General features: G+C 43.0%; 3 protein-coding genes, 4 long non-coding RNA genes and 1 pseudogene across 10 annotated transcripts in view; 3 read left to right on the top strand and 5 right to left on the bottom strand.

Annotated features, from left to right (window-relative positions):
* Positions 1–33,720: 33,720 nt before the first annotated feature.
* Positions 33,721–37,230, bottom strand: LOC143718384 (uncharacterized). 2 transcript variants are annotated; one of them, XR_013196344.1, is made up of 5 exons: positions 37,112–37,230; positions 36,539–36,595; positions 34,313–34,371; positions 33,910–34,099; positions 33,721–33,833 (listed from the first exon to the last, which is right to left on the bottom strand). It is a non-coding gene; the product is annotated as an uncharacterized LOC143718384 (long non-coding RNA). The 2 variants fall into 2 exon arrangements; XR_013196343.1 differs by lacking the exon at positions 37,112–37,230 and having other exon boundaries at positions 36,539–36,649.
* A 21,009-nt stretch (positions 37,231–58,239) lies between these two features.
* LOC143718317 (tripartite motif-containing protein 16-like) lies at positions 58,240–117,226 on the bottom strand. The gene is made up of 6 exons (XM_077209374.1): positions 116,498–117,226; positions 115,482–115,568; positions 94,739–94,972; positions 92,729–92,888; positions 92,536–92,583; positions 58,240–61,751 (listed from the first exon to the last, which is right to left on the bottom strand). Exons 1-6 carry the CDS (start codon positions 117,068–117,070, stop codon positions 61,225–61,227), a joined length of 1,629 nt encoding a protein of 542 aa, XP_077065489.1. The 5' UTR covers positions 117,071–117,226; the 3' UTR covers positions 58,240–61,224.
* Positions 60,421–206,086, bottom strand: LOC143718316 (tripartite motif-containing protein 16-like). Of its 2 annotated transcripts, XR_013196316.1 has the most exons (7): positions 205,163–206,086; positions 204,031–204,126; positions 203,715–203,948; positions 180,896–181,055; positions 180,698–180,745; positions 179,526–180,253; positions 60,421–60,525 (listed from the first exon to the last, which is right to left on the bottom strand). XR_013196316.1 is itself a non-coding variant. In XM_077209373.1 (6 exons), the coding sequence occupies exons 1-6, from the start codon at positions 205,733–205,735 to the stop codon at positions 179,733–179,735; spliced, it is 1,632 nt and encodes a 543-aa protein (XP_077065488.1). In that variant the 5' UTR covers positions 205,736–206,086; the 3' UTR covers positions 177,024–179,732. The 2 variants fall into 2 exon arrangements, 1 of the variants encoding a protein (XP_077065488.1); XM_077209373.1 differs by lacking the exon at positions 60,421–60,525 and having other exon boundaries at positions 177,024–180,253.
* Positions 206,087–219,645: 13,559 nt separating this feature from the next.
* LOC143718454 (uncharacterized) lies at positions 219,646–237,135 on the top strand. The gene is made up of 5 exons (XM_077209514.1): positions 219,646–219,937; positions 220,486–220,601; positions 235,055–235,090; positions 235,777–235,929; positions 236,966–237,135. Exons 2-5 carry the CDS (start codon positions 220,493–220,495, stop codon positions 237,133–237,135), a joined length of 468 nt encoding a protein of 155 aa, XP_077065629.1. The 5' UTR covers positions 219,646–219,937; positions 220,486–220,492.
* On the top strand, positions 225,749–228,668 carry LOC143718401 (uncharacterized). The gene is made up of 4 exons (XR_013196367.1): positions 225,749–225,820; positions 225,954–226,073; positions 226,188–226,310; positions 228,545–228,668. It is a non-coding gene; the product is annotated as an uncharacterized LOC143718401 (long non-coding RNA).
* Positions 237,136–248,823: 11,688 nt separating the features above from the next.
* Positions 248,824–249,720, bottom strand: LOC143718405 (uncharacterized). Its single transcript, XR_013196371.1, has 3 exons — positions 249,284–249,720; positions 249,104–249,153; positions 248,824–249,003 (listed from the first exon to the last, which is right to left on the bottom strand). It is a non-coding gene; the product is annotated as an uncharacterized LOC143718405 (long non-coding RNA).
* A 5,199-nt stretch (positions 249,721–254,919) lies between these two features.
* LOC143718415 (uncharacterized) lies at positions 254,920–255,678 on the bottom strand. The gene is made up of 3 exons (XR_013196381.1): positions 255,574–255,678; positions 255,251–255,499; positions 254,920–255,043 (listed from the first exon to the last, which is right to left on the bottom strand). It is a non-coding gene; the product is annotated as an uncharacterized LOC143718415 (long non-coding RNA).
* Positions 255,679–274,273: 18,595 nt separating this feature from the next.
* LOC143718287 (NLR family CARD domain-containing protein 3-like) overlaps positions 274,274–288,358 on the top strand; it is a 43,320-nt pseudogene continuing 29,235 nt past the window's right edge. The window contains exons 1-4 of the transcript XR_013196303.1: positions 274,274–274,816; positions 275,613–277,432; positions 277,685–277,858; positions 286,310–286,483. The product of XR_013196303.1 is annotated as an NLR family CARD domain-containing protein 3-like (transcript). The remainder of the gene's footprint in view (positions 274,817–275,612; positions 277,433–277,684; positions 277,859–286,309; positions 286,484–288,358) is intronic.

Genomic DNA, 288,358 nt, shown 5'->3' with positions numbered 1-288,358 from the left:
TCTCGGTGACTGGCTGTCTTAAGCTCACTCCTGAGACCAGGTTTGCGAATACAGGGACCCAGTGCTCCGGCACCTAGCTCGTCTGGGCCTTCGGGTCAACCGGGGAAGGAGTAGACTTTGCCCCGTGCAGAGGAGCTCTTTTCTCGGTATGGACTTGGTCGCCTTCTCCACTCAGCCATTGCTGACTTGCCTGAGACTATCAAGCGCAAGAGTGCGGTTCCACTGAAGTTTCTTCAGAGGCTCCTGGGGCATATGGCATCTGCAGCCGCGGTTCGCCGCTCAGATTGCTTCATATGAGACCGCTTCAGCTTTGGCTCCGCGACCGAGTCCCGAGGTGGGCATGGCAACACGGCACCCTCCGAGTACCAGTTACTCCGACCTGCCGTCAGACCTTCACCCCGTGGTCGAACCTCAGTTTTCTACGGGCCGGAGTGCCCCTGGAACGAGCTTCGCGGCATGTTGTTGTAACGACAGATGCCTCCTCCACGGGCCGGGGTGCCATGTGCAATGGACGTGCTGCCGCGGGCTCCTGGACAGGACCCCGACGCCTCTGGCACGTCAATTGCCTCGAGTTGCTGGCCGTACGTCTTGCTTTGCGCCGCTTCCGGGCCGTGCTCAAGAACCAACACGTACTAGTCCGTTCAGACTATACCGCCACTGTAGCGTACATCAACCATCAAGGTGGTCTACGCTCCCGCCGTATGTCGCAACTCGCCCGCCACCTCCTCATATGGAGTCAGAAGCATCTGAGGTCGCTTCATGCCATTATATCCCCGGAGCCCTGAACTGTGCAGCCGACGAGCTCTCACGGCTTCAGCCCCTCCCGGGAGATTGGCGACTCCATCCCCAGTCGGTTCAGCTGATTTGGGACCAGTTCGGGGACGCACAGTTAGATCTGTTTGCCTCTCACGACTCGACCCATTGCGACCTGTATTATTCCCTGACCGAGGGCACGCTCGGCACGGATGCACTGGCGCACAGCTGGCCGCGGGGCCGCAAATATGCGTTTCCCCCAGTGAGCCTTCTTGCGTAGACCCTGCGCAAGGTCAGGGAGGACGAGGAGCAGGTCATTCTGGTCGCGCCATACTGGCCCGCCCGGACCTGGTTCTCCGAACTAGTACTCCTCGCGACAGCACCTCCTTGGCCGATTCCCCTGAGGAAGGACCTCCTTTCTCAGGGACGGGGCACCCTATGGCACCCTCGCCCCGATCTCTGGAACCTCCACGTGAGGCTCCTGGACGGGACGAGGCAGGTTTGAGTACCCTAACACCAGCGGTGGCGGCTACCATCCCTTCCACGAGACACGTCTATGCGTTGAAGTGGAACCTCTTCGTCAACTGGTGCTCTTCTCACCGAGAAGACCCCCGGAGATGTTCGATTAGTGTCGTGCTTTCCTTCTTTCAAGATAGGCTGGAGCGAGGGCTGTCTCCCTCCACCCTGAAAGTCTATGTTGCCGCTATTGCCGCACACCATGACCCGGTCGATGGTAAGTCTGTTGGAAGGCACGACCTGATCATCAGGTTCCTGAGAGGAGCGAGGAGACTGATTCCTCCTCGCCCTCCTCTCGTTCCCTCTTGGGACCTCTCAGTGGTTCTAACTGCCCTGCGGAGTGCTCCCTTTGAGCCTTTGCAATCAGTGGAGCTTAAGTTCCTGTCTATGAAGACAGCGCTCCTGGTTGCATTGGCCTCCATCAAGAGGGTGGGGGACTTGCATGCATTCTCCGTTGACGGAGCGTGCCTGGAATTTGGGCCGGCTTACTCTCACGTGATCCTGAGACCCCGGCCTGGATATGTGCCCAAGGTTCCTACCACTCCCTTCCGGGACCAGGTGGTGAACCTGCAAGCGCTGCCCCCGGAGGAGGCAGACCCAGCCTTGGCACTGCTCTGTCCAGTACGCGCCCTCCGCGCCTATGTAGACAGGACGCAGTGTTTCAGGACCTCAGACCAGCTCTTTGTCTGTTATGGTGGGAAGCTGAAGGGAAAGGCTCTCTCCAAGCAAAGGTTGTCTCACTGGATAGTGGACGCCATTGCCTTGGCATACCAGCAGCAAGGTCGACCGTGCCCCCTTGGTGTGTCTGCCCACTCCACCCGGAGTGTGGCATCCTCTTGGGCTCTAGCGCATGGCGCCTCGCTAACAGACATCTGCAGAGCTGCAGGCTGGGCGACACCTAACACATTCGCCAGATTCTACAATCTCCGAGTGGAGCCAGTGTCCTCTCATGTACTCGCTTCAACCAGCTAGTACTGGACCCGCTCAGGTGTCTTCGCTTGCTCGCCATTCCACTCCACGGACTGGATACGTGCGATATTCTCCTCAGGTGAGCTTCCCCGAAAAGCCCTGAGTTCCTCCAGCACTCCTGACGTTGGCGCCAGTGTCTATTGCCTGTGCGTCGGCTAGGTGCCTCCCGTGTGCATGGTCCCTCCCCTGAGCGACCCCCACATGTGTATTTCCACTGTAAGCCTCTTGAGCATGTGTCTTTCCCTTGGCAAGCCACCTTGCCACCCCTGGGGTTGAAATATTCCACCTGCGGCTGGACACCCCAGTGTTCTCCATGTCTCCTTCGGTTCACATGTGTATTCTTTAAGTCCCCCCCCTCTGGGTTGGCAGTAATTGCATATTTCCCCTGAATTTGGGATATGCTCCCCAGTGTACCTTGGTATTCCTGTGCTAAATAGGAGTCCTTCGTCCGTGCCAGTCTCACGACAGGGATCTCAGATTTACGCAGGGCACTGGAAGACAGCTGAGAAGGTGGCGTGATTAGACTGGTAACTCCATTCGCCGTCATCCGACGTAACTCGGAGTGACAACGAAAGGGAACGTCTCGGTTACGTATGTAACCCTCGTTCCCTGAGTAGGGAACGGAGACGTTACGTCTGCCTGCCACTTTCCGCTGTACCGCGGGGATCGCCTGAGCTCAGTCTTGGCTCCTCAGCGAAGAAACATATCTGCCTGTTGCCGGCGTCCTCCTTTTATACCCACGAGGTGGGGCGGAGTTACGTCATGCAAATTCCGCAGACCCATGGCATTTCTTTGCCATTGGCTCGTTTTGTAATACTCGAAGTCGATAGGTGTTCTAAGCGAAACCCCATTCGTCGTCATCCGACGTAACGTCTCCGTTCCCTACTCAGGGAACGAGGGTTACATACGTAACCGAGACGTTTCTATGTCACAAGCTATAAATCGAAATAGATTTTTTGACATGCGCACACTGCACGAATATATAGAGTTTCCGGCTGTTTGCGCATTATAACCAACATTGGTTCTTTCTTTGTTTTAAACAGCAGACTTAATATTAATAAATAAAATATTTATTTCTGGTCATAATTTGGAGACAATGAGCATATACATTATGAACCGTTGTGCCGTGCTGCTTATATTTATCACCCAGTAAAAATGCCCCTCCCCGCAGCCAAATCCAGTCGTCTGTGGATGAGAATCTGAATCAAGGACTGGTGGGACGTTGTCCTGCTTCACTTCACAGACGTGGAATGAACGGAGAATATTAGGATGACGGGCCTACACATACATGAATTCTTACACATATACACAGACATGCAATCACTCGTCCCATACCCCATCCCTCCCCTTCGTCGCTTTGTAACCCCAGTCTGACAGGCGGGTCTGTGACCAGCACCTGAAATGGCTGCAGGACCGGATGGCTGCTTGCCTGTGCTGGGCTACCTCCATCCCCTACCTCCCACCCCTCACCCGTCACCCCTGTTGCAAGTCTTGTTCATGTAAAGTGTACTGATTGTGTGCTAATGTTGCTGAGGTGTTTTTTTCCTGTCCCCACACTGTACTCCTAGAAGGAGCATAGTCTGGGGGCTGCCTTTTTTTCTCCTCACCTCTCCTCATGTTATGCTGTATGCGTGTATTTTTCCTTGAAATTTCTCACTTGTGAGACGAATAAAGGCATATCAAATCATATCAAAAATTGCACATGCGCAGTCTTTTTATTTTCGGTTTTCAATCCGATCAAGTGTTTACATGTTCTCTCGATCGGATTAGAAAAGGAATAAACCACCCCTTTCAATGCGATCAAAATTTCTTTCGGATTGAGCTCTTGGCCTTACTAACGGATTGTTTAGTTGCATGTAAACGTAGCCAGTGATGTGTTCTGCCCCATGAAATCTTCCCAACTTCCACCGCACATGTGAATGGGACTGTGGTATCCATCTCATTCCAGGTGAGCCATGCCCAGAGGAAAAAGTCCTGAACAGAAGGTTATAGAGGAGTACATCCAGGAACCATCTCCAACAGGGCCAATCTCCCGCTTCATCCCTTTTTTTCTTTGTGGCTACAAAGGCTTGCGGCCCTGCATAGATTATTGTTACCTCAACACAATCACCATACATATAAAATATCTCCTTCCTCTCATTCCTGCAGCCCTGGAACACCTCAGTGGAGCTACCATCTTCACAAAGCTGGACCTCCGTAGCGCTTATAATCTAATCAGAATTTGCGTTATTCACATTGTTACTATGTTACGGAGGTCCTCAAAAAATTATGTCAGTTCAACCAGTTCCTCGGTTACAACATCAGTCAAGATGGTACCACCATGAACAAGAGGAAGGTGGACACCATCCGTAACACGGCGATTCCCTCTACAGCCAAAGAACTCCAAAGTTTCCCAGGGTTTGCGAACTTCTATCAACGATTAGTTCTCAATTTCAGCCGCATTACCTGTTTATTTACCTCCCATCTCAAGGAAAGCCCAAGTCTCTGTCCTGGTCCACTGATGCCACAAAGTCCTTAAGGCGAGACACGGCAGGTAAAAACATTGCTTTTTCATGCAGTGGTCAATTTTGAGATTTTGGGCCAGTTTGCTCCCTTAACATGTAAGCTTTCATGTCAAAATAAAAAATATTAATATCAACATTATACATTAACCCTTTAAGACCGATGCTCCTGTTTGAGTGTCTCTGTTTAAGAACCGATAGAAACTGAAACCAAATGGCTAGCTCGATACTTATTTTTGCATACAAAACCAGAGATGTTACACGTTCAGATCAAGCCTCTAACATGCTCCTGTTGCGTTGTTTTCACCCTCTAATGAATCTGTAAAAAATGGCGTAATATGCGTTTACAACAAAAAATGCACGTCTTTGCACACGTTCTATAGATCTGCGATTGAGTTACTTCTTCCGATGGCTCATAAAACGTTCTGTGCACAATGACCCCAGGGTTTGTCGCATGTTGTGACGTCACAAGCTGCGACATTTGACTCCCATTTGCTGTATATGCTACTCTACTGCATTCTACTTTCATTATTTTCTCTTTTTGTCATTGCTTCATCATTTTGACTTCACAACGCACTGTTTATAAAAATGAGTGTATCTTACAAATTAGTTTATGTAAACAGTTCAAATCAATTGTGTGTAGTTTTAAAGTGTTTAATGCAAGTTTTTTACATTGACAAGTTTGAGGTTGACATTTGTGATATTTCTGTATTTAATAAAATATGTAGGAATAAAAACAATTGAATTTTTTTAGTTTTTCGTTAATTGCACTTTTGAGCTATTTATCTAGTTACTATTGATTTATTACATACATAGCCTTCAAATTGGGGGTGTAAGGATTGTTTTGATGTATGGCATATGAAAATGATCAAAAGAATGACAGCACAGCATGTAAAAATACTAATATATACTTTGGCGGAATTGTTCTATGGGTTACAGATATTGTTACACTCTGCCCAGTGATGCATACACCACCCAGCCTCTCACCGGAGCCACCGGAGCCACCGGAACTGGCCGGTCCCTGTGTATATCCTCCGCATCACCACCGCTCAGAGTGCGTCTGTTGCGTCATCCTGCGACTTCAGTACATCATTATCAATGACGTATACACCACCCAGCCTCTTACCAGAGTTGCCGGAATGGCTGGCCTGGTGTATGTCCACTCACTCGGGAGCCGTCTGATCGGTGAGTGAAACTATCACTCCCCCTTCCATCTTGACAGTCCTATTAAAATAATAAAATCTTACTACATTGTTTGTTGATTAGCCTGGGATGTCACCGAAGGACATATGCCCACATCCTCCACCATTAACTGTAAGGGGATTTACAGTCAAAAGCCCAGAACCAGAAATGATGAATGAATAATAAATAATAATAATAATAATTCATTACATTTATATAGCGCTCTTCTCTGCACTCAAAGCGCTTTACTTTTTATGAAGACCCGGAGTCAGAATTATAATAAATTGAAGAGAAGTTTTACTACTAAAAGTTTGCAGTTTCATCAGCAGAAGTCAGCTTTAAGACTCACAAGGAGTTTGTAGGCCACCCTGCTTACAGTTACAAAGATCACAGCCATTATACCCTTCACCAAGGTCTAAGCTACATCCTTTCTTCAGGTTAAATGATTCTGATTGGCTAAGAAATAGATAAACACATTTTCCACACATAAACAAATAGACTGAAGCATATCTCCATCGATAATGCGGCTGACACTCAGACCATGAAGTTAGGCACGTTGTGACCTTCCAGGTCGCAGATTTGGGTTGCTGGGCGCCAACATGTCCAGAACAAGAAGTCAGTCAATCTACAATTGCCACTTGTTCCTTTCCCCTGTAACCAGGAAGACTAACACACAAACAACGACACACAGCTTTTTCAAGGTTGGATTTGGCCAGGCTATAACAAAACATTTTCTCAAAACATCAAGATAATATGTTCTTTCTCACAAGGAGAGGACCTACCGTAAATATATAAAACATTTATTTTTGTGAGTGAATGTGTCACAGTAACGAGTCCCAAGATACAAGTGCAAGTAAAAGACAGTTTATTTGTCAGAGAAATGTACTCAGATGGTCTGAAAAGATACAGGAGACTGAAGAAACTCTAGACAGATGATACCACAAAGTGGATACTCAGGTGCAATGCAGGACACTCTTAGTCGCTGACAAGGATGCTGGTTGATGAAAACCCAGAACCGGTAATCCAACACAGTGAAGAACTCAGATGAGAACGCGGGGATCAAACTCAGCAAGAAACTCTGACGAGGTAACTGGCAATGAGAACAAGACATGAATAACGAACCGACAACACACAGTTCCCACGCCAACAAGATAAAGGCAGCTGACTAGCAACAGCTGAAACTCTGAGTGATCAGCTGTTGTTACTAGGCAAGGCACACCTACCGACACACACACCCACATACCATAAACACACCAGACATAGACGCAAAATGAACACAGATTCATGAACCGTGACAGTGAACCAACTCCTCTCCTCAGGATAGGGTTACCAACTTCCGAAAAGAAAAATGCGGGACAATTAGGGTCATTATTACTATATTTTGGCGATCGGTGGGGGGGGGGGGGGGGTTGTTATCTCGCAGGCAAGGTCTCTCGCTCTCTCCCTCTCTGCCGTGGGTGCGATACACGGTTTGGTGCTGGCGCACATGTTCCGTCTCGCATGCGCAGCTCTAGATTCCAGAAGATTTGAACTCATTTAATTACAGGCATCAGTATGCGGGATATTTATAAATAATTTATATCTAGATAGATTAGATAATTCATTCTCAATTTATAGTTTATTTGTATGGTCGAATGCGCGTGACTGGATGATGACTGATGTCGTGGTCATTCTCAAGTGTCTTGTTGCTGTTGTATCAGTCAGATCAGCGTAGCACTCAATAATCGGGACAAGAGAGGTCCCGTACGGGACAAATAAATTAGGCCCAATACTCGGGACGTCCCGGCTAATTCGGGACAGTTGGCAACCCTAGCTCAGGACCGTACCCTTCCCAGTCCACCAAGTACTGGAATCCTCATCCCCTCCGCCTCGAGTCCAGAATACGATTTACTGAATAAGCTGGTTCCCCATCTACGAGACACGGTGGGGGAGGAACCGGGACAGGCGGATTAATAGCTGAACGAAAAATGGACTAAGAATCTTGGTGACCGTAAATGGGCCAATAAATTTGGGCGCAAGCTTATTACTGACGAACCGGAATATTTTTGGATGAAAGCCACCGGTCGACTGATGAAAGCCACCCTTCGACCGGTGGCGATCGGCCTGGGCCTTAGTGCGCGCCCCCACCTGGAGGAGGATCTGTCTAGCCCTGCTCCAGGTGCGACGACACCTCTGGACAAAAGCGTGAGCAGAGGGAACCGCGACTTCGGATTCCATACTGGGAAACACAGGTGGCTGGTAACCTAAACTACACTCAAACGGAAATAAGCCCGTAGCTGAAACTGGTAACGAGTTATGTGCGTACTCAACCCATGAGAATTGGTGGCTCCAAGAGGAAAGATTCTGATGAACCAAACATCGCAACATTCATTCTAAATCTTGGTTGGCCCTCTCTGTCTGCCTATTACTCTGGGGATGGAACCCAGATGAGAGACTAACAGTCGCCCCCAACTAATGACAAAATGCTCTCCAAAATATAGAAACAAACTGAGGCCCCCTATCAGAGACCACATCTATCGGGAGGCCATGTATGCGAAAAACGTGGTCAATGACAGCAACCGCTGTCTCTCTGGCAGAAGGTAATTTGGGCAGAGGGATGAAATGAGTTGCCTTTGAGAACCGGTCCACCACAGTCAAAATCACTGTGTTACCCTGTTAGGAAGGGAGACCCGAAACAAAATCTAGCAAAATGTGGGACCAGGATCTTGAAGGAACTGACAGCGGTTGAAGGAGTCCAGCTGGGGGTCGATTGGAAGAATTAGAAACAGCACAGAATGAGCAAGCCAAAACAAAAAGACGAACGTCGTGAGCCATTGATGGCCACCAGAACCATTGTTTAACGAGAAACGTGGTGAGCTTAACCCCAGGATGACAAACTACCTTGGAACAATGACCCCATTGGATAACTTAGACCTTAAACCGTCTTGCACAAATAAACGACCCGGTGGGCATCCGGGGCGGGGGCGTTACCCCTCGAGAGGCCGTGCGGACCTTCGACTCGATTTCCCACGTGACCGCAGAAACAAAAAGCTTTGGCGGCACAATGGGTTCGGAAAAAGACGGGCGCTCTGAATGATCAAAAATTGCGGGATAACGCGTCTGGCTTGATGTTCTTAGAGCCCGGACGGTAAGAGATAGAAAAATCAAAACGACCGAAAAAAAGAGCCCACCGAGCCTGCCTAGAGTTGAACCTTTTGGTGGACTTGATGTATTCAAGATTCTTATGGTCAGTCCAAACAATAAAGGGAACACCCGAACCTACTCTTCCAAGGCAAGCTTCACTGCCAGCAACTCTCTGTTAACAATATGATAATTACGTTCCGCAGGTGACAAACGGTGAGAAAAAAACATGCAAGGATGCATCTTGCCGTCCGTGGAGGAGCGCTGGGATAAAACCGCACCAGCCCCTACCTCTGATGCGTCAACCTCCACCACAAACTTCCTGGACGGATCAGGGGCGACAAGGATTGGAGCTGAAACAAAGCAGCTTTTCAGTTTGGTAAATGCAGCATGCGCTGCGTTGGACCACCTGAAGGGAGTCTTGTGGAGGTTAAGGCAGTCAAAGGCGAGGCTAGCTTGCTGAAATTGCGAATAAAGAACCAGTAAAAATTGGCAAAGCCCAGAAACCTCTGCAGGGCCTTGCAGGAATCTGGAGATGGCCAATCTACCACAGCCTGAACCTTGTCGGAATCCATGTGCACTCCCTCGGACGAGACGATGTAACCCAAAAAGGGAACAGCCTTAACATAAAGCCCATTCTCTAGCCACCTCTGAAACATTTTGAACATGTTCCTGGAGAGAATGAGAAAAAATCAGTATGTCATCCAGGTAAACATAAATGAACTGATCTACCATATCTCTCAACACGTCATTGATGCGGGAGCATTGGAGAGCCCGAAAGGAAGAACCCGATATTCAAAGTGCCCCCTGGGGATATTGAAAGCCGGTTTTTCATTCATCCCCCTCTCTTATGCGAACCAAATGAGAAGCGTTACGGAGATCCAATTTTGTGAAAAATGATGCCTCCTGCAGACGTTCAAAAGCTGATGACATCAGCGGTAAAGGATAAGTATTCTTCTCCGTGATGTCATTAATCCCCCGATAGTCCATTGAGGGGTAAAGAGAGCCGTCTTTCTTTTTCACAAAAAAGAACCCTGCACCAGCCGGAGAAGAAAAGGGGCGAATGATCTTGGCTACTAGAGAATCAGAAATATATTTCCGGAGAGGAAAGCGAATATAACTTGCCTTTAGGTGGACACGTACCTGGCAATAGTCATCTTCATTTATATAGCGCTTTTAACAATGTAGATTGTTCCAAAGCTGCTTTACAGTGATAATAGGAAATTAAAGTAACAGAGATTGTTTTGGCTTTACGACAACTATAGAATAAAGTTATTATCCAGCTAAAGTTAGTTTTAATTGATTCACTTCAGTCACAACGATCATTAGTTTAAACAGAAAACTCTTAAAGGGATACTTCAGGATTGAGCATTAAGCTTTGTATTAGTAGAAAACCAGTAGTATTTTCGAATTACCGTGCTAGATAGTGTCAGTCATCTTTCTGTAGAAGCTAAGCTAACAGGCTCTTGCTCTGTGTAGAAAATTTGTATAGTAGGCTAATCACGATGGCGGAAGGTAGTTTTGAAGTTGAAATGGCAGAAGAGGATTTCAGAATCAGAATCAGAATCAGAAAGAGCTTTATTGCCAAGTGTGCTTGCACACACAAGGAATTTGTTTTGGTACTGAGGCTTCCAGTGGACTATACAAATACAAATACAACATGAAACATAATACTACAAATTATAAGAATAAAAAAAATAAAAATATAAATATAAATATATGAGAATAAAACTATCACAGTTTGGTTTAGTCAGAATAGACATTTTCAGATTTACAGATTATGAACCTATTTACAGTGTTTTGAATATTATAAATAAATAAATCTACATATAAGTATCACCTGAGTTGTAGGATATTGCACTAAACAGTGGGAGTATTGCACTTACAGGCATATGCCTTGGGAGGAGTGTTAACTGTTCAGGAGAGAAATGGCCTGTGGGAAGAAACTGTTCCTGTGCCGAGATGTTCTTGTGGCCAGTGATCTGAGTCTCCGTCTTGACGGTAACAGTTCAAACAGGTGGTGTCCAGGGTGAGTGGAGTCTGTGATGATTTTACCTGCTCTCTTCCTCACTCTGGAAGAGTACAGGTCCTGGAGGTTTGGCAGGGGGGCACCAATGATCCTCTCCGCAGTCCAGACTGTCCGTTGTAGTCTCCTGATGTCTGATTTGGTAGCTGAACCAAACCAGACAGTGATGGAAGCGCACAAGACAGACTCAATGACTGAGTAGAACTGAATCAGCAGATCCTGTGGCAGGTTGAACTTCCTCAGCTGGCGAAGGAAGTACAGTCTCTGCTGGGCCTTTTTCACAGTGGAGTCAATGTGATTGTCCCACTTCAGGTCCTGAGAGATGATAGTGCCCAGGAACTGAATGACTCCACTGCTTCCACAGTGCTGTTCATGATGGTGAGTGGGGGGAGTGCTGGGCTGTTCCTCCTGAAGTCCACGATCATCTCCACTGTTTTGAGCGTGTTCAGCTCAAGGTTGTTATAACTGCACCAGGCAGCCAGCTGTTCAACCTCCAGTCTGTAAGCAGACTCGTCACCGTTTTGGATGAGACCGATGACAGTGGTGTCGTCTGCAAATTTCAGGAGCTTGACAGTGGGGTCTTTAGAAGTGCAGTCATTAGTGTACAGGGAGAAGAGCAGTGGGGAGAGAACGCACCCTTGGGGGGCTCCGGTGCTGATTGTGAGTGTCTTGGATGTGTGTTTCCCCAGTCTCACTCGCTGCTGCCGGTCCGTCAGGAAGCTGGTGATCCACTGACAGATCGAGGATGGTATGGAGAGCTGGGTCAGTTTGGCTGTGAGAAGACCAGGCATGATGGTATTGAAGGCCGAACTGAAGTCCACAAAGAGGATCCTTGCATAAGTCCCTGGTCTGTCGAGATGTTGCAGGATATAATGCAGTCCCATGTTGACTGCATCATCCACAGACCTATTTGCTCTGTAAGCAAACTGAAAGGGATCCAGCAAGGGTCCAGTGAGGTCCTTCAGGTGGGCCAGCACCAGTCTTTCAAACGACTTCATGACCACAGACGTGAGAGCGACAGGTCTGTAGTCATTAAGTCCAGTGATTTTGGGTTTTTTGGGGACAGGAATGATAGTGGAGCGTTTGAAGCAGCAGGGAACTTCACACTGCTCCAATGATCTGTTGAAGATCTGCGTGAAGACCGGGGCCAGTTGGTCAGCGCAGGCTTTTAAACAAGCAGATGAGATGCCGTCTGGGCCTGAGGCTTTCCTAGTCTTCTGTTTTTTGAAGACTCGGCTCACGTCCTCCACACAGACCTTAAGCTCAGGTTGGATGGCAGGAGGGGGGAGTGATAATTGGAGTGCAGGAGGTGATGGTGAAAGTGTGAAGTGCAGATCAGACCGGGTGTGTGGTGTTAATGAGGGCTTTTCAAACCGGCAGTAAAATGAATTTAAATCGTCAGCCAGGTGTTGATTGTCCACAGATCGAGGGGATGGTGACTTGTAGTTGGTGATGTTCCTCAGGCCATTCCAGACTGATGATGGGTCGTTGGATGAAAACTGGTTTTTCAGTTTATCAGAGTAGTTCCTTTTAGCAACTCTGATCTCCTTTGTCAATCTGTTTCTGGCCTGGTTATACAAGATTTTATCCCCACTTCTGTAAGCATCCTCTTTGGCATGACGAAGGTGTTTGAGTTTCCCAGTAAACCATGGTTTATCATTAGTGAATGATAAGAATGTCCTGGTAGGAATGCATGTATCCTCACAGAAACTTATATATGATGTTACAGTATCTGTGAGCTCATCCAGATCATTGGTAGCAGCTTCAAAAACAGTCCAATCAGTGCAATCAAAGCAGGCCTGTAGATTCTGCTCTGCTTCATTAGTCCATCTTTTTACAGTCTGTATTCCAGGTTTAGCTGATTTCAGTTTCTGCCTGTAGGTCGGTATGAGATGAACCAAACAGTGATCAGAGAGCCCCAAAGCTGCCCGTGGGACGGAGTGATACGCATTTCTTATTGTGGTGTAACAGTGGTCCAGTATATTACTGTCTCTGGTGGGACATGTAACGTGCTGTCTGTATTTTGGTAGTTCACGGGAAAGATTTGCTTTGTTAAAATCCCCAAGAATGATTAAAAGAGAGTCTGGGTACCTTTGTTCCGTTTCAGATATTTGTTCAGCCAGCTGTTGTAGCGCCGCGCTCACGCACGCGTCTGGAGGGATGTAAACATTCACGAGAATGAAAGAGGAAAATTCCCGAGGCGAGTAGAAGGGTTTACAGTTTATGAAATGTGCCTCTAAATTAGGAGAGCACATCTTCTTCAGTGTTGTTACATCTGAACACCAACTTTCGTTAATGTAGAAACACAATCCACCACCTCTCGTTTTCCCCGTTAGCTCCGCGATGCGATCCGCTCGGAACAGCTGGAAGCCCGGCAGATGTATTGCGTTGTCCGGTATGGCTTCACTCAGCCAGGTTTCAGTGAAGCACAAAGCAGCAGAGTTTAAAAAATCCTTGTTAGTGTGGGTGAGGAGAAGAAGTTCATCCGTTTTGTTAGGAAGGGATCGGAGATTCGCGAGATGAATACTGGGGAGTGCAGTGCGCAGGCCGCGCTCGCGGAGTTTAACCAGCGCGCCGGCTCGCTTCCCGCGTTTGCGTCTGAACGCGCGTTTGAACAACAACGCTGCACCTCCGACGAGAATGTCCAGCAAAACGTCCGAATAATCAAAAACTGTAGAAAAGGTCTCTGGTGTGTGTTTCCTAATGTCCAGTAGTTCGTCTTTGGTGAAACTGATAGGAAAAGAATGACTAAACGCAGAACAAACGAACAAAAACAACACAATAGCTGGAGAGCTCCACACCGAGGCAGCCATCCGCGGCGCCCTCTTGGATCTTGAAGATCCAAGCGAGAATCAGAGGCTCGCGGCTACCTGTATGAGCCACAATACAGCGATAAACAGCTGCGGGAGATGGAGGAATAAGAGGCGGCCGGAGCAGCTGCTGCAGCAAGGGAGCAAGACCTGCTTGGCGGTCAGGAGGAAGAGCCCGGCCAGACTCGAGCTGGGGCGGACTGGTGGTGTCAGTGCTCTCGCTGTGCACCTATGGGAACCGATAGAGAGTCATTTTGCTGTTGCGAATTTCAGCGATGCCATTTTCTTCTGGACGAGATCGCTGAATCCGCTGATGAAACTGCACCGCTAGCATGTGTAACTGAGCACCCAAGTTTTGTACCACACATGGACAGGGGGGTCCTGGAAACTTATTTCAGGATCCCGAAGATAAATTGGAAACGCCAGCCAAAGCCCGCAGGGACAAACGGATGGCTTAGTGTGAAGTGAGTATTTGGTTTGTTATTCTTTCTGTTACTAAGACGTAATGTACAGAGTTTGGACACCCGGCATTATCACAATGTTTTTCCCACGTAGTCAGCTGAGCTATTGTTGTTATGTTTACATCTATGCTATCATACTGTATGTGCAAATAGTTTGCATTGCTAACATTGTGCTTACTGTTTTGTAGACAATTTCGCCAAACAGACTACAGTCACTTTATGGAATGGGTCCTGCAAGGCGAGAAACTTGGTAAAGGCTATCGTCTTGTTTTGCACACCTGTGTTGTCCAGGATATCAGATCGAGATATCCAGCTCCTGACGGGCAATACTGTGGATATAAGGAAACAGCTGAAGCTCTGGAAGAGCTTTGAGTGTAAAAATGTTAATATTATTTTTTTAATTAAGTTAACTCACATTTGTTGTGGTTCTTTTTATAAACCTTTAGTGTTAGAGAATGTATTATGGTGCGTTCTATTATAGCCCACGAACCGACTCGGACCTCGGATATGACGTCACGTCCACACTTCAAGCGTTCTATTATGTTTTGCACGTACGAGTCGGAGAAAAAAATGGACCCCACCCGGAATACCGAAAATGTGATAGCACTTACATTAAAAAAATATAATATGACTACACCTTATCAAAACGCAGCCATTTGAACTTGAAAATGTTAACTTTATTTCATGTTTTTCATGTTAATCTTCTGTTAGCAACGCTAGCAACGCTTGTAATTGCACTCACAACAACCGATTCCCATACCTACAGGGGACGCAGTAATACGAGTGATTATAACCGCATTTAAAATACCAAAGCGGTTCAAAAACTATTAAAACAATTCATATTTACAAGTCACACAGGGCGCAGCCATCTTGAATTCCGAAACGGAATTCTTGCTCGGTGTCCTCACGGTTGTCCGAAGTCCGAGAGGAGAAATCCGAGGAAAGGGGGCGTGTTGCTAGGCAACGTCTGTCTTCCGATTCGGATCTCCGAGACGGATAAATAATAGAACGCACCATGAGTGTTGAATAATAAGTTACCCAGGTCCCAGCCGCAGAAACCCAAAGATACACTTTTCTAAGGGTCAACAAACACTAAAATGGAAATACTGATACGTAGGGGAGATAAAAACAGTTCACTAAAATCAAGTCACTGATATCCTTTAGCCAGAGGTTGAGGTTCAGTGGTTGCGTGGCTTCTCGTGGTCAAGCGGACACGTCCAAAGGGTCACGGCAATAGTCAGACCCACAGAAGATAGATAGGCCAGAGGAGCCCTTCAGGCAACGATAGCGAGCGTTGAGGGAGGTTCAAGGATAGCCACACGATCTTCAGGAAAACGCCAGAAAAGACTGGAACCACAAACTGCGTATAGCGGAGGCTGGAAGAAAGCAACCACAATGATCACAATTAGCAAACGGCGACACCCACTCACATTATGTGGTTGAAAAATATAATTACGGCCCTTCAGGCAATAATAGTGAGTGTTGAGGGAGGTTCAATGATAGCCACACGATCTTCAGGACAGCACCAAACACTGGAACCACAGGATGGATATAGCAGAGGCTAGAAGAAAACCACCACAATGACCACCGACACCACAAGTAGCAAACGGTCACACACACTCATACTGTGTGGTAGTAAAATATAGTTACGGCCCTTCAGGCAACAATAGAGAGCGTTGAGGGAATTCAGTTGCAGTACACCAGCGTTCAGACAAAGAGGCCTTGGAACCTGGACTTCCTTTGCAGAGCAGTCGAGTGCAATAAACACAATGGCAGCACAACACCAACAGCAGCCAGGCAAGTCGTGTTCTCCTTTTCTCTTCTTTTACTTCTCTAGGATTTATGGCGGGTCGCAACCAGCTTTGTTCAGGTGCATACCACCACCTACTGTACCGGAGTGTGTAATTTCAAGGTTTTTGTACTTAGTACTTAATAAATAAAAATAAAATAAATAAATTAAATTAAATTAAAAAAACAAAAATAAAAATAATTGATATGATCTAATCGTGTATATTTAAGACATTTACATACAGCTTTGCAGCACTCCCTTGTTTCTTCACTCATCCTTAAAATCCCTTTTAAATTCCATCCCCGTCCTAATTCATATATCTTGTCACATAAGATGTTCCTCTCAGCATCATATTTGCTACACTTCATGATGACATGCTCGACATTTTCAGGCACATTACAAACCTCACATTTATCAGACAGACATTGTGCCATTAAAAACAGCGGTGATTTTAACCCAGTATGCCCAAACCCTTAATTGATTTTTGTGTGCTGTAATAATGTCTCCCTTTAGTGTCTGTGTCCCACTTCTTCTGCCATACATCACTCACTGCTTTCCTAATTAATGATTTGGCCTCTCCTTTTCCAAATGGAACTTTCATCATCTTTTAATTTCAATGCTGACCTTGCAATCTCATCTGCTTTCTCATTTCCCTCAACACCAACATGTGCAGGCATCCAAACAAATTGCACATCAATTCCAACTCTTTATATTCTCAGCATTATTGTACATATTTCAATCAATAAATCATCTCTTACTGTATTTTTGGAATTCAAACTATGTAGGACGGCAGTGGAGTCTGAACAAATGACAACTCTCTCCGGTCTCACCTCTTCTATCCATTGTAACCCTAAAATAATAGCAACCATTTCTGCTGTATATACAGATAATTTATCATTAATTCTTCTACATATAACTACATCAAACTCAGGTATATATACTCCTGACCCTACATGTTCAGTCTCTGGATCTTTTGATCCGTCGGTAAATATTAACATATAATTATAATAATTAATCTTCACATAATCTCGAACCAAATATACAATATTATCTACATTACTTTCACTCCATTCTTTCTTCTTCTCAAGAAGCTTCAAGTCCACATTGAGCACAGGATAAATCCACGGAGGAACATTACCCCATACAGTATTTGGGCCATATTCTATGCTATTTAATCCATATTCTTCTGCTACTACATTAACATTCCAGCCAAATCCTTTACCTTTCATTTGTCACGTATATTCCCAACAGTCACAAGGAATCTTTGTTGCAGGTTGTTCCTCTCCAGATCCTTTTATCCAATATGTTAAAGACAACTTAGAACGTCTTAAATATAATGGCAATTCACCCGCTTCTACCAGCAGTGCATTAGTAGGGGTTGTTTTCACTGCAACCCCAGATAGCAAAATTGCTGTGGCCCAGATGCGGCCCACTCTTGACACTTTCATCTGGCCCACATACCGCGTGGAATGATGGCACTTGGGCGGTCCGCTCCTGTTTGCCAGATTTGAGCCACAATTAAGCCATAGCAATGCACTTACACTGCACTTGCACTTACACTGCTCGATTCCTCGATTGCTTTTGTCTGCCTCGCTGCCTGCTGTGAGCTGTGAGTTTGTTTGCGTCGTGGCTGTCTAAGCCTCGTATTAGCTTCGTATTTCCTTCTGTTTTTCCGTATTTCTCTCTTTATTCTGTTCTGAACCATCATTTAACTCATAATTACAACTCGGACTGTTGGCCATTATACGGCTGGAACCGCAAATACGGTTTGAACATTGATTGTTGGTCGTAGAGCGAGACACTGCTTCACTGCTGCTCGCCCTGCGATCGACTGCTTTTGTCAGCCTCGTTGCCTGCTGTGAGTTTGTTTGTTTTCCCGTCTATCGTGCGTCACTCTTACAACTCGAACTGTTGGCCATTATACGGCTGGAACCGCAAATACGGTTTGAACATTGATTGTTGGTCGTAGAGCGAGACACTGCTTCAATGCTGCTCGCCCTGCGATCGACTGCTTTTGTCAGCCTCGTTGCCTGCTGTGAGTTTGTTTGTTGCTGACCTTGTCTACTCCGTGCGTTTCTCAGCATTGGTCCCGAGCGTCCAGGTCAAGATCAGCCATGGTTTCATTCACTCCGGCTCCAACACACCACCACGAAGCCTGGGTGGTTCCGCGGAAGCCGCGAGCCAGGACAAGAATCTTTTCGCCCCTCCCGGTTTTCGAGATCTCCACTCAGAACCGATTCTCCCCTCTTCGTGAAACGGAACGCGATGCTGTGATCATCGGCGATTCCACCGTCCGACACGTCCACGCTACGTTAGGTAAAAGTAAGGTGCACAGTCACTGCTTTCCTGGTGCTCGTGTTCTCGATATCGCTGCGCGGGTAACTGAGATCTTGAACGGTGACGAGCGCGTCGGAGCTGTTGTGCTGCACGTGGGAGCTAACGACATTAGGCTGCGACAGACGGAGGTTCTGAAGAAAGACTTCAGGAGCCTTATCGATACGGTACGCAGCACATCGCCTGAAACATCGATTATTGTGTCTGGACCGCTTCCTACGTACCGACGAGGGCATGAAAAGTTCTGTAGATTATTCGCGCTAAATGAATGGTTATTGTCATGGTGCAATGAGCAGAAACTGATTTTTATAAATAATTGGAATCTGTTTTGGGAGCGACCAAGGCTCTTCCGCGCTGATGGCTTACACCCAAGTAGAATCGGGGCAGATCTTCTGTCGGATAACATCTCCAAGATGTTAAATACGGTTTGACTAGTAACCAAAAATCCAAATCACAGTCTCTACTGCACCAATTTAATTGATATTAATACTAGTGTAGAACATTGAATAGAAACTGTGTCTATTCCTCGTTTACTAAGATCAAATAATAAATCTACTGCGGGATCTAGAAAAAATCTAATTGTTATTAAAACAAAAAATCTCGCTAGTAGTGAACAAAAACAATTTCTAAAGCTAGGTCTCCTAAACATTAGATCGCTCACACCTAAGGCGGTTATTGTAAATGAAATGGTCACAGATAATAATTTCGATGTTCTGTGCCTTACTGAAACCTGGCTTAAACCAAATGATTATTTCGGTCTAAATGAGTCTACTCCGCCAGGATACTGTTATAAGCATGAGCCCCGTCTGATCGGTCGTGGCGGCGATGTTGCAACAATTTACAGAGATACCCTTAATGTTACTCAGAAAACTCGTCATAGGTTTAATTCGTTTGAAGTGCTTGTGCTAAATGTTACGCTCTTAGATGTAAGAAAAAAAACCACATTATCTCTAGCATTGGCTACCGTATATAGACCTCCAGGGCCTTACGCCAATTTCCTAAAAGAGTTTGCTGACTTTCTATCAGATCTTTTGGTCAACGTCGATAAAGCAATAATTGTTGGAGATTTTAACATACACGTAGATAATTTAAATGATGCGTTAGGGGTTGCGTTTACAGATTTATTAAACTCCTTCGGGGTCAAGCAAAACGTCACCGGACCAACTCATCGTCTTAATCATACACTCGATTTAATTATATCATATGGAACCGATCCAACCGATATAGATATTGTACCGCAAAGTGATGTCACTGACCACTACTTGGTAACTTGCATATTACGCACTGCTATAATATGTCATGCTGCGCCACGTTATCGACAAGGTAGAACAATTCGTCCATCCACCATAGATCATTTCTCAAATAGCTTATCTGATCTGTCCCAGCTGCTGCCTGAACCCAAACAAACAGATGAACTAGACGAACTAACTAGCACTATGAGCTCCATTCTCTCTAGAACATTGGATATTGTTGCTCCCATTAGATTAAAAAAGGTCAGAGAAAAAAGTATAGCACCATGGTACAATAATACTACGTATGTTTTAAAGAGAGAAACCCGTAATTTAGAGCGTAAATGGAAAAAAACTAATTTAGAGGTCTTTAGAATCGCGTGGAAAGACAGCATGTCACGTTATAAAAAGGCCCTTAAAACGGCCAGGGCGGAGCACCTCAGCAAATTAATAGAAAACAACCTAAATAATCCAAGGTTTTTATTTAATACCGTGGCTAGACTAACAAATAAACAGACGTCGTCTGAACAAAATACCTTGTTACAGTTTAGTAGTAATGATTTCATGAACTTCTTCACCGATAAAATTGAAAGCATCAGAATCAAAATCGTAAACGTTCGATCTCTGCACGCGCCTTATAATTCAACCGCAATTATCACCCCGCAAGTACAATTACAATGCTTTACAACCATAGAACAAAAAGAGTTAAATAAACTTACCACTTCATCTAAAACAACAACATGTTTATTAGATCCTATACCAACTGAACTACTGAAAGAATTGTTACCTATAGTGGAAGAGCCTCTTCTCAATATTATTAACTCATCTTTATCTTTAGGTCATGTTCCAAGAACGTTCAAGCTGGCAGTTATAAAACCTCTTATAAAGAAACCACAATTAGATCCAAATAACCTAGCAAATTATAGACCCATTTCAAATCTTCCATTTATGTCAAAAATATTAGAAAAAGTTGTGTCCGCTCAACTCGGCTCTTTCTTGCAAGAAAACGACATCTATGAAAAGTTTCAGTCTGGATTCAGGCCACATCATAGCACTGAAACTGCGCTTGTTAGAATCACAAATGATTTACTTTTAGCTTCGGACCAAGGCTGTATCTCAGTACTAGTTTTACTTGATCTTAGTGCTGCGTTCGATACTATAGATCACACAATACTCTTAGATCGACTACAAAATTACACTGGTGTTCAAGGACAAGCATTAAGCTGGTTCAGGTCATACTTTTCTGACCGCTACCATTTCGTCTACTTAAATGGAGAAAAATCGATTATAACTTCGGCAAACTATGGAGTGCCGCAGGGATCTGTGTTAGGCCCTATATTATTCTCAATATATATGCTGCCACTTGGTAATATTCTAAGGAAACATGGAATTAGTTTCCATTGTTATGCTGATGACACTCAAATATATATTTCATCACGGCCAGATGAATACGCTAAATTATCCAAATTGACAGATTGTGTTAATGATATAAAAGATTGGATGACGCGTAATTTTCTTTTATTAAATCCAGACAAGACAGAGGTAATACTTATCGGTCCACAAAACCCTTCACAGCACGACTTTAACATAGTAGGATGCCCTGTTACTTTATCCGCTACAGTAAAAGACCTGGGTGTTATACTAGACCCCAACCTGTCTTTTGAAAAGCATATTTCATATGTTACAAAAACAGCCTTTTTCCACCTTAGAAACATTGCTAAGCTACGTAATATGCTATCGGTCTCTGATGCAGAAAAGTTAGTTCATGCATTCATGACCTCGAGACTAGATTACTGTAATGCTTTATTAGCTGGTTGTCCTGCATCTTCAATAAACAAGCTACAGTTAGTCCAAAATGCAGCCGCTAGAGTTCTTACTAGATCAAGAAAATATGATCATATAACACCGATTTTATCATCACTTCATTGGTTACCTATAAAGTTCCGTATTAAATACAAGGTATTTCTTTTGACTTATAAAGCTCTAAATGGTTTAGCTCCAGTCTATTTAACGGATCTTCTATCGCCTTACAATCCATCGCGCTCTTTAAGATCACTAGATTCGAGGCTTCTGGTCATTCCTAGGATATCCAGATCCACCAAAGGAGGCAGAGCATTTTCACATTTAGCTCCGAAGCTCTGGAATAGCCTTCCTGATATTGTTCGTAGCTCAGACTCTCTCTCCCAGTTTAAAACTAGACTGAAGACGCATCTATTTAGCCAGGCATTCATATACATTTTTTATCTTACAGTTACTGTAAATTCGGCCTCTAGTTCATAAAGGCCAGAGGAGAACTGGCCCCCGACTGAGCCTGGGTTCTCCCAAGGTTTTTTTTTCTCCATTGGGTCATCTGATGGGGTGTTAGGACACCATTAGGTCACTGGATGGAGTTTTTTCGGTTCCTTGCCACTGTTGCCTTTGGCTTGCTCAGTTGGGGATATTCAAATTAATTAACCAATCATACCATTGATCAGCTCTACCAAACTAGGATGTCTTTTTTTCCAGTAATAAACAAACATTGTTAAGTTGTTTTGATTGATACTGTGAAGCAGCTTTGATACAATCTGTATTGTGAAAAGTGCTATATAAATATATTTGACTTGACTTGACTTGACAATGCCGCATGTCAGCCGTAAACAAAACAAATGAAGCAGAACTGGCCCACATCTGGCCCAGACACCAAAATTGCTGTGGCCCAGATCCGGCCCACACTTGACACTTTCATCTGGCCCACATACCGCGTGGAATGATGGCACATGGGCGGTCCGCTCCTGTTTGCCAGATTTGGGCCACAATTAAGCCATAGCAATGCCGCATGTCAGCCGTAAACAAAACAAATGAAGCAGAACTGGCCCAAATCTGGCCCACAGTTTACAGTTCAAAGGGTATGTGGGCCAGAAGAAAGTGTCAAGTGTGGGCCAGATCTGTGCCACAGAAATGTTGGTGTCTGGGCCAGATGTGGGCCAGTTCTGCTTCATTTTTTTATTTTTTTATGGCAATAAAAAATCTGCTTCTTTTATTTTTTAAGGAGTTTAAGGCCCTGTTACACGAGAGCGATTCCGGGTGAAAACGTAAAAATATTTTATCGGATGTGCCTTTCGTTTACACGGCGACGGCGTTTTGGGGGCTTAAAAACGCAAAAAAGTGAAACCACCCTCCAGAGTGGAAATCTTAAAAACGATCCACCCGTCTAAAGGGTAAAAACGCAAATCTGCTCACTGTGGCCCTCGTCGCGTACGCGTTTACGTCACAGGCATGCGCCAGTACAGGATAATAACAACCAATATGTCGGATTATTTCCATACGTCGGACCTTCGAGTTGCCCTAGCAGCTCTGATAAATGTACAAGAGTCTTTTCAGCAGTTGTACAAAATATTCTCAGATATTGGTGGTGTTGTGTGGCAGTGCTTCACATTGCCACCTAGCTGCCTGGAGTGGATACTACACACTTTTGCGTCACCATATGCACGCGGATTTCCCCCCCATAACGCTCGTCTAAACGCAGAATAAAAAGTGATAACGCAACGCCACTTTTGCGCTTTCTCTTCAGATCGTTTCCGTGTAAACATAGCCTAAATATGAAGAAACACAAAGGCCAAATTCCCTTAATCATCCATCACTGGGGATGTCAACGATTAATCGACGATCAATTAATTGTTAATAATACATTTAATCGATAGAACTTTGGTCTTCATGGTCTTCATGCGCGTGCGTGCCGGAAAGCATCTTCATGCGCGTGCGTGTTGGAAAGCATCTTTTGCAGCGATTTTTGTGAGAGCATATCAGTGAACACCCCTTACCCACTCGGTGAGTTTCATGTTTTTTTAAACGAAAGTTTAATGCGTTTTAGGAAGGATTGTTCCAGTGCATATATGCTGCCATTCTGGAAGTGGGGGGGGAAAGCGAAAGAAACATAAAATTCTCGGGACAGCAGCATGTGTCCAAATTTTAATCTTAACCGTTCTACGTACTTCTTTTTAGTAAGGGATGCGTCAGGTAATATGGATTGCCTGTTGCATTAATTTCTTATTGAATGAGAGCTCCATGTGTGGAGATGGACAGCTATGTTTGGGAGTGTTGCCACAATAAAGCTTTTAGTGATAAACTGTTGGCTGTCATACCCATGCAAGTATGCTTTTAAGTGTTTACTTTTTTTAATCAACCTTTTTTAATAATTACGTAATTTGAGCAAATATGCACCAAGCATGCAAGAAATACAGAATGGACTTATTAGACTGAAGATGCAATTTACTGTAACACTTACCAGTAATGACATCTTTCAGCTGCAGTTTGTGGAAAGCTGTTTTGCCATTGATGCCACGCCAGTTAAGTTGTTTGCCAAGGGAGTTGGTAATTCAGTGCCCCATAACCCGCCAAACGCTATCCTTAACATCAACTCCTCTAATGAAGCTCAATGCAGTAATCTAAAAAAGATCATTTAAAAAACTTGGATAAATGTTTTATATAAACACTACTCACAGTTACCCAATTCAGAATAAAATAAAAAAATCATTATATCACTTCACGCTTGTTTGGCTCTTTGTTGGATAATTGCTTTACTGTATCTACTGTAGGACTGTCAATCTATCACTGATGCAGTTCCATATTCAACTGACAACATGAAGTTGCAGTGTCCTTGAGGTTTAAACACAATATTTTACACTACAGTAAAACAAAACAAAAATGCTGGAAGTCTAATACCGCAATTATCCCCAGTTTAAAATATCAATTTTAGTTTTCCATGGTCCAATAAAGTGGAATATTAATATATTGTCTAATTAAAGTTTAGTAAAATTAAATGTATGGCGGAGTAGTTTATGCAATATTCTGGTAAGGCAAAGTGTTAGTTACCATTTTTTTTTTTTTGAGGTCAGCCTCTTCTCTCAGACGTTTTTCCAGAGCCAGCAGGGAGGTAAGATCTTTCAGCGGCAGTAAGTCTCTGTCGATGGGATCCTGCCCATGAGCAGGTTCGCCCATTTTCTGCATGTTCCTCAGAATGACTTTGAGTTGATCCATCATAATTTCCTGATTTGTAAGAATTCTATGCAGAAGAGCTAAAAATAAAGACAAATATATGATTTGCGTAATTTTGACAGATGATACATTGTATTTACCTGTGAAAACAAATCTAGAAAGAGACATGAGGATTTATTTAATAAATCACTTACGAGCAAGAGTAAATAAAGTAACTGTTCCTGACTGTTGTGCTTCAGAACTTCCCACAGACCAACTTGGTTTGGGGCTTTTTTCAGCACGCAGGGGCTCAGGACTTGTCACAGAGTGTCTGGGCTCAGGACTTGTCATCTGCTTTGGGGTTTCAAGCTTTTGAACCCTTCTCTTTATTGCAGACTCAATTGCAAAGTTTGGTCCTGTTATCTTTGGGGCTGGAGGCAACGATCCTGTTTGTTTGACCAAATCTTCGTCGTCACTCTCAAAGCGAATGTTTGGTCTTGTCATGGGGCACAGAAAATAAAATCAAAATTTATTTTAATCAATTTCACAGATCTGTCTCAGTCTAGTCTGGTAGTGTCTCAAATTTCTGCTGTTCCTGTTCCTCCCTGCCTGCCATGTTTTTCGCTTCTGTCACCACTATCTCCTAGTTGCCCAACTGTTTCCCTTAAGAATCGTCAATGATGTGTGTTCCTCCCCTTATCTGCCCAGCTGTACCCTTTTTTTTTATTTAAGCTTGTATTTAAGGCCAATGTCCAGGGTTTCCCTAAGTATATATTACAAGCATACTACACCCCCAACCAGTCTAAACATTTGCAGAAATGTTAATGCACTAACAAATCTAAGATCAGATTCAATCTCTTTTAGTAGTGACACAATGTCATCATGGTCAGAGTTTGAGGCCGAACATGTAATAATGTTAGTCGAACGATTTTAGAAAATAATCTAAATGTGTTTTTTAGTTGTTGTTTTTTACTAATAATGCGATTTAATATACTAGCTTTTTAAGCTCTTTATCTTCTGTATTATTCAACAAAGACAAGCAATAAATCATTGTATAATATGGCTGGGAACTGGGAATCTTTAGTCACCCGAAAGTGAGGAGCTTATGGAGGTGCTCACTCGTGCTGTTTCTAAATTAAGCATCGAGTGGCCAGCTGTTAGGCAGGAGTCTAGAGAAAAATCTAAATTAGATGAAAGATTTTTGCCTTCCCGTTCTCAACCTCCACGCCGGTGCTTGCCCTTCTTCCCTGATCTCCACACAGAGGTTTCGAGATCGTGGAAAAAGCCGGTCTCTTATCGTGTTTTTAGCCCTCAAACTTCCACTTATTCAAACATTGTGGGGGCTAAATCTCATGGTTATGGGGCGATGCCCAAAGCAGAAGAGGCGCTTGCTAGACATTTTTACTGCTGAAGCTGCATCTTCTTTTAAAGCACCACTTTTACCCTCTAAGCCTCTTAGAAGTACATCAGCTGTAGTGGGTAAGGCGTATTCGGCGGCCGGTCAAGCCTCGGCGTGCCTGCACACGATGTCCATCTTGCAGGCATACCAGGCTGACTTATTAAAGGATGTGAGAGACACTCAAGAGGTCAGCACTGACGTAGTTCGCGAAATGCGTCAGGCTGCAGATTTATCTCTGCGCGCCACCAAGGATTCGGCCAAGCTAATGGGCCATACTATGGCAGCCCTGTTGGCCGCAGAGAGGCATCTATGGTTAAATCTCTCTGGTATGAAAGAAAAAGACAAAGCTTTTCTTTTGGACGCTCCGCTCTCTCCTCATGGTCTTTTTGGTGATTCTGTAAATACTGTCATAGATAGATTTCAGGAAGAGAAGAAACAGACGGCAGCGTTTCAGAAATTTATTCCTCTTAAAATTCATGTCCCCGGTACTGCTGGGCGGGAGCAGTCCAGGCCATCAGTCAGCTCCTCACATAGGGCGCAACAGAAGCAGAGTGTCACGTCTCGCGCTCCCCCTTCCAAACAGTGGGACCAGACGCGGCACTCTCAGCCGAAGTCTTCTGGCAAAACTGATCTGAGGACAGTTATTATGGCTAAGAAGGCTTCGGCAAAGAGGAAGTCCTGACGCCACTGGCGTCAGGATGCTGAGGGTGGTCCCTGCCGTGGGAGAGAGGTGTTCACCGCATTACACGGTGCCCGCTCTTCTTCGGTGCCCTCAGGGGCCCGTTCTGCCAACCCCGCCTTCATGCCGGGGCACAGACGGTCCCAGCGAGCGCTTTCCCGAGGGAAGCTCGCCCCCTCTGAGGAGGGTCTCAGAGCAGTTAAGCCAGTCGTTCCCTGCCGGTGTGCCGTTACAGGGCGGTGTGTTTGCTGCTCAAGTTACATCAGAGGCCAGTATCGAGAGACTGGTACCCTTAGTAGTATTTCTGGCAGAGTGGAAAAGCCTTCCAAAAATATCTCAGTGGGTTCTGCACACAGTAAAAAAGGGTTATACTATCCAATTCAGGTGTCGTCCACCAAAATTCAGAGGGGTTCTGCCCACAGTGGTGGGCCCCGAGCAGGCTCTGGTAATGGAACAAGAGGTGAAAGCGCTCCTTCAAAAGGGGGCTATAGAACGGGTTCCGCCTCCCAGGTTGGAGTCAGGTTTTTACAGCCGATATTTCATCGTTCTAAAGAAGGATGGGGGGTTTAGTCCAATTTTAGATCTGCGCCTGTTGAATCGCTCGGTAGGGAAGCTAAAATTCAAGATGCTCACTATCAAGCAGATCGTGTCACAAATCAGATCCGAGGACTGGTTTCTCACGATAGATCTGAAGGACGCGTACTTCCATATTTCCATCCTTCCACAACACAGGAAGTTCCTGAGGTTCGCCTTCGGGGGCGAGGCGTACCAGTACAAGGTTCTTCCATTTGGCCTAGCTTTATCTCCCCGCACTTTCACGAAATGCATGGATGCAGCTTTAGCGCCCCTGAGGTTTCAGGGCATTCATATCCTCAATTACGTCGACGATTGGTTGATTTTAGCTCAGACAGAGCAGATGGCGGTTCAGCATCGAGATGTTGTTCTCGCTCATATTAGAAAGTTGGGGTTGAGGCTGAATGCAAAGAAAGGTGTATTATCTCCTTCTCAGAAGACCACTTTTCTGGGTGTCGTTTGGGATTCAATCTCGATGCGGGCGCGACTTTCTCCGACCCGCATCGCTTCGATTCTTTCAGCTATGAAACAAGTAAAGCTAGGCCAGCTACTCACTGTAAAACAGTTTCAGAGACTGTTGGGTCTGATGGCAGCAGCGTCCAACGTTATACCTTGCGGCCTGTTGTACATGAGACCACTGCAGTGGTGGCTCCGGACCAAGGGATTCTCCCCGAGGGGAAATCCCCTCCGCACGATCAAAGTCACGCGGCGCTGCCTTTGTGCTCTGGTCATGTGGAAAGAAACCTGGTTCCTATCCAAAGGGACTGTGTTGGGGGCTCTTTGTCGTCACGTAACGCTAACGACGAATGCCTCCCTCACAGGGTGGGGGGCGGTCATGAGTGGTCGTCCAGCCCAAGGTCTGTGGCAGGACCATCATCTATCAAGGCATATAAATTGTCTAGAGATGTTGGCGGTGTTCCAAGCTTTGAAACACTTCCTAGCAGACCTCAGAGGTCATCATGTGTTAGTTCAGTCAGACAACATGTCGGTGGTCTCGTATATAAATCATCAGGGGGGCCTGCGGTCGCGTCCACTTTACAAGTTGACCCGTCAGATCCTCCTGTGGTCCCAGGGGAAGTTACGGTCTCTGAGAGCTATGTATCTTCCTGGTTATTTGAATGTGGTAGTAGACTCCCTGTCGAGGCAGGGGCCGAGGCCGGGGGAATGGAGGCTCCACCCCGAGGTGGTGGAGCTCCTTTGGTTGAGTTTCGGTCAGACAGCCCCTTTGGGGTTGGACGCTCTGGTACAGCCGTGGTCGAGGTCACGTCTATATGTTTTTCCCCAGGTTGCTCTGCTGTCATCTGCTTTGGGGTTTCAAGCTTTTGAACCCTTCTCTTTATTGCAGACTCAATTGCAAAGTTTGGTCCTGTTATCTTTGGGGCTGGAGGCAACGATCCTGTTTGTTTGACCAAATCTTCGTTGTCACTCTCAAAGCGAATGTTTGGTCTTGTCATGGGGCACAGAAAATAAAATCAAAATTTATTTTAATCAATTTCACAGATCTGTCTCAGTCTAGTCTGGTAGTGTCTCAAATTTCTGCTGTTCCTGTTCCTCCCTGCCTGCCATGTTGTTCGCTTCTGTCACCACTATCTCCTAGTTGCCCAACTGTTTCCCTTAAGAATCGTCAATGATTTGTGTTCCTCCCCTTATCTGCCCAGCTGTACCCTTTTTTTTTATTTAAGCTTGTATTTAAGGCCAATGTCCAGGGTTTCCCTAAGTATATATTACAAGCATACTACACCCCCAACCAGTCTAAACATTTGCAGAAATGTTAATGCACTAACAAATCTAAGATCAGATTCAATCTCTTTTAGTAGTGACACAATGTCATCATGGTCAGAGTTTGAGGCCGAACATGTAATAATGTTAGTCGAACGATTTTAGAAAATAATCTAAATGTGTTTTTTAGTTGTTGTTTTTTACTAATAATGCGATTTAATATACTAGCTTTTTAAGCTCTTTATCTTCTGTATTATTCAACAAAGACAAGCAATAAATCATTGTATAATATGGCTGGGAATTGGGAATCTTTAGTCACCTGAAAGTGAGGAGCTTATGGAGGTGCTCACTCGTGCTGTTTCTAAATTAAGCATCGAGTGGCCAGCTGTTAGGCAGGAGTCTAGAGAAAAATCTAAATTAGATGAAAGATTTTTGCCTTCCCGTTCTCAACCTCCACGCCGGTGCTTGCCCTTCTTCCCTGATCTCCACACAGAGGTTTCGAGATCGTGGAAAAAGCCAGTCTCTTATCGTGTTTTTAGCCCTCAAACTTCCACTTATTCAAACATTGTGGGGGCTAAATCTCATGGTTATGGGGCGATGCCCAAAGCAGAAGAGGCGCTTGCTAGTCATTTTTACTGCTGAAGCTGCATCTTCTTTTAAAGCACCACTTTTACCCTCTAAGCCTCTTAGAAGTACATCAGCTGTAGTGGGTAAGGCGTATTCGGCGGCCGGTCAAGCCTCGGCGTGCCTGCACACGATGTCCATCTTGCAGGCATACCAGGCTAACTTATTAAAGGATGTGAGAGACACTCAAGAGGTCAGCACTGACGTAGTTCGCGAACTGCGTCAGGCTGCAGATTTATCTCTGCGCGCCACCAAGGATTCGGCCAAGCTAATGGGCCGTACTATGGCAGCCCTGTTGGCCGCAGAGAGGCATCTATGGTTAAATCTCTCTGGTATGAAAGAAAAAGACAAAGCTTTTCTTTTGGACACTCCGCTCTCTCCTCATGGTCTTTTTGGTGATTCTGTAAATACTGTCATTGATAGATTTCAGGAAGAGAAGAAACAGACGGCAGCGTTTCAGAAATTTATTCCTCTTAAAATTCATGTCCCCGGTACTGCTGGGCGGGAGCAGTCCAGGCCATCAGTCAGCTCCTCACATAGGGCGCAACAGAAGCAGAGTGTCGCGTCTCGCGCTCCCCCTTCCAAACAGTGGGACCAGACGCGGCACTCTCAGCCGAAGTCTTCTGGCAAAACTGATCTGAGGACAGTTATTATGGCTAAGAAGGCTTCGGCAAAGAGGAAGTCCTGACGCCACTGGCGTCAGGATGCTGAGGGTGGTCCCTGCCGTGGGAGAGAGGTGTTCACCGCATTACACGGTGCCCGCTCTTCTTCGGTGCCCTCAGGGGCCCGTTCTGCCAACCCCGCCTTCATGCCGGGGCACAGACGGTCCCAGCGAGCGCTTTCCCGAGGGAAGCTCGCCCCCTCTGAGGAGGGTCTCAGAGCAGTTAAGCCAGTCGTTCCCTGCCGGTGTGCCGTTACAGGGCGGTGTGTTTGCTGCTCAAGTTACATCAGAGGCCAGTATCGAGAGACTGGTACCCTTAGTAGTATTTCTGGCAGAGTGGAAAAGCCTTCCAAAAATATCTCAGTGGGTTCTGCACACAGTAAAAAAGGGTTATACTATCCAATTCAGGTGTCGTCCACCAAAATTCAGAGGGGTTCTGCCCACAGTGGTGGGCCCCGAGCAGGCTCTGGTAATGGAACAAGAGGTGAAAGCGCTCCTTCAAAAGGGGGCTATAGAACGGGTTCCGCCTCCCAGGTTGGAGTCAGGTTTTTACAGCCGATATTTCATCGTTCTAAAGAAGGATGGGGGGTTTAGTCCAATTTTAGATCTGCGCCTGTTGAATCGCTCGGTAGGGAAGCTAAAATTCAAGATGCTCACTATCAAGCAGATCGTGTCACAAATCAGATCCGAGGACTGGTTTCTCACGATAGATCTGAAGGACGCGTACTTCCATATTTCCATCCTTCCACAACACAGGAAGTTCCTGAGGTTCGCCTTCGGGGGCGAGGCGTACCAGTACAAGGTTCTTCCATTTGGCCTAGCTTTATCTCCCCGCACTTTCACGAAATGCATGGATGCAGCTTTAGCGCCCCTGAGGTTTCAGGGCATTTGTATCCTCAATTACATCGACGATTGGTTGATTTTAGCTCAGACAGAGCAGATGGCGGTTCAGCATCGAGATGTTGTTCTCGCTCATATTAGAAAGTTGGGGTTGAGGCTGAACGCAAAGAAAGGTGTATTATCTCCTTCTCAGAAGACCACTTTTCTGGGTGTCGTTTGGGATTCAATCTCGATGCGGGCGCGACTTTCTCCGACCCGCATCGCTTCGATTCTTTCAGCTATGAAACAAGTAAAGCTAGGCCAGCTACTCACTGTAAAACAGTTTCAGAGACTGTTGGGTCTGATGGCAGCAGCGTCCAACGTTATACCTTGCGGCCTGTTGTACATGAGACCACTGCAGTGGTGGCTCCGGACCAAGGGATTCTCCCCGAGGGGAAATCCCCTCCGCACGATCAAAGTCACGCGGCGCTGCCTTCGTGCTCTGGTCATTTGGAAAGAAACCTGGTTCCTATCCAAAGGGACTATGTTGGGGGCTCTTTGTCGTCACGTAACGCTAACGACGGATGCTTCCCTCACAGGGTGGGGGCGGTCATGAGTGGTCGTCCAGCCCAAGGTCTGTGGCAGGACCATCATCTATCAAGGCATATAAATTGTCTAGAGATGATGGCGGTGTTCCAAGCTTTGAAACACTTCCTAGCAGACCTCAGAGGTCATCATGTGTTAGTTCAGTCAGACAACATGTCGGTGGTCTCGTATATAAATCATCAGGGGGGCCTGCGGTCGCGTCCACTTTACAAGTTGACCCGTCAGATCCTCCTGTGGTCCCAGGGGAAGTTACGGTCTCTGAGGGCTATGTATCTTCCTGGTTATTTGAATGTGGTAGTAGACTCCCTGTCGAGGCAGGGGCCGAGGCCGGGGGAATGGAGGCTCCACCCCGAGGTGGTGGAGCTCCTTTGGTTGAGTTTCGGTCAGACAGCCCCTCTGGGGTTGGACGCTCTGGTACAGCCGTGGTCGAGGTCACGTCTATATGTTTTTCCCCAGGTTGCTCTGCTACCAGTTCTGAAGAGGGTTCACCGGGACGGGGTCAGCCTACTTCTAGTAGCCCCATTCTGGCCGGCCCGAGTATGGTTCGCGGACCTAATATCTCTTCTGGACGGCTCTCCCTTGGAGATTCCGATCAGGAGGGATCTACTCTCTCAGGAGGGCGGTACGATATTTCAGCCCCGCCCAGAGTTGTGGAAACTGTGGCCTCTGAGGGGGCCCAGCTCATAGAATCTGGTCTCTCAACTGAGGTTGTTGAGACCATCCTTCACTCCAGAGCTCCGTCCACGAGGAAGTTATATGCCCTGAAGTGGAAACTTTTCACTTTTTGGTGTGCAGAACACCGGCAGGACCCAGTTAACGGCCCAGTGGGTGCAGTGCTGGAGTTTCTGCAGGAGCGTTTCTCTGCAGGGTTATCCCCCTCCACACTAAAGGTGTATGTGGCGGCACTAGCTGCTTACCATGTCCCTTTCAGTGGAATTTCTCTTGGGAGACACCCACTTATAACTCGCTTCCTTCGTGGCACTTTGAGGCTGAGGCCTGCAGTTCGTACGAGGGTGCCGACTTGGGATTTGGCCACTAGAGGGCCTTTCTTTGACCCCCTTTGAACCTATTGAGGAAGTTTCTGAGAAATTTCTCACGTATAAAACTGTTTTTCTGCTTGCAATCTCCTCACTTAAGAGAATCGGAGATTGGCAGGCCCTGTCGGTTGCACCCTCGTGCCTGGAGTTTTCGCCTGGTATGGTTAAGGCTTTTCTATACCCTAGACCAGGTTATGTCCCTAAGGTCCCTACTAATGCTGTCAGACCTACAGTGCTGCAGGCTTTCTATCCTCCTCCGTTTGTGTCATCAGATCAGGAGAAACTTAACCTTCTCTGCCCGGTTAGGGCGTTAGACGCTTACGTCCACAGAGCTGCCCTGTGGAGGAAATCAGAACAGTTATTTGTGTGCTTTGGACCACCCAGGAAAGGGTGTCCCGCGTCTAAACAGAGAATGAGCAAGTGGGTGGTTGAGGCCATCTCACTTGCTTATGAGTCGGCTGGTCAGCCTTCACCTTTGGCTGTACGAGCCCACTCTACTAGGAGTATGGCTGCTTCTAAAGCATTGTTTTCAGGAGTATCGCTAAGTGATGTTTGTGATGCGGCTGGGTGGTCCTCACCGCATACATTTGTTAAGTTCTATACTCCCAGCATGCCCGTTAGCGCTTCCTTCAGGCCTATCAGAAGCTGTCGCGCTTGTGTTTTGGGGGTGCTTTATAGTTTCCTGGTCGATGATGTTACCCGCCTATGACGTTCCGTCTCTCCATTGGACTGATTCCATACGTGCTTCTTGACGCACACACGCAGGGGCGTTCCCACAGCTTGACGCAGCGTCTCGTTCCCTATCAGGGAACTAGGGTTACATACGTAACCGAGACGTTTAAATTTTAAACATAAACATAAAAGCAAGTAAATATTAAAGAGGAACAAAACATATTACAAGCAATAAACATATTTTTTTATCCCTACAGCAATAGTAGTAGAATGGCACTTTAATACTTACAGCCTTTTTCGCTTTTTCTTTGGAATGTCATCCACATCTTCTTCCTCTGCTGTTTGAAGGTCAGTTTGTGTTTCCGCTTGAGGAAGTTTTAGACGAGCAGCTTTGCAGGTTGCTGTAAAGAAATATCATTAGATTTTTTTTCAAACTAGTGAAGCCTATTGGTAAATAATATGGATGTATGTGAATACCAGCTTTATATAAAATTCGAACACAATATGCGTCGGACGTTTTTCCAGGTTGCTCCTCACTTCGTATGGCCTTTACTAATTCATCACGTCTGTATTGAGCTGGCCATTGACATATATCCTTTTCAACCCAAAGTGCTGGTACCACTTCAACTTCTTGGGTTTCTAAAAACTCTACAATGTAAAACATGACCTAGACCAGAAAGAGGCACAAAGTAACCAACATTTAGAGTATGAACAGTAACTTTTGCACTTTTTTAATTTAAACAAATTAACATAATTAGAAGTCATTTTTTATGGTAATCATAATAAGGGCTTTAAAAGGTGAATGATGGTTTAAGTGCACATAAATGTCCTTATTAACACATGTTTCAGAAGTTATTAGAAGTATAAATATGGTACACACCTACTAGATAACCCAAGGCAGACTGGACTCTGTCACTGCTGTCTAATTGTGATGCCAATCTGCACATAAATTAATTTAATTTGAAAAAGATTGTACTATCTAAAATTCAGATTTAAAGACTACCAAAACACCACGCTATGAATGACATTTAGGATGGGTCTGCATGAAGAAGTGGAATGACAACAAATCCAACCTCCACAGGCAACCGGACGCACTTCTGCATTTTGGTATCTAATGTTAAGCACATCAGCTTTGGTGACAGATCTGACACAAAACAAATTCCCAAATCTGTGGACTCAATGGGATAGTCAAAGAACTTTGCAATGTGTCTATATTCTTTGCAGACAATATATTCCTCACCCTCAAAGACAATTATATTCTGAACCAATAGTATCTTATTGTTCATCTTTATACATCTGTCCCTCTCTGATGTGTTGATGACAAACTCATCTATCGACAGTTCCTTAAATTGGGAGACTGCTCCTGTGAATCCTTCTGGAACAGGTCCATCTGAGTGCAGCATTTTCATTTTTTGTGAGCTTTCCGGGTTTCCACATCATTTAAACTTGTTGAATTAAGTTCTGAAATTCTGTGTATAACTTGCTGCAGTGGTGAGCTAGGTTTTCTAACCATTCCTTTAATTTTTTTAAGTAGTTTTCAAAAGGAAACCCTGATATTAAATCTAAGTGGCCATGCACCTTCACATCATCACTGAGATGAGTCAGACCATGTATGTTGTACACTAAAAAACAATGACCATAAAGTTCCCCAAAATGCTTAACAAATGATCTAAGTAGTGTGTTTGCAAAGTCATTTAACAGCAAACAATATGTTGGACTTGCCAAGATATATATGCCCACAGATAACAACATACAATTTTGGTAAACCTCAGTAGTCAGCACATCCCTCAAACCTACTGGATCAGTGTAAAGTAAGAACTGCCTAAGTTCTTTTGCTTTCCATCGTAACCTTTCATCAAGTGCCCTTGGTCTTCTCGCAAATTCGGAGGGTATGTAACTCTTGAGAGCAAGCAGTTTGCCAGAAATGATAGACACTTGCCTGGATGAAATACGGTTACTCAACTTGCCGCGAGTTCCCATCCACAAATCAAGCAGACGATGCACCACGCCTAAGCACAATAAATGCATATAGTCATGTGGAAATCCACTAACCATGGGAACAGATGTTTCACAAAATGGGGAATGTTGTACATGGTGGTCTTCATCCTCTGCATTTGAAAAAGAAACATCGGTTCTTACTCTAGAATTAAGTTCTGGGAATGTCATGCGATAATTAATGTAAATGCCAGACTGTACACATTTATCGCAGCCACTGTATACATTGTGTGACTTAATACCCTTAATAAAGGCCCTCGCAGGAGCATCACAGATTACCGAGCAAACAGTCAAGAAGAAGGTCTTTCCATTAACAACAAAACCAGTGCTCAAGGATTTCAACTCACAGACCAGGTCCTTCAGATATTCAGACAATGACTGAGGCTTCGAGTTCCCACAGTAAAGAGCAATCAGCACAGGTTTCCTACTGTAAGCCTGGAGCATTACTAAAATTGGCCAGAACTGTACACCTGAACTTTTAAAAATTGGAAGACCATCCATGTTTAATTGTAATTTGAAGCTGTGATGATTCCGGACAACTGATGTAAGCTTCTGAAATATGTGGCTGAACATTTTCTGTATACCAAAGTAATGGAATGATCCACTCGCCAAGGAAACAACACTATGTTGAGTCTGTGTTTTGAGTAATGTTCTTGCATCTTTTGGCAAAGATGGGTGATGGACTTTCAGTATCGACAAAAGGGCAGACAAAGCAATCAATGAAATGCGAAAATGTGTTGCCCAGTCTTTTAAACATCTCGCTAAATCTTGTTCAGTAATATCAAGGCTATCCTCGTCACTTACTGATTCACTTTCCACTTCACTTTCTGATCCACAGATTGGTGGCAAAACAAAGCTTGAGGTAACTACTTCATTTTCAACACTATGCTCTTCATTAGTACAATCCATGCTATCCTCATCATTCAAAGATTTCATAAACTGGGTGACTCTTTTAACAGCCCTTTTCCTTAAATTGTTGCGAGTGATATTCCACTTTTCTCTCTCCATGAGACAGTAATTCTACAATTACATGAAGTACAGTCAATAACCAGGTGCGCTGAAAAAAAAAGCTTTTTTATTTTGTACCACATGCAATGTATCAGCAGCTTACCTTAATGGTGACAGTGAACTCTAAACTGTAGGCTATTTTATTCCCACTAGCAGTTTTCTGTAGCAAATCACATTGACGTGTTATTAAGGTGAAAAACTTCCTGAAAAAAAAGCTTTTCTTGTAAGAAAAAGCATGTAGTAATTTGTGCATTATTGCTAGTTAACGAAAAATGCTGTCACAAAGTAATAAAACTAACTTAGCGCAGTTACTGCAGTATTACTGTATACGCAATATATAAACATGAATGAAAAATTACACTATAGGCTATTATATATACATTTTTCATTGTTGTGCCAAAATAAGGCAAGAGTTAAATACTTTCACCGTGCAGAACTGACTGAAGGTTGGCAAGATCGGAGCAACATGAGGAAATCTAAATGTATTGGCGCGCAGTTCAATTGATACTTGTTCATTTCGCATTCGACAACCAATAGATCTAACGTTAGCTTATAGTTAAACTGCCAAAATAATGTTACTTCGAAATTAGAAGTTATTCCATTAACTCTATATTACACAACATGGCTATAACGAAGCAATCGCTAAGAAAATATAAATGTATCGATTATATCTTACCTTGATTGTTTGCAGTATTCGTCCTCCCTCCAAAATCTTCTGACCATTTGGTTTCGAGCGCCTTTTTGCGCTTTACGGCTACGTTTAAATTTAAAGGGCCGAGTCGTCAGTTGTTGTTTTTTTTTGTTTTTGTTTTTTCAAAGACAACTTAGTAAATATTTTGTTATAAACAAAATATAGATATTAACTCTAATAAAGAAGTAAGCTGAAGCAAAAAAATGGGACAATTTTGTCATGAATGCAGGGGGGTGAAAAAGTTAATAAAAATAATATTTTCTCACAAGAGCTTCTGCTGATTTGTCGTTCATTTAATTGTATTTTATCAATTATAATGTTATATTTTTTATCTTTAAGAAAGATTATTTATAGCCTAAACATTACAGTTATATAAATGTAAATTAGCCTATATTAAGCTATATATAAGGTTTATTTATTTATTTAAAATATGTTTATTTAATTTAAAATATTACAATATTTTTTAATATTTTCGATATTCAAGTCAAGTCAAGTATATTTGTATAGCGCTTGTCACAATACAGATTGTATCAAAGCAGCTTCACAGTATTAAATCAAAATAAAATTATATAAAAATTATATAAAAAGTATATAAAATTATATAGATTCGATTATATTATATATTACATATTTATATATTAAAATATTGAAAATATTTTAATATTTTAATTTGATTATATTGTAAATATTTGAATATTTTAAGGGGATTTTAAAATATTACCCTTTGTGGGGTCACTTGAGACATAGGAACAGTGAATCACATACTTTTTTACTTCAATGTGTCCTTATAGTCCTATCCTCCACAACAAATCCAGTACATTTGTTATAAAAATAGCCAAATAATAAGAAATATCTTGATTGACTAATTTGTCATAATTTTAACTCATCTTTAGGTCCCATTGGAAGTTTGGAAGGTCTGCTCTAGAAGTTAGGCCTAGATGACACTTCTAGCAAGATAAGCAAGGTTTCACCGAGTAGGCTACAACATGTTTCTGGCTCAACATCTTTATTGATCCTGGAACAGCATTCATATCGACCAATTAGAATTGAAGTTTAAAGTTATGCCAAGTTTAGGCTTTCAACCATGCTTCTAGATCAGTGTTATTATAATTTCCCTCTGATTGTAGGGTTAGGGTTAGGGTTAGTATTAGGGTTAGGACTATTTTTATGGACAGGAATGATGTTCCAAGATCTACAAAAATATGTTGATACAGGGACATTGGTAAAATCATTGTGCCCCAAGCTTTGCAGAAACAGCAACTAAAGTATCACATCCCAAAACCAAAAAAACTCTTCATAAGTTTGAACTTAGACACTTGAACTTTTCTAGACACTCTACCTACAAAACATAGGTCAGCAATAGCATATAATGTCATAGATGTAAGTGCATGTAGCCTTGTGTCCACCCAAGCGTTTTTAGGCAGCTGAAAATGCTTGGTAATCTGCTGAAAACGCCTAGCTGTGGGCAATTGAAAGTGTTTTGGCAGTGCAGAGTTTTTGTTGTTGTTGTTTTTTTGTTGAGACGCTTTGTTGCTATACAGAATATACGTGGCACAGTTTACTTGTAACTGATTTCGCTGATAATTTGTATAATACTAATAATGTTTGTATAGTACAGATGTCATATGGTATAGACACGTATGTTCGGAGACCAGAAATATTATTTTTCCATCTACTCTGCTATTTGATGTTGTACAGAAAGAATGTTGTGACAGTTGGTCGGTGTGGTATTTTTCCCGCCCCTCCTCCATTGTTATTGGACGGTCTGGTAGAAAGTGACAGTGAGGAGCGCAGCGTTTTAACCAAAGTTGAACATTCTTTAACTCTCACAGATCTGTAAAAAACACTGAGTGTTCAGCGCTTTATAGCCAGAAAAAAAAGTAAAGTTTTGCTCAGTGCCTGGTTACATTCATGGCGTTTTAAAAACGTGGCACTCTCTTGAAAACAACTGAAGAAACACACTAGTCGCGTGAAAAAAAACCCCGCATTGTTGGACACGACACACAGCCTAAGTGTCTGCTGCATCTATCCCCCAAAAAATATTCAAGGCAGTTTCAAAGTCTGTCCCTTTTAAGCTAAATTAGCCATTGTCAGAAGTGTTGCATCTAAGCCAGAAATGGACTTACCAGGTAGATTTACATTTTTTGGGGGCATATTTCGAATGTGGACCAAGTTTGACTTACACCCTGATTAGCCAATGCTGACTGTGCCATATATTTTCCAAATGTGGCCCAAATTGTTATGAATTATATGGGCCATATTTGCCATGTCATATGGGTGGCACTTTCAGCTCACACCCAGATGAGGCATTGCTACTGTACCATATCTTTGCCAAAACGATAACTGGGCCTCATTTGCAGCATTATATGTGGGCCACTTTTGGCTCACATCAAGATGAGCCAGTGCTCACTGAGCCATATCTTTGCCAAACCTGGCCCAGATGTGTTATAAGATAATTGGGCCACATTTGCAACATTATATTTGGGCCACTTATGGCTCACATTCAGATGAGCCAGTGGTCACTGACCCATATCTTTGCCAAACCTGGCCCAGATATGTTTTGCGATAACTGGGCCACATTCGCAATATTATATGTGGGCCACTTTTGGCTCACATCCAGATGAGCCAGTGCTCGCTGAGTCATATCTTTGCCAAACCTGGCCCAGATATGTTTTGAGATAGTTGGCCACATTTGCAACATTATATGTGGGCCACTTTTGGCTCACATCCAGATGAGCCAGTGGTCGCTGAGCCATATCTTTGCCAAACGTGGCCCATATGTGTTATAAAATAATTGGGCAACATTTGTAACATTATATGTGGGCCACTTTTGGCTCACATCCAGATGAGCCAGTGGTCACTGAGCCATATCTTTGCCAAACCTGGCCCAGATATGTTTGAGATAACTGGGCCACATATGTAACATTATATGTGGGCCAGTTTTGGCTTACATCCAGATGAGCCAGTGGTCACTGAACCTTTTCTTTGCCAAACCTGGCCCAGATGTGTTTTAAGATAACTGGGCCACATTTGCAACATTATATGTGGGCCACTTTTGTCTCACATCCAGATGAGCCAGTGCCACTGTGCCATATCTTTGCCAAAACTGGCCCAGATATGTTTTAAGATAACTGGGCCACATTTGTAGCATTATATGTGGGCCACTTTTGGCTCACATCCAGATGAGCCAGTGGTCACTTAGCCACATGTTTGCCAAACCTGGCCCAGAAGTGTTATAAGATAACTGGGCCACATTTGCAACATTATATGTGGGCCACTTTTGGCTCACATCCAGATGAGCCAGTGGTCGCTGAGCCATATCTTTGCCAAACGTGGCCCATATGTATTATAAAATAATTGGGCCACATTTGTAACATTATATGTGGGCCACGTTTGGCTCACATCCAGATGAGCCAGTAGTCACTGAGCCATATCTTTGCCAAACCTGGCCCAGATGTGTTTTAAGATAACTGGGCCACATTTGCAACATTATATGTGGGCCAGTTTTGGCTCACATCCAGATGAGCCAGTGGTCACTTAGCCACATGTTTGCCAAACCTGGCCCAGAAGTGTTATAAGATAACTGGGCCACATTTGCAACATTATATGTGGGCCACTTTTGGCTCACATCCAGATGAGCCAGTGGTCGCTGAGCCATATCTTTGCCAAACGTGGCCCATATGTATTATAAAATAATTGGGCCACATTTGTAACATTATATGTGGGCCACGTTTGGCTCACATCCAGATGAGCCAGTGGTCACTGAGCCATATCTTTGCCAAACCTGGCCCAGATGTGTTTTAAGATAACTGGGCCACATTTGCAACATTATATGTGGGCCAGTTTTGGCTCACATCCAGATGAGCCAGTGCCACTGTGCCATATCTTTGCCAAAACTGGCCCAGATATGTTTTAAGATAACTGGGCCACATTTGTAGCATTATATGTGGGCCACTTTTGGCTCACATCCAGATGAGCCAGTGGTCACTTAGCCACATGTTTGCCAAACCTGGCCCAGAAGTGTTATAAGATAACTGGGCCACATTTGCAACATTATATGTGGGCCACTTTTGGCTCACATCCAGATGAGCCAGTGGTCGCTGAGCCATATCTTTGCCAAACGTGGCCCATATGTATTATAAAATAATTGGGCCACATTTGTAACATTATATGTGGGCCACGTTTGGCTCACATCCAGATGAGCCAGTGGTCACTGAGCCATATCTTTGCCAAACCTGGCCCAGATGTGTTTTAAGATAACTGGGCCACATTTGCAACATTATATGTGGGCCAGTTTTGGCTCACATCCAGATGAGCCAGTGGTCACTGAGCCATATCTTTGCCAAACCTGGCCCAGATGTGTTTTAAGATAACTGGGCCACATTTGCAACATTATATGTGGGCCAGTTTTGGCTCACATCCAGATGAGCCAGTGGTAACTTAGCCATATCTTTTCAAACCTGGCCCAAAAGTGTTATAAGATAACTGGGCCACATTTGCAACATTATATGTGGGCCACTTTTGGCTGACATCCAGATGTGCCAGTGCCACTGTACCATATCTTTGCCAAACCTGGCCCAGATCTGTATTAACCCTCAGGGGACGGATTGGGCGGTACCGCCCAAAATGACATACTTTTACAAATGTGTAATTATCTTAAAAACTATTAATGATAGAGAGGTGCGGTCTTTTTTGCCGTCTTCCTCAGATTCCACTGAAAACAATGATAACAAACTTACCCGCTTGTATACACACTTTCTTGTTGCGCAATACCACTTCGTCAAAGTCCAATGAAATCGATGTTGTTTGGCAGATTCACGAGCAACAACCAATGGAAAAATTGCCGATGGAGGAATATTTTTCTTACCCAATCAGAGGAAGGTTACCATGACGTATTCTAGCAAATCGGAGGACTCTGTAGCCTTGCAAGGGGTGGTACTATATACTATTACGCAAACAGCGTTGAGTGGCAGAGATGACAGAAAGCAAACGGACGCGTCGAGTATAAACAAGGCTTTACGGAGCGAGAGCGCACAGAGATATGAGAGAGAGACAGAACAATTATAATATATATATATACACATACAATTATAGCATTATTTATTGTTTTAGCACTTTTATGATGGCAAGCAGTAAACGATTTACGGTGAAACAAGCTCTGGAACAATTACTGGAGAGTGATGAGGTGAAAGCATTGCTTAGAAAATTCTGAACATTCCTAAGAAAAACGCCTGTGACTATTTGTAAATAAAGTTAAATTTTTCATTGTTCGTTACACATTTTATTTAACAATTACACATGTCTGTCAAGCAAAGGCTTTGACAAATATATTTTTTGTTCAAAAACTGTTCACTATTGTTGTGTGATGTGTGATTTACAGAAAAATAAATGCCAAAAATCTAATTTCCGTTTTTGAAATTCTCTAGTTTATGGTACATTTTCACTCATACATCCTTTATAAACATATTACATGTGTGCTTATGTTAGCTTAGGGTCTTCTGAATCCATAGATACCAAACACATAGTGTTCCATCTCCATAACATATAGTTTATAAGCAGAAAAAGTTTAGTTCTGATGCAGAAAAGTTAGTTCATGCATTCATGACCTCGAGACTAGATTACTGTAATGCTTTATTAGCTGGTTGTCCTGCATCCTCAATAAACATGCTACAGTTAGTGCAAAATGCAGCCACTAGAGTTCTTACTAGATCAAGAAAATATGATCATATAACACCTATTTTATCATCTCTACACTGGTTACCTATTAAGTTACGTATCAATTACAAAGTATTCCTACTGACCTACAAAGCCCTAAATGGTTTAGCTCCTGTGTATTTAACAGACCTTCTATTGCCGTACAATCCATCGCGCTCTTTAAGATCACTAAATTCGAGGCTTCTGGTCATTCCTAGGATATCTAAGTCCACTAAAGGAGGGAGGGCGTTCTCGCATTTAGCTCCTAAACTCTGGAATAGCCTTCCTGATATTGTTCGAGACTCAGACTCGCTGTCCCAGTTTAAAACTAGATTAAAGACGCATCTCTTTAACCAAGCATTCACTTAATGCTTAACCTTTAATACTACTGCTGAATACGTTCGAATGCATTAACATTATGAACATCAGCTATGCTAATTATTTCCCATCTGCAGTGTTAATTTCGTTGACGAAAATAACGACGAAAATTATTCGTCAACGACATTTTTTCACAGACGAAAACGAGACGATAACTAAATAAAACCTAGTTTTGAATGACAAAGACTATGACGAAAATCTATTGACATTTTCGTCAATGAATAAAAACTAGACGAAAATGTTAGATAGTGACGATTTGGGAAGCGATCCGTCAGAACTGATGTCCTGCGTGTGTGGTAGATGCGCACATTTGTAGGCTACTGTAACGTGATCTACCCCGCGGTCATAAAACGTTAAAAAATGTGAACGTCTGGGAGAATGAGTAGAGCAGACATATAGATCCCTGAATAAGAGTGACGATGCAAAAAAGAGCTCTATTCGGTGCGGTTTTCTTTGCGCACACACTTAACCCGAAGCGTGCAGTCATGCACAATACACCTACAGCGCGCGAGTAGGCTACTGAATTGAGCTCTCTTTCGTGTCTGAATGGAGAAATACACAACAGTATGTCTAAATGTCCTTTTTGGAGAGTATTCATGTAAACTATGCTGGTTATGTCTTAAACTGTGAGTGTGTCGGATGTGCATCAGTGCAATTGTATCCGCATGTCATTGGACATGATCCGACGTCTTAAAGTGACAGTGGCAATAAACCTAATGCGGTCCGTGTCCTTAATTTTGATCAAGCAACAAAAGAAAAAGAGAAAAGCATTCACTGTTTGTTAATAGCTTTAATAAGGATTTAATTATATTTAATTCATACAAATAAATATGTCTGCTTGAAAGAATAAAGAATGATGTGTAAGTAGTTATAAGGAATGAATATATCATTCATTGTAAAGAAGACTGTGTTGTACTTTAGGAAAAGTGGTTTTATTTCATTTTAAGATATTTTTTAAGTAACAGCGGTTAAATCTGTATCTGTATTGCATGTTCAAACTTAAAAATCATTCATATTAATAGGTTAATAGATGTTTTCTCCGGGAGTATATGGGTTTGGAAATTTAAGAAAAATTCTAAATTAATGCATTACAATTGAACTAAACCCATTATATTTTAGTCGACTAAATCTACTGTAGATTTAGTCAACTAAAATGTTATTGTATTTCGTCGACTAAAACTAGACTAAAACCAAAACAATTCAGATGACTAAAATATGACTAAAACTAATTGGCATTTTAGTCAAAAGACTAATACTAAAACTAAATCAAAATTTGCTGACAAAATTAACACTGCCCATCTGCCTTTCTGCTGTTATCTCGGGACGCTAGTCCCGAGGTAAATAGCGTTCGTCAGCTCAAGTTTGTATCCAGCCTCTCACGGAGACTTCAGATGCCCCAACGCCTGTGAAGAGACGACTCGACGCCTGTGAAGAGACGACTCAAAGCCGGCGATATGTTATGCCATAAATTAATACATGATTAACTAACTGTATTTTTCTATGTACATTTCCGAAATGCACTTTCTGTAAAGCTGCTTTGAGATAATGTGTATTGTGAAAAGCGCTATACAAATAAATTTGAATTGAATTGAATTGAATAAGCCCAAATGTAAAAATAGAGAAAACGGACCAAAAAGAGCTTAGTCCCCAGAGGGTTAAGATAACTGGGCCACATTTGCAACATTATATGTGCGCCACTTTTGGCTCACATCCAGATGAGCCAGTGCCACTGTGCCATATCTTTGCCAAAACTGGCCCAGATATGTTTTTAGATAACTGGGCCACATTTGCAGCATTATATGTGGGCCACTTTTGTTTCACATCCAGATGAGCCAGTGCTCGCTTAGCCATATCTTTGCCAAACCTGGCCCAGATGTGTATTAAGATAACTGGGCCACTTTTGGCTCACATCCAGATGAGCCAGTGCCACTGTGCCATATCTTTGCCAAACCTGGCCCATATGTGTTATAAAATAACTGGGCCACATTTGCAACATTAAATGTGGGCCACTTTTGGCTCACATCCAGATGAGCCAGTGGTCGCTGAGCCATATCTTTGCCAAACGTGGCCCATATGTGTTATAAAATAATTGGGCCGCATTTGTAACATTATATGTGGGCCACGTTTGGCTCACATCCAGATGAGCCAGTGGTCACTGAGCCATATCTTTGCCAAACCTGGCCCAGATGTGTTTTAAGATAACTGGGCCACATTTGCAACATTATATGTGGGCCACTTTTGGCTCACATCCAGATGAGCCAGTGGTCACTTAGCCATATCTTTTCAAACCTGGCCCAAAAGTGTTATAAGATAACTGGGCCACATGCAACATTATATGTGGGCCACGTTTGGGAGAAACACGCGCTCGTGACCACGTGACGCGCCGGACCGAGAGACACACACACGCTTCTTCACAAGCCATGCAAAGAGTGCAAGTATCCGTGTTTGATCACGCTTTTAAGATTTGTTGAAGTCTTGTTGTCTCTCAAAGTTCCGTTGTCTATGTGAATTTGCTATGTAGAAAGATCCTCGGTTCCCTTTCAGTCGATAACGTCAGACGTAGTCGACGGTCGACTGAATTGGGATCTCGCTAGAGAGCCTGTCTTCTTCGAGTACTATTGAACGAGCCAATGTAATTGGCGTGCGTGATCCGCATCACACACTCCGCCCCCGCGGCGCGGGTATAAATACGGAAGTGGATGCACTAGTTGCCTTTCGCTTCGGAGCCGATCGTTTGATGTCTCTGAGAGTGCTGTTGTCTACAACGAGCGAGTGTGTCGGTGTTCTTCAGGAAGACTCTCCCAGTGCTGGTGTTCTACAGCGCGAGTGCAGCGGTGATCGCGAGCTTTGAGCTCTCAACTGCTGTTTTAACAGCAACAAATTTCTAAATGTTTGTGTGTGTTGATGGCTGGTTAGAGGGCGGAAAAGTGAGTGCTACACTGTTTCAGTTCTCTGTTCAGTGTTGCCGCGGTCATTCCCCTGTGTGCTCTGGCACTGGTGACGGTCCTATTTTCTGAAAGAGCAACACGGGTGCGTTTGCGTCTTTTTCAAGATGTCATTCCGCCCGTGCGTTTCTGGGTGCGGTCGTTCCCTGTCTCTCTCTGATGGTCACAACTGTTGTGTCACGTGTTTGGGCTTACAGCACGCTGAGACAGCTTTTGTGGACAGCTCATGTTTTCACTGTGGGAACATGACTGTCGCAGTGTTGAGGGCGAGACTCGCCTTCGTTCGCGGAGAGCAAGTCCCCATTACCATGCCCCACCCTCGGGTGCTGTGTGGGATGGGTGACCGGAGGATAGTGTTGGATGTCCCGCCCGGTAACCATTCCCTGTGGGCTCCTCACTCCTCTCTTCCACTGCAACCACTGGAGCCTCCTGTGTTGTCTGCTGGTCCATCTGTAATGGGTGGGCCGGCGGTTTCACTCGAGGCTCCCCTGGAGGACAGGACGCCGATTGCAGCATCGGAGGGTGAGGTGACTTCTAGAGATGATGACTCGGCTGCATTGTCTCCCTCCGGGAGTTCAATGTTGCCCGAGCCGGATCCAGAATTATCAGCTATGCTGAAACGGGCCGCCGAGGCTGCCGGGCTCGAGTGGAACCTCCACCGTGTCCCGTTCAGTCTCGGTTGGAATCTGGAGTTTGGTATCTTGGGGCGGGCCGCGCTGGTTCTCAGCTCGCTGCCCCAGTGCCTTTCTTTCTCGAAATGCATGGAGAGCTTATCAGGTGGTGAACAGCATCTTTCTCTGCCAGAAACTGCCTGAATAGCTTTTCCCCCTCATTACCCTTGATGGAGGAACGGTGAAGGGTTGCGAGGTGTCCCTCCATTGGAGCGGTCTGTCGACACAGGTGCACCTGTGTCCGGCGGCCGCTGCCTTTTGGGGGGATCCTGGTCTCCCCCCTAAGGCCTGTGAGTTTTCGTCTGTTCCAACGGGCAGAGCTTACAAAGCCTGTGGGCAAGCCCCTTCCTCTTGCGTGCCATGGCGTTGCTGCAGTCTAGGGCACCCATGGCATGCACGAGGGTAATCCAGACCGTGCGCTCATAGGTGAGCACCGCACTGCATCCGACCTCACCCTCCGGGGTACGGGTGTCGTAGCGTGCGTGATCGGTCTGGCGATGTCCACCTTGGTGGTCCAGTAGCGCCTTCGTTGGCTCAGCCTGGTTGGTATGGCGGATGCGGACAAGGTTCGGTTCCTGGTCCCCCCAATTTCCCAGGTTGGGCTGGTCGGCGACGCGGTGGAGAACTGCATCCAACAGTTCTCTGCCGCTCAAGCGCAGACGGAGGTCATCCGGCACATCCTGCCCCGGTGGCCAGCTGCTGCCTCCACCCGCCGCCGGTGGCAGCTCCTCCGCCTGCTCGTCGCCGTGGGCGTTCCCCGGCCGCCGCTCCTGCTGACCCTCCGCAGCAGCCTCTACCCAGGCCTCAGCATGGAGCCGGCCGCAGTAGAGACGCCCAGCCCGCTCCAGGCGCTGCCAAGCCAGGTGGCAAGCGACAGCGAAAGCATTCCGGAGCGGGCCGCCCAGGAATGGATGAGATGCTCTTGGAGTGGCACGATCACTCCCTCCCCCCGGGTGAGGGCCGGGTGGAGCCTTTGTTTGTGTGTGTGTCTGTCCCGCCGCTGGCTCCCTAAAAAAAAAAAAAAAAAGCGGAGCAAGCGGTACCCACACTTCAAAGAGAGAGCAATTTCATCTGTTCCTGTGTGACCCTGTATAGCCTTACACCCCTCAGCTCCCCCTTGGTCGCCAGCAGGCAGCTTGGTGCGTCCGAGGACCCGGTCATCCGCCTTCTCACGCGCCCCCTGCCGCTTGTGGAGACAGGTAAGTGTTGCACAGCACACTAACACCACTCTCTCTACTTTGCTGCCCCACCTCAGGCTCGGCAACCCCGCTCAAGTCGTGTGTAAGGGTGGAGTATCAGTACAGTGTCCTTCCCTTCGAGTGCTCCAGAGGGTCTTCAGGTCAACTGGAAGAGAGTAATCTCGCCCACGGGCTTAGTATCTCTTTTTCAGTTTTGGAGATGGACTCGGTCTAACACGTTTCTCCAATGAGAATGTGTTCAGCTGGTGTTTGAAGTGAGAAAGGGTCCCACTGGAAGAACTTTCAGAGGCTCCTGGGGTATATGGTAGTTGCAGCCATTGGCTTCCTCCATATGTGACCGCTTCAGCGCTAGCTTCATGATCGAGTCCCGAGGTGACCGTGGCAGAGCAGCTCACCCTGTGTGACTATAGTTCATCCCGGTCTGCTGCCAAACCCTCTTCAATAGAGGGGCCATGTACAAGGGCGTGTTTTAACGGGGGCCTGAGCGACCCCCGACTACACGGGCATTCGTGCCTTGAGTTGTTAGACATTGCGACCGCTGCTGTCACAACTCACCCGTCACCTCCTCCTTGGAGTCAGAAGCTTCTGAGGACGCTTTGTTCCACTCTTTCCGCTTTATTCAATCGTGCCGCCATCGAGCCTCATGACAGTTATAGCCAGGGCAAGTGGAGACTCCATCCCCTGGGTCCAACTGGGTCATGACCATTCCGGGGCCGCTCAGTTGCTCCCCCGGTTTCATCTTTCCGCCAGTGTTTGTGTAAACCGAGCGGACTACCCTTGGACAAACACTGGGTCTCAGCTGCCCCAGGGGCCCGCAGAAATGCGTTTAACCCCAGTGAGCCTTCTAAAAGTGACTGCGACTCATGGTCGTCTTGCGCCTGCTCAAGTCAGTGAAATCATCACACTTCATGTTGAGCAGAATTGCTCCTGAAACTCAGTGAAGTTCATCGCACTCAGGTGTTGAGCAGCAATGCTCCTGTAGCTCAGTGAGTTCATCACACTCAGGTGTTGAGCAGAAATGCTCCTGTAGCTCAGTGAATTCGTCACACGCAGTGCTGAGCAGAAATGCTCCTGGTGCTCAGTGAAGTTCTTCGCACTCAAGTGTTGAGCAGAAATGCTCCTGAAGCTCAGTGAGTTTATCACACTCAGGTGTTGAGCAGGAATGCTCCTGAAGCTCAGTGAACTTGTCACACCCAAGTGCTGAGCAGAAATGCTCCTGGTGCTCAGTGAAGTTCTTCGCACTCAAGTGTTGAGTAGAAATGCTCCTGAAGCTCAGTGAGTTTATCACACTCAGGTGTTGAGCAGGAATGCTCCTGAAGCTCAGTGAACTTGTCACACTCAAGTGCTGAGCAGAAGATGCTCCTGAAGCCCAGTGATCTTCTCATGTTGTGTTGAGCAACGCTCCTGTCTTTTTTGCGCCCGTGGCTTGCACCTACGTGCTAAGTTAGGAGAGGAACAGATCTTCATAGTTGCCCCTTATTGGCCCAACTAGACCTGGTTCCCATCGACAGCCTTCCTGACTTCCCCTGAAAACTCTTTCAGGGACGGGGCACGAGGGCACCCGCGTTCTTCCCCCGGAGATTCCGGGCGTTCTTACATCTGAACGCGGAGGTTCAGGTGCCTATCACAGGGCATGTGATAGTTACCATCACTTCTGCAAGCACCCCCTAGAAATGGGTAGCGTGCTTACACCTTTAGAAGTGGAACCTAGTCGTTGAGTGCGTCTTCTCTCCAGAGGAGATCCTGAAAGCTTTCGATCACTTCAGTGCTCTCTTTCCTGCAAAATGGGTTGCAGTAGGCTGTTTTCCTTCACCCTCAAAATGATGTTGCCTCGGTGTTTAAACGACGCTCATCGTGTTGCAGAAGTATGCAGAAGCACGTTCTGATCGTCAGGTTCCTGAGGAGCAAGGTCTTGTAAATCCTTGTGTCCCTCTTTATCCTCTTGGGCCTTGTCCCTGGTGCGACTGCACTTCAGAGACCGCCCCTGAGCCACTGCAGGCAGTGAGTTAAAAAATCTGTTATATCAGTTCTCCTGCTCGCGTGGTCTCTACTAGAGGGTAGGGACTTGCTCGCTTTCGGTCAACGTATTGTGCCTGGAGTCTGGGCCGGCTAACTCTCACAAGCTGAGACCCCGGCTCGGATTGTGCCCAAGGTTCCTACCTCTCCCGTAATAGGAGCAGGTGGTGAGCCTGCAAGCGCTGCCCTGGAGGAGGCAGATCCAGCCCTGACCTCTCTGTCCGTTCGCTTGGACGTGTACAGAATGCAAGTCATAGACCTCAGACCAGCTCCACAAATATCTGTTGGAATTCAGCAGAGAGGGAAGGCTGTTTCCATGCAAAGTTGCACTTAGTGCTTGCCTTCATTTCGGTAAAGATCCGAGATGCAACATGTCCACTTAGGTGTTGAGCTCCTCTATGATGAGTGTAAAGTGCTCCGCCTGGGCGTTGACGATATGCTTTGCTAAAACAGATTCTAGAGTTGGGGGCTGGACGACACCTAGTTGAACCGCTGCTTCCCGTGGGCTCCATTCTCATGAAGCCAGTTTCACCGTGGGCCCGGTTCAAGTGTCGGCTTGCTGCGCCATTCCCCTCCTATGGACTGGATACGTGCGCCTTTCTACTCCAGTTGAGTTCCCTTAAAATTGAACCCTGTTGAGTTCCTCCACACCCCTCCGACGTCGGACGTGCGGAACGTCTGGTGTTAGGCCTACCACTCGTAAGCAGTGTGGAACCTGTGTTAGGCTGGGTCCATATGTTGCGGTCCCTTCGGCGACCCCATATGTGTATTCTTCCACGATACGGCTCCCTGCGGTGAGCCCGTGTCTTCCCTCGGCAGAGTCTCTCTGCCATCACTGTCCGGTGTGTCTCCCCCGTCTTAGGCTGGAGCCACCCCAGTGACATTCCATATGTTAGACTGCCCGGTTTCCGCCCAGTTCATATGTGTATTCTCCACGTTACCTCCCTCTGGGTTGGATGTGGCTTCCGCAGCGTCCCTTCCTTCCAATGTACAGGGAACGCTTTCCCAGTGGTCCTGTAGGAACAGCAGTGACTTCCCTGGCCTAAGCCCTGTCCTTCCCCGCCTTAAGTTTGCGGGGGCATCAGGAGGCTTTGGTTTAGGCACTGGAAGGTGGCAGCGTTAGTGGCGTGTTCAAAGGGTGATCCCAATTCAGTCGACCGTCGACTACGTCTGACGTTATCGACTGAAAGGGAACGTCCTGGTTGCGTATGCAACCCACCGTTCCCTGAAGGAGGGAACGGAGGACGTAGTCCCCTTGCCACTACCGCTGGACCACCGCTGACCCCGGGTTACTCTCGGCTCCTCAGCGAAAAGCAACTAGTGCGTATATCCACTTCCGTATTTATACCCGCGCCGCGGGGGCGGAGTGTGTGATGCGAATCACGCACGCCAATTACATTGGCTCGTTCAATAGTACTCGAAGAAGACAGGCTCTCTAGCGAGATCCCAATTCAGTCGACCGTCGACTACGTCCTCCGTTCCCTCCTTCAGGGAACGGTGGGTTGCATACGCAACCAGGACGGTCTTTCTAAACTCCCTCTTGCATAACTGCAACTCTCTACATTTCCTGTCTCTCTCTGTCTCTATGCATTTCTCGTTCATCGATGCCTTATCGTGTTTTGTTGTTTATTATGTTTGTAAATACATATATCCCATGTAACCATAGTAAATACATAAGTAATTCTGCCTTATTAAATTTATTATATTAATTTGATTGATGTACTACTCTTTGCTCATTTTCCAAGTCTCTTAAGTGTCAAAGGTCTTAGAAGCTTACAAATTAAAGATACTTTACAGAGTATTTGCTTATAGGGCAGGAAACCCAATTCTTGTGGCCACAGAATTGCTTCTCCTGAAATCCTATAAAGTAGGATGATATTGTGGATACCCACAAATATTATTCTGACAATTTAGCTAATTAATTTTGCCTGTTTTGTAAGACGTGGTCTGTGTAATTAATTACAATCAAGTTGTGGTTAATTGCAAGGATACACATGCATTCATGCAGGTAAAATGACATATCATCGCTTATCGGGAGATTTATTAACATGTAAGACTGATCTAATCCAAACATGTATGAATAATTACTAATTACAAATTATTAATTATGATATGCAAATCCCCCACGGATTAGATCCGCCCATGAGTTTACACCACCATAATTTACAAATAAATTCTTTAAAAATCCTACAATGTGATTTCCTGGATTTTTTTTCTCATTTTGTCTCTCATAGTTGAATTGTACCTATGATGAAAATTACAGACCTCTCTTGTCTCTCATAGTTGAATTGTACCTATGATGAAAATTACAGACCTCTCTCATCATACTAAGTAGGAGAACTTGCACAATCAGTGGCTGACTAAATACTTCTTGGCCCCACTGTACCACTGTAGCGCGAGAGCGACTGAGGTACGAAATTGAGCAGGTGAACAAGCTGAACGCAAATACGTCCTTGTTGATACTTGGAAAGGAAGGAAAAAATCTGTAAGCACGTCAGCCTGTTATGTCCTCATATCCTCTCCTTTTCACTCCGGCAGCTCTTGACACCCGTCCCCTTCTTATTTTTTATTTTTTTTACAGATCTACATGATTCACGTAGGTCACATTTTCAGGTCGGAAAATACGGAATTCCGGATTAATCCGGTAAAATCACATCCCTGATTTAATTCATACCACACTTTTTACTTTAATAATAAACAGTTCTTTATTCATTTTAAAATTTAAAACCTAAACTGTTTGTTCGTGTTCCTTTTAATGTTGAGACCTTGAGTAACAAGCCAGGTCGTAAAAACACAGTATGCATGTGTCAATATAGTGTGTGGCCCGGCCCTTTGTTTATTTTTCTGTATTTGGCCCTCACTAAAAAAAGTTTGGAAACCCCTGTTCTAGATGAAAAAGAGACAACAGATGATGTAAGTTAAATACATTAAAGGAGCTGTATGCAAGAAATTTATTTCAATTAATCATAAAATGGCCCTGATATGTCCCTAAACATTAAGAAATCATGTTCATTTCAAATACTTATATCACTGACAACAGTAGTCAGGCCAGGATATTGTCATTTAAAAAGTGAAGTTGCAGCCCTCAACTGATGTTGATGTTGTCATGTTGTGTTTTGGTCTGATGCGCCACCCTCCACCCTTTTTACCAATCACAAAGTCAGTAGTGTTGCGGCATCCGGGTTGCCAGCTCTGCTAGTTACCACAGCTGCAGCTACAAACGTGTCGGAATCGGATAAAAAAAATGTCTAACGTTGCGAAACCCAAAAAAAAAAACCTCGTTATGAATCCGAAATACTTAATAAAACAAGGATCTGTATAGGAGATGCCTTTGAAAGATGGAGACGGCTGGAAACGAAGAAGAATTTGAAAACAGACGCCAACGTTGCTAATTTTCTCCTGGACAGGTAAGATTCATCTATGTTTGGCTAACTTGTACTTGATGTAAATGGACATTTCAAATATTCATGACAGTTGAACAAAGTTATGCATGTTCGTGCAAAGTAACGTTACATTAGCTCATATGGAGGAGGTGGGTCATCGAATTGAAAAGGTAAGGAATTGTTTGGGTAATAAAAACGGCGAGTCGTCATTACTAACATTAGCAATGCATTATCAGAGCCCATTTCCCTGTCATTATGCTGAGACGCTGAGGAAAACAACATTAGCACGCCCATTATTGTTTATCATGCAAGTTCTACAGCCAAAAATAATAGAAGGACATGTAATCTTTCACAACACATATTTTAGCGTTAAGGACGTGTACTGCAGGGTAAGTAAAAAAATACAGCTGATCGCTTTCACTTATAGCATCAGCTAAATGAATAGCTGTATCTTTGATATCGGTTACGCACAGTGACAGAGGCTTGTGCTTGTACTTACGTTAATGACAGATACCTATCGTTACAAGTTAGACTAACAGCTACTGTTCTAATAATGTACTGTCACATACGAGCGTACATCTTTACGATTATATTTGGCTAATCGCCATTAGTAAATTTTTGCGATATATAATTACTTTGCAAAACATCTCTCATTTGAAGCATAAACATAATTAACAGAAAAAGCTTCTTGTAGCAGCCTACATTCCTGCTGTATTCTGCAGCCTATCTGGCAACCTCGAGTCAGGGAGGAGGGAGAGGGGATACACCGCTCTACAGTAATTTGAAAGTGATTGCATTACCAGTTTTGGCCACATTCTTACATACGGCTCCTTTAACTTCAACAGAATCTATAGGTTTATTTTCATGGACCACATCATTCCACTTCTATTAGGTGTCCCATCAATATTTCAGTTCTGTTTTTCTGTGAAGCCACTGTGGGGAAAAAGGTTAAATGTGAAGTATGTAATTTCTTCAACTCCAATGGCATCAAACTAATTGCAAAAAAATTTCCATAACATTGTCACATATCATGCAGGTAGTCCCACCCCCCAAACTGATGCTACTGGTGAGACAATTAAGATATTTTGGGGATGTTGGGATCGCACAGAAAAAAAGCGATGTTGAAAAGCATAGTGTGTACACTTCACAAAATCAGCAGATCAGCAGATTAACAGTTAATTTAGTATTGTCCACATTAAACTGGGATTGAACAGTTTATATTAACATAAAAAACATTACATACTTCACATTTAATTTATTTTCCATTTTTTAACACAGGTAAAAGTATTGCCTTATTTTTTCCATTTACTTTTTAAAAGAACACTGCCAATGAAATACTAGATGCTGCTTGCAGTTCTGTAACTGACAGTGTCGCCATCGTTGCTTGTGAGGAGCAGTCAGACGCTGACATTCTTCTAAACGATGGTGATCCATCCGTTGCATCATCTTCCATTGTCATGATCCCTGCCTGCTTTGTTGTGATGTTAAATGATGATGCACCTCAAGCCTCTGGTTCTCAGCTAAATTCTAGGAATCTAATAGACAACAACAGGTAAAAATCCAAAACATCTTTGACTTTGGTATACTTTTTAAGTTATACTTTATAGAAGTGTTCTCTATAATATGTTGTTGATGCTGTGTAGAAAAAAAAGTGTTGTGCTAAGGCTCAGACTTATTGTTCAAGGGAGTGGCAATACGCAGCACTCTTCGAAAGTGATAGTGACAGCGAATTTCTACAATTCTCAAATGAAATAGAGGACATTGAGTCCACTTCTTCATAAGAAAAGGTAAGAATCATGTTTTTCTAACAGTTCTGTAGTGGCACTATGCGTTATTTCTGTCATGCCAAACCATTAGGGGTGTAACGATACACCAAACTGACGGTTCGGTTTTCCCTCGGTTTTGGAAATTAATTAAATTACAATTAAACGTTTCGCAAGGATTAAAAAAAATCTGCTAATGCTGTAAACTATGTAGGGAGCCGCACATTACTATAACATTAAAGGTTAATAACAGAGCCTACACTTTTAGCCTGAATTCAGATGCTATTTATTTTTTAGATATAATAATCAACACCCAACACATTGTATGAAAACATGTAAACTGAACATAAGGCAGTTTTTGCATTAACTTACACTCACCTAAAGGATTATTAGGAACACCATACTAATACTGTGTTTGACCCCCTTTGCCTTCAGAACTGCCTTAATTCTATGTGGCATTGATTCAACAAGAGGCTGAAAGCATTCTTTAGAAATGTTGACCCATATTGATAGGATAGCATCTTGCAGTTGATGGAGATTTGTGGGATGCACATCCAGGGCACGAAGCTCCTGTTCTACTACATCCCAAAGATGCTCTATTGGGTTGAAATGTGGTGACTGTGGGGGGCATTTTAGTACAGTGAACTCATTGTCATGTTCAAGAAACCAATTTGAAATGATTCGAGCTTTGTGACATGGTGCATTATCCTGCTGGAAGTAGCCATCAGAGGATGGGTACAAGGTGGCTATAAAGGGATGGACATGGTCAGAAACAATGCTCAGGTAGGCCGTGGCATTTAAAAGATGCCCAATTGGCACTAAGGGGCCTAAAGTGTGCCAATAAAACATCCCCCACACCATTACACCACCACCACCAGCCTGACTCTACCATCTGAATGTCTCAACAGAAATCGAGACTCATCAGGCCAGGCAACATTTTTCCAGTCTTCAACTGTCCAATTTTGGTGAGCTCTTGCAAATTGTAGCCTCTTTTTCCTATTTGTAGTGGAGATGAGTGGTACCCGGTGGGGTCTTCTGCTGTTGTAGCCCATCCGCCTCAAGGTTGTGCGTGTTGTGGCTTCACAAATGCTTTGCTGCATACCTCGGATGTAACGAGGGGTTATTTTTCAGTCAAAGTTGCATCAACAAGAAATTTTCGCCCACAGGACTGCCGCATACTGGATGTTTTTCCCTTTTCACAGCATTCTTTGTAAATCCTAGAAATGGTTGTGCGTGAAAATCCCAGTAACTGAGCAGATTGTGAAATACTCAGACCGGCCCGTCTGGCACCAACAACCATGCCACGCTCAAAATTGCTTAAATCACCTTTCTTTCCCATTCTGACATTCAGTGTGGAGTTCAGGAGATTGTCTTGACCAGGACCACACCCCTAAATGCATTGAAGCAACTGCCATGTGATTGGTTGATTAGATAATTGCATTAATGAGAAATTGAACAGGTGTTCCTAATAATCCTTTAGGTGAGTGTATGTTTTACTCTAATTTGTTATTGAAATATAATAATTGAAACAAGCTGTAAAAATATAATTAAGATGGTTTTTGGTACTTATACCGCATATATATATATATTAAGAAGGACATCAAAACCTAAAATAAAACTTCAGAATGGTGTACAATAAGGGACCTTTAAATTAATTAAAATGAATAGTACATAATTTTAATAAAATAATTACATTATTCCGATACTCTACTGATTTATTTCGGTTCGGTGCGGCACGCTTTGGCGCTTTTCCACTGCATGGTACGCTGCGGTACGGCTCGCTTCGGCTCGCTTTCAATGGTACCACCTCTGTTGAGGTTCCAAGCGTACCAAACCGATACTAAAATGTGATGTGAAAACACTGCAGATCACTGATTGGCCAGACAGAATCGCCACTACCAGCGTCATTGTATTTGCGTGCGAGACATCAAACCCGCTCGATTTAAATAGCCAGTAACAGCCACCGCTGTAGCACCTGTTTTAAAACTACTTGCTTTAAGCAAAAAGAAGGGAAAAAAACGTCCAACAAAGAAATGGCTGAATCGTGTTCAGTGGACGAAGTCGTTCCTCTTGTTGGTTGCCGAGGAGCCGATAAACTATAACGATCAGTCTAATCCCACCCACTTTGAAGCGGTACTAACTGCAGTGGAAAAGCAGACCGAGCTAAAGCGAGCCGAGCCGTGCCGAGCCAAACCGTACTGAGCCGTAGAAGCAGAGGAAAAGCGCCATTAGACACTACAGACTGGTACTGTCTTGGTCGCAACCCGTTTGCATTTGAAAGGTGTGAATTCCTGGACAGTATTCATATTGTCGATTATATTTTACAATGCATTTCATAATTTGTAATGTATGTAGGTGTATATTTAATTAATTACATTACTGCATATTTAAAATTAGGTGCCATCACTTGACTATGGCTTGTACTCAAGTTGGTAATTCTTTGATTATTATAACTCATCAGATTCAAAGAAGGTTTGAAAACCCTGGGGGTTCTGTAGGCAATGCAGGAAAATCCAACTTCCTTTTCAGCAGTTATGTGCCATCAACCTCAACAGTTCACTTACTGCAGCTTCTCTTCATTGATGGAGCCTGAACTGAATCTGCCAGGTTCTTCCAAAGGGAACACAGAAAACCTTGTATTATTTTTCTGGAGAACCCTGTTGATTGAAATTGAAGGTAAAGTCATTTTTGAGTCCTAAGAGATGTCCTTTAAAATGTTTATTAGTTTAATGAAAAATGCTGAAATTTCACAGACACATTCTGGGGACCATAGATTTTTAATATAAAAATGTTATCCACCTATTATTCTACAGATGAATCAAGTGAGCTGCAGTACAGCGACGTCTTCTTTTTTACTACAGGTTTAAAAACCCTGCCACCTCTGGGATTGAGACCTCACCCCAGCATTCACTTCCTGCACACAGTTGAAGAGAATGAGATGCTGTCACTATTGCCAAAAGCAAATACATGTGCCAACATCATTTCTCTTCCAACTGTGCATCAAAATTACATTGACTTTAAAAAGAACATGATATATGCAATTCAAAATTGCCAAGGCTTTGGGTTTTCATAGGTTTTTTAAATTTTTATTAAGGTGCAAAATTTACAACAATATCTGGTTTAGTCAGAATGGAGCACGTAAACAGAAACGGAGCACGTAAAATAACACACAACTTTAGAGAGAAGAAAGTAAATTAAAGTAAAAATAAAATAAAAATAACAAAGGATAAAGAAAAGTAATATTTAAGAACAACAGTTAAGGGGCTTCAGTTATGGGTAGGGTTGCCACCTTCAATACAGAAAAATAAGGGAATACACAGCTATGACGATAACAAACATAGGCCAACAAAGTTTGCAAGTGAAACCACAAAAAAAGGCATTTGGAGGAACTTGTGAAATGTGAACCATATTTTATTAACTTATTAAATTAACAGATCCATAACTTATTAACTTTAAATTAAACAAATGCTTTCATACTCAAAAAAGTCTATTGGAAAAAAATATATAGTGCCAGGAGACTTGCAAAGCATCTTCCATGAACATCATGAACATGATAACATCAGTGGCCCAGAAGTAGTAGTGTGCAGTATTGGAGCATGCCTACTTCCTTTTATACGTGTACTTCTTGTCACTCCGTGCAGCATTGAGAAGCTGTTTGTCTTTCAAACAGATACAGTAAAACTCTGAACAGGACTGCTCAAAGTTGAGAGTGATCAAGAGCTCACTCCTTATGAGCTCCACAGAGCACCTGTTCCTGCTGTCACTCCATTTGTTGGACATTCTGGAAAAGATCCTTTCCACATAACCAGTGGATGCTGGGATACTTAAGATGTGGCTGATGATGGACCCCATGTTAGGCAGGTTAGCTACTTGAAAGAGAGCCACCCACCTGGCTGCCACGTCTTTGGACTTCCATTCGTCATCTGCACATTCTCTGAACCCCTTCAGAATGCTATTTGCTGTGGTGCATTCATCATAAAGTTCATCCATGCTGACTTTTTGGACGAGGTTAAGCTTATTAGTGATCATCTCAGTGTCGCTGAAGGAAAGCATGCCATGGCGCAGAGAGAGAGTTTGCAGGGAGAACAGCCAGTTGTCCCCTGTGTGAGTTTTTGGTTGAAGGTAGACATGATGGAATATAACTCAACACAGGTGGTTTAATCATTTTCCAGCTTCTTCACAACATCCTCAAAGAGGGAGAGGATGTTATTGGAGAACAGGAGGTAAACTTCCACATTATCAGCATCTTCCTCAGTTGAGGCTTCACTGAGCTTTAACAAAGCTCTGATCTGTCTGGGACACACTTCCCCCAGGCTGATGAAATAAGACCTGAGAGCAGTCCAAGACTGCATAAGCCGGGAAATAGCTGGATTGAGGGACAGCCACCTTGTTGTAATATGTCGCAGAATCTCGCGTAACTCCACATCACAGAACTTGCAAAACTCTTTCAGTGATTCCCTTCGTTTGGCAGATGTGGAGAAGTGGCCATAGACCTTCAGCACAACATTTTCCACATCTACAGTGAGCTAATCGAGAGCATGTGTCTTCACTGTGTTGTGCACAATATGGGCATGGCAGTTCCCTTGCCGCAGATCTTTTTGCTTTTTCTTTAGGTTGGTGAAGACAGAGTTGTGGATTCCATAATTGACATTAGTATTGTCTACACTATATGCTGTAACTTGATCTAACAGTCACCCTGCTGACTGAGGCCTTTTCTCCTCTCTTGCCTCTTTGGGGGGGATTTTACATTACTAATAGTGGGCTTTAAAGCTTATTTGTTGAATGTAACAAATAGTTACGCGTCTCATAGATTGTCTCAGTTGTTACATCACTAATGTATTTTGGTGGAACACCAGATAGAGCCTTGTACACAAAAACAGCGATTTTAAAATCAATTCCAAACTTTACAGGAAGCCAATGTAAAGTCGCTAAAATGTACACAAACACACATGCCTTATTCTGTGAAATCCCACAATTAGAAGATTAAACAACAGTGACAGGGAAATAAGTAACATAAAATTTACAAATATAAATTACATAAATGAATAATAATAAAATGAATAAATGATGAAATAAAGGGTGTAAATCAAATGACAAATACACACATGACTAATGTTTATAAATGATTAAATGAATTATATCAAAGAAAATAAAGCACAAAACAGATGTATGGTTGAATTAACACACACACACACACACACACACACACACACACACACACACACACACACACACACACACACACACACACACACACACACACACACACACACACACAGGTTTCTATTGAGAATCATTAGATCGTTCATTTACACAGGAATTGATTAACAAACTGTGATTTATTCATTCTCTTGAATTTAATTCCCTCGACTTTAACTTTCTGTTCCTGTATTTCTTTCATTGTTGCTTCTAACTTTAGCATCTTTGTCTTTTGAGATCATCTTTGAATGTCTTAAATTCAGTTTTGAATTGAAAGTCTTGGATTTGCTCGTATCATCCAGACATGTTTGCAGTGAGTCTCATTGTGTCTCATATTCCCTCTCTCCTCTCTGTGTATCACTCCCTGTTTTTCTGGGTTTCTCTTTATTTCACTGACAGAAGTTCATCTGTAGTATTATTGTAGGCTTAAAGAGAATGTAAGACTCACTCTACAACATCTTGCTGCTAATGTCACGATTATATGTATGTCTCTGTAAAAATTAATTTAGTCTTGTTGTGTCTGGTTTTTAGTTCCTGTGGTTTAGTCCCTGGTTCCTGTGTTTCCATTTCCATAGCAACCCTTGTTTGTAACCATGACAACTTCTCATCATCACCTGTCCTTCATTTAGTCCCTTGTTATCTTGTGTATTTAAACATTTTTTATGTTCATTGTCTTGTTTTAACGTTTCCTGCTGGTGTTTATCCCTGGGGTTTATTAAATATAAATGTTCGTCGTCTTTCTGCATCTAGCCTCTTATCTCGGATTATCTATTCAAGCCAGCGTGTGACAGTCACTGATTTATCATGCTGCTATTATGGGTACAATCTCTCTACAGTCTATTCTGATTCATTAACACAGTTTCACTGATGATTTAGAATAAACCCTAAACCCAGGATAGAGTGTGTCAGTGAATGTGGTCTGGACTGTGTGTATGAGGCTCGTTGTGTCAGAGACGCTGTAGAAGGACAGAGTTCCTGCTCTGTGATCCACATACACTCCTATTCTCCTGCTGATGGGGTCTACAGGGAGTTCAGTCCGTATCTTATTGTGTCTGAATGAGTAACTGGAGGGAGTGCAGGACAAACTCCAGGACTGATCATTATATCCAAACCGACACTCATCAACCGATCCTTTCCTGCTGATGCTCTTGTATGACACTGATATTAACACACTTCTCCCACTCCACACAATCTCCCAGTAACAGCGTCCACACACACTCTCTCTACACAACACCTGAGGATACACATCAAATCTGTCTGGATGATCAGGATACGGCTGGACTGTGAGAGTGTCAGTGAATTTAATCTCTCTGTTCTCCTCAGACAGATGGAGGTTTTTATGTGCTGTGTTCAGATCCAGACTGAGCTGATGGGAATCTGATGGAGATAAAACATATAAGAATCAGAATCAATTACAAATCTGATCTTTTAAGTTGTCCACAGTGTTTGCAGTTTTACAGGTTAAAACAAGCTCCTATGTGACATTTAAAAAAAGGAAGTATATCCACAGGATCCTCTTAAATTTTATATTCGGATCGAGCACTTTACAACAGTAATGGACCCTTTTCACTGACTGTAATGGCGCGTTTTAACAATCATCAGTATCGTAATTTTTTTAATAAAATTGCTATTTTTTAATGTACAGTGTATGGAAGGCCATATTTTCAATTTCTCCAGGCAGCTATTTTTGGGATCGTAGACTAAGTACTATCTATTTGAATTGGTGAATACTGAAATCTCAAACACTGAATGTTTTAATTTTCTGGTTTGATGGAGTTCTATGCGCGAGTTTCTATGGAAACTGGCGCCTCTGGAGTTGCAGTGATGCAGAGCCGTTGAAATAGAGGCAGTGTATGCTGTTAAGCAATCTTCCGAGTCAAATACTCAAAAGGGGGCAAAAAGTCATAAACAAAAATCTGAAAATACGTCAATATTTATTTTTTTTGCGCAGCATTTGGTGTGTACAGTTCAAATTCAAATTCTGGTCTTCAAGCGTTTTTCAATTACGGGTTAAAAACGGAAAAAGGAATGGACGCAAATGTACACGGACCGTACACCGACCTAGAAAGCATTTACTGTCCATTCAGTTAACCATTAATTATTGACTTATTTCTGCTTTTTTATCCTATGTTTAGTTCATTATCAGTTGCTGTTGATGCTTAACTACCACATAATAAACTGTTATTCAGTGGGGGTTTTTTCAGCTTAGCTGAACTCCTCGTGTTCAAAATGTGGCAGGCAGGGTGATTTAACTTCTGTCATTGTATTTGCCATTCCAGCCTATTATCTGCATCCCTTGGCTATAAAACCCCCAACGTCTGTGCTGCCTGTTATGCGTCACTTTGTGAACTGCGTCGTTAACGCGCTTCCATCACCGTTTCCGGGAAACCGGATGAGAGCACCCGAGCCGGTAAGGAAAATACACTGGTAGTTGTTTGTAGGCCATGAATCGTATTTAGTTATGGAATGCGCGTCTTGTGTAATGTGCATTTTTAGAGACTCTGATTAACGTTGGAGAACGTGCAGCAGTCTCTCCCGCTGTACGAGCTTGTTGCTATGTGGTCGCTGTTTGCATGAATTGGAGGAGGACACTGAAGACGGTAGGAAGAATTGTTTGTTTATCTCTCTTTAATTGTTCGTAGTGCTATGGGGTGCGTGTTCCTGAAGTGCTGTTCTGTATAAGAATGTTGCCTAATCTATTCCCTTTCTCAGCTGCGAGAAACCGATGCAGTAAATGGTGTTTCTCTGCTCTGTCCCTAACCAGTGAAAGCTACGGTTTCACTGTCTCTTGGTAAACCATTCACTAACTTTCTCGACGATCGGTATACATACATTAGATTATACGTACATTAGAATAGGAGGGAATAAATCTGAGAGAGTAACCGTCTCATTTTCCTTATAGGTTTGTGAAGGCCCATTAGTAGTATTATGATTCACATTATGTCAATAAGATTTACAACCTATTTGATTGACATGTGGGCGGGTCTAGGGATTAACCTTTGACCTGTTGACCGGGTCATGATATAAATCAATTTGACACATAGTTTTGACCTATTGACCTGGAAATGATCTGTCATTTTGACAGTTGGTTTTGATCCGGGGTATGATACATCAAGTTGACAGTTTGTTTTTTGCCCTGTTGACCTGGAAATTATATGCCATTTAGACAGCTGGTTTTGATCCGGGGTATGATATATCAAGTCGACATTTGGTTTAGACCTGTTGACCAGGAAATGATATGTCATTTTGTCAGTTGTTTTGATCCGGGGTATGATATATCAAGTTGACACTTAGTTTTGACCTGTTGACCAGGATGTGACATCATTTTGACAGTTGGTTTTGATCCCGGGGTATCATATGTTATATTTTTGTGTGAGGATGTGTGGCAAGGGTTATATAGGATGTGTGTCACACGACCTCTCCCACCCTCCACATTTCTGAGCGCATTGCCGGGGACAGTGAAGTGAAGGTAATATATGTATATCTCACAAAAAGTTGAAAAAAATATTATGTTCTATATAAATAATGCTATTATCGTTCATTTTAAAAATAAATATCTGACTAAAAATTTACTGAACCAATTATATTAGATGTACCCTACATCGGATGTACTGCAAAACTTAGCGTGAAACTGCTTATGTGAAAAAAAGGCTTTTATTATGAAAACGCATGGTCAGCCGTCGGCGTATCACAGCATACTTCACTGTTCTACGATCTTTACGAATGCAGTGCTATTTCACCATTGAGTCACCCATCTTTTATTATGAAAAGACAAAAACAAAAAAGAGAAATAAAAACACCTTACATTTTCAGCGAGTTGAAGTAGCTCCTATCTCATATAGATGTCTATACATCCTATGAATGGTTTAACAAAGATGCACTAAGTTTAAAGTTGAAAAGATCCCAAAGTGTTTCTCTCTCACAAGCGTTCGACAGTCTCTGAGTCAGAGGTGAGGGGGGAGAGTATGTGTGTGTGCGTGTGTTTGTTTGTGTGTGTGAAGCCTCCATTTTTATCACCTGTTGTTTTTCAGGACTCTAACAGCCTTATAGTAATTTACGGTCGTGTGAAATCCAGAAAACAGCACGTAGCTAAAACATAAGTCAATTCGATGGACTGGGTAGGCCCTTCATACATAGAGCAATGGCGCCATCTAGCATACACACATAGCTTTATCATAAACTATGACTTAAAAAATATGTAGCATTGTATTATGATATTAATTTATGATTTTTTTTCAAAAAAATGGAGCATTGTATTATGATATTGATGATACAGATTTATCTACTATATTAATTTATCATAAAGTATGATTTTTTAAAAATCTGTAACATTGGTGTTTTTAAAATCACATCAGTCTGCATATCCATGTTTATGTGCATTATGCTATGTAGTTTTACACACTGTATTTTTAAAAGATCGTTTATGTGCATTATTCTATGTTGTTTTACATGTTGTATTTTTAAAAGATCAGTTATTTGTATTATGCTATGTTGTTTTGCACGCTGTATTTTTAAAAGATTGTTTATTTGCATTAATATGTATTATCATCGGATGTTACCCATAAAAGGCGCTAATCACATTGGTTTAGGCGCTAATCGCAAATAGCGATCTACATATTGATTTTATCAATATACTTATAACAACAAAATGTTACTCACCACGCTGGGAATATAGTTTAGATTAAGGTTTTTATCTGTTGTTGTTATAGAACATTAGAAGGTCTGCATATGAACATCAACATTGCTTTCTCACTCAGTTCGGTTCAGTTCAGTTTTTTATCTTACAGCGCCTCTTCCTAGGCGATCACATGAGCCCACAGAATCAACGTCCTTAAAGGGGCAGCACCCTACATCGGATGTACTGCAAAACTTAGCGTGAAACTGCTTATGTGAAAAAAGGCTTTTATTATGAAAACGCATGGTCAGCCGTTGGCGTATCACAGCATACTTCACTGTTCTACGATCTTTACGAATGCAGTGCTATTTCACCATCGAGTCACCCATCTTTTATTATGAAAAGACGGTGGTATAGTGTTAGAACATCTCGTGCTAAAATCACGTGGAACATGTGCTTTAGCATCTCATGCTAACCCATGTGGCATGGTGTTAGAACATGTGGGGGGTTAGCATCTCATGCTACGCTGCTAACGGCTCTTACACGTTGTTATGTGCGCTATATAATTTTGCTTTTGTCTGTTTATGTTTCAGAAAAACAATGCCGATGCTCTGATGATATAATGGTAGATATTTTACCATTGCGCAATGGGCGTCTTGAAAACCCGATTCCTTGACAGAAACACGTTGGCTCTCACGCATAATAAGGCATACGTCCATCAGAGCAAGAGCTACTCAAGCTCGATAGAATGGCTCGAGTATGTAAAAAAGATTCGAAACGTCGATGTTAGGCACGCCGTAAACCCTACGGAGTTCTCAGGAGACAGTTTAACGATAAAGTTGAAATCCTGCAGAACGCGTACGGTTTTCAAATCGAGGTTCTCTGGGAATGCGAATGGAACGAAATGAAAAAGACTGATCCCTCTGTGATAGAATTTATGGCCGATTATTCTCGTTCATCATAAACCTCCCAAAGACGACGTTTGCAAGGCTCTTGACATTAACGTGTTTCTAGGCGCATTTACAACGGCGCACGCACAACTGGAATTGCACGAATTGATGGACAGACTCGGCGACCGACTTTTTTACTCAGATACGGACTCGGTCGTCTTTGTGTCTAGGGACGGAGACTGGGAGCTGCTTCTAGGCGATCATTTGGGTGAGCTGACGAGTGAGCTAGACGACGGGGACCATATTACAGAGTTTTGCTATAGTGGCCCGAAATCTTACGGTTATCGCACGGCCAAAGGTAAAGTGTCCATGAAAGCTATGGGTATAACTCTGAATGCTAAAAATTCCCGAGCCATCTGCCTGGAATCCCTGATTGGTCTGGTTGACAGCTATGTGACGTCGCATGATAGTACCAAACACATCCATGCTCACACTGAAAATTTTGTGAGGAATAAAAAGATTCTCACATTGCACAACAAATCAGTAGTTAAAAGGTTTAAGGTTGTGTATAATAAACGCAGACTTTCTCTGATTTCACCACACTTCCTTATGGCTACTGATCTGATGATGCACAGAGGGACGCAGGATTTTCCGATTTTGATTTCAGACTTCAACATCTATTTAGTTGTGTTATAAGCAGACCGTCCAATTCTGGAAAGTCTTATTTTGTAAATCTTTTCTTTTGGAAACAGGTTTGAATATAATTTCAAAGAAAATTGAGAACTTTGGCTGTATGATTGCTGGCAGTCTTTATACGACGATTTGCTTAAATTGTACGACATTAAATTTGTGCATGGAATACCGAGAGTCTGAATGATGACGATTTACTACCTGTTCATAAAACAAATCTTCTCATCGTTCTCATCGCTTCAGCGAGTTTTTACCCATTATGTTCAACACCGGAATCTCAGTGCCTTTTATATAGTGCAGAATTTATTTGCACAGGATAAGTCCAGTCGAACCATCAGTTTAAACACCAATTCTATGATTCTGTTTAAAAATCCTCGGGACGTCAATCAAGCAGCGATGCTAGGACGGCAAATGTACCCGGGAAACACAAAATACTTCATGGAGTGTTATCACGACGCGGTCAACAGATCTTTTGGATACCTAATGATAGACTATAAAGCAAAAACTCCGGAGCAGAACTGTCTCAGAACGGGGTTGCTTTCAAACCGTCAAGTGGTTTATATCCCGAAAATAAGAAGAACGTGATAAATCACCATGTCCGTCAGACTTTGTAAACATTTACCGGTGTTAAAACTGCTACATAAATCGTCTCCTAAACAACGACGTCTTATTTTACAATCGGCGTCCGACGAATTCATTTTATCGCTGTGCGAAGTGGCGCTTAACATCCTCTACGGTACGATCCTGGTCAATCGACAACAATACCGAAAACTGAAAAAGAGTAAAGCAGAAATCAGCGACTGCCATTGTTGTTTTGTATGGTTTCGCGGGCTATGTGACGTCAGAGCTCGTAACTGGGAGTACATCGATCTAGTACGAGTTCACGGGTGGGAAGTCACGGGTTTGACTGCCATTGCAGTGCACTTTCACGGGTATAAGGTTGGAAAAACACGGGTTACAGGTTGCCTGGAATGCGGCATTAGTCCCGCACCATTAACTGGATAAGGTGAAAATTGAAAATGGCCGAGAGAACATTCAAAAGAGCGTGGAAAACCATCTGGACGGTGCCATAAGAAATATTTTACATCGCACTGATTTGAATACGTACGAAAAAGCCAACCTTTACACAAACACCCTGAGCAGGTTTTTGGCCGTCGTTAAACAAGGCGATCGTGAGAGCAATGTTTTAACGCTTTCGTTACCCAATACCTATTCCGGTCATAAAGATGAGCTACCGTCTGCTGCTGATGTTGAAGACGGCGCTGCTGAGGCGATTGTGGTGGATGAAGTGCTGAAGAATGTCCCTTCGAGAAGTGTGAAAAACAGTAGATACATATTAGACAAGATGTCTAAAGCTAAAGGACTAAGCAGCTGGAATGAATCGGGGGAGTTTGTGTTCAAGGGTAAAGTCGTACAAGTTTCACACATGGTCGATTTGTTAAAAAATGTTACGGCAGCCCAAAAGGTTCGGGATGACCGGAGACCTCTAGGATGGTCGGAGTTTCTACACGCCTTTGCCGATTTAAACATTCCTTTTTCCAAAGTGCCGAATCAACAGGTCAGGAGCGTGCTTAAATCTCTAAAGAGTAAACCCAACACCCCCACCTGCCCCCCAACCCATGTTAGACCTTATAAAAAGGTATGAAAATATTCACGCTCCGTGGTTCCAGAGTTCGAAGACCTGCCGTTTAAATCACAGACTATCGATTGAAGACAATGGTTGGAATTTTAATGTATCTTATGATTAAATAAATAAAAGATGATAAAAATTATTTGGTTTTTATTTTTATTTATAGGTCAAACACGTATGCACACACTGAATGTCGGATAACATTTTATCATTACAAACATATTTCTTCACTTGTGAATTTCTTCACAAAGAGAGACACCATTTTATCATTTTTAATATAATCATCTGTGTATTATTCGAGGGTGCTGTGTTAATTGCTGGTCCGAGACAGCCACTGTAAACAGATATAAACTCGTGGAGATTCAGGACAAGGCCAGGACAGCGGTAAAGACTGTGGAGTCGACAAGAGCGCGCAAGTAGATTTTTTCTTAATATCCAGTTCTCCTGTTGTTTCAGTTTAGTATTTATCTCAAGCTAGTGCTATTTTCAATTCTGTGGTTATTTTAATGTTTTACCTTCTCACAAATCTGTATTTTAATTAGACTTTTTATAAGAGCCGAGTCTGGATATTATTGCAGTTAAATTGCATAGCACTTAAGTTGTCACTGGCCAACAGCTAGTTTCGATCTCTGACATTTTCGGATTATTCGAGGGTGCTTCTTGCGTTGCTTTTGCCTCTCCACGATGACTCGCTTGGTTTAATCCTCAAATGTAAGTCGCTTTGGATAAAAGCGTCTGCTAAATGACTAAATGTAAATGTATAGTTTCATCACATGGTTATAGTCGTAACCTCTAGCTAAATGATGTAGAAAAAAACGCACAGTGCTGCTGACAGGTAACCGATGAATAATCCTGGACTCGTCTGTCGGAATATAATAAACTTCGGCTAAATAAACGGCGATCCAATGTTCGACAGGTAGCTGAGCGGGTTTGGTGTTAATGATCCCCATCGCCGGTAAGATCCTTACGGGGTTTTTGGGTAGTTGATCACACGGTAGAACGCCTAGAAATGCGTCCTGCATGTCATTTTATCCATGATAGCTACGAAGTTGTAGCATGTTCATCTCTCTATAGTAATCGATCAGCACTTGTCTTCGGTTAGACACTTCAATGAGAGAATCAAAAACGGTATAAATGATTAGGTTAACGGTATTCGGCAGCGGATGTCTGAAACGACCTTCTACTCTGATATTCCCAGACTTGATGAGCGAAATGTATAAAATTATATTTTAATTTGAAAGTCATATCGTCGGACCTCATCAGACAGAATTCGTCTTTTGCTTGGATAAAACGCAACTTAATATCAACTCCCAGGAAAAGTTTCTCCTGGAAGAATATATCGCTGTGTATGGAGGCAAGCAGCTCCTCCTCCCTGCTGATAATGGGCCGATAATGGAGCTACTTCTAAATAGTTGTTTTTCTCGATGACGGTCTGTGTCAGCGGGACCGTAAATAAGTCCAACTCAGACTTGATGCACTCTCCCGACATACGATGCAGCAATGCCATGATAGAATATGGTTTTTACACCTCTCTTGACCGACGTGTTTCGCCTAACAGATTTCTTACGCTTTCTACGTACAAGTGAGCGCTTGTTTGATACACGCGTTGTTTTCTTCCTTTTCGCCCCCCATTGACCACGCCTTCTCACCCCCGGAGATTTAGACATTCTCTTACGTGCCATGACCATCAGACCGGATCCGTCTTGAGCATCATCGTCGTGCGAACGCATCAATACGTTTGAGGCGACGTCGGATACTATATTTTTAGCAGCTGATTTTAGGTCGGGTTTTGCGATGCTAAACCCTTTTTTTAACAGAGGTATGGCCATCCTGAACAGACCCCTAAAAATTCCCCCTAATCCGCTGCCATACATAACCCCTCCCCCGACATAACCCGGTAAACCTCCGCCGGCTGATTTTGGTAGTAGCCGACATAGTCCGGACTCTCTCTGGGTCTATAATGATAATTCATTTTTTGGTTCTAAGTGTAGTTTTACGATGACTTTCCCGTAAGAAAACTGTATTGTCGTTTTGATCGTCCTTCAACTCTATGGTGATGTCGGTGATGTGGTCCTTGCTAGTCGATGCGTAATGCGGCTTGTCGTATCTAGCAATGACTGCGTCGTTGCTTTTACCCGATATATGTACGCATCTCAAAAGGGGTACGTGAGAATCGTCGAACACTTGATATTGGATAACGTACAATGTAAACGTACAATGTGCAGAACCCGGCGTCGATGTCGGATTGAAGAGGAGCGTACGTGATGACGTTCACGGTAAAATCCATTTCTTTATGGTAGTTTAATCGTCCGAGAGCATCACCCGTCATCATTCCTAAAATAGTGGCGAGTCTCCCTTGGAAGCTTAGTGAAACATTGGGTTTCGCAGCCAGAAACACTTTGTTTTTTAATTAATCGTGATTCAATACAGAGTCAGGCACGATAAGTTGATTTATAGCATGGATGATCGCCCTAATGTTTGCGTAGTACCCACCGCGTATGTATAATTTCCTCGATATGTTTGTTTTAATATTTTCACCATCCGGGGCGATATGTAGGGTGAAATACCCATCTTTGTCGTTAACCCTCTGAGGTCGACTATCGCGCGGGGATCTCGCTTTTTTTCTTATCAGTGCAAAAGAAACTCAAAATACTCAGTTGATTTTGATCTTACATATTAAGTGTTGTACATCATTAGATCCTGATAAGTGTCTATTTTTTGTGGATACTCACAATAAACAAACTGCAAATTAACATGTATATGCTAATATATCATACACAATATGTTACAGACTAAATATTAATGTTTAGACAAGATTTTGTGATTAGTTTTGGATAGATTATAAAGTTTTGACTGTAAAAAAAAGACTACTGTCACATTAAATATGTAAGCTTTTGTTCACCAATTTCTGCTCATGTTAAATATATACTATAGTATGATGTTTTGTCATACATAAAGTAGGTATATTGAATTATCAACTAAGATGTTATTATAGTGTTTGTTCCAATATTCAAACTAATGAATCCTTACCTTTTTTAATATGTATGATAAAATATATACTTTTTACAAAGAAAGAATACACTTGAGATATTGTTAAAATTGTAATTGTTGTTGTAATTGTAACCTATTTGTAATTGGTTACAATTTCTTATTGCAAAATATGTATATATAGATAATTTCTTTTGTCCTTGCATTCTTTGGGACCCAGTGACACACCTGTGTGAAAGGCTAATTAATATGCAGCTCATTATGTATGTGGCACATTATCCGGCCTTTGTCTTCTCAGGTGTGAACACGCCTCCACGCATATTGCCTTTCCAAACAAAAGGTGTCTTATAAAATTTAAATCAATGTATTGTTTTGTGTAAATGATTAGGCAGGATGATTTTCAGATCATTTTGAAGCAAAAACTCTAGGCAACAACATCCATTAGTCAAAAGTCTTGTGGACACATATTTAGTATGTGTTTTGTGGCCTTATTTCAGACACTTTAAGTTTTAGTTTTTTCAATAACCACGCATAAACAATATTCTCTCAAAAATACAAACATGTACATACATGTTGCTCACATATTACAGTAGCCCCGTTTGTGCTATATAGAGTGAATTTACACCTTTGCCATTAACATGTTTATAAATAACTGAAAAAAGCACAAATGTCAGAGCATGTCAGAACACTTCCAGGACCCAGAAAACCCCTCAGACCCCAGAGCAGAGGGTTAAAGGCTTTAGACATAGGCGATTTTCTTATTGTGACTGAGCTGAGGCAAGTGGCTTTCGGTTCATATTTGTGACGCGCAGTTCCCGGAGACAGAGGCGACAGATAAACTTTTGTCGTTAGCCTAATATGAATAAAAGTTAAAAGTTTTGAACAATGTAGGCTACTCTACTCTTATCTGTATGATCAAAAAATCACGGAGTAGCCAATAAATTTGTTGTTACGAGAAAAATAAATCCAAATGAACGCGGCGCCGCCTTTGTCAAACACTAATTCAACATGCCAGAATAAAACCCGATTTTAGAAACATGCATAGGGCCACCTGGCGTGGTGTGCCAAAACACTTAATTATAAACTTCAATATTTCATTCAAAATAATCTCAAAACGCTTTGTGACATTTTGAAAAGCCGTGCATGCATTAAGGCCACTGGAACTAATGAACAACTGAAACGCTGGTTCTGGTTTTATTGTTTGTCGTTTAAACGTGCCTGTTGCATAGGCTATCTTTATTTTATATGGTTATGGCATTGATTACTGTGGAGGGAGGGTGTGGGGATTAAAATAATTCAGCAGAAGCAGGGATGTTTAGACCAGAAGGAAATCCCTGTCCCCCCTGGCAAATCGCACTTCACTTAAAACCTTAAAAATCAAAGGCTATATATATATATATATATATATATATATTTATATATATATTTATTATTAGGCTATTATTATTTTTATTTTTTATTTTTACAGAACTGCTTTTGAAATTACAATTGGTATTATTATAGAGATGTAAAGTCGGATAGGCTACTATTTGTTCCTTAGTGTAAAATGGAAATGCATGGTAATTTTATTTTATAAATATAAGCAAAAAACTAAATGGTGTAACAGAGTTTTAGAACTAGACAAATCTCTCTGCATTAATAGCCTAAATATAAAATTTGACTACAGTAGTCCATGTTTGATCGGGCTTGAACCTGTGTCATCTCAATGTTCGAACCGTAAGTTCTACCACTCGGCCATGTCTAACTCACTGAGAAATGCCCAAACGTTTGTTTCTCCAGTGTGTGTTCGCTCACATGATCGAGAAAACATTTTGTCGTTAGCCTATTGTGAGTGTAGGCCTACTTTACATGAAAATAGTAGACCTTTTACAATTTTAAAAGATGATTTTATTTTAGCTGTTATGAGAAAAATAAATTCAAGTGAACGCGCCGCCGCATTTGTCGAACTCTAATTCAATGCCAGAATAAAACCCGATTTTAGAATACGCACTCGGCTTGGTGTGTCAAAATACTTATAAACTTAAATATTTAGTTCAAAACCACCTCAAAACACTTTGTGACATTTTAAAAACCCACGAATGAATGTATTAAGGCCACTGGAACAAGGATCGTAACTGAAACGCGCTGCATGTTATCTCTCAATAGAGGAGCAGAAGCGCTGGTTTAGATTTTATTGTTTGTTGTTTAAACGTGCGTGTTGCATATTTAAAATATATATATATATATTTTACATGGTCTATTCAGGCTAATTATAGCATTGATTACTGTGGAGGGGGGAAATCTCCCACCGGCAAATCGCACCTTGCTTATGTTTTTTAAAATTCTTTCTGCATGGAACCCCATGAAGTTTTATTTTCTATTTTTTTAACAGAACTGCTTTTGAAGACGTAAATTCAGTCAATCGGTTGGATGAGATTTGTTCCTTAGTGTAAAATGGAAATGCATGGTAATTTTATAAATACCATGTTTATTCAGGATTTGAAACAGTGTCATCCAAATGATTGAAATCTAAGTTCTACCACTCGACCACAACTTTTCTCACTGAGAAATGCCCAGAAGTTTGGTTGTTCAGCAGTCTGTGTGCACGCGCGAGAGAGAAGCGCTCTTCAATCTTTTCATTCCGCAATAGTTTAGCGTCATTGATTGCACCCAATTTATTTTCACTGACCGCGAGATAGGCCTATTTTAACTTTTGATTCATAAAATGTTCTGCTCTAAAAGTTTGCTATATTCTATTTAAAATGTAGGCTACTTTTACATAATTACGTTTTGCTTTCGCTAAATGTACCTTTGCGCCACCTGGTGGTCATTTCGCGAACGACTTTGAAATGCGACTGGTTTATTTTTGCCGCGGTGGATTTGCTGCGGCAGTTGCCATGGCGGTAATGGGCATTCTGGTTGTCCACCTACTGTACGTTTCACTTAAAATCATGTGCTACCAGCTTTCAATCACTCTGAACGAGCCGCATTGCGGCGGCAGATTACGCAATAGAGAGAATAAACGGACACTTTTCAAAGTCTGTGATTGAAGCGCTTGTAGCGCCTCTTAGCATTAAAAGGCAGCAAATACACCCCAAATTTTACGGCCGCGGCGGAACGGCGGCGGTAAAAGTATTATTCTGGTTGGGGACCAACTCTATGTATCGTTGGGAATTTGCAGCCGTTAAAAATCTCCACATACTGCTTTTTAACGTTCTATTAAATCGTTCGACGACGCTGGCTTTCAAATCGGTAGCGGTAGCGAAATGATTAATATTGTACTTTTTCATTACATTTTGAAAATGTTTGTTAAAAAATTCCTTCCCCTGATCCGTCTGCCATTTCTGCGGCAACACGGCCCTCTTCGAGTATAGACTCGAACGCTTTAGTAACCTCAACCCCACTCTTATTTTTCAGCACGCGCACAAACGCGTATTTGCTGAAAACATCTGTGCACGTCAGAAGATATTTATTACCGTCATTATCCTTGGCATAGGCGCTCATGTCGACAACATTCGGCATGGAACTGCGTATCTATTTCGTATACAACCACCCTATTTCGTTGGTATTTTATCGGAGCTGTTTTGTGTAATGTGTAAGCATCCTCACCAGCCAGCCATTCTGAAACCTGTTTATCGCTTAGACGGACTCCGCTATCTTTTAAGACGGCGCCTTTTAATCGTTTTTTACCCCTTAAAGGACCTGGGGTTGGACGGTGTATAATAAGCCTTTTTCATGGGCTCCGACATGATACCGTTTCAAACGCTGCGAAAGAATAACAAGTACAAGTGGTTTGATTAAATCTTTTATTAAAAAAATAATGAATATAATGACGTTATAGTCCAAGTAAAAACGGATATAATACAACACACTCTAAGTAAATTGGTTCGTATAACATTATGGATAATCTAGCCAGAATATAAAGTCGCAGCACACCATCATGTTTCTGTCTAGGATATAATCAGTAAACATTCCAAAAATTTCGTTGACGTTGTTAACCAATTGACGACGTTCGACCATCTCCTCCTCATCATCAGTGTCTAATCGTTTTGACCTCTTGACCAATGCCGTACATACATCGGCTACATACGTGAACATGCACAACATATCGCTGATACCAATTTCACGCTGTGATTCGTACATCATATCGAGAACCTCTTTTATCATATCACATGCTGGCTCGTCGCCATTAACACATGTCGGTCAAAATGTACCATGAATTATTACCCAGTCCTCTTATATGTTTCATCATTTTCTTGAGATTTACCTCACGTGTAGTATCGTCATCACATGGAATTTCGGGCGGGAATTGGGATGCGTCATCAATAATCTTGTTCATAAGAGGGGTCATCCGGTCTCTGTAATGATCTTTAAACATGGATTTCATAAAGTACATTAGACTCCCCACGACACCCATGTCGGAGGTAGCTTGATCACTAGCCATTCATGATTGAGAGGCCTTCCCAGAGATCAACAACGTCGTAGACGATTTCCTTACAGGGTTTGCCCAAAAGTCTCCCCCTGATTTCTTCTAGCTTAGCTACGATGAATGGTTCGTCTTTTAATTCGTGCAGAATACACCCGACTGTTCCTTGAATACGGGGGGGGGGGGGGGGGGGGGCTTGAGATTTTAACCCACACTGGTTTAGAACAATAGCGATGATGTAATGAAAATTGGGTTTCAACTGCTTGCCTGCCAGTTCATCATAGTGCGTGTCGAAGAAGTAGTTAGGGGGGTCAAACAGGCAGGAATGTTGCAGCTGGCTTGAATGACTAATCGCACAACCTTCACAGTCCTCCTTCAGTTTCTCACCAATGAGATGCTCCAGAAACACCACGGTAGCGGCTTTTATAATCTTGAATCCAACGTCGCTGAAACATCCGTCTGTATCGTCGAAACTGGGTTTAGCAACGGGTTCGTCACGCTCATCAGACACGATAGTCATGTAAGGCTTGTAGTCTGTATCGTCGAAACTGGTTTTAGCAACAGGTTCGTTATACAGATTATAGGGCTGAATCAGGTTGAAAGTTGCGTAGTCTGTGCACAATTTTTCCGCTTCCCAGTCTTTGTGAGGGTCCAGTGGTCCAACGTCGTCAGTCAGAATATGGTCACTTGCGTTGTCATCAGGAGGGTCGAGAATGCTTCCGAAAGAGATCCCGCAGCTGCACACATGATCGGGTTCTGTACAACTGTCTTCAGCCATGGTTTATAACCGACGCTGGGGAGGAGGTTTGGGAGGAGCTGACAGACAAGCTTTCTGATGATTGTAGTGAATGGGTGGGGACGGCAGAGCATATGTACTGCTATGCACACATCTCTCAGGGTGGAACAGATGCACTTTAATTTTGCTGTATCCGTAATGCATGGTACACCATTTGAACATTTTGTCTACGGTTGGAAAAACACTAGCCAGCAGATCCAGATCACACCACTTGAACAAAAATTGCATTTCGTACAGATCGTGATGCTCATTAGGCAGGATGACCCCTGACCGGGTGTTGTTCAGCTTTGTCTTGTCTTTACAGCTGAAAATGTAGACAGATTCATTAGGCCTCTTTTTAGTATGGTCACCTACCACACAGTACCGGACATCCGGGGTTGCTCCGTCCCACTCCGCAACGTACAAAGGCTCTTGACCGTCGTCATTCAGATCTTTCCAGACAAATTTGTAAAAAAGAGACCAGTCTTTTTCAGGAAAAACAACACACGCATCTGCCCCTGCCTGAAACTAGTCTGCGCCGTCAACGGTGTAGAGCGTAACAACTCGAGTTGGTTTATGGAATTTGTACCCGAATACGCGGTTACCACTCAGTATATATTCACCTTTAGTCCATTCCGAAATTTCATGGAGAAAATTTGTCAAACGGATGTGACCAAAAGCCTTTCTCGGGGCCATAGTCAGACTTTCCATCATCCTTCTGCTCAGCCCCACATCCGGGGATTTAGGGGAGGATAAACCGTCCATGCTCATGTAGCTCATATTTCTTTTTCTGGCTTTTGCAGAACACACTCCCCCCATTTATACACACTGCTCAGGAATGGGGAGGGTGGGAGGAAGGGGTCGTGTGACACACATCCTATATAACCCTTGACACACATCCTCACACAAAAATATAACATATAATACCCCCGGATCAAAACCAACTGTCAAAATGATGTCACATCCTGGTCAACAGTTAAAAACTAAGTGTCAACTTGATATGTCATACCCTGGATCAAAACAACTGACAAAATGACGTATCATTTCCTGGTCAACAGGTCTAAACCAAATGTCAACTTGATATATCATACCCTGGATCTAAACCAGCTATCTAAATGACATATCATTTCCAGGTCAACAGGGCAAAACCAACGGTCAACTTTATATAACCAGTTTTCCACCGCTCGGGAATTCCCGTATCTGTCCATTACGCCTGTTACCGTGAGGCTTTTACCCACTGTCGATGATCGCGAGGTCTCCACCCAAAGTCACAGTTATCTGCTTACTGTGTCTGATGGCTTTCCTCTGTGCATTACAGTCATGGCAAACGGCTAACAGACCACTCTCCACGATCGGTATAATGCTGAACTATTCCGCCATCCAACTGAAGAATTCAACAACTATACCACTCCATCGTGCATATCAGTCATTAAACAACTTGGACTCCTTCGCCGGCCCCGTTATATTCACAGAAGTTGCCGTTGAAAGTTTGTTTTCTCCCAGTCTAATCACAACATCTCATCCCTCTTGTCTGGTGCACCGTCGCATCTCGAACACCTCATCAGGGCGCTGCCACTCCTAGGACTAGTAACGCTGTAGTTTCCATGACGACACAACGCACTGATCGGTTTGGAAAACGTGGAGTGGATCTCAGTCTCCTTCGGCCAATACAGAGACTCACTACTGCATCAAATATCAAGATTGAACTTTTCACAATCTTTGCACAATCCATCACAAACATATCTTGCCTCATACATGACCATATACTGGAAAAGTGTTTGGATATGATATGCATAACAGAAACCTGGCATCAACCAGATGTTAATTATTTTTTAAATGAGACCTGTCCTCCTGGCTACTGCTACTTACAGAAAGCCCGCTGCACAGGGCGTGGTGGTGGTCTGGCTGTCATCCACCAAAGCGATCTGATCTTGTCCCCTATAACCCTGCCTGAGCTGTCTTTGTTTGAATGCCTTGCATTTAACCCTCTGGGGTCCAGGGTGTTTTTGGGGTCCATTAGATGTTTTGACATGCCCTGACATTTGTGCTTTTTTCAGTTGCTTATAAACATATTAATAGCAAAGGTGTAATTACAATCTATTTAGCACAAACAGGGCTACCATAATATGTGAGCAAAATGTATGAACATGTTTGCATTTTTGAGAGAATATTGTTTATGCATGGTTATTGAAAAAACTAAAACTTAAAGTGTCTGAAATAAGGCCACAAAACACATACTAAATATGTGTCCACAAGACTTTTGACTAATGGACGTTGTTGCCTATAGTTTTTGCTTCAAAATGATCTGAAAATCAATTACCTCATCATTTAGACAAAACAATACATTGATTTAAATTTAATAAGACACCTTTTGTTTGTTTTGTATGGGTCCCCCGTACAAACAGCAGAACGATCTCGGTGGTAGACAACACTAAAGCACTGCCAGCCAACCCAGGTACTCACAGAAGGTCAGGTATCACCAGACAATTGAGGATGGGTACTGGGCAGGAACTCTGTAACAAGCACAGCTTAGTCGCAAACACAGTGAGGCTGAACAAACTCCACAGAGCACTGGACAGGACAGGACAAGACAAGAACGATAAGTAAGTGCACAGAAACCTCATATGCATTACTCACGAAAGAATCTAGCAAAGAGACAGGGAAAAGCAGGGGTAAAAGAAGCAGAGATAATTAGAGAAAGAGAGAACAGGTGTGGAAAGGATGACATGCTAACGAGTAGAGAGTGGAGACAGCTGGGAGTGATGAGAGAGATGTGTGAGCGTAATGAATGGTGTGGAAATCAGCGAGTGTACATGTATGTGTCCAGAAGGGGGAGACAGAGTAGGGACCGGTAAGGGGCGAAGCAAACCGGCTGGGGGCGAATTACCGGCTTTGGTCTGGGCACAAACAGGACAGGAGGCGATAAAACGACGTGCGTCACGTTCCAACCTTGGCCACCAAAAACGTTGACGGATGGAAGCGAGTGTGCCCCAGACGGCGGGATGGGCTGATAATTTAGAGGAGTGGCCCCACTGGAGAGTAGCGAAGCGTGCAGAGACAGGAACAAACAGAAGACACTCTGGACAGCCGCGCGGAACGGTGGTGCGAGTGGGGAGTCAAGAAGTTGGTAAAGCGCGCCCTCAGACAGACGCGCCCACTACACAGTCGGAGGGAAAAATCTCCTCCTGTGCAGTGGTGGAAGTCGAGGAGTCGAAGAGGCGGGAAAGCGCGTCAGGCTTTACGTTCTTCGACCCGGGACAATAAGAGATGGTGAAATCGAAACGCGTGAAAAACAAAGCCCAGCGAGCTTGACGAGCGTTTAACCTCTTGGCAGAACGAATATACTCGAGGTTTCTGTGGTCCGTCCAAACAACAAAAGGAACCGGAGCTCCCTCTAATCACTGACGCCATTCTCCCAATGCCAAGCGTATGGCGAGTAATTCACGGTTCCCGACGTCGTAGTTGCGTTCCGCGGGCGAGAGGCGATGAGAAAAGAAGGCACAGGGATGTACCTTCTCATCTACTGACGAGCGCTGGGAAAGAACAGCCCTGACCCCCACCTAAGAAGCGTCGACCTCGACGATAAATTGCCTCGCGACGTCGGGAGTGAGCAGAATAGGGGCGGACGTGAAAAGGGATTTAAGAAAATCGAAAGCGCGCTGAGCAGAAACTGACCACACGAACTTAGACTTAACTGAAGTCAAGGCTGTGATAGGAGCGGCCACCTGACTAAAGTTACGAATAAATGGCGATAAAAATTACCGAAACCGAGAAACCGTTGAAGCGCGACACGAGAGTCAGGAACGGGCCAATCGATAACAGCTTGAACCTTAGTAGGATTATTATAGATCCTCTCCGCAGAAATGACCGAACCGAGAAACGTAACAGAGGGGGCGTGAAAAGAGCACTTCTCGGCATTAACAAAGAGTCGATTCTCCAGCAAGCGCTTGAGGACCCGACGAACGTGTTGGACGTGCACTTCGAGAGATGGTGAAAAAATCTGAATTTCGTCGAGATAAAAACAAAGACAAAAATATTTAGCATGTCCCGAAGGACATCATTGACGAGGGCTTGAAACACGGCGGGAGCATTGACCAGACCGAACGGTAGAACCCGGTATTCAAAGTGACCGAGGGGCGTGTTAAAGGGGGTCTTCCATTCGTCGCCGTCCTTAATGCGCACGAGATGGTATGCGTTACGAAGGTCGAGATTAGTAAAAAACTTTGCTACCTGCAGTAGTTCAAAAACTGACGACATCAGTGGCAAGGGATAACGATTCTTGACAGTGATCTCGTTCAGCCCTCTGTAGTCAATGCAGGGACGCAAAGATCCATCCTTCTTTTTAACAAAAAAGAAACCCGCGCCGGCCGGTGACAAAGACGGTACAATGGTACCCGCAATTTAGAGACTCGGAAAGGTAGTTCTCGAGTGCTTTGCGTTCGGGGGCTGACAAAGAATAAAGTCTACCCCGTGGAGGCATTGTACCCGGGAGGAGGTCGATGGTACAATCGTATGGTCGATGAGGAGGAAGAGAAGTGGCTCGGGAGCGACTGAACACCCCGCGCAGGTCGTGATACTCCTCCGGCACTCCTGACAAATCACCTGGTTCTTCCTGAGAAACAGAGACAGAGGAAACAAGAGGAATTGCAGAGGTGAAACACTCGACATGACAAGACAATTTCCAAGACAAAACAGAATTGTTAGCCCAATTGATTTGAGGATTATGTTGAACCAACCAGGGGTGTCCTAAAACCATGGGACAATAGGGCGAAAAAAAAAAAAAAAATAGTCTCTCTGTGGTTCCCCGAGACAGTAAGGGAGAGAGGGGCGGTCTTCTTCTGAATCTTAGGAAGGGAACTACCATCTTGGGCAAAAAGGGGGATGGAGTCTCTAAAGTCTATGAGGGGAATACCTTGCTCTTGAGCCCATGCCTCGTCAACGAAATTCCCCTCCGCCCCGGAATCTATAAGGGCTGAACTGGTGACAGAGAAGCCCGGCCAGGGGAGAGAAATAGGCAGAGTGGTACATGACCTCGCTGGAGAGTCCCTGGTAGAAGCGCTCGCCAGTAGCCCTCCGTTTACTGGCGAGCCCTGGCTTTTACCGGGCACGTCTTGACAAAGTGACTGGGTGAAGCACAGTACATACAAAGGCGGTTGGTTACTCTCCACTCCCGTTCCCTTGTGGAGATACATAATCCTCCGAGCTGCATCGCCTCAGGCTCCGGACCAGTAGGAGGCGAAGAAAAAGCAGCAGGTGGAGAAGAGAGCAGAGAAGACTCAAGACTGCGTGCCCGGCGGCGAAGGTCGAAGCGCTTCTCAATACGGATAGCCAGGTCGATTAGGGAGTCAAGACGAGTCGGCACCCCTCGAGCGAAGATCTCATCCTTAAGCTCGAAATTAAGCCCCTCCTGGAAGCGAGCCACTAAGGCCGGCTCATTCCAGCCACTAGTTGTAGTTAGAGTGCGAAACTAGATAGAGAAATCCGCAGCAGAGCGTCTACCGTGGCGAAGAGAGGAGAGTAAACGAGAAGCCTCTTCCCCATAAGCAGAGTGGTCGAAGACACGGATCATCTCGGCCTTGAACTGGGAAAAGTTAAACACACAGTCCGCCTCAGCCTCCCAGTTGGCTGCTCCCCATTCACGGGCTTGTCCAGCTAGGATTTATATGACGAAGGCGACCCTGGCTCGATCCGAAGCATAAGTCGAAGGCTGGAGAGAGAAGACAACCTCGCACTGAGTCAAGAAGGCGCGACATTGAGTGGGCTCACCTGAAAAGCATGGGGGGTTGTTGACCCGCGGTTCCGGTGTTTCGCGGAGATCTTGAGAAGCGGGTGCTCCATGATGCAGGTGGTGAAGTTGAGTGGAGAGACTTGATACCTGGGCGGATAGGGACTTGACTGCTTGTCTCGCGGCAGTAAGCTCCTCTTCATGCCGGCCCAGCATCGCACCCTGAAGTTCGACGGCCGACTGAAAGTGAATGCTGCTCGCTGGGTCCATTGTTTGCCAGATTATTCTGTGATGTGGTGAGAAGGCGAAATGCAGCAGTACAGTCTTTAATAAAACAGAAAATGCTGTCCAGAGGATTAAGAAGTGAAAGTTCAATTTTAAGTGTAACTGAGAGTCCTCCAACGGAGCAGGGATGACAGAAAGTAATATGGGTCCCCCTTACAGACAGCAGAACGATCTCGGTGGTAGACAACACCGAAGCGGTGCCAGCCAACCCAGGTACTCACAGAAGGTCAGGTATCACCAGACAATTGAGGACGGGTACTGGGCAGGAACTCTGTAACAAGCACAGCTTAGTCGTAAACACAGTGTGGCTGAACAAACTCCGCAGAGCACTGGACAGGACAGGACAAGACAGGAACGATAGGTAAGTGCACAGAAACCTCATACGCATTACTCACGAAATAATCTGGCAAAGAGACAGGGGAAAGCAGGGGTAAAAGAAGCAGAGATAATTAGGGAAAGAGAGAACAGGTGTGGAAAGGATGACATGCTAACGAGTAGAGAGTGGAGACAGCTGGGAGTGATGAGAGAGATGTGTGAGCGTAATGAATGAGAGAGATGTGTGCGGTGTACAGACACTATTCAATATCGCGATTAGAACAAAGCACTTAAGAATAAATGACTTACTACATCAGCTGGATCCGTTGTTCCTCGAAATGAAACTACCAGCACTTCTGGTACATTTTCCAGGGTTATTAGATAGTATTATTCCTCACAGGTAGCAAGACGAGGTAAAGTACAAGTTTTTATTAAACATGATGTGTTTTATAAACCAGCTGGTGGGCGTTGGCATGTTTGAATGGATTGCCTTAGATCATTTCCGTTTGTGATCATTGCGCTCTCCGTGCGCTTGTCACATTAGCAGAATAATGAGCTGAGAGAACGATAATGAGATCGGCTGACACCTCTCTCTTTTTTTGTAGATTACATAAACAGAATATATTTATTTTAGCTTTGAATTAGATATTTTAAAAGTAAAAACTTAAATGATTATAAAGATATATTACTCATGCTTGGGTGAATAGTATTCGCTGAGTTTTGTTTAAGTTTAGAGACGTGCTCCAGAAAAAAGGTTAACGGAGATGGAGAGACAGAAAGCGCACCCTGTTTATTTTCTTTATTTTACAAAAGCACAATGTTTTATTTTGATTATAAGTGGACACATAAAAAAATAGACATCAACAGTTTATTTTTTATATTTCTTAAGTCTGAATGACCAAAAATGACAGAGTATTTTAAGTCTATTTTCCTGCTATGTGAAAAAAATCTAGCAAAACGCACCGGCGCATTTCTCGACCCCAGAGGGTTAAATGTAAGCACTCTCCACGAAGATACTTCTTATCTACCTGCCACCCAAACCAAACTCACCTTTCATCCCAGAGATATCCAATCTTCTTTCAACCTTCTGTACAATGTCTGCCAATATCATCGTACTAGGAGATATGAATATCCATGTTAACTCCTCCACCTGCCGTTTCGCAGCAGAATTCCTCCAATTACTCGACTGTTTTAATCTGACACAACTTGTCGATGCCCCCACTCATACCAGGGGCCATACTCTCGACCTAGTCATTACAAACTCTGTTTATCTCAGCAATCTTTTGGTGTATGATCTGTGAGTTTCCGACCATAAGTCGCCAAAATCTGCTTCGGAAACCTGAAAAACATCAACCTAGAGACTATGGCATCCGACCTTCAACATCTCCTTTCTGTAAACTGTTCACAATCCATGGACTCAGTGGACAATTACAATAACACCCTCAGAAGCATTATGGATCTCCATGCCCCGATCAAAACCAGAACGGTCACTTTCGCCCGATCAGCCCCCTGGTACAATGATGAGTTGCGCAAAATGAAGGCGGCCGGCCGTGCCATTGAGAGGAGATACAAAATCACAGGTCTCTCTGTGCACAAGTTCGCTTTTCGGGAACACCAAAAGGTCTACTCAAAAGTCACTTACAAAGGCACGGTCACAATAGTCCCGGAAATTCCAAACAGCTATTCTCCACCATAAATGATCTACTCAAACCACAAACCCCCTCACTTATAGAAAATACAGAAGAGTACTGTAATCATTTTCTGGACTTTTTCAAAACAAAAATAGACTCAATTCATTCTACCTGTCCTGGATCCCTCACCACTATCCACCCTGACTTTTCACTCACAGCTTGCAATCTCCGACCCCCTACACTGCTTCCCAGAAATCACACAGCAAAAGGTTGAGAAGATAATCAAAAGGATGAAACCTACCACCTGTGCGCTCAACCCTTTTCCTACATCTCTAGTGAAAGTGAATATATCTGTCCTAAGCCCTCTGATCACCACTGTGATAATCGACTCCCTCCAGTCCGGCAAAGTTCCATCTGCCCTAAAAACTGCCATGATCAGACCACTTCTCAAAAAAAACACCCTTGATCCAGTTGTATTTGCAAACTACAGGCCCATTTCCAATCTCCCATTCCTCTCCAAAGTACTGGAAAAGGCTGTAGCCGCCCACCTACAGGAAAATCTCAAACACAACAATCTTTTCGAAAAATTCATGTCTGGTTTCCGCCATGCCCACAGCACGGAAACAGCCCTGGTTAGAGTCACAAACAACCTACGAATGACAGCTGATGCTGGTTCACCATCCCTCCTCATACTACTCAATCTGTCTGCTGCTTTCGACACAGTGGACCATGGCATACTCCTAAATCGTCCACACCAAACCACTGGAATCACTGACACTGCTCTTAACTGGTTTAAATCTTACCTCAGTAACAGAACAGAGTACATTTCACTCGGAAGTGCAAGGTCCCGGCAACACACAGCCACCTGCGGGGTCCCCCAGGGGTCAGTTCTTGGCTCTATCGTCTTCATCACTTACATCATCCCTCTCGGCCATGTCATTAGCCGCTATGGAGTCTCATTTGACTGCTATGCGGATGATACACAACTGTACTTGAAATCGGAAACAAACACCACTGCAATTTCACCAACATCACTTCCGTCTGCAACATTCACCGCCTGTTTGGAGGAGATAAAGGTGTGGATGAAACACAACTTCCTCCAGTTAAACAGCTCCAAAACAGAGGCAATTCTTGTTGGTACCCCACATCAAACCAAGTCTTCCTCCAAAACTGGCATAACTATCTCTGGTCATGACATTCCTCTCTCCACAACTGTCCCCAATCTTGGTGTAAGATTGGACCCACAACTCACATTCGAAACCCATATCAAAAATGTCTGCAAGATTTCCTTTTACCATCTCAGAAATATTGCAAAACTACATTCTACACTCATCTTAGCAGATGCTGAAAAACTTGCCCACGCCTTTGTCTCCTGCAGACTGGATTACTGTAATGAACTTCTAATCGGGATCCCTAACAAAAGCACGCAGAGACTGCAGTATGTTCAAAATAGTGCTGCAAGGATCCTGATGAGAGTGCGAAAATACGACCACATCACACCCATTCTCCATTCACTTCACTGGCTTCCTGTTTCCGCCAGGATTGAATATAAGATCTCCCTTCTTACCCACCAGTGCATCTATGGAAATGCCATCCCCCCCTCCCCCTATCTCCCCCATCCTTCTCCCCAAGACAAAGCTCAGCACCATGGGTGATCGGGCTTTCTGTTCTGCCGCTCCTCGGATCTGGAATGTCCTCCCTGACCGTCTGAGGGCACCTCAAACTATCGAGACTTTTAAAAAAGGACTAAAAACGTCTCGTTACGTATGTAACCCTAGTTCCCTGATAGGGAACGAGACGCTGCGTCAAGCTGTGGGAACCCCTCTGCGTGTGTGCGTCACGAAGCACCTATGGAATCAGTCCAATGGAGAGACGGAACGTCATAGGCGGGTGATGTCATCGACCAGGAAACTATAAAGCACCCCCAAAACACAAGCGTGACAGCTTCTGATAGGCCTGAAGGAAGCGCTAACGGGCATGCTGGGAGTATGGCAAAACGACGCAGCGTCTCGTTCCCTATCAGGGAACTAGGGTTACATACGTAACCGAGACGTTCCCTTTCAAGGGAACTCGAGCTGCGTCAAGCTGTGGGAACGCCAATACCCACGTCGCCATAGCAAATGACCGTCATGTGGGAACTAGCGCACAGAGGACGAGAGCACCTGCGCCCCAGGAGTGGAACTTAAGTCCAATTCATAGAACTTAACAAATGTATGCGGTGAGGACCACCCAGCCGCATCACAAACATCACTTAGCGATTCTCCTGACAACAATGCTTTAGAAGCAGCCATACTCCTAGTAGAGTGGGCTCGTACAGCCAAAGGTGAAGGCTGACCAGCCGACTCATAAGCAAGTGAGATGGCCTCAACCACCCACTTGCTCATTCTCTGTTTAGACGCGGGACACCCTTTCCTGGGTGGCCCAAAGCACACAAATAACTGTTCTGATTTCCTCCACAGGGCAGCTCTGTGGGCGTAAGCGTTTAACGCCCTAACCGGGCAGAGAAGGTTAAGTTTCTCCTGATCTGATGACACAAAAGGAGGAGGATAGAAAGCCTGCAGCACTGTAGGTCTAACAGCATTAGTAGGGACTTTAGGGACATAACCTGGTCTAGGGTATAGAAAAGCCTTAACCATACCAGGCGAAAACTCCAGGCACGAGGGTGCAACCGACAGGGCCTGCAAATCTCCGATTCTCTTAAGTGAGGAGATTGCAAGCAGAAAAAGAGTTTTATACGTGAGAAATTTCTCAGAAACTTCCTCAATTGGTTCAAAGGGGGCCAAAGAAAGGCCCTCTAGTACAATGGCCAAATCCCAAGTCGGCACCCTCGTACGAACTGCAGGCCTCAGCCTCGAAGTGCCACGAAGGAAGCGAGTTATAAGTGGGTGTCTCCCAAGAGAAACTCCACTGAAAGGGACATGCAAAGCAGCTAGTGCCGCCACATACACCTTTAGTGTGGAGGGGGATAACCCTGCAGAGAAACGCTCCTGCAGAAACTCCAGCACTGCACCCACTGGGCCGTTAACTGGGTCCTGCCGGTGTTCTGCACACCAAGAAGTGAAAAGTTTCCACTTCAGGGCATATAACTTCCTCGTGGACGGAGCTCTGGAGTGAAGGATGGTCTCAACAACCTCAGTTGAGAGATCAGATTCTATGAACTGGGCCCCCTCAGAGGCCAAGCCCACAGTTTCCACAACTCTGGGCGGGGGTGAAATATCGTACCGCCCTCCTGAGAGAGTAGATCACTCCTGATCGGAATCTCCAAGGGAGAGCCGTCCAGAAGAGATATTAGGTCCGCGAACCATACTCGGGCCGGCCAGAACGCGGCTACTAGAAGTAGGCTGACCCCGTCCCGGCGAACCCTCTCCATAACTCCTGGTAGCAGAGCAACCGGGGGAAAAGCATACAGACGTGACCTCGGACACGGCTGTACCAGAGCGTCCAACCCCAGAGGGGCTGGCTGACTGATGGAGAACCACAGATGACAGTGCGTTGTCTCCTTGGAAGCGAATAGGTCCACCTCGGCGCGACCGAAACTCAACCAAAGGAGCTCCACCACCTCGGGGTGGAGCCTCCATTCCCCCGGCCTCGGCCCCTGCCTCGACAGGGAGTCTGCTACCACATTCAAATAACCAGGAAGATACATAGCTCTCAGAGACCGTTACTTCCCCTGGGACCACAGGAGGATCTGACGGGCCAACTTGTAAAGTGGACGCGACCGCAGGCCCCCCTGATGATTTATATACGAGACCACCGACATGTTGTCTGACTGAACTAACACATGATGACCTCTGAGGTCTGTTAGGAAGTGTTTCAAAGCTTGGAACACCGTCAACATCTCTAGACAATTTATATGCCATGATAGATGATGGTCCTGCCACAGACCTTGGGCTGGACGACCACTCATGACCGCCCCCCACCCTGTGAGGGAAGCATCCGTCGTTAGCGTTACGCGACGACAAAGAGCCCCCAACACAGGCCCTTTGGATAGGAACCAGGTTTCTTTCCACATGACCAGAGCACGAAGGCAGCGCCGCCTGACTTTGATCGTGTGGAGGGGATTTCCCCTCGGGGAGAATCCCTTGGTCCGGAGCCACCACTGCACTGGTCTCATGTACAACAGGCCGCAAGGTATAACGTTGGACGCTGCTGCCATCAGACCCAACAGTGTCTGAAACTGTTTTACAGTGAGTAGCTGGCCTAGCTTTACTTGTTTCATAGCTGAAAGAATCGAAGCGATGCGGGTCGGAGAAAGTCGCGCCCGCATCGAGATCGAATCCCAAACGACACCCAGAAAAATGGTCTTCTGAGAAGGAGATAATACACTTTTCTTTGCGTTCAGCCTCAACCCCAACTTTCTCATATGAGCGAGAACAACATCTCGATGCTGAACCGCCATCTGCTCTGTCTGAGCTAAAATCAACCAATCGTCGATGTAATTGAGGATACGAATGCCCTGAAACCTCAGGGGCGCTAAAGCTGCATCCATGCATTTCGTGAAAGTGGGGGGAGATAAAGCTAGGCCAAATGGAAGAACCCTGTACTGCCTCGCCCCCGAAGGCGAACCTCAGGAACTTCCTGTGTTGTGGAAGGATGGAAATATGGAAGTACGCGTCCTTCAGATCTATCGTGACAAACCAGTCCTCGGATCTGATTTGTGACACGATCTGCTTGATAGTGAGCATCTTGAATTTTAGCTTCCCTACCGACAATTCAACAGGCGCAGATCTAAAATTGGACGCAACCCCCCATCCTTCTTTGGAACGATGAAATATCGGCTGTAAAAACCTGACTCCAACCTGGGAGGAGGAACCCGTTCTATAGCCCCCTTTTGAAGGAGCGCTTTCACCTCTTGTTCCATTATCAGAGCCTGCTCGGGGCCCACCACTGTGGGCAGAACCCCTCTGAATTTTGGTGGACGACACCTGAATTGGATAGTATAACCCTTTTTTACTGTGTGCAGAACCCACTGAGATATTTTTGGAAGGCTTTTCCACTCTGCCAGAAATACTACTAAGGGTACCAGTCTCTCGAGACTGGCCTCTGGTGTAACTTGAGCAGCAAACACAGCGCCCTGTAGCTGCGCACCGGCAGGGAACGACTGGCTTAACTGCTCTGAGACCCTCCTCAGAGGGGGCGAGCGTCCCTCGGGAAAGCGCTCGCTGGGACCGTCTGTGCCCCGGCATGAAGGCGGGGTAGGCAGAACGGGCCCCTGAGGGCACCGAATAAGAGTGGGCATCGTGTAATGCGGTGAACACCTCTCTCCCACGGCAGGGACCACCCTCAGCATTTCCTCTTTGCCGAAGCCTTCTTAGCCATAATAACTGTCCTCAGATCAGTTTTGCCAAAAGACTTCGGCTGAGAGTGCCGCGTCTGGTCCCACTGTTTGGAAGGGGGAGCGCGAGACGCGACACTCTGCTTCTGTTGCGCCCTATGTGAGGAGCTGACTGACGGCCTGGACTGCTCCCGCCCAGCAGTACCGGGGACATGAATTTTAAGAGGCATAAATTTCTCAAACGCTGCCGACTGTTTCTTCTCTTCCTGAAATCTATCTATGACAGTATTTACAGAATCACCAAAAAGACCATGAGGAGAGAGCGGAGCGTCCAAAAGAAAAGCTTTGTCTTTTTCTTTCATACCAGAGAGATTTAACCATAGATGCCTCTCTGCGGCCACCAGGGCTGCCATAGTACGGCCCATTAGCTTGGCCGACTCCTTGGTGGCGCGCAGAGATAAATCTGCAGCCTGACGCAGTTCGCGAACTACGTCAGTGCTGACCTCTTGAGTGTCACTCACATCCTTTAATAAGTCAGCCTGGTATGCCTGCAAGTTGGACATCGTGTGCAGGCACGCCGAGGCTTGACCGGCCGCCGAATACGCCTTACCCACTAAAGCTGACGTACTTCTAAGAGGCTTAGAGGGTAAAAGTGAAGGCAAAAATCTTTCATCTAATTTAGATTTTTCTCTAGCCTCCTGCCTAACAGCTGGCCACTCGATGCTTAATTTAGAAACAGCACGAGTGAGCACCTCCATAAGCTCCTCACTTTCGGGAGAGCGAGATGGCGAATCATCGACATCTCCCGCATCCAGACTAACAACGTCCAGATCCTCAGAACTGGATAGTTGCAGTACTGGGGCCTCAGTTTGGGGGGAAGAAACCGCAGAGCGTGCTTCCGAACCCGAGACTGAGGCACTGGTTCTAACAGGTAAGGGCTGAGATAGGGCAGAGCCCGTCTCAAGCCCCGCTGTTAGATCCATCTGCGATCTGCAGATGGATGGAATGACGTCGCCGCTCAGCCTCGGCATAAGCGGGACCCGATCCGCGGGGATCGCGAACCGAACCACTCTCCTCAAAGAGTGATCGGCGGGAGCGGAGCGTTCTAAGAGGCAAACGCTCGCAATGCTCACAATCAGCCCCCTCGAGAGCTGACTGGGCATGTGTCTGGCTTAGTGACAGACAAAAACACTTGAGACAGATCCACATATAGCGCTTACTGAAGGCAAAGAAGTGTCGCGCTTGTGTTTTGGGGGTGCTTTATAGTTTCCTGGTCGATGACGTCACCCGCCTATGACGTTCCGTCTCTCCATTGGACTGATTCCATACGTGCTTCATGATGCACACACGCAGAGGCGTTCCCACAGCTTGACGCAGCTCGAGTTCCCTTGAAAGGGAACATTTCTTTTTAGGAGAACTTTTGACTTTTAACCACCACGTCTATTTTGTACCATGCTTCACCTTGAGATTTGCTCTAGATGTAAGGTGGGTTACAAATAAAATCTATTATTATTATTATTATTATATAAAAAATACCCCGGATCAAAACCAATTGTCAAAATGACGGATCATTTCCAGGTCAATAGGTCAAAACTATGTGTCAACTTGATACATCATGACCCGGTCAACAGTCCAAAGGTTAATCACTAGACCCGCCCACCAATCAACCTGCATTCCAGTCAGGGTGCGTTTTATCGCGGCTGCAGTGCTGTTCTGTTTCCAAGATAATTTGAGTTTTTTGTTTTTGTTTTCCAACTCTTTTGTTTTCTGGTTTGTAGTGGACCTTTTTTACTTTTAGGATCGTTCCTGGAGATATGAATTGTCTGTTGTTTTCCTTCCATTCATTCTAATCATTTTCTTTGTTTCTTTAGTTTTACTTAACTAGGTTTATTTTCTCATTGCATTATATTTGATCTGCTATTTTTTTTAAAGTTGCGTTTTCTTCATTGATATTTTTGTTGCCTTTTGTCTTTGCTTTAAGCAACTGGTTATTTACTTTACTTACTAGTGGCAACATTTATTTTTCCTTTATTTGTGATTGACTAAGAGTTGTATACGCAACCCATAAAAAGTGATTTATTTATTTTAATGTACATCTTTTTGTGTGTTGGCAGGACTTGAGCAATGGGGGCAGAGGACTGCCTTATTTAGGTGGTGTTATCTTCCTCACCGTGTGTTGTGACCACCTCACCATGTGCTGTGATTGGTATTAACCCCTGTGTGTGTGTGTGTGTGTGTGTGTGTGTGTGTGTGTGTGTGTGTGTGTGTGTGTGTGTGTGTGTGTGTGTGTGTGTGCACAGTGAAGTGCAGTGAAATTTTGATGTTAGTGTTTGGAATGATTTTCACAGAAAATTCACGGAAAAAAAGAAAAGGGTTTGGGTGAAGTCGTGGATCCTCCATCTGCTGTCCACATCAACTTCACTCTGTGCTGCGCCATGACTGCGTTTGTTATACTTCCGTCTTCCAACATCTCGCTTTCTGATTAGATATTGTTTCGTTTCACGTGATAATCTCCAGAGCGCGCGTTTGTCCTCGGGGTTCCCCCCACACATTAGGATTTCTGATTCGCGATCGGGGCAGCTCTGAGGTTCTTCCGAGCAGGTTCGGACACTCTTAACACACCTCACACCAAGGGAGAATCTGATAAAATAATCTGTTGAACCAAGATAATCGGGACATATCTAGTATTGTCGGAAGGGGGGAAATCGGACCCAAATCAGCCCGATTATCTTTTGGTGTGTACCCAGCATTACTGCCCTCGTCTCACCAGCCACAAATATATCAGCAGTGTCTCAATACAGTTCACCAGATATTCTGTGCAAACCATCATTTACATGATCAACTCTAAAACTCTTCTGTCATGTTTTCTTTCACCTTCTACAGGAACAACATGAACACACACAATGAGTTTTTCTGCTTGTTTTCTTAGTGACTTACATTGTAGGAAGTCGTTTCTGGTCTTGGGAACAACGTTGGTGAAAGTGACTGTGGAAATCAACAGACAGGAGGAGTGTGATTATCATATCAAGAGAAAATTATCCCTGCATCTGTTCCTAAGACATTTTTAATATGATCTTCTACATGATATGAGATGATGGAGGACCATTTCTGAGAGCAGACAGGACTTTACCTCTGTCAGAGAGCTTCTTCAGCTCCTCTTTGCAGAAATCCTCCAGTTTGTATTTCAGCTGATGGACAGATTCTCTCACGCCATCAAAAGAGGAGAGAGAACTGAAGGGATTGTCATTTACGTCTGTAGATTCAGGGGCAGTTGAGAGAGACTGGATACTCTATAGAAAACAGAAATCAAAGCTCATCACCTCCACACTTCATCAATAACCTGCACTACTGTCAGATTTGTGTGGCTCTTGTTGATCTTTAGTAATTATCGTCAATCCAGCCCTTCTCATATTCATTGTATGACATTAGAGCTACAAATTCTAGCGTTTGCCATTTACACTATATGTGAACTTTCTATGAAGTAATTTGGATCATAAAGAATCTGCCAATAACATAAACGTAAAAGATCAAGCGCATCAGTGGTGTCAGATTGAGGGCTGTTTCTAGACAGAGGTGAAATAGTTATATTATAAATATATTTATCTATAATTATATAAATTATATATTTAAAAAATGAATGACAGCAACAGCAAAATACAACAAAATAGTTGGGTTGGTAATAACCACATTTTTAAACAAACATTTGTCCAGAAACCATGAAAGTGATCCCTTCCCAGATCTAAGGGTCAGTAATATACCAACATATATCTAATATGAAATATTTTAAATAATCATAACCTTATCAGCTAACACTTTACAATAATGTTCAGTTAAAAGTTTTTAGTCAATGTTGAACTAATCATTTACAAAACATGACTATACATTCATAAATTTATGCATTATGCATCTTAAAAATAGTGCTTCAGCAGACCTGCATGTTTGCCTTACAACTTCATGATAAATCAATAAATTATAAACTACGGTGACCGGGAGGGGACATGTTTGGTTCACTTAGTTTTGTTGTGGCCACGAGTAATTCATTCGTGGGAAAGTCATATTTGTCATGATCCCTTCTCCATTGGGTCATTTGATGGGGTGTTAGGACACCATTAGGTCACTGGATGGAGTTTTTCGGTTCCTTGCCACTGTTGCCTTTGGCTTGCTCAGTTGGGGATATTCAAATTAATTAACCAATCATACCATTGATTAGCTCTACCAAACTTGGATGTCTTTTTTTTCCAGTAATAAACAAACATTGTTAAGTTGTTTTGATTGATACTGTGAAGCAGCTTTGATACAATCTGTATTGTGAAAAGCGCTATATAAATATATTTGACTTGACTTGACTATTTGACATGATCTGTTTGATTATTTCATGATTTACTATTTTTTGTCATGGTTGCGGATCTGTAGATAGTTGTGATTGTTTGTGTGCTGTCACCTGTGTTGCTGGGCAACCCCTGATCACCCACATAGAAGGAAATGAATAGTTGAATAAAGTCGTAATTTTTGTTTGTTTTTTGTGCACAAAACGTTTTCTCGTCGCTTGATAAACTTATGGTAGAGCCACTGTACTCACTTGGACTATTTTAACGATGTCTTTAATAACTTTTCTGGGCCGGCAAGTTTCGATCCCTTAGGAGCCTATGGAGGAGTGATCCAGCTCTCAGATTTTATCAAAAATATCTTAATTTGTGTTCCGAAGATGAATGAAAGTCTTACGGGGTTGGAACAACATGAGGGTGAGTAATTACTGACAGGATTTTCATTTTTGGGTGAACTATCCATTTAAGCATACAGTCTTCTAATACTCTAATGACAGTTAGTTTACATGTATTTTCAAAGTTACTTATAGTTAGTAGAATGTCTAAAGTGGACTATCAAAATAAAGTGTTACCAAAAAGATCATATGTTCTGGAAGTTTTTAACTGTTCTTTGCACTAGTGGAGCTTGGCAGCTAAATATATATATCCCAGAAGAAAGAGCTCAGAACATGTTTCCTAAGAGATTTCCAGAGATGAAATGCATTCATAAGTGTTGTCTATTTTAAAGCAAGCTGATCAGATGAGAATCTACCTAAAGATATATATAGTCTCTTGCTCAAGTTCACTATGATCCTGTTCTTCTAGATCTCTGTTACCTGCAGGAAATGGATGTGATCCTGTGTGTGTGAAAGCTGCTCCAGCTCAGCGTCTCTCCTCCTCAGATCATTGATCTCCTGCTCCACTTGCTCCAGTCGTTCTTCAGCTCGACTCACTGCAGTCTTTTCCTGATCTCTGATCTTCTGTGTCGCCTCAGAGCGGCTTCTCTTAATGGAGCGGATGAGCTCAGTGAAGATCCTCTCACTGTCCTCCACTATTGTCTGTGCAGAGCGCTGTTAGGACACACATCACAATCACACAGTGAGCTTCAGTGAGTCCTGACCAGTGTTGGGGAGTAACGGAATACATGTACCGGCGTTACGTATTCAGAATACAAATTATGAGTATCTGTATTCTGTTACAGTTACAATTTAAATAGTTGGTATATAGAATACAGTTACATTGTTGAAATCAATGGATTACATTACAATACTTCTCTGTTTCACGAGTTTATTCACTCTCTCAATAAATTCAGGCCACTCAGCTTTTCCCACAAGCCCCAATGTGAAAACGGAAAAATGCGCGGTTTGCGTGATCAGTCACAATGGAGAGGAGCAGCGGGAGCTAGAGTAGAGATGGAGCCGGAACAACAGAGACAGGGCAAGAATGCGTTTCTATCTTGGAAATTCAAACAGCATTTCACATTCAAGAAAGAGAAGGGAGAACGAAATATAGCCTAACTGTGCTGTTCAACCTCTGCTTTCCAGCAACCAACCTCCTTTCAGCGTCCAAAGACTCCACCTCCAACCTGAAGAAGCATCTTAAAGTAAGTTATTTTCAGGTTTAGTCGTCTGCTTTGGTTTTACTCATGGAGGACCAAGTAAAAGAAGCAACACTCATTATTTTACTACTTCTTCCAGCGTACGTGCATGAGTTCTGACAACTTTGCGTAGCTCATAAAAAAAACACTTACTGTGTTGCTCTGATTGGTTGTAGGTCTATCCAATTGAGTGCAGAATTTTTTTTCCCCCTGGTTCGGTTAAGGCACGCCTCATAATCAAAGCCCTATGGAGCAGTATCAAACTCACATTCTGACTAGAATATGAGTATGACGAAGTCAGGCTACGGTTTCCCTAACCTAAAATACAATCTTAAAGGTGCAGTGTGTATTTTTTAGCGACATCTAGCGGTTCAGTTGCGAGTTGCACTAAGGGCTCAGCCCACTGCTCACCCCTCCGTTTTGAAGAAGCTACAGTGGCTAAATCGGGACAAACATATCGTCGTCTGAGACAGCAGAGAATAGCCAGAGTAAGCCAAGAGTGTGTAACATTGTCACTGTTTCTGTACCACACAGTCCATTATAAACCACATCATGGATAAAGTTTACAAAGTCATAGTCAGGTGAGGATCAAGGGTCTTAATATATAATATAATAATAGTAATCAGCTGATTGTCTCACAAACGTAACCAGCACATTTCTCCCCACATAGCAAACCCATAATACAGCGAGGGAGAAGAACCACATGAAACTATGCAACTATATATTTTTTCTAACAGGGTAGTTAAAGTTTAGCTGACTAATATGAGCTGTTACTGTAGCTGAGCTGGTTAAAGCGTAAAGCCTTGTTTTAACTCGACACGTCCGCATGAGCCCAAAGGTGCATGCGGCAAAAATGACATGATTGTAACAGCGCGCGCGCCTCCGCATCCCCTAGACACCATTTACTACACACAATACACAATAGGCTCTTTTTCTCTGATTTTGAAAACTCTTCGCGATCGACTTAAAATGTTTCCAAGATCGACTGGTCGATCGCGATCAACTTAAAATGTTTCCAAGATCGACTGGTCGATCGCGATCGACGGGTTGTTGATTCCTGTAACGTTACTGTTTTACGGTCAATGACAAGAGTACTGATCAGCTGTCTCACAAACGTAACCAGCACATTTATCCCCACATAGCAAAGCCATAACACAGCGAGGGAGAAGAACTAAGTTACATGAAACAATCCAACTACATATTTTACACCACTGACAAGGGAAAAGTCACTACTCACGGTGTTTATGGCTAGCTTCTAGCTTTCTGCGGCTTCTCTTTCAAGGTAGTGACGAAACGCGCTCTGTAACGCTGTTTGTTCGCTGTCAGTTACGGTAGAAACATGACGTCACAAAATGTCGACCTTCATAGAAGGGGGCGCCCGCGGTTATGTAGATATAAATGTCTCATTCTAAGGTAATAAAAACATTTTGGCTTATTAAGTAAGTCAAGTCAAGTCATCCTCATTTATATAGCGCTTTTAACAATGTAGATTGTTTCAAAGCAGCTTTACAGAGATAAACATATAATTTAAGGTAACAGAGATTGGTTTGGTTTTATAGTGGCTCTTGAAAAATGTTTTTTCCAGCTAAAGTTAGTTTTGATTGATTCACTTCCGTCTAAATGATAGTTTGTTATTAAATTAGGGGCCGCTAAGAAGACACCGTTCACTCTAAACAGACTTTAAACGCTAACCTGTGATAGACGCTGATGGCGTTCACATGCGCATTAAGAATTGATTCTATAGTTATGTGCGTTTGAATATATGTGCGCTGGTTTGTAATTCCTTACAAACCATGCCTAAACAAACTACTTGTCTTGTCTATAAATTTTGATGCAGAATTTTATTTTATCTTATCACTTTGGGTAGGTACGCGAACCGAAAAATTCCACAACGCTTTATCTGTAGAGTGGTATAGGGATCCTCAATAGGGAGAGGCTAGTTGGCACTTGGCACAACTCAGCCTAGTATCTAGGCTGACTACGTCAGACTTCCACTCAAATTCCACTAAGTTGTTAATACTCCACTGAAAACATAGTTATGGATGTCATATTGCATTTCTGTTAACAGATACTCAAAATCTTTACACATTGCACCTTTAAAATCCGTGATTTGCGTCTATTTCACGGCTCTCAGCCCGCCCTCTGTTCGTTGATTGGCCGGCTGTTTTCAGGCAGGAGGAAAACTGAGAGACAGGTCGCTATCTCAGACTGAGTACAGAAGCGAACTGAATTTGAGTGGAAGTCTGACGTAGTCAGGCTAGATACTAGGCTGAGTTGTGATTAAGATATTAAATAATCCTTTCACAGGTCTGCATCTGGCGTGTGTTTACATTATACACATAAAGTTTGAAGCAAATCTGGTAAAAATAAGAGGTTGATTTAAAAGCATTTTGAAAGTGACACACTTCCTGCTGCCAGTTGGTGGCGCTATAACTTTGACTCATAAGAATAGTCGTATCCATGTGATCGGCCTCTTACAATGAACACACTGCTGAAGTTTCATCAAGATCAATTAATGTATAAAGAAAAAATATATCTAAAAAAAAAAAAAATATATATATATATATATATATAAATATAGCCGCGAACAGCGATTGCGGGCCCAAGCCGGTGGCACCGCCACCCCGGTGCCTTTAGGTAACTAAAGTAACCGGGGTTGCGGTACCACCAGCTTGGGCCCGCAATCGCTGCTCGTGGCTATATTTATATATATATATATATATATTTTATATATATTTTTTCTTTATACATTAATTGATCTTGATGAAACTTCAGCAAGCCTCCGGCTTTGGCCCTTCATCGCTGCTCGCAGCTATATATATATATATATATATATATATATATATATAAAAAAAGAAGCAGGTGGCACCGCCACCCTGGTGCCTTTAGGGTTATTGTGCACGATGTGCAAAAACGTAACCCTGGTTTGATTGTCGAAAAGAAGTGTGCTGTAGAGCTTGCATCAGTTTGGGTGCATCAAGTGCACATTGAGGGCACATATCAACCACGAAGTATGCGTGAGCAACCTTCTGAAACCTAAAATGAAAAATGAGACACCTCATCCATGGGTCCCATGGATTTAACGGACACATGACACAAGTACACAGGACCGAGTATTCATATGAAGTGTGCCATTTGGGACAGGGCCTATGATCGTGAACCACAATAGCCACATATATGAGATAATTTAAATATAGAATAATTTTTAATGTCATAGGATGTCATAGCTCAATATGTTTTTCAGCACTTAAATGTGTAAATATAGAAGCCCAGTATTTATCTGGAGGTCTTTGTACAGGTTTATTAATGTAATTATATTTTACACTTCTGTGTCCTATGATATGCAATGGAAGTGAATTTTAATGTTTAACATGGGTGTATTCACAACACATAGCATACGATATAATATATTATATCTTAAGATTATTAATCATTATGTTGTCTCTGCCTTTTCTGTTTTAATGATATTCAGAACAGAAAATATAAATGTTCCTTAATTTTAATTAACACTAACTTTATTCTCATATTCCATATAAAATGATTTCCGCGCCTCTCTCTCTCTCTCTCACACACACACACAAACACACAGTTCGATCGCGCCTGCGCCTCTCTCACTCACTCACTCACACACACACACACACACACATAGTTCGATCGCGCCCGCGCCCCCCCATATTTCATATTTCTGAATGTTAGATAGCCTAATTAAATCCGTGTTCAATATTGCAAGATAATAACAGGCATTGCCTGAGTTAAATACAGTGCAAGTGCACTAGTTTTCAACAATTTTTCTTTGTTAAACTTTAATGGTGTATTGTTTGAAACACTTTGACAGTTTTATTAATACAGTTTATTTAATACAAACTAAATTTGTGAATGTGTCATTAACTATAATTGCAGTACAGGAATTTCATAAATCGCCATACATCTTTCTGTTAAAACAGCCTACTGCAACTCAGTTATTTTTGTCCAAAATCCCTTATTGAGATCATAAAACACTCTTCATTTAGCCTTCAACAGCATCTTCAACTAAAACAATGCACAGTCATTTAAGACAATATATATAGCCTATTTTTTTAAATGAACAATTTAAAACTTTCGCTCCACCAGTTGTATCAAAAACTCATACAGTGATAATACAGTAATTAAGTCATAAACATTTCCAATATTTTTTATTTTGTAACCCTTTTTGATTTGCAAGTAGCCAAGCATGTATTTCGTCCGAGGAAAATAATTACACGCATGCTCAGTATCTCCATCTCATCGGTTCCCAGCGCGTCCGAAAGAAACCGTTTTTGGTTCAGTCAGTGAGTGTACTGGTGATTCGATTTCGAAAAACGTGCTGCAGGCGCTGCTGTACCTGTGCGTTCGGTTCGGTAGTACGCGCATGTGCAGTATCAGCTGCTTGTGCTCATCACTTCTCTCCTCAGCACGTCCCAGTTCAGTGAATGTTGGATTTACTGGAGTAAAATATACTCCGGGATATTGGTTTATTTCGAGTCCGAGGGACTGTCAGGCATGTCTGAAAGTGAGTAACTTTAGTAACTTGTGGATCAGCACTGACGCAAGACGCGAACTGTTTCGAACGATTCAGTCCGATTTAGTGTACTGGTTCGACCGGTTCACTAAAAAGAACCGGTACAAAAGAACGATTCGTTCACGAACCGGCCATCACTAACACACAGTTCGATCGCGCCACCGCGCATCTCTCACGCGCACACACTCCACCTTGAGAGAGAGGCGCGCGCGATCGAACTGTGTGTGTGTGTGTGTATGTGTGTGTGCGTGTGTGAGAGAGAGATGCGCAGGCGCGATCGAAAAGTGTGTGCGTGTGCGTGCGTGTGTGTGTGTGTGTGTGTGTGTGTGTGTGTGAACAGTGGAAACATACTCCGTCATTTTTTTTCATACAGGACATCATTCAGACTGCAAACTGTTTACTTATATATGTGTACACTCCCAATAAAACACAACATCCTCAGTCACATATGCAATATATTTATATATAAATATAATTTTGGACACAAGATGGCAGTAAATCCCTATTTATGATTTTGTGTTTAAACTATCACCCGAAGAGACCCCCTCCCTCCCCCTCCCCCTCCCCACACAGACACACACAAACAGATTGGCAGGGGACACTCTCTGTCAGAGAGAGGGAGAGAAAATGCTTAGAAATCCAGAGCAAGCGTTCACCAAACAACCCATAATAGCCGATTTCCTGTTGGGCTGGCGTAAAACTTGACCGAGGGAAAGTTGTTCGGCCCGATGAGATCTATATGTGTACCGAGTTTCATATTATTACATGCAAGTGTGTTTGATTTATGGACAAGTGTTCAAATCCCATTCCAAGGGGCGCTGTCGAGCCCCTCTGCCACGCCCGGGTACCAGCTTCAGCCCGGCCCTAATGGCTGCGGGTTCTGACCCGTGTGCAAAGTTTCAAGAGTTTTCGAGCATGTTAAGGGCCCCAAAAGACCCTGAAACCTTGAAAAACAAGAATTAAAAGTATTCTCACTCAGCAGACAAATACCCACCCCCCACCCCCCCACCCCTTCCCCTCTCCCTCTCACAGAGAATTCTTCAAGACATCCACATTCAAACCAAAATATCTGACTTCCTGTTGGTCGGAGCTAATGACTTTAAATTAGAAAGTTGTCCGGCTTGAAGACTACGATATACATACCGAGTTTTTTTACTGTAGATAAAACTTACCCCCCCACTTTTGTCAAAAGGGGGCGCTACTGAGCCCCTGTACCACGCCCGTTTCTGAAACTTTGCACGTCTACTAGGTAATAAATGAGATGTGTCTGTCGAGTTTCATGCAATTTGAAGAATGTTAAGAGTCTCAAAAGCATCCAAAAAGAATATTAAAGTTTGATGCATTGCCATGGCAACAGTATTTAAGATATCTATAGATAGGGGGTGGTGATGGCGCAGTGGATAAGACACATGCCTTTGGTGTGAGAGACCTGGGTGCCTTTGGTGTTCGAATCCACTGTGAGACACCAATGTGTCTCTGAGCAAGACACTTAACCCCTAGTTGCTCCAGAGGCGTGCGACCTCTGAAATATAGCAATTGTAAGTCGCTTTGGATAAAAGCGTCAGCTAAATGAATAAATGTAAATATCAATAATCCTTTCACAGGTCTGCATCTGGCATGTGTTTACATTATACACATAAAGTTTGAAGCAAATCGGGTAAAAATAAGAGGGTGATTTAAAAGCATTTTGAAAGTGACACACTTCCTGCTGCCAGTTGGTGGCGCTATAACTTTGACTCACAATAGTCGCATCCTTGTGACCGGCCTCTTACAACGAACACACTGCTGAAGTTTCATCAATATCAATTAATGTATAAAGAAGTTATAACACACTTCCTGTTTCCATTATTTGCCACATATTCGTTTCATCGCCACGGCCAAACCGTTCGAGATATCAAAAATCCCCTGGCAATTTTTCATCCTCAATGTCTTGACTTCATGCACACCGAGTTTGGTGATGATCGGGTGAATTCCCTAGGAGAAGTGTTTCAAATTCCTGAGCTTGCATTTCCAAACAACCCTAAATAGCCGACTTCCTGTTGGGCTGACGTAAAACTTAGAGCACAAAAGTTGTTTGGCCCGATGAGATCTATATGCGCTGTCGAGCCCCCCTGCCACACCCGGGTACCAGCTTCAGCCCGGCCCTGATGGCCGCAGGTTCCGACCCGTGTGCAAAGTTTCAAGAGTTTTCGAGCATGTTAAGGGCCCCAAAAGTGCCCAAAAGGTAGTAAAATAATAATAATAATAATAATAATAATAATAATAAGAAGAAGAAGAAGAAGAAGAATCCTTACACTCTCAGAAAAAAAGGTACGGGATGGTACAAATAATGTTCCTTGAAGAACATATTTGTACCTTTTTTAATAATTGTACCCTAAATGGTACAGAAAAGACCTATGATGATACTGTTTGGTACCTTTTAAGGTACAACTGAAATGAAGGTACAAAATTGTTCTCACATCAAGGGTACATTAACCTTGATAGACAACTCCCTTATTATTACATTTGCAAATAGCATACAATCTCTATGAAAGAAAATTATGAAATAGTAACGTTATGAATAATTTCCATAGTAAAATATCTAAATTAACTACAACTGGCTTAAATGTGCATTATCATAACAGTTCTGAAAAAATAGTGCCAAAAACATGTGAAAACCACAAGGAAGCAGGTTTTGTGATATTTATAAAACAAAATACTTCATGCAGTGTTTTAATTAATATTTTCATAGATAAAATACATTTACATTTAAGACATAATTTGCATCCATCCACAGAATGTGTCGTTTGCTTTCCACTGCATTCCGGCCAATTTACTGTTTCATGCACAATTGGTTGGTGTGTTAGATAATATGCATAGCAACAAGACACTGATTGACACTACTCAAATCGAAATTAGCTAACGTTACTTAAATCTAGCATAACCTATACGACGGCACCCAATGCTGTTAGCCATTTGTGTAGACTTTTTGAACTTTTTAAAGCAGTTAATTAATTTAATATTAAGTAATTTCGGGTGCATACACAATATGGCATTTGTTCTTCACTGCCCACTATATAACGTCGTTAACTGTTAACTGTTAGGCATAGCAACACGCACCGATTGGCCGAAGAATTTTCAAACAGAACGGAGAGCGGGAAGCAGACAGACAACCATGGCTTTGTCGTCGTTGTCATCAGAAGAACTCCTATTAAAATTAACAGAGGCCGGACTCGAATTCTCAGAGGAAGAAAAGACAAAATTCAAAGGTGAGTTTTATGTTTAATCAAATCAAAAATCTATTAAATGTTACAACTATTTAAGCATGGCATTAGCAAGTGTATTTAGCTTAATTATGAATGAATCGAGTGGTATTAAGTTATCCGTCCGCTTATAGTTTAAAGTGATTTAGTTCGTGTGCTGCAAGTTTAAAGTAACGTTAACTTGCATAAACTTATTCGGCGGTAAGTTAAAGTTAGTGTAACGTTTGACATTCATTAGACATACGGTTTCATACCCATTAAACTGCGTGTTTCATGTTTTCATCCCAAACCAACTCTAGTAGAAGTCACGAATAACTTTAACTTTATGTCCGTCTAGTGCATGTTCACAAAGTATATCTTGCAAAAGTACAGACAAACTTGAGACTCGTGTTCTTTTTGGTGTGCACATCACTCTTCCCCTGTGTTTAAAATAATGTGATTAACATTACCTGATTCTGCCATCTATAACGTTAAGTCATATACATTTCATTAATTGTATTAGAGAAGTTTTTTGAAACTCAGCAAATGTCTCTTTGACTCTTAGATTTTGAAGTTGATGGGGAAACTGTCAGTGCTGGTCTCACGGATCACATGATAGCACAGCTTTTTGAGAAGTCTTTTAAGAAACAAGTTAAATTTATCAAACTTATCCAACAACTTAAAGAGAGCCAGAGTGAAGAACTATATGAAAGTCTGACTACACCTTCAGCTGTGAGGCAAGTATTATCATTTGAGGTCTTTTTTAATTTATTTATGTTCCCTTATATTTTCTTCTGATGAGCACAAAGGTTGAAAGTCCTTTTTTTTTTTTTTTTGCCAAAATAACATTGATGTCAATCTTGATAAAGCACAGTAAAACTGCACTTCAAATTGAAGTCTGAAAGATTTGACACTTTATTGAAAGTCTCTTCACCCAAAACTCTTGATGCTTCAAAACGTCCATAAAGAGATCGTAAAATAAGTCAGAATTAATTAAGTAGCCAAGGTTACTTAGTTAATTCATTTGTTTATTTAAAATCTGGCAATTATTTTATGTTACAAAAAGTGCACAGTACTGCTAATTTTATTTGTTTTTTCTTGGTTTCGACATACAACTCTGTGAAATAATTTCAGTGTGTGTGAGTAACATTCCAGGACATTTTAACAATGCTGTTAAAATTCCGAGATCATTTTGGTCACTTTTGTCATGATCCTGGTTCTCTTCTCGTGTTTTATTGGTCTCTGTCTCCCTCTTCTGGTCATTCTCTGTCTCTGTTCCCTCTAGTCCGCTCTCACTTACTACTTATCTTCCCCAGCTGTTTCTCATTCTCTCATTATCGCACCTGTTCTCTATTTTCTATCATTAGCTACTCTCTATTTCTAGTCTCTCGTGTTTCTCTCTAGTTTGTCGGATTATTGTTGACCGTCATGTTCGTACCGCTGATGATTTCTCTTGTCGAATGTTCTGTTCAGTCTAGTCCAGTTGTCTGAGATCTACCTGCATCTATACCAGTTCTGAGCGGTTACCTGAGTAGGGTCCAGAGGACGTGTGAGGGATCTGCGCTTCATCAGTTCTCCTTTGCCCACTCACCACCAGCCCACGAGACATCCGCGTGCGCTTCTCTGTTCCTTCAAGAATATTTTGGGATTGTTTCTGTTTATCGGCCGTTGCGGCTCTGCCTTGTTTCATTAAAGACTGTTAACCTGCTTTTCGTCTCCTGAAGTTTCCTCACGCAGCAGTCCTCGTGACAGAATAATCCGACCAACATGGATCCAGCTGATGAACGACCCATTCAGAACGCGATTGAGATCCAGGGAGCCATGCTGCGGAGACACGAGGAGGAACTCGCCGCCGCTCGTCAGGCTGTTGAGACCCTGTCTTCCCAGATATCTGACCTATCTCAGCAGTTTCACTTTCTCCGAACAGACCCGGTCCAGTCTTCTGGTCCCTCCGCTTCTGAGCCACGAGTGAATAATCCCCCCTGCTATGCGGGTGAGCCTACCGAGTGCATGTCGTTTTTAACCCAATGTGAAGTTGTGTTTTCGCTTCAGCCACACACTTATTCTGAAGGACGGACTCGCATAGCCTACATCATCTCACTTCTCAAGGGACGGGCTCGTGAGTGGGGAACGGCGATCTGGAATTCCGATGCCATCTGCCTCAACAGCTATTCCCTTTTTAAGGACGATATGTTACGAGTGTTCGACCGTTCGGTACGGGGATCGGAGGCTTCTCGTCAGTTATCCTCTCTGCGCCAGGGAAGACGCTCTGTCGCCGACTTCTCTGTGGAATTCCGCACGCTCTCCACTTCTTGTGGCTGGAACGAGCCCGCACTGGTAGCGCGCTTTGTCGAAGGGCTAAACGCCGAGATCAGGGATGAGGTTCTGGCTCGTGAAATACCCACCTTCCTCAACCCTCTCATTGATTTGGCCTTACGTGTGGAGGAACGTTTTGAGCTGCGTCGACGAGCACGTCCAGCGGTCCTCCCTTCCTTCCCAGCTTCTTTCGGTGCCTCTTCATCTGCACCTGCAGCGGACCAGGAGCCTATGCAGCTGGGTGGAATCCGGATCTCTGCTTCTGAACGCCAGCGCCGTATTACAAACCGTCTGTGTCTTTATTGCAGCGCTAACAACCATTTCGCCTCTTCCTGCCCTTTAAAAGACAGAGCTCCCCAGTAGAACGAGGGTTACTGGTGAGCGCATCCTCTCTAAGCCCTCCGCCTCCTTCACGGACTATTTTTTCTGTTCATCTCCGCTGGCCCGACTCTTCTATAGACTGTCAGGCTCTTATTGACTCTGGTTCCGAGGGAAATTTTATTGATGAGACCTGGGCCCTTAAGCATGGCGTTCCCCTTATTGAGCTTCAGGATCCCACCACTGTTTTCGCCTTGGATAGACGGGTTCTCGCCAGGGTTCACCGCGCTACTGCCCCCTTGAGTCTCACCGTATCCGGTAATCACCGCGAGACCATTTCTTTGCTGGTGTTTCACTCCCCTAATATACCTGTGGTGCTGGGTCATCCGTGGCTGGTGGAACATAACCCTCAGATTAACTGGTCTAAGAATTCTATTTTGTCATGGAATCTTTCGTGTCATGCTAAGTGTTTGGTGTCCGCTGTGTTTCCTGTGTCTTCTGTCTCTGTTTTTCAGGAGGAACCAGGTGATTTGTTAGGAGTCCCTGAGGAGTACCATGATTTGCGAGCGGTCTTCAGTCGATCCCGGGCGGCATCCCTTCCTCCTCATCGTCCGTATGACTGCAGCATCGAGCTTCTTTCTGGAACCACTCCCCCCCGGGGAAGGCTTTATTCTCTCTCCGTCCCGGAGCGTCAGGCGTTAGAGAAGTATCTCTCTGAATCCTTAGACGCTGGTACCATAGTTCCTTCTTCCTCTCCAGCCGGTGCAGGATTCTTTTTTGTGAAGAAGAAGGACGGCTCGTTACGCCCCTGCATCGATTACAGAGGCTTGAATGACATAACTGTCAAGAACCGCTACCCCTTGCCACTTATGTCATCAGCCTTTGAAATCTTGCAGGGCGCTAACTACTTCACAAAACTGGATCTTCGCAACGCGTATCATTTAGTTCGCATCAAGGAGGGTGACGAATGGAAGACCGCTTTTAAAACTCCGCTGGGCCACTTTGAGTACCGGGTTTTACCGTTCGGCCTGGTCAACGCCCCCGCCGTATTTCAAGCTTTGGTCAATGACGTTCTACGAGACATGCTAAACGTGTTTGTCTTCGTCTACCTTGATGACATTTTGATTTTCTCTCCGTCTTTACAGGTTCATGTGCAGCAGGTTCGTCGAGTCCTCCAACGACTTTTAGAGAACAAATTGTTCGTCACGGCTGTGAAATGCACGTTTCATGCTCCGTCTGTTAGTTTTCTCGGCTCCGTCATCTCGGCTCAGGGCATCAGTATGGATCCTGCTAAGGTTCGCGCGGTCACCGATTGGCCCACACCTGACTCCCGTATTGCGCTCCAACGTTTTTTAGGGTTCGCGAACTTCTACCGAAGGTTTATTAAGAACTTTAGTCAGGTAGTTGCCCCATTAACCGCTCTAACCTCGGTCAAATCTCGTTTTGTCTGGAGTAACGCAGCTCAGACCGCCTTTGATCGTCTTAAGACATTGTTTACGACCGCGCCGGTTCTCGTCACCCCTGACACTTCTAAGCCTTTCATTGTCGAGGTCGATGCTTCGGAGGTAGGAGTAGGAGCAATCCTCTCGCAGCAGTCTTCCGCTGACGAGAGGATCCATCCTTGCGCTTTCTTTTCTCGTCGTCTCTCTCCGTCTGAACGAAACTATGACGTGGGTAATCGCGAACTTCTCGCCGTCCGATTAGCCCTGGGAGAGTGGCGCCAATGGCTGGAGGGGTCTTCCTTTCCGTTCGTGGTCTGGACTGACCACCGAAACCTTGAGTACATCCAATCTGCTAAGAGACTCAACGCTCGTCAGGCTCGTTGGTCTCTATTCTTTACTCGTTTCGATTTCACTCTCTCCTACCGCCCGGGTTCAAAGAATTTAAAGCCTGACGCGCTGTCTCGTCAATTCTCCTCTCCCAAGACGTCACCCGTCGAGTCTATCCTTCCCCAGGAACGAGTGGTAGGGGCTGTTACTTGGGGAACTGAACGAATCGTTAAGCGCGCGCTTCCTCACGCCATAACTCCCCGTGGCTGCCCTAAAGGGTCATTATTCGTTCCTCCCTCCGCTCGTCGTGCCGTTCTCCAGTGGGGTCACTCCTCCAAGCTTTTTGCTCACCCTGGGGTTAGGGGTACTATTACGTCTGTGTCGCAAAGATTTTGGTGGCCCACTCGGGAACGTGATATCCGTCGTTTCATTGCGGCGTGTCCTGTCTGTGCTCAGACCAAGGTTAGTAATAGACCTCCCGCTGGTCTCCTTAGACCGTTGCCCGTTCCTTCACGTCCGTGGGCTCAGATTGGACTTGATTTTATTACAGGACTTCCTCCTTCGGGTGGAAAGACTGTAATTCTTACGGTCGTCGATCGATTTTCTAAAGCCGCTCGCTTCGTCTCTCTTCCTAAGCTTCCCTCCGCCAAAGAGACCGCCCAAATTGTTGTTGATCACATTTTTAAGATCCATGGCCTTCCTGAGAATATCGTATCCGATAGAGGTCCACAGTTCGCTTCCCTGTTTTGGAAAGAGTTCTGTCGCCTCATCGGAGCCACGGTCAGCCTTTCCTCGGGTTATCACCCCCAGACCAATGGACAAGCTGAACGCGCTAATCAGACCATTGGCCGTATTCTGCGAAGTCTCGCTTACCGCAACCCTGCCTCTTGGTCTGAGCAACTCCCGTGGGCAGAGTACGCGTTCAATTCCGCTCCCTCGTCCGCCACCGGATTATCTCCTTTTCAGAGCTGTTTAGGGTACCAACCCCCTCTTTTTCCTTCCTCGAGTCCTGAATCTAACGTTCCATCTGTTAATGGGTTTATCCAACGCTGCAAACGAACCTGGAAGACTGTGAGATCCGCTCTTTTAAGGTCTCGCTCCATCACTCGTCGGTCCGCTAACAAACGCCGTACCAAGAGTCCCCGTTATGTCATTGGTCAAAGGGTGTGGCTTTCCACCGCCAATCTTCCTCTCCAGTATCCGTCTCGTAAACTGGCCCCCAAATTTATTGGACCCTATCGCATAATTCAGGTCCTTAGCCCTGTCTCTATGAGACTCAGACTGCCATCCAATCTCCGCCGTGTTCACCCCGTGTTTCATGTCTCTTCTCTCAAGCCTGTTGTTCGCCCACCCCCCCGCCCAGTTAACCCTCCGGTTCGTGTCGAGGGTTCCCCTGTCTACCGGGTCCGTAAGATCCTTGATGTCCGTCCTCGTGGTCGTGGCCATCAGTTTTTAGTTGACTGGGAGGGTTATGGCCCTGAGGAGAGAAGCTGGATTCCCGCCCGGGACGTCCTGGACCGCTCGCTCATCGACGATTTCTATCGCTCCCGTCAGTCTTCCTCTTTGAGTGCGCCAGGGGGCGCACTTTGAGGGGAGGGGTACTGTCATGATCCTGGTTCTCTTCTCGTGTTTTATTGGTCTCTGTCTCCCTCTTCTGGTCATTCTCTGTCTCTGTTCCCTCTAGTCCGCTCTCACTTACTACTTATCTTCCCCAGCTGTTTCTCATTCTCTCATTATCGCACCTGTTCTCTATTTTCTATCATTAGCTACTCTCTATTTCTAGTCTCTCGTGTTTCTCTCTAGTTTGTCGGATTATTGTTGACCGTCATGTTCGTACCGCTGATGATTTCTCTTGTCGAATGTTCTGTTCAGTCTAGTCCAGTTGTCTGAGATCTACCTGCATCTATACCAGTTCTGAGCGGTTACCTGAGTAGGGTCCAGAGGACGTGTGAGGGATCTGCGCTTCATCAGTTCTCCTTTGCCCACTCACCACCAGCCCACGAGACATCCGCGTGCGCTTCTCTGTTCCTTCAAGAATATTTTGGGATTGTTTCTGTTTATCGGCCGTTGCGGCTCTGCCTTGTTTCATTAAAGACTGTTAACCTGCTTTTCGTCTCCTGAAGTTTCCTAACGCAGCAGTCCTCGTGACAACTTTAATCGTGATATGAACATTTCATACTGTTTCATCTCTATTCGGCATCATTCCTCTGTCTAAACAGCCAACAGCAAAGAACTCCAACCCCATTTCCTCTTGTCTTCTCACTACCAAAATTCCCAAAGGATGTTCAGTTAAAATTGGATAATAAAGAACCATGTCATAAGATCAGCATTTATCGGCATAAAATTGTACGAGTACTTTACGAGAATATGGCTCAACACACACTGTAAGTTTAATAAAAAACACCATTTTGTTTTTTAAATTCCAAACCCTCGTAAAAATTTGTTGTAAATGTGTGCACTTTTTTTTTTAAATCTTTTGATAGATATCCTTCAAACAGTGACTATGTTTGCGCAGTCAAGGCTCTTATCTCCAAATACCCTTTCCTGAGAGATGCAGAGGGAAATGGAAATGTAAGTCAAATTATAAATATTTTTTTTAGTCATTATAGACATTTTGCTTAAAAAAATCATGAAACCTCCTATTTTAGCACCAGTCAGTTCTCACTACCATTTAAAAAAAAATGTGAAAAAGGTAGATGTGGTAAATTTTAATTAACCTTTCAAATGCATACTGTAGGTTTTTTTTGAGAAAAACTTGTTTTTCTCAAAATTCCATTCCTGAAAATCATAACGATTAGCCAACCATAACGTTTGTTACCGACAAACAATTAAATAAAAACTAATATTGAAAGTGCTTGAAACCATCTTTAATATGGTATCAAAACCTGTAATAGGTAAAATTTCACCATGTCATGGGTTTTCCCAGATTGCATCACAAATTATAAATTAATGCTTGTTTTATTTTTTGTTGCAAACGACCCAGGGTATGTAACAGTGCAAGTTTTTTTCTTTTTTATCTGAGCAACAACAATTAAAGCTCTAATTCAATAACTCTTCCTCAAGCTGGCAATGTCTGATGCACAATGATGATGTAATGTTTCACTCAATTTTTTTACAACAGCATACCTGGCATATGTCCCTGAAAAGAAAATTTAAAACTGAAAGGTCCCCACTTGTTAATGAAGAGGAGGTGAAAAAGATTAAAATGAAATATGGTCACAATGTAAAGAAACCTGGAGAAAAAGAGGCTAGTTGTCAGAGAACCAGCAGATCTGTGGTAAGCAATGTCTAGCAGTGATAAAAACAATATAAAACTTTAAAAATAAACGTTTAGAATCTACAGCTAGTCTTTCCTCAAATGAATAATTCACTCAGATTAAATAAACCTGTAATCTTGTCATTACATGTGTGTTTTGCATCATAGTCAGATGAAGACTGTGTTTCTTCTATTGGAGAGGACGCTATTTCAATCAATGCCCATGTGAAGACCTTACAGGACCAGTACAAGAAGACCCAACCAGATGCTGCAATAGTGGATGAAAAAATGAAACAAACATTTGCTTGGAGGAGGAGGGAAATAACCAATGGCATTCCTGTTGCTGACATTTTTCAAAAATATCCCTTCCTTAGGACCCCTTCAGTTGTAAGTAAAAAAAAAAAAAAAAAAAAAAAAACCTTATCTATATTGTTTACCGATTTCCATACAGTGAAATCATAAAAAATATTGTCCATGATACTTTTTTTAGTGAATATCTTACTTTTTACCATACAGTAGCTGTGCATAAATGCTGCTTAAGTGAAAACAATATTTTTTTGTAAACAACGCAATTTCTCAAATGTGGGAACAAGCTTTGGAAAGTTCCCACCAAGAAAAAAAAGGAAACGTGTGTGTGAACTGTTGCTTAATACTATGGTGAGAAAAGAAAAACATTAATTTAAATTAATTGTTTCTTTTTTCTTTTGGTGTTTGTATTTCAGTTATTTCAGGAAATGGGTCGAATGCATGCCGTAAATAATTTCAGCCGGTGTTTCCAGGATTCCTTCAGCAAAATTGTCTCCAATGTTTTGAGTTTGGCTAAGGGGAAATCCGTTATAGAAGCACATTACATGAATGCCAGAAGAGAAGCTGTTGCAGAGAGTCTTTGTGGTATGCATGTTTTCCATTTAGACTGCTTGAATTTAAACTACAAATTGAATATTTTATGTCTTTATACCTGCTAGGAGTGTAACAGTTCTTGGTTAAAAATCTGCCCACCCACTGTTCGGTATGCACTGCACAGTGGTTAGTCTCAAATCTGAAGATGCATCTATAATAGTGATGTGACGGGGAGGCAATTTCCCGACCAGTTAATAGGAGTGTGACACACTCCGGGGGGCAGGGATGTTAAATCACTAATTCGAAAGTAAAACGTTCAATTTTTTTATTGTAGTGTTCTCTTATTGAACTAAATTATTTTTTATTACTATAAGACAATTGGGCAAGTGATGTAACCGGTGTTGTAGCTGAGCACCGGTAACACAAAGTATCGCAGCAAGCCTAATCTATAATATGGTTTGTTGAAGAAAAATTACGTGTAAAACAGTTCCGCTACCCAAAATAATTACCAGAAAAACCGGAAAAGCACCATTTTTTTTTTGTATCATTGCTTTATTTTTTTCATTTGTTTGATTGCCTGTAGTTTGATTATTTGTTCTTATTTTCTTTTCTTTTTTTTGTCAGTAGACCTTTTTTCTGAACATGACACGTACCGAAACCGTGAGCAATTTGAACTGTTACACCCCTAATACATGTTCAATGTCTTTTTAGATATGGATTTTCGTGGACTCTGGACGAATCTGTAGATACTGCATGGAAACCCACTCAAATAAGAAAGAGTTTTTCAGTGAAGATAAATTCATTCTCAGAACTTCAGAAGTCCACAAATATCACTTAGATTCCATTAAGGAAAATCCTACCAACACTGCAGTATATGGTGTTCAGAGAACCTGTCCATTTGATGAACTAAGTTACTTTGATGTGACAAAAGGACTGCCACCAGATATTATGCACGACTTATTAGAAGGCGTAATACCTTTAGTAGTCAAATTAGTTTTATGTAAAGCACATAGAGAAAAGCATATGACTATACAGGAAGTAAATGCTGAATTGAGTCAATTCTCAATAGGTCAAAATGATAAAACAAACAAACCATCCCAGCTTTCTGAGAAAATTTTACAGAATTCTAGCATATCAGGATCAGCCTCACAAAAATGGTGCTTGTTTAGGCTTTTACCTTTTTTGATTGCGCACCACATTCCACCCAATTCTGAATATTGGAATGTTTATCTTCTATGTCGAGAAATTGCAGATATTGTTATGGCTCCTACAGTAAAAAGAGAAACCCTCCCGATTCTTGATTTGAAAGTCAAAGAGTTCTTACAAGAGTTAAAAGATGTATTTTTCACGTCATCACACCTAAGTGTCATTATCTAATTCATTATGCGAGACTTATTTCATCTTATGGTCCGCTGCGTCCACTTTGGTGTATGCGTTTTGAAAGTAAGCATCAGTACTTTAAAACTGTAGCTAGCACCTGTAGAAACTTCATTAACATTGCTTCTTCCTTAAGCAAAAGACACCAATTCAAACAGTGTTGGGAGTTTATCAGAAAGCATGTTGTGTGATTATGAAAAAGTGACTGGAACGAGCGTGAGCACTCCATTTACATCTTTACCCAGAGAGCTTCAAAATACACTTAAAAGCCACAAAAGTTGTCAAGACATAGATTTTGCAGGTAAAACACTTCAACGTGTAAAAGAGGTTTGTGTAAATAATGTAAAATACACCACCAAAGATGTGTTTGTTATTGATGTTGTGCATACAGAGGAAGTTCCTTTATTCTTTCAGGTTAAGTATGTTTTCAACGTAGATACATTGTGGATACTGTGTGGAAAACTGTTGCTCCCACAATTGTTTGATACTCATTTCCATGCATTTCGAGTTTCATATGACAAGGATTGGTTTTGTGTGATGCCAGGAGAGGAACTGGACTACCAGGCACTTGACCTTTATGTGATCGATGACCTCTTGTATGTTGGAGCTAGATATGCATAGTCAAATCATTAGGTTTGTGCACATCTCAATGTTTATAATTTAATTCTTTAAAAATGTTAATGTAATGTAAATGCAAGGGTACTGTGTGGAAGGTAAAAATGATTTTAAAATTTAAAAATACTAAATAGCTTGTGAATTGTTATTGTAGATGGGAGAATGAAATTGACATTTTAGTGTAATTATTTTCTGAAATGTTTTGTAGCAAATGGAGAAATGTTTTTATGTTCTGTTAAAAATATGTTTGAAGTCTCCATTGTAAACTGTAAAGATGATTTTAAACAAAAAGAAATATTTTAACCTGGAACAAGTATTGCATGGAAGGTAAAAAATGAATTTAAAAGTCTAAATTGTAAAGTATTAAATAGCTTGTGAATTTTTATTGTAGATGGGAGAATGAAATTGACATATTGTGATATTTTAGTGTAATTTTATGAAATGTTTTGTAGCGAATGGAGAAATGTTCTGTTAAAAATATGTTTGAAGTCTCCATTGTAAACTGTAAATAAATATTTTAACCTGGAACAAAGTATTAATTCAATAAAATGTATTTGATGTGTATGGTTTCTGACATTAAATCGATGCCTTTTGGGATCAGTTGTTGAATGTTATTCAATAGAAAAATGGCTTTTAATTGTTGAATACTTGAAGGAACACATTTGACACATTAAAGGTACAAAAGGGCTTGTCACTGGGGTGGTACCTTAAAGGATCAAATTTGTACCGAAGATGAAGGTACAATATTGTACCATTAAGTTTTAGAAAAAAAAAGGAACATTTTGGTTCTCCATGGTACAAATCGTGTCCTTAAAGGTACAAACTGTAATGGTACAAATTTTTTTCTTTACATTAAGGTACAATTCTGTACCAGTAAAAGGTACCGCCCCAGTGACAAGGGTTTGTACCTTCTTTGGTACAAAATTTTACTTTTTTTTCCGAGAGTGTAGGAAAACAATAGGGCCTTCGCCTTTTCAAGGCTTGGGCCCTAATAATAATAAACAGAGCAATTCCAAGAGGGTCCTCACACCATCGGTGCTCGGGCCCTAATAAATGTTTCATCAACCAATTGCCTGGATTTAATAAATAAGAAGTAGGCTAAATATATCACGACATGGAGGCGCCGGGCGTGAACTGGAGCTTGTCTCTTAAATGAACCGAAACTTAGCGTGAGATTATACTTGCCTCACAGACACAGACATGTCTACATTTAAACAGAACAATTCAAAACTAAACAAAACAGACTGTTTTCTGCTTATGCAATCCGTATGAAATTTGCATTTCTCTCTGGCGCGTTCACTAGCATACTGTAAAGATCACGAGTCAGCATCGTCAACTTCATATTGGCAGGCGACAGTGACACAGACAGAAAACACTTGTTTATTAATAAACAATTAAAATATCTCCTTGCTATATTTGACATATTCATAATCAATACTTTTGCCGTTTTTTTGTGACAGCTTTTATGTGCTTTATTGGCAGCGCCATCCCTACATGTTACAACGCGTCACCACCGCATCACCATTCCGCATTCCTACACTTATAAAATGCAATTCAATATGGAAGTAATCCAAGTATTCAGAATACGTTACTCAGATTGAGTAACGTAACGGAATACGTTACAAATTACATTTTGGGGCATGTATTCTGTAACGAAATACGTTTTGAAAGTATCCTTCCCAACCCTGGTCCTGACTGAGACTTCTCAAACTTCTCTTCTTCTTCAGACTCACCTTATGAGACGCCACAGCCTCTCTCAGCTGCTGAAGATCTTTCTCTCTCTGCTGGATCCTCTGCTGGAACGACCTCTGTGTCTCCTTCTGCACCACAAATCAATAACAGATTTCAGTTTATAATGCTGTCACATATCTGTCAGGGTTCTGTCACTTTGGTCTAATTTATTCTTGGTTTTTTGCCAGAGCCCTAACACTCCTGTATTGTCTTGTCTTTGTGTGAGTGTACGGCCTCTTGTCTGTGTGCCTTGTTTCATGTTCGAAGCGTGGTGTCCGGATTCCGGCACTCATGTCTAGTTTGGTTTTGGTTTCTGTGCCGGGATTCGGACATTCATGCTCCGTGTGTTTGTATTCTGTTGTAAATTCACAGGATGAGCATTCACTCGTTCTCGTGCGCTCTGTCTTGTTGTGTAAGCATGCAGTTATGAGTTTGCTTTGGCCGTACGCGTGTGGTGTGGTGTTGTGTTCGGTGTAGCATCATCATGTTGTGAGTGCACAGCCTGATCATTGGTTCATTTGCCCCACCTGTTTTCCCTAATCACCTGCCTTGTTTGCTCCCTATTTATTCTCCTTGTGTTTCCAGTCCTGTGCCAGATCATCGTCAAATGATCCCCTTGTGTCCTGCCCTGCCAGATCCTATTTTCCTAGCCAAGTCATGCCTTGTCCAATTGCTGGTCTGAAAAGTGTTTTTGTTTGTCACTGCATTTAACTTGTGTTATTCTTGACAGAGATTTGTTTTGTCAAATAATCTGTGAATATTTTGTATTATTTTATGTTGCTTCATCAAAGCCTGTTTTACAAAATTTTGTGTTGATAAATATGTTTACGGTGCATTTTCACCATATTTTCTGTTATGTTCAGTGCGGAGCACAAATAGACTCAGCAGTGAAAGTCCACTTGCAACTTCTGTTCACTTCTGCTGACGTCTGCAGTGTGAATGATGTTACCTGATCATATGAGTGCCAATATAAATAGTGTCAACATTATTTCATCAGTGTTTACTTTATAGTAAATACCTGTTTCTCTGTCCTCTGAGCTGCAGCTGATACAGTGTCGTGGTTTTTATGTTCATCCATCGTACACAGCAAACATATAAACTTCTGGTCAGTGCGGCAGAAAACCTCGAGGAGTTTATCATGTGTTTGGCAGATCATCTCCTGCAGTCGTCCAGTGGCATCAGTCAGATTGTGTCTCTTTCTTTTAACAAAACTCTCATGTTGTTCAAGGTGATTCTGACAGAAAGACTCCAGACAGCCCAGACAGGACTTGACGGCTTTGCGTTTTCTTCCATCACAGACGTCACACTGCACATCTCCAGCTCCAGCGTAACAGTCAGCAGGAAGTTTAGTCTTCTTCAGTTTCTCCACCACTTCAGCCAGCATGGTGTTTTTAGTTAAAGCAGGTCTTGGACTGAAGGTCTGTCTGCACTGAGGGCAGCTGTAGACTCTCTTCTGATCCTCCTGATCCCAACAGCATGTGATACAGCTCATACAGAAACTGTGTCCACAGGGAATGGCCACTGGATCCTTCAGGAGATCCAGACACACTGAACACAGGAACTCATCCTGAGAAATTCTCGCTTCTGCCATTTTACTGCATGAGACACACAAACTCACAACGGCTCAACTGCACTTCAGTTTCAGTTTCTCTGAACTGAAGAGTTTCCTGTTTCCTGGTTCTGTGTTTCAGTGATGTGTGAAAAACATGTGTCTGCAAATCTGTATAGCAGTTTCCTCATTTCTGCTGAGTTCAGTTTCGACCAAACTCCCACAGACCTGGAGGTTATTTTAAATGCAAAAACCTTTTGTTTATTCAGGTGTGTTCAGTAAGAGCTGGAATTAAACTCTGTTGTGTCTCTCCAGAAATAGAAAGAGTAACCCTGCTGTAAAGTCACATATCATAAATCATCCACTAGATATCAGTCTCAGACAGTCACTCAAAAAAACACAAGTTATTGGGTATCAGGACAGCACCTTGGTGTCCGGTTCCTTCATTGTCTTCATTTCTAAAACTTGTATGCAGTGTTGTACGAAATGCTATTTCCCTGGTTTAAACTATATATAATAAAAGCTATTTGTCTGTAGCAAATGGGGTTATGTCACAATCTACATCGTTAAAAGCGCTATATAAATGATGATGACGTGATCTCATCAAACTGAGAGGTGCAAACTTTTTTGTTCTCCTGCTCACCACCACCAAAAATGTTGGAATAATTTCCCCTTTAATAGGGGAAATTAGGGAATCAATTATAATATTTGATCATCTTTGAATGTGGGACTTATTTAGATTCAGAAATGTTCTAAATATAATATGAATAGAAGGAATACGGATGATGATGATGTATCTCCACCTGTATACCACCTCATATTCACACATCTAGACAGAATCTGCCCAGCACAGCTTAAACCATACCATCACATTTATGGATAATACAACTGTGGTTGCTGTCATCAGGAACAACAATGACACTGCATACAATACTGGAGCAACAACAACACCCTATCTCTAAATGTCTCTAATAGCTGGGTTTCAGTCGCATGAATATGATGAGGCATGAAGACGGGGCGATTTCAGATGGAGGACAGGAAGTAAACATGGACAATACGTCTATGGAGGAAACCGTTACGGAGAGTCCGTATTGTACGAATTGCACTGGATTGCGTGTTCATATTTGGATCTGAAGCCTCAGGCAACAAAAATCGTTAATTTCCGAGGTTTTAGTCCTCAAATTCAGCAGTTATTCCGGGTTTTCTCCTTTCATCTGGCGCCTGTAGGCCGGTTCTGATCACGGGCAGCCTAAAAAGCCCCAATGAAGTCCATATTAGACTACCGGTAACTTAATAATCATTACTAAGTAAATTAGCATTTAATGACAACCTAATGCTATATAAACACAGACACAAAAAACACGTTGGCTAGCTAACATACCTCCGACGAAGTGGTCGCTGTAGACACGGACATTAACAGACTCTGCTCCTCCTGACCGCAGACGTACGTTAAACATCCACTTTTTACGGCGTTGTTCTGTGAGCTTTTTACATTTCTCACCTTTATGACTGACAATCTATTTTTTTTTTTTAATTTTTTTTTTTATTTCAATCCTCCCGATGTTCTCTTGTAGCCTATACTTTCCTTATGTGGGCTTCTAGGTCGCTAGCACCTTTATTAGACAGCTTTGCAGGTCATGCATTCTGCTTTACACGGATCCCAACCGAAACAAAAACACGGGAATTTTCTCTTTAAATCATCTGTGAATTTACATTTGGACTTTTTTTTAACGCTGTTAGCCACTTACATCTTATCTCGCACTTGACCGTAAACTGCGTTATGGGTAGGCCCACCCAAAAATTTTCTTAAAAAACAACAACTTTTTATATAATTTTAATTTAGTCCATTATTAAAAATCATAGCAAATAAATTCATAATTTGTGCTAAAATAGTCTAAATGTTTAGCTTTCGAAGTTTGATAGCTTAAGACTTCCTCCGCCCTGTTTTAAACGAAGCATGTATTTAATCAAGCTCTAAATACGGCTGGTTGTGACAGTCGTCAATGATTTATGTTTTTCCTATTCTGGGATGGCGCTGTTGAGCGTATATTCGGGGAACCAGGTGTGAAGTTATTTAAGGAAGTGTGATTGCGTTTCTCTCTCTCTCTCACGCTCTCTTGCCTTTGTTGTCAGGCGCGGGTTATTCCCGGTCGTGGTCACGCTAGCGGATGGCTTGTGAGTATTGTTGTTGTAGCCCGTGTTGCATTGATGTGTTAATGCTGCGGTCTTCTCCTGTTTTTATTGCTCACGATTCATATTTTGAGGAATATGTTTCCCTCATTGAATTTCGTTAAGTATTTGGAAAGTTGTGCCGAGAGCGATTTGGTGATTTGCGTGTAAATGGAGCGTTTGAGAGAGAGAGCTGTTTCCAATCCGGTTATGTTGTGGTTTAGACGTTGATTCAGGGCATTATCGGTACTATGTTGTGAGGAAGTTTTGGTGTAGGAAGGTTTTTTTTTGGTCGCCGAATTATTTTGTAAATATTGTGTGTGATGTAATGAATTGCATTTCAGGCCCAGTAGTTTAATGAGTGACATGGTAAGCTAACGTTTTTTTTCTTCTTTTTTTGCCCGTTTTCCTCTTATGTTGTTGCCTTATTGTATTTTGATTCATTTTCGTTCTTGCATAAGATTTATTGCATTGCATTTAATTATCTGAATTCTTTATTTTTATTTATCTGTCATTCATTTATTGTTGTGAGGTAATTAAAAGGTAAATGTTTCTGGGTCTGAAATTAATAGTGATTTGTTTAATTATTTTTTCCCCGCTCTATTTCTTTTGTTTTGAATTGAATGTATTGATGTACTGAATAGTAATGTAATATGACTGGAATTGAACTTGAATAGAAAACTTTTGAATCAAATTTCTTGTGGTTCCTTGTTCTGTTGCTTCATAATTGATAATGTCATCTCTATGTGTAGTGTTTCTAATGAGGGATTTATCAAATAATTGTGGTGTTTTTTACCCCTGGTGCCCGAACCCAATCTTTTAAAAGGATCTCTGGCTAGTTTGACAACTTAGTCTTATTGGGTTAGTGATACCATTTGCGCTACAAACGTGATATAATAACACACCCGATGTTTTCGTTGTAGCAAGATATTTTAAAATAAAGTTTTTACCTGTAAGTCGCCATTGTTGTTTTTACCCATTGCATTCTGGGCCGTGACGTAGACTGGTCCCAGCGCCGCTACAAACACAAGGCGCGTAAACACTATCGTTATCAAAGTTAAACTACTACCTCAGTTAGCGAGCGAAATGTCTGGGCACTGACTTTTAATGACCCTACAAGTTCAGTTAAGCCAGCAAAATATGAGGAAAATGTTTAATAGGAAGGAAGAACAAAACTCGGACTTGGATATGGTATTGATCTGACAGAATTATATGGCATAAAAAGGCAAACTACAGCTACAGGTTTTATTTTACTATGTAAAAAAGAAAATGCATAGAAAAGCAAACCCAGTTTTACAATAATGATACATTGATCATAGTTAATTTATGTCAAGATTGCACATTAGTCACACTGAAATAAAGTGGTATTTAACATTATTTCACAAAAAAAGATAACATTCATTCATGTCTGTTTCTGTTTATTACTCACAGGACAGTATGTTTACGGCACATTTAGAAAGAATGATCATTTCTACATATTTTCCACCAAAAATATGACCTGTAGAGTTTTAGCACTCTCTCTGTGACAGTTCCAATACAGTTATATTTACAGTCAGAGAACATAAGCAAACCGTTCCGCAAGAACCATGAACTCCAATGAGCTCGTTCATCAGCTGTCGGCGATCAAAATCCTCAAGTGAATCAGGGCTAAAGTGTCGAGAACAGAGCCGCGGGTAATTGGGGAGTTTCACTCGCCCACAACACAAGCATCTTCCCATTGTTTTCTTCCCTTTGCATCAGAACTAGGAAAACAGTGGAAGGTCAAATCACTGCTCTTGTTTGTCTTCGAATGGGCATCACAACCAACAGCCACACAATGTGGCATTTTATCTCTCTAGGTGGGTCCGACGATGAACTGTAGAAGAGTGTGTCGAACGCTCGCCTCTGATGTGTTCTTTTTAGTTTAGCGCTCAGGACCGTCGTGCGTCATCAAAAGTCGACGGCCCATAGTACAAAAAAGCTGAAAAAAAAAGTGATAGCGCTTTTTTATTTTTCTTAATCATGAAAGCGTTTCAGGTATTTTTAACCAAGCGCCTTAATTAGGAGGGGTATTGACATCATATCTAGACGGAGATCCTTTTAAGGCCAAATACCGTCACACTGTTTATTTTCATGGCCATAGGAAAATAAAGTAAAAAATCTACTACACTATTTCAGTAAATAACAATTTCAATCCTGCTGATATTCTCTTGTAGCCTATACTTTCCTTATGTGGGCTTCTAGGTCGCTAGCACCTTTATTAGACAGCTTTGCAGGTCATGCATTCTGCTTTACACGGATCCCAACCGAAACGAAAACACGGGAATTTTCTCTTTAAATCATCTGTGAATTTACATTTGGACTTTTTTTTAACACTGTCACTTACATCTTATCTTGCACATGACCGTAAACCAGGCACGGCGTTATGGGTGGGCCTGATGGGCCTAGGAGCACCCACTTTTGAACAGGCCCACCCAAAACTTTTCTTCAAAAAAAAAACCTTTTATATATTTTAATTTTGTCAAGAATTATTAAAAATCAGCAATATGTGCTAAAATAGTCTAAATGTTTAGTTTTCAAAGTTTAGCTTTCATAGCTTAAGACGTCCTCCGCCCTTTTATAAACGAAGTATGTATTTAATCAAGCTCTAAATACGGCTGGTTGTGAATCCTATGGGGCGAGGTGACGTCACCTAGCACCTGTCGAGTTTTCAAAACAATTTTAAAAAGCTGGTTATGTTTATTTTGATTTTTCTGTGCAAATTCAGCATACAGTGAGGTTTGAGATCGGATGTATCTTGGCACATGCACATTGGGGAAATCGACGTGATGCATGCTCCAATTTGTGTTAAATGGCTGCAAATCTTCGTGGATGACCGTGAATTGACAGTAGTGATTCTATGTCTGTATAAGCCAAGCTCAGTTGTTAATGAAATTGGAAGAAATTAATGTTGTATGAAATAATCAAACAGGTCTATTGCCACTTATGACCGGATTTAGGCCTAATGGGTGGTGATTGATCTTTATGAGCTCGGAGCATGTTTTACATGCCAGATGACTTTGTCAATGACCAAGCCGAGTATTGATTGAAACTGTTGGGCAGTGTTGTTGATCTGTTGTTAACTTAAAACAATTAAATTGAATTGTGAAATATTCGGACTCATGTTATACGAGCAGAACTAAACTATGTTTTGGGGAAATATTAGATTCCTGACCACTTTTACAGTCTATAGGCCTCAGGTCTATAGAGAGATGTGCTAAAGGACAGCCAGGTATGGTGCATAATGGAGATTCAAAAGCGCTCTTCATTGGTCAGAACCAAGCGATCGCAGGTCTGTCCTATGCACCGACATTTTTTACAATGCAACAAAATATTTAAAGAGCATCAAGCTATTAAAATTCCAATTGAATTCCAATGTAGAATGTGGTCTGTTATTTCTTGATAACAGACCGCTGCTAAGTATAACACAGCGTTGCCATGAAAAACAGAGCGTTGCCATGGACGTAGTTCAGAGACGGAACAGACTATTTTCTTTAGCCGAAGCAATACAATCGTTTTTAAATCAATAAACTCCTTTTTAAATCAATATTTTGTCAAATTATTGATTTATTTGGTAGGTAGCCATGTATAAGCAGGAATTGATTCATAATTCTTGATTTTCTTTTTTACCACTCATTTATAAACAAGCACTTTCTATTTTTACAGCATGTTAACTTATCTTCGATACTATTCCTTATAAAAAACAATCGGTTTGCTTTGATATCGCTACTTATATCCAACTTTCTGAATTTACGCTACTAGCCTTAAGCCTGCTAGCATTGCACGCGTGGCCTCTCGCCTATCGATCGTCTCATTTACACCCATTTCACTGAAAGGATACAGGTTATATCCAGGATTTCAGTCCTAAATTAGTGATGATATTGGTAGTATCACTACAAATTTACTGTTCAGCTGTTATAATGGCGAATAAATCGGATGTGTGTCTAACGTTACCTCTGAGTGCAAGTGAGGACACATTTGAGCTGCATTCGATGCTGTTAGAGCTGGAGTCCGTGGAGAAGCAGATCCGTGTTCTACTGGAGAGGCAAGCCGAGCTGCGAGATCGGCGATCAGCGCTTGAAACCACGTGCCGATGCTCACAAGTCAGTGGTTAGTAACTTTTTGACTCCGACCTCGTCTACTCCGTGTGCTTCTCTGCACAGGACGCAAGGACCCAGGACGCGATCATCCCTGGCTTTATTCACTCCGGCACCGACACAGCATCATGGACCCAAGGTGATCCCACAGCGGAAGACACGAGCCAGGACCAGAGCAAGAACCCCTGCGCCCCTCCCGGTCTTCGAGATCTCCACCCGGAACTGCTTCTCCCCTCTTCGCGAGTCGGAACGCGACGACGCCGTGATCATCGGCAGTTCCATCGTCCGTCATGTCCGCGCTACCTCAGGTAAAGGTAAGGTGCGCACTCACTCCGACGAGCGCGTCGGAACTGTTGTGCTGCACGAGGGAGTGAACGACATCAGGCTGCGGCAGACGGAGGTTCTGAAGGAGGACTAGAGGAGCCTGATCAAGACGGTGGGCAGCACATCGCCTGAAGCAACGATCATCGTGTCTGGACCGCTTCCCACGTACCGACAAGGACAGGAAAGGTTCAGTAGATTATTTGCACTAAATGAATGATTAATGTCATTGTGTAATGTACGGAAACTGCTTTTTGTAAATAATTGGAATCTGTTCTGGGAGCGACCTAGGCTCTACCCTGCTGATGGCCTGCACCCCAGCTAGGGCTGGGTATTGTTCAAAATCTTTCGATCCGGTGCCAATTTCGATACCTCAGTTTCGATACCGGTTCCTAACGATACTTTTTTCGATACCAATTTTATGAAATCCATTTGAACAAGATTACATAACTATAATTATAATTATATAAATTATATATATATAATTATATATAACTATAAACATAATTATATTTTTTCCAGTTTGACTCATGCTCCTAGGAATGCTCCACGCCTCTTGTGTGTGTAGAGTTTGCTTGTACGTGCATTTCATATGTATTTGTTTGAGCACTGATGTTAACGAGTTAACTCCTTAGGTATCGAAATCTGGAACCGAACATGACATTTTTCAATAGTATCGAGGCAATTAGGTCGGTACCTAAAAAGTATCGAACTCGGTACCCAGCCCTAACCCCAGCAGAATCGGAGCGGCTGTTCTGTCGGACAACATCTCCAAGACGTTACACACCATTTGACTAGTAAGTCAAAGTCCAAATCACAATCTTTCCTGTCCCAACTTAATTGATATCATAAGTAATGTAGAACATATAGAAACTGTGTCTATTCCTCGTTTAGTGAGGCCAAACAATAAATCTAGTGTAGGATCTAGCAAAAATCTAATTGTAATTAAACCAGAAAATCTCAATATCAGTGAACAAAAACAATTTCTAAAGCTAGGTCTTCTAAACATTAGATCGCTCACGCCTAAGGCGGTTATTGTACTGAAAATTAAATGTTCACAGATAATAGTTTTGATGTATTTTGCCTTACTGAAACCTGGCTTAAACCAAATGATTATTTCGGTCTAAATGAGTCCACTACACCAGGATACTGTTATAAGCATGAGCCCCGTCTGATCGGTCGTGGCGCGGTTTTGCAACAATCTATAGAGATATTCTAAATGTTACTCAGAAAACAGGTCACAGGTTTAATTAGTTTGAAGTACTTGTGCTAAATGTTACGCTCTTAGATGTAAGAAAGAAAGCCTATTATCTCTAGCTGTCACGGTTGTGGTGTAGATGAAGACAGGCTGAGGCAAAAAGCTCCAATTCAAAGATTTACTCAAAAGCAACAACAAACAGGTTCAGGCAGGCAGAGGGTACACTCACAAAACACTATAACATTACAAGAACCGACCAAGACTAACTGAACAGAAGGATACTAAATACAGATACACATCAAACATAACAAGGTGAAGACATGTGACACGGATGAAGATAACGATGAACAGGCTGGTAATTGAGGGAGTGAGTACAGGTGTGGAAACAAGAGGGATTCTGGGTAGTGTAGTGAAGACTAAGACAGACAGGTGCAGACGAAGACTGTGACAGAACGCCCCCCTTCAACAAGGCGCGACCTCGCGCCGTAGAACATCAATGGGGTGGGGGGGTGGGCGCCCTGGAGGCTGACGAGGGGGAGGCCGATCTGGAGCAGGAAGCGTCCAGGGCGGAGCAGGACATGGGCGTGGCCAGGGCGGAGCATGACGTGGCCAGGGCAGAGCAGACGAACCCTCGGGCGTCCAGGGCGGAGCAGGCTGTGGGCGTGACCACGGCGGAGCAGCACGTGGGCGTGGCCAGGGTGGAGCAGGACGTGGGCGTGGCAGGACGTGGGCGTGGCCATGGCGGAGCAGGACGTGGGCGTGGCCAGGGCTGAGCAGACGAACCCTCGGGCGTCCAGGGCGGAGCTGTTAGACCCTCGGGCGTCCAGGACAGAGCAGGCTGTGGGCGTGACCACGGCGGAGCTGTTGGACCCTCGGGCGTCCACGGCGGTGAGGACCCTTCGGGTGGCCATGGCGGTGAAGACCCTTCGGGTGGCCATGGCGAGGACCTTTGGGCCCCCCCCAAAAAAATTACTGGAGAGCGTGACAGATTTCGACCCCGACTCCAGAATAGAGTCGGGGACAGGACGTGAAGCTCTGGCTGGACGTGGCTGACGTGAAGCTCTGGCTGGACGTGGCTGACGTGAAGCTCTGGCTGGACGTGGCTGACGTGAAGCTCTGGCTGGACGTGGCTGACGTGAAGCTCTGGCTGGACGTGGCTGACGTGAAGCTCTGGCTGGACGTGGCTGACGTGAAGCTCTGGCTGGACGTGGCTGACGTGAAGCTCTGGCTGGACGTGGCTGACGTGAACAGTCTCTGTGTGGCTGACGGGCACCAGCGGTGAAGGCTCGGCTGGGCTGTACGGAACCAGCGGTGAAGGCTCGGCTGGGCTGTACGGAACCAGCGGTGAAGGCTCGGCTGGGCTGTACGGAACCAGCGGTGAAGGCTCGGCTGGGCTGTACGGAACCAGCGGCGAAGAGGGCTTTGAGTTGGGCGGAACCAGCGGCGAAGAGGGCTTTGAGCTGGGCGGAACCAGAGGATCGAAGAGGGCTTTGAGCTGGGCGGAACCAGCGGCGAAGAGGGCTTTGAGCTGGGCGGAACCAGCGGCGAAGAGGGCTTTGAGTTGGGCGGAACCAGCAGCGAAGAGGGCTTTGAGCTGGGCGGAACCAGAGGCGAAGAGGGCTTTGAGCTGGGCGGAACCAGCGGCGAAGAGGGCTTTGAGCTGGGCGGAACCAGCGGCGAAGAGGGCTTTGAGCTGGGCGGAACCAGCGGCGAAGAGGGCTTTGAGCTGGGCGGAACCAGCGGCGAAGAGGGCCTTGGGCTGGACGGGACCAGCGGCGAAGAGGGCTTTGGACTGGACGACTGAGCCATGATCGTTGTTTGTGTAGCCCACACACACAAGATCGCCGTAATCAGCACTGTATCTTCCAGAGCTGGCTGGACGGTCTCGGGCTGGACGGTCTCGGGCTGGACGGTCTCGGGCTGGACGGTCTCGGGCTGGACGGTCTCCGGCTCTATGCTGGACGGGACCAGCGGTGAAGGCCCTGGGCTGAACGGTGGGGTTGGAGTGGGGCTGGTGACTTCGTCGACGGTGAAGGATGAACCGCAGGATACCAGCACCCACTCCACATAGTCGGCGAAGCTCCCTCGAGGAGGTTCCCCGGACAACTGCGCTCGAGTGGTGTTGTTCAGTCCCACACGTAGAAACGTGCAGAGGCAGTCGTCCGGGAAATCGGTCTGAGGCACCAGATCCAGGAACACTTCCAGGTGTTCCTCGAGAGAGCTGACTCCCTGCTCAAGGCAGATGAGCTTGACTGCAGGGAAATCCATGATAACAAAAAGGAAAAAACAAACAAAAAGAAAACAGACTGAAGACGATACTATAACTCTTTTTGTGGTCGGTTCTTCTGTCACGGTTGTGGTGTAGATGAAGACAGGCTGAGGCAAAAAGCTCCAATTCAAAGATTTACTCAAAAGCAACAACAAACAGGTTCAGGCAGGCAGAGGGTACACTCACAAAACACTATAACATTACAAGAACCGACCAAGACTAACTGAACAGAAGGATACTAAATACAGATACACATCAAACATAACAAGGTGAAGACATGTGACACGGATGAAGATAACGATGAACAGGCTGGTAATTGAGGGAGTGAGTACAGGTGTGGAAACAAGAAGGATTCTGGGTAGTGTAGTGAAGACTAAGACAGACAGGTGCAGACGAAGACTGTGACACTAGCCTTGGCTACTGTATATAGACCTGCAGGGCCCTATGCTGATTTCCTAAAAGAGTTTGCAGACTTTCTCTCAGATCTATTGGTCAATGTCGATAAAGCAATAATTGTTGGAGATTTTAACATACACGTACATAACATAAATTATGCGTTAGGGGCTGCATTTACAGATCTATTAAACTCCTTTGGGGTCAAGCAAAACGTCAGTGGTCACACTCATCGTCTAAATCATACACTAGATTTAATTATATCATATGGAACCGATCCAACCGATATAGATATTATCCCGCAAAGTGATGATCTCACTGATCATTACATGGTAACTTGTATAATACGTACTGCTGAAATTTGTCATGTTGCGCCACGTTATCGACCAGGCAGAACAATCCTTCCAACCACTATAGATAGATTCTCAAATAGCTTACCTGATCTATCTCAGCTGCGCAGTGCACCCAAACAAACAGATGAACTAGAGGAAATGACTAGCAGTTTGAGCACCATGTTCTCTAGTACATTAGAAATTGTTGCACCAATTAAATTAAAAAAGGTTAGAGAGAAAACTAAAGCACCATGGTACAACAGTGCTACGCATGTTATCAAGAGAGAAACTCGTAACTTAGAGCGTAAATGGAAACAAACTAACTTAGAGGTCTTTAGAATCACGTGGAAAGACAGTATGTCACGTTATAAAAAGGCTCTAAAAGCAGCCAGGGCTGAGCATCTCCACAAACTAATAGAAAATAACCAAAATAATCCAAGGTTTTTATTTACCACCGTGGCTAGACTAACAAATAAACAAACATCACCAGAGCAAAATATTCTGTTACAGTATAGTGGTAATGATTTTATGAATTTCTTCACTGAGAAAATAGAAAGCATCAGAAACACAATTGTAAATGTACACTCTTTAATGGTGTCTTATGATTCAGCCTCAATTATCGCCCCTCAAGAACAACTACACCGCTTTACAACTATAGGACAGGAAGAGCTAAATAAACTTATCATTGCATCTAAACCAACAACATGTTTATTAGATCCAATACCCACTAAACTACTGAAAGAAGTGTTACCTGTAGTGGAAGAGCCTCTTCTCAATATTATTAAATTGTCTTTAATTTTAGGTCATGTTCCAAGAATATTCAAGCTGGCAGTAATAAAACCTCTCATTAAGAAACTGCAATTAGATCCAAATTACCTAGCAAATCACAGACCCATTTCTAATCCTCCATTTATGTCTAAAATACTAGAAAAAATTGTGTCCGCTCAACTCGGCTCTTTCTTGCAAGAAAATTATATCTATGAAAACTTTCAGTCAGGATTCAGACCGCATTATAGCACAGAAACTGCGCAAGTTAAAATTACAAATGATTTACTTTTAACTTCTGACCAAGGCTGTATCTCAATACTAGTTCTACTAGATCTTAGCGCTGCGTTCGACACTATAGATCATAAAATACTCTTGGATCGACTACAAAACTACACTGGTGTTCAGGGACGGGCATTAAATTAAGCTGGTTTAGATCGTACTTATCAGACCGTTACCATTTTGTCTGTTTAAATGGGAAAAAAACGAAGATAACGTCAGTAGACTATGGAGTGCCGCAAGGATCATGTTTGGCCCTCTACTATTCTCAATATATATGCTGCCACTTGGTAATATTATAAGAAAACATGGAATTAATTTCCACTGTTATGCTGATGACACTCAATTATATATTTCATCACAACTAGATGAAAACACTAACTCATCTAAATTGACAGAGTGTCTAAATGATATAAAATGCTGGATGACGTGTAATTTCCTGCTATTAAATTCAGATAAAACAGAGGTATTACTTATTGGTCAAAAAAACTACCCACAAAACTCCTTACAATACAACTTTAATTTAGAAGGATGTCCTGTTACTTTATCCACTACAGTAAAAGACCTGGGTGTTATACTAGATCGCAACTTGTCTTTCGAAAATCATATTTCATATATTACAAGAACAGCCTTTTTCCACCTTAGAAATATTGCTAAGCTACATAAGATTCTATCTGTTTCTGATGCAGAAAAGTTAGTAATTCATGACCTCAAGACTAGATTACTGTAATGCAGTTACACATGGCAAATGTGTACGTTTTGTAGCACTACATGTATGCAACATAAAATAAAGTGTATCAAGATTGTACTTGAGTGCAATTCATGTGTATCTACATACCTTATCCATATTAAATAACTCACTAGTTCACCGCTAAAATACATGCATTCACTTCTTTATTACATTAAAATTACAGAAAATTACACAGGTATAAGCTACGTAAAATAAAGTGTATCAAGACTGTACTTAAGTGTACTTCATGTGTATCTACATACCTTATCCATATGTACCTTAGTTTGAATTAACTCTCTAGTTCACAGCTTAAATACATGCATTAACTTCCTAATTACATTGCAACTACAGAATATTACACAGGTATAAGCTATGTAAAATAAAGTGTATCAAGACTGTACTTAAACGGACTTCATTTCTATCTTACCATATCCGTCTGTGTCTTAGATTGGATTAACTCACTAGTTCACAGCATAAATACATGATTTTTGTCATCAGCACAGTCCGCTGGTATCTGCATGCACTATTTGAGTGTAGCCTGTTCATGGACGAGTGAACTTAGAGATACCTCTAGGGGGGTCGGGGGGCATGCCCCCCAGGAAGAAAATTTTGTACATTTTAAAGATAAATTCATTAATCTGGTGCACATTGAGTCACCCGAATCCGCTGTTAAAAATAATCCAACCGCCCAAACATATGATATTCTTTGATTTAGATCTGCATCTGATCATCATTAAAATTTTTCAAATTCTCAATGTTAAGCATGATAATATGGTAAAATATCACACTGAAGTAGGCTGATTTAAAATTAACATTTATTTAAATTAAAAGTTATTCTTTGGCCAAAATTACATTTCCTTAATATCCTAAACAGAGGCTTTTTACTCCCTTCAAAGTTAAATTGTCAATGTTTCATTACATCACTGTTGGCAAACACTCTTATCAGAATACATTTTTTACCTTTAAAATAGGGCATTTTTCCCTATAATTTTATGTAGCGCTCCATCTTTCTTTTAAAATATTCCTTAATTTGATCAATACATTAAATCAGAATAATAAGACAGTAGGCTGTTACCAATCAAATTAAATAATTTACATTGATAAATTACAACTGTAGTAAATGCCCTGATATGTTTTCCTTGATTGATTTTCTCTAAAGAGAATTACGTTGTTGAAAACGAAAGTAAAAGAGTGACGCTCATTTCGTTTTACCATGATAAGAGTTCCGTGTCTTTATTAAAATCAAAACATTATAATGATTTATCTGTCATCCATCCTCGATTAATTTGAATGTAGGCTAATTTTTTTTATTATTTGTCTCGCCCGACCCGCGCAGCACTATCGGCAAACTTAATGGCCACAGGCCGAGTTTTGTTGAGAGCCGGAGGCGGCTGCCTCGTAATTCCATGCAGGAAAACCCTGAAAGGAGTTCGCTAAAATATTGGTGGGGGCCTACCTAGCGTCCCCCCAAATCATTTTTTTGCTAGTAGCTACTTTTTTGTATTTAAATGTCTGAAACCTAAAATAAACATTATGTGGTTAAAAACACTGAATAGTTGTGATATATTGAGCGCATCTGTCTCTGGCTCAGCGCCAGCCAACGCGCGAAAGCACTTTTGAATTTAGCAGTTGATCACGTGATGCACTGACTGTTCTAATCACACCGCTATGAACGTACGTGTGAAAGGGTTAACAAATATGGCTCGATTATTGAAGGAAAAAGTGCTTTATTTGTAATTTAAAATGATGGTGCTGATGAATTTTAGAGCCCCCACAGGTGTAGGATTTTACTGCTTTCATGGGAGCTCATACTCTCTCTATGGGAGCTCAGCTCCCACTGGCTCCCACGTAATTCGAACCATGGTCTTATCTATATTTATACTTGATTGGCAGAAGCTTCCCTTTCCCTTTTAGCTCTTCAATTTTAGCACGGACCTCTGGAGTCATTGATTCCGCACAACGCTTTGAATAATCTGAAAGCTTCTCTTTTTTGAGATTAAATGGTGGGAGGCTCTTTAAAAATTTTGGAGCTTCGATTGTAATTTCAGCCAGGGGAGCAGACAGAGCCAGTATGTTACAATCCACACCTACAATTTTGAAGGCCTTATTCATGCTCCCCTGACTCTTGTAGGCCTTCACAACTTTGTGGTACCGACGTACCACATCGTCAATTGTGCGAGCTGCAAAGAAAACAAGAAAAACAGAATTATAAGCCATTTACTTTAAACTGACTAAAATAGGACTGAAATTATATATTAAATAGCATTGCTTACTCCCACCCAATTGTCTTAGGCAGCATTGTAAATGATCAAAGTACAGACAAGAATCAATATAAGTCTGTGTCATATAAACTGCCAGCCAAAGAACTTGCTTATCTACATGCATTGAATTAGTATATTTATTCAATGTTGTTTAATATACAAAAACATATTTATTAAATGTTATCCACATGAGAGTTTCTCCTCATGAAAGCCTGTGGATCTGTGGAATGTGGAACTGTGACAAGATGATTGACAGGGCAGTTTAAACGGTGACAGGATGCACATAACTAAGCAACAGAGCTGTCTGTCAAAGATGATGAAGTATTATGTCCCAAAGCTGGATACTACTACATGCCTCTCATACATACTCAAATGTATGTACTTTTTCCTCACAAAACGAGTATACTTTTCGGGTTTAGTATATAAAGGCGAATTGAGATGAAGTATTGAATTGGGTGTGTTCAATGAGGGCATATGAAATGTACAGTGTTGGGGGCTACAAAAACAGGATTTGGGAACCACTGCAGGTAAGAACAGCAGGATTTTATCAATAGTACAATACAAAATATAAAAAAAATGATTAGGGATGGAGCTAAACTCTACAGGCCCACCAAAGTCAGATTTGAAGAACACTGTTATCAAGTATGTGCACTCTACTGTGAACTGCCCTGTCTGCTGGCTAATCTACTGCAGGCTATCCCATTATTTCTGAAGATGAACAAGAAACATGTGAGGTTAGCCCAACAACATTCTAGCAAATTGCATAATTACAAAAAATTCTTAGAATCACAATCATGACTCTTTTACACATTTGTATTTAATCATTGTATCTTGTTATTGTGATGTAAATTTGATGTTATGTGAAATAGTCTCACTGTAAAAAAATGCTGTAAAAAACAGCCAAATTTTACAGTAACATGCTGTTTTCCATTAAAACAGCAATATACCGTAGAAAAAAATGATATTTGTTGTTTTTGAGAAAGTAGCCTACAGTAATATACTGTGAATTAACAGCGCTCAAAGTCGACACTCAGAGGCTCTGTTCCAAGTTATATCTTACACCCTCATTCCCTATTCCCTACATTAGTTCACTAATATAGTCCACTTGACTGAGTGAATAATTCAGTTAATTTTCTAAGTTAATTGAGACCCTGATGAACACCTGCTGTTAACAATATAAGAAATTATAGTCTGTGCCGATCCATCTTCCACTCCAATATATATATTGAAATGTTCCTTCACTTAAAAGAGCTTATTTATCATAGAAAACAATTCCTTCCAATATCAGTAATATGTAAATAGTATCACAGAGTCACGGTCATCACCTATAGTGTGGGAGCGGCAGCGGGTATTCGAGAACCATCTTGATTATAGGGACTTCAAATAGATGTTATCACCTTAAACTTATTTGAGAGAATATCAAAGATGTGGGCACAGAGGGACTGCTTTTGTTGTTATCCTCAATTTACATTTAAGACAGAGCTTCAGCTCCATGCTGAGAGAGAAGACGAATTTGTTATTCTTAACACACTGAAGTTCAGAACACAGCTGTTACAACAAGAGCAACTTCATTTACATTAAGAGTGGTAAACAGTAACAGGATAAAAGGTTTAAGATTTGAATGTTCTGGGTTCAGTCGGACGCCGATGAACCCGAGGTGCTTCGTGTACCTTGACACTGTTATGCTGTAATAAACTTCATTTTTTTGAGATCTTCGACGACCACATCACAACAATCAGAATCACTGAAGGAAAGCGGAACAAGAAGAACAGAAAAAAAGATGAAATCTAGATAAAAGACATTAAATCTTAGCAGAAGATCTCAGCAGAGGAGGATTAAACAACTCCACAAACAGCATTACCAGCTTCACTTATTACTAACCAGAGTGACTTTATTTCTGTCAGACATCTACAGAAGTTCTTATCAAAGGTGACAGAGGTTTAGACGTCATTTATTTTTCATTTGACGTTACCATGATGGTGATCATTGATTGCTTTAGTTGGGCTCTTGACCCTTGACTATTGAACATTAGTTTTTCTTTGGCTGTTGTACCTGTGTCTTTAAAATACATTTGCTATGGCACAAAGCTGAAGAACAACAGGATGACAATGACCAATTGTTAATAGTCACATTCATCATATAACGGCCCGATTCACTGATCTCATTTGCTGCCTAAAGTTGTTAAATGGTTGCTGTTTTGTAGTTTTGATTTTGTTGTCATTGTGATTTTACAGATTGAGATCTATCAGGGATTTGACGTCCAGAAAATATTAATGATTTTAAAAAGGTTATACTCAGAACATTTTGAACTTCTTGATCAGCTAGACACACACAGGCATCAATAATCGGTGTATGAATCTCAACAATGGTGACAATCATAAGTTTTATGCTGCAATGCATGTTGGGTACCAAAAAAAAGCCATGACTCCCAGCATGCATTGCAGCATGAATAAATTATGCAGCTGAATTGTCTGGTTATTTGCTTTAATTTGTACTTTTTGCTTTTATTTTTGCTTTTGCTTTTGTGTTGACTTTTAGTTGCGTATTTTGAGATGTTCAAATTTAATGTTATATTTTCTGTTGATTGTCACCATTGCTGAGATTCATTGGCTGATTCTTGAGTTTAGTATGTGTCGAAGTAAAGCCATAGTTCAAATTTTTTTAGTGAATGATGAGTTTAAAAATCCTTCATAACTGATTACGCAGTACTGCTTAATCTTTTGCTGTTGTTTCACAGTCTTGTAATATAATCTACACATTATTGGTAAGGAATAGACACAGGCTGAGACCGGTGATCCAAACATTATATAATGACATCATGATCATCAACACCTGATCTCATTTTTGTTGCCTTTGTTTTCGCCACAACAAATGTGTCTTAAAAATACACACTTAAAGCAGGCAAAAATAAGCTATTGTTAAAGTCAAGGGTCAAGAGCCCAACTAAAGCAAACACTGATCTTCATAATGGTAACGTCAAATGAAACAAAACAACATCTAAACCTCTATTAATACTCAAAAGGAATTAATATAGACGTATGAAAAAATAAAGTCAATCTGGTTAGTAATAAGTGAAGCTAATAATGCTATTTTTTGGAGTTGTTTAATCCTCCTCTGCTGAGGTCTATGCTACTCTGCTATTCCGCTAACATCTTAACAGACCTCACCCAGCCATAGTCACCAACTTGTTCTTGCCCTCAATTTTTTCTTCAAAATGTCAATTTCCTCATGCATTTTCTTAATTTTTTCCCGCAGTCTTTTATTTTTCTTCAGAAAATTCAGGGAGCTGGTTTTATCTGCAATCAACAAAATATTTAATGTAGAGTTAAGGCATATTTATGAAGCACTTAGATTTCCACTTTAACCAAAGCGCTAAATAAAGTTCCCTTTCGTTGTCACTCCGAGTTACGTCGGATGACGACGAATGGGGTTACGCTTAGAAAGCCTATCAACTTCCAGTATTACAAAACGAGCCAATGACAAAGAAATGCCATGGGTCTGCGGAATTTGCATAGCGTATCTCCGCCCTACCTCGTGGGTATAAAAGGAGGACGCCGGCAACATGCAGATATGTTTTCGCTTCGGAGCCAATTTAATTCTTCGTTCCACAAGCCATCTCTGAACTGTCAGCTTTACAGACGAGCGAGATTCTCTGGTGTTGGTGTGACGGCGATCTCCCGGCGAGCGCGCACTTCCTGCTTATCTGTGCAGTGGTTTGCCAGTGAGTGTGTTTCTCCCCGGGCGCTTCAACACTCTCAGAGTTTCTTTTCTCTCACAAAAGAGCTTGCACGTGGCACGTCTTTTTAAAGATGCATCGCCCGTGCACTTCTGGTTGCGGTAGACTGGTGGCCGACTTTGATGGGCACGAGCGCTGCGTAGTGTGCTTGGGCATTGATCAAGTCAAGTCAAGTCATCCTCATTTATATAGCGCTTTTAACAATGTAGATTGTTTCAAAGCAGCTTTACAGAGATAAACATATAATTTAAGGTAACAGAGATTGGTTTGGTTTTACAGTGGCTCTTGAAAAAAGTTTTTTCCAGCTAAAGTTAGTTCTGATTGATTCACTTCCGTCTAAATGATCATTTGTTATTAAATTAAGGGCCGCTAAGACGACACCGTTCTCTCTAAACAGACTTTAAACGTGAACCTGTGATAGACGCTGATGGCGTTCACATGCGCATTAAGAATTGATTCTATAGTTACGTGCGTTTGAATATATGTGCGCAGGTTTGTAATTCCTTACAAACCATGCCTAAACAAACTACTTGTCTATAAATTTTGATGCAGAATTTCAGAATCAGAATCAGAATCAATTTTATTGCCAAGTAGTGTTGTGCACATACAAGGAATTTGCTTTGGTAATAAGATGTTACCGAGGCTGCTATATCAGCGCCAACTTGAGAAAAAAAATACAGCATGACATGAGGAGAGGTGAGGAGAAAAAAGGCGACCCCCAGACTATGCTCCTGTAAGGAGAACAGTCTGGGAACAGGAAAAAACACCTCAGCAACATTAGCACATAAACAGTACACTCTACAAACAAGACATTGCAACACGGTTGGGAGTGGGGGATGGAGGTAGTCCAGCCCAGGCAAGCAGCATCCGGTCCTGCAGCCATTATGGCGCTGGTCACAGACCCGCCTGTCAGACTGGGGGTACGAAGCGGCGAAGGCGTGGGATGGGGTGTGGGTTAGGTGCATATCTGTGTATGTGTAAGTTCATGTGTGTGTAGGCCTGGAGAGAGTCGCTAAGCCAGCACCATAATCTAGGAGCCTCAGTCCGCAGGATTGTCATAGCGATACACAGAAAGTTGCCATGGAGACAACCTTGATCATGTCCCAGGCAGAGTCAACAATCAGCAGGTGTCTGAGGAGTCGGGGAAGGAATGCAAGAGCGGCTCACTGCAGTGCTCTTCCGGGAGAGTTGTTGTTCCAGCAGCGGCCTTGGCCAAGGCCAGTGCTGGTAGGGGGGTGCCGAAACAGATAAGATTGGGATTGTTTGGTCTTCGGGCGAGTAGCCGCATCCAATTTATACAGGCTATTCTCCTGGTCCGTTTTGGTCTCTGAAACGATCCATTTGCCTTTGCAAAGCTGTGAGCTTCTCCATGATGTTATCCATATTGTGGTTCATAGACCCAGTCTGAGTGCTGACAGCTCTGCCCACCGCTTCAATCATCACGGGCAGCCTTGCGGGGCTTTTGACAGCTGTCACCGTCTGCTTAGTTCCTAGATAAACCAGGGCAATGCCTAATCCAATCGGCAGAAGACCTGTTATCATGGTGCCGAATAGGTAGATATCTTCAACGTCCTCCACGGAAAGAGCCGCCAGACACACGACCCGCCACCTCTCCCACGCGTCCATCGTGTAGCCAGCTGCGAACGTCCCGGCAGGGCAGTCAGGTTCCCCCGAACCCAAGCTTCTCGTCGAGAAGATGGTGTCAATTGCGTTGAGAGACCAGTTGATCAAATCCATAATTTCTTGGTTTTGGAGAGCAGTGTAGCGAGAGTCTCTCAAAGTACAAGACAGTAGACGTGACGAGAGAAGCAAAGCAGGAGAGGTGAGGGGAGGGAGAGGGAGAGAAAATGCGACCGCCTTCGTTGAGAGCCAAGAGGGAAGATAACATTTTTATTTTATCTTATCACTTTGGGTATGTACGAGAACCGAAAAATTCCACAACGCTTTATCTGTAGAGTGGTATAGGGATCCTCCATATGGAGAGGCTAGTTGGCACTTCAGCACTGCATTATCATCAGGTCCAGGCGAAAGTCCTTCGTCAGATCTGGAAACGGCCTGGATCCAGCAGGCTGCGGGAAAACCTCGGGATAAACAAAGACATTAAAATTAGCGTAGATGCCATTCTTCTTATGATGTAACGAGTACATCAGGATATGAGGGAAGTGTTCCCAGTTCCGGTTGACCTAATCTAAGCAGCCTAATATTGAATTATAGAAGGCTATAGAGTGTTATGTGAATGCTAGGTCAAAGAGATGTGTTTTTAGTCTAGCTTTGAACTGACAGACTGTGTCTGCTTCCCAGACAATGTTAGGAAGATTGTTCCAAAGTTTTGGTGCTAAATAGGAAAAGGATCTACCGCCAGCAGTCGATTTATATATTCTAGGTATTATCAACTGGCCGGAGTTTTGAGATTGCAATAGACGTGAAGGACTATAATGCGTTAAGAGCTCGCTCAAGTACTGGGGAGCTAAACCATTTAGTGCTTTGTAAGTAATCAGCAATATTTTAAAATTTATACGATGTTTAATAGGGAGCCAATGCAGTGTTGACAGAACCGGGCTAATATGGGCGTACTTCCTGGCTCTGGTAAGAACTCTAGCGGCTGCGTTTTGAACTAGCTGTAGTTTGTTTATTAAGCGTGCAGGGCAACCACCCAGTAGAGTTGATCACGCTAGAGCAGCGCTCGTGGATGACCATCGCAACATTACGATCAAGTGATCTCGCAAGAGTGAGGGTCCCCTCATCCACCCCCCGATCTAGCGCCTCCACAAGAGGTTCTACTTCGGCTGGTGGCCAAGGTGATCTGAGGGTGACGGTTTGGAACAAAGCGCCAACTATCCGTCCGTGCCCAGCCGCACCCTCTCCAATATTGCAACCCGCGAGTGTTCAGGGGATTTCCGCAGGACCATCTTCTGATGCCCCGCGGATTTCCTTTGGTGCTCCAGAGGAGAACACTATGTATATTGCAGCATCACAAGGTGGGTCTGATTCTTCTTGAAGTGAAGATTTGTCACAGCTGCCACCTTCCGGTGTGCTGTGCTCGAGTCCGATCCGGAGATGACGGCCATGCTTTCCCGGGCCGCCGCGAGCATCGGTTTAGAGTGGACCCCTCCACCCTGTCCCGAGCGCTCGCGGTTGGATGATTGGCACTTGGGTAAGGCCGAGGACCCCCGTCCGCGTCAAACCCCAATACCACGTTCCCGGACGTGCATGATGAGATCTCGAAGTCCTGGAAGACCCCCATGTCTTCCCGTGACCGCTCGTTGATCTCATCCGCCTTTCCTCCCCTCGATGAGGCAGCTGCCCGTGGGTACACTGGCACTGTGTCCTCAGAGCGCTTCTTCTCGTGGTGAGCCTAAGGACCCAACCAAGGCCTGTAGATATTCGTCTACGCTAGTGGCGAAGTCTTACAGAGCGACGGGACAGGCAGCCACCTCTTTGCATGCCATGGCCATTCTGCAGGTCTACCAGGCCCAGATGCTCAAGGACATGCACGAGGGTAGGAGAGACCCAGGGCTCTTCAATGAGCTGCGCGCCGCCACCGACCTTGCTCTCCGAGCGACGAAGGTGACCGCACGCTCCCTGGGTTTGGTGATGTCCACAGCTGTGGTCCAGGAGAGACATCTCTGGCTGAACCTCGCTGATATGCGGGATGCCGAGCGGTCCCGCCTGCTCGACACCCCCATATCACAGGCCGGCCTTTTCGGCGGTGCAGTCGAGGATTTTGCCCAACAGTTCTCTACTGTGCAGAAACATACTGAGGCTATCAAGCACATTCTGCCCCGACGGCCCACTGCTGCCTCCACCCAGCCGACATGGGCAGAATACTCAGTCTGTTCGCCCTGCTCGCCCTCCTGCGGTCCCCCCCCCCCCGCCCCCCCGGCCGGCCCAGGCAGCAGCCTCCACCCGGGCCTTGATGCGGAGGAAGCCATAAGAAGGCGCCCCAGCCCTTTCCTGCCCCGCCCATCGCTAAACGCCGGGCCAAGCGGCGCTCCTGAGCCGGGCTGCTCAGGGATGACTGTCACTTTTCAGGAGATGGTAGCAGGACCACTCCTTCCCCCGGTGGAGGGCCGGGGGAGAATCTTTTGTTCTCCACTCCCCGCTGCTCACCCCCGGGTGGGCAGCACCCTAATGTGGTTAAAGAAAGAAATGACATGTTCATTCCTGAGCACACAGAGTTCTCGGACGACACGGTGCCCCGCCTCCGAGCCGTGCACCCCTCGTCCCCCTCTGTCCCAGAGCCGGATGACAGCACGCGCCATCCCCGGACCGTGCAGCTCTCATCCCCCTCTGTCGACAGCCCCCTGGCAGAGCAGACCCCCGTGTAACGTTTGTCCTTCCCTGGTCTCCTCTGTCAGGACGCGGTCAATGACTATGCTATGCCGTCTACATCCGGGACGGTCATTCTGCCTCGCTGCCCCACCGACGGGAAGTCTGTGGTTCGCATGACCCCGCTGGTACAGTTCTTGGGAGCCTGGCTAGAGCTTCCCAACTTGTCCCGCTGGGTCGCACGAACGATCAGGCTCGGCTACGCGATTCAGTTCGGGCGGTCTCCTCCCCGCTTCAGGGGAGTCCGCTCCACTTTGGTCGGTGGCAATGCCACTATAATGAGAGCAGAGGTTGCCACCCTGCTGGCGAAGGGTGCGATCGAGACTGTCCCTCCAGCCGAAATGAGGTCCGGCTTCTACCGCACGTACTTCATTGTCCCGAAGAAAACCGTTGGGTTACGGCCAATCCTGGACCTGCACGTGCTGAACCGCTCCCTTCACAGGCTGCCGTTCAAGATGCTCACTGCCAAGCGCATTTTCGAATGTGTACGGCCCCAGGATTGGTTTGCAACGATCGACCTGAAGGACGCCTACTTTCATGTCTCCATTCTCCCTCGACACAGACCGTTCCTTCGGTTTGCTTTCGAGGGGCAGGCATATCAGTACGCGGTTCTCCCATTCGGGCTTGTCCTGTCTCCTCGCGTCTTCACGAAGGTCGTCGAGGCAGCCCTTGTTCCCCTCCGGGAACACGGGGTTCGCATCCTGAACTATCTCGACGACTGGCTGATCCTAGCTCACTCTCAACATCAGGTTTGCGAACACAGGGATCTCATGTCTCACTTTCATGTCTCGATTCTTCCTCGACACAGGCCATTCCTGCGCTTTGCGTTCGAGGGTCGAGCATATCAGTACAAGGTCCTACCCTTCGGGCTGTCCCTGTCCCCCCGTGTCTTCACGAAAGTCACGGAGGGGGCCCTTGTTCCCATGAGAGAACAGGACGTTCGCATCCTCAACTATCTCGACGACTGGCTCATACTAGCACACTCTCGAGATCAGCTATGCGAACACAGGGACCTAGTGCTCAGGCACCTCAGCCAGTTGGGTCTTCAGGTCAACTGGGAAAAGAGCAAACTCTCCCCTGTGCAGAGGATCTCATCTCGGTATGGAGTTGGATTCGGTCGCCCAGACAGCGCGCCTCACAGAGCAGTGTGCTCAGTCGGTGCTGAACTGCTTGAACACGTTCAGAGGCAGGACAGCGGTCCAACTGAAATTCTTTCAGAGGCTCCTGGGGCATATGGCAGCAGCAGCAGTGGTAACCCCGCTCGGCCTGTTTCATATGAGACCGCTTCAGCACTGGCTTCACGGCCGAGTCCCGAGATGGGGGTGGCATCACGGCACTCACTGGGTGGCTATCACACAGGCGTGCCGCCAGACCTTCAGCCTGTGGTCAGACCCCTTGTTCCTGCAGGCAGGAGTCCCCTTGGAACAGGTGTCCAGGCATGCTTTGTTATTCACAGATGCCTCTGCCACCGGCTGGGGTGCCACATACAACGGCCATGCAGTGTCAGGGGTGTGGACGGACCACCAGCTGCATTGGCACATCAATTGCCTCGAGTTGCTAGCAGTACATCTCGCTCTGAGCCGCTTGAAAAGGCTGTTACTGGGCAGGGACGTGCTGGTCCGTACGGACAACACTGTCTACGCTCCCGTCGCATGTCGCAACTCGCCCGCCATCTCATCCTCTGGAGTCAGAAGCATCTGAGGTCGCATCGAGCCATGTATGTCCCCGGCAGGCTCAACCGTGTGGCCGACGAGCTATCACGAGCGGTGCTTCCGGGAGAGTGGCGACTCCACCCCCAGGCGGTTCAGCTGATCTGGAGAGAATTCGGGCAGGCTCAAGTAGACCTGTTTGCCTCCTCAGAGACCTCCCACTGCCAGCTGTTTTAGGCAAGGCAAGGCAAGGCAAGTTTATTTATATAGCACATTTCATACACAATGGTAATTCAAAGTGCTTTACATAGAAGAAATTAAAATAATCAAAAGAAATCAGAATAATTAAAACAGTTTAGAATAAAAGATAAAATACAGAAATCAGAATAATTAAAACATAAAATAAAATACAGTGCAAACAGTCGGACGAACAGTGGCACAGTGCTCATTCAGTAAATGCACAGCTAAACAGATGTGTTTTGAGGCTGGATTTGAATGTGACTACTGTAGGAGCACATCTGATCTCTTCTGGAAGCTGGTTCCAGCTGCGGCTGGCATAGTAGCTAAAAGCAGACTCGCCATGCTTAGAGTGAACCCTTGGTATTTCTAGCCGATGTGATCCTAATGATCTGAGTGATCTGTTGGGTTTATATTCAGTGAGCATATCTGCAATGTATTGAGGTCCTAGGCCATTGAATGATTTATATACCAGTAATAATACTTTAAAATCAATCCTAAATGTAACTGGCAGCCAGTGTAAAGACCTGAGGACTGGTGTGATGTGTTCATATTTTCTGGTTCTGCTCAGAATCCTAGCAGCAGCGTTCTGTATGAGCTGCAACTGTCTTATGGTCTTTTTGGGAAGGCCAGTGAGAAGTCCATTACAATAATCCACCCTACTGGTGATGAAAGCATGCACAAGTTTTTCTAAGTCTTGACTGGAAACAAAGCATCTAATTCTTGCAATATTTTTCAGGTGATAATATGCTGATTTAGTTATTGCTTTGACATGACTACTGAAACTAAGGTCTGACTCCAGAGACACACCCAGATTTCTGACTTGATTTTTAGTTGTTTGACCCCTAGACTGAAGGTATGCGTTCACCTTGAGAACTTCATCTTTGTTTCCAAACGCAATGACTTCAGTTTTGTCTTTGTTTAACTGAAGAAAGTTTTGGCACATCCAATTGTTTACTTCATCAATGCATTGGCAAAGGGAGTCAATGGGGCTGTAATCGTTAGGCGATAGGGCTAAGTAGAGCTGTGTGTCGTCTGCATAGCTATGGTAAGCGATTTGGTTCTTTCTCATTATTTGGCTCATTGGGAGCGTGTACAGGTTGAATAGGAGTGGCGCAAGAATTGAGCCTTGAGGGACTCCGCATGTCATGGATGTCCACTCAGACTTATGGTCTCCTATACTCACATAATAACCTCTGCCTCCTAAGTATGACCTGAACCATTTTAGGACTATCCCAGAAAGCCCGACCCAGTTTTCCAGCCTGTCAAGAAGTATTTTGTGATCGACAGTGTCAAATGCAGCACTGAGGTCGAGTAGTACCAGCACTGATAATTTGCCTGTATCAGTATTTAAACGAATATCATTTATTATCTTTATGAGCGCGGTCTCTGTACTGTGGTGCGGTCGGAAACCAGATTGAAAATGGTCAAAGTATCCATTCGAGCTTAAGAATTTGTTCAGCTGATTGAAGACAACTTTTTCAATGATCTTGCCTATGAAAGGAAGATTTGAGATCGGTCTATAGTTGTTTAATATGGTCTTATCCAGATTGCTCTTTTTCAGGAGGGGCTTGACAACAGCAGTTTTCAGGGAGGTCGGAAAACTCCCAGAGAGAAGTGAGGCATTTACCACTTCTAGGAGATCTGCTTCTAAGCTGTGTAACACATTTTTGAAAAAAGATGTGGGAAGTGCATCAAGGGCGCAGGTTGATGTTTTTAGTTGCTGTACGGTTTCTTCCAAAATTTTGCCATCAATTTCTTCGAAATCAGACATAGTGGCTACTTTCTCGTGCTGTTGTTTGATCTGCCTGACCCCAGCGCAACTCAAGGATGAGCTGATCACCTTTCTGATATTATTGATTTTCTCAGAGAAGAAAGAAGCAAACTCACTGCACTTTCTCACTGAGAGCATTTCACTGGGAATCTGGCTTGGGGGGTTTGTCAGTCTCTCTACAGTAGCAAAAAGAGTGCGCGTGTTGTTTATATTGCTGTTTATAATATTCGAGAAAAAAGTCTGTCTAGCTTTGCTTAGTTCCTTATTGAAAGCATGGATGCTGTCTTTGTAGATGTTATAATGGACTACAAGTTTTGTCTTCCGCCACATGCGCTCTGCTTTTCTGCATTGTCTTTTCATATTTTGCACTGCTGTTGAGTTTCTCCAAGGTGCTTTTTGTCTGCCACTCTTCTTCCTGACTTTCACAGGAGCAATATCATCAATTACACTCTTAACTTTTGAGTTAAAAGAATCAAGGAGAAAATCAACAGAGTCAGGAGATATGCTTGGTGTTAAAGATATAGCCTTCATAAATAGTACACTAGTATTCTCATTTAAGCATCTCTTCTTGACAGACACAGATCTAGCTTCAATGGCAGGAGAGATCAATATATCAAAGAAAATACAAAAATGATCAGACAGTGCTACATCCTTAATAACAATTGATGAAATGTTTAGACCCTTACTGATAAGTAAATCTAGAGTGTGTCCACGATTATGTGTGGCTCCATGTACATGCTGAGTCAGATCAAAAGTTTTTAAAACAGTTTTGATTTCTTTTGCCATATTGTTTTCTGCATTATCTATGTGAATGTTAAAATCTCCAGCAATGGCAAAGCAGTCAAACTCTGAGGAAATAGAACTTAACAGTTCTGTTAAGTTCTCAGCAAAAGCTGGAGAGTATTTTGGAGGCCTGTAAACAATGATAAGTAAAATGCGTGGAGCACCTTTTAACACAATACCCAGATATTCGAAAGACGGGTAATTCCCAAATGATATTTGCTTACATTGATAGACATCTTTATAAAGAGCAGCTAAACCTCCGCCTCTTCTGACAGCTCTGCAGACACTCATAAAAGTAAAGTTAGGAGGGGCTGTTTCATTGAGGACTGTTGCACTGCAACTTTCTTCTAGCCAAGTTTCATTTAGCAACATAAAATCCAGGTTGTATGTGGTTATTAAGTCATTGACTAAAAGTGATTTATTTTTAAGTGAGCGGATGTTTAAAAGTGCTAACTTAACAGTCTTACTTTTTGTCCCCACAGCAATCTTGGTATGTCGTGTAATAGGCACCAGATTAGATGGGTTTGCTGTACGGCTTTTGAAGGCCTTAGACTTTCTATCATGTAATTGAACAGCAATAGAAAAACATACAGGCACACTGGGTTCCCGCTTGTTCTGTAAACATTTGAGAAAGTTATTGTTATCATAGCGGGGACCCGACACATATCACTGAGAGCTGGTATCAGTTGTTTTTGGTTCACCTCGAGCCGCTGGAGGAGGGTGTGGGCCCTGGCGCTGTGGCAGAGGCCGAAGAGCTCTCACAGGGGGAGGGGGAGGGCGAGCTGGGCCCGTAGGCTTTGGTGGTTGTGGGGCCTGGCGTTTTTTGGTTGGTATCTGGGGGCTCGCAGCAAAAGAGTGGGATAGTCTAGTTCCAGCATGCACCAGTTGTTCCATTTTCTCTGAGAAGCACAGAAGTGGAGATGCTGGAGAGAGTGATAATGTTTCCAGTGAGAGTGATTTTTGCTCCGGTGTTATTGGAGGCTGTAATATGCTGTCCTGGTTTCCCTGGCTGTTTTCCAGAAAGTCGTCCTTGGGTGCTGTATATTGGATATTGTATATTTTACTCCCTGACCGAGGGAACACTCGGCACGGACGAACTGGCTCACAGCTGGCCCCGGAGCCTTCGCAAATATGCGTTTCCCCCAGTGAGCCTACTTGCGCAGACACTCTGCAAAGTCAGGGAGGACGAGGAGCAGGTCCTTCTAGTGGCTCCCTATTGGCCCACCCGGACTTGGTTCTCAGAACTCATACTCCTCGTGACAGTCCCTCCCTGGCCCATTCCTCTGAGGAAGGATCTTCTGACTCAGACACGGGGCACCCTATGGCACCCGCGTCCAGACCTCTGGAAACTCCATGTCTGGTCCCTAGACGGGACGCGGAGGTTTTAGGTGACTTACCCCCTGAGGTACTTAACACCATCACTTCAGCACGGGCGCCGTCCACGAGACGTGTTTCCAGAGATGTCCACGTGGAACCTGTTCGTCGAGTGGTGTTCTTCTCGCCGAGAAGACCCCCGAAGATGTTCGATAGGGTCTGTGCTTTCCTTCTTGCAGCAGGGGTTGGAGCGTAGACTGTCTCCCTCCACCCTCAAAGTACATGCTGCCGCTATTTCAGCTTATCACGACCACATAGATGGCAAAACAGTTGGAAAGCACGACCTGGTCGTCAGGTTTCTTAGGGGGGCGAGACGATTAAATCCTCCTCGACCCCCCTCCATACCCTCTTGGGATCTTTCCCTGGTGCTTCGAGCACTTCAGGATATTCCCTTTGAGCCTCTGCAGTCAGTAGACTTAAAGCTTCTTTCCATGAAGACTTTGCTGCTGGTTGCACTGGCCTCTGTCAAGAGGATAGGAGACCTTTAGCATTTTCGGTCGACGAATCGTGCCTAGAGTTCGGGCCGGGTGACAGCCATGTGGTACTAAGACCCCGGCCTGGCTATGTGCCCAAGGTTCCTACCACTCCCTTCAAAGACCAGGTAGTGAACCTGCAAGCGCTGCCTTTGGAGGAGGCAGACCCAGCCCTGGCTTTGCTCTGTCCCGTTCGCGCTCTGCGTATGTACGTGGACAGAATTCAAAGCGTCAGGACCTCAGACCTGCTCTTTGTCTGTTACGGAGGCCAGCAGAAGGGAAAGGCTGTCTCAAAGCAGAGGATGGCCCACTGGATAGTGGATGCCATCGCCTTGGCTTACCAAGCACAAGGCATGCCCTGCCCGCTCAGGTTGCATGCATACTCCACGAGAGGCGTTGCATCCTCCTGGGCGCTGACACGTGGCTCCTCGCTAGCAGATATCTGTAGAGCTGCGGGCTGGGCGACACCTAACACGTTTGCTAGATACTATAGCCTACGTGTAGAGCCGGTCTCCTCCCGTGTTCTCACCCTAGACGGGTAGAAGCACTGAGAGGCCTGGCTCTGTCGGCTTGCTGCACCCTACTGTGCACCCTTATTGCTCCAGAGTAAAACCTGTCGAGTCTTCCAAAGCCCTCGGCCCGGACTTGGCGGAGCGTCCGGCGCCAGGCCCTTATCCGCTGAATCCTTGAGAACCGGATCTGGGCTGGGTTCCATATGTGTGACCCTACGGGGATCCTATATGTTTATATTCCACGGCTGCTCCTATCGGAAGCCCGTGTCTTTCCCTTGGGCTAAGTCACCCAGTATTTCATATGCAGTACAGCCTTCGGGCTAGTCCATATGTGTTTCCACATAACTCTTTGAAGAAGTGGCTTCCGCAGCGTTCCTTCCTAAACAGAAAGGGCACGCTTTCCCAGTGTTATCCAATATCTCACCGTATGGGTTATCACGGAACAACAGTGTCAGACTCACTCTGTGTAAGCCTCCTCCTATCGTCCTTCCAGGCAAGAAGGTGTAGAGGCTTGCACAGGGGTGCTGGATGGGGTGCAGCAGCTGTGGCTCTTTGGTAGGGATTCCTATTGGTCAGTCATGGCCTACGTTGTAGTGACTGACCGATAGGGAACGTCTCGGTTACATATGGTAACCCTCGTTCCCTGAGGGAGGGAACGGAGACGTAGGTCCCGTCGCCACATCTGCTGCCGCCCGCCGGGGCGGCCAGCTTTCTCAGGCTTGGCTCCTCAGCAAAAAACTAGTGTGCAATCGCACCAGGTGCTTGTTAAATACCCGCGTTGCGAGGCTGCACAGCTGTTGCAAATGATTGCACGCCAATGTGTATTGGCTTGTTTTAGTTTCATGCAAAGTAGATTGGCCTCTCTAGCGAGATTCCTATCGGTCAGTCATGACCTACGTCTCCGTTCCCTCCCTCAGGGAACGAGGGTTACCATATGTAACCAAGACGTTTTTTTTGTTGTTGTTTTTTTTTTTGGTGGATATTCTTTTGGTTATACAATAAGCTGTTTCTGTGGCTTCTCCCTTTGCCACCCCATCACAGGAAGGAAAGACAAATAACATTATCTAACAAATTCAATAATATACAGTAGGTACAGTAGTATCAACAAAATAATCTATATGTTGTGTTTCTTTAAACACAATTTTATACTAGGAAACTAAAATATCATCAACCTCTAATTAGTATGTATTGATGTGTTAGTACATAAACCAAGTTTACTATTTAAAAATAGAATAAAACATGTCTTGAGTTACTTGCATTTACCCTGTTCTGCAGCTGAATGTGTGCCCCAGCCATAGACCCCAATCTGAAAGAATCTGATATGTATGATTTATTTCCTTAGTGTATGGGTTTGTGCTGTATGAACATGTAGTATTTATTTGTGCAGGCTTAAAACACTGATGTTCTTGCTCAAATTCATGTTGGAACATTTAAAAAAAAAATCTAATAGTTTATCTATTATAGAATCTATAAATATATAACATGACTCATAATTTAGGTTATTTAAAGATACCATTGGCCTTTTTCATTTTATTATTGTTAATTTAAATATAAAATTATGAATAAAGAAATTTCATTTGTTACTTGTGTGATTTTAACTGCTATGTAAATCCATTTATGCCACATCTGGGCAGCATTAAACAATTTGCCACTACAGATGCAATTTTAAGTATTTTGTTTTTATATAAAAGCTGGGACAGATACATTGTATAATATTAGTGAAAACAAATCCCCTGGAAATAATTTTCATTGGGAAAATGTCACAAACTTTAATTTCTGACATTGGTAAGGTTTTCAATTTTGTAAATACTAACTTTGTTGTTTTATAGGTTTGCTCAAGGATTGAGACTACGCCAGATTGACATGATGGAAGATGGAGTGGCATCCAGTTCAACAACACTCTCAAAAATGAACAAAAAGCTCAGATAGGTAAGCTTCAGTGTTAGTTTTGATTTGATTAGTTTTGGATTCTGTTCTATTATAATGCAAATTCCCATTATGTTGAATACAACTCTGGTGTGCATCCTGGGATTGTTGAAAACATTGTAAACAAATCAGGTTAAGAGTACAAATGCTTGAAAATAAATCTGGTGTAATAGTTTGCTTTTTATGCTTTCTAACAATGGTTTTTAATTAAAAGGTGTGCACAAATGCATTGAGAAGAATGAAAAGAAAGCACCAATTCAAAATTGGAGGACGATCGAGACATCGTTTCATTGTAAATGATGAGTCAAAATTCACTCATAAAAGAAAGGGAAAAAAAAAATAAGTCAGCTCAAATCTAGTTAGTAATTAGTAATTACTAGTAATTTAGCACAGAAGAACTGCATTTAGTTAAGATTTTATGTGCAAACTTTTAAGATGTATTGTGTATTTGTGTATTCATAACTGAAATTATGTATTTCTTATAGTATAACCGTGGACGGTATGGTGGTACTTGGGCAAGACATGGATGGGTTTTTGGTCTGTTAGAAGTACACCGCAGTAGCCGAAGGCCTGTTCTTAAGCTGGTCCCTTCACGAGCACGCACAACTCTGATCCCAATCATTAAACGGCATGTTAGAAGCGGTTCAACAATCTACAGTGATTCCTGGCGGTCATATTGTGATGGATTTTCACGATTAATACCGTTCCAAATTATACAATGTCCCATCCTTGATATTAATATAATCCCGCGGTAACTAAAGAGCCTATCCTTTAGTCGTGTCCTCAAGAGTTAGGTGATCAGTCTATATAAATTCGTATTCTATTATTGAATAATAGATTTCCCCTTTATATTATAAGTCTACCTTTTGTGGTACTCTTCAACCTTGTTCGCACTATAACAATATATCATACATATACTCTTTATACATATACACATGTTATATGCTGCCTCTTTGGCTAGGCTGTTTGATCAATCAAATATCACAGTGATTATTCTTATCTCAAAAGAATGCTCACCCTCTGATGTCGCTCTCTTCAGGAAGGGTCCTTCTGGCCCGGTTAGAAGAATGTGACTCGCACTCAATGATCCAAGATCCAGTCAAATGATTATAATAAATGTTACAGAATTTATTAAAACAATCAAATGAAATAGGAGTACTTGTTACAGATCATAAATGAGTACTAACTAACAAATAGATACTAGCTAGGCTTGAAGCTTCTTGCCCCTGACAACTGCTGGTGTGTCAGGTTGGTGGTTGCAAGGAAGAGCGAGCAATCTCTGTTTTCTTCCGCTTATATAGGCTTTTCCTGCAGCTGGCTTTTGTGTCCCCAAAGCGCCTTAAGCATCTAGTTTCACAAGACCACTGTTGCAGAAAGGAGCTATGTCTCTAGCAACTGCTTTGAGCATATGAGTCCCTCAAGTATAGAGTTCATATAACTCGGGTGAAAGGTGTGAGACACAGCAATACATTTTAAATGTTCATAAACACAGCAATACACTTTAAATGTTCATAAACACAGTTATACACTTTAAATGTTCATAAACACAGTTATACACTTTAAATGTTCATAAACACAGTTATACACTTTAAATGTTCATAACTTTCATTAGTTCCGACACTTCTCTTAAACAAGTGGCTTTATGTGGCATAACATGTTTTTTATTGTGTCCTTTTCGACCTCTGCATTTGGATTGAGACAGAGGTCCTGCTGAAGATTCAGATAAAGTAAGGCCAATGCCATTCTCAGCTGGGCCTATTACCACACCCCCTCTTGGCATTGACCTAGCTTTGGTGTTTTTCTTTTTATTTGGTTTGAACTTGCTCAGTCCTTGAATATTGTCATATTGAAAATTTCTATCAAATTTATCCATTGTGTCAGCAAAATTAGTACAGTACACAGTAGGTGTGACACAGTCAAATTCTACTTCATACAGGCGATGGCCGATTTCATTTGGTTTACACGTCATAATTTTAAGGGATTTAAATTGACCATGGGTCATACCCGAGAGGAAGCACCATCTCATCAATCCCTGTGTTACCTCTTGCTGGTACCATTGACTGTTCACTGGCCACCATTGGAACTCGTGTTTGAATCTCCAGGTTTTCTTTAGTTTCTCTAAATTGTCCTGGTTGATTGCAAAAAGTGTGCCAGCATCCGCAATCCCCGGAGAAAACGGTGCCACTGCCCATTGTCCAGGAGCCTCCTGTATGAGGACTTTCTGCGGGAACATAAACACACCTATATTCGTACTGGAAATCATCCATCTTGTGATTCCAGAAATTTCTTCTAAAAATTACCCCTATTATCAACTCGGGAGTTCCACTGCCGGTTTTCTTTAGGTACACTCTCGGCTCGAGGTGATATGTTTTGGCTGTGTAACTATTCTTAGAGCCCGCCTGTATGGGTATAATTTTACTGGCTTCACATTCTCTAAATTCCATATGTTGACACACAGGGCCCATTAATGTCCATTCTTCCCTTTCGATGGGTCATAACTAATTCCCAAATTTCTTCCATGGGTACCCTATATAGTAAGGCACAATCCAAACACAAATCTTCCCATTGGTTCCTAAAATAGCATCTTAGCCTTAAACCTCTGCTATAACTAATACACATAACACAACCCCTAGAATCTTCACTTCTAGACTTCAGGTTTCCATTTCCATCTACTTGTCTTCTCTTCAATCGTCCAGTTGTAGAATCCTAATTGGATGTTACAGAAGGAATTGTAAATTCTATGCTGAGGCAACATTGCTTAATAGCTTTTATCAGTTTCGTCAGATAGAACCAGTCGTTGACAACAATCATCATGGCTATGCAAAACATTCTTGGATCATCATAATACTCGGCTGTCACCATAGTTGCTAATGCAACTGTCATTACTCCTATTATGTAGATAACCATTGTTATTCCTCCTGCTTCTACTCTTCTGGTAGCCAATATCATAAGATAAAGAATTACCAGCATAGTAGAGCGGAATCCTACATGTATCATATAACGGATCCCAAGATAATACTGTACCATAATACATATGGTGAGCATTATATTGAGGATCTCCAGTACTATCAAGCCTCGAGTTCCAAAAATGGATTTCATTCTCGGGCTTTTTACCACTTGCCCAATTAATATTCCTGCCAGATTTAGCCCTTTACGTAGATTGTACATGGCTATGTGACAGATTGCAATTGGAATTTGCCATTTTCCCCTTAATCCCATTATCATCACTAGCCAGTATAGGCTCAGAATAGTATCATAAATTATAATTTGAGATTTATTTACTGGCGGATTGGAGCAAGTGGGTTCAGTCAGATTGGAATCATTTCCCCAAGAGTTTGGTTCAAGCGATGATGCCATTGATCTGGTTTTCCGAGATCTATTGCTTGTTGTATCAGTTCAGTCAACTGTGGCCAGCAGATGAGTCGAGCAATACTTCAAGCTTGCAATTTTTAGATTCTCGTATCAGCTATAAGCTCCTCCCCCTCACTGTCGTTTTCAGATTCTGAAAAATCAACCGTCAGGGGAATTTTCCTGTACCTAGCCTGATTGGCTAGTCGGCTTAGCTGTCTGCAACGTACACCTACGTTCAACACTTTTATCAGTATACCTAATATCACAATGATTAGTATTACCCCCCCGACACAGTATAACACTATTTCTAATATAGACCATATGTCTAGTAGTACGTTCCAAACGCTTCTGGCTATTTCCTTGATTTTCACTCCCATGTCTTCAAAAGCTTTTTTCAATACCTTTGTAACTAATTGTGTTAGCGTTATATCTGTGGGGCCCCTGGTTTTTGTCCAGAGGTCAATTCTATGTATCCAATGTCCTCCCATGCTTTCACCTTCTAGGAAGTCATCTACGGGGTGTAATAAATCTTTCCAGTCACTTAGATAATTAAGGTATGGGACCAAAGCACATATCTTTCGCATTTGAGTTTCTCCGACCATTTGTTTCAGAATTAATGGAGTTACCCTCAAATTCTCGTGTTTCCATTGATTGCCCTCTATAGCCTCATAGCTGCAGGACATATGGTTTCTGACAGTGCTTTTGTTCAGGGTTACAGCTGCATATGATTGCATTATAGGCGCACTAAATGTTGCATGTCTCCAGTCATTAAACATTCCTGCAGTACAAGGATATGTGGTTTGGACCTGGTCGCTCCAGAATTCAACATTCTGGTTGTCTTGTCTAACTCCCACTATAAGAGTTTCTGTTCCTAGATCAAATTCTTTGGTACAATTTAATTCATAGGCTAGTCTTTTCCCTTTGGAACTTCTGACTATCTCTATGATTGTGCTCTGCCGTGTGCATGGTCCCCCGTACCAGTCAGTTACATTCCATTTATTAGCAAAACTTCCTTGGGTAGGCCTAATGTATAGTCTACTACGAGTTCCCCACGAGTAGCTATCAGGATCAGATACTTTCAAATAATATCCACTTTCCCATTGACCTATGGATTGTTGCTTACATGAGTTAGGAATTTTATATGAGCCCAGATATTTCATATGGACTGGCCACACAAGATTATTTTCTTGTTCTCCTGTGCCGTTATATTTTATGCCTTGGAACCTACCATGATATCTTACATACCCATTTTTTCCTTTTCTAACAGTATTATACTTAAGGGCTTACCCTCCTTGCAACATATATAGTAAAAGAGCACTTCTGTATTGTTGGTCTTTGACTTTTGTTCTAACATAGTGCGTCAGCCCCGAGATGTCTAGTATTTGTGCTGGAATCCCTGAATTCGGGAAATACTCGAGAGTATATGGGTGTCTGTAGTTGCCATTAGCTCTTTTCTTTCCCTCAAGCGTGGCTTTCACGGTCCATGTAGTCCTATCTGTTTCACCACTGGTTCCTTCTGTAAAATTATAATTACTTGTAATCCATTCGTGCCACATGCTAATGGTTTCATTTTCATACTTTTCCATTAGCGTCTGATCCCATGGGGCATCAGCTTTTATGACACAGTACCAGACCTTCTTTTTCTGGTCTACCTTATGGTCACACTGCTTTTTGTGATCAATTGTGGATCTACCTTTATTGCTAGGCCAAATCATCTTACCTATCCATGCGCATCTTTGGATATCTTCACACATGGGGGTGGCTCTAGGCTTGTTATAACACTTTATCCAGTTTGCGTTCTCTGCAGGAATTACAGGTTTCTTTTTGTGTATTGAATGGATTAGGACCTTATCCTTAAACTCACTCATACGAATCCAACGGTCCACTGGTTTGGGCCCTGCACGTTGAGCTGCGTATTTCATCAGCCCTGGCTTAGGTAGTTTCATTTCCTTGGTCTCCAAGGTATTGTCTGTTATTTCTAATTTATTTTGACTCCTTCCTATTAATACTTTTAGTCTTTTTATTTCTGCCGTTCCTGTCTCACAGTTCCATTCTAATGTGGAGATTGTTTTCCCATATACATAGTTCCACCACACTAAGTCAAAATTCCTCAGGCTAATGTTTCTGACTCCTGTATCATTTATCCTTTGTCCCTTCAGCAACACATGGGTTTGATTTAGCACTTCTAATTTGCTCCACTTCATTATGGTTTTACCTTTCTCCGTCGTGGGGCCATAATCTATAGCCGAATTTAGGAAGCTTCCCTTATTGGTACACTTCCAGTGTAAAATCTATCTAGCTTTGGTTCACAGGAGTTTGAGCATCACCATGGTACATCGATAAGAATGAAGAAGGGACAAAGGATTCCGTTTAAGCCATTTATTGCCACTGTTCACACATGAGGAGCAACGTGAGATGATGAGGCTTGACGGTTATGGTTTTTTTTTATCACGCACAACCATGGATAGTATCTGAATCACAGAGACTGAGGGTCCTCACATGTGGTTTGTGTTGCTGCCAGGCAGAACAAAGGAATGGGTGGGGCTTATAAAGTGAACCATTGATTAGGAGGAAGTGAGATCAGGTGAGATTGGGTGGGTCCTTGCCATGGAAACAAGCAGAGGGCTACTGAATAGTATGACTCTATTCTACAGCCGCCCCCAAATCCCATAGGGATTTGCTCTCCCAAGAGTCATACTAAGAGGAGTGATCTGGAGGATCATCGGGGATGGCAGGGAGTTTAATCAGTCGAGAAACTGGGCGGACATAAGATCTGTTCCCTACCATTACTTCCGCCGTCCTGACCTGACCATCCTTACTTGGAAAAACCTTTGTAATGCAACCAACAGTCCAAAGGGCCCTAGGCAATTGTGGGTCCATTATCATAACCACTGTATTAAGCTGCAAATTCTCTTTGTGTGTTTGCCACTTTTGTCTGCATTGAAGATGGGGGAGGTAGCGCTTAATAAAATGGGCCCAAAAGTGATCTGCCAACACCTGGCTATGACGCCACTGCCGGCGACTAAGGAGGTCAGAGCTCGGATAGGAGACCAAAGGCAGGGAGGAATCTCGCCGCCCCATCAGAAGAAGATTTGGGGTAACTGGGTCAGGATCGGCAATGTCCGAGGATGCGTAGCCAAGAGGCTTAGAGTTAAGGATGTTTTCAACTTCTATCAACAAAGTGTGCAGGACTTCTACTGTCACCAACTGGGCGCCTAGGGAGCTCTGCAGGGCCTGTTTGACAGAACGAATCTCTCTTTCCCATATTCCTCCAAAATGAGGGGCATAGGGAGGGTTGAAATGGAATTGAATCCTTTGTTGATGGAGTTGGACTTGCAGGGATGGACTGAGTGCTATGAAGGCCTCCCTAAGTTCCCTCTCTCCTCCCTTAAAGTTAGTACCCTGGTCCGACCATATTTCGAAGGGAGTGCCCCTACGGGCTGTAAAACGGCGTAGGGCCAGGAGGAAAGAATCTGTATCGAGACTACAGAGGAGGTCCAAGTGCACACAGCGAGTTGTTAGACACTTAAATATAATGCCCCACCGCTTCTCGGTCCGACGTCCAAGCTTGACATTATAAGGTCCAAAACAATCCATCCCCGTTGAGTAGAAGGCGGGCTTGTACAACTGGAGACGAGCTATAGGAAGGTCTGCCATCCTGGGGACAACGGGCCTTGCACGCCACCGTTGGCACTGGGCACAACCACGTTGATATTTCCGTATTGCCTCTCTCCCTCTCAAAATCCAGAACCGCCTGCGGAGCTCTGCAAATACTCTCTCTGGGCCAGGATGTTTCAGTCTTTCATCATATTCCTGGATGAGCAGCTTAGACACTGGATGCTTGGGATCGAGGACAATGGGATGAATGTCGTTAGGTTCCTGTTCAACCTGCCGTAACCTGCCTCCGACCCGAATAAGACCTGTGTCCGTACAAACTTCGGGTGCAAGGGTGAGTAGGCGACTAGTTGACAATAGGGGCTTTTTGGCCTTGATATAGGTGAGGTCTTCTCCAAAGCTATCCATCTGTGCCTGTCTCAGAATTTCTGTCTCTACCTGAAGATAATCTGCTGGAGTTGAGGTTACCTGAGCGTTTGGGGGGTGCTTCAACTGGACAGAAGCATCAAGGAGGGCTTGATAAGTTCCATAAAGGCTGAAGTCTGGGACCGACCTGATAGTGCCAACTGCTCCACAAAAGGAAGGTTTAATTTCAAGGTGATGTTGATCTCCATTGTTGGAGCCATCAGGGGGTTGAGGCCAGGTACCAGGGGGTTGAGAAAGGAAATGAGGGCCTTGGCTCCACCGGTTGGGCCGTTGGAGCTCTCCAAGGGCTTTACCCCTCGTAAGGTCATCAGCTGGATTATCGGCTGTATTGACGTACCTCCAGTCTTGGCAGTTAGTAAGTTCTTGTATCTCAGACACTCTAGTACCAACGAAGACCTTAAAGCGGCATGAATCGGTCCGCAACCAAGTAAGTACAGTGGTTGAATCTGACCAAAGGATGGTACGTCTGATAGGGAGAGTCAGTTCTGTTCTGAGAAAGTCACAAAGACGGGAACCAACTAATGCAGCACAGAGCTCTAATCTACGAATGGACTGCTGTTTCTTTGGTGCCACACGAGATTTAGCAAGCAAGAAGGCTACTTGAACTTGGTTCCCACCCTCCGACCGAAGGTATGCCACTGCACCATAAGCAGATTCCGATGCATCACAAAATATGTGAAGATCTTGTGTAGAGGGCAGTGGGGCACTGATAGACGTATAACATCGAGGCATGGTTACTGTCGGGAGAATTGACAGTTCATCACTCCAGGAGTTCCAAGCAGAAAGTAGGTCACAGGGTAATAAGGGATCATCCCAATCCCGTCGCTTGTCCCACAGCCGCTGGACTAGGACCTTTGCCCTGGTCGTATAAGGGATAAGGTACCCTAAGGGGTCATAGAGGCTGGCAAGGACATGGTAAATGTACCGCATTGTTATGGTGGATGATTCTGTTGCCTGGCCTCTGTAACCGAGACGATCTGTCTGGCAATTCCACAGCAGCCCAAGAGTACATTCCGTTGAGGGCATAGTATCTCTAGAGAGCCAGAACTCACTATTTTTAGATCTTGCTTCTGGTGGTAAGTGACTGATGACCATCGGGTCATTACTGGCCCACTGTCGAATGTTAAAGCCTCCAGTGGACAAAATTGACCTCAACTGATCGAGAGTCTGACGGGCCATAGCAACTGTGGGGTAGCTTTGAAGGCAGTTATCAACGTAGAATCCCCTCTCTACTGAATGGCGCACCGAGTCATTCGGCTGAGTATGATTTTCGATGTGCCTTTGAAGGGCAAAGATAGCACAACAGGGGCTACAAGTAGTCCCAAAGGGAAGGACTTGCCATTCGTAGATGGTTGGAGGGGCATCCTTCCTCTTGTCCCGCCAAAGAAAACGAAGGAGGGGCTTGTCTTTGGTCAAAAGCTGGACTTGATGAAACATGCCCTGTATGTCGCCACTAATGGCGACAGCATGTTCTCGAAAACGGAGTAAGACTCCAAGGAGGGAAGGCCCCAGTGTAGGTCCAGGTAGTAAGATCTTGTTCAAGTTTTGGCCTCGGTAGTCAAACGAACAGTCAAAAACAAGGCGATTCTTATCATTATGTGTCACCATGTGATGGGGTATATACCAGGCCTCAGCTGAGCCTTCAGCTTCCTCTGTGGTAATCATTTTAACATGACCTGCCTGTTCAAGTTTGGAGACCTCAGTGTTATAGGCTGCTGCTTTCTTAGGATCCTTCGCCAACTTGGATTCAATGGCACGCAGTCGGGCCATGGTGGCCTGTGGAGGGGCCTTTAAGGGGGGCGCATCTGGGATCCTCAAGAGGGGTGTCGCATAGCGATAGACTCCATCCACTAGAACTCTCTTTGTGGCTACCTCAAGCAAATTCACTGCCTGATTGTCCAGCTTGGACCGAGTGGCTGCCTTCTCATTTCGACTGGGAATTGTGTCCAATTGCCAGAGCCTTTCCACATTTTGATACAACTCATCACATCGAGAGGCAATGGAGGTATGGAAGCATGTAGCAACAGAAGGGAGAGATTCAATCTCCCCCGTTGGACCTTGCAATGTCCAGCCCAGACGAGTCTTAACAGCTGCTGGTGCTCCTGATGGACCGAATCGAACTGGGGCAATAGGTGAAATCAAGTGGTTATGGTCTGAACCAATTAAAAGTAGTGGGGTGACCTTATGCATTGGTGTCAATGGCAGTCCATATAAGTGTCTATATTTCCGTTGAAGGGAAAGAACAGGGTGTGTGTGCTCCGACAAGGCAAGTCGATCAGCAGTAAAGGCATGGTTAATATCGAGTTCACCAGAACTTGAAGCAGAGCTCACCTTGAAGGAAACGGTAGCCCCCTGGAGGATCTCCACTCCTTGTCTCACAGTTCTGAGCGCTAAATCCTCTGGTTCTCCATCAAGCTGTAGGCTGTGAGCTGCTGATTGCAAAAGGATAGTTCTTTCTGAACCATCATCCAGGAGGGCGAACGTCTCCATGGTGCGTCTGCCATTTCGCAAGATGACTTTAACCAGCTTCAAAAGGACTTGACCAGTATGACTTGGGCAATCTAGGTACAGGGTGTGAGCTGTGGAATTAACAAGGTAGGAATTTGTATCAGGTTTCTTGTTAATTTCGCAGAGTATTTGTAGATGTCTCCGCTTACATATATTACAGTCTCTGTTTAGTGTGCACTTAGCTGCAACATGTGGTCGGGCACAGCGCCAACACCTCCTATTTTCCTTGATCCATCCTATAACTTGTTGTTTGCTGAGGGCCTTAAAATCAGCACAGTGACTTATGTGATGACTTGAAGAGCTACAGTAGGCATACGAAGACCTTAAAGGCATTTGGGGATCCCCACGCTCACTGATGCCGTTTGCTCCGTGGAGTATAGTTGTAGTTGCTCGAGTAGAAGCAAATGGTCGGTGTACTCGAGAGGGATTTGGACCTGTGTAATCCCGCCTGGGTTGACAACGGGACTCTACTTGCAGCCATTCAGAGAGGTCGATGAGGGCATAGTTGGCATCTACTTGGTTCCTGTGCATATGGCGTTTAAAGCGGCTAACCTGTTCGTTCGGGAGTTTCTCCAATAGCCTGTCTACATGTGAGCCACAGAGGAGTTCAGCAGTGCCTTGGCTAGCCATAGTTCTTAACAGCCCAACTAGTGCTTGGACTCGCAGGGCAAAGACATCTAGGGCATGACCATCTCCGGGGCGTACAGGAGGAAGGGCCATGATGTTCCTCAGTTCTTTAAGTACCAACTGGCGTGGTTGGCCATAGCGTTCATCTAGTGCCCTTAAGGCTTCGGTGAATGGCTGGGGCGCATATGAATAGGCTAAAGCCAAACGTCTGGCCTGGTCCACCTTCAGATGGTCGAGAAGAATGTGATACTTAAATTCCTCAGTTTCATGTGGATCCAGTAGGTTGGTCAGTGCCATTCGCAACATTCTATATTGCACCTCATCCTCTCTGGTAAGGTCAGGAAACTTAGGAGGTTCAACTGGTCTGTAACGCCTATGCCTGTCAGCAGGGGGTGCTGCAGCTCCTCCGAGAGAATACATGGGTCTGGACTGTAGAGGAACTGGAGGTAGAGGAGGTGCAAGCTGATGCCGGGCTAGTTGATGCAAGAGGTCTGATTGATGGACTGAAGGAGAAGGGCGATTTTGTGAGTAAAGGGGGCGTGAAACTACCTGAGTAAGCCCTGATACTTCATTTCCTCTTCGAGGGTTTCTGGGCTGAGCCATAGCTAAGGCTGTAGGTTCATGGCAAAGAGCTGGCGGTGGTGGGGGTGACCCCACTGTCATCTGATTTCGTTCATGTGAGTGATCGTCTTGTTGACTGGTTGCAGAGGAATAGCTGCCTTCTGGGCTTGAAGCTTCATGTCTCTCCATGAGACGCTGCAACATCCTTCCTTGCTGCTTCACCATTGTCACGGTTTCAAGTAACTGTTTAACTATGTCAGCTTGGCTCAGTTCTGGAGTGCCGTCTTGCTGTCTGGTGGCAAATGTAGATGGAAATGGTCTGGTGACGGGGGTAGGAGGTGGTGGAGTCTCACTAGGATTAATATAGCGTATTCTGTTTTCAGAGTGCTCAGGATTCTCTTCCTCATCATCTACTTGAAGTTCTTCCTGTTGACACTCATGTGGAACATGTGTGCAATCTGGGTTGGTAACTCTATTCTCATAGCCAACTTCATAGTCCTCCAGGCGCTTGGGTGGACGAATCTTGCGTCGAGGATTAAGTGCTCCATGGGTTAGAGGTGAGTTCCCTTCAGCCATGACAATGCTCAGGCTCCGGCTCGAAGGACCACTTGTAAAATCTATCTAGCTTTGGTTCACAGGAGTTTGAGCATCACCATGGTACATCGATAAGAATGAAGAAGGGACAAAGGATTCCGTTTAAGCCATTTATTGCCACTGTTCACACATGAGGAGCAACGTGAGATGATGAGGCTTGACGGTTATGGTTTTTTTTTTATCACGCACAACCATGGATAGTATCTGAATCACAGAGACTGAGGGTCCTCACATGTGGTTTGTGTTGCTGCCAGGCAGAACAAAGGAATGGGTGGGGCTTATAAAGTGAACCATTGATTAGGAGGAAGTGAGATCAGGTGAGATTGGGTGGGTCCTTGCCATGGAAACAAGCAGAGGGCTACTGAATAGTATGACTCTATTCTACATCCAGTATTTGGGATCTATATCAGTTATCCAGTTTCTCATCAACTTAGCATTATTCTCAGGATTATAAAGTATTCCTGCTAGAATCAGAGCCGAACCTTCATTCGTTATTGTTTGGTTATAGCAGTGTAATTTAGTTATCTTTTCAATTTTGATACAAGGATATACCGTATAGACGTTTTCTATTTCTGATGTTCCAAACCCAGCCAAAATGACTATTACGAGGATGAAAGTCATACTTATCCAGGCCATGACCTCCTGGCATTTCTTCCTGTTGTCCCAATGGAGTCGTCTGTACTTCTCTTTCAGCTTTCGTCCTCTCCTTCCCCCTCTAGTCATTTTTTGCTGTGGGACAGAAAGCATATTGTTGCCTATCTTTCCCTATGTGTGATTTTGAGCAGCCAGTCTCAAACTCTTTCCGTCTTTGGTTTATTTTCCGTTTTCCAGGCAATTTTCATGCCCTGAATGCCGAATCCTATGCCCATAAAACCTCTGGTGCAACAGAGATTCACCGTCATTTTCATCAGCACTGACGCACTCTTTTCATCGAACTTGATTTTGTATCGAGCTTCTTTAGCCATAATAATCTGGCTTCTAGACATCATGGTTAGGTCGGTTTCACGGACCCCTTGTTCCCATGTTCTAGTTTCCCAGTTATGTCGTTCTATGTTGAAGTTCATGTTTTTAATCTCATTGATTATGAACTGCTCGGCTGTGCTGCTTTCATACTGACCCTCTCTTTTCACCAAAATAGTTTTGTCTGGTTTATTTAGATTATGTGAGATGATTTTCTCCCATGCATTCAAGCAAGTAATTTGTCCCAGAATCTGGCCCAAAACAGATCCTTCTTCTAGAGGGTCTGTATGGGATGGACTATGCAGTCCTGACAATTTACAATATTGATATAGCCAAGTTCTCTCTTCCTCTTCCATTAGAGGAATTGGATTGCTAACCCACGAGGTCATAACCATGCCTTGGGAAACACAACCCATAGCTAACTTCGATTTTCGGGTCAGCCAGACTTCTTTCTTACTGACAGTCTGCACCCACTTCCGCTCTTCTAGCTTATCGCATCTGTTACACAGTTCCAGTTTAGTCTCTCTAAACGTGCAGGAACACTTCGAACCTAGTAAAATAAGTTTCTCTTTACATAGATTACAGGTTCGGCAGACACAACTGGTCGCTCCCAGTTGTATCTTCTGGATGACCCACATCTGTTTGCTTAGTCTGCAGTTTCCACACACTGTGACTTCCCCAAGTGAACAGTGCCCTATTTTCCCTTCTGGATTATGCCAGGAAAAAAGGTTTTGTCCCTCTTTCATGAGGGATTGTCTCAAACTTTCTTTGCTTGGCCGATCCTCATTCGGGCCTTCCCAAAGCAACTGGGCCACGTCACTTATTTCACAAATGCAACAACTCGTGAAGGGTATCAATTTGCTATTGGTACCGTCAGGGCAACCCTCATGCCATTTCTTCACCCTAAGAAGTGCATATGCTTCATTCTGACATTGTACCCATCCCGTCTTCGACTCGATAATGGACTCAAATACCACCTGCTTCAATATGCTTTTATTATGTCCCGACATGACCAAATGCCGTTATTTTCCAACTCCACACTAGTATTTGATGTGATTTTGGTTACCGTATCAACAGTACCCGTTTTATGTTTAAATCGTTTTCCTCTGATCTTATGTAATATAATTACTTGATCGCCTACCTTAAATGTGTTGGAGCTAAAATTCTCTTGTTCGGGCTGATCCTCAATTTTGAGTTCACTTGGTCTGACTCTGTAATTTAGAAAGTGAGTGCAGTGGTCAATTAATTCGTCCCAAAAACCTGATTTTTCGTTCGTTATAAAAAATTCCTTGCATCTCTTAACCGCGGCCTCAGCAATTCCATTGCTTGCGGGCTGGTATTTCACACTTTTTATCAGTTTAACTCTAACCTTTTTGCAGTAGTCCTCGACTTCCTGTCCTGTCAGGTTAGATGCATTGTCGCCCCTGACTCTCGTCGGTGGTCCACGGTATTTTATCCATTCATTTAAAGCTTGCACTACTACCGAGCTTGTAGCCTGTTTGCATGGATATATTTGCAGGAAATTGGAGCAATTATCCACTATTACTAAAAAGTAACAATTCTTTTGTCTGGTCGCGGGTCGGATCGGTCCGGCGAAATCGATAGATATTTCTTCATTTTCTCGCTCTGTTTTTATTGACCCATAGTCATTATTTCTGCTTGTCATTACTTTCCTGCACTCTGAACATGCCTTTCTGACTTTCAGATAGGTTGTCTTCAAATTTTGTATGTTAAGCCCTGTGGCTTTACAGTACTTTGCCATGTAGCTTAAACTTGGATGCATTAAATCTTCATGTAGAGTTTCAATGAGATTCTTTTCACTGTCTTTGGTGATCGACCTAATTATTTTAGTCACTTGAACTGTCTTATCTCTGAGGTATCTGTCGACCTCGGCATTACCCGATGCGGCAGGCGTTGTTTGCACTGTGTGGCTGCTTTGATGCAGGACCTGTGGTTTCACATCCTCTAAGAACACGGCAATTTCTTTCCATAGAACATCTTGTTTTAACGCTTTGCCTTTTGCAGTGCAAAAGCCGTTAAGTTTCCATGTCTCAATATGTTCCGTTAGTGCTTTATACACATAGTCGCTATCTGTGACTAAAACCGCAGCTGTTGTTTGTGTCAACTTCATGTGCCTCAAGGCCTCTATGACTGCAGTCACTTCAGCTTGCTGTGCTGATTCCTCATGTGACAACTGTCCTTTTTGTCTAAAGACGGTCTTACCTCTTTCTTTCCTAATAAAACCCCACACAGTTTCGTCATTCTCTTTAGAACCGTCTTTAAAATAACAAACAACGGTCCCCTTCGGGATTTCCGTTATTTTGTCCTTTTTGTTAGTCTTACTCTGCCCGAAAACGATCTGCGTATCCTGTAGCCCATGTGAACTGATGAACTTTCGGTGCTTCACTCACTAAGTTTTTTGCCTCTCTTGCCAGTTGAATTATCCCTTCACCCTTTGCTTCAACGATTATCTGTTGATCTAAGGCTAAGGTTTTTATTGGTATCAGGCATTTAGCGATGCTGGCCAAGATATCAACCGCCGATTTCGGTTCCTGTTTTACCTGATTAGCGGGTTTTGGGTATGACATAAACTGGATCGGGTTATTTTTATCTTTCTCATTGTAGAGTACCAGTTCCATTTCTTCTTTAGTGTTTTCTAAACTCACAATCAATTTTTGATCTGGCTCCCTTCTTGCTATTTTTCCTGAGGCCAGAGCTAAATCGATTAGTTCTAACCTAACTTTTTCTAGCTTGTCGTTCCAGGTTAGTTCATTTCCTTTTGTGGCCCCATAAAGTGGCTTAGCTAATTTAGCATAACCTGCTATCAGATCCCTGATAAAATTCATGTGCCCCATGAAACTCTGCAAACCTTTCAAGCTCGTTGGGCTTTTTTTTCTCAACTCCTCCAATTTTTCTCTTGTAGTTTTTGAGAGCCCTCTGTCGGCTCCTGTTGTAGCAAAGCCCAAAAAGTCTACCTCCTTTTTCCCGATCTCAATCTTCTTGTAACTAGGCTTAAAACCCACTTTTATCAGTCTGGTCAGAACTTCGTCTACTATCCTCAGGTGTTCTTCTGGATCATCATTGATGATGATTAGGTCATCGATATACACAGTTACTGGTAGACCCGACATCAATCCGACTACAATAGCCTGAAATGCATTCGGACTATTCATGAATCCCTGTGGAAGTCTAGTATAACAATAGTGCTTAGTTTGGAACGTGAACGCAGTTTTAGCCATACTATCCTCAGTTAATGGAACTGTCCAAAAACCGTTTGCTAAGTCTATTTTTGTTAGTATCTGGCCCTTAGGCAAACCATTGGTTACGTCTTTTGCATTAATCAGATATCTCGTATCTGGTTCGGTCACTCGGTTTAATGATTTAAAATTCGTGACAAGTCTCCAGCTTTGGTCCGGCTTCGGAACGGCCTGTAGCGGGGAATTTGTTACTGCATTGGCTATTTCTTTGATCACCCCTAACTGTTTTAATTCTTTGATTGTTTCTTCAATTTCTGCTAACGCCTTCTTGTGTATGGGGTATTGTCTCTGCGGTTTATGCACACCCCCTTTTATTTCGTACTCGAATTCTTTTCCTAGCAGGCCAACATCATTTTTAAATTTGGCAGCTCCATTTTTATGTTTTTCTAGAACTGCTCTTACTTTGTCTTTGTCTAGAATAGTGTCTTTTACCATTCTGTCAATTTCTCCCCTGAGGTCAACCATTTTCATCCATCTGACTGAGACGTCTTTATTACTCTCGCCCACAATGGTACAGGCATCCTGTAATGTAATCAAATTTTCTGACTGATTAGGGATGATGGCTATACCTTTCCACATGTACCGATCTGAAGAAATTGGTGTTTGCGATTTGTTAAAGCCATACACTCTAATTTTTCCCTCTTGTTTCTCTGCATCCCCAGGTAAATCGTTCAGACAACTGATCTCCACCCCTGAATCCAATAGGAACGTTCTCCCATTGTAGTCGAGGTAGAAAAAGCCGTCTATTTCTTTAATTAGGTCAGACTGGATGGTTGCTTTTCCTTTGGGGAATCCCTATTTCTGTTGTCGCTGAAACTCGTTAGACCTCACGGATCTTGTCTTGGTTTTGTCATTACTGTACGAATTTCTCCCTGCTGGTTTTTGTCTAGCTCTTTGTTCTCTGACTCTGCTTTGCTGCTCTGGAGTCATCTTGTCCCATTCATCTTTTGAAACATAAGTTGAGCTATCTGGCCTGGTGCCATTTTTTGAGTATGCAGGTTTTTGTAATTGTCCTCCACTGGGCTTTCCTTGCCTTCCTCGGCTTCGCGATCTATTTCTTCGCTGATTGCTGCTTGGTTTGATTGATTCCCTCTGTTCTCTGGGAACTGTTGGCTTTTCTAAGTATTTAGTCCCTTGTCGCCCATTATAGCCCTGCGCTCCTCTGAGCCTCTCTAATTTTCTTTGACCTTCTGGCCTGTTGCCTGTTACCCTCTGGGACTCTGGCTTTCCCTTTTTCTCAGCTTCCTGCTTGGATCGTCTGTCATACCTTACTGCAAAAGTTTGTAACTCGTCCCAGTGAGTTTCTTTACCCCATGTTTTTAGCGAGTTCAGGCCTGGCAGATCCTTGTCAAACTTCAGGAGTTCTTTCACTGTTTGAATTGGTTGTCTACCTTTTTCGGCTCTATTTTTGCAGAATATTAGGACCCCGGTGCTTTTGATCTCCCTCAGCCCTTTCTCATATTTCTCTTTAGCCGTCACTCCCGAAATATTCTTCTTGTGAAGGGAAACCTCGTCAAGTTTTAGTTCCAACCCTACCAGTTGATTAATCATTAGCTCTATATCTTCGTCATGTATATTAAGCTTTTTTCCTAATTCTACTATTTTTTGACAGTTTCTCATGTTATCTCTGGCATCGAGTTTCATTCCATTAAATATCCCCATTTCTGTGGCCGTTATGGTATGCTTAGGTCTTGCTCTAGTTTTTCTTACTGGCCTGGGGTCAGTTTCTTACTCCGAGGAATAGGACTCACTTGATTCAGACTCTTCCTGTGAGCTCTCTGGTACTCTATAGGGCCCTTCGATCCTGCGGGTGTTCCCTGATAGTGCCTTTTTTCTTATTGAAGAGGCTGCTACTCTGGCTAAGTTTATGCCTAATCCTTCCCTGGGCTCTGGCACCTCACTTTCTTCCCCTGCACTGAAATCATATTCATAATTTCCTTCCTTTTGGGGTACTATTTCTGGTTCTGTTCTTCTGCTATATATTGGGTTATTTGTTTCTGTTAGAACTTCCTTTCTTAGTTCAAAAATATCACCCATAACAGGGTCCCTTCCACTCCGACCTCTATTTTCTGGGGGAGCCAGACGGAGACATAATGCTAGAGCTTTTTGACAGGCATCCTGTTGTTCGGCTATCATATCTTGTTTAGCCTTAGAACTTGTCCCAGGCATGTCTAAAATTTCATCAGCTGTCGGCCCTGTCGCTGCTAAGAAGAATTTCTGCATGTATTCGGGCTCTGCTCTCCTGATGCTTCCTTTTAGATTATGCCCCGGTTGGGTTAAAGTTTTTCTCCCCGCTAGGTCTACGTGTTCCCTAGCGTGGCTACTACTCCTTCTTTCTTTAGACAAGGGTCGTGCTTTTTTATTATTAATCCTATTTCTTTGTGGAATGGGTTCATCCCATTGGTTTCTCCGCTTTCTTCACCTTTCCAGTCAGTCCCTTCTGGGTACGATGCCCAGTCTGCATTAATAGCCTGAGCTAATTCATTTGCAACTGCTGCGTATGCTGGCCCAGGGCTTGCCTCTTGAAAGTCTAATCTTCTCTGGACACTAGGGCCTGGTCGTTCTGTATCAGAATAATTGATTTCAGTATTCTGAGAGTCCCTGCGCCTTCTCTGCGGGGGAAGAACCGTACCGTCATAGATCACTCTTGTACTACCACTATAGACTTCTACACTAGAATCCGTGGTTGGCTTGTATGAGACCTCCATTCCTTGATCGAAATGGATTTTAATTTTGTCTCCTAGTGTCCTATTTGTGTCAATTCGTCCAACTATGGCCCTTACATCTGCTGCTGAGGTGCAAATAAACTCCCTTCCATTGTTTATTTCGCAATCTCCTATATACCATTCCGAAGAGCCTTCCTTGGTACTTTTTTCTCGGAAAAATTTATCACGCGTTGTTACAGTGATTTGGTATACAGATACAGGTGGAGAGGTTGCAAGCACATTTAAGTCTGGTGGCCTTTGAGCCATTTGAGTCATTTCAGCTGGAAATGCAGACCAAGACAAACACTTATTTCCTTTTCTTAAGGAATTTACAAGACCCTTTCTCTTAAGGGATTCTTGTTAGTTTTGGTCAGATACTCATGGTTCTGCCGCGCGGTTTATTTCGCTTTTCCTTTCAATAGGGCGTCCCCTATTTATAGCGAAGCTTTTTGGGTCATCCAGCTTTGATTGATCAAAATCGCTTTTTGCTCCGGGTCTTTATTATCTAACGATAATCCCGGACGAGCCCCCATGCGATGGATTTTCACGATTAATACCGTTCCAAATTATACAATATCCCGTCCTTGATATTAATATAATCCCGCGGTAACTAAAGAGCCTATCCTTTAGTCGTGTCCTCAAGAGTTAGGTGATCAGTCTATATAAATTCGTATTCTATTATTGAATAATAGATTTCCCCTTTATATTATAAGTCTACCTTTTGTGGTACTCTTCAACCTTGTTCGCACTATAACAATATATCATACATATACTCTTTATACATATACACATGTTATATGCTGCCTCTTTGGCTAGGCTGTTTGATCAATCAAATATCACAGTGATTATTCTTATCTCAAAAGAATGCTCACCCTCTGATGTCGCTCTCTTCAGGAAGGGTCCTTCTGGCCCGGTTAGAAGAATGTGACTCGCACTCAATGATCCAAGATCCAGTCAAATGATTATAATAAATGTTTCAGAATTTATTAAAACAATCAAATGAAATAGGAGTACTTGTTACAGATCATAAATGAGTACTAACTAACAAATAGATACTAGCTAGGCTTGAAGCTTCTTGCCCCTGACAACTGCTGGTGTGTCAGGTTGGTGGTTGCAAGGAAGAGCGAGCAATCTCTGTTTTCTTCCGCTTATATAGGCTTTTTCTGCAGCTGGCTTTTGTATCCCCAAAGCGCCTTAAGCATCTAGTTTCACAAGACCGCTGTTGCAGAAAGGAGCTATGTCTCTAGCAACTGCTTAGAGCATATGAGTCCCTCAAGTATAGAGTTCATATAACTCGGGTGAAAGGTGTGAGACACAGCAATACATTTTAAATGTTCATAAACACAGTTATACACTTTAAATGTTCATAAACACAGTTATACACTTTAAATGTTCATAAACACAGTTATACACTTTATACACTTCTCTTAAACAAGTGGCTTTATGTGGCATAACATGTTTTTTATTGTGTCCTTTTCGACCTCTGCATTTGGATTGAGACAGAGGTCCTGCTGAAGATTCAGATAAAGTAAGGCCAATGCCATTCTCAGCTGGGCCTATTACCACAATATGTACAGTCCCTCACTACAGAAGGATATTATCACTATCCGGTAAACCACAAGAATAACTTTGTGGATCCACAGACTGGCAGCCAACACATTGAGAAATACTGACAAACAATTAAAGGACAAGTGTGGAGATTAAGGGGGAACCGTACTGAGAAAATGCTGAAGAGCCACTTGAAGTTTATTGAATGAACATATTGGCTAGGAAAGAAAACCAAGAAAGGCATCTTTGGAAGGCTCATTCACGACATAAGTCAAAAATACAGAGTGTGAGTCCATTAGTTTTGACATATGTCCACTGACCTCAGTGGACTTTCAAGAATACACTTTAGAGTGTAGATTTCATTTATAAATTATGTATTCTCATTAATGTTTGTGAAACATTGTACATTTTAGCAGTTAATTATATGTTGTATTTGAAGGGTGAAAATAAATTTACAATTTGACTTGTCATTTTGATAATCACCTTTTGTGTGCAGGCAGGTGGATGGAAAGGGTAACACCACATCAATTCAACTCTACATTATTGAGTTAAAATACAGTATTCTGTAATTGTAATGTAGTTGGGAAGCTACTGCTTGTATTTATGCTGTGAACTAGTGAGTTTACCCAAACTAAGGTACATATGGACAAGGTATGTAGATACACATGAAGTCTACTTAAGTACCGTCTTGATACATTTTATTTTACGTAGCTTATACCTTTGTAATATTCTGTAGTTGCAATGTAATTAGGAAGCTAATGCATGTATTTAAACTGTGAACTAGAGAGTTAATTCAAACTAAGGTACATATGGATAAGATATGTAGATACACATGAAGTACACTTAAGTACAGTCTTGATACACTTTATTTTATGTAGCTTGTACCTGTGTAATAATCTGTAGTTGCAATGTAATTAGGAAGCTAATGCATGTATTTATGCTGTGAACTAGTGAGTTAATCCAATCTAAGGCACAGACGGAGAAGGTAAGATAGAAATGAAGTCTACTTAAGTACAGTCTTGATACACTTTATTTTACGTAGCTTGTACTTGTGTAATATTCTGTAGTTGCAATGTAATAAAGAAGCTAATGCATGTATTTTAGCGGTGAACTAGTGAGTTATTTAATACGGATAAGGTATGTAGATACACATGAATTGCACTCAAGTACAATCTTGATACACTTTCTTTTATGTTGCATACACGTAATGCTACAAAACGTACACATTTGCCATGTGTAACTGCAGACCTTAGTAGCCTAATATATTTAAGTACTTCTTGTTACATTGTGTGGTACTAAGTACTTTCTTACATAACTACAGTGTACCAAGTTTGTAACACGTATGTAACAGACTCGGCTTGTTACATATGTGTAACAGTAGCTGCCTATGACATGTGTGTAATTACAATCTGTAAGTACAGGCTGTACCATAACTTAGTTACATGTTAATTACATTTTGATATATGTAATTACAATGTTTATTACTAAGTAATTAACTAAGTAATAACTCTGTATTAAGGACACCTTAAAATAAAGTGTTACCGGGTAGGGTATAAGCAGTTACTACAAATTAGAAGATCTATGGTATTGTTTAAACGTCAGTTGTTTATAGACTTCATATACAGATGTCCTGTTGGCCCATCACTGTTTTGTATATAACTGAGTTTTTATTTCTTGTTGACTTCGGTTCAGAGACAAAAAAAGCTTACAAAGGAGAGGATCCTCACTCAGCTGAAGGATACACCAAGGAAACCACTCCACTCTGCTCAACGCAGAACCAATCCATTACATAGTGAGCAGGAAGTTCAAGCCGAAACCATGGACACAAATGTGGATTTGTTCGATTACCCAGAGAATTCTCAACCAACCGTATGTCGTTTCAGACCATACACAAAACAACAAAAACATTTGTACTGTGTTACAGTTATTCTAATGTATTTTTAAGCATAATCTTTCAGCAGGTTCTCCAAACCGTTTTTTGCAAGTATAACATTACCATGCAAATCCTTTTGATTTGAAAATTTGTTTATTGTTTTAAATATAAGACACCTCAGGGGCTACTGAGGCAAGTGGAGAGAGCGTGAAACAGCCATTATGTGTCAGTGGTCAAGTGATGAAAGCTTTGAAAGGTACAGTATAAAATACCTGAAATGAGTTCTGCTACGGGAGGCTATGTGGATAATTCTGTCCTATATACTATACAATATTACATTTGTGATTGTAATGTTCTATTGACGTGCTTTGTATTTAAAGAAGTGTGTAAAAGTGGTGGTACCGTATTTAAATTTTATACAGGGAAAGATTCTGAGCATTAGGAATTAATAGTAACAACAATCTGTGTAAGCACTTTAAGCAGGCACCTTTCTTCATATCTTTTGTGATAGAAATATAGTCCTGACACCTCTAGAAGCTTCAACTGTGGCGTTTGGCATCCAGTTCCCACCCCAATTACGATGTGTTTTGACATTTATTACCTGGGGTGGGCATAAGTGGTACACAGGTTCGCATGTGTGACCAAAAGAAAAAATGCGCTGTGTAAATAAGTTCTGCACATTTGCATATTGACATGATTGACAACTGTTAATGCACAATAACTATTTTAGTTCAACAAACTGTACTGTATAACATTTCTATTCAAACTCAAAGCATAAATCTGTCTTCTGTTGTTTTATTCAAAGCACACCCAGCCCCTTACTTACATAATGTAGTACTAACATCACATTATTTGATCGATAATGGGCAATATGGGCAAGTACAGAGCTGTGCAGTACACATTCTAATCAGGTAGTGTGATTGTACGAAATATAAGAAAATATTATTTGGCTATTTTTTTTGTTTTGTTTTTTCTTCTGCATTCAAAATCCACTTGGGTGAAAAATCTGACGGGGCTCGTGCTCCTTCACTTTGTATGCGGGCATGATGCCTCTATATTATTATTATTATTATTATATTCAATCACTCTTATTAAATGTATGTTTTATAGTTATAATTAATGGATAATAATATATGCAGTGTGAGTAACAAACCAAATCTCCAGGTTGTAATATGAGAACCGGGCTGAGAAACTTATGTGCACCCCTGCTTATAACAATTAAGCCCTATTTGCACAGGATTATCTGGTGACCTCCAGTCATTTGTAATAATTGCCGAGGTTGTCTGTGATCTTAATCCCGTGTGAATCGAATATGTCTGTAATTTGTAAAATAAAAATTCCCCCACAAATTACCTACTATATTTCACCAAACACCGAGGTTCTGTGAAACTACTAGTCACGTGCAAATCGATATCTCTGTTATTTAGCCAGCATTTGGCGGGTCTTATCATTATTTAAGGTTTTTGTTTCCCGTGTGCATTTTTTATCCATCTTTCGCACAGAATGGAGCTGCGTTGGAGTGTTTGATAGTATTTTGGGTGCTGTCATATTTGTACAATTTGCAGAAAGAGAAAACTGAAAAGGTTTAATGTGTCACAAATAAATAAAGCATAGAGCTTGAGATATTATTTTAACCTGGTGACGTAAATGACACAGGGCACAAAACAGTTTTTTTTTAATCCATCTGATTGGACCATAGAATGGGACTCTCAAAACCTTGACATCCGGATATCCGGGAGCTAAGTCAGTTAATTCAAGTAAAATCACAGGTTTCGCATATCCCGTGAGAATGCACCACACGAAATTCAGATGTGGGGGGGCAATTTCAAAATCAGACATGGTCCCCAGATAATACTAACCCCGTGCGAATAGGGTTTTAGAGAAAGCAATTAACATATACTGTACATATCAAGCTGCAGTTTAGTTTAAGTTGACTGTCAGAATGGGTATGTCCTCATAATCTGTTTGTAATGAAGGTTCTTGTGAGGGATGAAAGAAGACAAGGGTCGGCGTAACGGGGACTCATACAATTTATTAACAAATAAACAAAACAAAGAAAAGGTGCGCCACATGCGAGTTCACCGTAGTAAAACTACAGCACAGTATAAAGACACTCTTTCCCACTGGACTCAGCTGTCAGTCCATTCATAAAACTCTTTCCGATGTGTAAACTCAGTCCGTTTTGTCAGCCAGCAGGTCGTGAGTGTTCGTACGAGTCCCCAGTCCTTCTCTCTCTCGCTCTCTTGCACCAGCCAGCTTTTATGCGGTCTCCCCACGCCAATTACTGCAATCAGAGACAGCTGTTCGTCATTTTGCACTTGACCCACTTACTTACCGCTCGGCTCCTCCCTCACTCTCTCGCTGCAGACTCCGCAAAACCACGCCCCCCTCATCACACTGATTTTTATTTTTTTATTTTAAAACTTCAAACTATAAAAAATGCATTTCCCCTCCTTTTTTGCAGAAATACCCACCTTAGTGCAGTGTGTCAAGGAACTAATATCCTCAATGAACAGAGGGATCGATACAGCAAACACAAGCTCAGGGTCCTCCAGCTCAGCCCAAGAGATGGTATGTTGTCCGTGTTTTGTGAAATACTAATCATTCAACTTTTTTTTTAAACTTGTATTTTCAGACTTTTTAATTTGTCAGCAGAACTCTTTTGACTTGCATTTTTTACTGAGTACCCCTTAAAATTTTAAGTCAACATTTCAATAATTTATTGACACATTTATCTGTAGGTATTTCCATATATGCATTGCTACACATTTCAACATAATATTGGTACAGTCAAACATTTACTTTTACATTAAGGGGCAAATATATATGAAAATTTAGGGCCAAAAAATATGCAATATTCTAATAGGCTATACAGACAAAAAAGCGGAGAACCATTGAATTATTTTATTGCTGTCATGCATTAGTATATCAAAACTTGACATTGGTTGACCCTGCAGTATAGGGATGCACCAAAATAAAAATTCTTAGCCAAAGCCGAAGCTTGAACAGGTGTTTTTTTTTTTTTGGGGGGGGGGGGGGGGGGGTTAGGTTACTTTTTCCACCTTGTACAATTTTTTTTCCACCATTGCATAAACTAAAGTTTATTTATTGCCTTATCTATTTTGTCTTGTTTTTTAAAGAACAATATTAACTTAATACTGATCATTTTTTAAGCACAGCTTAACTTAAAATGAGTAAGTTCGTAAAAGAATGAGACCCCCTTCTTGAATCAGGTATGTACTGTATTTTTTTTTGTAAATTTTTGTAAATTTCACATTCCACAGATAGATACAAATCTATTACAGACTTGAACACTTTGTCCGAATGTATTAATTTAAAAAAAAAAAAAATGTATAGAGCAACAGTAAAATTACTATACTAACATTTATGAGCGTTGATGGAGCTTTTATTTTAGTGGAAAGCCCCAGGAAGAAATGTATAAATGATTCTCATTACAAACATGTGAAGATGTTTGTTGCATGTATGATTGTCACATCTATGCCTTGTAAAAATTCTTAAAAGTGTGACTGAGCAACTGAGGAGTAACACTGTATCAGCGCAGGATTTCCTCGCACTTTGGACTTTAAACTTCGGTGCCGAGAGCTGGTGCAGTGCTAATTTAATACATGCATACTTTTCTCATCGGAGAATTTTCTCTCGTTGCTGGTGCTTGTAATTATTTTTGCAAGTTTTTCCAGACAGATTTAAATGCTTCCACCCTTCTGACATCTGTGCGTGCCTCTCTTTGATCACATCCCATCAGTGTTTGGGACATTTTAATCAATCTTTGTTTTTGTTTTTTGGCTATTTCCGGCCTAAAAGGTGTCTGAGTGCCTAAGTGAGTGTCACTGAAACTCAATGACTTTAGCTAAATTCACGTTATAGTCAGTAAAGCTGACTACATAATTCAATAAATCTCCTCCTTACTTTCACCTCTGCAGACCTGCCAACCTGTATGCATTTGGCATGGTGGGTACGCATTTTGACCTCAAAGTAAGCCTATTTTCAAAATGATTGACAGGTATTGTAGCCAGTCTTCAGGCTAGAGATTAAATTTTTGTTTTTGTAAAATGTTTTTTGTTTTTTTTGTATGTTAATGTTAATTTAATCTTATTTTATCACATCAAGAAAACAATACAAACAGCATATCACATTAAAGAGCATTTAATTTAACCAAATCTTAAAGTTAAGTACCGTTTCAAATAATTAAATTTTAGTGGTTGGGTCAAATAACCACTGATTAGAATTGTGAGACAAGAATTGTGTTGTATCCAGCATGATTGAGTAATTTAACTGCATACTGTAGACAAAAACATATAATCACAATAAACATATTGAAAGAATAATTAAAATACATTTAAATCAGCTTGATTATTTCTCTGGGAGTAATTGGAACAGCTTGCTTCTACTCATTTAGGACTGGCAGTGCCAGTGCTGACAATCACATCGATCATTTAATATCAAACATTAAAATGGAGGATGGCATACATGGTAGGGCATCAGTATAAACAAACTATTTCAAATATTGATGTTTATTCTAAGTCCAGCTAAATTAGTTTAGCTTTCTTCACAAAACTGCTGTCTGTCCACTGACAGTAATAGAGCCATCCTTTACATTACAAATCAGATATGATGACACAGACTGTGAAAAAGGTCTCTTAGCCAATTTTTGCCTTTATTACCTCTTGTTTGAAAATCATTCTGTGTCTATATTATAGCAAGCATTATATAAGTATAATTTTGTAGCTATATGGTTCACAAACCAGCCTGGTACTAATTTTTTTTTTTTTTTTCGGCAGACACTGATATCAGAGTTTCCGGGCACGACTAAGTCAGAGGTGAGAGCTTTAATGCGGTGAAAATGCAACAACGAAAGTTTTGTGTTGAAAAAAAAAACAGTTAAATTAATTTTGTTGTTGTTGTTGTTGTTTTTTCTAAGGTTGGGAAAGGACTGTAAAATGAAAAAGAAAAGAAAAGAAAATCGTGTTTTGTTTATATTTAAGATGTACTGTATGCTGTAGTTTAATTATTTTTTAGTTTAATGTTATTTTTTCCAACCTCTAGGTCTGTTTGTACTTTATTGGAATTTCTTTTGAATAATGTTTAAAAACATTAAAGTGTTTTTCAATAAAGGGATGCTGTTTGTTTGTACATTACACACCTGTGCTGTATTGTACCTGTGGTATCCTTTTAAACTATGGGTTACATTTTCACACAATAAAAAAAAAATTAAAGCTGAAATAGTATGTTAAAAGAATATTTTAGTTCATCTTCAGTGTTTAAAAATAGCATAGTTGAGTTGATCTTAAGTTTATCTTAAAACGTACTAAAGAAAAACTTTTAACTAATAAAAGTTAGTTAAATGTAGTAATACTTATGTAGTTACGTATCAATTACAAAGTATTCCTACTGACCTATAAAGCCCTAAATGGTTTAGCTCCTGTGTATTTAACAGACCTTCTATCGCCATACAATCCATCGCGCTCTTTAAGATCACTAAATTCGAGGCTTCTGGTCATTCCTAGGATATCTAAGTCCACTAAAGGAGGGAGGGCGTTCTCGCATTTAGCTCCTAAACTCTGGAATAGCCTTCCTGATATTGTACGAGACTCAGACTCGCTGTCCCAGTTTAAAACTAGATTAAAGACGCATCTCTTTAACCAAGCATTCACTTAATGCTTAACCTTTGATACTGCTGAATCAGTTCGAATGCATTAACATTATGAACATCAGCTATGCTAATTATTTCCCATCTGCCTTTCTGCTGTTATCTCGGGACGCTAGTCCCGAGGTAAATAGCGTTCGTCAGCTCCAGTTTGTATCCAGCCTCTCACGGAGACTTCAGATGCCCCAACGCCTGTGAAGAGACGACTCGACGCCTGTGAAGAGACGACTCAAAGCCGGCGATATGTTATGCCATAAATTAATACTTGATTAACTAACTGTATTTTTCTATGTACATTTCCGAAATGCAATTTCTGTAAAGCTGCTTTGAGACAATGTGTATTGTGAAAAGCGCTATACAAATAAATTTGAATTGAATTGAATTAATACTACAATGTGCAGTTATATTGCAGTATTATTGTAGTACTATTCAGTGCAGTTATATTGCAGTATTATTGTAGTACTATTCAGTGCAGTAATACCGCAGTTATATTGCAGTATTATTGTAGTACAATTCAGTGTATTGTAGTACTACTTCAATAATACTGCAGTATTTCTGATATGTAGTACTACTTCAGTTGTATTGCAGTAACTGCAGTTGTATTCAAGCTATACTGCAATGTTGCCGTTTTTTCGTGTCCAAAAAACTGCATTTTTCTACATGTAGCAAAAACTGCAGTATTTTTTGTAAGGGCAAGGCAAGTTTATTTATATAGCACATTTCATACACAATGGTAATTCAAAGTGCTTTACATAAAATACATTAAAATAATCAAAAGAAATCAGAATAATTAAAACAGTTTAGAATAAAAAATAAAATACAGTACAGTACAAACACTACAGTAGGAAGGCCAGTGAGAAGTCCATTACAGTAATCCACCCTGCTGGTGATGAAAGCACCAGCAGGTAAAAGCACCATGAAATGATGAAGTGAATGAATGCACCAGTTAACCATGGAAAACGTCTTGTCTGCTTCGAAAGAATGCCTTCAGCATAGTTACGTCTGAAGCATGTATGCGTCACATGTGACGGTGTAGCGGAAGCTATAAAGGCCCACCGGCTCATAACAGTGTCAGCATCTGATAGGTCGAAACAAGTCGTTCTCAGGCACTCAGAACGCAGCGTTCCTTCAGGGAACGAGGGTTACAGTAGTAACCCGAGATGTTCTCTTTCGAGGGTTGAAAGACACTTTGGGGACACTTGTTTCGTACCCACTGCGCCACACTGACTAGCGGCTGTCCTGGTTTGAAGCAAGTATGGCACAACTCAAGGCATGAGAACTTGAGAACCCGGCGTGTAGGGCAGATCCAGGCTGTAATATCTAAAAGAATTGTTTGGAGAGGCCCAGCTAGGAGCATTGCAGACCTCTTGAAGGGAGACCCCTGATAGAAGGACTTCAGAGGATGCCACTCCTCTAGTCAAGTGGGCGCTTATCAGGAGCGAAGGCATTGCGTGCCTCATAAGCTGAAGAAATAGCCTCCACAATCAACCTGCTAATGGTCTGTTTAGAAGCAGGGGAACCCTTCTTTGGTGACCCAAAACACATGAGCAGCTGGTCCGACTTCTTCCAGCCCAAGGACCTATGTACATAAACTTTAAAGGCTCGGACTGGGCAGAGTAAATGTAGCTTCTCTTGATCAGCTGACACATGTGGTGGAAGATCGCCCTCACTTAACGGCATGTGGAAGGCAGCTATGGCCGCCACATAGACCTTAAGTGTGGATGAGTAGAGCCCTTCAGAGAAACGACCTTGGAGGAACTCCAGCACTGAAGCCACTGAGCAGTTAACTGGGTCCAGCTGATGTTCTCTGTACCATAAAGTGAAAATATTCCACTTTGAGAGACCAGAACTTATGAGTTGCTAGCTTCCACAGCTCCGGCCGAGGGTAATGTATCGAGCCCTCTGCCTAAGATAGAAGGTCTCTCCTTATTGGAATCTGCCAGGGACTGCTAGAAGTCCTATGACGTCCGAAAACCAAACTCGAGTCAGGTCTACTAGAAGCAGACTGTCGATTCGCCTCCTGCAACCTTTCGTCAACAGAATTAACGACGTTGCCGAAGAGGCCAGAAGGCCAAACCGAGGCATTGAGGAGAAAAGCCCTGTTCTTCACCCGAAAACCTGACAGGTTCAGCCACAAATGTCTCTCCGTGGCCACTAATGCTGCCATGGAGCGGCCAATGGCACGGGCCGTCTCCTTAGTAGCACGGAGAGACGGGTCTGCAGCCCGTGATAGTTCTTTTACATCTTTAAGCGCGACCTCCCCTCTGTTGTCCATTTCTTTAAGTAGGTCGGTATGCCTACATGATTCCCATTGTGTGCAGACATGCACCACCCCGACGCAATATATGCCTTACCAACCAAAGCCTTACCAACCATGATGTACGGCAGGATTTGGAGGGCAGCGCCAGAGACTTAAGGGATGACACAGCGTCGAGTGAGAGATACAATGCCAGTGTTGCTTTAACCTGCATCATCACCCCATAGCTGTTCTCATTTGAGCCCAAGATGAAGTAAAATACATGTACATTCAGGCTCGTAAGTCATGACGAGCACAGCTTATTTCAAAATCTCTACAGCTCAGTGTGGAGATCAGTGAAAAAGGGAATCCTGAACGGATTTATATATGAGTGGAGCTGGCCACTGAATGCCGAGAAAGGGCCAAAGAGGTCTCAACACCCTCAGCCAGCTCCATTTCCGATTCCCGAACCACGGGGAGCGCGAGCCTGGCCTGCTTTATCGAACAAACACCCTCGCTCATATAGCGCGGGCAAGGGAAAATGTGACATTTTGGAAAATTTGGACAATGTGACCAAATAAGACACACAGGGTACATAGAACGCTTGCTGAAGACCAGAAGCTGACACTGTTATTAGCCGTCGTCCTTTTATAGCTGTAGTCAACCCCCCATCACTAAACAGTATAACCAGCACTAACCAGCACAAATACAAGAAGTGTGTTTAATCTAGACTGCTTCAAAACAACATCCCATAAAACCCTGAAACTTTTATATTCCTCTGATCTCTTATAAATGAAGACAAATAAAAGTCAAAATGTATTTCTATAGCACATTTAAAAGCGACAGAGTTGCACCAAAGTGCTGTACAATAAAACATTCTGTATATAAAAAGAAAGCATAACAAATAAATGATTAAACTTGAATTAAATCAAAGAAAATAAAGCACAACACAAATATGAGTCTTAATTCTCTCGAATTTAACAGTTTTCCTGCTGGTTTTTATCCCCGATGTTTATTAAAATGTGTTCATCGTCTTTCTTTATCAAGCCACTTATCTCGGATTATCTAGTCAAGCCAGCGTGTGACAGTCGCTGATTTATCATGCAGCTCAACGTATTATGGGTAAAATTTCTCTAGAATTTGTTCTGATCAATCAACACAGTTTCACTGATGATCCAGAATAAACCCTAAACCCAGGATAGAGCATCTCAGTGAATGTGGTCTGGACTGTGTGTATGAGACTCATTGTGTCAGAGACGCAGTAGAACGACAGAGTTCCTGCACTGTGATCCACATACACTCCTATTCTACGGTTGATGGGCTTTACAGGGAGTTTAGTCTCTATGTCATTGTGCCAGAATGAGTAACTGGAGGAAGAGCAGGACAAACTCCAGGACTGATCATTAGATCCAAGCCGACACTTATTACATTTACCTTTCCTGCTGATGATCTTATATGACACTGATATAAACACATTAGTCCCACTCCAGTCAATCTCCCAGTAACAGCGTCCCCACACACTCTCTCTACACAACACCTGAGGATACACATTAAATCTGTCTGGATGATCAGCATACGACTGGACAGTGTTAGTGTTATTAATCACTCTGTTCTTCCCAGACAGACTAAGGTGTTTATGTGCTGTGTTCAGATCCAGATTGAGCTGATGGGAATCTGATGGAGATAAAAAAACATCAGAATCAGGATTTATGAATCTGATCTTTTAATGTGCACTGTAAAAATATTTTTTTTGTCATTTTAAACAATTAAAATGAGTTAAAACCACACAATTACTGAACATTTTGTCTTTACCTATTTTTATTGTGTAAAATCCACTTAAATATGTAAAACTGAAATTTACTTAATCCATTTGAACTATCTGAATAATTAGTGTTGAATTAAGTTAAACTGGGCAGTGTATTTTTAGTTCCCATCATGCTTTGCATAAGTCTTGATCAGGAGAGTAAATATTGAAAATAAGTGCTACTTTATGTTTTTTTGAGGGAAATGCCTGTTAGTGTTTAATGTTCAGTTATGTTTGACATAGTTTCACCTTCTACAGGAAGAACATGAACACACACTTAGTGAGCTTTTCTGCTTGTTTTCTTAGTGACTTACATTGTAGAAAGTCGTTCCTGGTCTTGGGAACAATGTTGGTGAAAGTGACTGTGGAAATCAACAGACATGAAGAGTGTGATTATCATGTGAAGAGAAAATGATCTTTGCATCCGTTCCTAAAACATTTCTAATATGATCTCCTACATTATATGAGATGATGGATGATCATTTCTGAGAGCAGAATCTCCAGGACTTTACCTCTGTCAGAGATCTTGTTGAGCTCTTCTTTGCAGAAATCCTCCAGTTTGTCTCTCAGCTGAAGTACAGATTCTCTAATGCCATCAAAAGAGGAGAGAGAACTGAAGGGATTGTCATTTACGTCTGTAGATTCAGGGGCAGTTGGGAGAGACTGGAAACTCTACAGAAAACAGAAATCAAAGCTCATCACCTCCACACTTCAGCCAATAACCTGCACTACTGTCAGATTTGTGCGGATCTTGTTGATCTTTAGTAACTCTCCTCAATCCAGCCCTTCTCAAATTCATTGTATGACATTAGAGCAGCAAATTCTAGCATTTGCCATTTACAATATATGTGAACTTTCTAGGAAATCATTTAGATGATAAAGCATCTACCAATAACATAAATGTAAAAGATCAAGCGCATCAGTGGTGTCACATTGAGGGCTGTTTCTAGACACAGGTGAAACAGTTAACATGGTAACACAGACATTCCAAGTCTTCCGGATGTTCCGGGAGTCTCCCGCGTATTGATAGCTTCTCCCTGATGCCCGCAAATTAGTTCAAATCTCCCGAAAAAGTGCTTGCACATTCTGTGCTCCAAACCGTGTAGCGCGCGCACGGCAGAGAGGGAGAGAGACAGAGACCTTGCATGTGCATCCTGATTGCCCCCCCACTGTGTGTTTGCTGACCCCAGAGGGTTAAACTGTCTAATCGAACAAGCCCATCTGGGAAAATAGAGAAGGAGAAGTATGCTTTCTCGTAAACAACACATGGTGTACGAATGTGTAAGTTAGGTCACAGAAATGCACAGCGGACATTGAATACCTTCTAATAAAAAGCCGACCATACTATCTGCTGAGGGATAATCACATATCTATGATTATGGCTGCAGTTTATATTCCACCTCAAGGGAACACACACGGCGCTCTAAACAAACTGTACCATGTTATCAACGAATATGAGAACAGGCTCCCAGATGGTTTGTTTATCATCACCAGGGATTCAAATCAAGGCAATTTCAAGAATATTTACCCAAGATATTATCAGCACGTCTTGTGTCCCACTAGAGGCCGAAACACTCTTGACCACTGTTACACTTCACACAAAGAAGCCTATCGTTCCCTACCACAAACTCATTTCGGAAAATTAGATAATTCCTTGATTCTGTTACTCCCAATTTACAAACAGAAACTAAAGCGAGAGGAGCCTGTGCTGCGTACGGTACAGTGCTGGACCTCAGAGGCTGAGGAAAAGCTTCAGGACTGCTTTGATTCTATGAACTGGAACTTGTTTAGTGATTCATCATCTGATCTGGATGATTATACCAGAGTGGTCATGGAGATTATTCGGTATTGTGTAAGTGACTGTATACCCAATAAATCTGTTGGTTCATTTACTAACCAGAAACCGTGGATCTCTGATGAAACTCGTAACATGATCTGTTTCAATCCGGTAACGCATACAGAAAGCCAAGTACGATCTCCGAAAGGCCAATCAAGAGAGCAAAGTGGGAACTATATTTTAACTGCACGCGGGACACGCAGGAATTTAAACGCTTACGGAGTAGAAACTGCAGACACGGATACTTACAGCTGCCGGTGAGTATCATTGACGAATTGAACATGTTCCATGCACGTTTCGAGCTTGTAAAAAAAGACCCTCCAATGCGAGCTCCCGCAGCATTGCATGACTCCAGTTTTACCGTCTCTGAGGCAGATGTGAGAAACTTTTAACCGTGTCAACACTCGCAAAGCTGCTGGTCCAGATGGAATTTCAGGACATGTTTTAAAAACATGTAGTGGGCAACTGTCTGCTGTGTTTACGGACATTTTTAACATTTCTTTAACCCTCTGGGGTTGGCGGTATCGCCGGCAACTTTACTTTCTTATAAGTGCAAAAGAGAAATATCTTCATAAAAATAATATTGAAGTTGGCATTCTATCAATCTATGAATGCAATGCAGCTAATGACACATGTCTGACCATGTTATATTTAGAATCTGAAGATTACAAGTCTAAAACTCTGTATTTAGTAAAATGTTTTTCAAGATCATGTCATATGACTTTATTTTGATTAGACTCTAAAATGCAAACTGATGTTTATTGTCATCTTCTAAGCAACTATTCAGTCTATTGTCTCTATTCTTCTGTGGTGCAAACGAGCCCCATTCAGTCTCAGTCTCCCCTGCACACATTCACACCTCTCCGGCCTGTTTATGGCTCTAAATATGTTTTTCTTTTGTCTTCATTATAATTACTAACGGCTGGCTATTCACACTGTCTCAATCCCTAATTTCTTTTTTACAAAGTTCTCAGTTCACATTTGAAATTCTATCAAATGACCTTCTTGTAAAAATAAACATTTCAGTAAGCAGTCCTATTTAGAAAAAATCATAAAAATAACAGCTATGTGGCAGGTGCACCTAGGCCTAGCTAGCATGTTAGCTTAGCATAACATCAATACACGACAATTTATGAGATTAAAACCATGTTTGTTCTCCAAACTTACTTCATAGCGCAAGTTGAGTGTTTTAAATAACCTTCTGTGATCTGATTTGGCTTCAGATAAAAAAAAATCAGACAGAAAATATATTATTTTATAGTATTCTGCACGATGATAAAGTCTATATCGATTAGCATTACATTATAAATATAATCTATTATTATGAAAATACCTGACATGGCTCGAAAAACACAGGTAACTCAAATATCATTGCAATCATGTTTATTGTCTTCAAAACGTCTTTATCTGTATGTTACAGCGATCTCTGGAAGCTTTGTTTGTGTCGGGACTTCCTGAATGTGACATGATTATGGCACTTCTTCATGTGTTCCATATATGGACTGCATGTGCACACGGCGCCCTCAGGCTGCCAGTATGGATTGAAAACACAGTACATCAGAGTATCCAGCGCTCGTAATGATTACATCGACCCATTTGGGTATAAATTCAATAAATATTATCCCTGTCTATATAAATCTCATGTAAACCTATGAGAATCTATTAATATTTCTCCAAATCTGCACATTTTTGAGCTAAAAGCCCTGAGGGACGTTGTTTTGTCAAGCGCTGTCATGACGACCTCACAGGAGTTCTTTTTTTTGAATGAGACCGGCTGACGTTCATAATTCATATTAAAGGTATTGACTCATTTTTTGATTACATAACTCCTGACACAAATTAAAGGAGAACTCCGGGCAATTTTTAAGTTAATCTTGATCGTTAGACCTTTGTGAGTACTGACTATAGAAAAAAAAAACGAACCGGATTGGTGCTTGCTACGCGGAGCTGCGACCGCGAATGCCCAGAGCTCCCACCCAGCTAAAACGGCAGCTATGGGGGCATCGACATAAAGAGCGTTTTTGAACCTCTTAACAGACACAAAATGCAATTAAAATGTCTGTCCAACATGAACAGGGACCCTACATGTGAACAATATGCGTTTAGCAACTTAGCCATTGTTTCAACTCACCTAAATAGTCTTTTAGACGGCAAGCTGTAGTCTCGCGCTGCAGTCCCGTGCTGTAGCCGGAAAAGGTAAACAATATCCAGGTGGGAGGAGCGTTGAAACAAGACTGTTTAAATATGTGTGTGTGTGTGTGTGTGTATCTGTGTGTGTGTGTGTGTGTGTGTGTGTGTGTGTGTGTGTGTGTGTGTGTGTGTGTGTGTGTGTGTGTGTGTGAATAAACGAACGCACAGATGCGCACTGTTAGAGACGAAATATAAAAGAAAATATTTTGTTGACTAGTTTTGGATATATTATAAAGTTTTTACTATAAAATAGACATCAAAGACAGTTTCTGCTCATATGTTAAATATATAGTATGTTTTGTCAAAAATAATCTAATCAACTGTTATAGTAATTTCACACATGCTTCACACCACTCTGAGTAACCTGGACAATAAAAAATGGAACGTGAGGCTATTATTTGTGAATTATTGCTCTACGTTTAATATGGTCATTGCAAACAAGCTGATCTATAAGCTGCTAGATCTGGGACTAATTGCCACATTGTGCAATTGAATCTTGGATTTTCTCACCAACAGACCCCAGCGTGTGGCAGTAAAATTTCTTCCACACTGATCCTCAACACTGGCGCTCCACAGGGAAGCGTTTTGAGCCCGGTACTGTATTCCTTGTTTACACATGATAGTGTGGCCGTTCTCAGCTCCAATACCATTATTAAGTTTCCTGACGATACCACTCTCTTAGTGTCTTTTATCAGTCTTGTGCACCTCAGACTAGAAAAAGTTACCAAACAATGAGAAACAAACATTTACAGAAAGAATATAAACCAAACAAACACAGGGCATACACCGCAACCGGGGGAGATCGTCACACCAGTATTTTCTGATTTACAGGGTAACAAAAGGAGATATTCATAATGATCCCCTCTGATAATGTCTTTTAATTGAATATATCAACAAAATGCAAAAATAATTTTGAACCTTGTTTTTTTTCAATGGTCAGATCTGTCACTTCAAAATATATGCAAATTAGCGCAGATTTAATTAGATATAGCCTTATTAGCATATTTAAACTTAAAATTACAGAAAACTTGCAATACATTTTTTTTTCTCCTATTCATGCGAGTTGTCACCTGGCAAAGTTTCCTGGTGATATCTGCAAGTTAAAATGTTTACCCTATTCACCTGTAGTGTCTTGCCTTATAAAAAAATAGTTTATGACACCCATATCCGGCACTTGCCTAAAACGTGGGTTTATGTGCTTTAGAGGGGGGAAAAAAGTGATTAAGGCTATTAGGCTAATTTTGAGGTGGCAGCCAATTTAGTTGACATAATGGACATAAGAACATTTTTCAAAACAAAGACTTCAAACTGCAACGATCTAAACAACAGCACTTACCCATCCAATTCAAGTGTGCAAATATCTGACAAAAACTTAGGAGAAAGCTTGTCTTCACAGATATCAACAAATACAGCCGGTGAGTCTGGCTGCACGGGAATAGCAAAGAGTGTGGGTGCAGTGCTAAAATGTGACCCAGAATGCGCGCAGTTTCTTTTAAATAAATATGCGACCACCCTCTCTATCAACCCTAAATTGGCATGTACTGAGATGAATTTACTGAAACTGAACTCTTGTCACACATCTCCTGACTTTGTTAAGGAGGCACTCTCGACTCGACTGGATTTTATCCAAACTTTAAAAAACTATTCAATTTGCTCTAACATTACCGGTGGGGACCAGAACATGTGAGAGATCTTTGTCAGCTATGCGACGCGTAAAGAATTGGATGCATGGAACAATGGGCCAGGAGAGACTTTCATCCTTCAGTCTGCTGCATATTGAGAGTGACATAACCACAAAACTAAACAACGAGGACATCATTAACGCATATGATGCCAGGTCTAAACGCAGGATTTTGCTGCATTAGGTAAGGGAGTGTTTATTTATATTGGCTGCCAGACATACAGTATTGCTTGCTTTATACTGGGACGTTTAAGTTGTTGCTAGGCGACACATTGGTTAAAACTACATGGTTATAGGTGGTAGTAAATCTATTTAAATGCATCAAGGGGAAGCACACATCGTATCCTTACCCTGGAGTTGGTTCACCCTCTGCCCTATGATGAACCCATTTATTGTTTTGTAGCATTTTGTGTTTCTATGAATTTCCTTATGGCTTCAAGTTCATAAGTGTTCAGTCGTCAAGTGGCCATTAAGATGCTTTTGGGGTGTCCCACAGAAAGCAGTGTGGAACCAAGGAGAACACCTTCAACCATTGAAGTCTGCACAGACAACCGCACCGCTGGAGGTGACAGTATGTGACAGGATTGGTCAAGGCGGCACAGATTATCGGAAGGTGCATCAGAAGCAGAAGTTTCTCCATGAAAGAATGGCACATCAACTGAACATGTCACAAAGGCCCAGATTGACTCTGTGAACTTTGCTAACATTCTACGCTGGACATCTGGGTGTTCTGCAGGTGTACACAGGCCTCTGAAGGTTTCTACAGCTGCCAATATTGCAAAGACTACAACAAACGTCTAACAGTGACTAGACAGGGACTCATTTGAATTTGATCCACAGCATCAAGGAGAGAAAACTGTAAGACTGGAGTAAATGGAAGAGAGGGCTAATCTCTGAGAAAACAAAGAGAATTAACATTTTAATTCTCTTTCTATATTACTATCCCCATTCGAGACACGATCACACTTGAGTTGATTACCTCACTTGCATATTATTCCCTTCGCCCATCTCTACCTGAATTCACCCCAAAATCTATATGGTTTAATGTGAACAATTATCAGACGGCATTATACATGTTTGGTATCATTTGAAATGTCTCAGTGCGACTGGTACAAAGGTCTCATTCCCACAGAAGTAAACCAAAAAGGTAATACAGTTTGGAGAGTTTAGAGAGATCTTGTTAACTGCTGTGGGTGTGCCCCCATGTAAATCAACTTCTGTCCCCAGAAAGTCTGGGACGGTGATTAATGCAAATTCCCATTGTAAACTCATGTTTACATTTGAAAAGAGGTTTCTGCCAAGGCTGAGTATTTAGGGAGATGCTGAAGAGGGTTCAGGGTGCGATTTGTAGCTTTAATCAGCCTGTGATACTAAGTGTGTTCAAGACACTCACCATCTTGTATTTTCTAATGTCAGGTTCGGATCTTTTTTCTTTATTCCAGAGCATTTGATGTTTTGTATTTATCATCTTTGAACTGATTATGTAATTGGCATGATACATTTACCTGACATAATAAATTGTTACACTTGATTTTATTCTGATTTACTCTGAAATTATTAATTTTAGTAGATTACGTAGTATCCATTGTTACTGCAAATCTGCGTCAGATTAGTAACGGTTTAACGTCCAGTTTTGAGTGGCACACCAACTGTAATTTTAGAGTTCCGGCTAAAATTTGGCACTAATTTAAGTGTACTTGGTGTACAAAAAGGGAATTTCCGTTTAGGACGGCAAAAAGCTTCTCGACCAACCTAAATAGGGTGAGTCTTACCTCTGTTTAATGTAATGTTACTTTAGTTAAGTGTACGTGGGAAACCATGGCATGACTAAGCCAAAGCTACAACCAGAGAAGTAATATTGGTCGGCTTATATCTGTAGGTCATGACCTCTGTCTAAAGAAAGAGTTAATTTAATTCAAATGTATACAACCAAGGGGGCTATACAATATATTTTAGATTGAGTTAGCGTGAATGCGACCGCCTAACGTATCACCTCTGTTTCACAAGTTCACATCTACATATAATTATTATGGTAAAGGTTATGCGTACTTGGCGTGCTGTCCGGGTGGAGGGCTCCGCGCTTGGAATTTCTGCCCGAACCCAGAGTACTCCCCCCAAAAAGCAAAAGAGCAAAAGGACAGCAGCCAGACTATAGACCCCCCAAAGACGCAGCAAATTTGGCGGGCTGGGTTTTCAATAAGCTTGATTGCTTGACCGTGATATCTCCATGGCTTTAACGGGTGAGTCCCGCCGACCGATGGATGGGGAGCGCCGATATTCGAAAAAAGGGCTGACCGGGAGGGCCCGTGTAGCTTCTGACGTGAGCAGTTCAATGGCGTCAGGATATTGGGCTCTACCGGCAGCCTGCAAGGTGGAATGAATTTGAAAATGCTGGCTGGGCAGGAAAGCTAGATACGTGTCGAGTCCGCTGAGAGACCAATGCTCGCTGGACAGAAATATGAAAAAGGTAGATACAAGCTGTCCGCTGAGAGACCAATGCTCGCTGGACAGTGGAATGGAAAGATAGATACATGCTGTGTCCGCTGGGAGACCAATGCTCGGTGGACAGAGAAAGAGGAAACATAGATGCATGCAACGTCTGACGGGAGACCACTGCTCGCTGGACAGAGAAAGAGGAAACATAGATGCATGCAGCGTCCGCAGGGAGACCAATGCTCGCTGGACAGAGAAAGGGGAAACATAGATGCATGCTACGTCCGCTGGGAGACCAATGCTCGCTGGACAGAGAGAGGCATCAAGTATGGGTTTTAACAGGAATATTAATTCTGAATTGTGAGGTACTGGAGAGAAGACATCACTGCTGGGGCAGTGGAGAAAATTAGTCAGAGAGACAGAGCTCCTGCGGGAGCAGAGGAGACATCACTGCTGCAGCAGTGGAGAAACTTACCTGGAGAAATTGAGCTCCTGTGGTGTGAGGCTGAGCAAAGGGAGGAGGAGATTGGGGCCTGGCAGACCGATGCTCGTCTTCTTGTGCGTTAATCAAAGACGCGAGGAAGAGGAGAGATTAAATCCTTGCAGGATTATGCGCATCTGAAGTTTAAGTGGCCGAGCAAAGTTAGCAGTTCGCGTTTAGAACAGTTTAGACTGTCTGGAAATGTGGACGAGATCAGAAATATCCTAGCGATTATTAGAAAAAACAATAGTGAAGCTGTGGGTTTAAATTACTTCAATAAATTGTATAAAAATACATTTAAGCTATAACTTTAAGTTTCTAAGCGATTTTTGTGGATACATTGCAGGACAGTGTTAACGATAGGTCTAAAGATAATGATTATGTGTGCAATCTGCACGTAATGTGCAACCTACTGTTTACGTGTGAGTTTACGCCACAAGGAAGCATCGCGTTAATGAGGGCATATCATTTGTAGCCTACAGAAATTATTTAAAACGAGTGTTCCCCCGATCAAAAAAATGAGTATCCAGATAGCATAACTGGCTCGTGATTCAACAACTGAAGTGCTGCGAAGTTCAACCAGGGATGGAAAACGAAAAGGTTTTGAGCTGAGCACTCACGGAGTTGGCCCGGCAGATGTTGAGAGTGTGGACTGGTCGGGACTGAATCTGGAGCGCGGCTTACTTAGGGCCTGCTGCGGCGGCCTGACGCTGGAGGAAGGCCCGTTCCTTCGCGAGAAGAGGGCAGTTATCCATTTCTCTATGGCAGGAATTATTGAATGGTCCGGTTTAAAGAAATACGCGGAAGTAGATTTCGGATGTTTCACCCGTGGTGGCGAGGACCCGTTTGTTTGGCCTGACGCCCGCGAGATAACACCAGAAGATTGCGGCAAAAATTCCTGATTCTGACGGACGAAAGATTCTTCATCGAACGGGAAGAGCTCGATTCGGACATGTTAGGAAGGAACTGCGGGGCCAAATGCTAATAAACTGTCAAGGAACCAAGGTGGGTTCTGCCGTTATTTATCTTGTCCTGAGTTGATTACTGATTGATCTCCACTTGTGCTGATTGGGTTAATTATCTGCACCTGCTCCTCCCGAAACTTGTTACTAAAACATCATTTAGTGACCAAAATCTAACGAGTTTGTGTTCATGGGCCCGCATAATATTAACGGCCAGTGCGAGGACCCTGTGCGACTTTGGTACCCGAATGAGCGAATAATAAAAGTAAAGAATTAAATAGAACAATTAAATATATTGCTAAATTATTATATAGATGACCAATATTGACAAATTGGCATTTCAACCTAAATTCGAGGTCGTGATAACATTTACATTTATCAGACGTTTTTATCCAAAGCGACTAACATTGCATTTCAAGGTACTTGCAGTATCAGTTCTTGCTTTCCCTGGGAATCAAACCCATGACCTTAGCATTGCAAGCGCCAACGATCTAGTGTTTGAGCTACAGGAAAGCTACAATGGATAAAATGGAGTTAGATAAAAGCTTAATTGCACTCAAATTACTTTGCCACGCGGAAAATACAGTAACATGCTGTAAACCCTCACCCGCTTATCGGAAACTGTCGTTGGACAGATTGGGCAGGCTTTACAAGAACAACCCAAAAGTTTTGGGACACCCCTCTAAATCATTGAATTCAGGTGTTGCAATCACTTCCATGGCCACAGTTGTATAAAGTCAAACACCTAGGCATGAGGACTGCTTCTACAAACATTTGTGAAAGAATAGGTCCTTTTTCAGGAGCTCAGTGAATTCAAGCGTGGCACCGTGATAGGTTGCTACCAGTGCAATAAGTCCATTCGTGAAATTTCCTTACTACTAAATATTCCATGGTCAACTGTTAGTGGTATTATAACAAGTGGAAGCAATTGGGAACAACAGCAACTCAGCCACAAAGTGGTAGGCCACGTAAAATCACAGAGCGGGGTCAGCGCATGCTGAGGCACACAGTGCGCAGAAGTCGCCAACTTTCTGCAGAGACACTAGCCACAGACCTCCAAACTTTGTGTGGCCTTCAGATTAGCTCAAGAACAGTGCGTAGAGATCTTCATGGAATGGATTTTCATGACCGAGCATCTGCATCCAAGCCTTACATCAAGTGCAATGCAAAGCATACGATGCAGTGGTGTAAAGCACGCCGCCACTGGACTCAAGAGCAGTGGAGTTGTGTTCTCTGGAGGGATGAATCACACTTCTGTCTGGCAATCCGATGGTCCAATCTGGGTTTGGCGGTTGCAAGGAGAACGGTACTTGCCTGACTGCATTGTGTCAAGTGTAAAGTTTGGTGAAGGGGGGATTATGGTGTGGGATGTTTTTCAGGGGCTGGGCTTGGCTACTTAGTTCCAGTGAAAGGAACTCTTAAAGGTGCCATAGAATGCATTGATACAATATTTTAAATTGTTCTCTGATCTGTATGACTGGAAAAACAGGAAGAACTGGAAGAGAGGGCTCTGAGAAAACAAAGGAAATTAACATTTGAACTCTGTTAATAATCAGCGTTAAAGGAGTATTATCTCAATGTGCTAGTCATAACCTCTGGTTATTGTTCAGGCTTTTAATGAAGTTGCAATATGGGCGACTGTAGGGGGCTACATGGGTACTTTTGTAAACAGCAAGCGTGTGTGGCGGCATTGTTGAACTGCTTTAGCCATAACCTCTGGTTATCAATCAGACTGGCGAGCTTGTGATCGTGAAATCCGCGTAAACGGCCAGCGCGGGACTCTCTGAGCGACATAGATTCCTAATGAACAAGTAAAATATAAAGTAAAGAGTTAAATAGAATAATCAAATGTATTGCTAATTATATAATCGACCAACAGCCAATTGGCAATCTAACCTAAATTCGAGGTCTTGATAAAATGGAGTCAGATTTAAAATGGAGTCAGATAAAAGCTTAAATGGAATTATATTACTTTGACAAACGGAAAGACAATAACACACAGAGACCTTCGAGAGACTCGATTAGATGCATTATCAAATGACAATCGTTTCAACTTGGTGGAGAAGGTCACATTAGCTAGAAGGTGCGAGTGGGGTATCTGTAAGCAATCAAACTAACCTAGTTAACAGCGAGTTATATCCGTTTTGCGAAAACAAATTTATGTGACCAGGTGTAAATGGAATCATAGATAAATCATAGATGCCTGTTGACAGTTTTGTTCTGTGGGAAGGGTATGAAAAGTATTCACAGTCCCTGCACATCTTAACAGAAACATGACATTTATATTTTATCGCTATTGTCCTTGTTTGCATTTTTCGCAATACCTGCAGAGCTTCTGATGATTCGGCTGTGCAAGTCCACGTTAATACTGCCTGGCCTAGAAAATATACAAATGGTATTTGCAAATTTAGGGGGCGTAAATATTAATGATCCCGACTTTAACGTCACAGTAGGTGTTATGTTGGGATTCGTCTGTTTTTCAGTGGTGTTTTGCAAACACAAGATTTACATATGAATGTGGCAACAATGGTGTTTCACATTCACGGTATGTCAGTTCCATGAACAGAACTCTTATTATTCAACTATGCCAAGTAAATACAGTTCCCTTTCGTTGTCACTCCGAGTTACGTCGGATGACGACGAATGGGGTTTCGCTTAGAACACCTATCGACTTAGAGTATTACAAAACAAGCCAATGGCAAGGAAATGCCATGGGTCTGCGGAATTTGCATGGCGTAACTCCGCCCCACCTCGTGGGTATAAAAGGAGGACGCCGGCAACAGGCAGATATGTTTTCGCTTCCGAGCCAAGAGCATTTCTTCACTCCACAGTCATCTCTGACTTCGCTCTACGAAACGAGCTTCTCTCTCCGGTGTTGGTGTGACGGCGATCTGCAGCGAGCTCACAGTGCCTGCTGATCTGTGCAGTAATCTGCCAGTGTGTGTGTGTCTCCCTGTGCGCTTCAACATCGCGGAGTTTTTTTCTCTCCTCTCATAAAAGAGCTCGCACGCGGCACGTCTTTTTAAAGACGGCTCGCCCGTGCATTTCTGGTTGCAGCGGACTGGTATCGGACTCTGATGGGCACGAGCGCTGTCTAGTGTGTTTGATCATGCTTGAACAGCGCTCGTGGGTGACTCATGTTCTCGCAAGGGAACGTGATCATCGCGTCATAAATAGGTCGAGACTCGGTGAACTCGCAAGAGTGAGAGTCCCCTCATCCACCCCCCGATCTTCGGCGGGTGGCCAGGGTGACCTGAGGGTTACGGTCTGGAACAAGGCGCCGACTATGTGTCCGTGACCCCAGCCCCCCTCTTCAATGACGGTGCCCGCTAGTGAACTGCTGATTCCCGCGAGTCTACCCTCTGGTGGCCCGCGTGTTTCAGTTGAAGCTACAGAGGAAGATGCCATGTCTGTTGCAGCATCACTAGGTGGGCTTGAGTCTTCTGGAAGTGAGGGCTCGTCACAGCTGCCACCTTCCGGTGTGCATATGGCTGTGCCTGAGTCTGATCCGGAGATGACGGCCATGCTTTCCTGGGACGATTGGTTTTGGGTAAGGCTGCCGACCCTCGTCCGTTGCAAACCCCAATACCTCTCTTCCCGGACGTGCATGATGAGACCTCGAAGTCCTAGAAGACCCCCTTGTCTTCTTAGGACCGCTCGCTGATCTCATCCGCCTTTCCTCCCCTCGATGGGGCCGCTGCCCTTGGGTACACTGGGGTTCCCCCGGCTGAACGCTCTGTTGCGATGCTATGTGTCCTCAGAGTGCTTCTTCTCGGCGCAATCCTAAGCACCCGCCCGTGGCCTGTAGTTTTTCGTCTACGCTTGTGGCGAGATCCTATAGCGCCACGGGACTGGCAGCCGCCTCACTGCATGCCATGGTCATTCTGCTGATCCACCTGACAAAGATGCTCATGGACCTGCACGAGGGCGGGAATGACCCAGGGCTCTTCACTGAGCTGCGCGCCGCCACTGACCTTGCTCTCTGAGCGACGAAAGTGGCGTACGCTCCCTGGGTCAGGTGATGCTCACCAGTCTGTGGCTGAACCTGTCTGATGTGCTGGATGTCGCGCGGACCCGTCTGTCCGACATTCCCATATCCCAGGTCGGCCTCTTCAGTGGTGCGGTTGAGGGCTTGCCCAACAGCTCTCAGCCGCCCATGAGCAGAGTGAGGTTGATTCTGTCCCGACGGCCCCGCCGTCCGCTCAGATCCCTCGTCTGCCCACCGCCGAAGGCGCCCTCCCGCGGCTCCCACCCCGCCCGTTCACGGGCCGGCTCTGGGGGCCACGGGCGGACGCCACAGCCCTCTCCAGCCCCGCTCCCCGCTACATGCCGGGTTAAGCGGCGCTCGTGAGACGGGCACCTCGGCGATGGAGCAGACTGAGGTTGATTCTGTCCCGACGGCCCCGCCGTCCGCTCAGATCCCTCGGTCTGCCCACTGCCGAGGGCGCCCCCCCCCGCGGCTCCCACCCCGCCCGTTCACCCGGGTCGGCTCTGGAGGCCGCGGTCGGACGCCACAGTCCTCTCCAGCTCCGCACCCCGCTACACGCCGGGTTAAGCGCCGCTCTTGAGTTGGGCTCCTCAGAGATGGGACTCAGTTCTTTCCAGGAGTTGGTAGCAGGACCACTCCTTTCCCCGGGGAGGGCCGGGGAAGAATCCTTATTCTCCAAAGAGCTGATTCTCCCGTCTCTGAGCACAGAGTTCTCGGACGTCACAGAGCGCCGCCCACAAGCCGTGCTCTCCTCGTCCCCCTCTGTCCCAGAGGTGGTTGACATGGCGTGCCGTCCACGGACCGCTTCGCCCCTGTCCCCCTCTGTCGCCAGACCCCTGGCAGAGCAGGCCCCCGCGGGACGACCAGCCTGGTCCTCCCCTGGCCCCTCTGCCAGGGCGCGGTTGCTAACTGTGCCCCCACATCGGGCCGCTATGCCGTCCACGTCTGGGCCAGTTACTCCGCTTCGCTGCCCCTCCGGGGGGACGCCTGTGGTCGCATGATCCCGCTGGCTCAGTTCCTGGGAGCCTGGTTAGAGCTTCCCCGTCTGTCCCGCTGGGTCGCGCGGACCATCAGGCTCGGCTATGCGATTCAGTTCGCACGGTCTCCTCCCCACTTGGGGAGTCCGCTCCACTTTTGTCGGTGGCTATGCCCCCATCAGAAGAGCAGAGATTGCCACCCTGCTGGCGAAGGGCGCAATCGAGACTGTCCCTCCAGCCGAGATGAGGTCAGCCGGCTTCTCAGCCCCTACTTCATTGTCCCCAATAAAACCGGTGGGTTACGGCCAATCCTGGACTTGCGCGTGCTGAACCGCTCCCTTCACAGGATGCCGTTCAAGATGCTCAAACGCGTTTTCGAATGCATACGGCCTAGGATTGGTTTGCAGCGATCGACCTGAAGGACGCCTACTTCATGTCTCTATTCTCCTTGACACAGACCGTTCCTTCGGTTTTCTTTCAGGGGCAGGCATCCAGTACGCGGTTTTCCCTTTCGGGCTAGCCCTGTCTCCTCGCATCTTCACGAAGGTCGTCGAGGCTGCCCTTGTTCCCCTTCGGGAACACGGGGTTCGCATCCTGAGTTATATCGACGACTGGCTGATCATAGCTCACTCTCAAGTTCAGGTTGCGAACACAGGGACCTAGTGCTTCGGCACCTAGCTCGTCTGGGCCTTCGGGTCAACTGGGAGAAGAGCAAACTTTGCCCCGTGCAGAGGATCTCTTTTCTCGGTATGGATATCGACTCGGTCGCCATGTCCGCGCAGCTTACGAGCTAGCGCGCGCGCAGTCACTGCTGACTTGCCGGAGACAGTTCGAGGGCAAGAGTGCGGTTCCATTGAGACTTTTTCAGAGGCTCCTGGGCATATGGCTTCTGCAGCCGCGGCAACGCCGCTCGGATTGCTTCATATGAGACCGCTTCAGCTTTGGCTTCGCGACCGAGTCCCGAGGTGGGCATGGCAACACGGCACCCTCCGAGTAACAGTTACTCCGACCTGCCGTCAGACCTTCACCCCGTGGTCGAACCTCAGTTTTCTACGGGCCGGAGTGCCCCTGGAACGAGCTTCGCGGCATGTTGTTGTAACGACAGATGCCTCCTCCACGGGCTGGGGTGCCATGTGCAATGGACGTGCTGCCGTGGGCTCCTGGACAGGACCCCGTCGCCTCTGGCATGTCAATTGCCTCGAGTTGCTGGCCGTACGTCTTGCTTTGCGCCGCTTCCGGGCCGTGCTCAAGAACCAACACGTACTAGTCCGCTCAGACAATACCGCCACTGTAGCGTGCATCAACCATCAAGGTGGTCTACGCTCCCGCCGTTTGTCGCAACTCGCTTGCCACCTCCCCATATGGAGTCAGAAGCATCTGAGGTCGCTTCATGCCATTTATTTCCACCGGAGCCCTGAACTGTGCAGCCTACGAGCTCTCACGGCTTCAGCCACTCCCTGGAGAATGGCGACTCCATCCCCAGTCGGTCCAGCTGATTTGGGACCAGTTCGGGGACGCACAGATAGATCTGTTTGCCTCCCACGACTCGACCCATTGCGCCCAGTCTTATTCCCTGACCGAGGGCACGCTCGGCACGGATGCTCTGGCGCACAGCTGGCCGCAGGGCCGCAAGTGTGCGTTTCCCCCAGTGAGCCTTCTTGCGCAGACCTTGCGCTAGGTCAGGGAGGACGAGGAGTAGGTCATTCTGGTCGCGCCATACTGGCCCGCCCGGACCTGGTTCTCCGAACTAGTACTCCTCGCGACAGTACCTCCTTGGCCGATTCCCCTGACGAAGGACCTCCTTTCTCAGGGACGGGGCACCCTATGGCACCCTCGTCCCGATCTTTGGAACCTCCACGTGTGGCTCCTGGACGGGACGAAGCAGGTTTGAGTACCCTTCCACCTACGGTGGCGGCTACCATCACTTCCGCTAGAGCGTCGTCCATGAGACACGTCTACGCGTTGAAGTGGAACCTCTTCGTCAACTGGTGCTCTTCTCACCGAGAAGACCCCCGGAGATGTTCGATTAGTGTCGTGCTTTCCTTCCTTCAGGATAGGCTGGAGCGAAGGCTGTCTCCCTCCACCCAGAAAGTCTATGTTGCCGCTATTGCCGCACACCATGACCCAGTCGAAGGTAAGTCTGTTGGAAGGTACGACCTGATCATCAGGTTCCTGAGAGGAGCGAGGAGACTGAATCCTCCTCGCCCTCCTCTCGTTCCCTCTTGGGACCTCTCAGTGGTTCTAACTGCCCTGCGGAGTGCTCCCTTTGAGCCTTTGCAATCAGTGGAGCTTAAGTTCCTGTCTATGAAGACAGCGCTCCTGGTTGCATTGGCCTCCATCAAGAGGGTGGGGGACTTGCATGCATTCTCCGTTGACGAAGCGTGCCTGGAATTTGGGCCGGCTTACTCTCACGTGATCCTGAGACCCCGGCCTGGATATGTGCCCAAGGTTCCTACCACTCCCTTCCGGGACCAGGTGGTGAACCTGCAAGCGCTGCCCCCGGAGGAGGCAGACCCAGCCTTGGCACTGCTCTGTCCAGTACGCGCCCTCCGCGCCTATGTAGACAGGACGCAGTGTTTCAGGACCTCAGACCAGCTCTTTGTCTGTTATGGTGGGAAGCTGAAGGGAAAGGCTCTCTCCAAGCAAAGGTTGTCTCACTGGATAGTGGACGCCATTGCCTTGGCATACCAGCAGCAAGGTCGACCGTGCCCCCTTGGTGTGACTGCCCACTCCACCCGGAGTGTGGCATCCTCTTGGGCTCTAGTGCATGGCGCCTCGCTAACAGACATCTGCAGAGCTGCAGGCTGGGCGACACCTAACACATTCGCCAGATTCTACAATCTCCGAGTGGAGCCAGTGTCATCTCATGTACTCGCTTCAACCAGCTAGTACTGGACCCGCTGAGGTGTCTTCGGTTGCTCGCCATTCCACTCCACGGACTGGATACGTGCGATATTCTCCTCAGGTGAGCTTCCCCGAAAAGCCCTGAGTTCCTCCAGCACTCCTGACGTTGGCGCCAGTGTCTATTGCCTGTGTGTCGGCTAGGTGCCTCCCGTGTGCATGGTCCCTCCCCTGAGCGACCCCCACATGTGTATTCCACTGTAAGCCTCCCGAGCATGTGTCTTTCCCTTGGCAAGCCACCTTGCCACCCCTGGGGTTGAAATATTCCACCTGCGGCTGGACACCCCAGTGTTCTCCATGTCTCCTTCGGGTCACATGTGTATTCTCTAAGTCCCCCCCTCTGGGTTGGCAGTAACTGCATATTTCCCCTGAACTTGGGATATGCTCCCCGGTGTACCTTGGTATTCCTGTGCTAAATAGGAGTCCTTCGTCCGTGCCAGTCTCACGACAGGGATCTCAGATTTACGCAGGGCACTGGAAGACAGCTGAGAAGGTGGCGTGATTAGACTGGTAACCCCATTCGTCGTCATCCGACGTAACTCGGAGTGACAACGAAAGGGAACGTCTCGGTTACGTATGTAACCCTCGTTCCCTGAGTAGGGAACGGAGACGTTACGTCTGCCTGCCACTTTCCGCTGTAACGCGGGGATCGCCTGAGCTCAGTCTTGGCTCCTCAGCGAAGAAACATATCTGCCTGTTGCCGGCGTCCTCCTTTTATACCCACGAGGTGGGGCGGAGTTACGCCATGCAAATTCCACAGACCCATGGCATTTCCTTGCCATTGGCTCGTTTTGTAATACTCGAAGTCGATAGGTGTTCTAAGCGAAACCCCATTCGTCGTCATCCGACGTAACGTCTCCGTTCCCTACTCAGGGAACGAGGGTTACATACGTAACCGAGACGTTTTCTATTCTATGGCACCTTTAATGTTTCAGCATACCAAGACATTTTGGACAATTTCATGCTCCCAACTTTGTGGGAACAGTTTGGGGATGGCCCCTTCCTCTTCCAACATGACTGCGCACCAGTGCACAAAGCAGGTCCATTAAGACATGGATAAGTGAGTTTGGTGTGGAGGAACTTGACTGGTCTGCACAGAGTCCGGTTCTCAACCCGATAGAAAACCTTTGGGATGAATTAGAGCCGAGACTGTGAGCCACGCCATCTTGTCCAAAATCAGTGCCTGACTTCACAAATGGGCTTCTAAAAGAATGGTCAAAAATTCTCATTAACACACTCCTAAACCTTGTGAAAAGCCTTCCCAGAAGAGTTAAAGCTGTTATAGCTGCAAAGGGTGGGCCAACTCCATACAAAACCCTACGGATCAGGAATCGGATGCCATGAAAGTTCATTTGCATGTAAAGGCAGACGTCCCAAAAGTTTTGGCAACATAGTGTATCTTATTCAGGACAGTACTAAATAAAAAATAACATGCATTTTGTAAGATCTCTCTAATTGTGTCAATTTTTTTCACATTTTCACAAATTCTATAAGAGGATCACAAACTTTTAAGCAGCACTGTGAATATGTGTTTAATAGGCATAATTATAATAATAATAATAATAATAATAATAATAATAATAATAATATAAATAAATAAATAAAGACAAGATTATGGATAAAAAGTTTTCTTGTAAACCTATATTATTTTGTTCCTACATATTCTTTCATCATTTATTGATTAAAAAACAAACCTAATTTGAGTGCTGTCTATAGGCAACATCACGCACAATATGATAATTTTATATCATAATTTCTTAATTCCACCCTTATTTTGTCATTTTTAATTAAAATAAATAATATTATAGGCCTATCCATTTCTGAAAATTCCAGGTTGCTATGGTCGGGCAGGTTCTTTACTCATTTAACTCGTGGCCATGAGAAAAATATGTCGTTCCCTCAACACTGGATCTCGAAGCCACGACTTTACACTTTACATGTTTCCACAAGTTAATATGATGTGGCTACAACAAAACTAAATGAACCGAACATGTCCCCACCTGGTCACCCTAATATACTGATCATTTACTAATTGTTTGTTCATCATTTGTTCATGATTACCCATTGTTTATTGAGTTAATGATACAAAAACAATTTTAACATAAATATTTCAATGATTTGCAAGAGATTAATATATCAACTAATAACATATTAATCATCAACAAATGATCTGTTTGATTGTTTCATGATTTACTATTTTTTAAGATAATTTACAATTTTTTAAGATAATTTACAACATATTTATCTTTTATTACTCATTTATAGGCGTATAGTCATGTTTTGAAAATTATTAGTTCATCATTAACTAATAACTTAGAAAATTACTTTTAATTGAAAGGTATTATAAAGTGTTACCCATTATCTAAATCAAATGCATCAGTCATCATCTTAGCTGTATTGCGTAAATTTAAATTATAGAATTATAGAAAAGAAAGAGGCAGATCCGGTGGGAGCAAGGACAAAGGAGGAACCGGAGTAATAATGGGAGCCCTGTGGAGCAAAAGGAGTGGGAGGGCTGAGGCGCAGCCAGAGAATCCTGTGGTGAGTCCTGGATGGAAGCTGGATGAAGCCAGCCGAAAGGGAGGAGTTGGATGGAACTTATGAAGACGACAGGGTCTTTGGATGACCTCCATGGTCGGAACGCAGGAGCTTGGAGGCTAGACGGGACTAGCGGACAAAAAGGAGCCAGGAGGCTGGGTTGGACCAGCAGAGGAAGGAGTGCCAGGGAATTATTCAGAACCAGAAAGTCCATTAGGCCTGGTGGGACCAGTGGAGAAGAAGAGACCTCAAAGGTGGGAGCCTGGATAGGAGTCCATTCCAGAATATGTAGGTCACCATATTAGGGATCCTCCTCCTCTTCACCCACTGTGAAGGAGGAACCACAGGCAGGTGTCTGCTCTGTCTGCTCTTTAAGGCCGGCGTGTGATATAACACAGAGAGTCATCTGGGTAGTGTGCCATGCGATCTAGATTGAGATACTCAATCATGGGTGTGATCCTCAGAGGAACGGTCAAACAATTATGACATTGCACATCTATCAGGTTTGAAGATCACCTGAAGAAACTTTGGTGAAGATTACTCAAAATTGGTAACATCAATTTCACCATGATTTAAGAAATCAGAAGGGAAATTTTGGTTTAAAAAAGGTTTTAAAAATATTGGTTTTAAAATTAAGTTTTTAACTGTTCTTTGCACTAGTGGAGTTTGGCAGCTAAATATATCTCCTAGAAGAAAGAGCTCAGAACATGTTTCCTAAGAGATTTCCAGAGCTGAAATGCATTCATTAGGGGTCTATTTCTAAAGCAATATGATCAGATTAGAATCTACCTTATTATTATATAACCCAACAAACAGAATTCTTGGCAACATTGTAATCAACTGCTCATTTTGCTCTCATGAAATGTTTCTGTTTCTCATGAAATGGTTGGGAGTTCCACGCTGCCTCAGCAGAGTGGGACTTTATAGTAAAGGAGTATTGCAGCTGCCAGTCTCTGCTTTAACCGAGGAGTTTAAGTGTGCCAAGGTCAGACTGGAAATGACTTTAGCAGAGTCACGTGACAAATGTGTAAGGGAGACAGCCCCTGTGGTAAAAACTGGTAGAAAGTGGTCAGCAAAGAAATCTGTAGTAGAGGCAAAGGCTGACCTTCAAATTGGGGATATCGTGGGACAGGTACAGCATGGAAGAGGGGGTTTTGGGCTCAGTTTAGCTCCTCCTAAATGGCACAAGGCAGGCCCAGCCCAAAGGAGGAAGCTGGTAGTCAACGAGGTGCGAAAGCAGGAGGAGAGGATGAGATGTATAAAGGCCATTTCCCAGGCCAAGCAGATGGGAGAGTGTGGAACAACGCAAAATGGGCTGGCAAGACCTTTGGTCAATGGAAGAGAGTAGGATCAGTTTCCTTATTAGGTCAACATATGATGTTCTCCCATCACCGCAGAACCTAAACCTCTGGGTAGGAGAGGATCCATCTTGTCCTTTGTGTTCATCACCTGCCACATTAAGGCACATTTTGACAGGATGTAAGGTGGCTCTTAGCCAGGGTCGGTTTACTTGGCGCCATGACCAAGTATTGCGATGTTTGGCTTTAGCATTGGAAGGCAAGCGTAGTATGACCAATAAATTGCCGCCTGTTCTAGCAAAACATTACACGCAGAAGACAATATTCCTCCGCCCAGGCGAGCAACCACCAAGAAAAGGTGCTAACACCAATTCTCGCCCAGGACAACTGGAAGCTGCTAGGGACTGGAAGATGCTGGTTGATCTTGATCAACGGCTTATTTTTCCACCTGAGATTGCCACCACTAACCTACGGCCAGATATTGTTTTGTGGTCTGGATCAGCACGCATTGTTCAACTGATAGAGTTAACAGTGCCATGGGAGGATGCGGTAGATGAGGCATATGAGAGGAAGAAACTGCGGTATGCTCATCTGGCCACTGAAGCAGAACAGCGAGGATGGAGAGTCCAGGTTTATCCAGTGGAAGTGGGTTGTCACGGTTTTGTGGCACACTCTACAACCCGGTTCCTCAGAGACGTCGGATTCAGTGGCCAAGAGTTGCGTCGTACAGTAAAGAACTTATCTGAAGCAGCAGAAAGGAGCAGCAACTGGCTGTGGTTCAGACGGAAAGATTCTAGCTGGCTGTGTACAGGCCGCCATGCTACGGTTTCGTAGAATTCTTGAAAACTTGAAAGGTCTGTTGGTTTATTTGTATAGGTTGTATAGTATTTACAGTCATTACGTTCCTGTGTATATTGCGTGAATGACGGGTGGTTGGGCAGATATTGTGTTTTGCGGTAGGTGGTATGCCATACGGAACCGTTGCCACTGAAACTGCATATTAACGCACCAGTGGGGCTCGACAGCCTTAGTCAAACGGGTTGGCGCGTATGGTTGGGTTGCGGAGAGATTGTGAGATTGTGGTTAGGTCTCAGCAGCAACTGTTGGTTTATTTGTATAGGTTGTAAAGTATTTACAGTCATTACGTTCCTGTATATATTGCGTGAATGACGGGTGGTTGGGCAGATATTGTGTTTTGTGGTAGGTGGTATGCCATACGGAACCGTTGCCACTGAAACTGCATATTAACGCACCAGTGGGGCTCGACAGCCTTAGTCAAACGGGTTGGCGCGTATTGTTGGGTTGCGGTGAGATTGTGGTTAGGTCTCAGCAGCAACTGTTGGTTTATTTGTATAGGTTGTATAGTATTTACCGTCATTACGTTCCTGTATATATTGCGTGAATGACGGGTGGTTGGGCAGATATTGTGTTTTGTGGTAGGTGGTATGCCATACGGAACCGTTGCCACTGAAACTGCATATTAACGCACCAGTGGGGCTCGACAGCCTTAGTCAAACGGGTTGGCGCGTATGGTTGGGTTGCGGAGAGATTGTGAGATTGTGGTTAGGTCTCAGCAGCAAGAGGGAAGTAGAGGTCAGTAAGCTGGGCTGAGTTGAGTGGGGGACGGAGGGGGGTGACTCTGGGACGCCAGAGTCACTGTCGAGCCCTCTTGAGGTGTCGTGGGCTAGTCGACGAAACACTGAGGACGGAAGGTGCCCACTTGAAGACCCTAGAGATGTTCCCTACTCCGCTCAATCCAGAGGGTTGTTATGGGGGACCGCACTGTGGTTGCAGCCGTTGTGTGTGCTGACGCGCAATACACTGTATTAACACCAGACAGAAGATTCACGTCACTAGATGGAAAGAAGCGTAAATGGATGGAGAAGCATAGGTTACTGTAAAGCTACGTCTTAGTTGGTGATTATCTTGGCGAAAGCCGAGTACAAATCAGCATGAAGCTTTAACATCTACTCTCGTGTAATGGAAATCTCTGTGAGTCTCTTGCTCAAGTTCACTATGATCATGTTCTTCTAGATCTCTGTTACCTGCAGGAAATGGATGTAATCCTGTGTGTGTGAAAGCTGCTCCAGCTCAGCGTCTCTCCTCCTCAGATCATTGATCTCCTGCTCCAGTCGCTCCAGTCGTTCTTCAGCTCGACTCACTGCAGTCTTTTCCTGATCTCTGATCAGCTGTGTCGCCTCAGAGCAGATTCTCTCAATGGAGCGGATGAGCTCAGTGAAGATCCTCTCACTGTCCTCCACTGCTGTCTGTGCAGAGCGCTGTTAGACACACATCACAATCACACAGTGTCTTTAGTGAGTCCTGTCTGAGACGTCTCAAACTTCTCTTCTCCAGACTCACCTTATGAGACGCCACAGCCTCTCTCAGCTGCTGAAGATCTTTCTCTCTCTGCTGGATCCTCTGCTGGAACGACCTCTGTGTCTCCTTCAGCTGCTTCTACACCACAAATCAATAACAGAGATGTCAGTTTATAATGCTGTCACATATCTGTCAGGGTTCTGTCACCTTCTGTCGGTGTAATTTATTCTTGGTTTTGTGACAGAGCCCAAACACTCCTGTATTGTCTTGTCTTTGTGCGAGTGTCTGTGTGCCTTGTTTCATGTTCGAAGCGTGATGTTCGGATTTCGGCCCTCATGTCTAGTTTGGTTTCGGTTTCTGTGCCGGGATTCGGACATTCATGCTCCTTGTGTTTGTATTATGTTGTGAGTGCACAAGATAAGCATTCGCTCGTTCTCGTGCGCTCTGTCTTTATGTTGTATGTTATGTTATGTTATGTTATGTTATGTTATGTTATGTAATGTTCTGTTATGTTATGTTATGGTATGTTATGTTATGTGAGTATGCGGTTATGAGTTTGCTCTGGCCATATGCTATTCTGTCTGACAGTGGTGCTGTGTAGTCTGTGTAGCATGCAATTCGTGTTTCCATCGGCCGCGTGCTTACATGTCTTTTATGTTAAGATTCACATTGACAGTGTTTCTGCTGCGTAACAGTATTTCTGTTGATGATCGGGAATGAGTCAAATTTATATGACGATGCGCATCCCATTTCCATCAAAATTTGATTTTGAAAACAGAACAGAAGCCAAAGCTTGTAGTGAAGCTATAAATTAGTTAATATGGACTGAGTCAGATTTACTGAAAAGAAAGTGTTTTTTTGTTTGTCACTGCATTTAACTTGTGTTATTCTTGAAAGAGACATATTTTTTCAAACAATCTTAGAATGTTTTCTATTATTTTATGTTGCTTCTTAAAATCCTGTTTGGATTGGAACAAAATGTTTACGGTTCATTTTCACCATATTTTCTGTTATGTTCAGTGCGGAGCACAAATAGACTGAGCAGTGAAAGTCCACTTGCAGCTGCTGTTCACTTCTGCTGCGACTGAAGTGTGAATGATGTTACCTGATCATATGAGTGCCAATATAAATAGTGTCAAAACAATTTCATCAGTGTCTACTTTATAGTTCATACCTGTTTCTCTGTCCTATGCGCTGCAGCTGATACAGTGTCATGGTTTTTATGTTCATCCATCGTACACAGCAAACATATAAACTTCTGATCAGTATGGCAGAAAACCTCAAGGAGTTTATCATGTGTTTGGCAGACCATCTCCTGCAGTCCTCCAGTGGCATCAGTCAGATTGTGTCTCTTTCTTTTAAAGAAACTCTCATGTTGTTCAAGGTGATTCTGACAGTAAGAGTTCAGACACCCCAGACAGGACTTGACGGCTTTGCGTTTTCTTCCATCACAGACGTCACACTGCACATCTCCAGCTCCAGCGTAACAGTCAGCAGGAAGTTTAGTCTTCTTCAGTTTCTCCACCACTTCAGCCAGCATGGTGTTTTTAGTTAAAGCAGGTCTTGGACTGACGGTCTGTCTGCACTGAGGGCAGCTGTAGACTCTCATCTGATCCTCCTGATCCCAGCGTCCTGTAATACAGCTCAAACAGAAACTGTGTCCACAGGGAATGGCCACTGGATCCTTCAGGAGATCCAGACACACTGAACACAGGAACTCATCCTGAGAAATTCTCGCTTCTGCCATTTTACTGCATGAATACAGAGACACAAACACACAACGGCTCAACTGCACTTCAGTTTCAGTTTCACTGAACTGAAGAGTTTCCTGTTTCCTGGTTCTGTGTTTGAGTGATGTGTGAAAAACATGTGCCTGCAAATCTATAAAGCAGGTTCCTCACTCCTAGTGCAGTGGGTTTCTGTCTGCGTTGTGTTTTCTTCTTAATAAAAGATATCCCACACGATGATGCAGTTGTGATGTGATTTAGTCTCAGCTTCTCTCAGTTTCTGTATCAAAATATAACAGACCCCATCAGACAATTCTAACAAGGAGAATCTCTGGTCCGTGCCTCTCATCGCCATTACATCTTGCGAAAGAGAGAGGGCGCCCGGAAATTACATCAGCTTTATCCTTACACGTACACTTGCGTAATGGCGCTTACTTAACATTTTATACAGATTAACACATTTATAAAAAGGGTAAAACAAAGACAATAACACGGAAATACCAAAAAAATAAACTAAATATTATATATATATATGTATATATATATATATATTGAAAGAAATTAACAACATATTTTGATTATGGTCAAATGACCATAGATTACTCGATTCTACTTTCTTCCAAAACAAATTAATTCAAAATAAAATGCCCTTAAATGAATACCATTAGTTAACAATTCTTCCAATAATCTAGTGTAACAACATACACTCGTCACATCCATCCTCACTGTTTTACACTAGATTATTGGACAGGCCAACATTTTGACATATCAGTGATGTCATTTCATATAAACCCCCTTAGGTTATACAGCTTTAAAGCCATCTTGTTAAATATTTAGATAAATCCGGGGTAGCTAATCCACAATCTGTCAAGGAGCTCAGATAAATGGAGGACTCAATTGTGGTGACAAACGTGAGTAAAGTTAATTAGAAAACTTCATGTCATACAATGGACAGGGTTAGCATGTGTTCTTCACGCCTGAGTCTCGTCCCAAGATGGTCGTCACTCCGGGGTCTCATCCCGAGATGGTCGCCACGCCGGGGTCTCGTCCCGAGATGGGCGCCACGCCTGGGTCTCGTCCCGAGATGGTCGCCACGCCTGGGTCTCGTCCCGAGATGGTCGCCACGCCGGGTTCTCGTCCCGAGATGGTCGCCACGCCTGGGTCTCGTCCCGAGATGGCCGCCACGCCTGGGTCTCGTCCCGAGATGGCCGCCACGCCTGGATCTCGTCCCGAGATGGCAACCACGCCTGAGTCTTGTCCCGAGATGGCCGCCACGCCTGGGTCTCGTCCCGAGATGGCCGCCACGCCTGGGTCTCGTCCCTTGATGGTAACCACGCCTGAGTCTTGTCCCGAGAAGGCAGACAGTACTCATGATCCGACCTGGTCGGCTGCACGGCCTGCTCCGTCCTGGTCACCTGCACGGCCTGCTCTACCCAGGTTGCCTGCACTGCTTGCTCCACCCTGGCCGCCTGCAAAGCCTGCTCAATGGACCTGACCTAAGATAAAGTCTATATAACTCCTTTACTGGCAACTGAAAATACAGGAAATTAGCGTTACATCATCTAGTTCTAAACAAATTCCACAGAATTATACAGGGGGGGGGGGGATTCTATAGGCTAGATTCTATAGGCTACTCCACATAAAAAATGTGAAGAAATGTGAATGTGTAGATTGTGTAGTATGTAGACACATACTATTAACATTACCTCTGGCCTCTCCGTGGCTTCAGAAACTGTTTCTTCATCCCCATCATCCTATGAAGATGAGCATTTAGTTGAGAACACTTTATAATACTATTTGTCATAATTTATGGTGTATTGAGTAGGCTACTTCCAACTGCCTGGGGTTCTGTTGGGACAGGAAGCTCCAAAAGACAGATATTACCATCAAAATCTGTTGGGAACAACAAAAAACCCATCCCAAAGTAAAATATCTGGAAATATCAAAAATAGCCTAAATAAAAAATAACACATATGCTCAAGCCTTACCTGATTGAATAATGTTTTTATATTTCATTTTCAGCTGCTGCCACGTTCTTTTAATGCCTGCAGGATTGCACATGAAAATTAAAATGAGGTTGAATAACATACTGTTCTTCCAGTTTCACCTCTGATATTATAACAGTTGGGCAAGTAACTCTAAAATAGTTAATAATTACTAACTACAAATGACATCTTCAATAGTGTAATTAGATTAATGTAATAATTACTATCTCTAGAAAGTATTGGTCTACTTATTACTAATTACTTTCTAAATCCCAGATCAACCTCAACCACTTGAGGAAAAAAAATGCACTTTTAATGCTTTCAAATTAACAATATACAATTGCAAGAATTATTCTTGAATTGACCAAAGTGTGTAGAGGGAGAAGGTTACATTAGTGTTTACGCAGTATTTAATGCAATGACATCAGATTTTACTTTATATTACAGAATTAAGAGTAACCCCTTTAATTAAATTACAGTATTTAGATTACTTGGTAATTAATTAAACCCCACTATATAACAGTAATTATAGTCGAGCAACTATTTTCTCCCAAACTAACTCTCTGTCCTTAGCCACTGCTGCCGTGTTGCTTAAAAAAAATGTGTTCGTACTCCTTATTGAAACGGGCCCCTGGTCAACTATAGCAGACACACTAAATTGCTCTAGAGATCTCAAATTCAGGGTTATGCAGAGGTCAGCGAGGGAGAGATTCAACTTGATTCAGGCGAAATACAAGGCCAGAAACAACAAAGACGAGAAAAGCAGTGGCACATCGGCAGAAATAACAGAGCTTGATGAACTCATTGAAGAAATAACAGAGAAATAAAGAGCACCTTAGGAAAACAAAGGGAGTGATGAGAGTATGAGGAAGTTAGAGACGGACAAAGTAGAAGAGGCAAGTTAGAGGGCCATGGAGGGGACTGCATTGGTACAGGTACGAGAACTGCATTGAGCGGCAGACCTGTCTCTCCGTGCTACTAAGGAGACGGCCCACGTCACTATGGAGAGACACTTGTGGCTGTACTTGTCGGGCATCGGTGAGAAAGACAGGGCTTTTCTCTTTGATGCCCCGCTTTCGCCTTCTGGCCTCTTAGGTGGCACTGTAAATAATGCCGTTGAGGGGTTTCAGGACGAGAAGCGACAGTCAGTCGCATTTAAACAGCTTATCCTCCACCGTCATTCCAGATATGGACGCTTTAGCGTTAAGTTCTGCCAGGAAGACTCAATTGCTATGTCACTTATTACCTTCTCATCTATTCAATCGTGTCTAATACTTGCGGTATAAAAGACCGGTACTTACACATGACCGAGTTCACAGATGCTGACGCTTCCATTCACCTCCATCCTCCCCACCACCTCCAAGATGGTTCCTTCCCCTCCATCCTCCCCACCACCACCAGGTCGGTCCCTTCCTATACATCCCAGGGGGTCGGCTGTGCCCCTGCATTTGTCTTCAGAAAAGGAAATGCACAGTCCACCAAAGAACTTTATTGCTTGCTGGGCTATCAATAAATTTATTTATTGTTACAGTATTTATTCTCCCATGTCTTTCTGGTAGAACTTTTGAGGCTGCTGCCAGGGACAGTCAGCCGCCATCTCCCCACACCTTCAGCAGCCAGAAGGAATAGTTGAATCGTTCTCTAAGGAGATTCTGTTTCAAAATGTTAACTATCCCTATCATTGTGAGTCAAATCAGGTCCGAGTACTGGTTTGTCACGATAGATCTCAAGTACGCTTACTTCCATATATCCATCCTTCCTCAACACAGGGAGTTCCTGAAGTTTGCATTTGGGGGGAAAGCGTACCAATATCGGGTCTCTTCTATTCAGCCTAGCGTTATCCCCTCGCACCTTTACGAAATACTTAGATGCTGCTCAAGCTCCGTTGAGACATCAGGGCATTCATATCCACAATAATATCGACCACTGGCTCATCCTAGCTCAGTCAGAGGAGATGGCGGTTCAGCATCGAGATGTCGTTCTGCTTTATCTGAGGTGCTTGAGGTTGAGACTCTACGTCAAGAAGAGTTCCCTGACCCCTCAGCAGAGAACTACATTTCTGGGGGTAGTGTGGGACTCAGTTACGATGCAGGCACAATTGTCTCCTGTTCGTATAGACACGATCTTGACTACGGTCACCAACATCCAGCTAGGCCAGGCCATCACTGTCAAACACTTCCAGAGAGTTGTCGGGCTTCTGGCAGCAACATCCAACGTAGTACCTTTTGGCCTGCTGTACATGAGATCCTTATGTAACCGGCCCAATTCTGACCATTGTTACGATCTGCGTGTTTGATTGAGAGGACATGGGACACTGGAATTGCTGCTGACGGAGGGTTTATTATCATGGAGCCATGTAGATGGTACTGGATGGATTAAAGAGAATACAGCAATTAGAAATGTTTTCTCTGTGATTGTATCACCTCTCCTCAGCGTGCTCAAAGCAGTCTCAACAAACATCACAATGATAATAACATATCAAAAATACAATGAATGAAAACATGTTGCAAACATTAAGTGCAAAATGAATTGTCATAACCATTTATTATAGCATACAATATAATCTCTTGCAGCTAATTTTAAATCAATCATGAATTAGAAAAGAAACAAATTAATACAAAATGAATACATTGGAAAATTGAAAGATATAAACCATACCTGATGGGTTAAAGATAATACAGCAATGAGATATTTTTTAATCTGTGATTTTATCAGATCCATCCACCCATAAAACACTTCCTAGGACATGTTTAACAGTCTTACCAATAATATTACTGCACATTATGAATTTAATCAAACTTCTGAAAACTTTTATAGGCCTATATTTGAAGAGCACCTCTAACTGCTTACCTCTCCTCAGCATGCTCAAAGCAGTCTGAGGACGCAGAGTGAGCTGAACGGTAAAGACGTCACATCAGTACAAATAAATCAAAACTTATTTTCCAAATTGACACTAATGATGTTCAAAACTAAATTATAGTGTGTCTTAAATTAGTATAAAGTAAATAAAAAATATTTGACAGGAAGGATAATAAGTCACATACATTCATTCACATTGTGAATATTTACTCTGATGAATATTAGCATCTTCCACACCTACAGTGGTGGCTCAGGACCAGAGGGTTTTCCCCAAGGGGAAACCCATTCTGCATGATCAAAGTAATGTGCAGATGCCTTGTGGAAGAAACCCTGGTTCCTGTCCCAAGGCCCTGTGTCAAAAGTGCAGTTTCATAGGAGGATAGTGACTACGGATGCATCCCTCATGGACTGGGGAGCAGTCATAGAGGGTTGCTAGACCAGAGGTCTGTGGAAGGAATATCAGTTTTTGTGGGACATGAATTGCCTGGAGTTTTTCTACAGTTGGTACCCAACCAGAATAATACCTTTACCGCCGGCCTTCCGCCGCGGCGGTAAAATTCGGGGTGTATTTGCTGCCTTTTACCACTAAGAGGCGCTACCAGTGTTGGTCATCTTACTTTAAAAAAGTAATTAGTTACAGTTACAAATTACTTCTCCCAAAAAGTAATTGAGTTAGTAACTCGGTTACCACATTGTAAAAGTAATTAGTTACTCAGCAAAGTAACTGTGATGTTATTTATGTTCTATAACGCTATTACGTTCTATAACATATTTAACATCAAAGATGTTTATATTAACTGATTGAAGAATAAAAACACTATATACAGTATTTTAGAACATTTGGTATTTATTTGAACTCAAAAGATTGCAGCCTGCCATATGATATGCATAGAAATAAAAACATAGACACAATTACAATTTAGACACAAATGTAAACTTGGGTAAAAAGAAACAAAGGAAAATATGGCCTTTAATTAGTGCAATTATCTGTATCTGTATAATACTATGGCACAATAAATAGACCACTATCCAACTCTTAAATATGTAGTAAAGTAATAAAAAATAAATATTTAAAATAAATAATATTCAGTTATTCACACAGTTATTGCACATCAAGTGCAAAACTAAGCACATAAATGTAAACTTGGGTAAAAAGAAACAAAGGAAGATCTGGCCATTAAGTAGTGCAAATCTCTGTACCTGTATATTATTGCACAATAAACAGAGAACTCTCTAAGGAGATTAACAGGTTGTTTGTTCTCAGTGAAAATTAACAATACATTAATCTATACTAAAATACTCCTCTCATCTAACGACTAAACCAGTGGTTGTAACATAGGAGGAGAAGCTTTTCAAATCTTTTGGCTGACAGTCTGTTCCTCTTCGGAGAGAAAACAAAGTTGCCCAGGCTGAACAGTCTCTCAACAGGTGCACTAGATGGAGTAGCAGCATTGTAAGGTAGTGAAATTTTCTTGATGAGAGAAAATCCACACAGAGAGTTGAAGTTTTGTGCTGAAGATCTAATATAGTCTGCCACCTGGTTTTCTGCTGAAGAGGAGGTGTCCTCCTCATCCTCCTCAAAGAAAAAGAAATCGTTCTCTTTGGCTGAATCTGTGTGATGTGACGATGTGCTGGTACCTGGCTGTGGTTCTTCGAGGACAATTTTCCGGCACTCTGTCAGCAAACTTGCCTTAGCCTTATCCTTTAACTCCTGTGACCGCAGCCAGCGAAGTTTGAATTTTAGATTAGATTAGATTAGATTAGATTCAACTTTATTGTCATTACACAAGTACAGGTACAAGGCAACGAAATGCAGTTTGGGTCTAACCAGAAGCGCAATAGCAGCAAGTGCAGGATATACAATGGTTCCGTAAGTGCAGTACATGGATATGTACTAAATAAATATAGAGTTGAATACTATTATAAACAGAATTTTTCAGATAGATTAGTCCTATGAATATGATATACAGATAACTATTATTGTGAACAGAATTTAAAGCTAGATATGTACTGAATATAATATACAGATGGCTATTACTATAAACAGAATTTTTACAGATATGTACAATGAACATAATATACAGATGATTATTACTATAAACAGAGTTTACAGGTGAATGTGTACTATGAATATATATACAGATGGCTATTACTATAAACAGAATGTGAGCTTAGTATACTAATGTGATATATATAGAATGTGATAATATACAGAATGTGAGCATAATAAACAGATGGTTATTACTATAAACAGGATTTTCAGATAGATATATGTAATAAGTAAGGCTAAATGAGCATTATAACAATGGATTTAATGTAGTGCAAATTAAGTTGGACAGAAGCTATCCGAGTAAAAGTGCAATGGAAAGTAATTGCATATTACAGTTAAAGTATTGTATCATCATTTTGGAAGAGTTACGGTAGCAAGTACAGCCTCTTCATTTCCCAGGACATCAGCAAATCTGGTTTTGATAGCCTGAAATGATAAGAATAATCACATTAAATGTATCCACACAAATCAGTGTAATTATTATTATTACTATAATTAGTAGTAGTAGTAGTAGTAGTATTTATTATGATACAATGTCACTTAATAAATAATAAAATATTCAATTCAAGTTTACTGTTTACAAGCTTATTGTGACTATGGCGTCAGGAAGGTCCCTCAGTATTTGCAGACCACTATTAAACTCTCAAACTCAAAGCGGTTACAACCAAAATGACATGGTGAGCATTATGCAAAAACAAAACGAAATCACTACACTGTTGGTTCAACAAAATATATCCTCTGTTCTTCCTCCAAGAAATCTGCAAATTTTTGATGGAGGCCCTCCTTCAATATTAATCCTTCATTAGAGCCTTTGAAAATGTAGTGGAGAAGAAAACGAATAATCCCAGCAACTGTTTGAGCTTCCTTGAACAATACACTAGGGTGCAGCCAAAGGATCTTGTGCATAGTTGTCAGCATATACCTCCAGATCAAGGCTATCACAGAGCCAAGAGTCTTCTTGCTCAGCACTTTGGAGATGAACATAAAATTGCATCTGCCTACATGGAAAAAATATTCAACTGGACACCCGTTAAAGGTGAAGATGTAAAAGGATTACAATCATTCTCTCTGTTTCTCCGAGTATGTTCAAACCTAACAGAACAAGTAATGTATATGAGGGAACTGGACTTACCAGCTAACATGCGGAGTATCATTTTAAATCTTCCTTACAAACTAAGAGAAAAATGGAGGAATATTGCACGTGAACTGCAAGAAAGAAGTGGACAGAGGGCTACATTCATTGATCTTGTAAATTTTATTGAGACAAGAGAAAAATTGTTACAGATCCACTTTTTGGAAACATTCAAGATCCTCAACATCCTAATGTCAAGGCCTCCTGTAGAAGTCAGCTACAACAAAGAAGGAAGGGAAGCTACGTTACGAATGTCACTCCTGTGATGGAAGAAGCTATGGCACGGGCTGCAGAACATAGCACACCCTCCACTCATTGCTGTCTTTTCTGCCTGCAGAGAAACCACACACTAGGTCAGTGCTCACAGTTTAAAGCCAAGGCACACCGGGACAAGATCAACTTCATTAAGGACAAGGGTATTTGTTTTTGTTGCCTGAAGGTAGGCCATACAAGCAAGGACTGTAGGAGTCGATTGGATTGCCATGTATGTCATCAGAAACACCCTGGGGTCCTCCATATAGAAAGACAGGATTAAGGCACATCTGTAGGACAAGCCAAACCACCTGTGAGACTTTCAAGTGATTCAACTGTAACCTTTCAGACGTGTGGCCATATTGGGGCCGGTGTGGATGATGATTCTACCTTCTCTATTGTTGCAGTAAAGGTCAGAAGCAAACTGACTATTAAGATCATGCAGACATATGCTTTTCTGGATCCTGGCAGTTCCGGCACATTCTGTACAGAAACCATGGCGAAAAGATTAAATTTGCGAAGTAAGAAGACAAGCATTTTGTTGAGAACAATGGGCCAAAGAAAGGTTGTGAATGCTCATGTTTTGTCAGGTCTTGAAGTGTCTGGCATGGGTGCTGAAGATTTCATCGAGCTTCCTGATGTTTTGACCCAAAGAACTATACCTGTGTCTACACTTAATATTCCACGACAAGCAGATATTGATCCATAGCCGTATTTGAAGGATGTAATACTCTATGACATTCACACAAGTGTAGATCTGCTTATTGGAACTGACGCCCCTAAGGTTTTGGAGCCGTGGGAAGTAATAAATAGCCAAGATGAGGGCCCATACGCTGTCAGAACCAGGGTTGGCTGGGTCATTAATGGTCCTCTTCATGGTGGAAGCTGTAGAGGTAAGAGTGGCTATTCTGCTGTAACAGCAAATCACATCTCTGTTGAACACCTGCAAGAAATGCTTGTTAAGCAGTATCACCATGACTTTAATGAGAAATCATCAGAAAAGCAGATTGAAATGTCCAGAGAAGATATTAAGTTCATGGATATTGTCAGTAGCACAGCAAAGCTAATTGGAGGTCATTACTGCATTGATTTGCCATTCAGAAAGGAAAATGTAACCCTGCCGGATAATCGTTATATAGACACACGTGGACACACAGACACACGATGCAGCGAGCGTGACCATCCCGTAACCCTAGGTAACGACCACATCCAGAAACACACAGATAGAACGTCATCTTTTTTTTTTTTTTTAAGACACTAACTATCTGTGTTTGCTCTTTTAGAGACTGTTCTCACATGTGCTGAGGCACACAGGGGAACAGCCACCGCAATCACAGCCAGGAATGTGCACCTGCTCTGTGCGCGCTCTCTCTCTCCTACCGGTTACCGGCCGTTAAAAAAGCCTTTGAGCGCTCGCGGCGCACCGTACCAGCTGTTAGAAAAGCTTTTACTTGTTCTAAAAGAGAGGATGAAGGCTGTTCGCGCTGAAGCGCCGTCACACCCGCACCGAAGAGAGAACAGTCGAGAAAAGAAAAGCTTGTCTCAGTAACAGCATCGAAAAGTTGGCTCCAAAGCGAAAAACTGAAGTGCAATCCACCAGCTGCTCGTTTATACCCGCGCTAACGAGGGCGCGCAGCTGATGCAAATGATTGCACACCAATGTGTATTGGCTTGTTTTAGTTTCACTTGAAGTAGATTGCCTCTCTAACGAGATTCCTATTGGTCGGTCACGACCTACATTGTAGTGACCGACTGATAGGGAACTATTTTTATGTTGATGATTGCCTCCGTTCAATGGCCTCAGAAGAGGAAGCTAGGAAAATGATCCAGGATTTAACTGCACTTTGTCAGAAAGGAGGATTCACTCTGTCAAAGTGGGTCAGCAATAGTCGTGCAGTGTTGCGCTCTGTCAGCGAAGGCCACAGAGCAAAAGACATGATGGAGCTGGATTTAGATACAGATATACATCCTGTTGAACATACATTAGGACTACAGTGGTACGTTGAGACTGACCAACTTGGATTTAAGGCCTCAGCACAAGAGCAACCATGAACGAGAAGAGGGATTCTTTCGGTGGTCAGCTCTCTTTATGACCCATTGGGCTTCCTTGCTCCATTCAGCATGATGGCAAAGTTGTTACTGCAGGATCTCTGTAAAACAAACCTAGGATGGGACGAAGATATTCCCCATGTTCTCGCTAAGCATTGGGCTGGCTGGTTGGAAGATATCCACAAGGTGGCAAGGTTCAAGATTGATCGTTGCATTAAGCCTAATGACTTTGGCAACCCTGTCACTATACAGCTTCATCACTTCTCTGATGCCAGTGAGGTTGGGTATCTTACTTAAGACTGGAAAGGGATAATAAAGTGCATGTTGCATTTATGATGGGGAAGGCCAGAGTTGCTCCGCTGAAGCAGACAACAATTCCTCGCCTGGAGCTAACAGCTGCAGTCCTTGCTGTTAGAGTAGACCGCATGCTACGGAAGGAGTTGCAACTTAGGCTGGAGAAGCCAGTTTTCTGGACCGACAGCACAACAGTCCTTAAATATATATCAAATGAAAGCCGGCGATTCTATACCTTTGTGGCCAACAGAATTGCAGTCATCAGGGAGGCAACTGATGTTGATCAGTGGAGATATGTGGGGACAAAGGAAAACCCAGCAGATGAAGCGTCAAGAGGAATGAGGGCAGAAGATCTCCTGAATGGAAGGAGATGGATGATGGGACCTGATTTCCTTTATAAGTCCAAGGATGGGTAGCCTAAATTAGATGTAGACCTTCAGGTGATTCCTGGCGCTGACCCTGAGATCAAAAGGGTCTTGACAGTGAATTCTGTTGTTAAAGACACAGAAAATGCTATGGGCCACCCGGTTCATTACTTTTCATCTTGGAAGAGATTGCAGGTAGCTGTAGCTTGGCTTCTTAAGATCAAGGATACTCTTGTGTTATTGGGACATAGGAGAAAGGAGCTTTATGCCTCTGCTGACCTTAGTATGGACATTACAGACTGTCATCAAAAGGTGGAAAGCCAAACGCAGAACTTTAAGGCTACGCTCAAAGGACAGAGTCTGACACCTCAAGATGTGACCAGGGCAGAGCTGTCAATCATCTGGTATGTACAACATCAACGGTTTAAGGATTAAATTACCTCGCTGCAGAGTGGTGTGAAATCCATATCCGAGGGCAGTACACCGTATAGATTGGACCCAGTGATGGATGGTGAGATTCTCAGAGTGGGTGGTCGGTTAAGCAAAGCCTCACTGCCAGTGGAATCCAAGCGTCCTGCTATTCTGTCAAAAGACTTGCATGTATCAACACTAATTCTGCGCCATATTCATCAGCAGATAGGTCATACTGGAAGAAATTATATACCACTTATATATCCAGATTAATGCGGAAGTATTGGATTATAAATGCAAACTCTGCTGCAAGAAAGGTTATATCAGATTGTGTTGTTTGCAGACGCAACAGAGGAACACTTCTTGAACTAAAAATGGCGGACTTACCTGCTGAAAGAGTGTTGCCTGATGAAGCCCCTTTCACTCATGTTGGCATTGATTATTTTGGGCCCATTGAAGTTAAAAGAAGCTGAAGTCTTCTCAAAAGTTACGGAGTGCTGTTCACCTGTATGACCAGCCGTGCTGTACACTTGGAAGTAGCATACACATTGGATACAGACTCCTGTATAAATTCTGTGAGAAGGTTCATCTGCAGACGAGGCTCAGTTTCAACTTTCAGGTCTGACAATGGAACTAACTTTGTTGGAGCCAGCCGTGAGCTCAAGGAGAGTCTGACTGCTCTGAGTCATGGTAAAATTCAAAGAGCCTTCCTTCAGGACGGCATAGAATGGAGATTTAACACCCCATCAGCTTCCCATCAAGGTGGCGTTTGGGAGCGCTTGATTCGCTCAGTGAAGAGTGTTCTTACCTCAGTCCTTAAACAGCAGACCCTGGACGATGAAGCACTCCAAACAATTTTTTGTGAAGTTGAAGCAATATTGAATGATAGGCCTATTACAAGGGCCTCAGATGATTCAAATGACCTGGAAGCTTTGACGTTGAATCACATTCTGTTGTTGAAAAGTAAACCAATTATGCCACCAGGATTGTTTGAAATGATCTGTATGTCAGAAAAAGATGGAAGCAGATACAGTACATGGCGGAACTCTCCTGGAAGAGATGGATTTTTGAGTACCTGCCATTGATCCAACGGAGACAAAAATGGACAGCACTAAGAAGAAACCTTATACCTGGAGATGTTGTTCTTGTGGCAGATGCTATAGCTTCAAGAGGATCGTGGATGATGGGGAAAGTTTTGGATGTCAGATCAGATGTGAAGGGGGTTGTGCGCTCTGTCCGCCTCCAAACGAGAGGCCTGTGTCGAAGCTGTGCCTGCTGCTGGAGGCGGCGGTCTGATTACATGAACTGACTCTCTCTTTCTCTTTGTCTGCCTCTATTATTATCTTTCTTTCTCTTTTCCTTGCAGGTGCAGCAAGACATCTGTGCCTGATATATTTAAAATACATAGTGTGTAGCTCCGTTTTGAGAGTTCAGTAATTGTGAAAATGCACAATTAGGGGCCAGAGTGTTGGAGCTACATTAGTTTGCTTTCAGTATTGGTAATTTTGTCAATTAATTTATTATTATGATTTTGTTCACATTAGTAATATATTTTGTTAATGTTTCTTTGTTTGTTTGTTTGTTTGGTTAATTGTTTTTATTTATATGTTTAGTCTTTATTTTTGGTTTGTTTAATAACTACAATGTTTGATTTAGACACCTGAGGGCAGTAGTGTGCACAGGTGAAGGTAAATATAGGTAGGAAGTGGCCTGTATCCCCTGGGTGATGGGCACATGGTTTTACCAGCGCGAGAGATGCTGTATTGCTTGCTCAGTTGGAACAAATAAACCAGCCACAAACCCTGAATCCAGCCTGGAATTTGATTTTATTTCTTTCCTGCGTACATCACCTGCCCAGGGTGCTAGAAATTGTCGTTTGACGGTTTGATTTAAGTTTAATTTTCTTTTGTTTGTTGACAAATGGCCACTACACAATGACTGTGGAAACTTTAACAATTGAAAGGTTACTATGACAAAGATATCACATTCAAACAGATTTCCACCTCATGAATATGGTTGACCTGAAGAATGAAAGCTGTATCATTGGATATTTATGAACAATATCATACTCAAAGCCATGCAAAATGGTCTAAAGCTTCTGCCTACAAAATGACCGACCGAGTAAGTTTTGTTTGTGTGTGTGTGTGTGTGTGTGTGTGTTTGTGTGTTTGTGTGTGTGTGTGTGTGTGTGTGTGTGTGTGTACTTGTATTTCTTACTTTATGGGGCCCAGTGACCAGGAGCTGGGTTCCAACAACCTTGTCGGGCCCGAAATGGTGGGCCCCACACCGATTTCAATGTAAACTGCCTCAGAAGCCTCTGCTGATATGCCTCATGCTTTTTTTTCACTTTCCCCACAAGGTGATAAAAACTGGTTATGAGTGTGTATGTGTGTATGCTCTCTATCGCCCCTGTAGCTGGGAACGTGGTATTGCAGCAGATACACACTACCGCTTTAGCCAATGAGAAAGGCCCACGGAGAGGGAGGGAGGAGCCGTGTAGTTTTATTGGATGCGCCCACGCTGCACACACATTGTTACTGGGTTTTAATCTTCAATTCCTCGTGTTTTGACTCTGTTTCAACTGAAGAAACACTTCATGTAGGCTAAGCAACAGGATTCTGTAATCCTATAGTATTTAACTATACATCTGATATAGTTTAATGTGTATTTCTAGTCGTGTGAACAGAATGATGCTTAATGAAGTAAGGTTTTAAACAGATGGCTAACATTAGCTGCTAAAAGTTCACGGAGACGGCATTTTAAACCGGAAGTTCCACGCTCTTCGACTCTGAACACACGGAAAACACTCTTCATGTGAGAAACCGGTAGGTGAATTTATTTGACTTTGTACATGATATTCGTTTCAATTCTTACTCAATTTCATAGCACACCTGAATGATAGTTAATGATGTAGGATTTTATTCAGATAGATAGCTGATAATGTTATGAGCTGGTGATGCTATTTATAGATCGATAGCTGATCATGGTGGCTGCGTAAGAAGCATTTTATTGCATTACATGATAATTTGACTCCGTTGTCTTTATAGTTTTGCAAAAATCCATTAATGTATTGGTTTGCCAACGATTTCACAGACTTTTTTTAGCTCATGTTTTAATTTATCAGACATGATTGCAGATCACGTGCAGCTGACAGACTGTTTATTGATCTATTTTACAGTATTTACAAAATGGCGGAATAGATCTAACTATCATTTCTGTGTTGTTGTCTGACCTGTGCAAGGTAGGCCTACATTTAGATTTTAAACCACTGAATATTAACGTTACATTACTTGAAATTGTTAGATTTTTTTTAAGCTAATTTCCCCATGCTAATTTTTATTTATTTTTATTGTGTATGTGTAACTATTTTCAGAGACATAATGTTGAAAAGAAAGACAAGGATACGGCCTGTTGATGATACCAGGACACACATTCTGTCATTAAGGGACAAGCCTGGGTTTATGGAACGATTTATCGATAGTAACAAAGGTATGGGACAGCATATTACACATTCATTTCTTAGTACTGATCGTTTGCATACGCTTACATGATAATCCATGTCTTTGTAGTTGGAAAATTATAAATTAGCATTGGTTTTGTAAAAGTGTCCACATTGTGTGTTAATAATAGAGCCTGACCGATATATCGGCAGGCCGATATTAGGTATTTTCCTAACTATTGGTATCGGCATTTATAATGGCCGATAAATGAATATTTAAAAAAATGCGGGATGCGGTTATTCATGTCAGGGTGGCGCTGCCAATAAAACCTAAAAGCTTTCTCAAAGAACTGGCAAAAGTAATGATTATGAATACATCAAATATAGCAAGGAGACATTTTAATTGTTTATTAATAAACAAGTGTTTTCAGTCAGTGTCGCTGCAAAGATGAACTTACGACGCTGACTCGCGATCTTCAGTGAACACACCAGAGAGAAATGCACATTTCATACGGATTACATTTAGCAGAGATCAGTCTGTCTTTCATTTTGAATTTTTCTGTTTAAAAGTAGACATTTCAATATAGATATATTTCTCAGGGGCTGTATTCACAAAGAATTTTAAGGCTAAAAGTTGCTCCTAACTGGCGAATTTAGGAGCAACTCTTAAAAATAATGTCACTCCTAACTTAAGGACTCCTAATTTTTTTCACTAAGAGTAATTCACGAAGCATTTTAGCCCTATAAGTAGCACCTACGTCTGGGACAGCTTAAAAGAAGTTGAGAGGACTCCTAACTCACTAAGACCTATTCACAAAGGATTGTAGCGCATACCACCGCCTCTCGCAGTCGTCCGGGGTCCGCGACACAAGCGGGAATGCTGCATTGATCTGCAAACAAATCCTCTCCCATTCTCACGCTTAGTTTTGCTTGATATCCCAGTGCCGAATTTTACTTTGATTAATTTTTTTATTTTTATTTTTTATTTTTTTAAGCACCAACTCGGCCAGCAGCAGTAACTGATCCTGCGTCCAGTTGGGCTTTCTTTTACGTTTTGGCGACTTCATAATCCACTGTCATTCAACTATTACATTACTTCAATAAGAGCAACATTTCCTTGCTTTAAGTAGTCTATTTAGGCTAATAGGATGTCAATTAACCAAGCAAGTGTTAATGCAAGTGTTGTTTTTCATTATTAGGCAAGTGGCGGTTTTCATTGGGGTATTAGGCTACCTTAATTTAATTTAATTCACGACTTTTCTCTCTCTCTCTGCCTTTTTAGAATCACACTTAGCTGGAGCCTGCACAAACATGTCATTATATATGCATTTCGATGACATTACTATTATTATTTTGTGTAGGACACAGACATATTTAGATGTCGTAATTCCATGATTTGTTGCGTCTGTGTTATGTTCCGCATGATGGCCCTGTCATCTAACAACCAATCACCGTGATCATTGCGAGGAAACTCGTGCATGAGAACTGACGTCATCCATAGCAACGAAGACTCACTCTTAGTTTAGGAGTTGTCAATTTTCCTTACTAAGAGTAGGTCTGAAAGGCGTTGTGAATAACTTTTAAGAGAAAACTCCTAGCTAAAATATTTTAGTGCGATTTAGGAGTACTCCTAGTGGTAAGATAAAATTCTTTGTGAATACGGCCCCTGGTCTATATGCTGAGTTTCTGTTCATTTATGAGACGAGCTCCAGTTCACCCGCCGGCGCCTCCATGTCGAGATTATCTATTGTTCGCTATATTTACTTCTTATTTATTAAAGGAGAACTCCGGCGCAAAATGAACCTTTGGTCTAATAAAACATTGGTACCTAGTCAACCGTTCTCTGAGATTTGTTTTCATGATAATCGAATGTAAAGAGTTTTATCTCTAAAAACTGTTTAGCGTATAACGCTTGTAATGGGGGCATATAATACACTTCGTGTATACAGACCATACAGACAGGAGCCATCTTTGGAAAACAGTCTCGACTAATCAAACCACGAACGACGTGCTAAGTGATGTGAACTGTATGAAGTTCAGTGAACTTCTGAACTGTATGAATGGCGTTCGTGGTTTGATTAGTCGAGACTGTTTTCCAAAGATGGCTCCTGTCTGTATACACGAAGTGGACTGTCTTTATCTTTATCTTCTTATTAAACGGTCTGTACACTTACACAGTTCTCAATGCTTTGTTTTGCATGTAGGGACCCTCATTATGTTACTGTGTTCGTGTGGGGCTATTTTGAGCCTTGTTAGTGGTATAAACTAGCGATTTCTTTTTACTTATTATATGCCCCCATTACTAGCGTTATACGCTAAACAGTTTTTAGAGATAAAACTCTTTACATTCGATTATCATGAAAACAAATCTCAGAGAACAGTTGACTAGGTACCGATGTTTTATTAGACCAAAGGTTCATTTTGCGCCGGAGTTCTCCTTTAAATCCAGGCAATTGGTTGATGAAACATATATTAAAATTAAGATACAATTAATACAAAATGAAATTCACCTTAATGAAAGGCTTTGTGCTTTCTGTTTGAGGTCTCTGTGAAAGTTTTAAAGCACTTTAGTGCCGCTTTCAGAGCTTGTCACATCCGTAACATTGTTTTTTCCTCATAAATGCGAACACGAAAAATAAAAATAAAATGAATATTTTATGTTCTGTTGAGAGCCAGCCCTTCTTCATCCGGTGGGTAGTAGCCTATTACTTTTTATTTGCGCAGTGTAATTCACAGAATTGATTTCTCTGCTACCAGCCTCTGTCACGTATTGTGTGAGCTTGTGACTATTGCAAGCGCGCAGCTGAGAAGTCCTGATTATATTGTCTGCTATATTTACTTCTTATTTATTAAATCCAGGCAATTGGTTGATTAAAACATTGAGTAAAATGCGTGGCGCGAGCGACAAATCTCCGAGAGTAAACTGATGCCCCATTCTGCTTTGTAACGGGCGCTTTTACGCGTCTCGGGTAAACAGCTGTTGCGACGTGAGCAGTAACGGCCACGTCCGGTGTAGACAGTGTTGAAGCTCATTCTGACTATAACGCTAAGTTACAACATCAAGCAATATTCCAGTAATTTATATAATTATAACACTTTATATAGGGCCATTTTGCATAAGAGTAGCCTAGTTTCACATTTAGTAGCCTACATCATTTTGCTTACTAATTTAAAATAGTATAAAAGTAGGCTACTGTACATATGAAATTAAAAACGTTTTCATTATGAAATTATTAATTTTACTTTAGTAAAAAGATCTGAGTTATTCCTCCACTGGTAGAGATTAGAGGAATTAAGACTAAAAATAGAAGATAATAAGGTTTTGTCAGTGACACTTTTGATATTTATTGGTACAAGTTATGTTTTATATAATGTGACTAAATTAAAAGACAAAGTCGTTAGTGAAGATTATGCAACAGTATTTAGAATAATATAACATGCAATGCAAACTAGTTTGGTTACAGCTCAAATGTATCATTCTCATTCTATCATTCACCCTGCCTCCATTACATATCTGTGTCACACAAGTGTTTGATCACCACATTTGAGTAGGGTTGGGTACCGAAAATCGGTGCCAATAGGGAACCGGTTCCGACGTAAACGGTAGTAACCGGACCGAATAAGAACGACAATTTCGGTGCCTGACTTAATTAGGCACACGCGTGCGCGCGCGCACACACACACACACAGTCTCTTCTGTCTCGCATGCGCGCTGCCGCGCTCTTGCTCGCAAGGTATTTTTGGCAGCATTTCACATGTAAAGTTACGCGTCAGAACGCCCTCTGGGTGTGCCGATAGTCTGAATCCCATATAGAATCAAGCCAATTCATTGGCTAATGGCGCGGGCGCCGCCTCGACGCTCTTACGTCTTCATATTATGTTGGTGCGCGCCATCTGCTCCTCAGATTTCTCTGCCGAAAAAGGAAGTTGGTCGGCAGCGCGAGGAGCTTGGCAGCGTCTCGTTCCCTATTGAGAGAACATAGGTTACAGTAACCAGAGATGTTCTCTTTCATAGTTTCACTCAACGCTGCGTAGCTAAGAAGCAGTGGATTTGTAGGCTGCTGTATCACGTGCCGTTTGAACTGACGCGCTACAGCGATCTGTCACATTTCAAAGAGCCAAAACGTTATTTATTGTGTGAATCTCGTAAAAATATTGACAGAATCTGACAGCTGTGGATTTGTTCCATATCAAAAGTAACCTTCTCTGTCTTGTCTGTCGGTGTCCTCTTTGTCCGCGATTTTTCTCTGCGTGAGAAAATGGATGTGTGGCGTGAGAGCGTGTGAAAAGGGTTAATGAGTGAGAGTTGGCAGCTCTGCCTTCTAGTAATCTCTATTAATCCACATTAATCCACAGGCCACATTTGTGTCTATTTGCTGTGAAGAAAATTGAAATAGGAAGTGAAATCGAATACAACTATGGTGATTCACAATGGCCATGGCGTAAAAAGGTGAGTTGGTTATATTAGCTATACTGATTTTTTTTTTTTTTTTTTGTTGCTTAATAGCACAGCTACATCTGTTTTCTACAATTTGTATTTCATTATAAATCGTATATTAACCTGATTATCTATGCATAGCTATGTGATCTCATATGCATGATCTGTTTCTTAGAACTTTTTGTCTGATTTCCAGGGGCCAAAGCAGCAGACTTCTGTTCTAGAGACCAAAACATCCCTAACAGATCACTCTTCCCATGATGACTCCAACAAAGATGCTGTCGTCACACAGGTAAAGGAGTAACGTCGACTCTGTCATCACAATCTATTCTAGTCTCGCCCTCGTTGCGCATGTCAAGTGATCACACACACACATTTCTAGTCTAGGCTTTATGGGGCCCTCCCCTTAAACGAATGAATTCACAGTTAAGCTCAAACACACACACATTTCTAGTCTAGGCCTTATGGGGCCCTCACACACACACATTTCTAGTCTTGGCTTTATGGGGCCCTCACACACACACATTTCTAGTCTTGGCTTTATGGGGGGCTCCCCTCAAATGCTCGCTCCAATGTCAACCTAGATACACCTAGATGTACCATACCTAGATATGTTTTCTATTATTATTAATAGCGTGTCCACATGTTTGTGCTAATATTAACTCTTAATGTGTATTTATTTTGTTTAATTATATTTAGGTATTTACCATCAAAGGGTTTTCCCTAGTGAACTATCCCGAAAGTGATGAGACGGATGAGTATATTAAAGACAACCCTCCAACTCCACACTGTGATGTTGTTCGAAAGAAGACGAGGAATGGAAACATTCAGGTATGCCTCAGATACTGTACTTTAAAATGCTGCTGTTTCTATAAATGGTTCAAACGTACTTCCCCGTGACTAATTTTAATAGAATGTAAGCCAAAATGTATTACATCTTGAAATTGAAACTCCTTTTTTGCAGGTGGTTGGAGTAGCTGATTTTTCTGATCCTCTGATTGACTCAAATGAGAGTATAATAGATGAAACTGATGAGGATTCTAGTCTGCAGTCAGACAATGAAGTTGTTCCAAAAAATATTTTGGTATGTCTCTGACACTCTGGGCACATTTCTACCAAAATATTTCCCCTGTATTAGATTTCCATAGAATGTGAACAAAAATGCATAATCATACATGACATAATTCCCTTTTTGCAGATGGATAGAGTACCAGATTTTTCTGTTCCTCTTAATCAGTCAAGTGATGACAGCATGGACGAGCCTTCCACTTCTATGTCTGAAATGGCTTCACAAAGGCCGAGGAGAAACTGTCACCGCCCTGTAAGCCTAATTTTTTCATACATTATAGCACTTAATGGTTAGTGCTAACTAACGCAGTGTGGGCGGCGTCAGATGTTTAACGACATATCGCTGATCATGTTCTTCAAAACAATTTTACCCCCAAGCGAAATACAAGAACTTCGCCGTGAGTATATCGGGGCCTTTACTCTCCTCACGTAATAAGTGAAAACTTTGTTCATATTGGAACTCGATCTAACAGCTTTGTGTAACGATAAAGGTAAACATTAATAAAATACATGTTTTTTAAATATTTTTATAGCCTGTGATGCGACTAGAGAGGAGTCAAATTCACATCTCCAGAAACTTGAGCCTTAAATAGTTAATAGTCAAACTATAGTACTAGTAACTTTAGTTATTTCACTAATTTACCTGATGCTAGGGATGCTCCGATACGATATTCGTATCGGGTCCGATACTGCCATTTTTGCCGGATCGGGTATCGGTCAGACGAGGCCGATCCAAATCCGATATTGTGCGTATAGCCTACTATTCTGTGTTATTGTTAAGCCCCACAAAAGGCACAAAAACATTATAAAGCACCATAAAGTTTTCGTGCACTATATTACAAGTGTTCTTAAGCCATTATAGTATAATGTGAGATAGAAATGAACATTTAAGTCATTAAATTCAAGATCACGTAAACTTTTCCCTCCGCTGCGGCTGTCAGTCATTCTCCATTCAGCGTTCAAACAGCGCGTCGCCTTCGGTTACGAGTCAGTCAACATGATGAAACCCTCTCCAAGATGATTCAATGTTACTCTTATTATACTTGATCTGTAGATAAAGCTCTATGGTTTCGCATAAAACAACTTTATCTTGCTAGACTTTATTGCTGTAACTTAATCCTGTTACTTTCTACCGGCCGGGTGTCTGTTAGATCACAACACTGGAGTCAGCTGCACTATAATTGTTCTTCACGCGTACAGCATCATTCTGCGCTCGGGATGCGCATTAGCGCTTTGTGCCGCACTGTATTGCAGCCTTTCATAATCATAATACAGTGACGCAATGGAAGATTATTAATAGCCTTTCTTGTTCTGTTCTATCTATCATATGTTGCTGCCTCATTAAACAGCAGTGCTATACATTTAAAACATGTCTCAATTTTATAGTAGCCTATAGCTATAAAATAATTTATCTTTTTGATTTTTATCTTGTTTTTCATGAATGTATTTTACAATACAAAGAGCAATGTGTAACGTTTTACCAGATTTAGTGTTACATTCATTGTCTCTTATTTGTTTTTTTCACTAAATGTTCAGATTTTATACAATTATTGTCGAATCGTGATTTTTCTAGACTAAATTTTACTGCTGAATTATCCACTAATCTAGTTTATAATAGCATTTTTGTCATAGATTATGATCATATATTTTTTTAATTAGTTTTTATTTATAATGAAGTTGTCTGTATTAAGTAGATTGTGTTTAACCTGTTAACCTTCAAGGCCACTTTTGAAAAATCCCCAGAAATGGCATACCCAAACTTAACACACAAAAGAGTGCTTATCAGAGTTCAACACACAAAGCGTTACATAAATTCTACTTGATTTAAAAACAACTGTGTTGGTATCGGATCGGCATCGGTATCGATCGATACTTTGAATTTCAAATCAAGTCAATTGTTTCTCCAAATAATATTGATAGGGGTGTGCCTTTTTATGCTTTTCTCTATATTCTCTTGTTTTTAGGCTCTTGGTCTAATCGTTATCAACACTACGGTTCTAATCCATTTACTTGGATTAAACTTAATCTACATTTTACTTAACGCCCCTATAGAATGTATGTCATCCCAATATGCAATGGTCAGTTTATCATACTAAAGGATTAAAATGTAAGAATTCTCAAATTACTCTGTCCCATTCCAGATGTGCATGACCTTTTTTGCTCACATGAGTACAGTTTAAGAAAATAAACTTTTAGATATTGAGACATGGAATGGAAGCCGATGGTAACCAACATTTTCAAGACTTGATTAATGATAATCCATGTCGATACAATTGAAAGAAAACGCTCTGTTTTATAAATCCATGTTAAAGATGTTTCTTACAGTAGTCCATAACTGCTGGTCAAAACGAATTGTGTATTTATTTCAGTCATGTTATGAAAGGTCACTGAACAATAGTCATGCATATCAGGGATGAAGGTGAGCAAATTTCTTTTTTTTGTCTTTTTTGGGGGGACTAATCCTTTTTAACTTTTCTTTTTTGAAAGATTCAAAGGAGTCTTGTAGAATCCGATGACTCATGTTGCGATAGTGAAGATGAGTATATTCCAAATCCCAGGGAGGAAAGCAATGACAGTGACTGCAGCTTGGAGTTATCCCTGGAAAATAAAAGGAAGAATGTCAAAATGTCATCCATTAGTCAGTGCAGAAACAAGTCTTCAAGTCAGAGCCGATTTAAGTCCAGTCAGAACAAAAGTGAGTCTTCAAGTCAGAGTCGATTTAAGTCCAGTCAGAGCAGAAGATTTGAAACAAGTCATGACTCGGTACAAAGATTTCCTGATAGCCTAGAAGGAAAACACAAGGAGACGAGTGTTTCAATGACACCTGAAGAAGAGCCATCGATCTTTGTTAATCCAGTTTTAAAGAAGGAGGATGGTTCCAGAAGATATAATAAAAAACATCACTGCTTGTATTGTGGACAGGTAGTTCAGAAAATGTCAAGACACTTGTCGCGTAGACACAGCAATGTGGTTGAGGTCGCAAAGGCAATAAGCTTGCCAAAGAATTCAAAAGAAATGCGACGACAGTTGGATTTTATCCGAAACAAGGGTAACTTTGAACACAAAAATGACAGATGGACAAGAATTCATGCACTGTGTTTATTGCTATGGAATGTTCCGAAAAAGAGTGATGTGGCGTCATTTTCAGGTCCGTAATTTCAAGCCTCAGGGTAAGACATCTAAACGAGGTAAAACAAGAGTTCAAGCTTTGTGTGCATTTGCTGAACCTGCTCCAATTGGATTTAGCGGCGCGTACTGGAAGTTCTTAAGTGGTATGAATCAGGATGAGGTTGCAGTTGCTATTAAGGAAGACCGCTGCATTCTTGAGTATGGTTACAGACAGTTCAGAAAGAATGAGTATGTAATAAGCCAGCACCAATATATTCAACAAAAACAGAGAGCTTGGCAGACTGGTACTGGAAGCAAAAAAGTTGACACATGTGAAGACAATCAAAGAACTCATAAAGCCTGAAAAGTACAACCATGTTGTCTCGGCTGCAAGATGCCTAGCTGGATTCAATGGTGAAACTGGCAAATATAAACGTCCGTCTCTTGCTCGCAAAGTTGGACATGGCTTGCATGCTTTAGCCATGTTTATCAAATCTGAAGGATTGAAGATGAAAGATACACAGACTACCAAAGATGCTGAGGAATTTGCACTGCTATACTAAGAAAGTTGGAAATTTGACATTGCAAGCCAAGCGCTAACTCAGCTTAACCAGACAAAGTGGAATTCTCCTCAGATTCTACCATTCACACAAGATGTCCACAGACTTCATTTCTATTTGTCTGAGAAACAGCAGAAGCAATTGAATGCCCTGCAAGAAGAGCCTTCTCCCTTGAACTGGAAGGACCTTGCTAAAGTGACCCTGGCGCAAGTTATCCTCTTCAACCGACGAAGAGCAGGAGAAGTATCCCGAATGTCCTTGTCGGCGTTCCTGTCAAAGGATACATCAGAGACACACGCAGATGTTAACCTAGCCCTTACAGCACTTGAGCAGAAGCTTTGCAAACATTTTGTTCGGATTGCCATAGTAGGAAAGAGAGGAAGGAAAGTCCCTGTTCTCCTGACCCCGGTCATGAGAGAATCGCTCGATACTCTGACTGAAAAGCGAGAAGAATGTGGAGTACTGAGTGAAAACGGATACTTGTTTGCATTGCCTCTCTCTGTCCATTATTTGAGGGGTTCCGATTGCATTAGGCAGTTTGTGAACGAATGTGATGACATCAAACACCCCAAAGCACTAACCTCAACAAAACTTAGGAAACAGATTGCTACTCTGTCGACTGTTCTGAATCTCTCAAGACTACAGAACTTGACCAATTGGCAGATTTCCTTGGGCATAACATTGAGGTCCACAGAAAGCACTACCGCCTTCCAGAGGGCACCCTCCAGCTTGCTAAAATAAGCAAAGTTCTTCTAGCGCTGGAACAGGGACGGCTAGGAGAATACAAGGGGAAGAATCTGGATGAAATTCAGGTTGATGTGACTGGTATTAAGTTTTTTTTACTATTAAAGGGATACTCCACCGTTTTTTCATATTAAACTGTTATTCCCTTAACTAAGACGAGTTGATACATACCTCTTTCATCTCAGTGCGTGTACTTAATCGCTCTGGCGCTCCATGACACTTTGATAGCACTTAGCTTAGCCCAGTATATTCAATGGTATCTAACAGCAATGAATTTAGAAGTGACCAAACACATCAATGTTTTCCCTATTTAAAAACAGTTACACGAGTAGTTATACCTCTGCGTCCTCTGGGTGGCGACTCTTTGAGGAGGGTCGCAGCACGGCCAGTTCGGTTGTTTTCCTGCTGGTGGCCATGGAGTGATATATTTATATATATATATACGTTTTTCTGATTTAAAAATAAAGAAAAATAAGATAAAATTATGTCTGTTCTTCTGGACGCTCCGCTTTCAAAAAAACTAAGAATAAACCGTTCAGCGGCGTTCCAGAGGTTTCTTCCTCACCAATCTAATGTTCCTGAGACTGCTGGGTGGAGCAGTCTCAGTCTACTAAGCTCCTCGCAGCACAGAGTGCAAGAACGAGCATCGCCATTTGGGCTCCTCCACAATCGAAGGGGACTTGGGTGGCGGTAGCAGTCTAGCCAGTTAGAGATATGCAAGATCTTAGGACTATTTTATCTCTAAAAAAAGCTTGGACAATAGGAAGCCCTGACGCCGAGGCTATCAGGCTTCTAAAGGGTGGTCCCCTCCGGGGTAGGGATGGTTTTGAGAAAATCGTTTCTCCTCGGCGCCCTCTGGGGTGCGACTCTCTGAGGAGGGTCGCAGCGCTGCCAGTTCGGTTTTCCTGCCGGTTCGCCGTTCAGGACACCAAGGTGTCAGTGTCCCCAAACGATCCTCCGAGGGGGGTCGTAGAGCAGTCAGTTCGGTTTCCCTGCCGGTTCGCCGTTTCAGGGTGCCGAGGTGCCTGCTTTTTCCAATGATCCTCCGAGGAGGGTCGTTGGAACTAAGTTATTTAAAGGGAGGCAAGATCTGAGGACTGTCGTCATCTCTAATAAAGCTTCTGAGGGCTCCTCCGGGGCAGGGACGGTTTTGAGAAATCGTTTCTCCTCGGCGCCCTCTGGGGTGCGACTCTCTGAGTAGGGTCGCAGCGCTGCCAGTTCGGTTGTTCCCTGCCGGTTCGCCGTTCAGGGCACCGAGGTGTCAGCGTCCCCATACGATCCTCCGAGGAGGGTCGTAGAACGGTCAGTTCGGTTGTTCCCTGCCGGTTTGCCGCTTCAGGGCACCGTAGTGACTGTTCAACCAAATCCAGAGGCCAGTCTTGAGAGACTGGTTCCCCTAATAGAATTTCTGGCAGCGTGGAAACTACTGCCACATATTTCTCGGTGGGTCCTGCACACTATAGAAAAGGGTTCAGAATTCGGTTCTTGTCCGCCCAGATTTCTAGGGGTCCTCCCCACTGTGGTGGACCCCGAGCAGGCTTTGGTTATGGAGCAGGAAGTACTGACACTTCTGCAAAAGGAGCTGTAGAAGGGGTTCCTCCTCCCGGCAGACAGTCAAGGTTTTACTGCCATTACTTCATTGTTCCGAAAGAGGATGAGGGGTTGCGTCCTACTCTAGACCTGCGTCAATTAAACAGCAGGTTTCAGAATCTTAAGTTCAAAGTATGCTTACGCTAAATATGATTGTCACAGATTCAGTCCGAGGACTGGTTTGTCACAATAGACTTAAAGGACGCTTACTTATCAATCCATCCTCATCACAGGAGGTTCCTGAGGTTTGCTTTCAGGGGCGAAGCATACCAGTATCGGGTTCTTCCATTCGGCCTAGGTTATCACCCCACACCTTTTACAATATGCGTGGATGCAGCTCTGGCTCCTCTGAGATTCCAGGGCATTCGCGTATTAAATTATATCGACGATTGGTTGATTTTAGCTCAGTCCGAGCTTTTGGCAGTTCAACATCGAGATGTCGTTCTGTCCCACATAAGGAGGTTGGGGTTGCGGCTCAACACCAAAAAGAGTGTACTCCTCCCAGCTCAGAGGACCACTTTCTAGGTGTATTATGGGATTCGACAACAATGCAAGCACGACTGTCTCCTGCACGTATTTCTGCGATTCTCACAGCCGTAAAGAATGTAAAACTAGGTCAGTCACTCACTGCAAACAGTCTCTGAGACTGTTGGGGCTCATGGTAGTTGCGTCTAACGTAGTTACTTTTGGCCTTCTGTACATGAGACCCCTGCAGTGGTGGCTCGGGACCAAGGGGTTTTCTCCGAGGGGAAATCCGTTTTCGCATGATCAAGGTCACGCGGCTATGCCTTCGTGCCTCGGTCATGTGGAAGAAACCTTGGTTCCTCGCCCAGGGCCCAGTGCTGGGTGCTTCTTGTCGACGCGTCACGCTATCGACGGATGCTTCCCTCACAGGATGGGGGGCGGTCATGAGTGGCCGCTCGGTGAAAGGTCTTTGGCTGGGGCTCATGGCAGTTGCGTCCAACGTAGTTACTTTTGGCCTTCTGTACATGAGACACCTGCAGTGGTGGCTCGGGACCAAGGGGTTTTCTCCGAGGGGAAATCCGCTTTCGCATGATCAAGGTCACGCGGCTATGCCTTCGTGCCTCGGCCACGTGGAAGAACCTTGGTTCCTCGCCCAGGCCCAGTGTTGGGGGCTTCTTGTCGACGCATAATGCTATCGACGGATGTTTCCCTCACAAGTCGGGGGCAATCATGAGTGGTTGGTCTGCGAAGGGTCCGGACAACACACTGATGGTCTTGTATATCAGAGCAGATATCCTGTTGAGGCAGGGGCTGTGGCCCGGGGAATGGAGAGTTCACCCCGAGGTGGTGGAGCTTCTTAGGGAGAACTTCGGTCAAACTACAAGTCGACCTTTCGCATCGCTTGTACAATGGATTGCCCTTGTGGTTCTCCCTCACGCATCCAGCTCTGCTTGGACTGGATGTAATGTAATAGGTGTGGTTGCCGCTACACCTATACGTTTTTCCCGATATCTTTGCTCCTGGGAGCTCTGGAGTTGTGGATACTGTGGGCTCGGCCTCTGAGGGGGCCCAGCTCATAGATTCAGGTTTCTCGATCGAGGTCGTGGAGACCATACTCCAGTCTAGAGCTCCCTCCACGAGAAGACTAATATGCTGTTCTCTGCCTGGTGCAGAGAACGCCATCTGAATCTCGTTTCTGCCCTGTTGGTACAGTACTTGATTTCCGTAATGAATGTTTCTTTGCTGGGCTATCTCTGAGGAGAGATCCTTAATTTCGTCTTCTCCGTGGTACATGAGGCTGAGGCCTGCACGTACTTGGATTTGCACCTGGTTGGTGGTAGTATTTCTTCACCCCAGATCGGGTTGTATTTCTAGGTCCCTACTAAATGTGCGGGTCATTTGTGCTCCAGGCCTTCTGTCCTCCACCTTTAATACCCCAGATCAGGAAAATCTTAAATCTGTTATGCCCTGTCCGGGCTTTGGATGCTTAGGTCCACAGAGCTGCTCAGTGGCGTTTATCAGAACAATTATTTGTCTGCTTCGGGTAACCTAAGATAGGTTGCCCTGCATCTAAACAGATAATGAGCAAGTGGGTAGTTGAGGCTATCTCACTTGCTTATGAAGCGGCCGGACAGCGTTCACCTGTGGCTGTTCAGGCCCATTCTACAAGGAGTATGGCTGCCTCTAGGCTTTAATTTCGGGTGTTTCCCTTCAGGATATTTGTAATGCGGCAGGCTGGTCCTCACCTCATACATTTGTCAGATTTTATGACCTACACCTCTCCACTCCCGGGGCTAGGTTGCTTGCTTCTAGTGTGCGCAAGGACTTCACACAGAACGGGCATTTGTCTTATGGCGTAGTGGGTATGGGGTTCCCACCGCGTCTCAACGCAGCTCGAGTTCCCTTGAAAGGGAACGTCTCAGGTTACGTATGTAACCCTGGTTCCCTGAGAGGGAACGAGACGCTGCGTTCTCCTGCCATACTTCCTGCATGCCCTGATCGACTTGCTTCAGGCTTTTTCAGAAGCTGTCGCGGTCTGTTTTCTGGTGTGCTTTATAGCTTCCTGGTCTATGACGTCACCGCCTATGACGTCTCGCTCTTCCATTGGACTGCTTATACACGTGCTTCACGACGCAATCACGCATAGCGTTCCCACCGCGTCTCAACGCAGCGTCTCGTTCCCTCTCAGGGAACCAGGGTTACATACGTAACCTGAGACGTTTAATATGAAAAAACTGTGAAGTATCCCTTTAAGGAAAGTTAAAAAGCACAGCATTGTCCATCTATAAATCGTTCTCTTTTAGAATAGCAGATAGTATTTGATAAGTAATAGAATAGAATTGATTATAACAGAGTTGAAGTATTTGACCTCAACATACTGAAGAAGAGGGCAGGTTTTATTGTTATAATGTGACTAACTTGATAATTTTATTCTATTCAGCTATTTATGTAGCCATTTTGTATACTCTTGACAGATTGATTGCAGTTTCAGGTTTACAGCTCATTCATATTCTATTACTTGCTGTTTTAGAGACTGTTGACATGGATGGGTGTTCACAAGAGGAAGGTATGTTTGTATGATTTAAAAAAAAAATTGGTTATGAAAGATCTCTCATTTAAATTAGACAATTAAATGTAGATGTTATTGCACAATCATTACAGGATTGCACATATTTGGATGTTGCATTAATATAACCTTTTAGTTTAAATTAATAGTAGACATGTTTTTGACATGCTGCCTGTTGCATGTGGGTAATGTTTGACATTGTTTCCAGTTGATTGTGTGGCACAGTAAGCTACACCACAGGTATAGTTATCCAAAGGTAGTTGATCTCCACAACAATTGTGTCCTTTAGCAAAATGATTCATCCCATTGCTCCAGGGCTATTGCCACTGTAATGTGTTCTGTAAGTTGCTTTGGGGAGAAAGTATCTGCCAAGGGCATACATTTAAATTGTCCTCCCAGTGTGAATGCAAGTCTAATTTAAACCGGCTCTCTCTACCACTGTATTGTAGAATTATGGAAACCATGTGTAATTTGTTGTTCAACTAGATTTGTTTAGCGCTTTTCACAATACATATCATCTGCAAGACTCGTGCCATATACTGAATATTTATAAACTTGTACTGTTGATCATTGCTTTTTATGTCACCATGACACAAATGTTATGCATAATTGATCCTTAGTTTATATTGTGATTTGTATTTTTCCTCAAACTTTTTTTTTTTTGCACTCAGATGACTTTATTCCAGACGTAAAGGAGCCTGAAGTTGAGGACAGTGTGGCATCCACACAAGAACCTACATCCACACAAGAACCTACATCCACACAAGAACCTACATCCACACAAGAACCTACTTCCACGCTGCATTCCCAATACCAGAGAAAGTCGGCAAAAAAGAGAGGTGAGCTTAGAAATGTTAAGTGGATTGATTTGTCCCGTTCGTCTTGAAGACACAAAGCTTTATTCTGAATTATATTATTTTATCAAATCTTTACTTTTGATCACTGCACATTGATAGCTGTCACAATAGGTTTTGTTTACACAGTCTAATATTCTGATTATAGTTGATTTACAACCTCAAACCTGAATGAGTTTGTTTCTTCTGCTGAAAATAGAAGACATTTTAAAGAATCTGGGTAACCAGACAGTTGATGTCACCAATGACTTCTATAGTATTTTTTTCCTACTATGAACGTCATTGGTGCCGTCAACTCTCTGGTTACCCACATTCTTTAAAATGTTCAGCAGAAGAAAGAAACTCATACAGGTTTGGAACAGCATTATGGTGAGTAAATGATGACAGAATTTTGGGGTTAAGCATTTTCATTATATGATCAAAAGATAAATTTAACTCTATAACGATTTGCTTGGATTTCATCAAAAGTGTGGGATGCACAAAGGGAAGATTTTGCGTTTACACAAGTTTTAATATATTCATCTGCATATCATTTCCATATGCATATTCCCATCGATGTGAGACTCCTGTGTTTAACAGGACAATACATAAAATATGAGATAGAGACTGTAAAAATCGAGTATCTTTGCCTTGTTTTTAAAATAAAAATGTCCGTACAACAAAGTATATTTGCCAAAATTGTATAAAATACTTTTAAGTAGACGGTCTACTAATGCTGTAATGAGAGTTAGTTGACATGTAGGTGCAATGTTACTCCGTTAACAGAATGTCTAAAGGGGACCATCAAAATAAAGTGCTACCACACCTTTTACTGGATTGCACTGATTTATTATTATTATTAGTCAAATGTTTTATTCAGAAACAAACTAAGAGTACTTTTAGCCTCTGAACCAAGTCAATATGGCAATGAATGACCTGTGTGATCAATACAATAGTCTTTCAGTTCAGATTAAGGTTTAAAAATCCTAAACTTAAGACATTAACCTAAACTTAATAACATGTTCTTTTTATGTTTACTTAGGTAAAGAAACTGCTGTCAAAAGAAGCTGGACAACAGATGAATGTGCGGCAGTAGAAAGACACCTAAGGAAATTCATTGTGAGGAGCCAAGTTCCAGGGAAAAAGGACTGTCAGCGCTGCGTTGATGCAGAAGCTCAAGCTTTAGGAAATCGAGACTGGAAAGTACAGTGAAATACAGGTAGCTCAACTTATTGGATGCCTTCCCACTAGCATTTACATCGGGATATACATTCTAAGTGTTTTCAACAGTTTACATGTAGTTGTTTTCATTGTATTATCCTCTTAAAGGGTTAGTTGTCATTTACTCTTCTTTGTCATTTCAAACACATAAGAAATTAGTTCATCTTTGGAACATAAAATATGTTTTGAATGAAACCTGAGAGATTTCTGTTCCCTCCATTGTTTGCATTGCCTCTCTCTGTCCATTATTTGAGGGGTTCCGATTGCATTAGGCAGTTTGTGAATGAATGTGATGACATCAAACACCCCAAAGCACTAACCTCAACAAAACTTAGGAAACACATTGCTACTCTGTTCATCCTAAACTTTCAAGCTTCAGAGCATTTATAACGTAGAAGTAATCCATGTGGTTTAATCCCTGTTTTATAATTTGAATGCGCTCTCACTTAATCCACCCACTTAACATTATCCAACAATTGCAATAACTGTGAACTGGACTTTGCATTGATGCAGCACACACAATTATACACATTTTCTGGTTAATAGTGATTCTTTGCCTCGTATGCCCTTTTCCTTGTTTGTTATATATTGCTCTGCCCTGTTTTAGTGCTATTGTTGATCTCACTTAATCAATCTATTATTCATATTCTCCACCAATGCAATAATTCAATTCAATTCAATTCAAATTTATTTGTATAGCGCTTTTCACAATACACATTGTCTCAAAGCAGCTTTACAGAAAGTGCATTTCGGAAATGTACATAGAAAAATACAGTTAGTTAATCAAGTAGTAATTTATGGCCCAACATATCGCCGGCTTTGAGTCGTCTCTTCACAGGCGTTGGGGCATCTGAAGTCTCCGTGAGAGGCTGTTATAACTACTCCAGGAATCATTATAGTTATAGATGGCTTGGATGAAGCTGTTTAACGCATGGATGTTCTTCTGATCTTGTTTGGGTTCTTTAGTCTGCTCGTCTACATGGTTACTCGTCTGTCCGGTTCGTCATGGCTTCTCCATGACTTCTGTAAATTTGCTCTAGCGAACTAATTCACAAACTAAACCTCAACCCAACATAACAAAAATTCTACTAAAACTCTACTCGCTTTTCGGGTCCTAAGATTTTAAACTCAATAGTTTGTCCAACCTCTTAGATGAGTTCTGACCAATTAGGCACTGTCTTTATTTGGGAGGTGGCGTTCTCTTCACCTCTCATCGTAAATCATGCGTTATCTGTGATCTCCTTACTTCTCCAGCTCTAGCAGAGAGTAAAAATGGTACAGTTTAGACATGATTCCTATTATAAGAACACAACATATTTTACACAGATTTCAATCAAGCCATATTCTGTATCAAGAACATATGATCGTACTGATAGGAAACAAGACACACTTTCATTCAAACATCTAATAGTTATAACAATTACATGACTTGTATGTGATCTAAGCATAATAGACACATACAGAGGTGGTAGATACAATATAGGATTATGTAGTTGAACAATGTTTGATTAGAAGTCCGTCAATAATTGTTTTGGGATGATTTTATGTATTTTTATATGTAAAATCTCAGTCTCTGTGGTTTTAAGAGATTCCAACCAGGGGAATTCAGAGGAGGAGGTCTGTTTTAAATAATTTGTCATGGGTTCAAACAACCTCTGCCGTTATCTTGGTGGGTTCTGAGCCGTGCCATCACTGAACCAATCAGTCTTTTCCGAACTATCTAACTTTGACCAGTTCTTCCTCTATTTAGGCTCGTCTCTTTGAAGCTTGCAGGGCAATAAAGTCGTTTTGTAGACCAGCTGGAGCTGGAATCTTTACGGTTCTGGAATGTTGATTTGGGGTCTGGGGTGTTGAGTTCTGTGTGGAATTCTGTTTCAGAATCAGAATTTGAATGAATCGCATGGAGGATTCATTTGTGTTTGGTTCGACCTCAATTCCTACACCGATTATCTTTGTATCCGATTGGAATCTGATCTAAAATGATGTCCACACTGTGTATAGCAACTGTTCAGCTCCGAGTTGTGTGTTCATGCAGCTCTTTGGCAATATGGCAATGATGTTGCGTTGATGGAGGGGTTTACATTTGCAATAGAGATGTTGTCTTATTTAAATTGTACAACATGTAAATGTGTATCCGCCACGCTGGACTCCTGCGTCTCGAGCTGCAGAACTGAAGGATGGTATGCACAGCTTTATTTACGCGCTCTTATCTGCGCCTGTTTCAAAAATAATAATTTCTGCTTGTCTGGCACTTTGCAACAACACAGCCTTGTTTCAGCAGCGGCTTTCAGCATGTTCCCTATAACAACGTATGACGTTTACATTTTACGTGGTGTGAGAAAGTCACATACCACGCGAAATCCGATCAGAGCGTTAAGACTGAAGCGGATTTCCTGATATGTGATTTGAATACGATTTCAAACCACGTATGGATGTAGCTTGAAACGGATTTCATGTGCTTTTTTGGACTGACAATCCGAACGTAGCTTATGTCGGGATAAGGAATAGAAGGAAGAATAGCGGTAAGGGCTAGAGAAGCTAACGTTAGCTCGTTCGGATCTTTACCTCATATTAACTTTAGTTTGTCAAAATCCCTCGCTCTTTCTTACTTGCTAAGCCCTTCTCTATATGATTTTGCAGCTTCCATGTGTTTTTTCCATAGTTTAGATATCATAAATTAGTGTAACAATGTGTTCAGTAGTACATAAACAGTACAATCCATGCTGTTGTTTACATCCGAGTATCTCCAACATCCGGGTAACTGACCAAATCGTGACGTAGGTGCAAACACTCTATTGGGCCTAATTTATTTTCCCGTTTATTGAGTGCACGCTATCTAACCACTGACTAATACAACAGCAACACAACACTTGAGCATGATCACGACACCGGTCATCATCCAATCACAGCCCACACTCACGCGCATCAGATCATACGAATAACAAACTCTATATTGAATGAATCATTCTTTTGGGACAAATCATTGTTTGATTTGCGAACAGAATCCTCTGCTGTCTGGTCGCTTTCACTGTACGGGAAGCTTTTAAATTTTTAATTAAATCCGCCAGTAGGGGGCGGCAAGTCACTGTCTTTATGAGCGAGTCATCGAGTCATTTATTCATCAGTGGCTGTAATTATGAATGAATCAATTGACTCTCACGATTTGTTCAAAGGCTCAGATTCGTTCTCAAACACTGTTGTGTGCTGCAGTTCTGCTATGGCTCTCGTTGGAGCTATTGTTTCGTTGCAAAAAATACGGACAATACAGTTTTTAAAATGAACATCTCTTAATATTAATACCTATCGTTTGTTGAACTGTTGTATAAAATCAATGTCACATTTGAAAGTCATGTGGATATTTGTATAATGTGATCAACATTAAACACAGGAACACAGGGTCTGTTATTGTATCGAAGAGAGTTTGAATCTTAAATTGATCTCTATGCACATAGGTCTGTGTCTATTTGTTATTTGTGCTAGTAAGTGCTAAATCCCCACTTTTACAAAGGTACATTGTCGAGAACGGCAGTATAGCGTGATTTGCCATGGCAGCTTAATCTGCAGGAAACATAGGCATATACATGCTGATCATAAACACGCACATCATATACATGCTGATCGTATACGCGCTAAACATATACACTGATCATATAAACTCTAAACATATACACACTGATCATATACACGCTGATCATATACTCGCTGATCATATACACTCTAAACATATACACGCTGATCATAAACACGCTGATCATATAAACTCTAAACATATACACACTGATCATATACACGCTGATCATATACACGCTGATCATATACACTCTAAACATATACATGCTGATCATATACATGCTGAAATACATGCTAAGTTTTAATATTATTTTAAGGTGGAATAGACTTGAATGAACAGCAAAATTCAACTGTCCCCATTGTTTTAAAAAGTAAGAATGGAAAGCACAATAAGGCATTAGCATGAGCGCCTCCAGCTAGCCAGGCCTTTCTACTGTACAGCTCTAAGAGAAGCCTCGCACTGCTTCCCTTTAACTAGCCTGTCGTCGTCTAGCTGATGACTATTACTAAGCGGAAGTTGAGAGTAGTGATGTGACATTTGAACCGAGGCGTTGGAGCTTGTGTCAAGAGAAAATGTGCGTGCCAGATGAAGCTGCGATTCGAGGCTTGGGTTGTTAACGTGGAAATCACGTGACTAATGACAAACGAGGTTTGTGTGGTGGATACATCATCGGTTCGGTCTGAGTGTCGTTTCTGGATAAAAGGGGTTCGAAACTCATGCCACCTTGTGGCTGTTGTCAGGAGTAGTAAGCATAGGTGTAGTAGTGTCAGAGAGTTAGAGAACTCTCATTGTCATTGTCGTTATTGTGTCACAGGTGTTAGGGCTGTATATTATGACATTACTGGTTAGAATACTTAAAGTATATTGTTATTATTAATTATAGTAGCTATATTATAGTCTTGTTATTTTAATTAGATAAGCTTACTTGACTTTTTGTTTTGGATTGCCCTTTTGGATTTGTTTGCTTTTTGCGACTCTTCCTTTTTCCTGGTAATGGAGTCAGCTAGAAAGAGGAGATCCTCCCCCATCTGACCTCAACAGAAGCATCAGTATCCTCATTTATACCAGCTGGCACTGGCATTGTTATGTTCCTGCATCCTCTGTTCCCCGTGAAAGGATCTTTTCCAAGGCTGGAGAAGTTTTTGTCCAAGAATAGGAATCGTTTAAACCCCAACACACTTGAAAAATTCTGTTTCTCAATAAAAGTCTATTGTAATCCTTCCTTCACCCACCCACCCACCCACCCCAAACTGCAGTGTTTCAGTTTGCTCCTCTATATCCCCAGTCCCATTGTGGCAGTGAAGAGAATCTGTGCCACGACATCTGGTTGTTTTAATTTCACTTCCCCTTTTTTTTTGCGTGAATGGGTGGAGTAGTTAAATTAGTAATGGGAGAAAATTGGATATAAGGAAGTGTGTCGTATCATGTCGGCGCGTCATCCGTTGTGTGTATTGAGGAGTTTGCCAGTGTGATCGTGATGGATTACTGGGGGAAAGACGGCCGCTTGTCAGCTGATGCTTCCTGTGGTTGAGGTCTGGTGCATCACGAAGCGTTGCACATCCAGGCTGACTGATGTTGAGCTGTTCTAAAAGACAAGTCAAGCTGCTTATCCGCCTATCTTGGTGTCAAAGATGACACGCGATCCTCTCTAACTGCCTCTAATACGCAAACGTGGTCAGTACCACTGCGCCGCCATTACACACATTACTACACACGCACACACCCACTCGCATACCTTTAACTTTCGCACATTCTGTATGCTTAATTTTGTTTTCATAGTTGTTGCTGCCTGTTAAAATTTATTGTTTGATGTTGTGTGATTTACGACGAAATGAATGAGATATTTCTCAAATGTTTACTTTTTTCTCTTTTCCTTTTATGGACAATTTGTGAATGAATGTGGACACGAATCTGCAAACGTGAATTAGCATGACGCGGGCTTTCTGCATGGATTTCACTTTGAGATCAACTACCGCCAGTGTTAAACTTTATTTTCTCTTTGTTTTTGTTTTTTTGTGTAACTATGAACCATTTAATTGGCAAATAAATATCCCTTGTGAACGTCCCGGGTTACGTATGTAACCCTAGTTCCCCGAAGGGACGGACGCTGCGTGAAATCGCAGTGGGAACGCCCTCAGCGTGACGCGTCTGAAGCATGAATGAAATCAGTCAATGGAGAGAATGAGCGTACGGCGAGTGACGTCATCGACCAGGAAGCTATAAATATCCCCTGAGTACACAACACGCCAGCTTAAAAGTTACTGAAGCAGCGACCCAAGGGGATGCCGAGAGTATGGCAGGACACGCAGCGTCCGTCCCTTCGGGGAACTAGGGTTACATACGTAACCCGGGACGTTCCCCTTCAGGGACTACTGCTGCGTGAAATCGCAGTGGGAACGCAATACCCACATCCCCATACGACCAAATCCCCGTCGTGTGTCATTAGGAGACACAAACCGACGAGAGAACCTGAGCCCCGGGAGTGGAGCTAAGATCGAGGGAATAAAATCTAACGAAAGTGTGCGGTGAGGACCAGCCTGCCGCATCACAAACGTCCTGAAGAGAAGCTCCTGAAAGAAGTGCTGTAGAAGCAGCCATACTCCGGGTGGAATGAACCCTTACAGCCAAAGTGAAGGCTGATGGGCCGAACCATAAGCAAGTGGGATGGCCTCGACCACCCACTTGCTCATCCTTTTTCTAGATGTAGGACACCCTTTCTTAGGTGACCCAAACAGACGAACATTTGTTCCGATCTCCTCCACAGGGCAGCTCTGTGGACGTAAGCATCAAAACCCAAACTGGGCACAGCAAATTAATTTTCTCCTGGTCTGACGTCAGAAAAGGCGGAGGACAGAAAACCTGCAGAACTATAGGTCTAACTGAAACAGTTGGAACCTTAGGAACATAACCTGGTCTCGGAAAGAGAAAGGCCTTAACCAACCAGGAGCAAATTCCAGGCACGAGGGAGCCACCGAAAGTGCTTGAATATCTCCAATTCTTTTTAGAGATGAGATAGCGAGAAGAAGGATAGTCTTTAGAGTAAGAAACTTTTCCGAAACTTCCTCGATGGGCTCGAAAGGAGCAAGGGAGAGACCTTCTAAGATGACGGCCAGATCCCAAGCTGGTACCCTTGTGCGAACTGCAGGCCTCAGCCTCAAGGTGACACGAAGGAAGCGAGACATAAGCGGGTGTTTCCCGAGGGAACCTCCACTTGAAGGGGTGTGGTAAGCAGCTAAGGCCGCCACATACACCTTCAGTGTGGAGTGGGATAACCCTGTGGAGAGACGGTCCTGCAGGAAATCCAGGACTGTACCAACCGGGCAGTTAACTGGGTCCTGCTGGCGCTCTCCACACCAAGAGGTGAAAAGTTTCCACCTCGCGGCATATAACTTCCTCGTGGAGGGAGCTCTGGATCGGAGGATGGTCTCAACGACCTCAGCCGAGAGACCAGAATCTATGAGCTGGGCCCCCTCAGAGGCCAAGCCCACAGCCTCCATAGCTCTAGACGGGGGTGAAAGATCGACCCACTCGCCTGAGAGAGCAGATCTCTCCTGATCGGTATCTCTAGGGGAGAGCCGTTGAGGAGAGACACTAGGTCCGCAAACCATACCCGGGCCGACCAGAACGGGGCTATTAGCAGGAGACTGAGCCCGTCCCGGCGAACCCTCTCCAGAACTCCTGGGAGCAGAGCGATCGGGGGAAAAGCGTACAAGCGTGACCTCGGCCACGGATGTACCATCGCATCCAACCCCAGCGGGGCTGGATGGCTGAGAGAGAACCACAGCGGGCAGTGTGATGTTTCTCGAGAAGCAAATAGGTCTACCTCGGCAAGACCGAAATGTTTCCATAGGAGTTCCACCACCTCGGGGTGAAGACTCCATTCCCCGGGCCTCGGCCCCTGTCTTAACAGGATGTCTGCCCCCTGATTTAAATACCCCGGGAGATAAAAGCTCTCAGAGAAAGAATTTTCCCCTGGGACCATAGAAGGATCTGACGTGCCAGTTTGTAAAGCGGGCGAGAACGCAAACCCCCCTGATGGTTGATATAAGAAACCACCGATGTGTTGTCTGTCTGGACAAGAACATGGTGGCCCCTTAGGTCTGGGAGGAAGTGTTTCAGAGCCTGAAACACCGCCAACATCTCTAGGCAGTTTAAGTGACACAGACGATGATGGTCCTCCCACAGACCCTGAGCCCACCCGTGAGAGAGGCATCTGTCATTAGCATAACGCGACGATAAGGAGCTCCTAACACAGGGCCTTGGGACAGAAACCAAGGATCTTTCCACATGATCAGGGCGTGATGACACCGTCGCAAACTCACGATCATGCGAAGCGGATTTCCCCTCGGGGAGAATCCCTTGGTCCTGAGCCACCACTGTAACAGTCTCATGTGCAAGAGGCCAAGAGGTATCACGTTGGACGCAGCTGCCATGAGACCTAGCAGTCTCTGGAACTGTTTTACAGTGGATGACTGGCCTAGCTTGACCTGATCTACTGCAGCGAGAATCATAGCAATACGAGCAGGTGACAATCGTGCCTGCATCGTCGTTGAATCCCACACTACACCTAGAAAAGTGGTTCTCTGTAATGGAGAAAGAACACTCTTTTTGGCGTTGAGCCTCAGCCCCAGTCACTTGATATGAGCAAGAACGACATCTCGGTGCCGAACCGCCTGTTGTTCCGATTGAGCTAGAATCAAGCAATCGTCTATATAGTACAGAAAGCGGATGCCCTGTAACCTCAGCGGGGCTATAGCAGCATCCGTACACTTCGTGAATGTTCGGGGTGACAGTGCTAGGCCGAACGGAAGAACCCGATATTGGTACGCTTCGCCCCCGAAAGCGAACCTCAGGAACTTCCTGTGTTGAGGGAGGATAGATACATGGAAGTAAACGTCCTTTAGATCTATCATGACAAACCAGTCCTCGGATCTGATTTGAACATCCCCAGTGACAGACACAGCGCCCTGTAACGTACTGGCAGGGAACAGCTGGTCTGGGCACTCCACAACCCTCCTCGGAGGGGGCGAGCGTCCCTCGGGAAATCGCTCGCCGAGTCTCTCTACGCCCTGTGAAGGCAGGGTTAGTAGAGCAGACCACTGAGGGCATCGGAAAAGACAGGGCACCGTGTTCTTGTGCAGTGAACTCAGGTCTTTCACGATAGGGACCACCCTCAGAACCCTGACGTTCAGCACGTCAGGATTTTTTTTTTTTTTCGATGAAGTAGTATCCTAACTCCCTGCTGGGTGGGGGACCCATTCCGCCAGGAACTCTACTAAGGGAACCAGCCTCTCGAGGCTGGCCTCCGGATGAACATCCCGAGTGACAGACACAGCGCCCTGTAACATATTGGCAGGAAACAGCTGGTCTGAGCACTCCACAACCCTCCTTGGAGGGGGCGAGCGTCCCTCGGGAAATCGCTCGCCGAGTCTCTCTACGCCCTGTATAGGCAGGGTTAGTAGAACAGACCCCTGAGGGCATCGAGAAAGACAGGGCACCGTGTTTTTGTGCGGTGAACTCAAGTTTTTCCCGATGGGGACCACCCTCAGAGTCCTGACGTTCAGCCCGTCAGGACTTTTTCGACGCGGCCTTTCTGGCGACAATGACTGTCCTCAGATCAGTCCTGCCCCGAGAAGGCCGCGCCGGAGAGCACCCCGCCTCGTCCCTCCAGTTTCTCTGCAGGGGGGCACGAGACGTGACACTCCGCTTCTGCTGTGCTCTTTTTGAAGACGAACCCGACGAAAGACTTTGCTCTGGTTGAACATTCTGCGTGACAGACACAGTGCCCTGTAACGGCGCACCGGCAGGGAACGACTGGTCTGAACACACTAGAACCCTCCTTAGAGGCGGCGAGCGTCCCTCGGGAAAGCACTCGCCAGACCCTTCTACGCCCTGTTTCGGCAGGGTTAGTAGGACGGGCCCCTGAGGGCGCCGGGAGAGACAGGGCACCCTTAAGGGAGGTGAACGCAAGTCTCTCTCGGCGGGGACCCCCCTCAGATTTCCTTTGAGCAGGTCGGCCTGAAAAGCCTGCATAAAAGACATCGTATGCAAACATGCAGCCGCCTGCCGAGCCACCGAGTAAGCCTTCCCCACCAGCACAGAGGTATATATATTTATTTATTTATTTATTTTTTGGTGGAAGAGCCGGTGCTTTAAGTGAAGACGATGAAGCAGGAGAGAGATAGCTCGCAAGCGTCTCCTCCGCCTACAGTATCGTCACATAACCAGCAGATTTAGCACCAACAATGTTACCATAAGAATTGGACTGATTTGTGTAAATTCTGCTTGAAACCGGTCTAACCCAGGTCTTTGAAAACTCAGCATGAAGATCTGGGAAGAACGGTAAGCACCGGCTAGAAGGTTGAGGTCGTGCAGACAGAAATCTATCATCTAGATTGCTTTTAATTCTAGAAACCTGTCTATCAGCTGGCCACTCGATACTGTTATTTTATTTTTATTTATTTTTTTAGCTTTTCAACAGCCCGAGATAATACATCCATCAAACCTTCTTCATTTGCAGTATAATGTGATAAACTAGTTTTCTCTGATAATAAACTTTCGACATCCAGCTCCTCAGAACTGGAAAATCTCAATTCAACATCATCATGTGCCTCCACCCGGGCAGAAGTAACCGCCGCAGCGCGTGCTTCCAGAGCCGGGTGAGAGGCACTAGATCTCGTCGGAGATAGCTGAGATAGGGCGGAGCCCGTCTCAACGTCGCCAGCGAGATCCATCTGCGAGCCCCAAGACAAGCGCCGCCGCTCTGCCTCAACAGAAGCGGGACCCGAGCCTCGGGGAGCTCGCAGCAAATCACTCTCCTCGAAGAGCGATCGCCGCGAGCGCAGAGTTCTCAAGGGAAAACGCTCGCAATGCTGACAAACGACTCCCTCGAGAGCCGACTGGGCATTGCTGCACTCCCAAACAAGCCACACTTAGCTCGTGTGAATCCCCACCCGTGATGTGCCGAGTACAGGGGGGAACACACTTCTTATACTGCTCGCTCATATTGGTTTTTTTATATAAAATATATATAGTGAAAACTCCTGACAAAACAGACAAACACAATCGACAGATTCAGACACACACAGAGCTGCTGAAGTAACTAAAAGCTGGCGTGTTGTGTACTCAGGGGATATTTATAGCTTCCTGGTCGATGACGTCACTCGCCGTACGCTCATTCTCTCCATTGACTGATTTCATTCATGCTTCAGACGCGTCACGCTGAGGGCGTTCCCACTGCGATTTCACGCAGCGGTAGTCCCTGAAGGGGAACTGAACTTTTCTGGGATTATTATTGTGGTGTAACAGGTGGTTATTTTTTGCTATCCTGGGTTAATTTAAATTGACAGGTTTTTACCCTGTCTGGCGCCCAAAGTTTTTCTTTAAAATAATTTATGTTAGGGCGGCCACCACCGTTACAGAGTGGTGCCCGAACAGGGACTTGAACTGTAGAACACTTGAACTGAACACTTGAAACACTTGAGCAATTGAACTTTTGACATTTTGATTTGACCGTTTTGAAAATGCTTGTGAACTGTTGAACATTTGAATTGAGAAAAAAAAAATGCTCTGAAACCCTGTGACTGTAAAACTTTATTTTTGATGGAAACTGGTGAAACGATGAAATTGTCTGAATTTACCTTGTAAAGTGTTTGTTTTTTTTGCTTGTAGGAAAGAAAAACAGGTTTGTTTTGTAAGAACTAATCCAGAACTGTGTGAACGCTAATTGAATAATTAGAGTGTTATTTCCAAGATGTCACAGTAATTGAGATAATTGATGGTGACCTACTTTGAATGCGTATTGTTTCTGACTTAGAGTTGTTGTTGGTTTTTAAATATTGATTGAACATTTGTGAAAAGTTGTATTTTGTTGTTTTGTAAAAATCTTTGGGGGACAAACACACTGACACACATCTCATTCACTGATATATATATATTTTTTTACACCCAACATTCTTACACTCAAACAATCACAGCAATCATGGCAAATACCCCTCCTCCCCAATCTACTTTCGTGGAAATTGAGCCTCCACCAGAAATCTCAACTCCAGTATGGCCGCCTGCCCTGCGACCTCGGATGCCTCTGGTTCCACACCCATGTGCTCCACTCAGCCCTGTTCATCCTGGAACCCATGTGCACGCGTCTTTTCCTGCTCTGGCTGGCAGCACTCCAGTGCAAACTCTCACCTGGGCACCACAAGTGGATAACATGCAACTTTGTACTTCATCTGAAGGTGGAACTGCTTCTTTAGTGGCACAACATGACCTGCCCAGCATGTTACCAACTCCTGAAAGGGAAATACAACAAGTCACTGCTCGGGTACAAGGGAACGGGGATACCTTGATTGACTTAATGACAAGACAAGAAAAAAGAGTGAATGAACTTACCAAAGAGGTCAAAGATACTTCTCATCACAAGAGTCAGATTGCTGATCTTGCTGCAAAAGTGGAGGATAATAAAAATCAAGATTTCACCCTGTTTACTACCACTAAGCAACAAGAGGAATTTGAATCAGATAAAGCAATGAAGTTAATGATAACAGGAGAACTCAAGAAGCTTGAATATACTTTGGTTTCTGAACTACGTTTCATGGTTGATCAGCTCCAGTCAGAGGTTCAGCAGGATATCAAAGCTGTTCAACACTCATTCCAAATGAGCCATGATAAGATAACTTCACAACTCCAACAATGTGTTACCCAAACTGATCAATGTCTCACCAGTTTCAAAGAGTTGAAAAGTGAAGTGGAGAAAGGATTTCAAAGTGTCAAAGAAAGTGCGGAGCAACAAAAGTTAAGTGTATTGACACCAACAGATCCCAGCACCACCGGTACTTCATCCCTGCCATCCGATTCTGCTCCAGTGACTCCTTCAACTTCTTCAACCCCTCTTTTAACATCTGTGGTTAAAAGTGACCATATAAAATTAACTTTCCCCACATTTGGAAGGCCTTCAGACGATGCAGACCCCCTACTGTACTTAACCAAATGTCAGGATTTTTTTGCACTACATCCCCTGACAGATGCAGATATCCTAGCTACCTTCCGTAATGTCCTATACAGAACCGCACATGACTGGTGGGAAGTCAGACAGTCCAACATAACCACTTGGAATGAGTTTGAGGCTGCATTTTTATCTGCTTTCCTTTCTGAGGATTATGAGGACGAACTGGCTGAACGTGTCCGTACTAGAATTCAAAGAGACACAGAATCTATTACAGACTTTTCTTACAGAGCTCTCTGTAAAATCTGCCTTCCATCTTTTACAGAGGGTGAGATTGTGAAGATGATACTCAAGAATATCAAGCCATACCTTGCCAGTCAATTGCCTAGCCGGGTGAATACTGTGGAAGAGCTGCTAAAATTAGGACATCAACTGGAAAAAGATTATGAACAACAGCTTCGTTATGACTGTGGTCGAATGGGCTCTAAACATCCTCAAACCAAATCTAAAGACCCTCCTCAAACCAACCCGCTGAGAAAATCCCAGTTCAGTGTTGGGGATGTAGAGGACAGCATCCACCAGGAAAATGTCCACACTATACCTCTCCACAGTCACCTCAGACATCTGGTCCACAGTATTCCACCATCAGCAAACATCCTTATCACCCCAAGTCAGGTGGTCACCCTTCCAACAACTCTGTTGCTGCAACTAGAATGCATAAATCACAATCAGCAACCAAGAAAACGTCTCAGGTTACGACTGTAACCTATGTTCCCTGAGAACAGGGAACGAGACAATACGTCAACAACGTTATGGGGAACGCCTCAGGCGTGACAGGTGTCTGAAATCACTATCAAATCACGTCAATCACATTGACCGGCGACAGCCCGTGAATCATTAGAGTAATGATTAACGTGCGACCTGGAAGTATATAAGGGCGCCTTGCAACATGACAAATCACCTTATCGTCTGAAGGGACTGTACGGTAGGCATGGCAGGGAGACGTATTGTCTCGTTCCCTGTTCTCAGGGAACATAGGTTACAGTCGTAACCTGAGACGTTCCCTTTCGAAGGGAACTCAACAATACGTCAACGACGTTATGGGGAACGATATACCAACGCCGCCATGCTAAGGGGAGTGCATGCCAAGTGGCAGTGACAACGGTCAGAACCAGCAACTTCAAATGAAACGCTAGAACCACTCACCCTCAGGTCACACTTGGCTGTCAGTGACAGCATTCCCTACGGTCATAGCTCAAGCTACAGCCTCACAGGAAAAACCTTCATAAACATGGTTAAATGAAAGGCCTACCTGGGCCGGCTCCGGGCCTGGAACCATAGCTTCCAATTAGAAGGGGTCCCTTCTAGGGAATGTGGCTAGGGAACCCGAAGGAACCCCAGCCAGGCACTATTCAGGGGAACGTACTCACCCCGAAATGCCACCAGGACGGCCTGACCTGGCGTCAGTACCTAGACACTTAGTCTGGCCAAATCCTGTCTGTCTGAAGACAGAGCCTCTGGACAAATGCCTTAAGTAAGGCATCCAACCCGAGGGACTGCGAAGCTGGCAGAGAACCACTCGGCCCGGATCTCAGAGACGGGATATCCCGGAGAGTATGACTCAGCATAGTGCTTTTCAACCCTTGCTAGCGAGGGGAGTTTCTCTACTCGATCCACGGATCAACCCAGTGTCTGTGTTTCAAAACACTGAGGAGGCCTGTGAAGGCCTAAGGGCTGATCTAACTGGGAGGCCTCACGAGAGGCCTACGACCGTCTGACCAGACTCAGGAAGCCGCATGCTCATAGAGACCCTCTGTGAGGGGAGCACAAGGTCTGCCTGGTAGGCAAACCAGGCTGTAGGCAGAAAAGGTTCCGGGAGGGAACCAATAGCAGAGAATGAACACTTTAGCGAGCCAGGGCGCAAGCTCGCCTTCAGCATCTGCCTATTAAAGCTAGCTAAAACTGATAGCAAGAGACCACTAGCTTCATAAACCCAGCACCACTAGGGAACGTTACAGGGAGGCCCGGAGAGGCCTACTACCTGATAGCCAACGTAAGTGGGAATTCACCTTCAGGGAGGCACATGAGGCCTACTACCTGATAACCACAGTATGTGGGGTGCTCACCTTCAGGGAGGCCCAGAGAGGCCTACTACCTGATAACCACAGTATGTGGGGTGCTCACCTTCAGAGAGGCCAAGAGAGGCCTACTACCTGATAACCACAGTACGTGGGAACTCACCTTCAGGGAGGCCCGGTGAGGCTAGCACCCTTAAAACAAGGGGAGTACAACATGCGCCACTCTGCCTCAACGGAGGCCCCAGTTAGTCGGGGCCTACCATCTATGCATGGGCGTCAGCTCAGGGCAATGCTCTGGCTTCAGGGGAGCGTACTTCGACCAAAGAAGAAGTGAAGCTTACTTCATACTCGACCCGAGCCATAGTGGTGGGAGGTAGGATAAAACAGAACTGGGAGTGAAGTGCTCAGACCTACCTGTATCACAGGGGAATACTCACACCTCACCCTGAGGTTACCAGGGTGCGGGCCTGCCAGCGGCTCTAGGGGTGACAGAAATGTATCTGTGCCCAACCTAGGGGAGTGGGGCTTGAATGAAAGCCAACCACCTACAACCTAGTGCTCGAGCAGTAGCTCAGCGAGGTGAGTGAAGCCTAAACTGGCAGCCTAAATCCGTAGGCCAGTTCTGCACGGCAGGGTCGGGCAGGAAACCCAGTCTTCTTCGTGAAGCGAAAGATGGCCTAACCCTGCTCAGTAAAGACATATATACCACGGAGGCCTATTTGAGGCCTACCATGTCCTTATAAACCATCCTCTGCACCACGCTGCATTACTCTAGTCACCCCAGAATGCAGAGAAGGGGGCGGGCCTTGGCCAAACGACTACCATGGGAGGAGGCTGTTTATACAGGGATGCTAGAAACCTACATTCACAAAGTGAAGGGTCAGAGGAAAAAATGCTAAAATTTTTAGCAGAGCGCCTCTATTATCCCTGGCACAGCCTAGGCCAGCTACAGAGGCGGCCCTGGTGAGGGCCAGCCTGCAAGCATAGATCTATCTGAGGGCTCGGAGGAGCCACAGCCTTACTAAAGAATATAGTCTGTATTATTCCATACAAAGGGCTGCAGAATCGCTCAGCCTAATGAAAACCCAAACAGAGCTCAAGGGGCGACATACTCAGGAAGAAGTCAAACGGACCCGTGGGCCGGACATAAGATCTATCTGAAGCTCTAGCGTCAGTCAACACTCTAAGTAAAACAATTTTAAGAGAGAGACCAACCACTCTCCCCTGAGGTGGCTAGCAGCCCGAAGGCTGACACAGTTACCGTTCTGGTCACCTAACGGGGAACTTCAGGGCCCTGATAATCCAATAAAGTTCTCTTACCTTATTACCTTGACATGACCCCATGACTCTATACAGTGAAAGAGGTCTGTAAAGAGAAATATGTTTTTTTTTTTTTAATCACAAAAAATACTCTTTGAAAAGACCAGCAGCTCACCTGCGGCGTGCAAAGTGAAGACTCGCCAGATAGTTCTTTACAAACCTGGGATCCGCCACTTTACATGCCTGAAAGGGGCGTTCCACTAACCATGCCTAGGTGGGCCATCAGAACATAGTTCTCATCATAGGCCCATCCCCAGCCCTGATGTTATGAACGCCTGGGGGTCAGAAGAGAGAGGGGAAATTTCGTGACCCTCCGGGGAGGTTATCCATTACCGACGCTGTGTGCGTTTGCGCTGGATAACCTCCCTCAAATCTCTTCTGTTGCGGGAGTCACGCCTTCTCTGCGACCTGCTCCTCACGGGAGGGGGCGCACGAGAGGCGACACTGGCTCGCTGGCCCTGCCTACGGTCCTCAGACCGTGAAGGGCCAGGCCCTCTCGCTTGCCGGGGTACGGACGCGGATCTCAGCGGTATACAAGTTTTAAATGCTGCTGAGCGCGCCTTCGCCTCCCTGAACTTCCCCACCACCGCCTCTACGGAGGTGCCGAAGAGTTCGGAAGGCGAAACCAGCGAATCGAGGAGAAAGGCTTTTTCTTTCTCCCCGATGTCGGCTAGATTTAACCACAGATGCCTCTCCGTGGCCACGATCGCCGCCATCGACCGTCCGATCGCGGCAGCGGTTTGCTTGGTAGCCCGGAGAGCCAGATCTGTGGTGCGGCGCAGCTCAGCCACCGCCTCAGGGGACATCCCTGCCCTGTTGGCAGCGCGCTCCATCACATCCACCAGCTCTGCATACACGGGGCAGGATGGCTGAGGAGGTTCAGGATCTACCTGATCATAAACCTCCTCAGCCATCTCCTGCGCGTCCTGAAGAGCATCAACTGCAGGTACAGTCGGTGAGTAATCTTCCCCATCGACCTGCAGTTCTACCTCGTCAGCCGTCGAATCATCTGAGAGGTTAACAACCCTCTCGAGGCGATCAACGAGCTCCATCTGGGAGCCCCATGATGTAAGTCGCCGCTCGGCCTCGGCACGAGCGGGACCCGCACCATGAGGTCCAGACGCTGAACCCCCTTCACTCGAGAAGAGGGCCAGACGAGAGCGGAGCGTTTTAAGAGAAAAACGCTCGCAGTTCGCACAGAGGGCTCCCTCGAGAACCTCCCGTGCGTGCTCTTCACCCAAGCAAAAAACGCACAGCTCGTGTGTGTCGGCCGGTGTCAGAAACCTCTGACACGGGTCGGCACACTTATGAAAACAATCTGCCTTAGCTGTGCGTTTCATCTTTCTCTTACCTTCCCGTATACTTGAATAGCGTTTTTTCAAACAAACAGTCCCTGAAGACGATGAGATGATTTGTCATGTTGCAAGGCGCCCTTATATACTTCCAGGTCGCACGTTAATCATTACTCTAATGATTCACGGGCTGTCGCCGGTCAATGTGATTGACGTGATTTTATAGTGATTTCAGACACCTGTCACGCCTGAGGCGTTCCCCATAACGTCGTTGACGTATTGTTGAGTTCTTTTCGAAAAGGAACCTCATCTTCATCTACAAACTCTAATGAACGTGTAGCGATACCTCAACAACTAGTTGTTCCTCTTTGTATCGATTCCTGGTCCGGTAAGGCCATTGTGGACACTGGTGCAAGCTACACCCTAATCAATGAGAATCTCATGAGGCAGCTTACTTCACCAGACCAGCTCCAACCGAGGTCTCTATGTCCTCTTTATCTGGCAAATGGAAAAGCAGAGACTCCATTAGGATGGCTGAATACCACAATTCATTTACACGATCAAGCATTTACCTTACCTACTGCTGTACTCTCATCCCAAGCCCTAGCTTATGCTGTAGTCTTGGGGTTGGACTTTATTTTCTTCAGTTGGCTGCAACTCAATGTCATTGACCAGAAATACTCCTTCAAGCTTGATCCTTCAAAAGAGTACCCCTTTCAACCAGGAAATCCAAGTGTGCCAAATGTAAGACCCCAAAAAGAGAGGCGTCAACTTAAGAAAGCCACACAAAACCTTTCCTTGTTAACTTCTGTTCCCCCTCTATCATCACCATTGCAAATTCAACAACTTGTCAGTATTGATGAAAAGACATTGATAAAAAATGCTGTGGATGCTGCTAATTTACCTTTTGATGGTAAGCTACAGTTACTCCAAATCCTGGAAGGCAGCCCTCAGGTATGCACTCTCCGTACTGGACGTACTGAGGTTCACCAACACTGCATCTATGCCACCAGCCAAGTACCAATCAAACAACGACCATACCTGTTGTCTCCCATCAAGCAACTTGCACTGGATGAGCAACTTTATGAAATGTTGAGGCAAGGAATAGTGGAACCCTCCCACTCTGGTTGGGCATCGCCGGTGGTCTTAGTAGCTAAACAAGACGGCAAAGTTAGATTCTGTGTGGGTTACAGAAAGGTTAATTCTGTAACAGAAAGTGATGCTTACCCTCTTCCCAATATCACAGAAATATTGGAATCACTCTCTGGGGCAGGCATCTTTTCTACTATTGATCTCAACAGTGGATATTGGCAGGTGACCATGGACCCCGACAGCAAAACCAAGACAGCCTTCATCACTCCTGCAGGTCTCTTTAAATTTAATGTTATGCCGTTTGGGCTCAAAAATGCTCCCGCAACTTCTCAGAGGCTCATGGTGACTGTTCTGGGAGAACTAAGGAGAAATATATACTTTGTGTACATCGATGACATCATTGTGTACTCACCTTCAACAACTCAGCATTTCCACGAGCTCCAGACTGTCCTCCATAGACTAGAAACTGCTGGTCTCACCATTAACTTGAAGAAAAGTCAATTTTGTCTTCAAGAAATCACCTTCCTAGGACATGTTGTAAGTGTCCAAGGCATTTCAGCAGACCCAAGTAAGACTCAAGCCATTCATGCCTACCCTGTGCCTGCAAACTTGAAGGAAGTTCAGCGTTTCCTTGGTTTAGCAGGTTGGTATCATCGGTTTGTTCCGAATTTTTCTAAGATCACTGAACCCCTCAACGCACTGAAAAAGAAGGGACATGGTTATCAATGGACAATTCAGTGTCAACAAGCTTTTGACCAGCTAAAGTCTTGCCTCACCTCACCCCCCATTCTTGGCCATCCCGATCTTCAGCGTCCATTTATTGTATACACCAATGCCAGTGATACCGGTCTGGGTGCTATATTAGCACAACGGAGGACAACACATGTATCTGGCAACACTCTGATGCTGGCAGAGAGGAGGTTATCGCCTATGCAAACCGAACCTTAACTGGGGCCGAACGCAATTATACTGCAACGGAGAAAGAATGTCTTGCAGTAATCTGGGCCCTGGAAATGTGGCAACATTACTTGGAACGACAAGTTGTATCACAAAACATACCTGGCAAATAACCAACTGCATTGCAGAATCTACATTCCCAGCAGTCTTAGATCCACTCTTCTCCAGCACTATCACTCCACTCCCATGAGTGGCCATGGAGGATTCTACAAGACCTATAAGCGACTTCAGGTAGTAGCATTTTGGCCAGGCATGTGGTCAGCAGGGAAATAGCATGTGAGAACCTGTTAAATGTCAAACTCTGAAAAGTGATAACCAAAAACCTGCTGGAAAACTGCACCAAATCACTACCAGCCGCCCAAATCAAATGCTGGGAGTCGACATCATGGGTCTGTTGCCACGCAGCACAAACCGAAATGAATACCTGTTGGTCTTTGTTGATTATTATTCCAGATGGGTGGAGTTGCTCTCCATTCGAAGTGCCACAGCCCAGAATGTTGCCTCTATATTCAGAAAAGACATCATGACACGTGGGGTGTACCAGACTTCATTCTCTCAGACAGAGGCGCTCAGTTTGTTTCATCTGTTTTCAGAGAGTTATGTGAGAACTGGAGTATTACTCCCAAATTAACTACAGCTTCTCAAGAACATGATGGCGGCCTATGTGGACGACAACCATCAAAGGTGGGACCAGTTCTTACCAGAATTCAGATTCGCCCTTAATTCAGCTGTTCAAGAGACCACTGGATTAACCCCAGCAGAACTCCAACTTGGGAGGAAACTCCAAAGTCCAATGGACAAAATACTCTGTGGGCCTAATCTAACTCCAGACGCTGCCTCCTATGACATAGTTCATCATCTTCATCATCTGCAAACTCAAGCCATAGAAAACAGCAAGAAAGCCAGAATGAGACAACTGAGAAACTATAACAAAAATAGGAGAGATGTAATATTCAAAAGCAAGGATCGAGTATGGTTGTGTAACTTTCCACAGTCGAATGCACAGCGGAAATTTAGTGGAAAACTAGCCCAAAAATTTGAAAGGTCCTTACCATATTCTCAAGCAGCTGGGTCCTTTGAACTACCAAATAGCCCGTGAAGACACAGGAGAAGATGTGCGTACAGCTCACGTCTGCAATCTAAAAATGTGTTATCCAACGGCTGTGGAATTGGAGTTACAGGAAAAGAAAAAACTCCTGGATATATTTCAAGAAGCCTCCGATGAAGATTTTCTAGGATTTTAATTTGTTTTCTCTCTTCTAAAACAACCCTAGGTTGTTTTCTTCTAGGGGGGGAGAGTGTGGCAGTGAAGAGAATCTGTGCCATGACATTTGGTTGTTTTACTTTCACTTCCCTTTTTTTTTTGCGTGAATGGGTGGAGTAGTTCAATTAATAATGGGAGAAAATTAGATATAAGAAAGTGTGTCGTACCGTGTCGGCGCGTCATCCATTGTGTGTATTGAGGAGTTTGCCAGTGTGATCGTGATGGATTACTGGGGGAAAGACGGCCGCTTGTCAGCTGATGCTTCCTGTGGTTGAGGTCTGGTGCGTCACGAAGCGTTGCACATCCAGACTGACTGATGTTGAGCTGTTCTAAAAGACAAGTCAAGCTGCTTATGCGCCTATCTTGGTGTCAAAGATGACACGCGATCCTCTCTAACTGCCTCTTATACGCAAACGTGGTCAGTACCTCTGCGCCGCCATTACACACATTACTACACACGCATGCACCCACTCGCATACCTTTATCTTTCGCACATGCTTAATTATGTTTTCATAATTGTTGCTGCCTGTTAAGATTTATTGTTTGATGTTGTGTGATTTACGACGAAATGAATGAGATATTTCTCAAATGTTTACTTTTTTCTCTTTTCCTTTTATGGATAATTTGTGAATGAATGTGGACACAAATCTGCAAACGTGAATTAGCATGACGCGGGCTTTCTGCATGGATTTCAAAGACCATTGAGATCAACTACCGCCAGTGTTAAACTTTATTTTCTCTTTGTTTTTGTTTTTTTGTGTTACTATGAACCATTTAATTGGCAAATAAATATCCCTTATGAACTGAACTTTTCTGGGATTATTATTGTGTTGTAACAGTTGGTTATTTTTTGCTATCCTGGGTTAATTTAAATTGACAGGTTTTTACCCTGTCTGGCGCCCAAAGTTTTTTCTTTAAAATAATTTATGTTAGGGCGGCCACCACCGTTACACCATAAGCACAACACTGCATTAAAACTAGTAACAGTTCACTGCACAAAACACCCAGAAACAATACTTAACTTTCCCACCCCAGACTATTCTGTGCAGTTTACTTTATTACACTCCCTCCATCATAAGCACTGCACTCAACACAGTGTCACTTTTGTTGTTCATATTGTCACTATCCAAACCATTTATGAATAATTAATTAACTGTGTCTGTCTCTGGACAAGTAAATTTAGACAGAGAAAGATACATATTTTATTTTATACGGACATCATAAGTCTGCTCAGGTCATTGGTTCAGAATGAATTAATTGTCTGCTACTTCTTTGCACAGTAGCTAGGTGTCACTAGTGAGCAATGCAGAATGAAGCTACGATTGATGAACCTTTGGGTGAAGCAATGGCTGCGAGGTCACAGTACTTCAGGAAGCTCATTTTGCCATCACTAGTTCTGACTTAGTGTGCTATTGTTACATTTTGGTTGAAGCAGAGGCAAAAGCAGGATCTAAGTGCAGCAGTAATATTTAATAAACAGTCTCAAACTAAACAAAATAAACTCAGAATAAAAACCAGAACAACCTGCACATGCAACGTAAAATAACTGACAAAGAACAAGACAGAACACAAGACAGAACACAAATAACTGACAAGAACAAGACAGAACACAGGCTTTAAATACACAGGCAAACAAGCTAAACAAGACCACAAGGGGGCGTGGTTAATCACAGACACCTGGAGACTAATAGCCATTAAACATAACGGGAACTGCTAACGGGACAAGACTGGGGAACACAGGTTGAAAACATCACAGCTACATCTTATCTTTTCAGACTGATCTGACTAAAAATTAATATTAAAAATCATAAAAATCCCATAGACTTTCATAGCAGAATGTTCAAATTGAGCCAAGGCTACGGTGGCCCAGTAGTGCACAACACAAAAACTCAAATCTAAACTCCCTGAAGCCCTAGACTCAATTAAACTACCATTCAATGTACCAATAAACTTATCTATCTATCTATCTATCTATCTATCTATCTATCTATCTATCTATCTATCTATCTATCTATCTATCTATCTATCTATCTATCTAACTTTTCTCTATATATTTTTCTTTCTTTCTAACTACCTAATCTTTATTTATTTATTTCTAACTAATCAATCTTTCTTTCTAATTAATCTTTCTTTCTAATAATCTTTCTTTCTTTCTAATCTTTTTTTTCAAACTAATTAATTTTTCTTTCTTTCTAACTAATCAATCTTTCTTTGTAATTAATATTTCTTTCTTTCAAATAATCTTTCTTTCTAACTAATATTTCTTTCTTTCTAACTAATCAATATTTCTTTCTAACTAATCTTTACTACTTTCTTTCTTTCTAACTTTTCTTTCTTTCTAACTAATCTCTTTCTTTCTAATTAATCTATCTTTCTTTCTAACTAATATTTCTCTCTAATCTTTCTTTCTTTCTAACTATTTCTTTCTCATCTATCTTTCATTTCTAACAAATATTTATTTCTAATCCTTCTTTCTTTCTAACTAATCTTCCTTTCTTACTAATTAATATTTCTTTCTTTCTAACTAAACTATCTTTCTTTCTAACTAATCTTTCTTTCTTTCTAACTAATCTATCTTTCTTTCTAACTAATCTATCTTTCTTTCTTTCTAACTAATCTATCTTTCTTTCTTTCTAACTAATCTATCTATCTTTCTTTCTAACTAATCTATCATTCTTCCTTTCTAACTAATCTTTCTTTCTTTCTAAAAAGTCAATCTTTTGATCTAATTAATCTTTCGAACTAATCTTTCCTTCTTTCTTTCTATCTTTCTTTCTTTTTCTTTCTTTCTAACTAATCTTTGTTTCTTTCTAACTAATCTATCTTTCTTTCTTTCTAACTAATCTATCTTTCTTTCTTTCTAACTAATCTATCTTTCTTTCTTTCTAACTAATCTATCATTCTTTCTTTCTAACTAATCTTTCTTTCTTTCTAAAAAGTCAATCTTTCGATCTAATTAATCTTTTGAACTAATCTTTCCTTCTTTCTTTCTGTCTTTCTTTCTTTTTCTTTCTTTCTAACCAATCTTTCTTTCTTTCTAACTAATCTTTGTTTCTTTCTAACTAATCTTTTTCTTTTTTCTAACCTTTCTTTCTAACTAATCTTTCTTTCTTTCTAATTAGTCTTTCTTTCATTATAACTAATCTTTCTTTCTAACAAATTTTTCTTTCTTTCTAATCTTTCTTTCTTTCTAACAAATTTTTCTTTCTTTCTAATCTTCCTTTCTTACTAACTAATCTTTCTTTCTAACTTATCTTTCTTTCTTTCTTTCTTTCTTTCTTTCTTTCTTTCTAACTTTCTAACTATCATATCTTTCTCTCTTTCTAACTAATTTCTTTCTAACTAATCTTTTTTTCAGATTTCAAACTGAAACCTTTAAACTTTAAGCTTTTAAAACTACTTCAAACTTTCTAGCTATGCTTTTTCAAGCCAACATAAAGTTTGCCAACAAACTTTTTTTTATGTAGTTTTCCATTGTTTTCCTCTTGATATAATAACACTTGTTAGAATTGTACTGGTCAGACAAAGTGTAACGTCTAGATGAAATCAAAGCATTGAAACGTACGCAGCTAAGATTATTAAATAAACTCTAACATATCGCCTAACATATCGCCAGCGTTGAGTCGTCTCTTCACAGGCAGGGATTCGGTGTCCAGGGTCGAATCTATCTCTGATATTTTTGACTTGGAGATCCATCCGATCTAACATTTTGGCATGATGTAACACCATCAACAGTCCAAAGATTTGGAAAGCTTAAACACATTTTGTTCTCACATTTAGCTCCTAAACTCTGGAATAGCCTTCCTGATATTGTTCGAGGCTCAGACTCACTGTCCCAGTTTAAAACTAGATTAAAGATGCATCTCTTTAGCCAAGCATTCACATAATGCTTACCTTTTATACTACTGTTGAATCAGATCGAATGCATTAATATTATGAACATCAGCTATGCTAATTATCTCCCATCTGCTTTTCTGCTGTAATCTCGGGACACTAGTCCCGAGGTAAATAGCGTTCGTCAGCTCCAGTTTGTATCCAGCCTCTCACGGAGACTTCAGATCCCCCAACACCTGCGATGAGATGACTAAACGCCTGTGAAGAGACGACTCAACGCCTGTGAAGAGATGACTCAATGCCGGCGATATGTTATGCCCTAAATTAATACATGATTAACTAACTGTATTTTTCTATGTACATTTCTGAAATGCACTTTCTGTTAAGCTGCTTTGAAACAATATGTATTGTGAAAAGCGATATACAAATAAATTTGAATTGAATTTCATTAATATTCTGCCCATCTCTGATCATGTCCTGCTCACCGACTCAGAATGAATGTCATAATGCTGCAAACGCTGGTCTGAGCTGAGAGAAATCTGACAGTGCTGTCATCTCGTAACATTATATTTCAGTGCTGTCTGTCTCTTAACTATATGTGACAAGTTGAGTGTTTTCAATATTTTCTCTGGCTCTTGGTTCATTAGAATTAGTTTTTACATCTTAATGGTTGTGTACCTCTCAAATGGGAAGAAACTGGCGCAGCGTCTTGACATTGAGCAAACCTGTGTGGCGCAATCACTGAGGCGCGTTAGGTTTTAGAGGCTTTATAAAAATCATGTATAAGTGTGGTCGTGTCATTCTCCCTCTACGTGTGTTCATGTTCTGTGGGCAGTAAAGGTGTATCGGCTTTTATTTCCTGACACTTTTCCCTGGGAGGTGTGTGTGAGAGGAGGCGAGCGCAGCTAGCATAAAACTGTTGGACAGAGGATACATGCGTTAGCCTGTTTTCTGCTTGCGTCAAAGATGCAGGCAGGAAGCAGAAATCCACACAGACAGGAAGCAAACAGGGTGACGGAGAGACAAAATATTTTACACTGGCATAAATATTACATCACGGTAAGTCTTCAGGAATTAATATTCAGGAATATAATGATATCGAGCTCAAGGGATTCTGCTTTTAGTTTAGATTAATTTACAGATTATTTACAATCTGAAATATACAGAGGTGGAAAGTAAATATGTACATTTTAAACACTTCCGCTTTTCTGTAGGCCAGGCGTTGATTCACAGACGATCAGCTTTAGTGAGAAGATCGATTATGACTAACAGATGTATTTTTGATGGCTACAGAAAAAATATGCTCTCCAATTAAAGTGTCTGGATTGTGATATTTAAAGGAAGAATCCAGAGTAAATGATATGATAATACTCAATTTGAAATGTAATATGCAAAATGACAATGCAATATGTAAAATGGTAATGCATTTCTGTATTTAAATTTACATTTTACATTACATTTGTGCAACGTTTGGTGCAAAATGAAAATGAAAATTCAATTGTATAATTTACATTTGCCATTTCATACACTAATTTATAAATTGAATAAACATTTTAACGCTTTATAAGTTGCAAAATGAAATTTTAAATGTATTACAGAAATGATTAGATTTCTTTTTACATGTTCAAGCAAAAACTGTAGCAAAATGATAATTTAAATGTTATTTTTCTTAAGTGCATTTACACTCACAGTTAAGACACTTGCGATTGCATTTTCATGAAATTTCCTGCAAATGAATGTAGCAAAATTCAATATGCAAATTGAAAATGCATAAATTCACAGACAGATGAAGTGGAGCATGAACAGAGAATAATATAATGTAATATCTAAAAAAATGAAGCAGCATAAACAAAAAAATATATATCACAAACCATCACAAACAAAGTAAAAAACTATTGAGCCTATTTTGTTGATGTTTTGCATTGGGAGGGGACGGGGCCAACTTCACACAGTGATTGACAGGGTGGGAGGGGGCAGGGCCAACTTCACGCAGTGATTGACATGATGAGAGGGGGCTGGGCCAACTTCACGCAGTGATTGACGGGGCGGGGCCAACTTCACACAGTGATTGACGGGGCGGGGCCAACTTCACACAGTGATTGACAGGGGGGCAGGGTCAACTTCACGCAGTGATTAACAGGGTGGTAGGGGCGGGGCCAACTTCACACAGTGATTGACAGGGGGTGGGGCCAACTTCACGCAGTGATTGACAGGGTGTGAGGGGGCGGGGTCAACTTCACGCAGTGATTAACAGTGTGGGAGGGGGCAGGGCCAACTTCACGCAGTGATTGACAGGCTGGGAGGGGGCGGGGCCAACTTCACGCAGTGATTAACAGGGTGAGAGGGGGCGGGGACGTGATCGGCTCGGAATGCATTTTCTATTTGCACATTGAATTTTGCTACATTCATTGCGGGAGATTTAATGAAAATGCAATCGCACGTGTCTTAACTGTGGGTGTAAATGGATGTAAAATTCTGTAATTCATTTTCATTTTAATTTTGCAACTTATAGTGTTAAAATGTATTAAATGGGAAATGTAAATTCATGTAAATTTGCACCTAAGGTTGCACAAATGTAATGAAAATTTTAATTTAAATACAGAAAAACATTACCATTTTATACATTGCATTGTCATTTTGCATATTACATTTCAAATTGAATATTGCTACCCATATGCTTTTTTAGTATTTGGCTTGAAATTAATTGGGGAATCAAATATTTGTAAATCAATTCTTCGGTCAAAATAGGCGGGAGGGGCGATATTATTATTTTAAACTGGAAAGTGGCTGGATTTGGGTTTATATATCTCTCAAATGTCGCGCCAAGATTCAACCCGCTTTCTGAACCAGTCAGGCCGAATCAATTCTTCAGACGTCATCAATGACGCTATTGGTCTAAAGCAGTGGGTTTCAAACTTTTTCAAGAGGGACCCTTTTTTTTTTTTTGACGCGACCCATAGGCTTGTGAGCAGAAAAAAATCAGCTCAGCACTTTTTTTTAACCACTTTTGATTATGCACGTGCACATGCTGATCCTTGACGCGATTGCAACGCAAAGTCGATTCTTAACTAATGTGATCAAGCTATAGGCCTACATACAGGAATTTTAACCAATTAATAGCCTATCGTTTGCTGCATGCTTAAAAAATACACATAACATATTCCACAACAAACTCTTTAAATGTAATATTCAGAACAGAACAAGAATTTAAAAAATAATGACTATAAACAAGCCAAAACTAAATAATTTAAAGCGAAAGTAAAAGTAAGGGGCATTATGCTCACGTAACTCTCTCATTAGAATCAAAATGTTTCAACAATCGCAATGTATTTTATGGTAAACTATTCTTTTTTATAGGCTTTGTACAGTGCTTGAAGTGAGAAAAGAAAGGTGCCGGTACTCTCTTGCATTGGCAAATCATGACATTCAAGATTTCTACAGTGAAAAACAAAATTTATAACAAAACATTCTTATTTATTAACAACATAAATGTATTAAAACAAGTCGTGCGTGTGTGCATGTGCGTGCGAAAACGGAACTCCTCCAAGTCTGCAAGTCCAAAAATACATTTAGATTACTACATTTTATTTAATTAAATGCATTTATGGTGAGATTATTATATTTTCATGTCAATCTGTGTTTTGACCACGAACCATGAGCTGTCACTTTAATTCACCACGTGCAGCACAGCAAAAATAGACTCGGAACGATCTCTGTACTGCTGTATACGCACAGCACCAGGAGCGCATTGACGGACCGCATGCGCGTGCAGTGTGAAAGCTCGAATTTGTTAACATGGGTGCGGAAAAAATACGCATACGCACTGTATATCGACGATACACGAAGTATATCAACGTTTTTTTCTGTCAGTGGTCGAGTACCGGCTACATGCGAGAAGTACCGGTGAGTACCGCCCCACTTCGAGCACTGGCTTTGTCAACTTCACTCACGTTGCAATATCGACAGGAAAAAAATCATCCTTTTCACATGCGCAAAAATGTGCATGGAAACATCACAGTTGAGCGGTGCTTACGCTGAATGGTACGAATTGTAGCTTACTACTGCTATTTAAACAGAGCAGTGTGATTTTTATATTAGGTAGACTATTTTATTATTTTAAAACACAAAATTGTGCTTTTATCAAACAAACTCTTGTCAAACTTAACCTACAACTGTCACCCAACCAAAATCACACACAGTTTAAAAGCAAACATATTTATAATTCAAATGAGAATAAAGAGTGTGCTGCGGAAGCCGCAAGGAACGACGAGTGTTTGTGTGTTGCTGCCGATGGAGCGAACGTGTGTGTGTGTTGCGGATGGAGCGAACGAGTGCGTGTTTTGTGTATTTTTTTTTCAAATTTAAATCACTGGTGATTTTTTTATTTGACCCAGGGTTTGAAAACCACTGGTCTAAAGCGATACAAGCCTCGATACGCGCTTCACCAAAAGCTTCCGGGATTTCTTGACACAAGCTCCTAATATGGCACTGACATCTTTGGCAGATTTGGGACCTGCTTCTGCGCAGTAGTGAGCAGGAAGTAAAGCCGCGATATCCAGATCCCGCCCTCACTCTTGCAGGAACCGTTAGTACAGTTTACTGCAGAACAACTCATTATGTCAGTGTGAAATAAACAGTTATGGACATGTAGAAATTAAAGGTTGTATCAGCGATTGTGGGTGACGTCACTTCTGTTTGTGTTTGAAGCGAGATCCCAAACAAACCAAGTTAGCTCGCCCCTCCCTCCCGTTTCGCCATTGTTAGCTAGAGCTACCCAAGTTTAGTCGAGCTTCACTCATTTTTTTTTCAAGAAGGATATTTTCACACACAGTTCACATCCAAAAAAGTCAGCGCTAGCAGCTACTCACCTGTCCAGAAGAAACAGTGCAACCTCGGCGTCCGATTAAACATTTTTCAGTTCTTTAAGTTCTCTCCACCTTTCAAAAGCCTTCCGGATAACTATTCGTGTCTTTGAATAAACACGATGGTATTCCCTCGCCCTAATCCTCCTCCTCCTCTTGGGGATTGACTCAGGCATGTTCAATTTCTCTTGTTCGTTGATATAATAGATGCTGGCTTCTTCTTCAGCTCCGACTTCGCGTGCAGCCGTGCACGAGCGCAAAACCTCACAACACCCACCCCTGTCGGTGATTGTTTGGAAATTGGAACACTATTTATTTTGGTTTTAAGTTGTTCGTGAACCCAATTGTCTTTGTGTGCAGATCTCAGAGCCAAGGCTGCCTACAGAGACGCATTTTTTTGACAGCCTGCTTATGGGGCGGGCAGCTAGCGGAATCGTTAGGAAAGATTAAATTAATGTGATCATTTTTGTTTGGGCCTTTTTTGGGCCTGAAATCGCTGATACAACCTTTAAAGCTGAAGCTCCAATCTCCTCCTTAAAATCCCCAGAAAAGTCTGTTGGTGCCTCAGTGACTAATTCGTTTAGATAAGCTGTCAATCACAGCTGTCAATCATGACGTCACATTTTCGTTTTTATAGCATCAAATAACTAACTAAGACTAAGAGGGGGGGAGGGGGGGGATCGAGGCGCTTTGTCTTTCACTTTACTTTATTTTTCTGGGTGATGATAACCTAGGTGGCGTAGTCGGGTTTTCTTAAATACTTTTAGCAAAAGGTTACTGTGGCGGGGGGGGGGGGGGGGGGGGCGTGGTCTCGCGAAGTCTGTAGCGAGTTTTGTTTTGAGTTAGACTGAATAAAGTCCGTACGAGTCCCAGTATCGCCGACCCTGTCTTCTCCTTCCTTCACCCATATACACTTGACTTGACTACACTCACCGCACAGCTCGCTGACTCGTCTCTCGCTACAGACTTCGCGAGACCACGCCCCCCCCCGCCACAGTTACATATATATTTCAGTGCTGTCTGTCTGTCTGTCTCTGTTTATCCGTCTTTCAGTGTTTGTCTCTTTTTACTTGTAATTTCAGATATGTTGAGTGAGGTTCTTTTTTCGACAGATAGTGATTCTCCACATATTTTCACTCTTATGTCACGAGTGCTTATGTAAAACTGGTTCTTCTGTTTTCTGAGAAAGTTCTGGTATAAACAGTTTAAGTTCTGAAGAAAACAAGCTGATGTTTTATTTGTAGCTGGTAGAGTATCCGAGGAAACACTTCTGGGAAGGGGGGTTGGGAGCAGCAGCTAATTTGAATTTAACCCTTTGACATGTAAGATCACATCGGTGTGATTTGAATGTTCAGTGCATCACGTGATCAACTGCTAAATTCAAAATTTGCTTTCGTGCTTCGGCTTGTGCAGAGCCAGAGACGGACGTGCTCAGAACTTGACAAATATGACAATTATTCAGTGTTTTCAACCACATAATGTTTATTTTAGGTTTCAGACATTTAAATATACATAATTACTAGGAAAACAATACAGTTTTAGTTTGTGAAATACACACTGATGTCAATGGAAGCGGCAATAACAATCCATTCAATATATATTGACAAGGTGTTTTACTCATATCAGATACAGATTGTTTAAGTAACTATAAAGTTTACTCTATTCTTAAAGGGGTCATGAACTGGATTATATTATTATTTTTATAATGTTTCCTGGGGTGCCCTTATAATGTTAATATGATTTTTCATCAAAAATTGTTGTAATTTAGAAATAAAAGGCATTTTTCCAAGCCTGAGTTTAGCTTCTGATTTAAATGCTCTGTTTGAAGGGCCGTGTCTGTGTGAGGCTTCAGTGTAAACGTCCACTGCTGTTATTGGCTGCTGAGAGACTTCAGTGTAAACGCCCACTGCTGTGATTGGCTGACATGTCTGCATATGAAATAGCTAGTATTACATGTGGACAAACTAACATGGCAGCCATCGCACATTATACATCAGCTAACATGATTATTATAAAGGTTTTTAAACAACAAAACACATTCTCTTACATGTATTTGAGAATCGGAATATCATGTAGTGGATGAAATAGCCAACAAGTTTGTGAATATTTTGAAGAAAAAAGAAACAAAACTGCATGTTCCCTTTCAAGGGAACTTCGAGCTGCATCAAACGCTGCGGGAACGCCCCTGCGTTGTGCGTCATGAAGCACGTATGGAATCAGCCCAATGGAGAGATGAAACGTCATAGGCGGGTGACGTCATCGACCAGGAAACTATAAGGCACCCCAAAAACACAAGCGCATTAGCTTCTGTGCTTTCAGTCGCGCTACATGTGAATCTGTCCCTGTGTGATATTGTCTGTCTTACATACCCTGCACCACACAAACAATTTATCCCTATATATATATATATATTGAGAGATTATGGCGGACGAACAGCAGTTTAGAAAGTGTGTTCCTCCCTGCTCGCGTTATTTAACGAGCGGGGATACACATGATCTTTGTGTTGTTTGTTTGGGAGTTCAGCATGCCCAGTTTGCTCTCGAGGGAGCAGACTGTGAGCATTGCGAGCGTTTGCCGTTAAGGACGCTCCGCTCCCGCCGATCGCTCTTTGAGGAGAGCGGTTCGGTGCGCGCTCCCCGCGGTTCGGGTCCCGCTTCTGCCGAGGCAGAGCGGCGGCGCTTATCGTGCGGATCGCAGATGGATCTCACAGCGGGGTTTGAGACGGGCTCTGCCTTATCTCTCCCTTCACCTGTGAGATCCAGTGCCTCAGTCCCGGGTTCGGAAGCACGCGCTGCGGTTTCTTCCGCTCGGGCTGAGGCACCAATGCTGCAGCTATCCAGTTCTGAGGAACTTGATGTTGTTAGTGTTGAGGGAGATGTGGAGGATTCGCCACCCCACACTCCTGAGAGTGATGAGCTTATGGAGGTGTTAACAAGAGCTGTTGAAAAACTTAATATTGAATGGCCAGTGACTAGACAGGAGTCTGTTTCTAAATCAAAGTTGGATGAGAGATTTTTGCCGTCACGTGTGCAGCCTCCACGCCGGTGCCTGCCGTTTTTCCATGATCTCCACACCGAGGTGTCGAAATCATGGAGAAAACCGGTGTCATATAGAGTGTTTAGTCCCCAGACTTCAACATACGCTAATATTATGGGAGCCAAGGCTCATGGTTATGGTGCTTTGCCTCGTGTGGAAGAGACGCTTGCGAGCCATCTCTCCCCCGAAGCAGCATCATCTTTTAAGGCACCGGCATTACCCACCAAGCCTTTAAGAAACACTTCGGCTTTGGTGGGTAAAGCATATTCGGCAACAGGTCAGGCTGTGTCATGTCTGCATACTATGTCAATCTTGCAGGCATACCAGGCTGATCTGCTAAGGGACATGAGTGAGAGTGAGGAGGTCAGTACTGACGTAGTTCGCGAACTGCGTCAGGCTGCTGATTTATCCCTGCGTGCCACCAGAGAATCGGCCAAATTAATGGGTCGTTCTATGGCAGCTCTGGTGGCCGCAGAAAGACATTTGTGGTTAAATCAGACTAATATTAAAGAGAGAGAAAAAGCTTTTCTTTTAGATGCTCCTCTTTCTCCCATGGGGTTGTTTGGTGATGCTGTGAATTCAGTTATCGATAAATTCCAAGAAGAAAAGAAACAAACTGCAGCTTTTAAAAAGTTTCTTCCCCTTAAAGTTCATGTCCCTGGGGCTGCTGGGCGGGAGCAGCCCCGGCCGTCTTCGAGCTCATCACATAGAGCGCAGCAGAGGCAGAGTGTCGCGTCTCGTGCTCCCCCTGCTGGACAGTGGGCTCAGCCGCGACACTCTCAGCCGAAGCCTTCTCCCAGTAGAACTGATCTGAGGACAGTTATATTGGCTAAGAAGGCTTCGGCTAAGAAGAACTCCTGACGCCAAGCCGTTCAGGATGCTGAGGGTGGTCCCCACCGAGGCGGAAAGGTGTTCACCTCTTTTTACGGTGCCCATTCCTCCTCGGTGCCCTCAGGGGCTCGTTCTGCCAACCCCGCCTTTATGCCGGGGCACAGACGATCCCAGCGAGCGCTTTCCCGAGGGACGCTCGCTCCCTCTGAGGAGGGTCTCAGAGCGGTCAGACCAGTTGTTCCCTGCCGGTGCGCCGTTACAGGGCGCTGCGTCTGCTGCTCAAGTTACACCAGAGGCCAGTCTCGAGAGGCTGGTACCCTTAGTAGAATTTCTGGCAGAGTGGAAAAGCCTTCCAAAAATATCTCATTGGGTCCTGCAGACAGTAGAAAAGGGTTATGCTATCCAGTTCAGGTGTCGTCCACCAAAATTCAGAGGGGTTCTGCACACAGTGGTGGGCCCCGAGCAGGCTCTGGTATTGGAACAAGAGGTGAAAACGCTCCTTCAAAAAGAGGCTATAGAACGGGTTCCTCCTCCCAGTTTGGAGTCAGGTTATTACAGCCGATATTTCATCGTTCCAAAGAAGGATGGGGGGTTGCGTCCAATTTTAGACCTGCGCATATTGAATCGCTCGGTAGGGAAGCTAAAATTCAAGATGCTCACTATCAAGCAGATCGTGTCTCAAATCAGGTCCGAGGACTGGTTTGTCACGATAGATCTGAAGGACGCATACTTCCATGTGTCCATCCTTCCACAACACAGGAAGTTCCTGAGGTTCGCCTTCGGGGGCGAGGCGTACCAGTACAGGGTTCTTCCGTTTGGCCTAGCTTTATCTCCCCGCACTTTCACGAAATGCATGGATGCAGCACTAGTGCCTCTGAGGCTTCAGGGCATTCGTATTCTCAATTACATCGACGATTGGTTGATTTTAGCTCAGACCGAGCAGATGGCGGTTCGGCATCGAGATGTCGTCCTCGCTCATATCAGAAAGTTGGGGTTGAGGCTGAACGCAAAGAAAAGTGTATTATCTCCTTCCCAGAAGACCACTTTTCTGGGTGTCGTTTGGGATTCGGTATCGATGCGGGCGCGACTCTCTCCGACCCGCATCGCTTCGATTCTCTCAGCTGTGAAACAAGTGAAGCTAGGCCAGCTACTCACTGTCAAGCAGTTTCAGAGACTGTTGGGTCTGATGGCAGCAGCGTCCAACGTTATACCTTGCGGCCTGTTGTACATGAGACCGCTACAGTGGTGGCTCAGGACCAAGGGATTCTCCCCGAGGGGAAATCCGCTCCGCACGTTCAAAGTCACGCGGCGCTGCCTTCGTGCTCTGGTCATGTGGAGAGAAACTTGGTTCCTATCCAAAGGTCCTGTGCTGGGGGCTCTTTGTCGTCGCATAACGCTAACGACGGATGCTTCCCTCACAGGGTGGGGGGCGGTCATGAGTGGTCGCCCAGCCCAAGGTCTGTGGCAGGATCATCATCTTTCGTGGCACATAAATTGTCTAGAGATGTTGGCTGTGTTTCAGGCTCTGAAACACTTCCTAACAGACCTGAGAGGCCATCATGTGTTAGTTCAATCAGACAACACGTCGGTGGTCTCTTATATAAATCATCAGGGGGGCCTGCGGTCTCGCCGGCTTTACAAGTTGGCCCGTCAGATCCTCCTGTGGTCCCAAGGGAAGCTACTATCTCTGAGAGCAATGTATCTCCCTGGGTATTTGAATGTGGTAGCAGACTCCCTGTCGAGGCAGGGGCCGAGGCCAGGGGAATGGAGACTCCACCCCGAGGTGGTGGAGCTCCTTTGGTTGAGTTTCGGTCGCGCCGAGGTGGACCTATTCGCTTCCAAGGAGACCACTCATTGTCATCGGTGGTTCTCCATCACTCTTCCAGCCCCCCTGGGGTTGGATGCTATGGTGCAGCCGTGGCCGAGGTCACGTCTGTACGCCTTTCCCCCGATTGCTCTGTTACCAGGAGTTCTGGAGAGGGTCCGCCGGGACGGGGTCAGTCTACTACTAGTAGTCCCGTTCTGGCCGGCCCGAGTATGGTTTGCGGACCTGATTTCTCTCCTGGACGGTTCTCCTTTGGAGCTCCCGGTCAGGAGGGATCTACTCTCCCAGGCGGGGGGCACGATACTTCACCCCCGCCCAGAATTGTGGAAACTGTGGGCTTGGCCTCTGAGGGGGCCCAGCTCATAGACTCCGGTCTCTCAACCGAGGTTGTTGAGACCATTCTTAACTCCAGAGCTCCATCCACGAGGAAGCTTTATGCCTTGAAGTGGAAACTTTTCACTTCTTGGTGTGGAGAACACCTGCAGGACCCAGTTAACTGCCCAGTGGGTGCAGTGCTGGAATTCCTGCAGGAGCGCTTCTCCACAGGGTTATCCCCCTCCACACTAAAGGTGTATGTGGCGGCACTAGCTGCTTACCACGTCCCTTTCAGTGGAGTTTCTCTTGGGAGACACCCGCTTATAACTCGTTTCCTCCGTGGCACTTTGAGGCTGAGGCCAGCAGTTCGTACGAGGGTGCCGACTTGGGATCTGGCCATTGTATTAGAAGGTCTTTCCCTAGCTCCTTTTGAACCTATCGAAGAAGTTCCCGAGAAGTTTCTCACTTTTAAGACTATCTTTTTGCTTGCTATCTCTTCGCTAAAAAGAATCGGAGATTTGCAGGCTCTGTCGGTTTCACCCTCGTGCCTGGAATTTGCACCTGGCATGGTTAAAGCTTTTCTGCATCCTAGACCAGGTTACGTTCCTAAGGTTCCTACTAATATTGTTAGACCTACGGTTCTGCAGGCTTTCTGTCCTCCTCCATTTATGTCATCGGACCAGGAGAAACTTAATTCACTCTGCCCTGTTAGGGCATTAGACGCTTATGTCCACAGAGCTGCCCTGTGGAGGAAATCAGAACAACTTTTTGTATGTTTCGGGCCACCCAGGAAAGGGTGTCCGGCGTCTAAACAGAGAATGAGCAAGTGGGTGGTTGAGGCTATCTCACTTGCTTATGAGTCGGCTGGCCAGCCTTCACCTTTGGTTGTCCGAGCTCACTCTACCAGGAGTATGGCTGCTTCTAAAGCTCTTTTGTCGGGGGTTTCCCTGAGTGATGTTTGTGATGCGGCTGGATGGTCTTCACCGCATACTTTTATTAAGTTCTATGACCTAGACTTAAGCTCTACCCCTGGGGCACAGGTGCTCTCGTCCTCTGTGCGCTAGTCTCACATGACGGTCATTTGGTCCTATGGCGACGTGGGTATTCGCGTTCCCGCAGCGTTTGACGCAGCTCGAAGTTCCCTTGAAAGGGAACGTCTCGGTTACGTATGTAACCCTAGTTCCCTGATAGGGAACGAGACGCTGCGTCGCTCCGCCATACTCCCGGCACTCCCGTTAGCGCTTCCTTCAAGCCTATCAGAAGCTAATGCGCTTGTGTTTTTGGGGTGCCTTATAGTTTCCTGGTCGATGACGTCACCCGCCTATGACGTTTCATCTCTCCATTGGGCTGATTCCATACGTGCTTCATGACGCACAACGCAGGGGCGTTCCCGCAGCGTTTGACGCAGCGTCTCGTTCCCTATCAGGGAACTAGGGTTACATACGTAACCGAGACGTTTTTGCTTGAACTTTAAATGGGGCATTGAGAAAGCCTGACAAGAAAGTTTGAAGAAGTTTTAAAATCTTGATGTTTGGAGTTTTTGAAGGCAATACAGTCTTTAAGAAAACAGATAGATAAATAGATAGATTTTAAGGTGTTGCTATGCAGTTGCTAGGGTACTTGCTGGGGTTGCTAGTGTGTTTCTATGTGGTTGCTAGGGCATTATTGGTGATTGCTATGCAGTTGCTAGGGTACTCGGGATGGTTTTTAGGGTCTTGCTATGCATATGTTAGGGTGCTCAGGGTAGTCATTAAGGTGTTGCTATATGATTGCTAGGGCATTCTGGGTGGTTGCTTTGCAGTTGCTAGCTACTCCGGGTGGTTGTTAGGTTGTTGCAATGCTGTTGCTAGGGTACTCATTGCTAGCATGTTTCAGATAGATACCATGCAAAAAAGGAGCATTATAGGACGCGATGCCTCCGAGAGTGCTGATCCGATCACAGCTTCATAATCAAGTCACCTTTATTTAAATAGCGCTTTTTACAATACAAATTGTTTCAAAGCAGCTTTACAGTGATGTGAATGAAAATGAATGTAACAAAGATTGTTTTGGCTGTACAGCAGCTCGAGAAGAAAGTCATTGTCCAGTTTAAGTTAAACCTTACAATAATCCAAATAACATTTGAATGCTCAGGTTCACATGTTAAGAGTTAAACTACTTCAGATGTTTTTCTTCTTGTCCTGTGAAGGGTGATGGCTTCTGTTAAATTTCTGCTTGAGAAATCACTAAAGGGACTGAAAAGAGATGATCTGAAGAAGTTTCAGTGGTGCTTAGAAAATTATCATGATAAGCATATATCAAAGTCTGACATGGAGAATGCAGATATCTTAGACACAGTGGATAAGATGGTAGCATGTTTTGGACCAGAAGAAGCTGTGAAGATCACGGTGGAGATCCTGAGGAAGATGAACCAGAACAATCTGGCTGAGCAGCTGGAGAACAATCATAAGCAAGGTAAGGTTTAATTCACTGTGACTGTAATGTGATTGACTGTTTACCAATGTAATGGGTTGACTTAAACTTTGCTCTTTGCTCTGCTGATGTGTTTGTGTGATTTATGTTTCCCAGTGAGTGATCCTTTCTCACACACACACACACACACACACAGGTCAAGCTGAAGGCACTATAAAAACATCTGTCATTGTTGGAGCTCATTCAAAAGAGATCAGGGGTAAATAACAATCATTGCCTGTACATGGAAACTAGAAAATATAACAGCAAGCAACAATTACAGGGTTCAAGAAGAACAGCAGCAGATCTTATACAAGTACATTTAATAGAACAGACTAGTCATGGTTTTTATGGATGGCTAAATGGTTTACAAGAGTCTTAAACCCTGAATTAAAACTTCTGAAAACAACTTCTACATACACAGGGTCATTGCAATAACCCCAACCTAAACCTAATACAGTCTCATGTCTAGTTTGGTGTGTTAGATGTCATGGTTTGATCATAAAGCTTGTAATTATTTTGGTCAGCATAGCCTTAAGTTGATCTGAGTCCAATAGTGACTATTTAATAAATGCTCTGGAAGGAATTAGAAAAAGAAAGTTATTCAGAAATTCAAAAATTGAAACTAATTGCATTCGAGTCAGGACATTCAAGACATTTCCATCACAATTTATGTTGTTAACTTCAGCATAATCAGTGTAAGATGATCATGTAAACACTATTGAAGTAAGAGTGTGATTCATTTTAATATAGTAGAAGCATGAATTTATGAAAAAACACTCTCCCATATTTCTTAAAGGATCAACTGCAGACGATAGAGAATCTACTCTTCATGATTACACAAAGACCAGCCTCACACTGAAGGACAAATTAAAACAGGACTACAACCGGATATTGGTTGGTAATTCACAGACGGGTCATCGGAAATACCTGAACGATATTTACACTGATTTATATGTGGTGGAGATTGAGACTGGAGGAAGAGTGAATGACCATGAGGTGATACAGATCGAATCAAACCACAACCAATTGACTGCCAAGGAGACGGCAATCAAGTGTAATGACATGTTTAAAGTCCAGTGTGATACGGATCAACGAAACAGAAAAGTGCTGACAACGGGGATCGCAGGAGTGGGAAAAACTGTCTCTGTCAATAAATTCATCTTTGACTGGGCTGAAGGAACAGAAAATCAGGATATAGTCTTCATATTTCCACTTCCATTGCGTAGATTGAATTTGATTAAAGAAGAGTGCAGTCTCATGGGACTGATCAACAAATACTTCTTTAGAAGTCCTGAAGAATTGCCCTCTCTTCCTGAAGGTGATGGTAAAGTTATGTTCATCTTTGATGGGCTGGATGAATGTCGCTTTACTTTGAACTTTAAAGAAGATGACACATTTACAAATGTAAATGAAAAAACAACAGTGAGTAAGATAATAATAAACCTTATCAAGACACATCTGGTTCCCTCTGCTCTCATCTGGATCACATCCAGACCAGCAGCAGCCAGTCTGGTTCCCCGTGACTACATTGATCAAGTGACAGAGGTGCGAGGATTTAACGATGAGCAGAAAGAGCAATACTTCAAAAATAACAGCAGTCCTGAGGTTGCTGGAAACCTCATCAGTCACATCAAGAAATCCAGGAGTCTGTACATCATGTGCCACATCCCCGTCTTCTGCTGGATCTCTCTTATTGTTCTTCAGCCTCTACTGGCTCGAGAGAGCAATGACAAAACTCCCACAACTCTCACAGGGATGTACACAAGCTTCTTAATTTTCTCAGAAGAAACAGATGGAAGAAAAATACTGTGATGAGCCCGAACCTAATTCCAATGCAGTGTCTTTTGATCAGATTATTCTGAAGCTTGGGAAACTGGCCTTTCAACAGCTAGAGAAAGGAAACCTGATTTTCTATAAAGAAGATCTTGAGCAATGTGGACTAGATGTCAGAAAAGGCTCGTTGTACTCTGGGTTATGCACTCGAATGTTTCAGGAGGAAAAGGTTTCAGCAATAAATGTTTACAGCTTCGTACATCTCAGCGTACAGGAATTCCTTGCTGCTCTTTATGTGTTTATGATGGGCAAAGATGAGAAAGCTGACCTATTTCTTCAGTCCTGGAGAGAAAAACTGAAATGGAAACTGTACCAAAAACCACTGTTTCAGCTTCATAATGCTGCAGTCAAGAAAGCTTTACAGAGTGAGAACGGACACCTGGACCTTTTCCTTCGTTTCCTCCTGGGTCTGGAGTCTGGAGCCTGCAATCAGAGTGACCTGAAGGGACTACTACCAGGACTGGAACTGAAAACAGAGGACATGAAAAACACTGTTGACTATATCAAAAAGAAAATAGAGAAGGAGAAATCAGTAGAGAAGACCATTAATCTTTTCCACTGTCTGAGTGAACTGAAAGATGACTTTGTGAAAGAAATCCAGAAGACTCTGAGCTCAGGAAATCTTTCAGCACAGAATCTCTCCTCTGCTCAATGGTCTGGTCTAGTGTTTGTGCTCCTGATGTCAGAACAGACTCAAGAGATATTTGAAATGCAGAATTACAGAGGATCTGATCAAGCACTGTTGAGACTACTGCCAGTGATCAAAAACACCAGAAGAGCAATGTAAGAGTCTCCTTTACATTAATTTATAAACACTGTTAGTCTTTTGTAATTGCCTTCATTTTAAATTAGTGACTTGCTGGCCTAGACAGTTCAGAAAAATGAATAAAATTAATGTGTGTGAAAAAGCTGTTTTGATGTTTTATGAAGAGAATTTTTTTTTATCTTTGCTTAATTCACTACAGTTAAAGTTTTTTTCAAGCTCCAAATGATAAACGCATTACTACTGCTCTTTTTGTTTTTTTCTCTACACAGGCTACACAGCTGTAATCTCACAGCTCAGTCCTGTGAGAGTTTATCATCAGCTCTACAATCCTCAAACTCTTTTCTGAGAGAGCTGGACCTGAGTAACAATGACCTGCAGGATTCTGGAGTGAAGCTTCTTTCTGATGGACTGAGGAGTCCAAACTGTCAGCTGGAGATACTGAGGTGAATGGTTTTAAAATAATTAACTATACTATAATCAGAGGCTGACTTAACCAATAAGCAAGGTAAGTGGCCGCTTAGCACCCGCAAGAGACAAAACATTTTGAATTTTTTTCATATTCTTATGACCCACATGGACCCACATGAGAACAATAACACATGATTCGACGGTGGAAAACTGAAATGAAACACAATGAGGTTATCTACAGGCCAAAACTAGTCAATAAACTTAACACTGACATGATCTGTGTTTCAGAGTGAAGCATGGCACTGTATTCATTTACACACGAGCAACTCATGATCCTATGTTTTCAGTGTGTCAGAGCGTCTTAGTTCACAGTAAATCAGTGATCTCAAACTAAGCTCCTGGAGGCTCACTGTCCTGCAGAGTTTAAATCCAACCAGCTCCAAAACGTCTTCTTCTTTTAAGTTTAATGGCGGTTGGCAAACCAAACTTTAATGGTGCATTCCCGCCACCTACTGGATTGGAGTGTGGATAACGTTATGGTAGTAGTGACCTAAATCCTGTTACTTAAATTAGTGTCTTTTAAAAAATTAAATACTTCTTCATATATTTTAAATTGCTTTGGGCCATTACCTAATAATGCTTGGATATAAAAAACTTCCATTTACATTTTTCTTAATGCTTGAAATAATTTAAATATTTCTCTTGCATAAGCCTCACATTTTAATAATACATGTTCTAATGTTTCCATAAATTTCGGAACTACTATTGTCAAAATACCCAGTCTGGTGTTTCCCAATCCTGACCATACTTTGATTTAGTAGACAATGGCCAATGCGCATACTTGAAATTATAACATCCTTCCTCCTATTTACAGAATTTCTTCTTTCTAAACCAACTGTTTCCTGAATTTTGTATAAATGTCGACCCATATTTCACTATCCCACTCCTTCTGCCATTTCTTCCTAATTTCCTTTGCAATTATACTTTTTATCTCAGTCTTACTCAATGCAATTTTAATATCAACTTCTTGAAATTTTATGGCTTGTTTAGCTAAACTATCCACCTCTTCATTTCCTGCCACCCCCATATGAGCAGGTATCCAAAGAAAATGAAAAATGATTCTCAATTGTCTGAAATTTCAAAAATTAAGTCCTGCCTAGCTATAGAAGTACCACTTGCTAGACTTTCAATTGCAGATAAAGAGTCAGTGCATATAACTGATCTGATTGGCTGAACTTATTCGACCCACTGTAATGCTAATATAATTGCTATTTATTCTGATGTAAATACTGAGACGTGATCTGAAGTTCTTTTCAAAATGTTAACTTTAAATTGCGGTATGAATACTGCTACAGATGTTATACCAGAATCTGGATCTTTTGAGCCATCAGTATATATCTGGATGGCGCTATAATATCTATGATCTATGTAATCATGTACCTTTACTCTATCCAGAATATTCGACTCATTATGTTTGTCTTTGTGGAACTGGATATCTACAGAAGGTATTTGACAAAACCAAGGAGGAATTGCTGGCAGAACCACACAAGTGGCAATATTAACTTCTTTAATTATTTCTCTTGCCTCCTCATTAATAAACCATCCAAAACTTCTTAGTTTTTTATAGTTATATTCCCAACAGTCACTAAAAACATTCTTAACTGGATGATTTTCCGATTGACCTTTTATGTTTGCCCAGTATCTCATTCTTAAATTAATCCTTCTCAATCCCAGTGGCATTACACCCATCTCAACATTAAGTGATGCCACTGGTGATGATCTTATTGCTCCACAACACATCCTTAATGCTTGATTCTGAATTGCCTCAATCCTAGCAAGCTGAGTTTTTGAGGCAGAACTTTACACCATGCTACCATAATCTATAGTTGCTCCAATTAATGCCACATAAATACTTTTGAGCGATTGCCGTTATGCTTCCCATTCAGCTCAAGCTAGACATCTCATTATATTTATCACTTTTTTACATTTATGTATTATTTTCTGTATATCCATACTGTATATCCATATCCATAGTCCATCCATACTCCTAAAAACCTAACAACTGATTTCTGCTCCAATGTTTCTCTATACATTTTAATATTTATAGTAGGGTTCGTCTTCTTTTTTGAAAAACAAATTACTTGTGTTTTTGCCATAAAGAGCCTAAAGCCCCATTTATTAGCCCAGTTTTCTATCAATTTGACAGCATTTTGAACCTTTTCCTGTACTAACTTAACATTCCTACCAAAGTATGTGAGCGGAGTGGAGCGGCAACAATTTGATTATTAATATTTTAATAATCACTCCGCTCCAGCTCCGCTCCGGGTTCACCATTTACCGCTCCCGCTCCACTCCTCGCTCACTGATATCAGAAATACGCTCTGTCTTCGCTTCCCGAGGAAATTGCGAATAAAGTATTTAGGTATGCTTTGAAATATCACAAAATTTCTCCTCATCATAATATATAGACATATTAAATAAAAAAATAAAAAACAACATTAGGAGAATTGTTTCAATGTGGTTTATTGGATAGTGTGCAAACTTTTCCTATGCCATGCTATGCTTATTGCATGGTTATCAGCATTAAAAGTTAAATATCATTGCTGCTTTTTGCAGAGCACTTTTTTTTTGGAAAGAGGAAAATAACTACGTTTTCATCAGTTATTTTATCTACGGGTCGCTACATTTCTTACAGATTTCTGCTCATTCGAAATCAAATACCGACAGTAAGATTACATTTGTTTGAATGCAATGCATTAGTGAGAAAGCGATTGCGTGTGTGAATAAGTGTTACCTGTTTGAAATGTGCTTTCACCCGATCGAGCCCGATCTCATGGAAGTGCGTATCTATAGCACAAATTTTATTTCTTGTACCATTAACAAAATAGTTTTTGCTTGCATAGCCCATGATAAGCAGTTTCCGCGTGCATATGATACACACTTTATGGCGTGCACGCACTTCACATCCCTAATCCTAACCAAGGGGTTTAGTGTGTTTCATTTGCACGCAAAAACAATTTTTGGGCGTAAAAATGGCATGAGAAATAAAATTTGTGCTATAGATACCCACTTTCATGAGATCGTGTTGCCCGATCATAGCCTATTCAGTAGGCTTGAGAACCTCCTGCAGTCACTCATGTCCATCGGCGTCATCATAACCTTCACATTTTTTTCTGATTTGAGAGATCCATCTGTATCATGCTAGCGTAATGTGTTTAACGTGTGAATCCTTACTAAAAAAACAGTTCTATAATGAGCCGTTGGCATGAATTGTACTCGTGATGGAGCGGTAGTGGAACGCTCTCGGAGCGAGTGAAAACCACGACGCTCCGACTTTTAAAAAATCCGCTCCGCACTCCATTCAAAATCACACCGATCCACTCCTCGCTCCGCTCCCACTCCACTCCGCTCACACACTCTGATTCTTACCTAGTTTCCATATTGCAGCATCATCAGCATATAAATATTTCCCTATCCCAGGTTCTATCTGAGAAAAAATGTCATTGATCAAAATTGGACTGCTTACACTTCCTTGAGGAGTTCCATTCTCGATTACATAAATCGGAGAATACTCACATCCCACTCTGACTTGAATAGTTCTATTTAACAGAAAGTTCATAATCCAGTTAAACATTTTACCTTTTATTCCCATCATATCCAGCTTAATTAAAAGTCCCTCCTTCCACAACATATCATATGCCTTTTCAACGTCAATAAAGACACCTACCAAAACTTCTTTATTAATCTGAGCCTTTCTTATGTCAGCTTCCAAACACAGCACAGAATCCATAGTGTTTCACCCTTTTCTAAAGCCACTTTGGTAGGGGGAGAAGATATCCCTCCTCTCGATAACATAAACCAGCCTGCTCATTACCATACGCTCCATAATCTTGCATATATTTGAAGTTAGAGCTATAGGCCTATAATTAATGGGTTGCGTATGATCTTTTCCTGGTTTTGCTACTGGGATAATTACTCCATGTTTCCATTCTTTGGAAGCTTTCCTGAATTCCATACCTTATTATAAATATTTAAAATGACATTTAATGAAGGGTCTGATAAATGCTTAATCATTTCATAGCATAACTCATCCCAACCTGGAGAAGTTTGTTTAGCCCTGCAATTGCTCTTTTTAACTCATACAAAGTTAATTCATAATCCAATGTATCTCCAGTTGACTCCTTAGCTTCCAATATATGTGATTCTTCCTCACAATTTGTTGCCTTTTTAAAAATTTTTATGAATATTTTCATTACTATGTACTTCACAAATTGTCGCTATGGTTCTCCCTCACATATCCAGCTCCTCTCGGACTGGACGCTATGGTGCAGGTGTGGCCGAGGCTGCACCTGTACGCATTCCCCCCGATATCAATGCTCCCGGGAGTTCTGCTCCCTGAGAGGGTTCGCCAGGAATGGGCTCATCTATTATTAGTAACCCCGCACGATATTTCACCCTCTCCCGGAGTTGTGGAAACTGTGGGCTTGGCCTCTTTGGGGGGCCCAGTTTATAGAATCCGATCTCTCGACTGAGGTTGTTGAGACCATCCTTCAATCCAAAGCTCCTTCCACGAGAAAACTATATACATTGAAATGGAAACTGTTCTCTACATGGCGTGGAGAATGTTTTTTAAATCCTGTTAACTGCCCGGTTTGGTACAGTTCTCGATTTCCTACAAGACCGTTTCTCTGCTGGATTATCTCCCTCCACCTTAAAGGTGTACGTAGCGGCTATATCTGCTTATCGCACCCCTCTGGGGGCTTTTTCTCTTGGGGGAGATGCTCTTATTATTCGTTTTCTCTGTGGAACATTGAGGCTAAGGCCTGCACTGCACTCTAGAGCACTGGCTTGGGATTTGGCCATTGTACTTGAGGGTCTGGCCTTGATTCCCTTCGAGCCTATTGAAGAGGTTTCAGAGAAGTTCCTTACACTAAAAACTTTATTTTTACTTGCTATTTCTTCAATCAAGAGAATTGGAGATCTGCAAGCCCTGTCGTGGCTCCTTCATGTTTGGAATTTGCACCTGGTATGGTGATAGCATTTTTACACCCTAGGCCGGGTTACATTCCTAAGGTCCCCAGTAATGCGGCGGGCCCTATTGTGCGGCAGGCTTTTTGCCCTTCACCTTTTAATACCCCAGATCAGGAAGGTCTCAATCTGATATGTCCCGTTAGGGCTTTGGGTGCCTACGTTCCCAGAGCTGCCCTGTGGCGTAGATCAGAGCAGTTATTTGTCTGCTTCAGTTTCACCAAGAAAGGTTGCCCTGCATCGAGACAGGTAATGAGCAAGTTGGTAGTTGAGGCCATCTCACTTGCTTATGAAGCGGCCGGACAGCCTTCACCTATGGCTGTTCGGGCCCATTCTACAAGGAGTATGGCTGCCTCTAAGGCTTTAATTTCAGGTGTTTCCCTTCAGGATATTTGTAATGCGGCAGGCTGGTCTTCACCACATACATTTGTCTGATTCTACGACTTAGACCTCTCCACTCCTGGGGCTAGGCTGCTTGCTTCTTAGTGTGCGCAAGGACTTCACACAGAACGGGCATTTCTCATTATGGCGTAGTGGGTATGGGGTTCCCACCGCATCTCAACGCAGCTCGAGTTCCCTTGAAAGGGAACGTCTCAGGTTACGCATGTAACCCTGGTTCCCTGAGAGAGAACGAGACGCTGCGTTCTCCTGCCATACTTCCTGCATGCCCTGATCGACTTGCTTCAGGCTTATCAGAAGCTGTCGCGGTCTGTTTTCAGGTGTGCTTTATGGTCTATAAAGAAATTGCTGAACAAAAGCTTAACTATTTAATGTGACAGTAGTCTTTTTTACAGTCAAAACTTTATAATCTATCCAAAACTAATCACAAAATCTTGTCTAAACATTCATATTTAGTCTATAACATATTGTGCATGATATATTAGCATAAACGTGTTAATTTGCAGTTTGTTGCTTATACAGACATTTTATTTCAACATATTTCAGTCTATTTTTACTCATCTTAGTAGGCTATAACAATATAGTTTGGATGTGTTCATGTAAAAATAACGTTTACTAATGTAGGTGCGAGAGTGAATGAACAGCACAGACGAGCTGTATAACTGAAGTAAACAACGCGTGTGCGTCTGTGCTGTTCATTCATCATTTAGCCTACACACAGACACGTAATTCATATTTAAACAGTCTTTTTGCGGTTTGCAGACACTATTCAATATCGCGATTAGAACAAAGCACTTAAGAATAAATGACTTACTACATCAGCTGGATTTGTTGCTCCTCGAAATGAAACTACCAGCACTTCTGGTAAATTTTCCAGGGTTATTAGATAGTATTATTCCTTACAGGTAGCAAGACGAGGTAAAGTTCAAGTTTTTATTAAACATGATGTGTTTTATAAACCAGCTGGTGGGCGTTGGCATGTTTGAATGGCTTGCCTTGGATCATTTGCGTTTGAATACCGCGTGCTCTCCATGCACTTGTCACATTAGCAGAATAATGAGCTGAGAGAACGATAATGAGATCGGCTGACACCTCTCTCTTTTTTTATAGATTACATAAACAGAAAATATTTATTTTAGTTTTGAATTAGATATTTTAAAAGTACAAACTTAAATGATTATAAAGATATATTGCTCATGCCTGGGTGACTAGTATTCGCTGAGTTTTGTTTAAGTTTAGAGACGTGCTCCAGAAAAAAAGTTAACGGAGACAGAGAGGCAGAAAGCACACCCTGTTTATTTTCTTTATTTTACAAAAGCACAATGTTTTATTTCGATTGGAAATGAACACATAAAAAAGTACATATTCAACAGTTTATTTTTTTATATTTCTTAAGTCTGTATGACGAAAAATGACAGTGTAGTTTAAGTCTATTTTGCTGCTATGTGAAAAAAATCGAGCAAAACGCGCCGGCGCGTTTGCCTACCCCAGAGGGTTAACACACGAAATTTAATTCCTTTTCTTTGTTTTAACTACGTTCCACCCTAAACTTGAATTTCCCCCACTATCTTCCTCAAACCTTTCATCCTCCATTTCTGGGTCGCTTCCGGAATCTACGTCAGATCCTACCATCCGTACACCAGTCACAACCGTTTGGCAACCACCGTTTGCCAATCGCCTCCTCAGAGATTTGTCCAGCTCCAAAACACCTGCCTGGAAGTTTTTAGTAATCCTGATTACTTTGATTAGCTGGATCAGATGTGTTTAATTAGGGTGGAACTAAACTCTGCAGGGCGGTGGCCCTTGAGGAGCTGAGTTTGAGTCCACTGCAGTAAATGCTACTCCACATGAACTCCTGCAAGTGAGTTTGGGCCACTCCTACTGTAGCATGGATCTGAAAATGTAACAATTTTAATCCCAATTTTGTAATGAGAACTGTATATAAATCTTCTAAAAAATTAAGAAGCATAAAGCTGTGTCATTGGTATTTTATTGTATTTAGCTCCCTGTGGGTTTCTGCTAAAATAAAACATTTAGTCATTTTAAATGTGAAAATATTTCACTTCCGGCATGCAGTTGAGTGAGTGAGGTGCATCCGGGAGCTGCTCCGTAAATTTAATTTATTTTCAATAGCCAACGGGAACATTTAAAATCCTTAATACTTTAAGACGACGTCTACAACGGTAGAGAACATTTAAATGATAGCTGGAGCTTGTCATTATCCCTGCACAATGCCTAAATCCTAACGTGTTTCTCCTGCTCCTGATGAAGCTGACAACGCCGGTAACATGGCTGTGGCAGCTTCGGGGTTAACACCAGCTCTTTTAAAAGAGCTGCTTACCACAACAATTTGTGAGGAAATCACATCTGTAAGGTCTCAGTTCCTCACTTAAATATGCTTGAGACAATATGTTTGACATATATTGTATTACACTATGTATTGAGACTTTTTTTTGAAAGACGATGAAAATATTTTTCACTATTCTCCTGTATCTGTAGATATTTAATGGAAATGAATAATTTATTAGCAAGTATAATGTAAATTAATACATTTAAAATACTTGCAAATAATATTTTATTTTTAAATATCCACACATTCACTCTTATTTGTATGACTGTTAATGTATCTTGTCTAAATGCAAATTATATATTTTCAAATCAAAACAATGTAATTTTGACAAAAAAAGAATAGTCAATTGAAATTACTGCTAACAGATAAAAGGCTGAAATAGGTATAAATGTTCAAGTAACAATTTCTATAATGCAAATAAGCATAAATGTGTCTGACAACTAAACTACATTCAGAAAAGTAATATTTTTACACTGGTACATTTCCAAAGACTCTTTTTTTTTTACTTTTGTAACTGAATTATAGAAAATAACAGCTGCAAATACATACTGCACTGGGCTGAGTTTCCTAAAAGCATCGTAAGTTGATTGTAGAACAATTGCTACCAGGCTTATGATTCTTTTGGGAGACGCAACCAAGGTCAGTGTGTGATAGTAACGTCTGATTCCCAAACTAATGTCATGTGGACTGTTGCTGTATGTCTTTGTAGATTTTCTGGCTGTATGGTGACAGAGGAAGGTTGTGGTTATGTGTCTTCAGCTCTGAGTTCAAACCCCTCACACCTGAGGGAGCTGGATCTGAGCTACAACCACCCAGGAGATTCAGGAGTCAAGCTGCTCACTGATAAACTCAACGATCCAAACTACAGACTGGATAAACTCAAGTATGTAGAGCATGAAGAGTTTTGATTAAACAACTCCAATAACAGCTCTAGTTATGGTACGGGGCTGTTGAATGCTTCATTCTAACTGGTTGATGAAAATTATAGGGTTGTACAGTTATTTACGGTAAACAAAGGTAAAGTAGTTCTAGGCAGGTCTTGACTGCATTATAGTTCCATATCACTTTGCAAAATGATTTCAGTTATTTCAGAGGTCGACAGCCTACAACAGCAAAAGAACCAAAACCGACAAAGACAAAGAAAATATAACAAACAACAGGATATTAATCACAAACCATTTCCATGATTTTCCTTCTAAATAAATTTTTATTCACTTTATCCCGCTCTCCCATAAAAGCGCACAAACAGAGGACAGACACACACACTCATACATGTGGTCTAGTGATGTGATGCATGTGCACATACCAGACTTTTCTTATTTCAAAATATATTTATTGGCATTTTGTGCAGATACAACATCTTGTATATATAAAAATTAAATGAACCACAGCTCTGCTTTTCTCCCGTCTGCCCTTAATGCCCCGAGTACAACCTCACTATACATACAATACATATAATAACTATACTATAAGTGTAAGAGTTAAACAATACAATAAGTGTACAAAACAATAAAATACAATGCAATATAAAGAAAAGGATACAAAAATATATATAGTTCATTCTCGTTTGCGTTTTCAAGTGTGAGATCAATGGTATCAATATAATTTAACAAAGGTTTCCATGTTTTATGAAAGGTTTTTAAAGACCCTTTCAAAGAATTTTTTTCAGCATTAAACACAAGATAATTTATTTTATCCATCGATGATATGAAGGAGGGCATGCATGTTTCCACTCAAAATATATATTTAAATGAGATGTGAGGAAATGTTTGAAGTTGTTATCAGAGAGTAAATGTGAACTAAATCTCCATTGTTTAGAATAAGTTCTGGCTTGTGTAAACCTTACATCCAAAGAGGTTGGGGCATGATCAGAGATGATGGTGCATTCAAGTCCTCCTGGGAAGTTTGTGTTTACAACGGCTGTTGCGTCAAGTCACTTTCCTCGAATAAGATGGCAGTGTACTTTCTCTTAATTAATTACACAAAAATACAGCAAGGTTCTTAAAGCAGCACTATGTGTATAATAGTGTAAATGAGCGGATTTTGCAAACTATTATGATAAATAGCAATAATCATGTCTAACAACATCATAATAACGGACATTGTTATGAAATAATGTGGCGTACATGATGTAACTTTATTGATGTCATCTGGCATTTAGGCTCAGGTAAGCCTAACGTGGTAGGCTACTTTATTATTATAAAGTGCAGAGGCCGTGAGTGCAGATCATAGACTGTCACGCTCTGCGTGAGTTGTTACGACAGTAACGTTAAATACAAGTACTCTACAGCGACTCTAGGGGTCGCTGTTTGACAAAAACGGAATTCCTGCATAGTGCCGCTTTAAACTCTATTTCTATAAAATTAAGAACAAAGAAATGTGCATCAGGTGTACTTTGGTTTTTTTATGTTTTTAATTAATTTATTAAGCCACTGCAAACTTTATCATTACATATTATATTGTTATATTATAATGCCATCATATTCTGTGCAGGCAATTAGCTTACTTCGCTGTAAATATAAAAGCCTGACAATATCACTGCTAAATACATTTAAGTATTGTGTTATTCCGCCATGTTTCTCACTGACACGCCCACATCTTGTACAGATCGGGGCTTAAAGAAAATCCTGAGCTTCCCACTCGTATTTACAACATTGTGGTGGCATTCAACTCATACAGTTGAAACCAGATATTTACATACACTTCAGAAATAAACACAACTTTTATTTCTTTACTGTCATACATTAAATCAAGAGTA

Source organism: Siphateles boraxobius, unplaced genomic scaffold (genome assembly GCF_051911475.1).
Source record: "Siphateles boraxobius isolate OS27281-9 unplaced genomic scaffold, OSU_SipBor_1 61, whole genome shotgun sequence".
In the NCBI taxonomy this organism is placed as follows: domain Eukaryota; kingdom Metazoa; phylum Chordata; class Actinopteri; order Cypriniformes; family Leuciscidae; genus Siphateles; species Siphateles boraxobius.
This window is presented reverse-complemented; position numbering and strand designations above follow the sequence as displayed.

Excerpts from the sequence above, each read along its gene's own strand:
- LOC143718317 (XM_077209374.1), bottom strand. The coding sequence starts at position 117,070 with ATGGCAGAAGCGAGAATTTCTCAGGATGAGTTCCTGTGTTCAGTGTGT. Across the intron at positions 92,889-94,738 it reads ATCACATCCATTTCCTGCAG|AGTATCCAGTCTCTCTCAAC; the intron begins GTAACAGAGATC and ends TGTTTTCTATAG. Across the intron at positions 92,584-92,728 it reads GAAGAAGCTCTCTGACAGAG|TCACTTTCACCAACGTTGTT; the intron begins GTAAAGTCCTGT and ends TGATTTCCACAG.
- LOC143718454 (XM_077209514.1), top strand. The coding sequence starts at position 220,493 with ATGTTGAAAAGAAAGACAAGGATACGGCCTGTTGATGATACCAGGACA. Across the intron at positions 220,602-235,054 it reads ATTTATCGATAGTAACAAAG|AGACTGTTGACATGGATGGG; the intron begins GTATGGGACAGC and ends TTGCTGTTTTAG. Across the intron at positions 235,091-235,776 it reads TGGGTGTTCACAAGAGGAAG|ACGTAAAGGAGCCTGAAGTT; the intron begins GTATGTTTGTAT and ends ACTTTATTCCAG.
- LOC143718316 (XM_077209373.1), bottom strand. The coding sequence starts at position 205,735 with ATGGCAGAAGCGAGAATTTCTCAGGATGAGTTCCTGTGTTCAGTGTGT. Across the intron at positions 203,949-204,030 it reads AGGCTGTGGCGTCTCATAAG|CGCTCTGCACAGACAGCAGT; the intron begins GTGAGTCTGGAG and ends TGTGTCTAACAG. Across the intron at positions 180,254-180,697 it reads CAGGAACGACTTTCTACAAT|ATTCCCATCAGCTCAATCTG; the intron begins GTAAGTCACTAA and ends TATCTCCATCAG.